Source organism: Astatotilapia calliptera, chromosome 7 (assembly GCF_900246225.1).
Source record: "Astatotilapia calliptera chromosome 7, fAstCal1.2, whole genome shotgun sequence".
In the NCBI taxonomy this organism is placed as follows: Eukaryota; Metazoa; Chordata; class Actinopteri; order Cichliformes; family Cichlidae; genus Astatotilapia; species Astatotilapia calliptera.
Window position 1 is genome coordinate 6,548,925 of NC_039308.1, and position 288,358 is coordinate 6,837,282.

Consider the following 288,358-nt stretch of genomic DNA (forward strand, 5'->3'; position numbering starts at 1 on the left):
GTGCTTGCACTAGTTTAAAAACCTCACCTTTGCTCCTCCAGAGATGGCTTTTGTCATTGCAGCCAAATAGCTCAATGTTGGTCTCATCTGATCATGAAACCTTTCTCCAGAAGGCCTTTGGCTTCTTCTGGGTAGATTCAAATTTCAGTTAAGGTTAAAGGTGTCCATTTTGGAGCAGGGACTTCTTTCATGGTCAGTACACTCTCACTCCATGGTGATGTAAAACTCACTTCACTGTGGAGAGTGACAGTAGTATTCCAGCAATTTTCAGTTCATGTTAAGTGTGAGCCTTGCTTGTAAACATCCCTACCAATTTCCTCTATCCTGAGTGTGACCGTTTGGATCTTGTTTCAGACCATGGCAATGTGGTGACACATCTGAATAACTTGGGCACAATTGTTTGAACTGCTGGTCTCAGAATCTGCAGTGGTTTAAACTTGTGTGAAACTTCCAACTTGTATAAATCTACAATTCTCCTTCTTAGATCATCACTGAGTTCCTTGGACTTTGTGAGTAGTGGTCAATCCAATGAGTGCTTTCAAACTGCTGGCAAAAAGAAACTAGTAGTTAATAATTATCATTAACAAGATGTTAACAAGATGTTAGTACACCTTGGTCTTGATAAGTTAAAAGAACCTGTACAACCTCTAGCACCACTTAATAAAATATATAAAATGTATGCATATATTTGAGTATATATGCATACTTACAATATTAGAGAAAAGTTGATTAAAAATGGATGCCGTACAAGCATCACACCCTAAAAGAACATTTCAAAGAATTCAAAGCCCAAAATTAGCATGAGATGAGTGTAGTGTATATAAATCTTTTGCCCCAAGTGCATTTACCTTAAATACAGCTTTCTCTGTCTACTTTGTCAACTGTGTTGCATTAAACTTTTGTGTCATAAATCTTTGTAATGTTAGGTGACCTGAAATTACTGTTTCGGAAAGTCTTATATAAGGAGGTTGAATAGCCCAAAGTATGAACGGTAAATTAATAGTGGTGGAAGCCACTGACCTCTTTTGCTGCTCCTTTCTGTTTTTCACTAGTTTCTGCATTTGGCTAGGGCTAGTGTCACTGCTGCTATCATGTATTTAATTTGTGAAATTAAATTAAAATAGGTGCAACATAATTTCTAAGGTAAATGTGAACCGCTATATTTATGAAATGCATCAGTCTCCCATCAGTGGTTTAGACAAAAAAATGCACTTTTATTTAGGGAAATTTGGTGGTTTAAAATTAAACTGTGTATGCCACTGTAGACCTCTTGTGCATTAAAGAGATAACCACAATAACCAATCAGAATATAAAAATATATAAACAATTAAAATGGTACCCAGAATTACAAACGCAGGGCTGGAAGTTATGTCTACGATACAGCTTTGGTCAGTTTTACAGTGAACCTCCCTGCTTAATACAGTTAGGTAAGTAAGTTTTTTGGACAACACATAATGTTTTGTCATTTTTCCTCTCTACACTACCAGATTGGATTTCAAATCAAACAACCAATATGGGATTGGCTGGTTGGCTGGTTAACAGCTATGAAATGCATCCATATGAAATCATCTCTAGATCTTTTATGTGCTTATTTTATCATGTAATAGTCCTTGAAACTTATCAGGTAAATGCCCAATTCGTTTGAAAATATGAGACTATGAAGCAAAATGGTGGTGTACAGAAGAATATTTAGAAAAATAATGTCAGTATCTAAATATTTATGACCCTAACTGAATATAGTATGCAGTAATGGGGTGTATGCTTGCACATTTGTTTCATAACTGGGGTATTTTTATACATTTTTGTGTGTGCATTCATCCACCTACATGAACCCAATTTTTCTGGTGGTATTCCTATCCTCATACAGGAAGCTGCAGCAGGTGTTCCTGGCTGTGGCAGCAAGTGACAGCTTGGGAGCTCAAGCTGCATGAGTAACATAGGATTCGATCTGGCAATGGTGTACTCAGCAAGACAAAGGTCATTCTCCAGAGCCTCGCACTCATCTCTACAGAGTTGACGGCGCCGAGGGCCCCGAGATTGCTCATCACACAGAGGGAAGACATAGTAGCAGAAGGATGGGATGGCGAACTCAGAGCACTGATCAGACAGGTGGGTGGATGTTCCAATCATAGTGAGGGCAGCTTAAAAAAAGTGGAAAAAGTTGTAACTGTTTGCTTGGAAATTTCAGATATTGTTAAAGTTTAGAATTAAGGAATATATCAACCATGAAGGATGCCTAATTTCCTCACCTGTAATGCGGTTTTCATTCTCCCCTTGCTTCTGCAGAGACTCGACATAGATACTGCGGTTACCGATGAATCGAGCACAGGCAATGCCACGATATGGCTGGCAAAAATGTTTTTCACGTGACCTAAAGAGAAAAAACAAAACAAAAAAAAAAAACAGGTTTAAATTCTTTAAATGACTTCAGGAGAAAATGTGATGTAATATGATGTCTGGCCTTTATACACTCTGCACATCTTTGCTGTTTGTAGATGTAACCTGTTGCTTCAGAAATATACGTAGTCTGTTGCAATGTAAGCTGCACATTACACATGCATACTGGTCTTCTGTAATAAGCATATTTAAATAATCCATATCAAGCATGAATGTCAGCTGATATATTATACAATTTTTGTAAACTCTTAAACGTTACCCAGAAATTCAGTATAATTTAGATTCCTGTAATTAACCAGGAAAATATTTGGACAAACCTTCTCGTTTAATGTTTTTTCTTTATTTTCACTACTTTCTACATTGTAGATACTTACTGAAGACATCAAATATATGAAGCATGATCAATGGAATTATGTAGCAAAGAAAAAAATTGATAAATAATTCTAAATGTGTATTATATTTTAGATTCCTCAAAGTAGTCCCCCTTTGTTTTTTTGATGATGTATTCGATGAAATGTTCTCACTTCACAGATGTGAGATTAGAAATTAGACCAGTGGAAATCTTTGAAATCTGTGTTTTGGTCTGATGAGTCCAAATTTGAGATCTTTGGTTCCACCCGCTGTATCTTTGTGCGACTGAAAAGGTGAACGGATGGCCTCTCGTGCATGGTTCGCACCATGAAGCATGGAGGAGGAGGTGCTTTGCTAGTGACACTGTTGAGGATTTATTCAAAATTGATGGCACACTGAGCCAGCATGGCTACCACAGCATCCTGCAGCAACACGCCATCTCATCTGGTTTGTGCTTAGTTGAACAATCATTTATTTTTCAACAGGACAATGACCCCAGACACACTTCCAGCCTGTGTAAGGGCTATTTGACCAAGAAAGAGAGTGTTGGAGTGCTGTGCCAGATGGGCTGGCCTCCACAGACACCTGGCCTAAACCCAATCAGGATGGTTTGGGATGAAATTGACCGCAGAGTGAAGGCGAAAGGGCCAACAAGTGCTCAGCATCTCTGGGAACTTCTTCAAGACTGTTGGAAAACCATTTCAGTGCTAGTTAATGAGCACAGAGCCGACTAGATGATGTCGGTCCCTTAGGCTAGCCCGATGAAGTCTGTATGTTATTGTTTAGCCAGAGACTTTCACACCAGTGCCTAGTGGATGTCAATTTGAAGGGTTCTGGCAGTGCTCATCCTGTTTGTTCTGCCATCATGAAGAAGATGGGCTACCTGTAAAACATCTTTAGGGTCCAAAGATGCTGAGGACAAGACAAAACACATGATGGGAGGAAAAGGACCAACGTTACTGACACGCAGTAGTGATATATTAACACACTGAGAGTAAAAGACAGAAGTGCTCAGTGCATGATGGGAAGTTAATGAGCAGTTGTGGCCTATAACAGCATAACTAAAGGATGGGACAGGGTCAGCTGATCCAGCTGTAGCTGTAAGACTGATCAAAAAGGAAAGTTATGAGTTTAATGTTAAAATACGAGAGCGTTTCTGGTTAAACAGGACAGGGACAGGAAAGCTGAAGGGTCAGCCTCCCATTAGACTCATTAGACCTCACCAGAGTGAACAACTTTCTCTGCAGCAACGCAACTCATAACTTTTATTCACACCCTGTCCTGATACTTCATCTGCTATTTCATCTGCTATAAACAATAACCATACACTATTATTGCAATCTATACTACAGCTCAAAAGTCTGTAGAGAATTAGAAATGTCTTATTTTCTGACAACAGTAAAAATCGTTTAGAAGTTTTACTAAATTAATCAGAAGCGTAAAGAAATATAAATAATTAACGGTAACATTTATCATAAATCACAAATGAGATTTAGTGGAATATCTACTTAGTGTTGTTGAGACAACGTCGGTCTCTCCAATTCTTTTTGTCTCGGTAGAGATCACGCAGAGATGTTTCCAAATTTCACACAATCCTTTTATTACCCATTTTCCTTACAGATGCATCTGGAGATCAGCACACTGCATCCTGTGCAGTCCTACTCTAAAGGCTGATCTGAAGAGTTTCACACAACAGCTACAGTTATAGTCTCTGGTCTCCAATTTCTACAGTAAATCCCCCACAATGGAAAAACACTGGTAAAGTGGCCTGGGGTGCTGACACCCTGACCCCCATCTCCTTTTAAGGTAATGTACATTGGCAATTGTCTGCCCCTCACCCTCAGTAAATCTTGCTACTGTCCTGTGTTTGGGGGTTAATTGCCCCACTTCCCTGCACCTCAGTTCTTTGTTCCCATCCCAGGACTATTTTCTATTTTGTAATCTTAAATCCTATCAACAACAAAATCATACTACGACACACACTAATAAACTACATTCACTATGACCTCAATACCTAATACACAGTCCATTATTTCTACAGTATACTGTTATGAAAACAACAGAATTCAATTCAATTCAATTTTATTTATATAGCGCCAAATCACAACAAAAGTCACCTCAAGGCGCTTCATAGATACAGAGAAAAACCCAACAATCATATGACCCCCTATGAGCAAGCACTTTGGCAACAGTGGGAAGGAAAAACTCCCTTTTAACAGGAAGAAACCTCCGGCAGAACCAGGCTCAGGGAGGGGCGGCCATCTGCTGCGACCGGTTGGGGTGAGAGAAGGAAGACAGGATAAAAGACATGCTGTGGAAGAGAGACAGAGGTTAATAACAGGTATGATTCAATGGTAGGGAAGGTTGTCTGGAGGCACACTCAGACACTGTCACAGAAGGTCATGGAGATCCGTAACACTGAAACGTCTGCACAGAAACAAAGAGTGAGCAAAGGCAAGAACTGATGGAAAATGTGACATGACTGTGGCATAATACGTTACCTTGGTACTGCAATGATCTGGTTGTTTAGAAGCCAGCATGAAGACCTCGCGAGGAACAGGCGAGTAATCAGCTGATTCTTCACAAGTGACTGAGGGACGGGAAGATGGAGGAGCATCCCCTAAAAAAGACAAGCACACGGACAACAACACAGGCATACACCGAAAGAGGAGAGAGAGAAAGAAGCAGGCCAGCAAAAGAGAGCAAGGGAACCATGACATCTACTGAGGCCCATTTTTATTTGGTACATCGTATCACCAGATGTCAGTTTGTGATGTTAGATCCCAACTTGTCAGTGAAGAAATCTTTTTCCAAAGATATCAGCACAAACCAAAATCATTGTGTGGATTAAAAACAGTAAATTATCGAGGTTTGTGATGGATCATCCAATTTTCTGTTTGTAATCTGGTTAAATCAAATGTGTTCTATGTGTCCATACAGGAGTGAGTGTTACTAAAATTTGGTCCATGTATAACTGTGTAGACATTTCCTAATGCATCATGGGTGATTTAACATAAATGATTCATTAAACACACATCTGTGAAAACATTTCTGATAAACTTTGCCTAATTTTATGTTATAGCAAATATAATTTTAAAATTAAAACAAGAATGTTTGAATCTGACCACAAACTTTTGAGCAGTAGTGTGTGTTGTATGCATGTGTCTGTCTGTATCTGATCAGGATTTTGTCATCAGTTTCAACAAAACGCTCATTTTTTTAGCTGTTTCTATCATCAAAATTGAGTTGGAGTGTTTTAACTCTGATGGCAATCTCTCCCTAACAAGTCCACTTTATTGCGTGCTCATTTTCTCCTTTTAGTGGCCCATACGTATATAATTAGGAAACATGCATTAAGTCAGTGGTCCTCAACCTTATTTGCGCCACAGACCGGTTTATGCCCGACAATATTTTCATGGACCGACCTTTAAGGTGTCGCAGATAAATACAACAAAATAAAACTAGTACCGGTACCGAAAAAAGAAGATTTATTCATAACACACTTGAAAAGACCCAGGGACACCGAGTTAACGATAAAAACGATAACAAAATAAACCTGAAAACCGATAAAAACCCTGAAAACCATACATTTCACAACTGAGCCTCAACTCTCGCGGCCCGGTACCAAACGACTCACGGACCGGCACCTTTCCGAGGCCCGGGGGTTGGGGACCGCTGCATTAAGTGCACTAATTTCTCACACTTATCAGTGGCTCATGGTTGCTTAAGGCCTATGTCTGTACTTGACCACAGAGGCAGAGCATCATTCAACCTGCCAGCTGCCTATCTTGGGAGCTTTTCAAGGATGACAGACTCCACTTTCTCTGCAGCAAGACAGCTCATAACTTTTTTACAGTGTCTCCCTGTCCTCAGACTTCTATATGTTCTTCTGTAATAGATAACTATACACTATCATTGCAATCTACACTACAGCTCAAACGTTTGAAGTCAGTTTTCACCTGGTTTATAACCATGTGATCTGTCCACACAGGAGTGATGGTTACTAAAAATGGGCCCATGTATAAGTGTGTAGACATTTCCTAATGCATCATGGGTGATTCAACATAAATGATTCATTAAACACACATCTGTGAAAACATTTCTGATCATTTTCATGTAATATTATGTTAAAAGTAAATGTAAATTATTAATTAAAAAGACGACAGTTTGAATCTGACCACAAACTTTTGAGCAGTAGTGTGTGTTGTATGCATGTGTCTGTCTGTATCTGATCAGGATTTTGTCATCAGTTTCAACAAAACGCTCATTTTTTAGCTGTTTCTATCATCAAAATTGAGTTGGAGTGTTTTAACTCTGGTGGCAATCTCTCCCTAACAAGTCCACTTTATTGCGTGCTCATTTTCTCCTTTTAGTGGCCCATACGTATATAATTAGGAAACATGCATTAAGTCAGTGGTCCTCAACCTTTTTTGCGCCACGGACCGGTTTATGCCCGACAATATTTTCATGGACCGGCCTTTAAGGTGTCGCGGATAAATACAACAAAATAAAACTAGTACCGGTACCGGAAAAAAAGAAGATTTATTTATGACACACTTGAAAAGACCCAGGGACACCGAGTTAACGATAAAAACGATAACAAAATAACTCTGAATACCGATAAAAACCCTGAAAACCATACATTTCACAACTGAGCCTCAACTCTCGCGGCCCGGTACCAAACGACTCACGGACCGGCACCTTTCCGAGGCCCGGGGGTTGGGGACCGCTGCATTAAGTGCACTAATTTCTCACACTTATCAGTGGCTCATGGTTGCTTAAGGCCTATGTCTGTACTTGACCACAGAGGCAGAGCATCATTCAACCTGCCAGCTGCCTATCTTGGGAGCTTTTCAAGGATGACAGACTCCACTTTCTCTGCAGCAAGACAGCTCATAACTTTTTTACAGTGTCTCCCTGTCCTCAGACTTCTATATATTCTTCTGTAATAGATAACTATACACTATCATTGCAATCTACACTACAGCTCAAAAGTTTGAAGTCAATTTTCACCTGGTTTATAACCATGTGATTGGTCCATACAGCAGTGATTGTTTCTAAGATTTGGCGCACGTATAAATGTGTAGACATTTCCTAATGCATCATGGGTGATTCAACATAAATGATTCATTAAACACACATCTGTGAAAACATTTCTGATAATTTTCATGTAATATTATGTTATAGCAAATATAATTTTAAATTAAAAGACAAGAATGTTTGAAACTGACCACAAACTTTTGAGCAGTAGTGTGTGTTGTATGCATGTGTCTGTCTGTATCTGACCAGGATTTTGTCATCAGTGTCAACAAAACGCTCATTTTTTTAGCTGTGTCCATCATCAAAATTGAGGTGGAGTGTTTTAACTCTGATGGCAATCTCTCCCTAGCATGTTCACTTTATTGTGTGCTCCTCAATTTACTCTACAGCTGAAAAAAGTTTGAAGTCAGTTAGAAACGTCTTTTTTTTTAAAAAAAACAACAAAAAAAACCAACCAAGATCCGCTTTTAGATTTTGCAAATTAATTGGGAATGCAAATAAATATTATTCCTTAAAACTTGCATAGATCACCAATTATGAATGACGATTGATTAAATATTAACTGGTGTATGGATTGCAACAATAATAGCGAGTGTGTAGATTATATTACCTTTCCTCAGTTTATCACATTAAATCTCAGCTTACTAGTGACCCAGCATTTTTCTAAGTACAGAAGCGCTAAACAACATCATTTTTTCAAGTAATATAAAAATCATCTTTATATATTACCTTTTTAAACATCCCATTTTTCTTTCTAATGTCATTAAAACAATTTTGCACATTTGAATAACAGTAGTCAGACCTCCAGATCTTTTAAGCTTTCAGTTTTTTTCTCAGTGTCACACATGGATTAGTTTTCGTCTCTTTCAATAAGAAAGTCAAATCTTCAAACCCTAAAGCAATCTTTGTTTCTTTCAATCATTCCAATATTTTTCATCTTCTGTTATATAATTGCAGTTAACCAGGGCTTAGCTACTCTGATCTACAGGAATTTTGGGGGTGTGGATACCCATTTTCTTTTTTTCACAGGTGCGGAGCCTTTTTCTACAAAATTACGAATAAACTGCATTTTTTAAAATTACCTTTAACATAAATGTAGACTGACAAGTCACTCAACCTTTAACACGGTGATCATAGTGAAGTTTCTAGTTCAGATCAAAATTATTGTTCTGATTAAGGAAACAGTAAATCTGGCCACATTATTGTCCCGATCCTCCAATTTTCCCTTTCCAATGTGACTAAATAAAATGCAACTTTTTTTTAAATAAAAGCAGTTAATAAACCCAGATATTTCTTACAGTAAAAATCCTCCAACAACCTTTCAAAAGAAAATTTTTTGTCTTTCCTCAACTTTGAGACCAACTGAACCCACAAACCTGAAGCTGCAGACCCCAAACTAACCAAATTTAATGTTTCCTTAATCAGCACAGTAATTTTTAAGTCTTTATGTGTTATGTTTACTCACAGTTTTGATGCTTGCTTCTTCGACTTGACCCACGATTAGCCCTGCACCATCGCTCTGCTGTTTCCTCTCTCCTCATGCTTCTCCTTCGTGCGTCCTGTCCTCAAATATAATCCAACCTGCCTCCTTGTTTCCTCCTTGACTTGTATTCGCAAAATTTCCAGTTAAATTAAGAGTAATCCAGAAAAGTTTTCCTGCTTCAAAAGCTCTTCCAGTTGCCTGTCTTCTTGTCCTCCTTCAAATGTGCAGTTTATATATTTGTATTTATTTGACTTCATATTGCCATGACAACATAACACAGAGCATCATGGTAGATTAAAGCAGGTGGTTCTGTCCGCTACAGAAATGCTGATAAACTCAATTTATTTGAGTTGTCTTAACTTAGAAAAACTAAGTAAGACAGAAGTTTTTCTTCTCAGTGTGGAAGGATGAAAGATGTGTTTTGAAAATGCCACGTCACTACCGTCCTCCTCCCTAGCACGGATCAGTCCGCATGTTCATGGTGCCAGCATTTTTTATGGAATATGTTGAGCAAACCTAGAAAAGCGTCAGCTCAAGGGATTATTGTTGTCATTGCTGTGGATCTTTACCTGATACACTGACTTGGTGAGTAAATGTTTACTCTTATTCAAACTGATTTTGTGGCTTCTCTTAGTTTAGCACCGTGCTAGCTAGTTAGTGTTAGCCTAGCGTTGCTGCTGCGGCTGGGCTCATGTTACTTAAAAATTAACACCACAGCCTTAAAAACCTTATATAAAAATATGTCTGTGAAATTTTCTGTTGATTGTTTGAAATAAAAAAGTGAGATAAGAGCCCAGACAAAATTCTTCGGGGGGGTGAAAACAATAAGCCAAGAGTTAGCTGTGCTTGCGGACTCTTATCAAGCCTTGACCTCCCGGTCAGCTATAACAGAGCTCTCGTCGGAGCCTGTGCGTACTTGTAAGCTCGCCAATGGCGGAGGAGCGCGGCTAAAAAACCTATTGCTTTTTCTGGGTCACAAAATCAACTTTTAAGATATTTTCAGGCGAGAATGTAGCTGTCGAAAGTTCAAATATCTGCTCGATTTATCAAGACATCACATATTTGCAAAAATGCCCCGACGTTTTCTGAGATGTCCATTTTTTTCATGCTTTGTGGCACCTTGAACATCTGTGGCATCTATTAATGTCAAATCTAGCCTTTATTTAACAACATAAGCAAACTCTATGTTACAATGATTGCACAGCCATTAAGGATCAAATCGGTTTCTGAAAAATGTTCTGTTTTTTCTCCCTCTGCTTGCTTCTTACTGTCTTTGAGGCTCGGGACCAGCACTCCTGCTGTTGGACAGAAAGACATCAACTCAGTGGTAAGTATTTTGGTTTTCCAATATATTAGCAACTGTCAGTGACATTTATATTAATCAGGCTGAACTTTAATCATACTTTAGATCAGCCTGTTTTACTTATTGTTTTATTTGTTTTTTGGTTTGGGGAAGTTGTTTCTTTACTGATCTTTTCCTGTCTTCTGTTATTAGACTTGAGATATGACTGCACTAGGCTGTTGCTGGTGACTCCAGTTAATTCTACAAGACATGCTGTGTAAGTAAACAAACAACAACAGTTTGGTCTGCATTTCTTGAAAGATCACATCCCCCAAACTTAGTTTAGAGGGTCTACACTGAATATAGTGAAGTCTGCAAGTTTAACAGCAAAATTTGTTTTGTGCCCAAATCATTTTGCACATCATTAGAATGAAAGTTATTGGCCATGTTTTCATAGCCCTTTTTAAAATGATGCTTTCATGACATTATTGTGTGTCGGGTGGGGGTCAGGGCTATCCAGACTGACAATTGGGACATTGAATGTCACCTCTCCAGTGGGGAAGGAGCCTGAGATTGTCCAAATTGGAGTCTGTTTTATACCAAATGCAGAAAAAAATGTTTTAAGAAAGCAATTAAGTTCATGTTCCAAAAAATATGATTGTTTGCTTGCAGGACAACAGGAGAGATGAGTCCTCCGTCACAGATGGTGTGGTCAGTGAAGATGGTCGCCTGCAGGTTCAAGCTCACTGCATCTCCAACCCACATCCACTGCCACTGTACTTAAGGGAAGTTAAAGACTTTCTTCTGCACCTATATTTGGATCACCTCGATCCGTGATAGTCATTCAGGCAGTAATGCCTGGACTGGAAACAAGCCATCCTTAAAATATTACAACATTCCAGCTCATGTGTTGGAATGAAAAACAAATGTGTTGTTTAAATGAGAGACTACACTTGTGACAGAACAACAAATATTTTATTTTGATTATATAAGTAATTTAAGTACAAAACAAACTTGTGGTAGGCCTAAACTTATTTTTAGAATAACTAAATCTGAGACTTTGTTTCATTGTAAGATTATAACAGTGATGGCAATATAATTGTTTGTTGTTCAGCAGAACAGTGTCCAGTATGTTGGCTGTTATACTTTGTTGTGTTTGAAAATAAAAGTTGGTCTGATTTTAACATCATGACAAAAAGTGTTGTTAATTATTTTTAATCATATTCAGGTTACCACAAATTGTTTTTTCATTTAGTTGAACTTGAAATGTTTGTCAGTAAGTAAACAATTAGCACTGTACAGTCAGAAATATCAAGTTATTCTTAATACTGCAGACTTGCAATATTAGTCATCTTAAGTAAGCTTTACTTAGTTTTTTTGAGGCAACGAGTTCTGGGAACTAACAAGGCTGTACAGTGTACTCAAAATGAGTAAGTTGCCCTAACTTGGTCATCTCACTTGATCCAATTTTTTTGAGTTCTGGGAACAAATGAGCTTGTACAGAGTACTCAAAATAAACAAGTTGTCCTAATTTAGTCATTTTAAGATGAGCTTTACTCAATTTTTTTGAGGCAATGAGTTTCCTCAATTTTTTTGAGTTCTGGGAACTAATTACATTTTACAGTGTATGTTAATAATCTTTAAACAGACACTCCCTGATCCTGTAAGAGCAGGAATTTAACTACAAACTCTCATAGTTCCCGTCAGTATCATTCATTCTGCTCTGCCTCAATGGTCACAGTGGCTAGTTTAAGTACGTTTGCCCCATAGAAATCCACTGATGTTCAGTGAGTCCCTTTGATACATGTTTAGACCTTCATAATTTTCAGGGTGCATGAGTGTTACATCTCCATCTCATCCTAAACATTTTACCAACATGTAAAAGGCATACATCCACAAGATTTTGATTTGTTTAATTTTAATTGAAACTTGTTTTTTTTTTCTGAATAAACGTGTGAGATGGCCCTCGGGCCTCTAAATCCACGTCCAGGTTTGGGTGACTACTTGGATTAGGGGAGTATTATTTAGAGCAATGTTTGTCACTTTGGTTAATTGCTAAACTCAGGCTGTTTTTGTTCAGTCTTTTTCTAACTGAGCTTTCACATTTAACATGCTAACTGAAGCCTGTAGAGTCTGAGCTGTAGCTCTTTTATTTTCTGTATTGTACAGTCTGACTTAGGGGTGGATTTGCTGGGATTGGTGACTGTGTTGCATGTTTTGAATAATCTTCTTCAGAGTAGACTTTTGGTGTAAGCTGATAGTGAATGAAGAAAACTATAAAAAGCTGCTGTGGTTTTAATTTTCTAAGAAAGGGATTGCACATAATGCAGAGACGAGCGCACGGGAGATATCCAAATTCTAGGAAGGCAGCCTGCTGCTGTACACAGGCGGATTCTTCTCAGTCAGAGTTCTTAACAACTTGACTGTTTTCTCAAACCACACAAAGAGTGCTGTTTCCATTCTGGGAAGTCTACTCATTGGTGTAGGCAGCTCTTCAAATTATAAGTAGCTATATATGAGCAGCTATATTAGCTTTGACTTATCATGTGTTAAATATTATACTTTCCTGGTTTAAAATTTATGATGGCTCAAAATTCAAACCTTACAAATTAAAACCCTGAATCATCACCACCTGTGTGAACTACAAGGGTGCCATCCTTTTTCTTTTCAATCCATTAAGTACCAAATGTTTATTTTGTTTTATTTTCACTTGCTAAACATGGGACAGATTTGACTGGGGGAAAGAAAACGGAGAAAGAAAGAGGAAAGGAAAAACAGCGGGGAAGAGGAACGTGATAAAGGACAAAAAAGAAAAACCAACAAAACAACCAGCCAAAAAAAATACATATATCAATCACCTGGATCACCTGTCAGGAAAGAAAAAAGAGAAAACGAGCAAAAAAAAAGAGAGCAATATAATAAATAACATCATCGCGATGATCTATGTGAATATAACAGTAAATACTAAATATTGAATATTATTGTGCAGCACATAAGATCGACAGCGCACAGTGTGCTTTGAGGTAGGAGCCAGAGTGACAGGGAGGGGGGGGGTCACTGCTCGACATCTCACAGTACAGTATAAGAGTCCCGCCACAAGGAGACACTAAAGGCTTTCAAACCAACAGTCTCTGCTTCCAAAGTGGCGCCAGCCGTCACCACCGATCATCGTACTTATGTAACATAAACTGTGGATGCATGTTTAAGTTGATACATCACTTAAAGCCACCACTGTTCAGGCATCACATCTGTCCATTAGGTTTCCCTTTCATACTCAACATTTTTATCCCTGGGTACTAACTTTTTTGTTTTTGCTGACTGTTTATTTATTTGTTTGTTTGTCTAATGCTCTTGTTGCACTGCTAAATAGGCAGTAGCCAACATGATTTATAAAGGGATTATAAAATCTAAAAAAATTACTGCATTATTTTACCTACTCTTATTAAACTCACTTTCCTAAAAACTGATTGCAGCTTCTACTTTGTTTAGTCAATGTTATGTCTCTAAATTATTTCATATCATTCATGGGAGATATGCTTGACAAATGATAAGTTAACAAGTCACTGCTACCAGCCTAATCAATTCATTGGGGCAACCTGCGTGTTGTGCTGCATTGTCTGATTTGGTCATAGTGTGTAAACACCTCTAGAGGCCACTGTTGTATAGCTGCTGCAAACTGAACGTGCCCGTACCAGAGGTTATACTTAAAATGGCAGCTGCCAGGAAGTCTCTTTGGACATTTGTGTTCGCCCTTTATGAAATAGATATGTTGTATTACAAGGTACTAATGCACCCTTGCATTGGTAAAATAAATTCTACTAGAATAGCTGATACTCCCTTACAGAAGATTTATTTTGACCTTTCTAAAGCCTTCTTTAAAATTTAGAAAATAAAATGAAAACAGGCATATGAAAAAAAGCCTACTAGAAATACTACTCTGCATTACATCCTAACACTTGGCTAAATCCTAATATGTAATTCTGGTTTAATAGTTTATTTCACTAAATGTGATTATGCACTAAAAAAGAACATGTTGGGTTTACTTAATTCAATAGTGGACACTGGTTGCACACAGATGTTTTGCTTTGGCAGGAGCTTAAACAACTGAGGTGAAGTTATTCATATTCAATAAACCTGTGCAATTTGTGTTGATAAAATATGATTGAAACAAAATATCCAATTTGAGCTCTTGGATATTTTAATTCTTCACAAATTTCACACTTTATTCCAACACTATTCAGTGACTTTTACCCAAATACTATTTGGTCACTGAAATACTATATGTTATCTTCAAATGACATGTTGGTATTATATTCTAAATACACAATTTTCCAGTGAAGGCCTTACAACAGATTGTATTCTTCTCTTCCAAGATGGTTGCCAGCATCCACTAGTAACCTTTCAAAACAAAAACAGTAATTTCACTATAGTGACAGTAGGTGAATCAGCGGTCTGAAACACACGGCCCGGGGCCGACTTGCGTGAGGCCCACATCACCCCTACTTGCCACCCGTACTGTTGACGTGAGGAAATATTGTGCATTTTGGTTCTTGAAGTTAGTTTTTGTTACGGGGGATTTTGTTGTTGAGTGCAATGTGAAAATAAGTTGTTTTAAAAGCAAAAATGTTTTAAAATGAGGGCAATATGAGCAGAGTAAAAACATATTGAGGGATTGGCTGTATTAGTTCAGTGAGAGAGTTATATGTAAAGAAAACAATTTTCACTAGCAGTCAAAAACTAATGTGTTCACTTATGTCTGCATTTTTATTTTGTTAAATATGGACAAAACTATTGTAGAAATGCTTCCACGTGTCTGGCCAGAAAGAGAGTATCTTTCCTTTTTATTTGTTAGTTCAATAAAAAGGTTTCAGTTAGTGAGAAGTTTTTTGCATTCACATTTACAGTTTTGTTATACAATATTTGAAACAAACAAACAAAACACTACATTTTCTGAAAGATTTGTGGGTGTTTTCTTGTTTGTTTGTTTTTGTACTACTTGAACACTAAAGTGGCCCTCCAATGACATGACAGTACCAGCAGTGGCCCACAGCTCATTTAAGATTGACACCCCTGCTTTAAGGTGTTATTATGTGGATATGTTGGTTTTATTTAGTTGCTGTCAACAAGTGGAAGGTAACCTAATGAAGCCTGTTATGTCTTTCTGTGGCTCAGAAGTTGGAAATTTCAATAACAGTGCGTTATCCAATTACTCAGATTGTCAGAGGAGTTCACATTTCCCTATATACTCGATTAAAATACCCCATCTTCGATCCATCCCATACAGGTCACCCTGACAACACTGAGCAGTCCCTTCAGTGACAGGCTGCTGCTGCTGTCAGACTGTACACTGCACAACAGCAGTGAATGTACACCACATATGAACACACTGGGGTCTTTACATATATCAGTGTGCAATACTAAATACCTGCTACTATTAACACCCAAACACTGCACTATGTTTCATTCTTCTTCTATTAGTAATCTGTATAATTGCATCATATATGTGTATATATGTATGTCTGTATATGTATGTGTGTGTATTTGTGTGTGTGTACGTCTGTGTGTGTGTGTAGATAGATAGACAGAGTGATTTACATATATAAGTACATATCTATTCATTGTACCTGCATAGTCCATATTTCTTCTATTTTTGCAAAGCATTATTGCTGTTAGGTATGCTGCATGTGTTCATTTGTTCCTGCCTTGTGTACTCTGCTGCAGTAACAATTTGAATTTCCCAACTTATCTGAACTGTATCTAAACCCAGCTGATATCTGGCTAAATTTTCTGGTGAGCATCCAAATCACACTGGACTGAAGTTTACACTGTATAATGCCTGATTTCTTGTAAATATTTAACGAAATATATATTGATAAAATGCTTAACAGGCCACAGTGAACAATGGAAAATAAAATTTAAATAAATAATTAAAAAACACCCAAAAACACTCAAAAATATATATTTTTTAGAGATGTCTTAACCTGGTTATGCTGTACCATCCAGATGAAGTCGTGAGCCAAAGATCCTTTAAGTTTCATCTAATGAACTTACCTTTTCCTACATATGAGAAATGATCTGGTGTGAAGTAAATCGGGTTTGTATATATGTAGCCTCAGATGAGCATGAAACTTCATTTTTGACCTGCTTAATAGCAGTCTCAAATATTAAAGTCTATTAAATCAATTAACCAATGCAGCAGCTGAAATATGACACCAAAGGCCACTCTTAATACAGACAGAAGTCAGGTAGTCAAAAATCTCTTATTCTGCTTTTTGTATTCTGAACTCTGAATCTTGAGTGGACAGCCAACAATCCTACAAATAGACTAGAGGATGTGCCTGAAATGTTTGTTAAGACAAATAACTGGACCTTAGTTGTTAATAAGAATCAGAATACTTTATTAATCCCGTGGGAAATTAGGGTTACAGCAGGCAGCACGCCAATGGCACATGCGCACTTACAAAGGAACCTTCTGACCAAATTTACACAAACATCACATTGGGGAGACATGTAAGAAAGGTAGGCTGATAGGAAAAAACAACAAAAATACACTACATGAGGTAAGAGGAGGAGGGAAAAAAACTCCACTCAGACTGAGCTCCTAGTGGGAGAACAGTTTGATAACAGAAAAAACACCTCAGCACAAAAGCACATGACTATCAATACACCATAGAAACACAAGGCAAGCAACAGGGGCAGGTAAAGGGTAAGAGAGAGCCGGTGTAGACAGCGCATCCGGTCCTGCAGCATATCTGCGCTGGTCCAGTTGACTGCCATCTTCCCCGGTAGGGCACAATCATCGAAGGCGTATGGAAAGGGAGGGGGGATCAGTGTGTGCATATCAGAATCAGAATCAGAATACTTTATTGATCCCTGGGGGAAATTATTTTTTGTTACAGTGCTCCATTATAAACCAACATTAAGACAAGACAGACAATACGCTAACTAAGAATAGTACAATATATACATATATATACATACATACATACATACATAAGTCACTCATAAATAAATAGCTGGAAAAGAAACATGTGTAGCTGAGTAGTAAACAGTGTGTTAAGTGGATGCGTTGTACAGGGAGATGGCCACAGGCAGGAATGATTTCCTGTGTCGTTCAGTGGTGCTTTTCGGTAATCTCAGTCTCTCACTGAACGAGCTCCTGTGACTGACCAGCATGTCATGGAGTGGGTGGGAGGTGTTATCCAACATTGTCTTTATCTTGGACAGCATCCGCCTCTCCGACACCCCCTTGAGGGAGTCCAGCTCCATCCCCACAACATTGCTGGCCTTACGGATTAGTTTATTAAGTCTGTTGGCATCTGCGACCCTCAGCCTGCTCCCCCAGCATGCAACAGCATAGAGGATCGCACTGGCCACAACAGACTCATAGAAAATCCTCAGCATTTTCTGGCAGATGTTGAAGGACCTCAGTCGCCTCAAAAAATAGAGACGACTCTGGCCCTTCCTGTAAAGTGCTGTGGTGTTTTTAGCCCAGTCCAGTTTATTGTCAATGTGTACTCCAAGGTATTTATAGTCCTCCACAATGTCAACACTGACCCCCTGGATTGAAACAGGGGTCAAGTGTTTCCTGGTCTTCCTGAAGTCCACGATCAGTTCCTTGGTCTTTGCCACGTTGAGCTGCAGATGATTCTGCTCACACCACGTGACAAAGGAGTCGACCACAGCCCGGTACTCTGTCTCATCATCCCTGCTGATGCATCCAACCACCGCAGAGTCATCAGAAAACTTCTGAAGATGGCAGGTCTCTGTGCAGTGGCTGAAGTCTGTGGTGCAGAGGGTGAAGAGGAAGGGGGAGAGGACAGACAGAGAGGACCAGATTTTGTGTGACCTTTGACCTCTTCGATACAACATAACTACGTAGCTCAGCGTGCTCGTCTTACTGTGATTCAGCTGAATTTAATCATGACAGTGATGGGTTCGCCTTTATTTTTGGTCATAATCGCCTGCATCATTCCTAAAGGCGTATGGAGATACCTCAAACCTTTAAAGAAGTTCTCGATCAGAGGTCTGTCAATCCTGCATTTTCCTTTGGCCGCCTCAAAATTATTGCTGAGGACGCCATAGATATTCACCTTGTCGGTTTTTTTCCCAAAAAACAAGAAGAGAGCGTAGCAGTCCTTGCCGATGGAGGTGCAGAAGTTCACCATTCTCTCGTACATGTTATTGTTGCTGGACTCCATCTGGGCCATCTGGATGGATTCACTGCAGGTGTCCATAGAGACCTTCTGCTCAGCCTCCTCCCTTTCAGACAGGTGCAGGACCTGCACGACAATCTGGAACTTGGGGTTCTTGGTCGGCCTCTCCAGCACTGCCCAAACCCAGTCAGCACCCAGGAGGACGCGCTGCTCAGGAGTCATGACTGTGCAGTTAAGGGTATCCTGCAGGTTGACCTCAACACTCCGAGTGATGTAGGTCATCAGGAAGACCTGTTAAAGCGTGAGATATTTCAGTAACTTCTCTAAAGCAAAATGTCTTGGATATTGATGACGTATTTTGTTCAATAAGTGTTGCTACCTGAGTGAGCACATCAGGACTCGGGCGTAACTTGTCCTCTGGATCCTTGAAGGTGAGGTACTCTTGGGTTCTGGCTGTAGCAGCAGAGATGCAGTTGCTGAAAAGATGTATGAACTCGTTGGGCCTGGGGACATTGCGCCTCTTTAGTGTAGCAAAGATGCTCGGTTGGGGGGATATATTATGATAAAAGGATGGTTGCCTGGATTGGCCACATTTGAAACAGGAAAACACGTTTCTCAGTGGGTTAGATGTAGGTTTGCTGAATTTTGCACCCATGGTCGACGGATGATGGGCAGCAGATCACAAGCTGGTCTCCCTGATACACTGGAAAGATAATGGTCAGATTTTGGTGTAAAATTTAAGCTGAAATGCACATACTGGTGCTAAAACATACTCAGATTTTCACATTAGTTCTAAATATAGATGAAAACAAACCCAGTTAAAAAAATTAGAAATATCAGAGTTGGTCGTTTGAGAAAAAAAATGAGCCAACATTACATGTGGAAAATTCCAAAAACTGCAGTTCCTCCAATGACCATTTGAGGCTGACTCCTAAAGCAAATCATCCCTCAGAGACTCTTCTATGGATAGTTTCCCTCAGATTTTTTTTTTTTAAATAAAATAAATATTTCACATGAATACTTGAGTTAGTGGCATGGTCACTCTGACAGCTGTCCGGACACATGCAGCTGGATCCAATTGGAGTCTGCTAGGCTTCGGTTCTATTCATTAGAATCATTAAAAACGACCTCACGACTGTGTCTGTCAGTGCCTTCTAGTTCATAACAAAGACTGCTAGTGTTAGCCAATAACTTAGCACTCTTCTCTCTTCCAAATATGGTCCTCAAACCAGTGAATGACATCACAGCAGCTACGTCCATCCATTACCTTTAGGACAGCGTTGGTTTTGTGAAAAACCAGCCCTGGAGAAAGTGCAGGCTTCCTAAGTTTAAACTTAGATTTAGTTGCATATTTTTTTCTAAACAGAGGTCAAATGTTAACCTTTTACAGATGTGTAACAATGGATGGTTTTCTCAGTAAACAGACAACCCATATTTTGGATCCATTTGCTTAAATGGGTTTTCTTTATCTACTTTTATTAATTCTGAGGTCATATATACAGAGAAATGAAGAAAATTTAAAGGCTTCACAACCGTTTAAGCACTGCTGTGTGACTGCTATCGCTTTAAATTTAAATCAGTTGCATTTTTGAGGAGCAAAAGAACCCACTGTCTGTTCTGCTTTTGTCCCAGCACATGGAATTAGTGTCACTGTTCATTTATTTGAGAGCATAATTGACTCTGACACTACTTTCCACATTAAATATTGATCAGTTTCTGGTCCACCAGCGCGTTGCACATAAACAGAAAGAGCATTGTCAATCAGTACAGATACTCACCAGGACTGGTATGGGAGCTTCCACAGTTCCAAATACACTACATTTCCTTTCTTCTTCTCCCTCGTCCTGCTGAGATACACAGAGTCTGTGTGAGTGTTTTATGGTTGTTTGTGTCCTGATGTGTAGAGAACTTCCAGCAGAATACTGAGAATTTTCTGCTGAAGCAGAGTTTTCGCTGACAGTGGCAGCAAGGGTGTGGTGTTTGCATCTTGTCAAATTTTAGGTAAGTCAACAAAAGACTCATCTTACCAGTTAGCTTGGTGCAGCAGCTTGAGGACTGGGGTGAGCCTGAAGGGGTTGGCGGGTAAACAAAATGTGTAACTGTCTGCTTTTAGAAAGAAGCAGCAATGAGGACAGGTAGGCTGGGACAGCAACTTATAGTGTGGAGGCTCTCAAGGTCAGTTTAGGAAATGATAAAAGTTTCACAGGTGGAGAAATCCCAGATTTGACCAGTAGAGGTTAATGTAGGACTACAGTGAACTGTAATCCTACAAAACCGTTTAGAGGACCCAGTCTTATCATTTTTCTTTGATTTTTGTCAACCGAATATCACAAACTACTGTCCTACTGTTCCAGACTTCTACCATATATTTGGATGTGCTTTAAAAAGTTACTTGTAAAAGTAAATTTAGTAAAGTGTTCACATCACAGCTGGGGAGGGTTAAATGAACCATAGTAAATCCTGGTGTTAGTTTTGTGATCATGTTAAAATAGCTGACTAGCCATAGAAATTAAAGCCACAGAAACATAAATTTATATGATGTTTCAGAGCAAAGTCCAGGTTTTGGCCACTTTTAGTATGCTGAAAACACTGTGGGATTAAATTCTTTTACAAGCAACCAGACTTCTCTTTCCTGTGCACAATCTTTGATCTCTACCCGTTAACTTATTCCCTTGAGTTAGGGAATGAAATTAAATTCATGATGGGTGTCCTCTTTAGCCAAACTGCAAAGCTGGATGTAGTATCCAAATGTTCAGGATTAATGGAGTCAAACAACAATAATTTAATATTTTGTCCATCTAATTTATATTGTAGTAAATTAAAAAAGTTATGTTTCATGATTGAAATAATGCAGCTTGTTCATTTTCATTAAATTTTAATTATATAGCTCATGTTCACAAAAGTATGGGTCTTCAGGTATTTAGCTTAACCCCACGATCAGACAACACACAACTCACTTAGAGCAAGCTCTGAGTGAAGGTGGGGAAAAAGAACTTCCTTTTAACAGGAAGAGACCTCCAGCAGGACCAAGCTCAGGGAGGGGTAGTGCTCTATCATGGCCAGTACTACTTTGAGGCAAAAGAGGAGTTTCAACAATTTTTTGTTCCATACAGTCATTTAGGAAGCATTGGTAGTTCTTGTAACTTCTTTATTTCAACATGTGATATGTAGCATCTTTCTCTGCAGAACAATAGAATGACAATGTCGAGGAACCAGCTCCTTCTTCTTTGGCTGCTCTGCTCTTAAAAATGGTTTCAACACCATTTTTGATGGAATGTCCAGTTTGTCCATTCTAAACTGCATGTTCACTGCTTTGCACAGTCCTCCCCAATGAAATACCAGCACAGTATTTACAGTACACAGTGGTCAGTATGCTCATTAAAAGCTACATTGCATAGGGAATTAAGGAAAGCAGTAACAAAAAAAGTGTATAAATAACTGTTCAATTCAGCACTCTAGAAAATAAAAATAAGACCTTTGATTGTTGTCAAAATGTGTAGGTCCGTTTGTGTTTCCCAGTCCTCTGTGCAGGAGTTAACTTGAGGTATCAGGGGCTAGTAGAAGTAAATACAAGGATCTCCACGCTGCAGTGTTAGCTTGAGGGCTGAGGTACAATTCAGCTGTGAGACAGGTCGCTACAGGTCTTTGTGGTTGATTGACAGCCTACAGCTTAGGGTCATCGTCCTTCAAACTAGCGCCGTCTGTGAACGCCTCATCTCCTTCCGCAGCTCATCTCGGCTGAGCAGATACTGGGGGCAGAGCATCATGGGAGTGGCAATGGGTTAGAGAGATTAGAAGTTAGTGTTTGCTTCTGAGCTGGGGTCAGTATACTTTACTGAAATGAGAACATCAGATCCGATGTGAGATTGTTTTATATGACATGTCACAAAGGAGAAGCATAGGTGGAATTTATAAAATGAAGATGCCCAACATGAAGATGAATCTGTAGGAAATCCTCAGACATGGCTACCTTGAATGTGTGACACTAACTCACCTTAGCAAATATGAACATTATTAATGTTTGTAAAAAGACTGTGCTTTTCATTCTATGACATCTTAAAAGGTCTGCTGTGATAAAAAGTATGCCTTGGTTATCGTCTCTCTGCTCTCTAGTGCAATGGAAGCTTGTTGATTCTAATTACTGTGATTATTTCAAATAATAAATCTGAGGTTTAAATTCGCCCTTCCTTGTTCTGATGTAACTCCTGCAGATTCTTGGACTTAAAATTTAACTTCAAATAATAAAAAGATATAAATAATGCTCAAATTTCTTTTTTTACCAAGATCTTCACTGATGTACTGACGCTGCAAATGTGTTATCAAACATCTCAGACTTCAGTTACTGTCATGATTTTCTTGACTTGAACGAACAGAACAAATGCTAAAGAACCAAGCCTGGCATCTGGATGATAGCCGCAAGTAATAAAGAAGCAAGTACCAGCGAGCAGGTTTCACACTAGCAGCATTGCTTTAATTTGTACACAGACACAAGACGTGGTGTTTTAATGGCATTTCCATCTGAGTATCTGCAGTTTTCCATCTGAGTGACTCAAACTTCTCTTACAGCAGACTACAAGCAGATTCCCAGTGAGCGAATCAGCTGCACAAGTCATTAGGCAGCAGCTTGTGTGTGTTGGCGCTTACTGTGAGGTTGTTGATGCTTTCAGAAAGAGCTTCTATTTGCAAAATGGTACCCTCTGTGGTCTCCATCTGCAACACACACGCACACACACAGATTCCTCATAAACTCATTACAACTCACAATTACAGGCTTACTATCATCAAAACAATATGTTTCTTAAACCTTTTAAAATTACCGTAGAAAGATATGAAAACGTGCAACAGATCACTGATAATGAGGATTGTACCTGCAGCTGAGTCATAGTCAAACATGCACTTCCCATGTCACCTTTAACAGGGTTACCATGGTGATGATCATCAGCCATCTTGGCTCAGACCGCTCAGCCGAAGGGGGGAAACGTGGCGTCATAAACAGCAATGACAGCCACTGTGATGGTGAGAATGGAGATGATGATGATGATGGAAGCAGGTTAGTGCTTGATGTAGGTTATTAAGGCATGCTGCTGCTCGTGGCTCCGCCCAGCAGTGTAGTCTGTTACGTTATCTTACAGAAATACAGAATATGCTTCCTGAGGAATTCAGTGTTTTCCACATGAAGTCACCTAACTCTTAGTTTGTGAGTTCAACCACATTAACAGGCAGCATGCTTTGACATTGGCAGGGTAGCCGGGTCACTGTTGTTGCTGTCTTGATGTCACTGAGCTATTCTCCAGTCAGTCTCTTGTTCCCGCGGTGAACAGATTCCAACTCTACCACCTCGGACTGCTGGTAAAGGTAATCCCTGTTCTAAACTGGAAAACTGCTGTCAACTGGAAGTTGAAGCAGAGGGACAGCTGGTTCTGGTTACTAACCTGAACTTACTGCGGTTATATGCAGCAAGCCAGAAATGCCAAATATCACTTTGTGAACTGATGATGTTACAGAGCAGAACAAGAGCTGGAGTCGCTACATGCGGTAAATTTTGAGTCCTTACATAGAATGAGAAATTGACTTTAATGGCAACAATTTATGGCTCTTATAAGTTAAGACAGCATGGATGTTCCTCCTTTTGCACGTGCAATCTACCTCTGTGGGAAACACTGAAAATGTCCAGTACAGGCCCCTATACCGATGTACAACTAAAAACTAAATAAATAAAGGACATTGAACATTTTACACATCTGCTTCTACTCTGATCATCAGAAAGAATGAATCAACTTTGCTCATGTCGGATTTTGTTTATTAAATGATTTGATAAACCACACGTTAGCTTCCTTTCTTTGCTATAAAAATACTATTACAGTCAAATATGAAAAATAACGGTACAAAAATCACCACCTCAAGTTTCAAACAAAACATGCTATTTTATGATTTTCTCTGCAATGATATAAATAAAATCCCTCCATTATTTTATGTAAATATTGCACAAGTTCATCTCGACCATGTAACAGAACTGCATTCAACCTGGTTAGAAAAATCAAAGGTCACACATAAAAAATAATCTACTGGTGGTGCACACATGTTGGCTTAATACTGTACAAGAAGACATGTCTGTATATGCTGTATGGATTACAGGAAGTGATGTCACAGGAATCCAGAGAGAGGCTGTGTTCTCTCGTGATGAGTTAGAGTCATGGCACAGGTTTGAGGCTGAGGTTGGGTTAGTTAGGCATCTGACCGGAGCTGAAATCAAAATACTTGAATTGTGCTCGTCTCAGGACTCCCTGCAGCGTGACAAGCAGCTGACTGAGAAACAATCTCTAAATGTAAGGCACAGGGTCGGGCTGATGGGCGGGGCTTAAAGAAGCACATCAGGGGATGGACTGAGGTATTATGGGCTGCAAGCAAAGGAAGCAGAGTAGTAGCAGAGATAGCTGAATGGCTAATAGACAGGATGACAACAGTCATCCGTGTTGTTGGCGTTACAGTTGTTGCCATGGAGATGGGTCGGCTCTGCTATCTTCTAGCCCCACCTGGTCCCTGGAGCGGTCAGGCTCTCGGTCTAGGATGGGGCTCAGGCCTCTGAAGCCAGTGTAGGGCCGCATCTGCACCCCGTTCACTGCAGACTGTCCCGACTGAGGCGAGGAGGACTCGATGGGGCAGACATAGTCTGTAGATTCATCCGGCCGTCTCCTCCTGAGGTGAGTCAAGTTAGAGAAGCCCAACTTCTTCGGCTGCAGTGAAACAGGAACAAAAGCATCGTCATGCTGTCACGCTTCAACAAAGCAACAGTGACTGCTGAGAAGACTTTTAATGTTAGAACAATGTGACTAATGATAGGCTCTACAACAAGAAGCAACACGTTTAAAGCGACACACAACAACATTCATCAAATGTGTCCTCTAACATCTGTGATATCGTCACAAAGCACTGCTGGATTTTACTTCATAGCTGGCTCATCTTGAGGGGAAAATCTAACTTAACAATAACAATTTCGTTTTGGGATTTTTTTCCCATCCACAGTATTATATACCTCCACAAAAACATCCACATACATACTTCCTGCATTAGATGTCTAAGTGTCCAAGATCATAAGTGGATCAAATGCAAGCGTGAATTCTCTTATGATGAATTATTCTTCTATTATTACTTAATTATTTTCTTCAAGAGGCACTTTGAGCTGACGCTGTGGCTGATGGCTGAGTCTTAAAGATGTGAGGAGCAGCAGAGCAGTTCTCACTGGCTTAAACTTTTGGAAGAGCTCGGAGAAACCGAGCTGACACACTGAGGTCTCACCGTGGATTAAGGCGCTTTTCTCACACTTGCAGGGAGAGGGAAGGTGTTAACTGGTCTCTTATGATGCCTTATTTTACCTACTGCCTGTGCTACTCTGAGCTTTATAATTGAGTCTTTTCTTGTATTTTCTTACCTTGACTTTAGCGGTGATGCTGAGTGGGGAGTATCCTGTCGCCTCAGTGTACTCCCTCTTCTCCTGCTGAGCCTGTGCTCCTACTAGGTTGTTGAAGTTGGTGGTTAAGTGGCGCCTCAGCAGAGTTTTCTGAGGAGGGATGTTCAGCAGCATGGCCATGCTATCAGAGTTAAACCGAGGCTCCAGCATCTATTTGAGGAGAAATGATGTCAGATGCTTTTTAAATTCTTGTTTTCCATTTTGCTCCAGATGCCGGCTGCTTTTATGTACTCACTATCAGCCCTCCATGCACGCCGCTGCCCCTCAGGTTTGGGGCATACTCTGCAAGGTCCACAGATCTCAACCACTCCATGACTCGGTGGTTAGACCACTGGACAACCTCACTGGGAGTGAACTGGCTCTGTAACACACACAAATGAATGTATTTTTTGTTCTAGTTTTACTTTTTAACAGTTTCCCAGCCTTACAAAGTGATGTTTTCTGGCAAATTTTGTTTGCACGAACTGATTAAAAAAATACAAACCAACATAGTTATATAAACTGTACTCAGTCTGCATGTGCAAATGTGGCACAAGTGGATGTCCCATTCTGACCACCAACATGTGCATCTGTGAGCAGGAATCTATGAACTTAGCTAACTCTGATGTGACACCATGTGATGCCACACACACATACAGGTAGTCAGAACAAGGACTTCCACAAGTGATGACCTTGAACGGGTGATCAAGTTTTTGACTTTCATGGATGGAGTCTTTATGAAAAATGCATGAGATACAAATACAATGTACAAAAAGAACTTACAAAGAAGAAGACAGTGGATCTGATTTGAAGTTTTAATTTAAGAGTTCACTCACTAATGGCTCTTTTGCCATCTTTGTTCTTTGCCGTATAAATGAGTTAACAATACCTCATTGCCGGGCCTGCGTTTGAGGCAGTTGGGATTGAATTTGTTGACATGGAGAACATGAATGGCACACTTGATGCTGAGGTGGTGCAGCTGGCTGGTCACTTTAAGGAATAATAAGTCGTTCTAACATGGAGAGCAGAGACAGATACAAGAAGGGAAACATGTCATACATCCCTTTTATTTTTGGGCAACTGTAAGCTCATTCCCCCCATATGGTAACGCTGATTTAACTTTACATGAATTGAGTAGTTACAAACTCACCACAGTGAGATACTGCAGCATCTGCCCATCCACTCTTCCTTCATTAAACTGGTCTTTGTACTGAGGAAGGCCAATATCATCAAGCCAACCTGGAACAAAGAACATAACTGTTTTCTCGGAGATTTTCCCATATGTGTGTCTGTGCGTATGTGAGAGAAAGAATCCTTTACATACGGGTAACCCAGAGGTAATCGAGCTCTGCAGATTTTTCAGGCTGTTTGCTACTGATCGCTTTGATGGACAACTGAAGCTTCTTCCTGTGGAGTGGATTCTTCATGGCCATCTCCTGTGGACAAAGAGAAACGATTGGCTTTTTCCTCCTGTTACAGTTTAGTCAAGTCAACCAGATATAAAAGCAACATTGGTCAAAGTGCTGTACTACCAAAAAAGAACTCTTTAGAATATCAAAATTAATAAAATCTTACAAATAAATAAAAGCAAATGTTGAGGCTTAGTTTAAAAGCCAGTGTTTTGAATGGATTTTAAAACATTTCCAGTGTTGATTAGGTTCTGATGTGAATAGGTAAACCACAGTTTAAAAGCGACAGCAAGGGTCCTGTCGTAAAGGTTCTTCATGATTTTATGTGGCTAGGCAGCGATGTTCTGGAGCAGCTGCAGATGTGAAATCAAAGACTTGCTTACACTCAACTATTGCAGTAGTCGCCAAGTAGTATGTCAAAATACTACAACTCCCATGCCATTAAGAGTGGGGAGAAGGTCTGAACAACAGAACCTCTGCTATCTCTTCGTAAAGTCTAATGACATCCATTTTTAGCGTGTACGATCAGCAAAGGTTGTAGCATTACTGTAGCATCAGTGCATCGTCTGCATAGTGAAGTGCTGTAATGAACGGCGGACCTTTTTTTTTAAAAAATTGACCCTCATAGTCGAATGTGGAATGATGCTGAAATAACTCCAATAACAGGCAAAACATGAAAGAGTTTTCCAAATTCTCCAAAGTCTCCTATCTGTGAAATTATTGTTTAAAAATATTTTAGTGCTTTATACATTCATCGAACAAGTGAAAAATCCCTGGTCAGATCATGGGAGGAGACGCAAATCCCTTTAGGTTCGCGTCAGGAAAAGCATCCAACATAAAACAAATCTGCCAAATATAACTTGCAGAGCTGCTGCAACAGCAGCAACCATCCATTCGCTCATCCTTTTCAGGGTGGTGGGGGGTGCTGGAGCCTATCCCAGCTGTCATAGGGCGAGATATACCCTGGTTGCCAGTCTGTCTCGGGGCTAGCACACAGGGACACCATTTGCTCTCACATTTACTCCTGTGTTTTGGACTGTGGGAGGAAACCACGCATGGGGTGAACATGCAAACTCCACACAGAAAGATGGTGGAATTGAACTCAGGACCTTCTTGCTGTGAGGCAACAGTGCCAATGACGTGCCACCGTGCTGCCCGTGCTGCAGCAACCCTTTGTGAATAAAGCAACAGGTTGAAGTAGCCTCTTCTACTGCAAAAGTGGTTAAATTGGCAGATAATGTGGAGCACCCATAAATTAGTAAACCTGCAAAATATTAATTCAATCATTGATAAAATGACTGACAATCTGACCATCCATCCATCTCCTTCCGCTTATCCGTGGCCGGATCGCGGGGGCAGGAGCCTAAGCAGAGAAGCCCAGACCTTCCTCTCCCCAGCCATCTCCTCTAGCTTGCCTGGGGGAACATCAAGGCATTCCCAGTACACCCAGAAGGTGCCCAGGAGGCATACTTGTCAGATGCCTGAACCACCTCAACTGGCTCCTTTGGATGTGGAGGAGCAGCAGCTCTACTCTGAGCCCCTCCCGGATGGCTGAACTTCTCACCCTATCTTTCAATCTGACTATCTGATGGTAATTTCATTGAATTTAAATGATTAAACTAACCTTTTAGTAATAAAAGCCATTCAAGTTCTGGTTGCACCTAAATTTAAAGAAATACTGCAAGCTGCATACCATAAAGGACAAATCTGAAAAGTATATTCAAAGACCCACTTTCTATTAAAAAGATGAAGAATTTAATGAAGAACAACTTAAAGAAAAATAACAAAATGGTCAAAAACCAAGGTAAACACAGTACATAAATAAACAAACAGTTGTGTACTCCTAGCAGAAGGATATATAAGGTGAGGTATTTAAAAAGAAAAACAGAAACTCCTGATACGGCGATCCAAGGTTTGACAGTTTCCATGGATCACAGTATTAATATAGATTAACCCGAAGAAAGAAACAGAACTGATCAAAATGATCTGGATGAGATGCAGAGAAAGGTTGGAGGTGGAGATGAGGTGTATGATGTGACAGTGTTGAAGGCGAAACTAAAGAGCTGGTTGAAAGGCAGAGGCAGGCGTTACTAAAGACCAAACAAACAGACAGACGGCAACAATGATCAGACAGGTAGAAATGGAAAATATGTGACACGCTGTATGGAAAACCAACACAGTGTGATTGTGTGTGCCGGTTGTCTTAGAAGCATCACTTTAGGAACCACACTCTATAAAGCAGTGATGTGTGCGTTTGAGTGTGTATACCTTCTCTAGGTCTTGTGGCGTGGCTGATAGCAGAGTCTGACCGCTGGTGACCCACTGGCGAGCGAGGATGCTGTACTGACCTAGTCCAATGTCTTCAATCCAGTCACACACCTGCTCTGTGTTCCACTTAGAAAATGGCGTCTTCAGATCTCTGCATAGGAACAAAACACCAAAAAGTGAACCGTGCACCTAATCACTACTATTCACTTTATTAATATAGATATTTTATTAATTAATATACTGTGTTTTCCCTGGACGGGCCAATCGAGGTCCAGCTGTAGCTCTGAATCCTCCCCTCTTGAAGTCTCCTAGCTCTGGGTCATGAACTTGGACAGGACTACCCGACTGACTGCGACGGATCCTTGCAGACAGAAATGAGAACATGAGTATAAATATAAAAAGTTTAGGACACCAAACATGCTGTTAAGTGTGTGCTCTGTATATCCTTAAAACATACTTCCCCCAGAGTTTCCTAATTCCTCTGTGACCCTTCCTGTTCTCTGGTGAGACAGGAGACTGCTGTCCAGAATCCACTCCAGAGGACAGCGGGGACTGGTCTGATGGAAAGCACTCCTCCAGCTTCTCTGAATGCTCTGCCACAGGAAAAAAAACAATGAGGAGGGGAATCACTGCAGGAACCTGAGGGGAGCTCTGGGATCCAGAGTATCTGTGTTTCCTGCTATGGACAAGAACAACATGAACATCTGCTGCTACAAATTAAATCACACGTACGGGAGATTGTTCTGTTTGGAAAATTGACCGTCTCACATTGAGATTTTTCATACATGCAATAATAAACCACTTTTTGTACAGCACTACACCTTTTATGTGCACCAAACCAACAGTTTGAAATTCCCAGTAAGGTCCTCTATTTCTGATCACAATATTAAAGCTCCTACTCATACCTATAGTCACTGTTCTGGAATTACTTTCCTGGCTACTTCTAGGTCATAGGCTTTGTGTTTAAGCAAATATTCAATACTAAAACCTACTACAAATAGTCAAAGGACAACTCAAAAAGAGATTTAGGATTACTCTAAAGAAATCCCAAAACACAGCACAAACACTACACATCCAAAGACAACACAAAAGTAACCAAGTGACCACAAAGACACAAGAGAACAATTGCAAAAAGAAGGCTCTATACACAAAAACAGAATTTCACTACAAAAGAGACACGAATTTGTGTCTGAGAGAGAGACAGGACTACCTTAGAGAACACAAATAACCATAAAGATATGCAAAAGACAAAACAAAATAACAAAAGAAACAAAGCTCCAAAGATTTGCATCCCACAGTGACCACAGAGATGCTAAATTGCTGCAAGAAAGGCTTTAAACAAGGCTAGAAACAAATCTGAAACGTCTGCAAAAAACATAAAAAAATATACCAAGTGACTTGGTACAACCAACAACACAAAGAAACAGGAAGATGCACAGAGAAGCTGGAAAAAAGACACCAAAGGAAAACAGCTACTAAGTGGAACAAAGACATAATTGTTAGAAAAAGACTCAAAACTACAGTTTGTGTGTCTTTCTCCTATGTTGGAGTGCTTACTGTGTCAGAATTCAAATGTGGCTGTTAAACTGTCCAATATTTGACAGTGCTACATAAAATGATGCAGATAACCTATTTAGCCCCAGAAACAGACAAGCTGGCAAATTCTTCTCAACAGGTTTGTAAGACTCCTACACTTAGGGGTGAAATGATATACCCACCAACATCATAGAGGTCATGTTTTCCAGGAGATCCTGATGCAGAAGAGGTTAGTTAAGTGAGAAGGATGCAAGCAGAAAAAAAGCAGAAGGCATTATTAGTCAAAGCGTCTTTATCTCCGAAATAAATGCTGAATACATGTTTGATTGTAAAGCAGAGCTGTTGACGGTTAAGTCTTTAGAAGTACTCTAAATTACTGCTTCAAGCCCATTACTCTAAATATCTGTCTCAGTTAATATGCGCTGACCTCTGAATATGCATGCTAGTCCATGCTACATCTATCCATCCTATCTGCCACTCAGTGGTAGGATCAAGAATATCTGCCCAAATATTCTAGAACCAGAAAAAGATTTTCTAAGATAAGTGCAAAATATACAGGGTTTCTTAAAAGTCCTTGAATAAGAACAGTAATGTATTTTAAATAGTGCTCTCATAGACTGTATAGAAAGGATGGACACAGCCAACACAGTACCACAGACTGGTTAGTGCAGCCTTGTTGTGAAGGATCAAAATGAATGTTCTCCCCACAACAGTCTTCAGATTGTGAAACCTATTTGAAGCAGCTACCTTTTGATTTTGAACACTTGCTCCTTCAACAGGGAGCATCAACTGTGGACTGTGAGCGAGTGCAACCCCAGTGAGGCCACGAGAGCGAGTGGGAGCGGATGTCAGATTGCATCCTTCTTTGTTTACTTTGGGGTGTTTTAGCTAGTTGAACTTCATACATACTTAAGCTTGCACTCCTCGCCCTCTCGCAGTCCTCTGATTACCCTCCTGCCTTCTTAAGCTCTGACTCTGTGTACGCAGATATACGGGTGGCCGTGTGCTTTTATGCCTATTAGCTTTAAAGCGTATGTTTAATTCAGCAAATGCTGATGCGAGAGAGGCGGGCATTATCTTCGACAGCTCTCTGAGTCGTGAGGGAGTCCTAATAATCCTGGGCTTTAAAGCTGCTTCATCCTCAGCGAAAACGGCTGCTCACCCTGACTCCGCTCACCTCTCAGAAAATCTTGTTTTGCTCACAAGATAGGTGATGCTTTTGTTTGCTCAAAGAGGCTTTCTCTCAGTGACTTCACAGTCACAGAAACACTGCGTTTCAGTTCTTCTGAAAGTGTATTTTCAGTTTTGACATTTGCGTTTCTGTGAGGGCATACAGTACCTAAAACCGGAGCACTGGCACTCCTGCAGCGAACTGCAGTCAGAGCACAAACAGGAGACAAGAGCAATCCGACAGCAGAGCAGGCATGAGGAGGAGGAGAAAGAAAAGGCACAGAAAGGAAGCAGTGGGCGAAGAGTTAGTTGACAAAGACAAAAAATATTTTTGTTTTGTTTTGCTTTGCAGTGCCAAATGATCTGTTCACTAAAATCACTTGCTTTATATTCCAAGGAAAAGTTACACAAGAGGGGAAATATGCATGTTGGCTTTCTTGCAAAGCTAAATAAGATGTGTACGGTCACTATGAAGCTACAGCCAGAAGGCTGCTTGATTAGCTCAGCTGAATAAATGTATTCCCCAAAATATACAAACATTTAAATTTTTCCCTTGAGTGCAAGGTCATGCAGATTTTTTAGGTTTAAATTACAAAGAGCGAGAGACCTGCATTTGAGATTTCACAGATTAAAACATGGTGCTTAACAGATACAACACTAACTCAGACTGTAGTCCTGGCTGTGGCTGTGGACAGGCGAGAGCTGGACGGGAGATAAATACTCTCCGTCTCCGTCGCCGTTCAGCTCGGCCCGCGGCTCGTTCTTTTTACTCAGTTTCCCCGGCAGAGTTTGGTACTTGTTCAGCTCCATGTGGGGATTCTGTACAATATAAAAAGCAAACAGTGTGTTACTCTTTCAGCCAAGTCTGGCATCACATTCCAGATATAATCTTAAAATGTATACAATTCAATAAATTCACTGCAGCTTTGAATCTAAAATGATTTTCAGACACCTCTGACTCTAACAAAGTGGACACCTTAATCTCTGTAGTGTTGCTATGTGGCTCCGATTCTCTTTTTTTACATTCTTCTTTAACTACACTGAAAGTTAGTGGCTTTACCCGATGGCTTTCATAAGATCACAGCGGGGCCGTGAGGTGATTTGTGTTTTTCCTCTGTTGCATAACCGTCTGTCCTTTAGACAGTGAATGTCTGATGATGCTGGAATATAACCGCACATTAAAGTCATCGGGGTCTGAGAGAATAACTGGAGAAAGGCCAGCAGAAAGAAACAGCTGGGAGGCAGCTGTGATGTCAAGTACTAGCGACAGCCACTTCAGGTGGGTCTTGGCCCTTTTGTGTGAGTGTGTGTGTGTGCGCGTTTGTGTGTGTGTTTGTTAGTGTAGACGCAGTATGATTATACGATTATATATTGACTATAATGCACTGTGAACTTGTCATGCTGAGAACAAGAGGTCAGAGGGCACCAGGACAGTTACATCACTGTTTGCTATAAAGCACAACATTACTACACATTCTAGCAGTTTATAAGTGGCCTCACAGAAAAGACGACAACGCTGTGAGCTTGTTTTTGTCTATTATATCCCTCGAACATATCACTAGGTCATCAGTCATTACTTGTTGATGTAAGTGCATCGGGTATATTTAAGAGATGCTTTGCCTTGTGTGGATCTTTTTATGCAGCCATATAACTACTCACACAGAAACTACTCCATTACTTTTTGCTTTTCTGTTACATCTCTCAGTACTCTGCCTCTTTCTGTATGACGAACACTCTGTGTACTTTCAATGTATGATAATTAGTATGTTCAAGTCTTAATTCATATGGCTTGATACTAATTAGTATGTCCCCTTGCCCTTGATTGGCTCCTCCACTTGCCTGTCCTGCTGCTGCCTCCTTCCCCTGCACCTGATTGGTTCCACAGTAGAACGTTCTTTACTGCTTATTAAAAGATCATTTCACCCTCCTGCTAGAGAGCTGGGGTCCAATCTCTACTTAACCTTTATTTATTAAAGTTACTTTTTTTAAAGTTAAAACTTAGTATTAAAGTGTTTCCTGTTATTTGTGAAACACGTATAATGAGGATGGATGACTTGCTGGCACAAACAAAATAATGCGAACCTGTTAGAAATCACCGAATAGGATAGAAAAAGGAGCGCATCATTCTAGACGTTTTAGACTATTTGTTTACTTATAATAACTACAAAATAACAGAAAATTTAGGAACTCTTAGAGGAAAGTTGCCCATTACCTGGACAAAAACAGTCACAATCACATTTTATAGCCAACAAATATTTTACCCTTTCATAAATAAATAGATTTTCTGCTTGAAAAATGTAAGCTGGTGGCCAAAAAGAAGTCAAAAATCATCAGGTGAATGACGTGATAGGTGAAAATTATGTTTGGCATTAAAAAAAACAGCAAAAGCAAGAATGTGGTCATGATCCAAATTTTAGAGGGATATATGTGAATATATCTTTAGATACAGTTTCTTATCAATCGGGGGGGGGGAGTTGGTCATGAAGATTAGTTAAGGAAGGAGAGAAGGAAAGTGGCCCTAATATATCCCTGTGGCCGCTGTAATAAGAACTGTCTGAATTCTCTTAATACTGAAGAAAAGGTGCTTCAGTGCTTCATTTATTGCCTCATTTAACAGAGGAAACCCTAATCCACCCTTTCTGAAAGGAAAGGTGATCATCTTGACAATTCAAAGCATCGCACGTCAGACCATTCACAACAATAAACGATCAAAGTAACTGACGTTTGGTGCAGATTATCACATAAATAAATCCTGCTTTCTTATTACATAACATGCAAATATGTGGATATGTTTTAGCCCAAAGCTGGACTATGAACCACTCTGTTAAAATTCTTGCTTTAATCAAGGCAACGACTACAAAGGATCATCTCTTTAGTCGAAAGAGAAAATACGAGTGGACAGCAGGGTGAGATTTCCTGCGGGGAGTCTACACAGGAGAAGATTAGTGATGTAGTAGAGACGAGAGACCACAGAACGTATGAACCTGTAGTTTCGCCAAGTAAGATAGCCAATGTGATATGAGCAGGTGGTGGCGACTACATTAAAGGGTTACCTCAGTAAGATTCACTGTGTTGTTCATTTTTATACAGCCTGCATAAAACAACAAGGTAAAAACAGACAAGGCAAAGTATCCAATATGTGTTTGAAGCTCTTTTTGTGCCACGCCAACATTTTAATGAGCAGTCGGATTCTCTTTTCCTTATGAAATTACATCTTCCCCTGACTTCATGGTGTTTTCCATACAGGTCATGGAAAAACTGATTAGGAGTCATTTTTTTTGACTATTTGGCCACAGCCCAAGTCTTGTTTATATTTTGATTTATTTCATCTTCTTTACAAAAAATATATACTAATCCTGCAATCTAAAGATGTATAATGAATACATGGGATTTGTGTAGCTAAATGTGTGACATCATGTTGCAGATCAGTACCTCGGCCCCTACATCTGATTCACTTTCAAGTGGCTGGATCTCTACAGCCTACAGCCAACAGAGAGACGGGAGAGACCAGAGAACACACACACACAAACCCAGAATTAGAAGGTTAGCAATCACACAGTCAGATTAACAGGACGTTAAAGATTAGCTAGAAAGGACTGATTTAAAGTACTTTTTAGTAAGCAGATGTGATAGGCTGGATTAGATAGAGATTAGTATGTTTATATTAAACAAGCGAATCGTGGAGGCAAACACTAACAGACCTTTTGTAAAGATCCACTCTGCAACTCTTCAAGACTGCTGGACATCAACCGGCGTCGATGCCTGCAGAAAAAATATTGTATCACTGACATCTGGTTAAGCAGACGTACACTTTGAATGTGCTTGTACTGTAGCAGGGCTTACCAAGACCCATTAAACAAACTTGGGTCAGCAGCGGACACCAGCGATGTCTCCACAGAGTTCTGGAAACTGCAACAGACACCGCACAGAGTTAACTCAGAGTCTGGCGTTCATTCATCGCGTACAGTACGTGCACTGCACGTTCATACCTGAAATCCAAATCCCTCTGATACGGCGATGAGGACAACATAAGCGGTGACGATCCTCTTGATGATAGCTATGAAGGAAAAAACATTTTTTCAAAGCATTTGTGGAAGTGAGATTATTAACCCAATAATTCTTTGACTTTTATTTAAAATTTCTTGTGAATCCTACCTCTGATCTGAGGATGTCAGAGTGTGCTTTGTGAGTGATGGCTTTGAGCTTTAAACTGCCGCTCAGCTCCTCTTCACTGCTTCCTGGTAGATAGAAACCAAAACAATTGGCGGCATAGTGACGTTAGAGAGAAAAGACAGGTTTCCAAGCAGAAACTCACAATACAGAAAAAGGAAGCTCACCCTGTGTGAGTGCCATGACCTCCCTCATCTTTCTGTATTGGCTGAGCAGAATGGTAAGCTCCTCTATACGCCGATCCTGTTATCACCAAGGCAGAAATGGTCATTCTCTTTTTATTTAATCTTGTTGTAAATTATATATATTATAGCAGTGGCAAAAATTATTTCATTACCTTCTCGTCATTTGAAGCCAACAAAGACTCCATCCCCACCTTTAACCTCTGGTATTCCTGGTCTAACAAAGAAGACAAAGAAGTTAAAAAGGATCCTATTGTACCCTCACGCTAGCTAGTTAGATCAGGGCAGCTGATGGGTGCACGAAGCGGTGCTGGTGACAGACACGAGAGCCGTGCAAATAGGACTAATCAAGCAAAACAAATACATGCTGACAGCACAACTGCCCATGCAGCATCACCTGGGACACACGTGGAAACTGAGCATTGTCAACAGCACCATTACCGAGAGAAGAACTAATGAGGCTTGCATCAGTATCAGCCACACAAACACGAGCCGGCACCAGATTTCATTTAACATCCTTTCAAATGCAGAAACTTATCTAAATGGGATTTTTTTTGTTTATTCAAACGACTCAGCTTTGAAATGATATGCATGTCATCGGTGGCTTTAGAGCAGCATTTATAAGGCAACAAGAAAGCAATGAACTGCAATATGACAATGCCAGGAGGAAAAACAAAGCACAAAATGTCAGGATACTGCAACGCTCTCTGGTGACTCCTCCTGCAGGAATCAATAAACTAGTTGCATAGTTTTATCTACTACTTGTCCCACTCTCTTCTGAGATTTTCTTTAGATGACATGTTTATATTATAGTCCTCTCAATGTGCTTGTTATGTTCTATTTACTCAGATTTGAATCTATTTTTTTACATGCCTCACTGTGTGCATTTATCAGCGTGTTTGTGTGGTACTTTTATACTGTACTTTATATTCTATGTGTTCTTCCCAAACCAGAAGGCACTTTGGGTGAACTCCTGTTAAATAAAGATGATTCGATGTGGTATAAGAAGTTTGCACAGGACAGTGGACGCTGCATAGCCTGACACTCTTCTGAGTCTTTTTGATTTGAAAGGATGTACAGGCTCACATCACAGACACACACTGAAGCTTAGCTGTGGTCCACATTCCCGATGAAGAGACTACTTAGCCTCGACATTTAAAGTGTTTCCCTGTTTGGTTTTAAGTTTCACATTTGAGTCATAAATGACCAAAACAGAAAAATCCAGCTGTCCAGGAGGTTGCTTAGAAATTAGCCCCATTAGCAACATAAATGCCTTACATTTGTTAATCAGATGCTTGATATACACCTCCTCTACAGCAGAGGGCAGCAAAGAGTGGAAAAAACACAAGCCAAGTGGAGAACAGAGAAGAGAGGAACTGTTGATTAGATGTTACAGTAATCAGAGTTGACAGACGTGCACATCGCTGCCTCTCACACATATCTGCACTGACAGATTTGATTGGTCAGACTGTCAGCCGAGTGTACCTCTCTCTGCGTTGTCATTGGCGCTGCCGCCTCTGGCCAGCAGCTGGGTCTGTAGGCACACGATCTCAGCATCTTTGGAGGCCAGGAGCTGCTGCAGCTCTGAGATTTCTGCCTGTGGAGGAAGTCAGAGTAGATGTCTGTGAACTGGGTCGATCTTCCAGGTCAGTGGATGTCTGTGAGCTGTAAGTGTGAAGCAACTAAGCAAATCATTTTTCTTAAAAAGGAATCATTTCTAAAAACCAACCAGCCAACTGATGAGCCATCAGAGTAACACATAAAATGAGTTGTGAATTCTGAGATTATTCTATATTATCATCATTATTATTATTATTATTTGGCACTGAGCACCTTCTTTCAAATAAAAACTACACAATGGAAATATAAAACAAGCACTGAAAGCCACATGTAGCCACAAGTTATTTTGGTTTTCTGCTTTAAATCAACCCCACTATTTCACTTTTTTACAATACTTTGTTAAAACAAACTCTACCACAGCTTTCTCCACACGATCTAAGGAACCTGCATCACCACTCAAGCATCTATCCAATGGAAGTATTTCTGGCAAAAAAACACAATTTCTGACACGTACTACAGTCTCCACCCTCAGCTGTTAACTGTAACATGACTGACATTACTGCATTGTAGGGATGGGTATCGAAAACCGGTTCTTGTTGAGAACCGGTTCCCACTGTTTCAATTCCTTGGAATTGTTTGCCATTTTTGCAAACGATTCCCTTATCGATTCCAGTCGCCCCAAATGACGTCACCATGTTCCGGAGCATCATTTACCTGGCAGGAAACACGGCGGCTCAAACGCTCAAAAGTTTGGTTATACTTTACGAGAACAGATGACAACAGGGCAACTTGCAATACTTGCAAAGTAGATATTTCATTTAAGGGAGGAAACACTACGAATATGCAAAAGCATTTGCTCACAAAACACACGATAACCTTAAATGAATGTCATGTTTTTAATCCCGCTCGACTCGTGAATCTCAACCCAGCAGCAGCGGTAACGTTTGCACGTCCTCTCCCGTTAATGCGGCAGGTAAATAATCAACTAACAGTGCATATTATGTTAGCGCGATCTGCCTTATTACAAACCTGCCATTACTGTGCATTTAGGTGATCATGATGAGAGAGACAGACAGAGTCTGGCTCAGATGCTGGCAGTTGTCGCTGCAGCGGTGTGTGTGTCCGGTAGCGTCTCCTTTCAGGCCGGGATAGACGAATGTCACCGAGCAGTGTCTGAGTTTGTGGTCAAAGGCTTGCACCCATTTGCCACAGCAGATGCCCCGATTTTTGGTAAGTGAATGTGTTTAATTGTAGGCAGGGACATTACTGGATATTCTTGTGTAATTGCTACAGAATAATTTATGTTATACTTTGTTATTGTTACAGAAGATTATTTATTGTTTTATTATTTTGTATTTACAATTTTTTTTTCCTGGGGACTCTGTGACCCCAATGAAGAGCCGTAGGCTGGATCTCGTAAGATCTCACTGTTGGGTTTGTAAGGCCATGTTACTCCTAAATTTCTATCTTGTTCAAAGAGAAGATATAAAACAAAGTTCTAAGCTAATCGACCTCTGTGTACTCCTTTTTTTTTTTTAAAGAATCGATAAGAGAATCTATAAAGAATCAAATCGTTAAACAGAATCGAAAATTGAATCGGAATCGTGAAAATCTTATCAATACCCATCCCTACTGCATTGTGCCCAAACAGCTGAAAATGAGGCCAGGACGATGTGCCATAAACTGCACTTGGCTGTGGGAAGACTTCTTAACAAATTTATAGCATAGTACAAAAAGGTTTTGACAGATTGTTTCCTCTGAATAATTGGTTCAGTTTTGTTGAATGACATTCTGATATTTATTTGATCTATCACTAAGCAAATATGTGTGTTTCTGTGCACTGCATTCATACAGTTTACGTAACTTTAGCTTACTAGCATTATCTGATAGCATAGCATGCCACCTTCTCATGCTAATATAGTTCTTTTTGGCTCCAAAAACAACATGGCAATGGTCAAACAAACAAAATTTGAGGTCCAGGAAACAATAGGTGGCATCACTTTCATAATGTCCATCTTTTATATACAGATGGTGTAAAAACTACATTGTTTTTGTAGATTTGGGGCAGAGGACATATTTAAAGCCCCACACAACACAGAACACCCCCACATATGTGCGTTTGTTTTATGTGCATTTGTCCAGGTGAACTTTTGTTCTCCTGCCAGTAGTGACAACTTTCAAGAATAACCATTTCAAGATTATCAATCACGTCCATCTTTTATATACAGTCTACAGCCTAGTGACTAAGAGCTAAGAGCTCAGTCAGACCTCTCATCACTTTAATTGAAGCCAACACAAACAGACAAATTAGGGTACCGATGCTTCCGTGTAGGGAAAATTCAAATACAACAGCAAAAGGGAATGTTAGCATCAAAGGAAGAAACATCTTCTGCAGTATCATTTTTTAAAAGAAACAATAATACTGATATTTTATACATATGCAAGCGTTAAGCCTCTGTCTTATTTTTCAGTATTGACCCTCTAATATAATAAAAACTGCTGTACTTCAGTCTGCCTTCAGTCACATGCAATCCACGTTTTCTTTATCCATTACAACTTTCCTATTCTCAGACATCAGATTAAATGACTAAAGTGCCAAAATAAGAATTAAACAGGAAAACATTTATCTCCAAAAAATCATAAAGTGGACCCTGTTATTTAAGCTATTTGCTTGTGTCTGCTCTGAGGCCTTGACATGTTATGACAACCTAATCTGAGTTAAGATGAAAAGAATAGTAAAAAAAAGTAATCACACATTATGCTAACAAATACAGTGGAGGCAACAGCTGAAGACAACAGGTGTGTGCACAGACTGTATGGTGGCATGCTATAAGTGCAAACTTAACAATGCCTGCAGCTGCTCTGCAATAAAACCCAGAAGCAAAAACCTACAATAGGGTAAGAAGAAGGGGAAGCCAGAGAATAACTCAGAGATGTGCAGGGTTTTGTTACTACCATCAGATCTGTGTTTGTCTCGAAGGCTCCAAATATTACAGAGCATATAAAATAAAATGAAAGGCACCAGCCAGGAAATCTGCTGAAGTGAGACTATGTGGAAGCCATCATTACCGTGTTATATCCTTAGTGCACAATATGAACACAGTAGGGTCGCACAAACACACAAAACTGATAGAATCAAATAAATTCACAAAATCCATGCAAACGCACACTAAAAATCACAACGACGGGAAAGAAAAAGCCACAAGTAAAAGGATGGAATCTACTGGTTTCTGCTTTTAAAAAATACAAACCTTGTCCTTATCAAAACCAGTGTAGGTTTTGATTTATTTATTTATTGTGTAGGTTTCTCTGTCCGGTCCCTTCCTGCTCAAAGGGACAGGACAGAGCTTCACAGCTATCGCAAGACCAACAAAAACAAATGCAACTAAGGAAACTAAGAAAAGAAAAGAAATGAGAAAAAAACACGAGAAGGGGAGGAGCAAGACGAGAAAAGTAGAAAAGAAGAGGCCAAACATAACACTAATCATAGGAAAGAAATCAACACGGGGAGATGACAAGCGGCAAGAGCAGGAGAGGAGGAAGAGGAGGCACCTGTGCGCTGCGCCAGCGCTCCTCCCAATGCTGCTTCTCCAGCTGTGTGTGCTCGACAGTCAGCTTGAGGCTGGACAGCTGGGTCATGAGCGACTGGTAACACACATGGAGAGAGTAAGAGATAGAGAGCTAGAGAGGGAGAGAGGACAGGAAGAGAGTAATGACGGGGAGAGATTTAGGGATGTGAAGAGAAAGGAGGAGCGGAAAAAAGTGAAGAGAGCAAGCCGCAGAGAGGGGTTAGTAGAGAAGAGGAGAGGAGGCGGATAGTGAAGGAGGGAGAGAGGAGGAAGGAAGCACTGTAAGCACAGAGAAACCAATGGCAGTTTGACCTCCTTCAGACAATATCCAACAATATGTTAGAGAGAGACTCTGTCATAACAAAGGAAATGAAGCTGCACGTCTCTGCTGCTGAGAAACACAAATGAGTGAAGCTCTGATTATTTCATCCTGATGAATGAAGGTTAAAGAAATTCACCTGGTGACAGTCTGATCAAATTATCGAACGTTTACGTATAACATCACAGTAACACCAGCTGTTAATTTTATCTTCTGTTACAGTATCCAGCATCCATTCTTGTCTACATCTGCTCTATTTCCTTTTTCATATGTGCAATTATCAGATTAGGAAGTCCGTCCTTTACACAGGTTTGCTGGAGTGACTTCACAGGCCAGTTTCCACATTTTGAAAAGTCTTCTTCCAGTGAGTTTGATGAGAAGTATACACCACACTCACATCTATGATATGAAGTTAGTCAGATTAGTTTAGAGCAATGTTTGGATTCGTTTAATGTAAGTCTGGAAGAAAAGGGGAACAAGCCGCCTGGCTTTGTCCAAAGGAAACCCACCCTAATGAAAACTTCAGAGCTCATTAAGTCCCATTTTTTTATTCATTTTTTATTTATTCTATTGTATTCTACACAAAATAACTCTCGAAAAAAAAGCAAGAGCTGCATTTTATTAAAAATAGTGGAAAAACACAACAAATCTCAAAACTATATATGCGCTCCTTACAATTTCACATCAATAATGCAATTTAACTTAAATTTAAGAAACGCCAAGAAAATACCAGATGGAAGATCTCAGAGACTAATGAGCTCAATTAGTGATGTTGTTGGATATTAAAAAAAACATCTTAAAGAGGCCGAGCTGTTCAGAAGAAAAACTCGGAAGGGACTAACTGCTCCGTGAAAAACTATGTGGGCAAAGAGTTCAACAATTTAAGGGTAAAAGCTTCATAAAATAACAAAAGATTAGAGAAGTTCAAAGTATTGGGGCATTGCGTCATAACATTTAAAGATCCAGAGATTCTGGAGACACCTCTAGACCAAGTACCAAGGCTAAAAACCAATGAAACGCTGCAATTTTGGGGCCCTACGACAAGTGAAATGGACATCTGTGAAGACACCACTAATACTAAATGATGTTTACAGATTTTGGAGTAACATTGAAAGAACTTCTTTCGCACAGAAGACAATGCCAAACCACAATTTACATGTTTTCCAGCAGTAGTGAAACACATTTTTAAGTCTTCATATTCAAAAATATAATAAGATTTCTCAGTTTCAACATTTGATATGCTTTTTGTATATGTTACACAGCATCCCAGCTTCTACAAACAGATTTTAAGTGCATGTAAAATGCATTTTACACTGCTCTGTGTGCTTTAGCGAGTACCTTGGTGGCTCTTAATTTCCTCTCATACTGGCTCTTCTCTCCCTCCAACTCATCCACTTTGCTCTTCAGCTGCTTAACTTCTTGTTGCAAATCCTGCAGAAAAGCCAAACCATAGCATTCTTCAGTTAGCCAGACCACTTTACATACATGTGCACAATTACGAAACTTTTCTGATGTTTCAAGCAATTCTCAAAAAAAGTTATACATTTCATCTACATGTCACAATCGGCACGAGGTTCATCTACATGAGTGGGCACGCATGCCAGCATATAAATGGGAGGGTATTCAAACACCAGGTTCACATTCAGTGCAGTTATAAAGGTCCCCGGGGCCAGACAGTGGTTAATAAAGGGAACAAGATCCTCCTGAAACAGACACCACAACGTGCAGTTAACAACCAGGAAACCCAGAACACTACTGAAAGCCTTCCGGGTCGCACATCTGCCAGCTGCGCACTGCCACCATCTGGGGGAAACTTTGGACAGCAGGGTTATAGGGACCGTAACATGACCCATCCACCTGGTCAGTGTATTAGGAAGCTGACAGATGTAAACTTTGTTAGTGGAGGAATCACTGTCATGCAAGGAAACCACATCGAATCTAATACAAAACACAATTCTGGTCCTAAAGGCAAGCTTGAAAGGATTTATAGAGACAACATCCTGATCGGTGCTGAAATACATTCCAAATGTTTCAAATACTTGAGGAGTTCACTCTACGTCATACTGCTGGAAGACTTTTTAGGTAAATAACTCCTCAAATGTATGGAAGCATTTAGAAAACCCAATCGAAAGCCTCAATCACTGCAAGAACCAGAGCAGAGTGTGACCCCAACATCCTGCAGTACACATACAGACACTACAAGAGAGGTTGTTAGCTTGATTCTGTGGAATATTCCAAATACCGGGTGGTGTGTGGACTGGTTAAAAGGGAAGAAGAGAAGAGAAGAAATGATGGGGAAGGAGGGTAAGATGAGTTCATCCATCAAGTCTCCCTACGTGAACAGTCTTTCCTCCATTGTGCTGCCGGGCATCAGAGCCAGACAGGCTCAGGTCCAAGCCGACCAACCCAACTTGAGGGCTGTAGCCCTGGGCTTGGCCGTCTCTTGGCTCCCCCTGCTGGGCCTCCTTCTCCTCCAGGGCCCGTTTCTCCTGAATGCGAGTGCTGATCTCCTCCTGAAACCTGCACATCTGCTCCTGGAGCTCACTGATGAGATTTACCACACACTGGGAGGGTTGGAAGACAAATGAAGGGTGGCAGAAGAGGTGAAATGGTGAGATGAGGAGAAGAAAAGAGGAATAAATGAAAGTCAGTTGAGAGGAGGAGAGGAGAATAAAACATGAACTTATTTGTTAATCAGTCAGTACAGGGAAAATGGTTGATGCCACATCTGGATCACTGTTGGCCATTTGTAGTAGAAACTCAGAAAACACATAAAAATCTTGTGAAACACACAAAGCACAAAGATTTACACAAACACTTGAAGCGGAAGAAAGAAATGCTTAAATTCAACTGGAGAAAATGTTAGAATCCTAGAAAAGAAGGAGCATTACACCTCAGCACATTGACAAACAACTGAAAACACAAGAGTAACTTTTACTCCTTTAAAAACTTTTGCATTATGCAATGCCCTCCTCTTGTATTAGTGCTGTAACGGTGAGATTGTGGGAGACAGATGCAGGCAAGGCATCATGCCTCACCGTCTTACATTGTTGAAATAGTGTGAAAAACAGATCTGTGCTCATCTACAGCGCGAGTGTTTCTGCGCCACCTCCCTGCTGGCTCAATGTGACCACTGACAGGAAAGGAGCGACCACTTTATTCTTAAGGTTAGTCTGGGGTCAGAGGAAAAAGCAGGAAGTCTAGTGGAGTTTGGAGAGCAGCGGTGAGCAGACAAACACCTCCTGACAGCCAGAATTAGAGTGGGGTGGTTAAGAATGGGTTGTATTGTTTGGGCGAACTGTGCTCCAACTGAGTGGATGAATCATTGTGTCCAATTAAATCAAGACAGTGGTCACAAATCACTAATTTGTCTCAGAGGGTTTTCCCAGTCGAACCAGCTTTTGTACAGGAATTAAAGATCGAAAGGTCAAACACAACACGCCCCGTTGTGATACGACCACGACACTTTAGGCGTTCCAAAAGCCCTCAACCAACAAGTCTGTCATGCTGATGCACTTAGTGATTTTGCATTGTACTGGCTGTTAAGCTAATGTCGAGCGTATCCACTGAGGACAGATCAGGGCTAACATCTGTCTTCTGCTGACATTAGAATAGTTTCCATGGCAACTTCTGATGTTGCACAATATAAGTATGATACCATATTGTAAATATAAAAAATGGCAATAGGAACAAGCTGCCAAGATTTCAGTCTCTGTCATTGTGCTTCGTGGCCTATTTTACATTTTACATGAAAAGCAGCTCAGCAGGCAGGGCTGTTTTAAACTACATAAAATCCACATTTCAGGCATCTAAAGCATAATTTTGTATAAGTAATAACCCCATCTGGCGCACCAGGGTTATTATATCATGCCTGAGCTCCATCCAAGTCTAGTCGCATGGGAAACAGAGCCGTAACCCAGAATTTAGACCAATAAAACAAAACAAGACAGGATGTAAAGACAGGAAAAAAACAGAGCGTACAATAAAGAAGAGACATGAAGGTGCACAGAGCAAAGTCTCTAACTGTTCTTTTTGTTCACACACATTAAATGTTGAGCAAACTGTTGGTCTAAGAAAATGTCACAGCTCAGGGGAATCTTGTTCCTGAAAAGTGGTTGCTTTAGTACTTAAAGGTGTTCGTGAGACGGCAGCGAGCCTGTGTGTGGTGTTGGTGTGGTTTCCTGAGGTGAAAGTGTTTGGCCCCGAGGAATGCTCAGAGTGGATGCTTGCCATTCCTCCTGACAGCCTACCGGAGCCTCGCAGCTGTTACTAACCACACACACAGACACACGCACAGACACACACATCCTGACTTTACTGACAAAAATGCAGCCCCATCATAACGTAAACAAAGCAAAGCACCTCAGCTGCACACCGGACATGTTGGATTCTGGTGAGTACGTATGTGCATCTCAATACTGAATCAATACTAAACCAAGACAGCACCAACTTATAAAAACGGCTCATTGACAGGACTGATGTTAGATTTATGTGGTGGAGCCTCAAGCTGAGAGAATAGGCCTCATGATCCCTGAAGCAGCCTGAAAAACAGACTAGATAAAGTGAATAAGTGCCGCCCAATTCCTGTTGAAGTTTGTGCTGCTTTTTTACATTTTTTGCAATATAACCTATTAAAAAAGGACTGCTTGATAATATCCTGCACTATTTTGTTTAATCTGCCTGTTAGATTTAATGACTCATTAACTGAAGGTGCCGAAATGCTGTTCCGGATTGTTCCAGCTCATTGGCTACATGAACTCATGCATGTAACCTAAATGGATTTTTTGGATACATTTCAGCACCAAAACTACTGTGTTAGGTACAGGCATGATGCCTTGGATTAACAGTAGCCACATGCTAGAAAGTGACAAGATTGCATGTAAAAGATGGGAACATGCTGCAAATATATTTCTAGGAGCACACAAACGGATTTACTAACATCTGCGATATGCAGGTTACTGCTAATTGCACCAGTATTTAATGCTGAAAACAGGTATTGCATTTTTTGTGCTGGATATTAAAATGAACTGACCACCCGTGCTAAGCAAACAGTGCAACTTTTGTAAATCACTATTTTAAACCAACATTTTAAACATCAATTTAACAGTAGTGTGAGACAAAGTGGTGCAGCTAGCATGACGTGAGTAGAAAGTGCCAAGATGTTGGCACTTTCTACTCAAACCAAGGGTTTGCAGGCAGTTTTCTTATGAAATAAGGATCATGTCAGGTACACTAAACTCAGGTTCACTGTACCTGAAATGGTATCTGAAATACTGGACAGCTCCCAGGATTTATTGACAGAATGTGGCTTCCTGACTGAATAAAAAAGTTTTCTGCTAAGACAAATGTTCTTCTTGTTATTGAGTGAATGTGAGCTTTGCACAAGAAGCAAAGTCAGCTCACACTTGGTTTTCTCATAGAATCCGACATCGCTGGCAGTCACGTCCTGCAGGATTTGCAGTGTGGCTATCATGCACGTTCAGTTAATGTGCACCTTACAGGTCAGAAAACAATATTTCAAACTACATCCTGTCACTTTTTGTACATCAGCCGTCTGTTCCTTCTTTTTTCTCTGTCCTCTCTCTTTTCATCTGTTCCCTTCACTATCTCCTCCCCTCTGTCTGCTTCCGCTGATGCTTATCACACTCCATCCATGTGCGGTTGCAGAGTATGGGCCCCTGCGTGTCAAAAATGCTGTATCGTGTTTATTCTATCAGAGCATGGCCCTGGATGGCTTGTGATAGCTTTACACACAGACACACACACAGCGAAACCACATGAGCAGCCTTAGTATCCGTTTGTGCCAGTGGGAAGCAGCTGGGTGTCACAATGAACAAAGTCCACACAAAGAAACTAGTGAAGACAAGCAAAGGCTGCTCAGCCGGACTTGGTTGGAATGCGTGTATGTGTGCATCGTTATTGTGCGTTCTGTCAGTGAGGGAAACAGCGTCCTAATGTAACTCTCACCTTCACCGAGGCCCAAACCTGTTGCTGAGCTGAGCAGTCGTTTTCACCTACAATCATTGGCCACTTCATTGGGTACACCTGTTCAAGTGCTTGCTAATCAAAATAGCTAATCAGTAAATCAAATGGCACCAACTCAATGGATTTAGGCATGCATGCATAGTCAAGATGACCTGCTGAAGTTAAAACTGAGGACCTACATGGTTGTTGGTGTATTTCAGTGGGTGCTGATCTACTGGGATTTTTCTGCATAACCATCTCTACGGTTTACAGAGAATGGTCCAAAACAGCGGTCCCCAACCTTTTTTTGCTCCACGGACCGGTTTATGCCCGACAATATTTTTACGGACCGGCCTTTAAGGTGTCGCGGATAAATACAACAAAATAAAAGAAGTTTTAAGAAAAGAAGATTTATTCATAACACGTGAAAAGACCCAGGAAAACAGAGTTAACGATAAAAACGATAACAAAATGACGCTGAAAACCGATAAAAACCCTGAAAACCATACATTTCACACCTGAGCCTCAACTCTCGCGGCCCGGTACCAAACGACTCACGGACCGGTACCGGTCCGAGGCCCGGGGGTTGGGGACCGCTGGTCCAAAAAACTGAAGATACCCAGTGAGTGACAGTTATCTGTGAGAAAAAAAACTTGTTGATGCAAGAGGTCAGACATGAGCAGCTGCTTTGAGATTATGAGAAGGCAACAGTAACTTGAATGACCATTCCTCACAACCAAGGTTTAAGATCACCTCTCAACATGTCAAAGCTTGAAGCAGAGGAACTACAGCAGCAGAGGACTACACCAGGTTTCACACCTGTCAGCTAGAAAAAGAAAACCGAGGCTACAGTTTAAATGGGCTCACCGAAATTGGAGAGGATTGGAAAAATGCTGCCTGGTCTGATGAGTTTTCTGCCGCAGCATTCCTGGTTAGATCAGAATGTGGTGTGAACGGCATTAAAGCTCCAGCCTGGCTTGCATCAACAGTTCAGGCTGTTGGTGGTGTAAAAGTGTTGGGGGATATTTTAATGACGCACTATGACACACTCACTTAAATGCCATCGCCTACCTGAGTACTGTTGGTGACCAAGTCCATCCCTATATAACCACAGTGTACTCATATTCTAATGGCTGCTTCCAGCGGGATAATGTGCCATGACACAGATTGTATTAAAATGGTTTCTTGAACATGACAATGAGCTCACAATACTTAAATGGAGGGTGTTCACTTTTCTGTAAAAGTCATGACGGCCATACTAGAATTATTGATTTCTTGACTTCACAAGGTGGAAGGGCTTTAGGTGCACCAGGTATTAGTGAGGCTCGTGAGTTTCAGGTGTTTTTTCACAGTTTCAGTTAATTATTTCTAAAGTCTCCGATCAAAAACAAAAACTGTTCCGCTGACTCTTTGCAGGATGTGAGCAGGGTGGTGCTTAAACTACTGTTTGATGTGTTCTGGCTTGTTTCAGAGCCTCACCAGTGAAGTTTGTACCCCATCCAGACACATTTCATCATTACCTTTGCCAGTCAAATTGGCCAGAGGGTGGGCATGTTTTCACCATCTGCCTGGTTATTATCTGGGTGACAGATATTTCAGGATCGCAGGACAGATTTTTCATTTGGCCTCTACGATTTCCATTTAAATGTGGGACAAAAACTGTGGGAAAATCCTGCTCGTGTGACTTTTTCACTGGTTTAGTGGGTAAACCAAACCTGAAAAACAACAAAAGTAACAGCAGGCTGCTGCTGTGGAAACGAGAGTCAACATGAGAGTTTCTAGAGAAAGCTGTAACGGTTTTTCCTTTTGGTTACACATGGCTTAAAGACAAACCGCTATACAAGCGTAAAAAGTTTAACCGTTACCATGAAACTTCAGCAACTGAAAGGATTTTTTTTAGAAAGATAGCAAGAGGTCTGTAAGTAAATCTTTGAATAAGAAAATTATGAAATCTGTACTAATTTGCATAAATTTCCAACAGACAAGTGTACAAGGTTTCATGTACAGACTGTGCCTTGTGTGAAATAGCCGTTGCCTATACAATAATGTACTTACAACTCTGAGGCTGATAAGAGCCCTGTGAATAGACCCGGTTAGCATCAAACACACATTCCACCAATCACACTCCTCTTTAGCGGGATCGTCTGCCACCAGCCGACAGGTGAGGTCTCACAGACAGGAGACGGGAGGAATCAGCGCCTCATAGTTTAATCCACACATTAACATTTGTTTTCCTTCTTTATAAAAAGCTTGGATGAGAGAGTATAACTTGTGAGAACAAGCACAGACGCAGAAACCAAAGTTGCAGAAAGAGTTAAAAAGCAGACATGTAGTTACTGTTATATCTGTAAGCCAAAATATTGCAAATACATATTATACAATAACATAATAATCCCCCCTCCCCCCAATCTGTGCCTTTCTACTGTGACAGCAGTAGCCCCTGGTGAATGTGCATGTTCCCTCCTGGCTTTGAGACAAAAAACACAATAAAACCAGACAAACAGCTTCCATACATCCTTAGACAGCATGTCTGAACTCCCCAATCCTGTGGTACTGCTCGTACCACAGGATGCGTGTCCCTAAATAACCCCTCATGGAACATACGGAATAAAGATTATTAAGCTTTATTTGAAAAACAGTGGTAAAAACAATTGTGTTGTCTATTGATGTGCATTTTGAAGGTGATTTCATTCAAACCAAGCGGTGGCTGCAGACCTGATCATACCAGCGATGATGTTTTTGTTCCACTGGTTGCTCTTTGCAGCTGATAAATAGCCCAAACTAGCAGAAATGTAGTGAAGGATCACCCAGGCAAACACAGCTGAACAGTTAATGACAGTTGTGATTATTCAAGACGCTAATATCACATATTCTGATGTTGCATTACAGAGTTTTAGAGTTGGGCAAGATGAAAAGTATGAGACAGTTGGTATCTGGCCTTTCCACCTAATGAAGTACCTGAAAATCAATGTGTATAATCAAAGTACCAATAACTGTTTAATACCAACAAGTAAGTTAAAATAATACTCTTAATCTGTGCCCTAAAATTAGATAATGGTTTATTTCCCAACCATAAACAGGATTAACTGTGCAAAGTAAAATGTTCATCCTCCTGTTATTTAACTCTACAATACATCAATATGTACACAGAAGGGAAAACTTCCACTCAGGCAAGTGTGGCAGGGATCTTGGCTTATAGCCCATTAAACACAGACATCATACAAGTTTTCCATTTCTAGATCAAAGACTTGAATGTGTTTGAAAACATGTTTGTTGACTTTCCGTACCTCAGCTTTGTTCTGCTTTGTGTCTGTCGAATCCTGCGGGTGTGAGTTGGTTTGCGTCTCCTCCATGCTGACCAGCTTCAGTTTGAGAAAGGACACCTCATCCATCAGATCCAGCTTCTGAGTTTCTAGCGAGGTCCTGCTCATCAGCTCCTGGGAGAATCACATGTGCACCATCTAAGTCAGATGCATGGGAAGCAAACACGCAACTTACTCAAGCTAGAGCAACGCAGCTTTTGGAGATCGGTGTTGTGAGACTAAGCAGGCTACTCCACTCAGCGTATTATTGTTCCCACACTAACAGAGCAGAGCGGTTGGGGCCCAGACCCCACAAAGCTAAATATATACACACACACAAGCGTGCTAGAGACTCTATTAATATATGCCTTCTTTGGTATGAGAGAGAGTAAAAGAAAGAGCATCTAAAAAAGAGAGAGAACGAAAAAAAGCACTCTACTGGACATGAAGGAACGTTTTTCTGACTCATACAAAACTCTGTTGCTTTCAATTCCTCATCTAAACTCCTTTAAATTGCACTTCCTCCTTTCTAAACTCAAACTACAGTTGACCTGGATTGCTGATTAAGCCTTTAACGTCCATCTTCTTGCTCCATACTTGTTTAGTATGAAACATTTAGAAAGAAATGGGAAGAAAAAACACCCCCAAACAGACCAAATATGAACTTACCAGCTTTTTGTGCACCAATTTAAAAAGCTTAATAAGGAAAAACAAAATTGGGACACGTGTAAAAACTAGGACTGCCAACTCAAGTGTGACCCCCACTCATGATAATATAACAATAACTGTGGAAAAAAAATTACAACTTTATATGATTCCAGGAGGTTTGGTTCTGGGGCAATGGTGTCGAATGGCGGTGGCTAAAGCTGCCATATCCCTGTTACTTTTAACTTTGCTAAACAGGACAAATGTCGTTGATATATGCAGGACTCAGCTTGTCCAGTTAAAGCAGAGCACTCGATTAGACCAGCTACGCCCTGTAGTCACACATGTGCGAGTCAAAACACACAGTTGGGTATTTAACCGAGCAGTTAGCGTTAGCTCAGAGCGCTGTGAAGGCAAAGAGGAGTGGGAGCTTTAGAAAGAGCACAAACAAATCTGAAAATGAACTAACTGAATGAAGGCTCGCAAAAGTTCACCTCTTTCTAGTCCAGTTCTTCAGTCAGAAAAGCAACAAAAGCCAAGTGAGTGAGTCAGTGTAACGTAACCGCTTTGTTATGGGAAGTGATTTTCCCGTAGAAGTTGCCGCTTTGACAGAAATGTTTTTGCTGTAAGAGGTAGTCATATTTTCTTTAGTCACAGTCAGCAGTAGGTACTGAAAGTCTTTTACTGAGAAAGCAGAGAGCTGTGATGAAGTGCAAACTGAGGCTGTAAACATACATTTTCTGCAGTTTAATAGTTTTTAATATATCACACTCTTGTTTTAAATCTCTCGTAGAGACATCGGATAGGCAGACTTTCTCAATGCCTCCAAATCGAGCTACTTTTATGTTGTCACTTGTGTTTCATGAGCCTTTGATTATTTTTGTGTGCTTTTACTGTACTTGTTTGTAATTCTTCATTTTCTTTGTTCTGCTTTTAACTGTCTTGTGCTCTCCCTCCCAGTTTTCTGTAACCTTTAAATGTTTCTCAAACGTTTTATTACGATTTGTTTTACCGTGACTATCTTGTCTTGTGAAGCATCTTGTAGCCTTATAGTTGAGCTATATAAACGTATTATTAATGCAAAACTTTTTTGAGATGGTTTTGGAGCAGAACAACAATCAGAATCATTTTTTGCTTCTCTATTTTTTCATTTGTGCGTGCACATTTTCAAAATGCCAAATGAATCAAATTCAATAAAAAAGATGCTGGGATTTTTTTAGAATTATAGCCACACACTTCTCACATGAGCCTATTTTAAATAACATATATTTAAGACAGAAATTCAATGACTTGTGAGCGGTCAAATAAAGTAGATTACTGTCCATTAAATGTCAGACAAGGAATTTCTTTCTAAACGGAAACATCACACAGTAAACAAACTGTGTCAACACCACAGCCACACAAATGAACAACTAAACCCCATAATCACTCCAGCTCAGCAGCCACACACACACACACACACACACACACACACACACACACACACACACACACACACACACACACACACACACAGATATTTAGAAAATCTCTTTCGTTATGGCAGCTGACTGTCAGTTTGCAATCTAACACCAGTGTCACTTACAGAGGGATAAGCCGCAATATTTAGAGGTAATTCATCCACACGCTGTGGTCATGGCCCACGGCTCAGCTGCCTGACATTTGCTTTCCTTTAATAATGAGGCCGTGCCGTGCATGTGACTAATTATCATATGCACCACAGAATTTATAGATCCCTTTAAAGAGGCTGTGCTCATCTCCAGAGTTAAATATGGCACGACTAGACAGGAGAACTTGAAGTATATACTATCTAACGTCTTGATGCATTCTCAATCATCCAGGAAAGTAAATCTCCAAAAAGTTGATTCTGTTCATCTGGACGTAGCGTTTTGTGGGAGAAATGTTTCGTCACTCATCCAAGTGACTTCTTCAGTCTCAGCTGACTGCAGGTTTCCCCAAATCTTATAAACAGGACATTTGCATAATGACTGAAACCAGCCCACTGAAGGTAGAATGGGCTGGGAGGTCAGTTCCTTAATCTTAACCTCATACCACAGGCTATACCCAGGGGAATCTACACCAAGCCTGTATGGTTTACCAAAAATACATAAACAGGGTGCACCTTTAAGACCGATTGTCTGCATGATCAACTCTGTCACCTATAACATCTCCAAGTTTCTGGCTTCGATCCTCAACCCGCTGGTGGGCAGCTCTGAACACCACATCCAGAACACCCTGGATTTTGTTGAGAAGGTGAGAGATGTCATTATGGAGGCAGATGAAACCATGGTCTCGTACGACGTTACATCTCTCTTCACTTGCATCCCAGTCACGAAAGCGTTGGAGGTAGTCCGTAAGAGATTAGGATGACCCCAACCTCAGCAACAGGACCACTCTCAGCATCGACCAAGTGTGTTTGAACTGTGTCTTCATTCCACCTACTTCACATACAAGGGTCAGTTCTACAGGCAGAAACATGGGTGTGCCATGGGCTCCCCAGTTTCACCCATCGTGGCCAATTTGTACATGGAAGAAGAAGCAGAAGAACTGCACATCAAGAAGGCCCTGAGTAAATGTGGTTATCCCAGCTGGACTTTTGTCAAAGTGGGAAAGGCACCTAAAGAAAGCTCCAGCCGATCCAGGAGAGAAGGACAACCGCTGCCCAAGTGAAAACCTGTAGTGATCCCATATGTGTCAGGAGTATCGGAGCAGTTGAGACGCATTTTTTCTAAACGCCGGGTCTCTGTGGCTTTTAAACCCCAAAACACGCTGCGCCAAAAACTGGTCCACCCCAAGGATCGGCTCCCCCGACACAAACAGAGTAACATAGTGTACGCTGTTAAGTGCCAGGAGGATTCCCGGGATATATACATCGGGGAAACCAAACAACCTCTGGCGAAGCGGATGGCACAACACAGAAGAGCCACCTCGTCAGGCCAGGACTCTGCAGTCTGTTTACACCTACAGGCCAGTGGACACTCTTTCAAGGATGAGGATGTACACATCCTGGACAGGGAGGAACGCTGGTTTGAGGGCGGAGTCAAGGAGGCCATTTACGTGAAAAGGGAAAGACCATCTCTGAATCGAGGAGGGGGCCTAAGGATACATCTTTCACCATCTTACATGCTGTGATTGCAGCCATTCCCCAACTCTCTGTGAATGGTACTCATGGCCATTGATCAGTGGGTTTTGGTCAGTGGTTGTTGATCAATGGTTATGAGAATTTGCATAATTAAGATTAAGGAACTGACCTCCCAGCCCATTGTTCCTTCAGTGGGCTGGTTTCAGTCATTATGCAAATGTCCTGTTTATAAGATTTGGAGAAACCTGCAGTCAGCTGAGACTGAAGAAGTCACTTGGATGAGTGACGAAACATTTCTCCCACAAAACGCTACGTCCAGATGAACAGAATCAACTTTTTGGAGATTTACTATCTATTTGTTTAAAAATTAAACACTCAATAAAATCGCAGAAGTAGAAGTTTGGTACTGTTTTTGCCTGTGAACTTACCTTTACATCGCTCACTATGTTCTGAAAACAAATCCCATGCTGTTCTATTCTCTCGGTGTAACTAGCATGCTGCCCTATTATATGTTACAGTAGGCTCTGGTGCATAGGTAATCTTCTTATATATTTACCCCGTCATTTTATGTCATGTCATAAGTAGTCATCTACTCTCAGCCCCTTTCAAATATGCACTGCTTCTGATTTTAACACGTCAGTTTTAGGTCTGTTTGAGCACCTTTGCTTGCTCCCCTGTAAAAAGTTACATCAGGCACTTTAAACCTAGCAACAGTTCATTTTTTATGTTTTTCCGCTATGTGTTGACATGCCAAAAGGTTATGGAGATATGAGTTCTTCACTTCAGGCAGGTGAGCTTTTTTGACTCAGACGTGACCATATTTGGACGAGAATGTTGAGATCTAAGTTATAAGCTAAGGCTTGCAAGCTCTGGTTTTCATGTTGCATCTATAAAATGTAGAGGTGCAAAATCAAGATACATAAAAATATCCTCATTTCACTCACCAAAAGGCAAAGCACAGATTCACTGGGCATTCTGTGTGACATGGTCCCAAATGACAGAAAAAGATTGCCAACACAGTGGAAAGGCTCAGTTCAGTGACTACAGTTAGCTGAAATGAGGCCTGACCAAAATCAGCTATGACTCTTCATGCTGGCATAGTTGTTAATCCAAGCAGTCGGCTGTTTAGGCTAACCTTAAATCTACCCAAATGTTAACACATTCATCTTTCACATGAAAGATCCCCGGCTCAACACCCAGAGGAGACACTAACTAAACCTCAAAGGGGGTGACAATCTAATGCACTCCTGGTCCCGATCCAAAGCCCAGATAAATGGGATGGTTGCGTCAAGAGGAGTGTCCTGTGTAAAATCTGCTCTGGTTTAAAAATCTGGACACAGCCACTACAGCAACCCCTTGGGAAATATGGAAGCAGCTAATGTCCTCAGACATGCAACTGGACGTTGACGCAGCCTGCACTGGCATAAATGCTGGCATGGCTTCAGCTTTGAGTAGGTTCAAGGCTCTGCTTAGATTCACCACAGAAAGAAAACTCAAGCGTGACCTTTAGAGCCAACCTCAAGTGCCAACAGCAATTTTGGCACTTTCAGGATCCTCAGCCTCAGTGGTTCTCATTTGATTCAAGCCATTCCCATAACTGTAGGTAGGATGTGGCAATCATCATCATTTGCAAGTTGCAACATTTTATTATTTTATTATTATATTATTGATATTTCTCAATCTCTGGTTGCCAAATCACGGACTGTTTTAGAGACCTCCGCCTTTTTGTTTTGGCCAAAAACGCAGAAAATAAAGAAACATTAGCCAGAGAGTGCATGGAAACCAAAAATACTGGGAAATTGCTGGGCTGTTGATATTTTTTGGATAATAATGAAGACAGTGAATGACGTCTGCTGTTGAGTCAATTACATTTTTAATGAACATGGCAAAATATTAAAACATAATGGCCCATGAATGTTTATGCGCGTTATACTTGTCTTGTATGTTGTTTAGGATACTGTGTAACTACAACAGTGTAAGCCGTGTAGACAGAAATGTCTCAGTACAGTAATTTTTATGTCTAAATAAAGGCACTGTAGGACATGTAGTCACAGTATGACTACATGTGTGGGTGGATATCCTCCAGCATGAGAACTCTGCACCCTGTGGTGTGTGTGTGTGTCCTGAGGGCTATTTCTTATTAGATTAGTTGTGGTTCCCACAGCAAACAGCAGCCCTGCAGCGCTGAAACATAATGCTGCATGGCTGGATAAACTCTTGTTCGCCTGTCGCTTGTCTCTCTCGCTCACACACAGACACACAACTTGTTTGTGTTTGCTCATGTGAATACTATCCTGTGAATACACTACACAGAATCAGACGTACAGCATCCATCTCCACGCCCAGCTGACGTCTGTTAACGGAGGCGCTCATGTTGGCAATGTGCTGCCGTATGAAGTCCCTTAATTTCAGGCGTTTTCAGGTGTCCTTCTACCCCTGTACACCTTTTTGTTTTTCGGTTTCATGCTGACTGTCCACTTGAAGGTGCTGCACTTCACTTTTTCCCATTTTCTGGGAATAATCTAAGCTTCAAACATCTGTGGAGAGTTCTTAAGTCAGGGGTGTCCAACTCCAGGCCTCAAGGGCCAGTGTCCTACAGGTTTTAGGTATCATCCTGGGTCAACACACCTGAATCGAATGATTAGTTCATTACCAGTCACTTCAAGACATGTTGAGGAGGTCATTTAACCATTTAGATGAGCTGTACTGGATCAAGGACACATCTAAAACCTGCAGGACACCGGGCACGGAGCTGGACACCCCTGCCTTAGCCTCCTAAGACCTGAACTCTTCCACAGCATGCATTTTTAATTTCTCTTTGATATTTGGGCATATTGGGGCCCGATGAATGTAAAAACAAAGAATTACCAGATTTTTTTTACCTTACTTTTGTTTTTAAGAAAAATAAGAGCCACGTATTAGGATATTCGTTTAAAATTTTGAAAGAACAGTAGCAGCATAATGTCCTCGTAAGTGGATATCAGGCCCTTGTAGAGCAAAATTGAGTATTTTGGTCTAAATAACCCAAAATGTCCTAGGAGGTAAAGTCAACTAACTTAGCATCCAACAATCCGGAGCTTTGCTGATATTTTGTTTTTCAAAATCTTCATTTTGTTTTTTTTCCCCACTTTTGCTAATGAAAGCATTAAAATATAAATGTGATTTTATGTGAAAACATAAACCCGCAGAAATCAGAAGATGAATTTATCGTGTGTCACAACCTCGGTATGATCCAAACCAGTGTACTCATACTTGTGTATTAGACACTGCAGAAGCAGACATGTTTGCCACCTTTTAAATCCTTCAAACATGCCCTGTAATTATGCACGGAGAAGATTTAAGAGGTACATAACTGATAATAAAATACAACAGACACAACAGACGAGATAGAAACTGAAAACACCGGTCCACAGTTATCTTTCTCCTCACTCAGCCCTCATCTCTGCAAACCAAACATCTCATATCAGATTAACTATTTGAGCAGCGGTCGTAAACTGTAAAAGGGAACCACTCGCAGCTACTAACAAACAACCACAAACCAGGACGACAGCTGCAGATCAGTGCAGCTAAAACCAGGAAACACCACAAACGTCAAGTCACAAACCAAAAAGAAGATCAGTAGCAGCAGAGATTTTTTTTAAAAAAAGAGAGAGAGATGTTTTATTCCTCCTATGTTTTTACCTAAAACTGGTTTAGATCACTTGAAAAAACATCAACAGCAATAACTAATAGATAACAAAGGGTGGCTGGATGAGGGAGAAAAACGTCACGGCCGCGGTGGGGTATTTATTTGGGGGCTGTGGCCTTTTTATCCTCTGTGCCGACAGCGAGGAGGACAAAGAGCCTGTTGACGAGTCTAAACAGAAGCCTGATTCTGTGATGCACAGAGCTGCAGGCTTGTTGTGTCCAGCTTGGCAGAGCTCACGAGCTTGCCTCACTGGTGACGGCAACCAAAACAACTGAAACGACTAGAAGACTCTGCTTCAGAATTATGACCTACTGTGGGCAGCAGTAGAGAAATCCAAAGACTGGCCGGCTGAATAAACTTTCCATTTACTGCACTTTGCTCTACAATTATTGTCCAGCAGTGCCTTAAAGTGCTAAGTGCTTAGGAGCGCATACTAATGGGATTTTCAGTAAGGACAGACGTTGATGCACATGAGATAGTATTTACTTGTTTCCTGATACTGAAGACAACAAAACTATAAAACAATACAGATTCAACTGTTGCCTCTGTTCGCCTTGCACACATTTTGCAACATGTGACTGAGATCTTCACGCAGGATTAATATAGTCTGTATTTGACATTAATTTTCATATTCAAAAAACCCCAAAGGCTTGATGCTTTGACAATTCTTTTCAGTTAAGGACAAAGTATGTACATATAGAGAGATAGATTATATAGAAGTTATATGAAAATTGCTTTGATGTTAAAAATAAATCTTTGATAACTCATAGGCCACATTGTACCGACACAAAGGCTTTGATCAATTCAAAGTGTATTCTTCTTTTTATTCGCTTGCTCTTAGTCCAGTTTAAATAGACCTTCAATGCTCTGTCGGTTTCCAAATATATCCCTTTGTTATTAACCTATGTTATAAATGTACTCACAGTTTACCAGATGTTGTAATGAAATGAATATTTAATAATCAGACTGGCCCATTTTCTGTCAACATCTTTCAGTAATGCTTTTGAAACACACAGGATTTCACCGCTGCTCATGTTTTAAAAACCACGTTTATGGAAACCTTTTTTCGGTTTCGTGTATCTGCTGCTGAAATCTGGGCTTTATTTCTATGTTTTGACTGATTCTCATCCCTCCAGGACCGACAGCAGTTGCATTAATGTAAAGTCAACATTAGTGGATTACATCCGATGAATGGGACATAGCTGGTAGCAGAACATTTTACATCCTTTATCTAAAAAGGTCACCTTCAAACTCACTGTACTGTAAGAGTAAACTCTGTCTAATCTCATTACATCTCACTGAACACTGAGTAACTTCGAGCTTTGACCCTTTAAAATCTAGTTGTTTTGATGTCTCTGTTATACCCACCACACAGCTAAACAGGGACAGAGTCAAAGGAGGCCAGCGAGCATAAAATCAAACTGGAACCCTCAATAAAACACTGCGCCACTCCTTTATTTATTCATTTACAGTAACAACTCACTCCTGCACTTTAGTCACTCTGAACATCCTGTTGGATAACTCCCTGCTATCACCTGAAGTCAGCGACTTGGTATTTGCTCTAACGTAAAACAGAAAAAAGACACGCCAAGTGACAACAAGGTCAACTCAATAAGTATGACCTCTGTCATAGTTTCATTTTCAGTTACCATCTGTCTGGGCACCATTTGAGACCACATTTAGTGTTTTAAATATAATACACTCTCCTCTTTAGGCTGATGCAGTTTGCACTGAGAACAAACAGCTACGGCCCTCTGTAGAGACCCTGTGTTAATACTGTTATAGCAATATATTTTATATACGGGGGTTAAAACAGCTTTCTTAATTGATTGAAATTAAACTAGTACAGAGAACCAAACAAACTGCAGTTCATCTAAAATCAACTTGAGGCTAGTTCCACAAAGTGAGTCACCATTACCACTGGCTCCTTTGTTAAAAGTCCCAAAGTTAGTGGTGAAATCTAAATTTTACAGATGATTTCACTCTCTGCTAGCCTAGCTTGCTGCCTTTAGTAGTAGTTAGCCAAAATGCTAACAATGACATCCAGAAACCACAAAGGCCATGTCCACCTTTTATGCAGTCTATTACTACAAATGCCATTTTCTTGCCATATTGTCTGTACTGTAGCATCAGAATCCCTCCAGGGTGGATCAAGCAACATGCAAACAATAATATTTCATCTGTTCAACATTTTTCTGTGACAGGTTTATAAATGGTGTTTTACACGTGCTTTACCTGTTGGAGCATTTCTTCAGTGGAGGCCAGTTTCTGGCGGTGTTCCTCCAAAGAACTTTCTAGGTCTCTGATCTTCTCTCCCTGGGCCTCCACCTGGTCGGTCAGAACGCTCACCTGGTGGGTGACACAGTCATACTGTATTACACCGTCCTCAGAGAGCGCTGGCTGATCACATGCTTAAGATAAGGAAAAAATAGATAGAAATATGCAGGAGTTTTAGTTGGTAAACATTGTTTCTGCTACACTGGATACTGGATTTTAGTCACTGATACAAGTTTTTATGGGAGATAGAATTACTATTACTATAGTACTATATAATATGCTATATATACTGTATAATAGTACTAATACCTGTGATAGACAAATATTATCAGTTTGAGTCTACCCTACATATTCAAAAGTCCACAGCTTTTGGTTTATGTTTGTGTCTTTATGTCTTTTTCTTCTTTCAATCCACATAAAAGAACACATCATCACATACTTCAACTCCAAACCAACACACACACATTTACTCAGCAGTCTGTCACCTAGGAATGTATTGCACACTTACTATAATCTCTCTGACAACCCATTCACCTCCTGCCAAACGTGCACCCACACACACACTCAAAGATCCCTCCTGTTCACCTAAACGATGCCAAATCCATCTGACAGCAGCTGACTCTCTGTCACTTCAGTTTCTCTGATTTTTACCCCTGCAGCCACGTCCTGTCGCACATTGCTCTGGCACAAAAGAATATTTTGTCAAGTTTTTGGCTTGACACTTGTAACCGCTAACAGAACATGAACATGTGTTATTACAGAGGGACTGGTCTGCTAAACCTGCCCTCCCTGGCACTGATGAACCATGAACAAGTGAGTAAATGAATGAACAAGTATCTGAATGAGTCACGTCTAAGAGCCTTGTGTTAGGTTTCGCACCAAAAACATGGATACCACTAACGCTTGACAAACATGACGCAAAGATAAAGTAAGTAAAAATAAAGAAACAACACGGCGTGATCTTGATATGACTGTATAAACTCCAAATGCTAAAGACAAAAGTTAAAAATACCCCTTACCTCCTTCCTCTGAGCCACACACACACAAACAGAGGTGAATGCTCTCGACAAAGCTAGAAGGAAGTTAGTTACTAACCACAGAGTGTGTCTATACTAGCACACGCTGAAGCAAGACAAAGCTTCACATAAGCAGTCTTAAAGTAGAGGCAGGTGAAAAGGCAGGAAGGCACTACGGAGGGGCAAACTGTCCACAGCCAATTAAATCACCAGTCAGTAAAAACAAGCCCCGGTTCACTTGGATCTCAACCAATCACGGGCAGTGTCAGTTGAGGAATGTGTAAGAAGTAGGTGTGCGGGTGGTGGTGGTGGTGGTAACGAACGAGATGTGGACTTTGTGAAAACTTTGCAAACCGGGGTTGTCCAGACGGGTGGTGCACTTATCATCAAAAAAAAATCATCCGCTCGCGTGGGCTTCCCCAGAGCATAAAACAAACATACACAGAGACACGGAGAGCATAAAGGGGCAGTTCCAAAACGACAAATTAACTAGGAGGGATGTAAAGACAGACTGTGGAAATCACAGCTGCATGAACTGGCTATTAAAGAGTTTTGACAGCACAGAGCACCTCCTGACATCATATAGTTAGATGACATATAATCATCTTTACTGCAGCCGACTAGGCGCTGGCGGTTACTGCACAAGTCGTATGTAAACACCCTCACATGCTTTCGAAGGTGTCCGGACATGTTTTGTTATGAAATAACACGAAATATCTGAACTCACAGGATTACAGATTAAAGGACAAGATGTTTTTCCAGCGTGGAACAAATCCTGCCAGACAGTCTCCTGGCTCATTTATGGCAGGGATCAAAAAGTTAGATGTAGTTGTGCATGCCAAAATAATTACAACCACATCTGAACAAGCAAACTGGGACAGCAAAGAAAAAGTACACTCTGAAAATGTGATATGAAAGTACACAGGCAGCATAGGCACGTTGCGTACATACTGTATGTGTCTTTGTATTAAATGTTCAGTTGACACCGTCTATAACTTAGATAGATAAGAAATATCTGACCTGTAGCACCAGAGACTCCTTGTCTCCCTCTAGGCGAAGCAGTCGTTCTTGGTAAGTTTCATTGTTGGCTGGAGAACAGAGGTTCACCTGGACAAATGCACACAGAAGAAACACACAAAGTTCATGAAGAGGTTAAGGATGAAAGATAAGGGATGGCTTATTTTTATCTTCAAGCACTGAAGCAGAGAGGCACATCCTCTGTCCCTAAATCAGCAAAACTGCAGTCTTGTTTACACCAAAGACTGTATAGAAAAAATGAAGGTAGCCAAGGTGACCGTTTCCAAGCTTCTGTTAGCGGATTTTAGTCAGTGGCTTTTTTGGTGTGTATGTGAGAGGTGGAGATGACAACTTGTTAGCCTGCAACAAAAGCTTCCTAATGAGTGTTTATTTGTCTAAACCACAGATGAATAGATGCCTGCTCATCCTAAACATCTTAGTTTGGCACATGGAAGCTAAATTTGGCAGGTCTGATGCTGAATTACACCTTAACCACCCAACAAACGGGGGGGATGCGCTTCCCCAAGACAGGGGCAATTTCATCTAGCTACTCATAAGCCAGATACAACTAGGTTCTCTAAAGCAGAAAAGAGTATCTATTATTCACAAAACTGCACAAATACATTATAAAAAGTGCTGTTGAAGTCAGAAAATAACTTATTTACTTTGTCTGGGATGCTTTGAACAAAAGCAAAATGCATGATTCAGCAAACATACATATTGCCAATGTTGAATTTAAAATACAAAGACGTGTAAACTGTTAGATTACAGGTAGTCAGACTGAAATATCTATACAGTAAGATTATAAACAGCCAGTAATATGGCTTAGCTGCTAACGTTATATGCATATAAATGTCAGAATATTGCTGATTTTTGCGCTGCTGATGCTTCAGAGTTTGACAAAGAACCAAGCTGTACACATAATCCTCTCGCTTAATGTCCAGAGCTGGTCTGGGCAAGACTGCTGACTCTTGCACAAGGAACTCACAGAGCCGATGCTGTATAAATACACATTTTTCACAAAGCACATGATACGAAGTTATGAAACATCATCTGACTCATCTGACTTCTGTTAATCTGGAAATAGCAGGATAGCGGAGCCAAATCATCGACATTGTGCTAAAGCTTGTGCTATAATTTCCACCTTTTTCATCTCTGACTACTGTAAGTCTAACAAAACATATCAGATATCAATGTATTTGCAGCAGCCTGTCAGGAGAAAAAGCCGTGTCAGGCTCTGTGTCGAAATAGAAATGCTTTCTAATGTGAACTTAAGAACATGCAAACAGTGAAAGAGACATTTCCCTTTGGTCAGAAGTTCTTTTGCCAGTTCCTTATTACCCTGCTATTAAGGTTATGGCAGAATTATGCACTCCACAACCCAGGAAGTGAAAATGAAAGTCAAGCCGAACAATTTTTAAATGGCTTTATTCCTGAATGATGATGTCTGTCCTGTTTCCATTTCTCTGCTCAGCTTTAAGAGTCAGAATGTGTTTGAATGCTGCTGGCTCCTCCGCTCCCCAACATGCTGCTGCAAACATTTGGAAAGAGAGGAAAAGATTCTTATGATAAGATGATATTTTCTGCTTCTGTCAGCAAGATTAGAAATACCACCTGTTGTTAGAAACACTTTGGCTAAATCAGTTTGCACTTGCAGGCCTGTTAAACTGCAGCTGAGATTTAGCTTTGTGCTAACCCTACATAATGTTAAGAAACAGAGTGACGTGTACTGGCCAGTAACACTGTATCAATGCCAAACAAAGACTGTGTGGGAAACAGCAATATTACATTACAGCTCAAACCGAATGAGCTCTTAAAACTGGAGCTTCAACACTATGTTTGCCCTTAACAGAAATCTTGCTATTTCTTTTAAACCAGATTCAAGAAGGTGCTGGAAACATTCCTCAGAGGTTTTGGTGTATACTGACATGACAGCTGTCAGTTAAACATCTATGATCCCAAAGGTGCTCTGCTGGATTGGTATCTGGTGACTCTGGAGGCCATTTGAGCACAGTGAACGCATCGTCATGTTCAAGACACCAGTTTGAAATGATTTGAGCTTTCAGACATGGCGTGCCATCCTGCTGGAAACAGCTGTCAGGAGATAAGGTACACTGTGGTCATTAAAGGGATGTATGTGATCAGCAATCAGGAAGGCACTTGGTGTGGTCTTCTCCTAGTTCTCATCTGCTTCATGTTTTGAAGTGCTGCGCATTCAGAAGTGCTCTTCAACAAATCTTGGTTGTAAGGAGTGAGTCTTTGAGTTACCGTTGACGTCTTACATCAGCTGGGCATTTTCACACAGGGAAATCACCGGATGTTTTCTTTTTTCAGACCATTTCAGGCTCTGCAAACTCTGTTTTATTTGGGAAAAGTAGATCAGCAGTTTCTTAAATGTTCCGACCACCTTGTTTGGCATCAACAACCGTGCCATTTCCAGAGTCACTTAAATCACCTCTCTTCTCCATTCTGGTGCTCGTCTCAACCATGTCTGTGTTTACTTGTGTTTAAGATAATTTCACTTGCACCTGCTTCTACATGTTTGATTGTGTTTTTCCCTCTCACCACCAAACATCCAGTGTGGATATATGCTATAAAAGTATGAACCTTGTATATGACTACTTGAAACACTAGTATTGACACCAGCCCAAAAGTCCATTATAGATCTGTTTCCACCTGAAATGACAGAAAGCAGTAGCAGCTGTAAAGGAACTGATGGTCATTCTGGTAATATATCAAGACTGTGTGTGAAATTTAGGCCTGAATTAAGTATGACAATTATTATTATCAATTATTACAATCAATCAAATGACTGTGGATAATGTTAAAATCACTTGTAGTAGTAAAACCACATTGTCATCGCTCAGCACTGCAGTTCACCTCAGCTGTTAGCACATTTTGGCTAAAACAATTAGTTTGTTTTAATATCTGAAGTACTGAACTTGGTTACCACTGATTTCCATCAGCAGCAGGTAGCTGTATTCATCAAACATCCCACTGGTGATACTAAAGCTTAAGTTAACAACCAATTTGCAAACATGAGATGGTCGCGTTTGTCCTGTAGGAGTTCAAATTGCATTTTAGATGAATGCTGAGGTTGCTCAGGACTACTACAGGATTACTACAAAGAACTAAACACTGAATGCGTCCATGTTCTGTAGGGCATGAGACAGTCCAGAGAGGACAGGAAAAATATATATTTCATTTGTTAAATATTTTTCTTCAAGAAAAGCTCATCGTGTTTTTGGTGGAATTAAATGATATTTCATTTTTAACCACAGACTATGCTGATTATGGCATCTGCAGTGTTTTCTTGTACAATGATGATCGTGTGTCGGTGGAACTTTCTGCATCTGTCCCTAAAGATTTGAGGGGGGCCCAGATTTGCCAACAATCCCCACAACCATTACTGTCATTTAAGCAATCAACATTTAAGCCTCTTACTGCCAAAAATCCACTCCACACCCATCTAAACTACGATTAGCTTAACTAGCTTCAAAGTCCAGAAAAAATAAATATATAAAACGCCTTTAGGCTAAAATATGCAGCAGTGTAAATGTAACTGTTTGCTACAAGAAGCCGACCTTTCCTACTATCATGACGATGACCCAGTTTTAAAGAAAACGTAAACATCGAGGGGTTTTTTTGTGCTTTTAGCTGAAACTCTTATCTGATGCCACAACAACTACTCTAAACTTTAGCTTCAAGGCACATTAGTGAGCTTCCAAAACCTTATCAGTCTCTTTCATCCCTCAAAGGCCGTCTCAGCACACAGATGAAAAACCCTAAAATCAGCCTGTAATCCTGGATGAACTGTCTGAAGCTGAGGTCACAGGATGTACACCAGCTAGGTCACCTGACGTGGACCATATGGATGCATTAAACCCATTATCAGACTTGAAATTAAACAGAGACGGGGGTAGAAAGGGGGTGGGGGACAAACTGTTTCTTTCAGAGTGTCTCTTAAGTTATAAAATGTAAGGCTGTAATAATGTTACATTTACAGTTTCTCATTCCAGTGGGAAATCTGCTGTAATCACAGATCTTCCCATCAGAAGACCGAAGAGAAGCAAGGCCATTTCAGGGTGGTGATGACACAGCGTTTGAATGGACCGATAAAAGAAACCAGGCCAGTCTGTTTTTATCTGTTATCGCCTGGTGGATTGAGTGAGAATGGACAGAGCAAGACGATTTGGGGCCACAGTGTAATGTCTTTGCACTATCATTATATATTACAGTTCTGCAGTTGTTTTTTCAGTTTCCTTGAGTTTTCCATTAGCACTTCTGACTAAATCTGGGAAATTTAGCTGAAAACTACTAGAATATTAGTAGCAGTAAAAATTTAATTAAACAGGTTCTCTCTGTGAACCTAGAAAATATTACGTTTTTAGAGGCGTTTCAGTTTGTATCATGAAGTAAAAGTGCTTCCAGTACAAGTAAAAACAGGGTGGAGCATCAGTTAAATAAATACTGACCCATTACCTTGAGTGGTTTTTGCTTACACAGCACATTTTTATTCAAATATATTAAATCAGGTATTTATGATAATAGTGAAATAGTGAAATAATTCCTCTAATCAGCTAGGAAAATATTTAAATCATTTAGAGCTAAATATGAAATTACCTTTTGAGTTTTTTCAGGATGTTCTCTCAAAAAACAGGACCATAAAATTCATATTTTATTCAACACTAATGAAATTCGAATCATAGTTCTAGTACAATTTATATAAAGTGAGTACACTTCACTGCAGCAGACCAAATATTTAACAAGGCTTTGCACAAGAGGAGAGGAAACACTATCCACTCAATATAAATGATTACACTGGAATGAATACAGACATGTTTTATTAGTCGTACTTTTCTCGGTGTATTCACAATAAATGTTGTGGCCAGTGGAATGGGTGGAACTGTAATGACATACAGTGGCGTGATCCCAGTGTCTAAGAATGCATGACAGCATGCAGCACACTACCCACCTACTTTAAGTGATTCACATAAAAGTGCTCCAAAGGTCAGCGCTCTGTAAGCAGGTAACATGTACGTCCACAGAATTCATGTAGAATTTTACTGCTCACTTTCAAAGTCAAAGACTGACCTTCTATCCAAAACCAAATGCTTTTAGTTTTTGGTTTTCGTCCCTCGTTGGCCCTAATCTGAGTCGTGAGTGCTCATTCGATTTAGCGCTGCAGCAGCGTGTGCAGCACATTAACTTAGGTATTCTCTCTAGTCACACCACAGTGTCTCTAAATGCAATTTAAAGTCCAATTCAATTTGCTGTCTGCTCAACTTGACAGTAAACAGTCCCACTGAGTGTGGAAAGTGAATCTGAAGGTGAGTCAGTGGCATTTAGGATGAATTGTCATTTCTGTTTCTCCATATCCAAGTTTGATTAACCTTCATCTTGATCTTACCACTATAATCACGTTAGCCTCAGCAATTCGAAGATGAAAACAGCTGTTTACTGTTACGTTTGTTTAAAAAAAGACAAAGAAAAAGGAAACAGGACCAAGCTGGCAGTGTGGGAGAAGGGAATGATAGCTGGTTTAGTATACTACTAAAATAAATGGCCTTTTCTCTGTCTGGAAGTAACCATCACACACGCATTAAACAAAATGATCACCTAATTTGCTCTTTAAAACTCTTTGCTAATTTGGTCCTCATTATCTGAAGTAAATATGTACAGTGCTTATTTAACAATTGTATCAGACCAACTGTCATAAAAACACTGAATTAACTGAGTTCCGATTTTGATGCCCAAATTTGAGCTGGCGCACTGGACTTCTCTGAGAAATCAAAAGTTAATCAATTCAAACATTAAAACAAAATTTTCAAATGCAAGTAAATAACTGTGCTCTCTGGAGTTTTTTTTGTAAAGCACTACATTTGAAAATTCATAGATAGCAACGATAACTGTATTTTAGCTTTAAAAATAGAATTTTGATTAGTAAGTAAGGAAGTGAACTTTATTTATATGGTGCTTTTCAAAGACATAAAAGCCACAAAGTGCTGTATAACAATAAAACACAATTAATATCAATAGAGAAGTGAGTGAAACTGAATAAAAATAATTAACAGAAGAAAGTCAAAAGGCCTGAACTTCTGCACACTGGTGCATTGATCATTACAGAAACATAAAAAACCTTACACTGGTCTAATAAACTTGTTTGTCACTGTAGTCGTATCTGGAACAATTTATAAATGGCAGCTTTGCTGTTGTGGGACCCTGTGATGTTCTCTGAGCATATGTGGAAAGCCCACACCCACCCACAGAACAAATCAGGAATAAATGATCATATGCAGGACACTGAGGTGGATCAGTTGTAGAGCAGAAGTGAGTCGCAAAGCAACTGTGAAGGCTGAAGCAGCGTGATGAGAGTTATAACTGCCAGAATGAGATGTGTAGCCTCAGGGGAGTATCAACTCACATGGGCTAGCATTGAGATCAAGCTAATCTGCTGAATGCTAACAAAGGCTTTATTCCATTTTTAACAAAACAGACTGAATGAGTAACTTAGCTATCTTACTAAAAAATAAGAAAAGAGATTGTATTGCATAAATAATGTTAATTTAATTTAAATACGTTTTAACATGCTAATGTTTATTTCACACATGCTGGCCAGGTCAACAGCAAGTAAAAGAACTCAGATGTACATCCTCACACACAGATGCATCTGTGCACCTTTGTAAGGGTTCATTTATTTAATGCTATTTCACTCCACCCCTAACTTCACTCTACCTCAGATACATTATAAGATGCAGACGTGGCAGTAAAACAAATCCTGTCAGTAATCTGTTGGACGATTTGAAACACTAAGAGGAAAATCACAACGATGCACTGACAGAGCAAAACAGAGTTCAGGACAGTTTCAGCTGGGTCGTTGTAGCCGTGCCTACTAGTTATTGGTTCAGTCTATGGTTAACTTTGTCATCCAAGTTCCTCTTTCCAACTGTAACTATAACATGAAGTAGCATCACATTTGTTCAGTGCACTGGAGGTAGACAACTGATTGTATCAGTGCTCCAGATTGAGCCATTAATAAACCTTAGTTTGGGGTAAGTTTAGCAAACCTCTTGACTGGTGACTTTATGAATGCAATGAGGGAAGTCTGTGCTTTTTTGCTTAGAGTGCTGAACCCTCCTACCGGACCTGGATAAGCAGTAAAAGATGAATGGATATTTTTTATCCCAGCAAACTTTGAAATGAAAGTTATTCATCTCACTCATTTAGCTAAAAGATAAAACTGACCTAATAACGTTCCTAGAAGTGTAACTCACCATCTGGTGGCCAAGTGGTAAGATGCTCTTATCTAACCTTATAACCAAGTCCTGACCCTCTCACAGCCTTTTGAATTAGTGTGATGAAGTGCAGACTGGCCAACATGTCTTCAGTCCAGGTCTACTTCAAGAAGTCAAACAAAGAGCCTGTTTTTACACATTCTCTGCCCTGGTGAAGAGTCATTTCTCAAAATATACGTCCACTGTGGCAAAATATAAAATAATAATCCATAAAAATGACACAAGGCTCATGGAAGTCTAGGGGGACTCACTGACAGGCTTAAACTTTCTATTATTCTGATGAGTCACTGTGTCAGAGAAGTCCGAGTAGAATAACGTTTTAGCGTTAAATGTTAGATATTAGAGAAACAGATAGGAAGTAATGCAGAATGATGTGAATGAGGCAAAATGCAGCAAAATCTTTTAAGCATGTGAAGAAGCCCCTTAAAAGAGACAGAGCGACACCTTCAGTGAAGAAAACTTTGCACAATTAATTTCTTATCATATAGATTCACAGAATAAATCCCAGAGAGAGGCATCAATAAAAACAGCATAAGCTGATTTACTGTCACCTTGAGATCTTTGCCATTGACCTTAGCAGTTGCTGGAACTCTGTGAATGATCTGTGAATGTTAGTTTAAAGGTCACATCTTGAAGAAAGAAACTGCAATAATGTAAAACACTAGCATGCTTAAAAGCAGCATAGCTTCACGATTTTAAAGATAAATTAAATAAACCTAAGTAAATCAGACAAATGTGGTATCTCATCAGTTAAAGACTTGCTCACAGGTCTTTACAACACAGATCCTGCAGCGCTAAGTCTCTCTCTGCTTAACCCCCAGAGCATTAGACACTGCTTTGACAACAACAATCAGCTGATAGTGAATATTTCCAATCTGATAACACAGTCCTCGTGGATGCGTGCCTTCATAACACAACAACAACAGGAGATGCAGTCCAGCTCTTGAGCTGAGGGAAATTACATCACAAAGTCTGTCGCCAGGAAATAAAACAATAACAGCAGGACAATGTCAGGCATCTAAAGTGGAACAACTGCTTTGCGACGGCAGCTTCTCCTTCAAACATCTCTCCCCTCTCTCTGTTTTCCAACTAAAAGTTTCCTCCGAGGCATCAACCTAATGAAAGGAATGTGCAACACGGACAGACACGAATATATTTAAAAAGGGGGGAAGAAGAAGACACAGGAGAAGGAGCATATAAACAAACCCTAACTCACCTTTTTCAGCCAGGAGAAGTGTCTGTAGAAGTCAATGGGAGTCTCCATGCTCCCAGCCCATTGCTGCCCTGCCTATTTTCTTGTGTTCTTATGGGACTATCAGCCTCTGAGTGTGTCTTATGTGCAAGTTTCACAAACTAACAGTGGACTGAGCAAACTGCTGCAGCATGTGAGTACTGTCATGCAAGTGTGCGTGTGACTGCGATGTTCACAGCTGTGGAGGAGGGCTTTTTATGATCTCTGCCTCCTCAGAGGGAAAACTCCCCCCTGCTTGGTCCCCCTCCTCCTACTTCTCTCTTTCCTTCTTTAGTCCCACTGTGTTTTCCCTCTTTTTCTCTCCCTCTCCCTACTTACTCCCCTTCTTCACTTTCCAACTTATTTGTCCTTTTCCCTGGACGCTCTCTGCCTTCTCCACGCCCTCTTTTATTCCCGTTTGGTTGGAGTTGTCGGTCCCCCTCCTTTGCCCTCCTTCCTTTCCCCTTCTCCTTCTCTTTTCTTCCTTTCTTCACTTTTGAATCGTTCCCCCGCTTTTCTCTCTCTCGCTCTCTGCCGAGGTCCATCTGACAGCCAAATGGTCAAACCGAAAAAGAAGGAGGGAGGATGGTGGGAGGGTTTGCCATTTTTCTTCTTTCTCTGTCATCTGTTTGTGTCTCAGTGTTGGCCTATGTTTCCTCTCTCCCGCTCTCATATGTAGCCTCTAAAGCAGCAGCGTCTGATGTCAGATAAGTGGGCAAAGCAGCAACAGGCTGTACTGTCAGCACAAACACAAATCATGCCAGGAGGTCCGTCTCCCTCCTTTTTTTTCGTGTGCTCTTTTAATTTAGTCACAGTGCCGGGAGACGCTGGCTCACTTTCTTTGCCTCCTGTTCGTCTGTCTCTGTGTGTGATCCTCCACATGTTTAAGCCCTTTAGCTCAGGTTTCCATTTCCTGTGTATTTTACAGAGTCCACCACAACAATCTCAGCCATTTGGTCTGAACGGCAAGTTTATTTACAGCCACACAAACCCCAGTAACAAATAGCGCTTCTGTGCAGGTGATTACAAGTGATTCAAGTCCTAAAATGTAAAAAAAAAGTTGGATGTAAACTGTAATTTCATGGAGTCATGTTTTGTATTACTGAAAAGAGCTGTAATATGTCAAAATACTGCAAATTTTGATATGGCCACACTTTCTTCCTCCAACTTTGTCTCTTAATACAATCTTTCTGCCTCTTTCACGCTCCTGTGCATGCTCAAGCAGAAGGTCTGTCTCATGCATCATTTTAACGAAGCTTATGTGCAAGTTCAATAAGGTAGATCTACAGTCTCACATCTGTCTGCTCCCAGGTGTTGCCGGCTAAATCTGAGCTTCAAATCTCTTCCACTTTTACAAGCTGTCAAGCTGTTTGTGACATCAGTGGTCTAGTCCAATCATCTTTCTCCCAGCCTTGTTCAGACCAATCAGCATTCACGCCGCGTACTTTAAATCTCACTGCGCATCTTTCTCCTTTGCAGTCGCCTTCATGCAATCTGCCTCCTCCCCATCGCTGCCTCTCATCTTTCAGGCTCCATTCAAGTCTCCAGCTTCATCTCCACCAGCAGCCTCCGGGAGGTCCTGCTCTAATCTCTAACACCAACACGGCCATCAGAGCCTAACTGCCAAATACCTTTATCTAAATTCTGTTCTGTCCTCAGTTAAGGGGAGGGGCATGAAGAATGGTGAAAAATATAAAAATGATGAAAGGGAAACACATAATAGGTTTTTCAAATGAAGCAGAAAACTGTTAAACCCCATGAGATAAGTGAATATAATCGTTTTACAGGGTGGCATGTAGCTACAACATAGTATTGCAATATTTTGCATGGTGACAATACTGCCATTTGGTATCCAAATGGCAGTATTTTATCAAATAAAGGAAAATACTTTGTGAATACTGTGAACAAGAGAGATAATCACCATCACGCAGCACCATCCTGAGATGACATTAGCCGAGCAAACTTGCATTAAATCGGCTCACACGAAAAACCATCGAACACTGGACACATTCAGTTTGACAAAGCCAGCTCCTAATTCATCACAACTTGTGGTGACTAATTGGTTCCCTACACCCTGAGGCTGTTGAACACTCATGACCACTTTGATCACAAGCTCAGGTCACCTGATAGGAGCAAACATTCCTGCACACAGTCACAGCCTGACGACTGCAGTCACTCTCAGAGATTGTCAAAGGTCTCCATGTTTAGGTCTGTCTTCCAGACATGAAGAGAATGTCTATAGACCAGTTAACCTTGTTTATATGCAGTGAATGGTTTTAACCTACTGTGCTTTGAGAACAAAAGGGGGACCAAAATCAGCTGAGGGTAAAACAGCACCCCGATATTTCTCTTTTCCTTTTTAATTCCTAATAGTTCTACCCACTCCTACCAACTGTCAGCCTGCAGGACGGGCAGAAAACCCGTAATAAATCGCACAACTATGTGTAACGTTAAATAGGGTCCTAAGCTACACAGAGTATTCTGGCATCTTCTGTCAACACATGGCTGTATTATAGACAAATCCATTTTTCAATGTAAAATACAAAAACAAAAAAAAGAAATATAACAAAATAATAAACTACTGAGTGAAAACATTAAATCGGGGACCCTGCTCTGTAAAAACAAAATCCTGACCTATTTTCTTTCATTCCATCTCATTTTTAATAAACTCTTGACAGTTTCTGCTGAAAGAACTTGTATAGTTGTATTTCTATGTATAAAAAAATCGAAGAGTTCAGGTTTTTTTTGTATATTTTCTCTTCAGCAGGTTTGGGGAAACTGAAAATGTTCATCTGCGTCACGAACACAGGAGACAACCATCTCTGGGTCAGCAGTAATGAGCAGCCGTCACCGGCTATCACAACTTCCTGCCAGAAATACACTTATGATGCTTCCTGTGTTTACATGTGCTTCACCATGAAGTATGCTCTGGAGAGAAGGCCGTGGGGTGCAGACTAATTGCAGAGCACAACTGACTTTGATCCTGTTGCTCAGGCTATAGAGATTGAAAATGTGACGTCATTCAGGGGTAAAACCGCAAAGGATTCTGGGAACTCGTGGCAAGAGGTACTAGCGCACGCAGGCTTTCAATTGAAATCAGTTACACCGCGATAAAAAGAAACACAAAAAATGGCAAGAAGCTGTTGTATTATTAACTACAATAGCCGGTGGCATGACAGCCACGGGAAGCCGACGGGTAAAGACATCAGTTGTTATCGGATTACATCGTTGAAGAGAAATTGTTTGCGCCATGTTCCCGAAGTAACAAAGAGCCGACGGAAGGGGGGAGAAGGTGGACAGGATGAGCTTGAGAGGAAGCAGCCAGCCTTACATTCTAGCTGCCTTGATTATCTGCCAGGCTTTTGTTCATCTGCTATTGAAATTTTCAGGCAATGTTAGCAGCTTTCCACTACAGGAACAGTCCCTCTGGAAACTGTTGACTGTGGATTATCCAGACTGAGTGAGACACTGTTCCTGTAAAGAAATGCCACACTTAACTCCTTAATCCCTGATCTACTGACTCAAATAACTTACGAGAAACTTTTTTAATGGTTTTTGTTTTGTTTAGTTAGTAATAACCTTCTACAAATACACAACTCGAAAAAGTGCTAGATTAGGATATCGCAAGAACTGAACACTGTATTAATGCATGAACTTTCCAAGTTGAAGAAAAGCATGTTTGTGTTTATTTTTGCTTCTTCTCCTTTCCTCAAAGTCATTTTCCTGTCTCCTCTACAGCTTTCAGCGCTGACACAGTGCTTTTAACTTAAAGTCACCTTGTGTGTACTTCTTCATGAGCATCTGCAGTTTAACTTGTGAAACTGGGTGTAGTAACCACCAAAGGGACTCCAGTGGATGATGTGGATGAGGAGAAATACATTTCCACAGACCTTTTTTTTTTTAAAAGCAGTGGTCCGGAGACTCAAAGGGATGAAAACACTTGGAAGGGAGAACGGTGTAGTCTGGATCAAATACAGTTTTGGCTTTTGCTTAAAATTTTAAACTCACAAAGGGAGAGGAACAGAAAGAACAAGTAATTCTTCTACCTTGACCTCTTTGAGTATTCATTTTAAATAAAATGCTTAAAAAGAAGAAGCAGGGAACTGGAGTGATACTGCATTAATGCATTGGGAAAAAGCCTTTGGCACTGAAGATGATTAACAGCCTCCAGACAGTGTTAGATTTTAAATGGTGACCAAAAACAGCACCTTATTGTAAAATACCCACCTCGTGCTGCTGAGCCGCATGAATTAAAATAACATATTAATAAAGACAAAAGTGTCACGTACAACACTGTGCACATCACACTGAACTTGGACTGAAAAGTGGGACAGCACTGTGGAGGAAAGCAGCAGTGAATCAAAGAGAGGAAGAAACAAAGAAGGCAAGAGGGAGGAAGGGAGGGGTGGAGGGAGGCTTGGCCAGTGATTGAGTGCAACATGTGAGACATCTGCTGTTGAAACAAAGTAGGAGTTCAAAACGCTGCTTTCCAAGATCTACTTTCCATCTCAATAACTGTGGGTAAAACTTTGCACTGCTGCAGGACAAAACTCGGCAAGAGAAGAAGAAAAAAACCTCACAAATGACAAAAGCAGGAAAGTCAAAAAACTACATTTTTCACAAAATACCAAAAGATCCGCCTGAGCTGCAAGGTTTCAAACATCAAACCGTACCACATTTGCTATAATGTATTGGAGCAGTTAGACCTGCCTTACAGCAGCAGCCCTGAGCAATCCAATCCTCTCGACAGACATTTGAGTGCCTAAATAGAAACTACCTCATTTACAAACAAGCTTGCATTAAAAACTAAATGGAATGTGTCCATAAATGCAAAGTATCAGTGAGCAAGAACAGTAGCTTTACAGGGAAAAAGAATGGATGAAGGAAAAGTAAGAGGGAGAGGGGGTAAAATAGCAAAGAGTAAACAATAAACAGAGATATTGGACAGGCTGAGAGGCCACACAGGACAGAGACAGGGTGTGAGGGAGGGAAAGCTGCACAGGAAGTTGATAATAATGGAGATGTAATGATGTCTCTGAGGAGAACCTAATGGAACTTGTCCTAAATCTCTCCGCTTATTTCCTCCTTTTGATGAAATCCATGAAAGGGTTAATAAAGATGAAACATGCTGAGAGGTAACCCATGATGTGAAACGTATTTTAGTGTAAACAGTAAAAAAGAAAAGGAACATTAATATATGTGGAGCAAAACACACCCTGATAACATGTTTCACTGATATATAACCAAACTTCAGATGATGTATCAAAGCTATAGTCAGACATCGGGAGGGTAACTTTAGCTGTATCGTCCTGTCTTTGGCACACTGTATATGTCTAGCTGTCAATGCCAAATTAGCTCAAGTATGACTTTGTAGGAAAAGCACGACAACAAGCAGGAAACCAAAAAAGGAAAAGAAGCGAGCAAGAAAGAAAGCAGGAATAGATGAAACGTGGTGTCGGACTGGGACAGAGACCAAATGAGCCCTGAGCTCATCCTCACAGAGACATGCTGAGCTTGTGCAGCAGAGAATAACTATTCTGTAGCACAGCAGCCAAATTCCTCTCCTCTTCCTCCTCTCCTGACCTTTTGGCTGACCCCTCTGACCCCAAGGCAACTGTCCCCATGCTGTGAAAACACTAGATAATGCAATACTTGCATGTGAGTTCCCTCACTGTCAAATCACTGAATATGATCATACTCAACTTCAAAGCTGAACATCTTGTTTCCGTTAGTTCTGAGACGCAGGCAGCCTCGTCTTTACTAGCATATGCTACAGCACCCTCCGCACAATATGCAGATTAAAGAAACATGCGTTGGATTTGGATTGAATCTGAATGACTTTCAAAAAGCACTAATGAAAGCAGTCTGTTTGTGATCCTGAACCAGCACTCCTGCACTAATCAATGCTGACCGAACAGATGAATCCAGCTTTTCTTTACTTATGCATTCCGATCTACTTGCTACAAAAATAAATATTCACCCTGTAAGAGAGGCTTCAACAAAAAACAAAACATCTGGTTCTTTTTGTTAACATTTTGCATGTCTGATTTCATTTTTCAGATGCTATCCTCCTCTAAAAAAAACAAACAAAAAATCGGCTGCTATTACTTTTGCATCTCCAGCCAGTCTACCCTGCTCTGAGTGCAAGTAAACATAACTTGTCTCCACAGAGACATGTACACTCAGCATACAGTGCAAATTTCTAACCCATCTGTGTAATCTCTTAGGATGGCGAGAGTCTCACTGCAAATTTAAAATGAACAGCTCAATGAACTCCCGGTTTACTGAGAGAGATGAAACAGATCTCACAAAGCGTGTAATAGTGTGTTTTCAGCTTTGATAGCGCTCCAGCTCTACGGATGGCAGTCTGTCTGTTCATCGCTACATCCAGCCTGAAATATCACAACAGCTGTAGTACACACATTCAGGGTCCCCCTTTCAGAACGTGGGTGAATGTAACCAACAGCTCCTAATTTATTAATGAACAGCACCAGTTAGCTGTTGGATCTATGATGTTAAACAACCACCTGCCACTAACCAAAGCCGGTAGATGGTAGCACTCCAGGTGGAGAGTCATCTGTACAAACATGAGTGATTCCTCCCTGCTGTATGTAGTCTGTATCAAGTGTGCAACCGCATTCTGCACGAGTGAAAAAGTTAACCTGCAAGAAAAGAAGGCTGCTGGAGCTAGCACTGCGAGTCTGACAATGTGTGAATGCAATGAATTATGCAAAATTCCATGTAAGCAGCATTGCATGCAGTATTTGTACAGACATCTGTGAACCTTGTCCATTGACCTGCGTTTAATTTTGACTCTTTCCTGCGTTTTTGATGAGTTATTAGTCTGATTTTTTTCCCCCTGGTTCTCCTGAAGAGGAAATAAGTCACCAGGATTGTCAGGAAAGGTTAAAAAACTCACATCACTATATGCTTAAGAAAAATAGAATATAACATAATGAAAATGTTATATCAGAAACATTAAGACCACTGTTCAGCGCTTAACTGGAGTTTCTGTACACAAATAAAAATTAATTTAACAAATACCGTGTCCAATTTATGAACTAACGCCAGCTTTAAGACTGTGGCTCTGTCAGCCCTGGCTGTGGGATTTTAAGCGACAACAAGTCAGAAGTCATTTTGCCATCACATAGCCACAGCCTAATTTAATTTCATACAGAAAATAATATCAAATGCATTAAGCTCACAGGTATTTGACCCGGTCATACTTCAGACTGAACTGTAATCCAGTTGTCGAGCTGACTTTTCAACTAGCTGATAATAATTTGGGAGAAAATGTCCAGCACTTTAAATCATTGCAAGTAAATTAAATATCGAGTATGTGCTACACAATAATTGTTACCTCAGCACGAAAGCAAGGGAGTGTTTGCTTGCTTGTCATCTTGCTAAAATGACTTGAGTTTCTAAGTGTGAGATGTAATTCGAGTATGTCAGAAAACCTGAGATATTGAACATGTACACAAAGACGTACTAATAAGTTCATGCCTTTGTTAGGCTCAGGTTTCCCCTGCAAACATCAGAAGAAATCACCACAAACATGTGAGTCAACGCTGAAACCCCCACAGAATATGGTTTCTTTGCACATTAAATATTTAACAAGTATTTAATAAAGGCATGAACATTTTTATCAGTCTATTAAAAAAAACAGTCAGTTGTTGATTTTTCATGGAAGAATCTGTATACACATCCAAGACTGTTAAATAACCGCACTAATAAGTGGAAAGGCTGCATCGAGACTTGGTGCATGTAAAATGCCTTTCAGCCTCGTTCGTGCACTAACAAACATAAAGGGCCTGAAAATTCAAGTAGAAGAAACAAATATATAAAAATGCTTTACAGGAACAAGAACACAGGAATTCTCACGCTTAGAAGGCGAGAATAACAAAATGAGCTGTGCAGACTCTCCAGTCTGGAATGATGCTCATTTTCAGCTGCAGAGACTAAACACGGGGCAAACAATGGCATAAAGAGTCAAAGCCGATCCATCACACTGAAATCCTCTGATACAAACTCAAATACAGACAAAGGAAAAGTCACATTTCCATTTGATGTCACAATTTTGTGCATAAACACTGCTTGTAGAAGACGATCAACACTGAAATGACGGATAACATCAAAATGAATCACACGGTGTACTCACAGCTCCACTCTGCAGCCAGTCTACAAGAGCCTGTGCGGTCTCTGCAGGCAGCTGTGCTCGGAGGCTGTTTCGCTCCTCCTGGCTGGGTCGAAGCTCCAAGGAAAGTTTGAGGTCCTCAGCTAACTGAAGGACCTGCAGCGGTCCAGCACTGACGGGGGAACCCAGGTCATACATGCTGTTAGAGAACTCCATCGCTGCTGCTTTTGAACCTGGTGTGTGAGTGATGGAGGAGGAGAGGATTAGAGGACATTAATATTACTAAGGAAGTCAAACTTTAATCAGAGCCATACATCTTTCTAATACATGGCCTCCAAACCGTCCATGTGTCACCTGGATCATTTCCCTGCACTGTATGGCCCAAGCTAACAAACATCTGGATGCACTTAAGCAATCGTGGCTCTAAAACAACAGCCACACATTGCAGAGGCTTCAGACAGCAAACAGAGCCCAAAATTAACAAAAGAGCACGCAACAGAAACAAGCTGCGTCCATTTATCATGAAGAGGCTGAGTTTAAGCTACACATCTGTGGGCTTACTTTATTTGAAATAAAATAAGCAGAGAGAAAATCTAGGATGCTCAAGCACCACTGAGCTGGTATCTATGTCAGAACTGCTTCTAATGTGCGATGTTTCTGAAAGATCATCGCTGACATTTCAGCTGAAATGCTGAGAATTCTTAAAGTGAATTATTTTATCTGCACTATAAGGAAAAAAACGAGAAAAACAAAAGCTTTATCAAACAAAAGTTGTTGTTTTTTTTTTATTATTTGTCATGGTCTTTGGATTTTATAGAGAGTTTGAAAGGTTTAGCTTCCTGTGTTGAGTTAATCTGATATCCTTCATTGTGTCTGTTCCCTGTGCTTCCTGTGTTGCCCTGTCCACGGTCTCATGTCTCACTTGTAGCCGATTCCTGTTTTATTTTGGAGACAGTGTTTTTAATGTGTCTCCTGTTGCTTTTATTTTGTTAAAGTTGTGCTTCTGGGCTATAATTTGTTCTGTTTTGTCATTTATAACTATACCCTGGAGATATGGCTGTTATAATCAGTGTTGAGAAGGTTACTTACAAAATGTATCCCACTACAGATTACAGAATACATGCCCCAAAATGTATTTTGTAACGTATTCCGTTACGTTACTCAATGAGAGTAACGCATTCTGAATACTTTGGATTACTTAATATATTATCATGCTTTTGCTGTGTGATTTATTACTATTACTGAAGGATAGTCACCATACCAATACCAACTAGATGTTTAAATCTTAATATAAAATGAGTAACAGTAGGTGGACATTAGGTAAGGCTGCACTTTTTGCAGCGATCTCGTATATAAAACAGGTCCGCGGCTCCGAACCGTAGTAAAGGGACCTCTGGCTAATACGTCGGGTTCGTGTCGGGCTCGTCGCCCAAAACTAGCTTTACTTTGTCGCCTGGGTCGACTTTGCTAGCGAGGGACAGAGAGAGGCGTTGAAAGGCTGCTCCAACAGAACTTGTTGTTTCGGAGGAAAACACGAACACAGCGTACAGTCGAGTCTTAATAGCTTACTTACAGCTGGGCTCGTCAGGCACTCTTCACTTCAGGCTGCAGTGGTTATTATTATGTTTACATGCTTACACTCTACCTATTGCCTTCATATTGAATAATTATTTTGAATAATAATTTTTAAAAATATTTCGTCACGTCATTATGCGGGCCGCGAAATTGAGTTCTGTTGGAGGTTTCTTCCTGTTAAAAGGGAGTTTTTCCTTCCCACTGTCGCCAAAGTGCTTGCTCATAGGGGGTCATATGATTGTTGGGTTTTTCTCTGTATATATGAAGCGCCTTGAGGCGACTTTTGTTGTGATTTGGCGCTATATAAATAAAACTGAATTGAATTGAATTGAATGTCAGGTAAGCAAAGCATGCAAATTGTGATGCAATGGCAAGTTCAAGTTGCCCGCTACTTAGTACACTGTCAAGGCCTTGTATTAGTAAATGTGTATGTAACTGATTACAACTGTAAAGCATTTTAATTTCAGAGGTAGTCCTAATAATTTATTTCTGCACCATTAACAGCCTTTACTCTGTGACCCGTCTGCGTCTGATAACATCTACATCCCAGGACTGGCAGCATATAGACAACTTATTAAAAGGTAGCTGTGATAAAGGTTTGCAGCTGCTCCTCTGCCTGCAAACAGATCAAAAACAACACCAACACCAAAATCGTTAACCAGCAGAGTGCTTTCACAAGTATTACCGCAAGAAGCTTTTCGACCCCAAAAGCACAGAAAAAGCTGTCTTGATCATGGAATGCAATATGACCGACATATCTAAATTCCTGATAAGTGGCTCTAATTTCCTCGTTAGCGACTGGCTGATGCTATCGCTAATGGCATTTTTAATGTCTTTCTATTTGTGGTCAGTGAGAGCCGGAACAGCAAGCTCAAAGGCCTGGGTGAGATCAGCACATTGATGGCAAATAGTAACAACAATTACAACAATGATAGCAGTAAAGCCTCTTTTCTCCACTTGTCTGTGTGAAAATAAGTCGCAGGGCAACTGTGAGAATACAACTGCAATTTTATTTCATCTGCTGATTATTTTCTCAATTGATGAACTGCCTCGACTAACAAAACTGGGAATAACTGACAGTGTTATTTTTAAAAATTACTTGATTGATTGAAGTTTCCACAGATATCCAGCAAATGAGAAAATTACAAAAAATGATTAACTCACTATCAAAACAGTTTCATCAGTCACCACAAGTGATAGTAAAGTAACTACTAATAGTTTACCATTTACCAAAATTTTACTTTCATTAGTGACCAAAACATTTCTGATTCTGACGGATTCACAGGAAATCCTCCGCGTCGGTCCTTCTCTCCCTAACCTTGTGACTGAACTGATGTGTTTTCCCACATCATGCTGCTCGATCACATTAAACATTTACCCCACTGTCAGTCTAATCTTTTCTGTCCAAGGCTGAGCTGCCTGCAACAAACTTTGTTATACTGTACAAACACAGAAAACGAGGCAGTCTCACCATTGCAAGCCTGCCATTTATTAACCTGCTGTGTTCAGAAATTTTACACTGTTACATGGGGTTAATATCTCAAAATGTTATCTTATTAACTCAACCTTTTGAGAAAATAACTCAAACTTGAGAAATTAGCTTGAAATTTGGGGTTAGCAAGTCAAAAGTTTAAGATAATAGGCCAAAATTTTAACTTATGGATCACAAAAAAAAGGTATGAGCTGAACTCAAAGCAAACCCAAACACTGAACTATATCATTTTTAGCTCTAGTAAGTTATATTTTACGGATGAAGAATGGTAAACAATCTGCACTCATGTAGCCCTTTTGACCTTTGACCTTATAGGTTACATAATGTGCTTGACAATGTGTTTGCTTGTCATAAGTTGAAGCTTTATCAATATTGTACATAATCATTTCCTGCAGCTCTACTGTAAAAAAATAAATACAAATGCATTGTCACACATACACCTATGACTGGGGATGGATATTGACAAGATTTTATTGATACAGTTGCCACAAACGACTCAGCTCTCATGTCTGCTTCCTTACTGGGTTCTGATCAATTTTGGGTGCAGGGAAAACCCAGTACTGACAAATGAATCGACAAGCCTGAAGGTATATGAATCAGATGGATTAGACAAGGGCAGCGACTCTGGCTGCAAAAACACAGACTTCCAGCTGTATAGACGGATAAGGGGAAACCACCCTCAGGTTTCCTTGATATGTGACTTCAGTAACTACTCCAAAAATACTTTTCACTTTGTAAATTATGTTCCCCATCAATGTTCAGAACGAGGATAAAGCATTGCATGCTTCAGAGCAGGCCTATTTTCTGCCTGACAAGCCACTAATGCATGAGCATGCTGACTCCTGGTTTCAGATAGCAATGAACAAGAAGCTCAGGCCAAGGCTTTAAAATACAGGCCACGGACAGTGCTACCTGTCAGCCTCCTAGTAGACACGCCTATCGTATCAATTTAAAAAGTCTTTATCGCATTGTTCTTAAGTTATAGCATTTCTAAGATTTTCAGAGATTTTCAGAAAATTTGACCTCTGACCTTGTGGTCGAGGTCACTGAGACTCATCCAAGATGTTTAGCAGATACGCCTACGGTATCATTTTAAAACTCCTGTGTTGCTTCATTCCCGAGTTATCACTTTCACAAACTTGGGTGCCCACCTCACCCACCCAGCAATACCTCATCAGCCTTTTATGTCGGAATGGTAAAAATGAACCAGAGTGCGTGACATCATAGTGGTTCAGTCCATCTTTAACATACAGTCTATGAGTAGCAACAAATATACCACTTACGTTCTGGACGCTTCTGGTGCCGGCAAACACATTTTTTTTATTATGTTGCTGTGGCTGATGCACAAAGTTTCCACTTTAGTTCTCAGTAACAATCACTAATTGCCCAAATTACAACAGCAGTACGGAGCAGTGTTACAGCATTAATACAGACCAGATGATGCTTATTTGTAGCACACGGTGCTGGAGAAGCCAACCTGTGTGCAGATACTGGTTCATGACATGCTGAGACTTCCACTCACCTCTAAACACTAACTCAAAGTTTACACCTGTTGCTTTCTAGCCTTTACCTGCAATGATGTCGTCCATCTGCTCCAGTGCCGCCTCGAGCATGTGACTGGCCTCTGTTTCCATGGTGATGGCAGGTAGCATCAGATCTCAGGTGTTCTGATGTTCTACAGAAGAAATAAAAAAAATAAGTTAAGTAGCAACTTGCTGTACAACGTACTCAAGACTTTGACAGAAAAAAATATATATTTGTGGATTTCTGGAGTAGCGAGTGGTTCCCCAAACCAAAACATAGAGACCAGTGCTGCACCACTCCTAGAGACAGGGAGGGTTTTACTTACCCAAAGGTTATGCATATTCATATGGAGATACAAAAGAAGACTAAATCTGATTCTTTTTGTGCTAAGAAAACAAATCTTTATTTTTTTTAAAAACTGGTCTGTTTGAAAGTAGTTATAGCTGTTCCCATGATTTTTCTTACATTCCACCAGTTGAAAATGGATGGATTTTAGTATTTGGCAACTAATATGAAAATAACAAAGTTTTACAGTTTAGAGTAAAAGATCTATCATATATATTTAATCTATATAATATTCTGGATATTTAAAATTGAGCTGTTGTATATATTAGAGCTATTCCTTATATTTTATAATGTTGTAATATATTGAATTCCTTAATTTAGTTCAGTCTGTAACTGTTCTTATTGTCTTGGAGCAACTGTAACCACATAATTTCCTTACGGATTAAGTATTCTGATAATCTCTCGGATGGCTTGGGAACGCCTTGGTGTTTCCCCGGATAAACTGGGCTTCTCTGCTTAGGCTGCTGCCCCCACAACCCCGCCCCGGATAAGCAGAAGAAGATTATTGATGGTGGATTCTGATTCTAATATTACTAATAATAACCATAAATTCTGCCAGTATCGGTCAACAGGGCCAATAACAACAACAACAATAGGCCGATATATTGGTGCACCGCTAGTAAAAGCTTAATTGCATCAATGGGTTTTTTGAGGTTAACAATTTTTGTCCCTAACAGTGACTCACAGGACAACAAAGAGTTACTTTGGACTAAAGTTATATACCTATGTGGTATGTGACTTTTGTTGCCATGATGCCAGGTCTCTCTTGGAAGTAAGATTTTTAATCTCAATGAGATTTTTTTACCTGGATAAATAAAGCACTAATAAAAATAATAAGCTGCATTAACCAACAGTCACCACCAGGGTCCAAAAAATGCCGATAAATGTTTAAATGTTCTTTTAATTTGATTAAAAATCTCTCTCAGGCTTTTTGCTGAGTTTTGAGGTCTTTGCATTGACACAGCGTACGTCATTCTTTTGTGTTTTGTTTTATTTTACAGACACAGATATAACCCACAAACTCTCTTTAAAAAATCCTCACTACGTGCACAGAGGCAGCATACATGTAACTAGGAACAACCGTACAAGAACAGCCATGGCTTTCCATCCATCATCACCGCCTCCGGCTGCCCTCCGACTCCTGACATCCTTGTTTCCTGCTTTTCAGCCCTCCCAGTCCTCCCTTCTTTGCCTGGCACTCATCCTTTTTCTGTCATCTCTCCTTCAAGGCTCTCACACTGCTGTCACGCTGTCATGCCAGCTTACAAACAAACAGACATCATCATGTTCAAATCGAAGAGGAAGGACGGTGATGTAATCTACTGACGCGTGGGAGAATAAACCCCCCTGCACAGCACACTAATGCTTATCTGCATTAGCACCAACTGGCACATCATCATGACAAGTGACAATGAAAATCAACATGAAACACACTGAATGGAATTACAGTAACATGCTGTCATTACTCTGTAAGACAGCATCAGAATTCCCCAAAGATTCCCCATGATGTAATGTGATGGGTGTGTGTGTGTGTGTGTGTCTGTGTGTGTGAGTTTGTCTGTCAGGACTGTCGAATAAAATATGAAATACACGAACAAAATCAGTCTTCGATTGTTAAAAAAGAAAGAAAGAAAGAAACAGCAAAGCTGGCCGCTGTCTGCCTCTGGAGCTTTGCAGTACGCTGCAGGCGGCTACTACTCCGGGGGTTAATGGAGCCTTTGAAAGCATTTAAAATATAACAATAATAATAACACAGCAGGGTAGAGTAGGTGCAGAGACAAAGACTAATGAATGACTTTACCTACTGTAATTAAGAGAACATAATAGGATGACTGAACATCCAAAGGTCCTTGTGTTTATTACTTATTACAGTCATATTAGTAAATATAACTGTGCTTGTAGTATTTTATATGGAAGCCCGTTTCTGCCACAAAAAAAAGTATCCATAACTTGAAATTTCAAGTTATCGTCCTTGAAATTTTGACTTATTTACTCAAAAGTTTGAGAAAAGTAACTCGAAATTTCGGGTTAGCTCTGCCAATCGGTAATCTACATGAATGACGTCATTTTCTTGTTATCCAGAAGGATACGGCACAGAGGAATGCGCATTCAAAAATCGAGAGTACGTTTGCTGATAATAACGCCATGCGATTCAGCTAATAACACAAGGATTTCATAATTTGTGAAGCCACGCTGAAAATAGTCAGCAATTTGTGTATTCGTGACTGGCTGTAATACTGGTAGCTTAGCTGTAGCATTTGTAGCTGAGGGCTTCCGGGTAACACGGAAATGACGTAATTCCCGCAGATTGATACTGACTGGCAATGCTAACTTGAAATTTCGAGTTACTTTTCTCAAAATTTTGAGATAATAAGTCAAAATTTGAGAAAATAACTCAAAATTTCAAGTTATGGATACTTTTTTTTAGCGGCAGAAAAGGGCTTCCATAATTTTGCCATTCTGTGGGAACAAACTGACTTTTAAATGGTTTAAACCTGCGTGCTTTTTTACAAATGACTACCCCAACATTACTTTTTGGTAACTGGACAGAGCTACAGTGTGCATTTGTGTGTACAGATGAAGAAGCATGTGTTTAAATAATGCCCAGTGTTATGTTCATTATAAATGACTCCATATTAGCATGTGCAGGCCGAGGGTGACAGCACCATTCAGATACTGTGACACACTGTCTCTGTCCAGCTGCATTGTTGACCTCGACAGAACAACATCGCCTTTGTGTCCACTGTATGTGTGTGTGTGTGTGTGTGTGTGAGCTTGAAAGGGCCACAGTGTGTGAAACTAAGGTAATCACAGTTTTACAGTGAGGCTGCATATAAAGGTGCTGATACACAGAGATTACTGATCTCCACAGAGCTGACTATACAAAGTGTAAAGAACAAGATCCACTGTGGAGAGAAGTTTCTATGTGAGAGGGTTGAGTGGTCAGGGTGTGTGTGTGTGTGTGTGTGTGTGTGTGTGTGTGTGTGTGTGTGTGTGTGTGTGTGTGTGTGTGTGTGTGTGTGTGTGCGTGTGAGAGCCTCTGAGTTTGCGTGTGAGTGGATAGATTGCTCTTGCTAAAGAGATGTGTCACACTGAAACTGCTTCACACTAACTGAAAATTAATATATTTTCACTTTTATCATCTTTTCACTGCTTTCTTAAAGCACCTTACCTAAGATGACAATTTTCAAACTTACTTTGCAGAAAGAAGCTATTAAAAAAGAGAAAGTACATACTGGAGAGCTTATTTAAGGTGTTTGATATCCCATCAGTCGCCTGTTACAGTCAAACAATCAAAGAGCAATTAGGTAGTGTGTGTGAACATGACAGGCTTGCTCATTCATGGATGTGAGAAAACAGACACGCCTTTTCCCACGATCGCAGATGCACTCCAGAAAAACATGTTTGTCAAACGTGGAGATAAATGTGACCTGTTTCTTACAGCTACACCCTCCTCAGTGTTGACAGCTCTCTCACCTGAGTCAAAAGGAAAGCGGATACTCGGCCAAATTTAATCCGGTCTCTAACCTCATGTGCTGACGGGACATATCCGAAACTTCATGTCTACAGCTAAAAATACACATTTTTTTTAAAACTACTTTTACAGCTTAATTCAAGTACCAGTTTCATGAGTAAGATGAGCCCAACACATCTCATTACTCAGACCATTACAACCTGTCCTCTAAGCAAGTAGGGGCCTGTGCTATGATGCAGGATTTGGGACTTAGTGAGGGTTAACGCTGGGTTTTCAGCGACTCACATCCTACTGAGGTATCTCGTTATGTTAACTTATAGTGCAGAACTAACAGGCTCCACTTAAGTTATGCTCAAGATAAGAGATGAACATGTACAAAATCAAAGCCTAAACAGAAAGCAGAGCTGACATTCCTGGAAGCTGCTTTGGCCCTTTGTGTGCAGACAGAGAGAAGGTTTATGGTTCTTACACATCCGGTCAGTGGTCATTTTCTTTTGGCATAAGAAAGCATGTCACTTTTATTCAGTTTACAAAACTTTATGGAAAGATGAACACTGTGTCGCTTTTAGTATGTATTACATGCTTAACTCCTTTGTATTTTTTGAATTTTATAGTCTATACTGCTGTAAGTAGACCTGTCTGTGCTCTCAGCTGGTCATGTGATGCCAATACTGCCTCTTTTGTGAATGTGCTCACAGTTAGATTTGGAAATCCTGGGTTATACTGAAGAGTTGATAACCACCTTCTTGTGACCGCCTAGCCTGATTTCTGATGTCAGGGAAAGATAAGGAAAAGTGGGTAAACTTGCTTTGTAGCCACTGCTCCAGTTTCACCAGGTTTCCATGTTGACAGAACAGCTTCCGAACAACAATGCACGACTGGTCAGCACCTCTCTGCATAGCCACCTCTTGCATTCACACCATTTAGAAATACCTACTGCCCTGCAGCCTGCTGCAAGTGGGGATAAACTGCTATCTAAATATCCTCAAATCCAGCGACTCTATATGCTTGCTGCAGGTTTGAGAATCAAACACTTCCCATTTCAGACTGAAAAAAAAATCCAAAGTGCTTTGATTTAAAAACCCTTCAAAGAAATAAAACAGAATCTTCTGGCGCCGGACGAGATTCAGGTGTTGAAATTGTTGACTCGGCCAACGAGGGCTTCAAAACAAAGCATGCATTTGATCCACGAGTGTGTCATGTGATCAAACATCTGCCTGTGTGAACTCATATCAAGAGATCTGTTCCGTTCACTTCATTGAAAACCAGGGAGTTTGTCTACTGTTATATGCCATCGCACCCGCTCCCCCCTCGTCACCTTCATGCTCTGTGCAACTGAACAACACTGCCAAAGCTTGTATGAAAGAGACACTGCATATGAAAGTCAGGAGGTAAAGACTGTGAAGATAAACAGAAAGGGTAGCTAGATTAGTACGTCTATGTGTGTTCATGTGTTCAACCACATATCCAGAGTACAGCAAGCAAATAAATCAAGTGTTGCTTACAAGAATAAAGTAAAAGCAAACAGAGAAAGTGCACAGAGGAAAATGTCGAAACAAAGTAATTATGAGGAAAATAGGATGAAGTCCAGCATCAAACAAAGAAGCAAAAGAATAAAAACATCTAATGGTGTAACTCTGTGTTGGTTGGCCGAATGTTTCAGTCTTTGGCGAGAAATCAAAAAAAGCAAAGTCAGCAGAGAAAACTCAGACTAGCCGTTACTCAAACATGAGGTTAACAGAAAATGAAATCTTATCAGACCTGGTCCAAACTGTCATGGGAGTATTTTAGTTTTTAGTGCCTCTAAACTGGCACTGAAAACTTTACCTGACAATGGAAACGGCCATTTAAATGGCACGACCTTTCTTTTTCCCCACTACAGCAAATCTCAAAAGGCCTCAGTAACTATGTGTGTGCTGAAATGTTTGAGAACAGAAAAAATGCACAAGCAAAATTTAGATCATGCAGGTTTGTTCCCAACATGCGTGTCCCACCACAGTCTCTGACTCGCCTGAGGAAATTAAATATATGGAAATCACAGTTTTTTAGGCAGCAGACGTGTTAATTCCATATATAAAGTCAGGCATCGAAACAAAATCTATGGGGAATGACTCCCTTTTGGAGCCAGACTCAAGTGGCTATTAGAGGAACTGCAGTTTCTGACACTTAAAGCTGCAGTACTTGATTTTCTGCCACAAGGGGGCAGCAGAACCAGCTGTAACCAACAGTTAACCTAATATAATAATAAGTGTTTGCAGCATTTTTTTGGTCTCAGCATCTGACTCAGTAGTTCCCTATATAGTCATTACATGCTAGACTACATGATCCAACCCTGGGCTCCTGTCATCCCCCATCACTCTGCCAACTGTCAAAGGCCAATATCACCACTGCTGGGAAAGAGGGGGCACAGTGTTCATGATGAAATCCACCCTCCATAATGCAGACTGTATGATTCAAACACAAAAACACAACAGGAGGAAGTTTATTTTCCTCTTCCAGCATGATGAGAAAGAAAGTGCAGAGCCTACTTCACATACAGCCTACTGTAGTTAGTGAACAGCAATGCAATGGGTATTAGCTCACAGTAGGAATTCTTAACATCTGCTTGCTTCTTCTTTCATTCTACTTTAGGGCTCTAGTGCTGCTTACTCATTAAAATTTTATATCTCTAAAATATGTCTCTGTGTGGGGAGGACACAGTCAAGGCAGACTTAATGCATTCATTAGATAACAAACTTTAAAAAAAAATGGTTTTGTTTATAAGCTAGCGCGACTCACTCTGACCATCATCGATCGACCCATCCGCAGCATGAATTAAAAACCTTCATTTCCAACTTACACAAATGATTGATACTTTCTCAATCCAATTGAAAACTCAAAGTGACTACCTTTTACTACCTGCCTCATTCAATTAATCACACACATTCATTCAAGTGCTTTTTTTTCTATTCGTAAGCAAATTTTACAAACATTCTTTGATTTAGAGTGAATATAAGTGACCATTCTCGCTTTATATTTACCTTACTTACTCATTTGATCCATTGTAAGCACAAAAAAGACAAATTAACATAAGTTTAAAGTCCACTGATAATATCTACTAAGACACAGACACACATACGTTTGTGGAAACTTACTGGTAAAATTACAAATGCAAATATCTGACACATTCAGGTCCTGGCGGGACATGGGGTAAAGCGCTAGCTTTGGAGCAAGACATGAACACTTCCACTAACTGTACTGATTTGCATCGTAGTCAAGATTCACATATACTTGATGTAGAGGAAAGTGCTCTTGGACAAAACTGAACTCCTACAGTGACACTGTGCCTTCTGAGATAGCTTTGCTCTCCAGCACCTCAGCCTCCATGGCCCTATGGTTGAGTTTCTGCTTTGTCAAAACAGCAAGAAGTCTAACTTTCTTTCTTTTTTTAAGGAAGATTATGTCTCTGTAAGTGGGCTATTGTCTCCTCAGGCTCACCACCAGCGTCACACACAGACACATACAGAGAGAAAAGCTATAAAAAGCATCTTCTCAAAGCTAAGTCTGTGGGCTTGAACACGGGTTAGATTATCTTTTCTAGTGTGTGACTGTGGGTGTGATCCGTGAACCGTGGCTGATGCGTTGCTGCTGGGTGGCCAAGAATATATAGTTTAATGTGACTCGCAGCGCCGCACTGCTCCGTGTTGAACTGCTCAGCTCTTTTTTGTCCTATTTAGTTCTGCTGAAGTGCTTTTGATTCAAGTTGGTTCTGCTTCGTTCAGGTCTCTCAGTGAAACGTGGCTCTGTTTTCAGCTCTCTGCGGATCATCTGATTCTTTTTTCCTGCAACTGTGTTATACTCCATCAGTCCAGTTGACTTCTGCTCTCATTTCTACTGTAATCTATTTGTCCTCAGAGTGAGGGTAATGAACCATAACACAAAACAACACATGACTTCCAGTCAATGATAATCATGAGGGCAGCAAACAGCAATGGGAATATCCAAACATCACTTCAAATCTATTTCCAGTCTGTTTTTCATAAGCTTCGTGTTATTTACATGAAGTGAGGACAATCTATGCAAGTCATAAAAGGTAAATAAAAGGGCAGGTAAACTGGAGCTGTAACAAATTAGTACTTATTTGTTAACTAGGCTTCTTTTACACTGTCACAACGCATTCATTGTGACCATCATGCTGTTATTACTGTGTACAGGCAGACTGACCTGGTGTCCTCTAATGAAATGTGTCCTTTTTCTCTTTAGAGGACATCGCCTAGATCCATGAGAGGATGTTTTATAACTGCAGAGCTGATTTTTCCCTTTAAGTAGGCACTACTACTCACAGTAGGATATACATGTGTATTTTCCATTTAGAAAAAACACATCAACAACATGGATTTTCCTACATTTCTTTTTTAAACGGGTCCAAATCTTTCCCAATCCGGTGCGTGAATAATAACTCCATGCCTGAGCTGCCACTGACAAGAGTCACAGGAAGAGTAAATGAGTCAGAGGAGTCATATCATATCAAATGTTTTCCAGAGATATGAATTCTATCCGTGGCACTGTTTTTGACACTACTTGAGTGCTTCTCCTTGTATTGCACACAGGCTTTCCTAAATTAATTGTTATGTTTCTCTGCTGCAAACATTAAATTTGCTAAGTGGTATTAGAGAGCAGTTAGCACCAATTGTCCTTGTTTCAATATGTAGTCTGTGTATAGTGCAAACAATCCAGCTTTCAAAATGCTGCTGGGTCTGGTTAGAGCGGCCCAGGTCCAAGCGGATCTTCCGAGCAGAGGATGAACTACCATTGCAGCTGCAGTTCAACATGGCAGAGTGAAAATGAAAAACTCACTGAGAACCAAGAGCTTTCGTTGTCCATCAACAAGCTTCTGGCATAATTCTGGCTGGCTGGATTTGATCACTCGTCTTGGCAGAATTAGTAGAGTTCATTTAAATGGGTTGGTTTCCTGGCACCAACCCAGCTTTTAATAATAGTCCACAAATTGTCAATAGGACTGAGAGCCGGTACAATGTTCTTTGGTTTGAAAGCCTCACCTTTACTCCACCAAACACACCTGTTGTCATTATGGCCAAACTGCCCAGTCTTTGTTTTCTTTCACTATAAAAATCTTCTTCCGCTTATCCAGACCCGGATCGCGGGTGCAGCAGCCTAAGCATGGACGCTCATGGCGATATAAAACTTGCTTCACTGTCGACAGTGACGCTGGTGTGCCAGCAGTTTCCAGGTCATGGCAGGCTTGATTCCTGTTGGTTCCTGGGTTGTTCCTCGACATCCTAACCAATTTTCTCTCATGTTGGGGGGCAGTTTGGGTTTTCTTTGAGACTTTGGAAAAGTAAGATGAATAGCAGATGAATAGAAATTCCTGGAAATCTCAGTTGAGACCTTCCTAGCTTTTGTAAATCTACAACTCTCCTACCTATCTTCACGGAGTTCCTTGGACTTTCCCCATTTTCTGAGTATTGGTCAATGCAATGAGTGCTTTTTGACAACACTCACTTTGGTGGCTTTTTATGTCAGCAAAGAGAAATTACCAGCTGTTGTCAACCATCATTCTTAAAGAGGAGCTTATAGGCGTTCATCTTGTCAAGTTCAAAGACACTGTAGAACAGTTAGCACAATTAAGTATATATAATATATATATTATACTTTTGAGCCTTAGAGAAAATCTAAAATAAATTCTAACTTGTTCACCCAACTCTAGTTTTTTAAAGTCATTAAAGATGTATTCATGTGTAACAGTTCAAAGAAATAATTTCAAGACCAAAACTACCATGACATTCATGCCTATGATGAGTGCATGTTGACTCCAAGTTCTGACAACTGTGTTATAATAAAACGGTTAGAGTATATAATGCAGTTAATGTTAATGCTGATAGATAACAGTAAACCTTTACAATAAAATCGTTTATTTAGATTGCTAATTTCAAAAAGCCTGATCAGTCATTTGACATTCTTGGAATACCATAAAAAATAATTTCTTCCAAGATGAATAAGCCTATCGACTTTGACTGTACATAGTTAAACTTGTAGCAGCAGCCTCAAGGAGAGGTTACAGGCCCCTCTTGTGTCAGTATACACATACCAGGAAGGTGTCGAGTACTTCCACATTCTTGTAATGTCAGCTGCAGAGCTGCCTGACTGTAGTAATTGTCAGTGTAACAACTTGCCCGAGGGGACCAACGGCTAAGATCAAAAGATTAAAGCTGTGAAAGAACTGTGTGCCTTTTTTGTGCTGACAGTTTAGAAGCACAGTGCAAAGAATGATCTTTGATTTAACCATCAGTGCACAGGTGGAAATTAGGACGAGATGCGGCATCTAAGGCATTCCTGGCTAAAAATCTAGTCATTTATTTTTCTCTATTGGTCGTTGTGTAATACATATTTAAAGCACTTCTGCAGCAGTGTTCAAAGCTAAAGAGCCTATCATGGCTTTTCTTGTACTGAGCAAGCCAAAGGCTCAGACTTCAGTCTATCCTAAATGCACAGTTTCAAACTTTGTCTTCTCTTCCCTTTGTATGATGTCAACCTATATAGAGGTGACATCACCGATTTTGTCATCCTGGGCATTCAGCTCCAGCTTTGACCACAAAAGCTTCATCCACCTGTTGAAGGGTTTTCTTGATGAGGGGCAGACAATCAGAACAAAGTTGTCTTGATGCATGCTTGATGCATGCTAGTGTCAGTCATTGTGCAAATGCCCTTCTTCAGCTGAGACTGAAATAGTCATTTGGATGAGTGACAAAATGTTTCTCCCACTGAAAGATCCAGATGAGCAGAATCAAGCTTTTGGGGCAGAACAAAGTTGGCTGAAATTGAGACGAGTTAAAATGCTTTGTTGTTTCAGGGAATAAACTGAGAGCTAAACTAAGATAAAGAAAGGCTATTTTTGAACTATGAGTTAGATAAAGTAAAAAATATGACTCCCAAGAAACATCCAAAACAAGATAAGATTCTGTCATCTGAGCCACTAACAAAGACAAGCTCCAAAAATGCTGCAGCTGAGCAAACAAATAATTCTCCCTTTTGACAGAATTCAGGAACTATGACTTCACGAACTGAAAACAATCAGAAGAAGCATCTAAAAAGCCCAAATGTTGAAGTTCATGCCTCTGACTGGCTCATAGCTAATGGATCTGGGCTCTTTTACCTGAAACTTATGCATTTCTGTCATAATTACATGAAGTATACCATTAAAAAAAAACATAAAATAATCTTCTCACTTAGCAAACCCTCAATTCCACCAACTGCCATTTAGCGCACAAACTTTCGGCTAGCTTTGATAACATGCAACTCGGATCATAACAATCAACACACCATGAAGTAACGAGGCCAGATTATCACTCGTACTATAATTTAACCAAATGCACATGAAGACAAGACAAAGTACAAAGAGACAGTAGAAGAGAGATTTTACCCACAAGGCAGAGCTTCCTCAACAAATGCAAACAGCAGAGCTGATAGGAGCTGACAATGAGCGGCACTTAGCCTCTGGACTGTCATCATAAACACAGCTTATTACTAATCATCAGAAGAGGATGATAGAAGTACAGACACACACACACACAAATGGGTTACATATAAGTGAAACACATTCATTGTCACAGTAATTTCTCAGCCCGCTAGTCATTCAATCATCTCCAGAGGAGCTCCGGAGAGTCTCTGCTAAAGAAATTGTTTTGACATGTAATTCAGTGCAGATTGCAGCCTTTGCTTTACAAATGATTCTGAGAGACAGAGCGGCACTGAAGGCAGAAGCAAAACAGCATATTAACGAAAACAATATGGGAGGATTTATACTTACTGGCTTTAATGCACTTCAAATGCTACATACTGTAAGTAGCAGCAGCAGATGATAAATACAGTCAGGAGGGCATTACCTTAGAGGAAGACTAACTTCTTTTTACACGTCCAGAGAATTCAACGGTCTGAAAACATAGACTGAAAAAGTATCGCAATGAAATACAGTGTATTTTCTTATTGTACTGCGGACTTTGATGTTATAATTTTATGTCTTTCTTGTCTGGATTGTTATTCATTGTCTGACAGTTTGTTAATTTTCTTATTTATTGTTTTTATATCCGGAACTACAAACAATATGGTCATTATTAGGCACTATCTGTTTTAAATAAATACATTTAAATTCCATCCATCTTCTTCCGCTTATCCGGGGCCGGGTCGCGGGGGCAGCAGCCTAAGCAGAGAAGCCCAGACCTCTCTCTCCCCAGCCACCTCCTCCAGCTTGTCCGGGGGAACACCAAGGCGCACCCAGGCCAACCGAAAAATATAATCTCTCCAACGTGTCCTTGGTCTGTCCCAGGGCCTCCTCCCAGTGGGACATGCCCAGAACACCCCACCCAGGAGGTGCCCAGGAGGTATCCTTGTCAGATGCCTGAACCACCTCAACTGGCTCCTTTCGATGTGGAGCAGCAGCTAAACAGATGACTGAACTTCTCACCGTATCTCTAAAGGAGAGGCCAGCCACCCTTCGGAGGAAGCTCATTTCTGCCGCTTGTATCCGTGATCTCGTTCCTTCAGTCACTACCCACAGCTCGTGACCATAGGTGAGTGTAAGGGACGTAGATCAACCGGTAAATTGAGAGCTTCACTTTTATACTCAGCTCTCTCTTCACTACGACGGATCGGTACAGCGTCCGCATCACTGCAGCAGAACTGCAGAACAAGACCCCGAGATATTTAAACTCCTCCACTTGGGGCAGGAACTCAGCCCTGACTCAACGTGGGCACTCCATTTCATTTTCAAATTCAAATGTGAAAAAATGTAACTAAAACTAGAGTGTTTTCTTTTCTTACAGGATCTTAGCCTGTTATGTCGTTTTCATAAAATCAGTAAAATAAAGAGGAGTAATCTAAGCTTATTAAGCAAAAGTTTTAGCAGCCAGGCCCTTTGACATGCCTGCTGTTCACCCAAGATATGTTTTACTGCTCTGGAAAACTGCCACAGTGACAAGAATCTAATATTCCACTACAACAATTAAGAATTTAACAGTGGAAATATGATGTTCCTGTGTGGAACGTGACACAAAGAATTTGTGTTTTTGAATATTGCACCAAAGGTCTCAAAGGTGTAATATGCAGAACACTACAGTGGACTATGTGGTGTCACAGTGGCATGCAATCACTCTGGATACTAAGCTTTCTTAATTTGTAGGGCACATGGATATTGTAGTGACCGGCATTCACTGCTTCACCATCAAAGTCTTTCACACACTCTCTGCTGGAGAAACTACAAAACCTCTGCCTGCTGTGGGGCCCACATCCCTTCCGACCTCCTGTTTCCCACCAGGAGGTCGGAAGGGATGTGGGAGGAAGCTTGACCCTCGCTGTACAGCGCTCCCGTTAACCCTTTACTCCAGTGGTCGTTTTCCAACAGTTTCATCCATCACTGGGTTACTGCTTCATTTACTGACATTGACGATAAATGAGAAACTCATTTAGCACCATATTTTTACATTTGCAGTCCCTTGTCCCTTTGGGGGTTGCCACAGCCTAGCATCCTCTACACCAACACCAGCCCTCTGAAAGACCTCCTTCACAGCATCCAAGAATCTTCTCTGGGGTTTTCCTCTTTTCCTCCAGCCTGGCACCTCCATCTTCAACATCTTTCATCCAATATATCCACTATCCCTCCTCTGCACATGTCCAAACCATCTCAGTATTTGTTTTTATATCAGTACAAAGCTGGGTTCACCCATCACTACACTTTTGATTCTAATACAAAGGGATATTTTACAGAGGAGCGTGAAGAGCTGAGAAAAACGCTGCTTGGATAGTTTGCTTTCTAATTTGCCTTACAAGAACAGAAGGTCGGGAACATTATTCCAACATGTTCACATATGCACAGCCTCTGGGCGAGACATTTGGATGTGCATACATCACAAATGCAAATGATGAAATTTCCTTAAAAACATGTTTACAGTTACATAAGTGCGTCAGGTTATTCTACCTTCACTGACCTAACGCTAGCCTTCTACTCAGAGATTAAAAACATTGGAGAAATGCACTTCTTCTCCAAACAAGAAGACAGCAGAGGTCCCAATCTCAGCTTCCTGTCAAACATTTTTTAGAAAGCCATCAAAGCTGCTGCAAAATGGGAACGACTAAGTCAGAAATTCCAGCGTCACCAAAACCTTCACAAGACACAATTACTGCGATGGGCTTGTGCAAACAGGAAAAGCCAGAATGCCTGTGAACCTACACAGTTAAACATTAACACTTAGACAAAAGAGACACACACACACACACGCAGAGGTGGTGGTGGGAGGGGGTTACCGTTCCTCCTCATTTGACTTAGCCTGTTTAGATTAGTGTCACCAGCTAGAGGCCAGACCTAACCCCCCCAGGCCCCTGCTGTCACAGAGGGTAAATACAACTGTGTGTGTGCGCGTGGAGCAGAGCCAACAAGAAACACCAGATTCTTTACCAATTAACATCAACGCGACAGCACCACTGACATTTAAGACCAGGACGCTCCCTGTTCTGTCCTTTAGTTCTCCCTTCTTTCTCTCTCTATGTCTCCGTGTCTTTCTTCCAACTCTGCTATTTGTATTCAAACATTAGCGTTTCTTTCTGCTGCAACGGTTACAGAAATTTTGCATGAAAATCCTAAGTATCAGCTTCTGGGACTGAAAGATTGAACAAATCCACAAGTGCAAAAAAGCTGCAGTTCCTCTACTGGCCACTGAAGGTTGTTTCCAAAAGCAAGTAAATCCCTGTAGACTCCCATGTTAAAATGCTCAGCTTTGCAGCAGAAAAGCAAAAGTCACAATTTAATTGTCAAAAGGTTTGATTGCCGAAGATTTTCTACAAAGCGGCCACAGTTTAAATAGAAAGAATATAGAAAATAACACCCCCACCCCCTCAAAAAATGGCAAGGCACTTCTCCAGAATCAGACTTTTTGTTTAGACTTTAAAAAGTATCACTTGATCATCACACTGATAAAGCTGTAAGGAAACAACAGCTAAATTCCAGGTGGGCCAGCTGATTGCTCAGTTACTTCATATAGTTCCTGTCTAGCCTGTTCCTCTAGTCGTGTAACTCGATGCAAAATTTCAGTCAGCATTACTTCCAATGGACAAAGCCTCTGTTTGGGAGTTTGCTTTTTATAATCTATGATTTTAATCTGCAACTCCAGCAGCTTTTGCTGAAGGAAAATGGGACAGATGTTGTTCTTTTGGTTCGTTGGCCCCAAACTCTTAAGGATGTCTCAACCTTTTCCTCTACATTAGAGCATATGAAAAGAAAATCATAAACGCAACATGTGAGGTTATCTTTACAGAAAAAAGCAGGACTTAGCAAAGACACCTAAATTGTTTTGGGCTTAAGAAACAAGCTATGCATTTATGTGTATGGACAAAATAATTTTATAATGAAGGCTTAATTTGTCTGGGGTTTTTTCCACTGCTCATTTATTCCACTGCTGGCGAGTAATTTTGCTGGATGACCTGGGAATCAGAGCCGACTGGTTTTATATTAATAAGTCACAAGACAAAGTGGCAAAGCAACATTCAAAGACTGCTTTTGGGACTTGGTTATACAATAACTAGTGTTGAGGCTGGCAAAGCACCATGGCCAGCAGCCTAACCACAAACTGGGTGTCATTGCTAATTAAAGGTTTGGGTGAGCAGAAGATTCCAAAGCGAACCACGGCATTCTCAAGTTTGGGAATTCCTGACATACTGTATTTAAAATATACTGGTTTGGTGAAAGCTATCATAATAATTCAGGTGATAAGCGGACGAGCGGAAACAAACAATTAAACTGAAGTTTAATGGAAGACAGAAAGAATAATATTAATTACGATAATAATAAGCACATCCTCTTTAAGTTATATGTTAAAAATCATCTGGTACCTATCACTCTCAAAATTAGGCTCTGTGTTTCGTTCCTTTGCCTCCTCAGTCTGTCTTGTCTTCGTGTATGTTTCTCTCCGGTCCCTGTGTCAGGCCCATGCACCTTAGTCTCGGTGTCAGTGTTTGTACTTCTTGTTTTATTTTGATAGTCTTCTGTTTCATGTGTATTCCCGTCAGTCAGATTAGTGTAAGCTGTGTTCCCACCTGTGGCCTCTTCCCTCGTTATCCTCCTTGTGTATATATTGTCTGCATTTCTCTCTGTTTGCTGTTTTGTTTTCCCTCTAAGGCTACGTTCACACTGCAGGCGAAAGCGCATCAAATCCGATTTTTTGCGACCCATATCCAATCATGGTCTGACAGTGTGAACGGCACAAATCCGATATTTTCACATCCGATCTGGGTCACTTTCGTATGTGGTACTGAATCCGATACATATCCGATGTTTCAGAAAGCGACTGCTGTGTGAATGGTCATGTCGCATTAAATCCGTCTTCTACGTCACTGACACAAGACAGACGCCAATTATCAGCGCCGGAGAAGACATCGCGAACGCTTCCTGGCCATCCAGTGTAGATGTCAGTGAAACTGTTGGGAAGACAACGTTGGAGAAACGTGAACATTTTATTTGTTCTGTATAATCTGTAGATTCTGACAGAAATCTGCAACTATCCTTTGAAGCACTGCTCCTCTAAAACAGCAATAAGGATCATTATTAGGTTATTTACATTATTATGTAAATAACAAAATAACTTAAAGCAAAAATTGGGAAACGTAAAGTCGGAAGTCTTTATATTAACGGTCATCAGTCAAACAATATTGTTTGCTCAGGGTATAAACGGAGTTCGTTGTGTGTGACGTCTTCTTTTGCGCATGCGGGCCGCTTTGAGCGTTCACACTAGAGCGCGTTTGCTGTCGCATTTTATTTGTAGTGTGAACAAGCAGACAAAAAAAATCGGATTTGATCAAAAAATCGGAATTGAGCATTAAGACCTGCAGTGTGAACGTAGCCTTAGTATGTTTTCCTTGTTGTGGCAAAGGTTTTAGTTTCCTATTGTTGTTATTTTGTACTTTAGTTTAATAAAAAAAAACACCTGTTAGTTTATTGTCTGTGTTCTGAGTCCTGCGTTTGGGTCCTACCTTTGTCAGCCACACAACACCTAAGACATGTAAGGCTGTTTGCAAACAATTTGAAGTTCATGATTCTGCAACAAAAAACTTTATGCACAAGTGGAAAACATTCAAGACAGCCGCCAATTTGACCAGGAGGGGACATTCCCAAAAAATCCCGCCGAGGGCTACTTCTCAGAATCTACAGGCCTCAGTTAGCATGTTAACTGTTAAAGTTCATGACAGTAAAAGTAGAGAAAGACTCTACAGGTATGGCTTGTTTGAAAGGGTTACCAGGAGAAACTCTCTGTTCAGCACAGTTTCATCTGAACAAACCAGAAGAATTTCTGAAACAACATCCTTTGGACAGACAAGACCAGTGGAAATGGAAATGTTTGGCGATATCACACAGCATCACATTTATCAAAAAGCAAACATGGCATATCAGCACAAGCGCCTCATACAAGCTCAGCATGGGGATGAAAGGGTGATGATTTGGAGTCACAGAACCTGGGCACTTTTCAGCCACTGAGCTGACCGTGAATTCGTCTGTATATCAAAGTCTTCTACAGTCAAATGTGAGAGTATCTTTCTGACAGATAAAATCTGTCCCCAAACTGGGTCATGCAGGACAATGATCCCAAGCCCAGCTGCACATCTCCAACAGAATGGCTGAAAAAGAACGGAATCAGGCTGTTGCAATGGCCCAGTCAAAGTCCAGACCTCAACCTGATTGGCTGTGCGCAAACAAATACCCGAAAACCTGAATGAACTAAGATATAGAATATAAAGAATAGCAAGCCAAAATTCCTCCACAACAATATGAAAGGCCAATAAATACAGAAAACTATTTTTTCATATTATTGCTGCAAAAACCAGCTCTCCAGGCTCCTGAATCATGGGCTGCACTTAGCTATTCAAACTCTGCTTCTTTATTATAGGTTTAGTTTTAATAAAATAAAACACGATGTGTAATATTTTACATATTTTAGTTCATCTGAGGTTTTTGTAATTAATTTTCTGACTTGATAAGTATTAGGTAATTCTATGTGGATGTTCTCCCTGTGTCTGTGTTCTCTCCAGGTACTCCAGCTTCCTCCTACAATCTAAAGACATGCAGTTAGTGGGGTTAGGTTAATTGGTGATTTTAAATTGGTTGGCGGTCTGTCTCTCTGTTTAGCCCTGCGACAGATTGGTGACGTGTCCTGGATGTAGCCCACCTTTCGCCCTATGCCAACTGGGAAAAGCTCCAGCCTCCCCACGGCCCCAAATTACGTAAGTGGAAGCTGAAGGAAGAATGGATGTTCATCCTGATATGTAAAACCTCAGAAATGACAGAGGGCGTTATTGCTGTTGTTTTTTTACAGTGACTGCATAAACTCTGGTTTGGTAAAACTGTGACACCCTTACTGCTCACACAACACTGCCTTTATATTTTTCTCAGCGTAGGCATGTAATCAGCTAAGTTAAGCTTTGTGCAACTTACAGTAGATTCACTGTTGTTATAATTTTCATTTAAGAGGCTATAAACCTGCCCGCACAAAGGAGAAAACATATGGTAGAAGTTTATGGGCTAACCTCATTCTTAGCATGAGGTTAAAGAAAAAAAAATAACACTCCTACTACTACCACCCTGTGCACTCCTCATTTCTGGCATTAATTTAAATACAATAAAAACATTGCAACATGGAAAGGAGTTGGTTTGCTTTGCTCTGTTCCAGAAACAGCATCCAAAACACACCACGAAAGAACACAACTTAGCAGCAATAAAGCAGATCATTATGCTCAAGACAAAGCATTTTAAGCTAATGTAGGTTTACTCATGCAAGAATTTCAAGTGATTTCCTTAACTCTTCTCCCATAGGCTGCCTATTAGACGTAACCTTTGTTTCCACTTTCTGAACTGAGCAGTTTCTGTCATATTTCATGTCTGCTTCCAGGACAAACCGACTGGGTGTGCATTAGAAATTAGTGAGGGTTATCTCTGCTTGTACAACTACGAGTACCCTTGCAAAAGCCCAGAAAGAGTTATTTAAACTCGCCTTTAACTGCACAGGGAGGTCCTCAAATGTCGTCTTTATGGGGGAAAGTGTTCAGACTATAGATGATGGATTCAGCATATTTATGTTGTTGTTTCGCCTGGTTACATCATTTAATTGCCTCAAGTAAATATATGAAACTAAAATAAAAATAAAGTCATCCTCATAATAGTAAACTTAAAAAAAATCTCTCATCCAGCTGTTAACCCAGTTAAAAAAAATTACAGGGTTATTTTGAAGCAACACCTGGACTAGGAAGTCCAGCTGGACGAAGTTTTGTCTTTCCAAAGCAAACTCGGATTTGATTTTCCGGCTCATTCTGAAGCCCTGATGTGGCCCCGGGTGCAGAAACCAGCAGGGAGCTCAAACACCAGTGTCAGCAAGCCAGTGCTGTAAAAACAACATGTCAACAGCAGTTAATACATACACGTTAAAGATGGCCACAACTTCATGTGACAGGCGTGACTAACCAATCAGCACTTAGGAGGGAATAAAAACGAGCCAATCAGAGTCCCTGTGAGGCCACAATAAGATCGTGCACTCATTCTGCCATGTGATGAAGCTGATGACATGACAGAGAAAACATGACAGGACGAACTGGCACACAGGCATCGTGCCCTGAAAATGGTGATTGTTTGTTATATGCGAGCTCTACTTACTCCAACAGTAACCTGCTTAAGGCAAAGCAAAGCAAAAATGTTATATTTTCAACGGGAGTAAGGAATCCTGCAGGTGTAATTAGCTACTTAACAAAATGTTTGGTAGGATACTGAAGACAGACAATAATTCCCTGTTTAATAATACATCTGTTTCCAAATAACCACTTAAATCTGTCTGCGGTATATGAAAATAGTGCATCTTTGCCACTTCTCATATCTACTCCACCTACCATAAGAGTTACAAATCACAAGTAAGTTTACTTAAGTACACAAAAGTTGTGATATTTACTCAAAACACAAGAATGTGCTTCTCATGGCCCCCTGTGACCAAAGCTCTTTGTTTGTTTGGTATACTTTTCAATTTCGTGTAGTTATACAGAATTAGTCCAGATAAAGGATAAGCACTGATGGGAAAATAGGTTTATTTTGCAGAATAATAAAGTTACCATTGTTTAGCAAAGTATAAACCACTTTATTGAGCAATATAATGAACAAAGGTGCAGAAAAGCCAAAATGTAACGTCATCAAAGGAGGACACAGGGGCTCAGGGGGACCAGCACAGGCTCAGAGTGCAAGCTACCAGTTAGCCTTAAAAAGCTGAATGACTTAAAAACAATTCATTTATACAGTTTTTTAATGAAACAAATTCTGAAGATGCCAGTTTTCATTTTATCCTGAAGCCTATCCCAGCTCAGAGTAAAGAGAAGGTTCAGCCTGGACAGGCTTAGCAGCACACAGAGAAGCAACCACCAACTCTCCACACCTACAGCCAGTTTTGATTAAACAGTTAACCATAACAAGCACATCTTTAAACTTTGAGAGGAAACTAAAGCATACAGAGGCAGAATGTACAAAATGCACACTGAGAGGACCCAGTCAACCAGGAGGTTAGACCCGAGAACCCGAGGCGGCGGTGCTGAATACTGAACCACTGCGCTGTAAAGGTTTAGGGAACCAATCACAATTTGTTTACAAATCAATTGATCAGTCGACCTGGACACTACAGCAATAACATATTTGATGCCAATTTATTCTAAAGCTGTCACCCAAAAGGTATGTGTCTACATTTCAAGCTGGAGGATTACCAGTGTCAGTGAAGTGTATTTAAAGATCAGGACCAAATTCAATGGCGATCAATATAGTGATCGTTCAACAGACCCACAGCGCCAACCACAGAGACCTGCCACCGTCTGCAAGGCATAAAAAGGTGAAAAGAGAGATAATTTTGGATTAACAATCCAAAACACTGAATTAAAAACATTTCCCAGAACTCTTAGCATCATTTTGTGTGATCGTTAACTACCTGGTAAATGATCTGTCCAACCTTGTGATCCAGTTTCAATGATGTAACTGTGATCATCCTCCTCCTCCTTTAGCCGAGGACAACACTTTCTATTTTCAGAGTAACAAGCAGCATGTCATGACCAGTACGCTGACCTTCAAGTGCAAAATTGAAGGAGGTCAAAGAAGCAGAAACAGCATTTTTCTCATGATTCCTCTTCAAAATTCCCCATCTTCTTTTTCCAGTTACAGTTACAGTTTGGAGCTATATGTAACTTTAAATTTTTTTTAATATACATTGTATATAATATTACATACAGTATCACAACGTTGCTACAAAGTTAAGGCTAACTGGCTAACCACCTCTATGCTGTCCATTACTCTCATAGTTTCCCAGTTTTCCCACAGTTGAAGACCACCTCCTAGTTCCCTGTTTCACAGATAGTCCACAAATTTGCACGACCCTCAAACTATGACATGAAGAATTGATTATGCATCAATTCGGTTTTTTATGTGTGTCCCAGTAGAGCAAGCCAACTGGTGCTTTGCAGCTGATTCAGATGGAGCTCAAGGATTCTGGCCGCCAGCCTGGTCGAGTGCAGTCAACTGGCATCCTTATTACCCTCCATACAAATTCAGGCTGAAAAGAACGATTTTCCACTGAGTAAATAAAACACCAAACACAAGTTAGCAGGATAGTAAAAACTTCTAAGCTTCTAAAGTCGAGCACATCGAGCAGGAAGAAGCAGTGAAGTGCGAGAGGCCAGCACCTCGGCTGCAGCAGACTAGGGTTACACAGAGTCCGAGTCACAACCTCCTAACAAGCTATCTGGACATGATCAGAGACGGATCACGTTACCTGATAATGTTACAGCCGCATGAGAAGCTCTGTGTGGTTCAGGTAAATGTCATCCTGAAGGAGACACGCAGACAGTCTGACACACAAACTCATTTAATTTCAGCTTACTCAACCTTAATGTAAAGCTTTATGGACACTCAACATGACTGCTTCCTGGGCAGACACAGCGCAACACGTCCAGTTTTCCATTTTGATTTGAAGAGGAAAATTACAGGATTATCTTCCTTCACACTCAAGCTTCAGTTACATCAAAAGAGCAAGTAATTGGGCCAAATATTTGCAACCCATTCTTGTGTGTTTATAAATTTGTCTTTATTATTTTATTACTTGTTGAAGTCCCAAGTGAAACAAAAAAAGTGACGCTTAAACAACACTAGTGGTCAAATTCCTGGAATAAAACAACTGAGCACAGAGCTCAGCCGCTGCAGTGAACACAGCGGGCGTCTCCGATTCTTGCATCAGAGGATAGAGCAGAGGCAAATACTACACTGAAATGTAATCCAATACAAATATTGACATTGGCCAAGTATTCAGGAGTGAATATTGGTACTGGACTTAGTTAAACTAGGATGAGGATTATATCCTCACAGCACAGAAGCAGAAATGAAAACAAAAGCCAAATTCATAGAGTAACTGAAACACAGCATAGCAGCGCAGCTAAAAGGCTAAAATGTCATAATATGGTAAAATATTTGATATCATTGCTTTTATTATTAATAATTATTTAAAAATCGGGATAAAGAGGGCAACATTTTTATTTATAGACATTTTAACATTTTACTGTCCTTACAGAGTCACTGCTGGCAGACATTGGGCTGGGTAATAAGGGCACAAACATTGTCTCGACATTATAAGGCTGATACACAACACATATCTCTGCATTTTCTACACATCACACACTTGTTTTTTATAGACCAAATTCTGAAGGATCAGAAGAAAATACATAAAAATAACTGTCTATGTGGTACAAGTACAAGGATCCCACATTATTGTCATTACACATGTATAAATACAGGCTAATGAAATACAGTTTGCATCTAATTAGAAGTGCAAAGAGCAATAAGTGCAATAAGAGCAGATTATATACAGAAAGGGGTAGTATAAAAGGTGGGAATAGTTATGTACAGATTATGTACAAATAATGGAGTATATAGATGTTTATATTGCTATACAAAGAGCAAATATACAGATGTACTACGGAGAGATGTACTGATGTATACATATGTACACAGATGAACTGTATAGCAGTCCATCTGTGTACATAGCGGAGGACATAAAGCCACATACTGCTGTGGACACTCCCAGCAAATGTCAGTCACTCAAAGGAATCACTGTAGGTTTAGGTATACGCTGTATTCTGACCATTTTCACTGTTCATGAGGAGATGAAGCAATAACGTGCTGCAAGATTCAAAGACCAAACAGTTTTTGCATTTTTTTAAATGTTTTATCCAAAACATTAAAAAAAAGAACAATAAACCAAGTTCTAGATAAATTAGTTTGAATCACAGCATTATTGCTATTAAATTATTATTTCTATTAAAATCTTGAGCCACTATAAGTTTCTTAGAGAGGTCTGTGAAAATCTGATATCAACACAGCTCTACTTTCTTCTACTCAAAGATGTAAACAGAAAAGAAAAGAAGACTTATTTAATATAAAATATAAAAATATCCATGCACCAATAGTGCAAATGTTGCTCTGAATACCTTTTCTTTATACTAATATATATTAATAATCAAGACTATAGGACTCTATGCAGTGAACACACCACTAGTGCTTCATTGGAATTTAGTAGGTAAATAGCAGTCAGGTGCTGCCAATCAAGCATCTGATTAACTGATTATCTATAAAAGCAGGATTTCTGGCAGCTCGCTGGTCTGCAGCATTAAAGTGCGCGTGAACACTATGTCACAATCTACCTAGGAGTTGGCATCTCATTAAATGAATCACTTTATTACGTAACTCCTGCTGTCAAAGTGTCCTTAAACTCACCACTCTTTACCTTAAATGTGCACCTCCCCTCTCCTTACTTCCCGATTTATTGCCCTGTAAAGCTCTTCTTCACCTCCTCTCTGCTCTCTTCATCAGCTGCTTTGTTTGATATCATTTCTGACAAGTCTAACTGTGAGATTTGATCACTGACTCGCTCACATGCCCAGACCCATGCATGTGCATGAGTGTTTCAATGCCATAAAAAACCGAGCAGCTTCAGTACAAAACACTTGAACGTATTACCCCTTAAAAAACAAATGTTTACTCCCATTAATCCAGAAAAGTGGACAAAATTGCTCAAGTGCAGTGCCATCTAACAGTCTCAGAACAACTCAACAAGATTTACCTACCAAAATCAAATCATATAAGCTTTTATCTTCAATGGCTTTTCTTGATATCCACTTAAATAACACTGTAAATCAATACGTATGAATATAAGTTTACTGTAATGTTCATTTAACAAACAGCTTTTATTTTTCTACATTTGCACTTGCCTATTAGCCTTCTGTCTTTTCTTTCCCTGCCTCTAGGAAGGCAGGTGAGACAGCACAAAGAGCCACCAGAGCGGGTATGGTTTGCCCCCTCATATGGGGCTATTATTTTTAAACATGTTTGACTTTTTTACTTGCTTTTAAATCTTATTGTGCCCCGTTTATCATCTACCCTTCTTCAAAGGGTAAATGATAAACCCTCGATGCAAACGTTAGCTGCTTTAACCCCCTCAAACAACCCCCCACCTTTTTTTCTTAATCAGATCAAGTTGCATAATGAGCATAAAAATGATATTTCAGGCTGTCATACAAAAGCTAATGGGGGAGTTTTACAGTAACAAAGCAGGACTCAAATAACCACTCTTGTCTTGAAAACAAAGTTATGCAGAAGAGCATCTCTCAATGCACAAAAGCTTGAACCTTGAAGCAGATGGGCAAAGAAGGAGCAGAAGACCACACCAGGTGCCCCTCCTGTCAGCTAGGATCAAAAACCTGAGACTGCAGTTCCCACAGGATCATGAAAACAACAGAAGACTGGAAATATGTTGCCTGGTCCAATGAGTTTGTGCCGCAACATTCAGATGGAAGGGTCAGAATTTGGCATGAACAACATGAAAGCTTCGATACATCCTGCTGTCAGCCGAGCATTGTTTAAACACCCAGCCTATTTCATTATTCTCAGTGGCCATGACCACAGTGTCTCCATTTTTTGTAACGGCGTGATGCTATCATGCCAGTATGGACCCAAATCTTGCACCTTGATCAATTAAGCCAGTTCTCAAGGAAAAAGAGGGGTGAGGGTTGTTATTAGCAAGGTGTGCCTAATAAAGTGTCAAGTGTGAGTGTAAGTCACAATGACTGGAAGGCTCAGGCACAATTCGTGGACATATAGTAAACTGTGGCTGGTTGGTGGACGCAGACATTGGAATTATAGTCATAAGCATCACCTGGTATCACACCTGAGAGGCGGAGGTTCTTTTTGGCAGGTCAGAAATCCTCAAAAAACATAGCCATGCTTGGTTTTTGAAACAATGTCAAACACCCTCAGTGAGTCATTAGTTTTACCTCCTTTCTAGAGCAGCCTCCAGTATCCACACACCGCAGGCTGCACACTTATTGCACTCGAGTAGGAGGATTAAAGATGTGCTGAAGTTCCATAACACTTTGACATGATACATTTGCATATTTTTACACATTACTGAGCACTTCCACCAACACAGTACTCCCTTTTATCAAATGTTAAACCTTTAACTCATCCCTTGCACACTGCGTTGCTGCAGCGAGGATTTGAGAAGGAGCAAAATAACGGCTGAAAAACCAAAGAAAAACCTAATCCTTTCGTTTACCTTCTTTCTGCTCTGCTTATTCCTCCTGGAATCTGCAAATTTCTTACTACTTTATTTTCTCTTAAATGGGACAACACAGCATGAGCAGCATCTAGCCTCTGCTGTTCTCTAACACCTCTTCACATTCCTCGACAAAGAAAGCCAAAGATCGCCTCGGACAAGCCAGAGTTTCTCCTCTTTCTCTCTCTGACACTTTTCTTTCACTCCTTCACTTCAGCAAGATTAACAGCCTGACTTTGTCTTTTCAGGTTTCTACGCTTTTCCTCTTTTTGCTATTTCGCTTTCATTCCTCTCACCCATATCTCTCCTCTTCTCCTTTGTCTCTCCCTCTAAGCAGCAGTGGAACTACACTATAGCCGTGGACGGCAGCGGCTGTAAAGATGACAGAGCAATCATCTGAACATGGCCACTCTGGGACTTAGACGAGCAGCTTTGATCACAGAAATGAGTGCCATCATCTGCTTGACCCAGTGTGTGTGCACCCTGCGTAAACCTATCACGACAAGCCGATGAGCGCTATTGTCAAAAATAAACTGTTGCAACAATAAATGTTACCAATTTAGGGCTTTTATCAACTGCCACTTCAGCTGAGCTCCTGTGTGCATTTCTTCTGTTTCCGTGTGCTAATGCCACCCAAGTGCCAACCTCAGCAGCGTTAATCAGTTCACTGTCGTCAGCGGCAATGATGCCTTTCAACTCCGTCTCTTTTTAAAATGAGATTTGCAACAGAAAGGAGGCACCGGCCTGATGTATTCACTGGCAGGAGGCTCCTTCAGCTCTCTCATGTCTGTGATGTTTATGCGTGCATGTGTGTGTGTGTGTGTGTGTGTGTGTGTACTCTGTCTCCAGCCTTAGATGGAACAGATGCTTCAGCGAAGGGGGGCCACACATCAACCTTGATATTCTGCTGTTAGCATATCAGCGTCCCCCCTCTTTCACCCGCCCCCTTTCCATTTTACTCACGCTGTCAGAAATTGATGATCTGCAATTACACAGCATGTGTCGGTGCAACTAAACATCATTTAATAGCTCCGAGCTGACAGTACATGACTGAGCAAGCAAGCGGAGAAACACCCGTGTCACAGTGAAACTACCATGTTGTCTCCAACAGACCATGTTGCATTTTGTTGTTATGTAGAAAAATATATATAATGGGATATACAATGTAGGCAAAATTAAGGGTGACGGGGACGATTTTGGAATTTCTGGCTTGTGTAAACTTTCTTGTTGTAAATTCTAAGAAAAGCTTCAGCCCACTATGTGATATTCTGTAAAGATGAAGAGGTTTAGCATCTATTTGAGCTGGAATTAAGAGCAGATCATACTCCAAGAAAGCACACCAAACCCTTTTTGTGTAAAAAGACCCAAAGCGCTATTTTCGTAACATCTCCCTGTTGGGACCGAACATTTGACTACTTATTTCAGCTTTGCTAGAAACTTACAGCATGTTGCACAGTTTGTGTCATACTTGACCTTTACTTTGACATAATTTTGCTTTTTTTTTCTATCATATTTCTGTCCACAGTCATTACGGTATAAAACTGCCTCACTTTCACAGGAAATCACTTACTAGTGGAAATAGGGTACTGTCATGGTACTGTTACGGCCCTCAGTGGGCGAGGTGAGGGTTTTTAAAGTACCCACGTCTGTTAGGTGTGTCATGCATTTGTGCCATGTAGTGACTCAGAATACAGACTTCATCACTACATTCTGTAGAAGATCTGAGTGACTGGGTGTCGGAGGTCACTGATCTGCAAAATGCAAAGTTCGTCTCTACTGCGAAGTTAGTAAGGTGAAAGGACCAATCAAAAATACCTATGTAATACCTTTTTACGGCAGCAGCAACAGCAGCATATTACCTTTATGCGTATGCTAAGTTCCTCAGCCTATGCTTTTCTGTTTGAAGCTAGCCCCGCCCACCCGTGTATGCCACAACAGCTTGCACATTTATTTTTCATTATTTGGTTTCAGAGCTCCGCCTTAACAAAAGAAGTTGTCATTTTGCATGTACAAGGAAGAAAACAAACCATGTATACTTATACTGTCCCATTATGTGCCAATTACTCTTAATAGAAAGGCTGATATGCTCGCAGCACAACCCCAGCAGGATTATCACTGAAGCATTTTTAAGACTTAATACAATATTTGAAATACAGGCTGTGCTGAAGTCTCTCCTGACATAACTGAGTGCCACCATAAGCACTATCTGCGAACCTCGGACCACAAATTCACTTTTAAGTAAAAGAAGACAAAAACATTAGCCGCACTTTAACTCGCACATATTGAACGCTAATTACTCAGGAATTAGACAACTTGTCAAATATTTGGTGCTTTTTTTGTTGCAGCAAAACAACAACTTGTAAAATGTAATTACCGAAATGAAAAAGCTATTTTCACACAAAAATAAGTTGGAGTTTAAATGTATTAGAGATGCGGGGAAACTACTACATTAAAGTCATGTTACTCACGTTGTGCGACCCTCTGACGCGCAGTCCAAACAAATCCTTTAACTGCGTTTCTGGGAGACGCTTGAAGATAAAGTGAGAGGGCACAAACGCGCCATTACGCGTACATACAGCAGTCGTGCGCGCAAGGTGCCCTGACCTGTGTTAACTGTCTGTCTGTGTGTACTCTGCGCTGCACTGTAGCGCCAGCTCCCTCAGCTCTATCACCTGCCATGTGATACGCACGATGCCTTTACGAGCTCCTCGGAACTCCTGAAACTATTTCTCTCTCTTTTAGATCTACATTGAACATTATGATATGTTTCGCAGTGCGCTCATAGTTGAGAATGAAAAGGAACCATCTAATTGTAGTACTTGTATCTTTTCTTCTTGGATCCAACAAATACCAACGATGATTGTAATACTGTGCAGTACTAGTCAAAGTTGCTGTTGTGTTTTATTCAAATGATAAGCCAAAGATTTTAACGTCTTAAATTAGCCTCATTATCCTACAAGTGATGTCTCCGATATTCATGAACGCAGCGAGGCATCGATCTGTGGTAATCCGGATAACGATTTGGTTTTAAGACTCCAAACTCAAACGTTTGTCCAAAAGGTTCTTCACATTGCCTGAACCTGAAATATGTGCTCTGCATTTAAGGGAAAAGAGGGGGAGTGATACCACTACTAATAATAATAGTAATAATAATGAGAATAATAGTAATAATAGTAATAGTAATAATACGAGATTTCAAGATTCATAGAGTCATACAAGTACAACACACAGGGAAATGCTTCCTGAACTGCTCCTTGACTGTGCAAAATATTATAAACAATAAGTAAATTTAAATTAAAAATCGGAAATTTGAAATAAAATAATAATATTATTGAATAATAATAATAATAATAATAATAATAATAATAATAATAATAATAACAATTAATTTATCTTTAAGAGGTTGAGACAGTAACATCCGAAATTGCCAAACAACGTGGGGGGGAAAATGTCCATTTTATGTTTAGCTTCGCTTTATTATTATTTTTTCTATAATCAAACACTGCCATCTAGTGATGTAAAGTTATAATTATACTTGAGTGTACATTATCAGTGCAAGAAAATCACTGATTGCATTCTTTATTAATATTTACTTTTTTAAATAAATATCGCCATTGATGTGATAAATTCTACAAAAACAACGTGTTACAGCTGTTGTTGTTTTCTTTGTAGCAAACACAAATCAGAAACCAGTAGTACACACAGCACTGCATCTACACGAGAGCCTGTTATTGTGATTTACACACACACACACACACACACACACACACACACACACACACACACACACACACACACACACACACAGTAACAGCATAGATATTCTACATGCTTTCAATATCTGGAATCCAGAATCCAGGCGTTTATAAAGTTCACAATGAGCTCACCCGAAACCTTGGCTCATGTGATTAGGTAGAGGATCATCAGGGGTCCTTTGTCCCTCTTTGAGGGGGAAACTCCCACTGGGTTTAAATCTGGGACTCTCCACCATTTGACCCTTAGAACTGAAGAAGCTTCTCGAATGAGAGGTGAAACGTCTTCAAGCAACTTAAAGAAGTCCAGACGCTTTTATTTGCAAGCTCCTTAGACTACGATGACCTGGATGACTGAGAACCTTCACAGACAGCTGAAGTTAAACCACCTAAAATCAGCCATGTCTTCTTTCTCCAAAACAAAGAGGACTGTGCATGGGATTTCCAAAGCAACAGCAGAAATGATCGTGCAGCAATGGATTTTTAATCTCAGTAGAGAAACAGTTCCTCATGCTTTCACTATTGATGGCTCAGGTAGTGAGTATATCAAGAGATTATTTCAAAATTCCTGGTGTCTACAATTAATTAATGACAAGTTGCTGTAATAAGCCACTGCAGGTATGTTGAGCTCCCCCTTATTATCCATTACTGTTTTATTGCTCTGTGAATACAACTGGTCATAATCTATCAGTTACCAAAGTGATATTTTATAACTTGTTTAAGAAAGATGACATGTTTAAGAAGCTATTAGACGTATCAAAAGCTATAGCACTAAATCATAACAACAGTTGCTTCAAGGTGCTTTATATTGTAAGGCAAAGACACTATAATAATATAAGGAAAACTGAGAAAACCAATCATATGTTTATTTCACAGTCAGTGTTGGAGACACTGAAGAAGGAAAATGAGATCCTGCAGTATAACTGTTGGAAAAACAAAGCAATCACAGACTATTTAAAAGAAGCCAATAAAGAGGTAAACTCTGTAACTTTAACTTTAGCAAAAGTCTTTAGTCCATAAAATATCCAATCCACTGGTACAGCAGACACAAACTCATACCCACTGTCAGGACGATGATCAAATCACAGCACCGCCTCCACTGGAAGATGAACTAACGTCAGACTCTGTGGAGCCTGAAGTGGTTAATGGGCCTCCTGCAAATTGTGCACAGGCTGCTGACACATCTGATTGGAAACGTGGGCAGGATGGAGGAGAAAAGGAAGAAATATCCAATATGTTTATGAGCACACGTGTACAAAGTGTAGTTTTGTTTGGCTATAACATCATTAAAGAAGAGCAGCCCTTGTAAAAACACCATTAGCCTGATCAGGTGGTCAGTTAAGAAAATCTGGCTTAAAGTTGAGGAGTGAGATTTCAATAAGGTTTAAAAACCTCCACACTGGCATCATCACTGACATTTGTAAAAACTCAAGGTGCTGAGCTGATGAGGCGCTCAGTTTAATGGATTTTGGAGATCCAGCAACTGACAATATGATTGTGTTCTTTCAAAGAACACGTGTTGACATTGTGAGGATAATCTAATGGCATCAAAAGGTTCCTCTCACCTGTTTGCATAACTGGATACAAAGTCTCTGAGGAGATACCTGTTATGGAATTGTGATAGTGAATCGACTATTTTATTAATACACATCCACCCAAACTTCACAGAGGTCATTTTGTGCAATCCAGAAGTCCCTGTCGCTTGATTTAATATTTGCTCTGTTAGGATAACACACACACTGCGCTCTATCAGGATGATATAGCAGTTTTCCACCACCTGATGGCAGAGCAGGACCAAGCATCGCAGGGAGAGAGTCTGACCGCTGAAAGCTGGAAATATAAAGGTGACAATGTCAAGAGGAATGTGTTCGGTAGCTTCTAGTGTGTGAGTTGTCATCTCGGTAAGATGACACAACCTGTAAGATATCTTCAATGCTAAAATATGTGATATATGTATTGCATGACACAATATGAACAAGTGTAGGAGAGCTTTATTTGGTAAGTTCAGTTTCCCTTCCACAGGAAAGTAGGTTAGCCAAGAAAGACCATTGTTGTTTTTGCTATTATTATTATTATTATTATTACATTTTCCTTCTGCTATTTAAAATCAATAGCTGATTACATTATTTTAGTATTGCGCTATAAGTATAGCGAGTACTACAGAAGTCTTTGTTGTACTTGCGTTACTTTTGGTTTCCTCTGTGATTTAAATGCAAGGTGAGAAAAATACATTTGAATTTAACACTCAGTTCCCCATTAGATATGATTGGAGACGCTGGAAGACCCGCCTTTTTCTGTGTCAAGGTAGCCGAGATACAGGAAACTGTACAAAGCAAATTCAATTTCAAAATAAAAGTCTGAACCTGTAGATTTAATGCCATGTGCCCAATTTACATTTAAGTGTTAACATTGCTGGCATATAATATTTACATTATCTAGGAAAGCTTTATGGAAAAACTTTTTGGTGTAAATAAACTCTGTAAGGACAGCAATGTCTTTAAATTACCTTGGATAAAGTGTTCTTGCCCAAACTTCTGACATTGGTGATTATTTTTACTTGTCAAAAATGGGGCTTCCATGTAAGAACTCTAAAACTGCAGCAAGTAGAGCTGTGTCTTTTTAATTAATGAAAAATATTAACTATGTAGCTGAGTTTATAGACTTGTATAATAGATATTTGATTGGCTAAATATTTAAGGTTGTGATTTGTTAACATTAACAAAATATGCATTGTTTTTGCAGAAAAAAAACAGAAATTACTATTTTAAATTATAGTCAGCCTATTCCTCTAAGATATCAGTCAAGATGGAAAAAATATATATTTTTAATATTTTTAAATTGAGATTGTTTTGAGTTTTTCAGAACATTTGCAGACATAGTCATAAGATTCAATGCAATAAATCATTTCGGTGGAGCATTTCCAATCTCTCCCATAACCCAGCCTTTATTTGACCCAGCTGTTGGTAAGGTGGTAAAGCGGATCATCCATCAATAACAAGGACAGCTGATTGATCTCAGCCTTTCCAGTTCATGTATCAAAGATACTCAACTCAGAGTGTATCCATCAGAGTGTGAGGAAATGTTAGATAAAAGCCCTGTATGAATGTGTGTATTATTGGGTAAATGAGACTTGAATTTGTATTTGATTTGGTCAAACTGAGTAGAAACGTGCCAATAGCAGCCCATTCAACCATTTATTTCCATATGTGATGCAAATTGAAACAAGAATGTAATTTCATATATGTTTTTAAACCCAGCTCAGACAGACTGTGGCAGAAGATATTGCACACAAAAGAAAAAAGTCTCCAAAAGTTTATTTCTGTTCATCCGGACGTAGCATTTTCAGTGGGAGAAACTTTTTATCACTCATCCAAGTGACTTCTTCAGTCTCAGCTGACTGCAGGTTTCCCCAATCTTATAAACAGTACATTTGCATAAAAAGACAAAAGTATTTTCTTCATTAGGAGGACCCTGCAGTATTTTCATATTATGTTATAATAAAGTGGAGCTCACATCGTCACAAGTTGTTGAAGTTATTGAATGTTTATTTTTAAACCTTTTAAATTCGGAGTGTAACAGTGAACTTCACACTTCTGTGTAATGAATCTCTTTCCAAGTTGCCTAGTTGAGGTTTTTGTGTGCCTCGGGGCGGGGGGGGGCAGTAACCGGAAGTGCTAACCTCGCTCTGTAGTCTCGCTCTTAACTAGACGCTCGTCGCGGGGATCGGTGCTGATACGGTGACTGTGCTGTGAGGAGCAGGTTGCAGACACGGACGCGCTGCACTGTTAACCGCCCACGGAGTACATAAAGCCGCGTCTCCACGGCCGAAAGCTGAGCGTTGTTAGCCGTGGAGGACTGCGGCGGGACCTCTGACATTTCACCGGCCGCTGGGCTTCATGGAGTCTCCGGTGTGAGTATCTGACAGCGAACGCACCACTGAGCGCTAATCACGAATGCTGGTTTTAAACGCCTCGTATGTTTAACTTTCACCGCACACAGTCTTCCTTACTCTGTTTAATACCTTAAAGGTGCTGGTAAGAAACTGCAGGTAATTTATTTATTTAGCAACAGTCCCACACTATTACCACACACCCACAGACACACATACGGGGATGGCAGGTTAACACGGGTTTATATTTTGGTGACTTTGCTGACAAGTCGGATCTTGAGCCCCCTCATTTATGAGGCTTTGCTGTTGCTGCTGTTGGTAAATTATTTAGCATTTGCTGCAACTTAACACGTCGCAAGCGCGCAACAGGTGGCATGACAAGAACAAGCTCAAATCACCGAGAATCTGAAAAAAGGAAGTTAAACTTTTATTTTGAAATCTGTCGAGAAAATAATGTGCGTGGCCTGTTATAGAACTGCTCTTTAACATTTGAATGCATTTATATGAATCAACACAATTTCCATACATCAATTAAATGCCATATTTATGTCGTTTATTATCTTTATCTTTTTTCTCTCTGTTCTTGCAATTATTTATAGCCAGAAAGACATTAAATTTGAGGTTTTACAACTGAGTTTGAGCAAGAGCCTTTGCAAGGCTTTATATTGTTGAAAGCAGAGAAGTTTCTATAGTGGAGACTAACATATGGACCCTTCTCCCATCAGACATACAGGAAAGAGGTTTACTAATTTGCTGAAGTTTCCAACAAGTGTAGGTGCATTAAAACTTTTGTAGTGAGGTGTTTTTCCTTCTGTCCTCTGAGATGTGAAATTCAATCAGGCACCGATGACTAGTTTCATTTGAGAACCGCCCAGTTGTTGTGGATTAATGTTTCAGTAGTTGGACAGAATTACACTCAGTTTATTCTTCTTCTAAAAAAAACCAACAAAAAACTGGATTAGTATCATTACAATAAAGATTTACGCGCTCCATTTTTACATAACCACGCCATGGTGTGAAGAGACTGTTCTCAGTTGTTGGACTTGAGGAGAAAAACAAAGCTGGGAGCCAACTTTTCGTACGCTGTTAGTAGCACCTATTGCAAGTAGCTTACAGCTTTTAATGTGAGTGTTGGTCAGAAGCAGCTTGGTCACCATGGAGGCCTAAAAAGTCAGAGATGCAGGAATTAGATAAGTCCTAAATGACTGTTCTGAACACGAGTAATTGCAGGGAGGAAAATATTTGTTGTTGGCTGTGCTCCTGTGCAGAACTTCAGAAAAGAGTTGATTTCAGGTGAAATGAAACAAACTCCACAGCAGGAGTTGAGATTGTCACATCAGTAGGAAGCACGGACCCGTCTGCAACCACACAAAGTTGTAGAGACATCCCAGTGGCAACACTAAGTGGAAAATGCACTGATAAATTAGCTGATGGTGAGGTAGACTGGTACTTAATATAGTGTCTTTGTACTCGGTTGAACACTCGAAGTGCTTTCATGTTGTTGGCTTTGCTGACTGATATTGGCTTGGCGGCAGATAAGATAGCATTTACCAATATCGTTGGCTGGGTCTGTCACAAGTGGTGGGTAAACGTTAAAAAAACAAAACAAACAAACCTGTGTATAGACGAGGCAAATTATTATTTGGTATTTGTTCTGAATCTCACATTTTGCTTTGTTCTCAATCTTCCAGATTTTATTTGTTGTTGGTGTTTTTGTCTGCTGAACAAGGAAACCAAATTTTAAATTCAGCATTTCCACACTCTGTACTACCCACAGCAGCTGACTCAAATCTGTTACCAACAAACTAAATGAATGTTTAATGTTACTCATGCATTCTCTGTGTATCCTTTTGCTCCAACGAGCATGCTCCACGTTTCCAGGTTTAACATTTTATCCTTTTTAAATTATTAGTGGACAATCCACTTGCTTCTTTTCCCCACCCTTTCCCTCTCGTGTTGCCCCTCTGGTTGGTTTGCTGGACAGGTTGCTGTTATGGTTGTCAGCTGTCTCTTGTCTTACACTGGGAGTCCAATTCCACTGTATTAGGCTTCATAGTGTGAAGCACTATTATACATGAATGCTGGTTTTGCCCTTGGCCTACTGGGAGATTTAAAAAAATAAAACCTTTAACCTTTTGTCCTTTAATTGGTGGCACTGAAATTTGTCATTTGTTGTTTAGATTCCCTTTTTATGGCCTTGGCAGAGATTCCTTTTCTTTCAGTAAATCCTAACTGACCTAAATGTGACAGTAACAGTCTGTGGAAGTTTTTTTTTTCCATAGACTTTCATCTTCACATCCTGATGCCAACCCTTCAGATGTTAATCTCAGCCCTTTTTAAACTGGTGTTTCCTTTTTCCCCTGATGCCAGTGGGGAAAGGAAAAAAGCTGTTGCACAAGCGTTCACTTCCTGGAATGAACATTTGACTTATAAGGGGGTGCCACTGCACATATCAGCTACGGGGGGCAGCGAGACAAAAATACACCAGGGAGCCAGGCGTCACTGTCACTGGCTGACCAGAGGTGCTGCTATCAAATGAGAGAGGCCAAGTTTAGTTTGAGTGTGTCAGAGGGTTTTTCTAAGGTTATGCTGAGAACTTAAATTGGTTAAGCGCATGATATTTAAGATTACTAAAGAATATAGCCTGCAGCTTGTAGGTTTGGACTGATATTGGTGGTAACTGCTTCACTTTTTTCACCTTCATGCCTTTATTTATTTATTTTTTGTAGCTCCAAAGCATCTTATCTTATTTCCAGTCAAAGTTCAGAGCTGTGTGGTTCTTGAGGTTTGAGTTGCCTTATAACACAGAGCTAAGTTTGGCAGGGCTACTGTACAGCAGCAGTCCACAGGTCTAATTCTTAGCCTGCAAAATCCTATACCTCTGCAGGACATATGGGTCTAAATCCTTCCATCAGTTGTGGTCTTAAATTTACTCTAGACCCATTTAAAATATGTAGAAATGAGTATTTACTGCAGCGTTATCATGTCTACAGATGCTTTGAAGTTGGACCCTTGCAAATAATTTACTGAAAGCTTGTCATTCACTTCCTTTTAAGTGTGGACATACTGTCTGGCATTTAATGTCACAACTGCCTGCAAGTTGTGGACATAATCAAGCTTTAATCCTCAACAGTGTGCGGTGTTAATCCCGTGAGGATTAAGGGTTTGATTTCAGGGCTCACACGAACCAATTAAAGCCTTGCTCAGTACAAACAAACATATGGCATTGAAGCCAATTTGCAGTAGCCTTTGGGACTGAATCAGGCTCGACTCACCACTAAGATGCGACTCATCTGTGATGCTCTACTTGTGAGCTAATTGTGCAATAATAGTTGGAAGGATAAGTGGCATGGATAGGCAACATTTCAGTTTATGACATTTGTCATTCATTTGTGATGTACAGCACTCTTTTAATATTACCACCTCCTTAAAGTTGCGTGGGTCCCCTTCGTGCAATAACAGCTTTCAGCAAACTCTCTGATGGTCTCCTGTGGTATCAGGCACCGAGACATTAGCAGTAGATCCTTTAAGTCCTCTAAAGCTGGGCGCACATTTAACGACTGTCGGGCCGATTGCGAATGCGATTTGGATGTGACGACTGATCAAGCCCAGTCTGTGTTAACAGTTGGGAAATAAAGTCATGCACTGTGTGTAGCGCTTCCAGTCTTAATTCTTAAGAACAATCAAAGCAAGTCATCTCTTCTTAAGACTTCTGAAAAACATCTTTACAACTGAGAGTCAGTGCAGTTGGTGTTGCCCAGGAGAAGATGAACAAACACAGGAAGAGACATTTTGCTAAATGTTTGTAAGAAGTAAACTGAACAGAATCTCTGTGTTTGCACATTTTGATCAGGCTAAACATGTACACTACCAGTCCGAAGTTTGGGCACACCTTCTCATTTGATGGTTTATTTATTTATTTTCACAACTATTTACACTGTAGATTCTCACTGAAGGCATCAAAACTATGAATGAACGCACATGGAATTATGCAGTAAACAAAAAAGTGTGAAATAACTCAAAACATGCTTTATATTCTTGAAAATTGCCACCCTTTGCTTTGATTACTGCTTTGCACCCTCTTGGCATTCTCTTGATGAGCTTCATGAGGTCCTAAAAAACCTGAAATGGTTTTCCAACAGTCTTGAAGGAGTTTCCAGAGATGCTGAGCACTTGTTGGCCCTTTCGCCTTCACTCTGTGGTCCATCTCATCCCAAATAATCTGGGTTTGGGTCAGGTGACTGTGAAGGCCAGGCTATCTGGTTCAGCACCTCATCAGTCTCCTTCTTGGTCAAATAGCCCGCACACAGCCTGGAGGTGTGTTTCGGGTCATTGTCCTCCTCAAAGTTAAATGATGGTCCAACTAAACGCAAACCAGATGGGGTGGTTTGCATGTCACTGCAGGATGCTGTGGTGGTAGCCTTCAAATTTGAATAAATCCCCAACAGCGTCACCAGCAAAGCACCTCTACGCCATCACACCTCCTCCATGCTTCACGATGGGAACGATGCATGTAGAGACCATCCGGTCACCTTTTCTGTGTCACACAAAGACACAGCAGGTGGAACAAAAGATCTCAAATTTGGACTCATCAGACTAAAGCACAGATTTCCATTGGTCTAATGTCGATTCCTTGTGTTTCTTGGCCCAAATAGATCTCCTCTGCTTGGTGCTTTTCCTTAGTCTTGGTTTCTTAGCAGCTATTTGACCATAAAGTCTCCTCTGAACAGCTGATGTAGAGATGTGTCTGCTACTGGAGCTCTGTGTGGCATTTATCTGGGCTCTAATCTGAGGTGCTGTTAGCTTGTGATTTCTGAGGCTGGTGACTCTGAATTTATCCTCAGCAGCAGAGGGTACTCTGGGTCTTCCTTTCCTGGATCGGTCCTCATGTGAGCCAGTTTCGTCCTAGTGCTTGATGGTTTTTGCAACTGCACTTGGGGACAAGGTTTGAGTAATTTTCTGACTGACTGACCTTCAGTTCTTAAAGTAATGATGGACTGTTGTTTCTCTTTACTTAGCTGATTGGTTCTCGCCATAATATGAATTCTAACAGTTGTCAAATAGGGCTGTTGGCTGTGTACCAACCCGACTTCTCCACAACACAACTGATGGTTCCAACCCAATAAGAAGGCACGAAATTCCACAAATGTACTATTATTTGGTGTACAAATAACAAAAGTAATATTATGGTAAATGTATAAATGTGTTCTTTGGTTCCCAACTTTTGACACTAAAACGTTTGACTTACTTGTGTGTACTAATTTACTTGAAAGCGCTTCTGTTTATTTTTTTAGCAGCTGAAGTTTTACTTGAAGCAGGCTTGTGTTGGGAAATGGATTTTTAATTCTCCATGTGCGATTACTTTATGTAATTCTTTACTTGATGCTCCCCCGACCAATGCAAAGAAACTCATTATTTTGAAACCTTTTCACAACATGGTAAATTCATGTTGTGACATTACGTATTTGCTTTTTATTTGTGGGATTGTCCACCGGCAGAATTTCCAGTGTTATGTTGTCTTGTGTTGTTTTGTGTTGTGATGGACATGACCAACTTGAAGCCACCCACTTGATTTAAGCTGTTGGTTTTTGGTGTTTTGAACAAGACGGCACAAGCCTGAGGCGGTTCCTGAGAAACAAAGTACAGCCCACATTGGCTAATATGTCTGACACATTGTTAGCTGGTTAATCTTCCTTTCTGTGTCCACAATTTACAAAATGGCACGCATTCATGATTCTTTAATTACTTAAAACCGTTGATTTAGCCCTCAAACTTATCAGGAAAGTATTAACTAAGTGAGCCAGAGAAACGGCCGTTTCTCAGACTTCTTCTGAAGTCTTTTTTGGAGTCGCCCCCTGCTGGCCACTAAAAAGACTGCAGGTTTGGAGGCACTTCCATGTAAGCTTCACACTTCAGGCCTTCTGTGCTTCTGTAGTGGTCTATATCAGTCGTTAGTGCTCTTGTGACTATCAAAGAGCACAATCTGCTGCAGTCGGTGAAAACATTCATTAGATGTGTCGTGTCTTCTTCAGATAGCAGTTGAGTGTTGAGCGCAGCTTCAGTTGCGAGGTGGGACTTGCATAGAGTTGTTTTTCCAGCACATCTCACAGTGTTGATCAGATTGAGATCTTTTTGGTTTTCATGCAGTTCTTGAGCAAGTTTTGCTGTTGTGATGCACGCTGAATTACACTGCCACCTGGTCTGACACAAAGCTTGTGCAATCATCAACATCCACGTGAATGCAGGTTTACCAGCTGAACTCACTTAGCTCATCACATCACAGGGTTTCCCCTTTTGAGACAAGTGCTGTATAAATACTACAGTTTACACACTGTAAACTCCCTGCTATTGTTGGCGCTTCTGCTGCTGGGCATATTTCTGACATGTTCCATCATGTAAATTGATCAAGTATCTGTGTAAGATTCCACACCGAGGAATAATTGCTGCTGATCTCATTTACAGTCATTCTTTTAGAAGATAGGAGGAGGAAGAAGAAGGTAAATAAAAGTCAGATTAGCTGAAGCTGAATTGTTTGCATGGTGAAAAAGGCTTTCAGTCGTCCCATAAGACTGGAAAACACTCCATAACAAAGGGCCGTTTCCTGCTACTACCTTCGGCCACCTTTGTGGTGTTCCTTGTCAATAAAGCACCTGATGTCACAGAACATGTTGCGATGCTTCTGGTCTCAGCAATACCAATTTAGGCAATTTATGTCGCTAAGACTTTCCTTTTACAGTCAGATTAGTTTTATTGCTGTTTACTGAGTGTTCGAACACTCCCCTGTTGTTCGGTGCAACCTTTGTACCAAAGAGGACTAACAACACGATGCCTTTATTAGTAGATTGTATGTACAGAAACAAACCCATTGTGGTATAGTAAATCCCTAAAAGGAAATTTCAGCTCTTCAAATTAAACTCTGAAAATTGACTGGCTGTTGAATACAGACTTTATCTTGGTCTTGATATATATCCCTGTTAATTCTGAAGAGCAGAACTCATTCAGAGTTCTCGGACCATGTGTCATTCTTCACTTCATGGTATGTACAAAATGTAACATGTTAACACTGAATAACAGCTTTTGAGTTTTAATCAGCTCTAAAGAATCGGCTCTTTTGTACTGAAACACTGAAGTAAAAGTAAACAAGTAAATCATGTGGATTATGTAGTAGTTGGTTACTGCTGCTGGGTATTATCTTAGTGCTTCATTCACATGCAGACCCAGTCTACCTTTGTAAGATTTTAGGTGGCTTGAAAAAAATTTCCTATAAAATATCTCTGTGCATCTTTTTAAAGAGATTAGAAAATAGTTATTTGCGTTTTTCAGAGATTTTTCGCTCGTGACTTAAAGTCTAAATCTTTACAGTTTTTTGCAAAAACATTTTCTGTGTTTTGTTCTGTTAGTAGTTTGCAAAGTGCGACGATGGCACTAACCCATCGGCCTGAGTTTGAGAGCAGGTGTTATCTGAGTTTGGTTTGTGACTTTGCTTTTTCTGTACATATGAATCTGGAGGGATTTGCATGCATTTGAATTGTGGATATTTGGAGCTTTCAGCTGCCTTATTTACATGTGATGAGCCAGACTGGATGCAAATCTTACTTCCTTTTTCTTCCTTACGTAGTTCCTTTATTCATCTGTAAGGAGAAGAAGGAACAATGATGGGTCCGATTGTATTCATGTTTTTTTTCCTGAATGCTTTTGGTCAGTATATCTGGGGTTTTTTGTTTTCTTTTAAAATTCACTGAGACTTCCTGAAAAATCAATCAATATGGTGACACAATCCTCTGAGCCTAACAGTCTGCTGGACTCCTATATGATTCTTTACTTTTTTCGTGGCACTTTGTTATCCTGCTTTCAGTTTGTAACTCTGTATTTGTTTCAGTCGGCAGCAGTTTGAAATGCTATATGACTGAACTTTACCATCATGGAAGTTATGCTGTAAAGGTTCAGCTGTATCCTTGGAGCTGGAAGGGCAACAAAATTTGTCAAATGGGCCAAAAATGCATGAATAAATGTGTAGAGATGCAATTATTATTGAGCAGAACTGAGTTCAGCTTCTTTGTATGGCGCTCCACAGTAGTCCCAGTTCCTCATGTGGCCCCTCTGCTTTATGCTCACTATTGGTTTCATTGTGGTAACTTATAGAAGTGAAATTCTTAAGCTGTGATAAGCGTGTGTATGATATCTCAAGAAACACAGTTCTTGGTATCTCTGACTCGTGTGGCCTGGACAGTATTAAAATACAATACTTAAGGAGGACACTGGGGAATGTAAGAAGTTCTGAGATGCAACAGGAAGCAGTAGTTTCAGATGTGCCGTTATAAACCTGAAAATGTAACACACTTTTCTTACAGGTGAGTCTCTTTTAGTAAATCTGGTAAAACTATTCTGTGTTGGAACAAGCTCAATAATTGTTTTGATATATTCTTTTAGAATACATTCTTGTTAATTTACTCATTGTCAATCAAACTCGCTGCAACACAGGATTGTGTAATCATGTATCCCCTGACGTCTGTGGGCTTCATGTAGGTGAGGAATGCAAACGTGGCAGTGAGGGGTCAGGTGTTGTCCTGTACAGTTATAGGTCTGACTGACAGAACGCACATGCTCAAGATCACAATTGGAACCTGAGAGCTGTCGACTGTGTGCTAGGATACGTGTCAACCTCATTGTTCTTCCTGTGGTTGTCCTTGGAAGGTTGTGAAATTGCAGATAGAAATCACAGACTGTACATAAAAGATGGATTCGTTTTTCTGCCAGAAACTCAAACAGTGGGAAATGATTCAGTACAACTTAATGTTGCACAGGGTAAATGGACTGCTACTAATTTTTAAGTGTGTGTTGATAGCTCTGCATACAGTAGGACAGCGCTTGTTGAGAGCACAGATTTAAATTGAACCCTTTTAACCCTTTAATTAGTGTGCACGAATATCAGTAAATTTGTTACATCATCATAACATTTGCTTGGTTCTTTATTCCTTTGTTTAATTGCTTTTGCACTGTCCACTTCCTGCTGTGACAAAACAAATTTCCCACGTGTGGGACTAATAAAGGTTATCTTATCTTATCTTATCTTTAGTTTCCCCCCCATTTTCTATGATAAAATGGTTAACAGGAAGAGTTGTCTAATAAAGTACATACGCTAGCATAATAGTTGTAGTGTTAGGCTTTTGTCTAATTTAAAAAAGTGAAGAAGAATCATAGCTTTTGCTTTATTTTTCAGATTTGGAGGTGGGCACTTGAAAAGCCTCAAGTGGCCATTCTAGGATCGAATGTTTTTGGCACTTCTGGCTTAATTTTATAGGCCTCAGAGTTGTTGCTTGGTGTACATTTAAAATGACATGTGTGACTTACCCAATGGCAGATCACATGATCCAAGTTGCAGCAGAATCTCCAGTATCTCCATGTGTCTTTGTTAAGGAGCTTAACAATATAAACCTTTTTGCTTAATTTAACTCATTTTACACTTGCAGGTCTACTTGCACAAATGCACAAATACCTTTTTGCCTGTATCCTGTACTTTTACATAATGACCCACTTCACTGTGTCTGCCACCCAGGGGATACCAAATATGTAGCTGACGAAGAGTTTGGCCCCCCTTTGAGCTCCTTATCTGTAGGTTAAGTATGGGTGTGTCGTTTTCAGATGTGGGCTTAACTGATGTGCCTATAAGATATTGTCCCTGTGAAAGGCATTTAGCAGCGTGAGCAGCAATGACTTTGTATGTTTCTTTAGTTCTTCAGAAAGCGTCTGCTGAGTGAGAGTAAAGAATAAAATGAAAATCTAAAACAACTTCTTACTATGGGACAAGTCTGAACTGCACACACACATTATTGTGTCTCCTTGTTAGCTGTCTCATGTCTCTTGTGCAAATTTGTCTGTTTTTGTCCTAATGGCAATAATGTGAGGGGGGAAAAAGCAGGACCAAGGCTGCTTTCTGGGTCTCTTTTCCTCTTATACTAACAAACTAGGCTTATGTGAAATAGGAGGCCACATAATAAAAAGAACTCAACAAAAGATGGTAACCCTTTGATCTTAGCGTCCTCTTTGCTATAGTAGCTCACCTTCTACTAGCTGGTGCACTGCTCTGTGTTGCAGCTACACAATTTATGGATGCATCTTGCTAGCGTTAGCTGATAACTAAATATGGACCCTTCTGGCTCCAAAATGGTGAAAATGCTGATGTTGAGACGTCTAACTGCAGATTCCAAACACAATGAGTGATTTTTGCAGTGGCTATGTCCAGCTTTTATTTACAGTCTTTTCATGACGCACCAGGTAGTTAGGAAGTAGGTGTTGGGGACTGGGTGCTACGCAGATGAATGTGTAAATTATACTCACTGTCATTTTGTTTTCCTTATTATATTATGCAAGATGATGATGATGATGATAATGGATTGCATTTATATAGCGCTTTTCGAGACCCTCAAAGCGCTTTTACAATACACTATTCATTCACTCTCGCATTCACACACTGGTGGAGGCAGCTACAGTTGTAGCTACAGCTGCCCTGGAACAGACTTACGGAGGCGAGGCTGCCATATCGTGCCATCGGCCCCTCTGGCCAACACCAGTAGGCAGTAGGTGAAGTGTCTTGCCCAAGGACACAATGACCAAGACTGTCCGAGCCGTGGCTCGAACCGGCAACCTTCCGATTACAAGACGAACTGCCAACTCGGATGGATTCAATCTGTTGATCTTACAGCAGCGATTTAGGCTAACAATGGACTAGAAATACAGAAGGCTGTGAGTGGTTTATGGGAGGAAGAAGGGAAATTGTTTTCCTTGTGAAATTGTCCTTCAAGTCTTACGTAGTCAGAAGGTTGAGCTCAGTTCACTGGCTCAGTTCTTACTAAATGAATGGCTAGAAATGATACTAATACTAAATGATACTAATGTAAGCCTAATGCAGTTGGATCCAGGAACCCTGCAATAAATCAAATCTTCATCTGGAGGTTTTATTGACACTGTTTAGTGTGGTCATTTTAATGGCTTTAGCTTGTGTGTGTCTCTCGAACTGTAAGATTTTTAAGAGGTGTTTGTCCTTTCATTATTTAATTTTCACTCATTTGTGATCATTTTGTGCTAGTGTAGGGTCTGATGCAGTCACTTTTTGTGTGATGCGTCTCTGAAGACAGCAGCTCCACACGTTCCAGCTGTTCATATTTCCTGTTTTTCATAACCAATCCCTGCTGCTGTCTCCTGGCCAAGTCCTGCACTCCAATCAGATTCAAATTCCTTAAATTTCAGTTCTCTGAACTCTACACCCCCAGTTTGTATTTTTCCCTGTCATTTCTCGCTCTGTTTTGGCATCCAGTCTGTCTGGGTAGAAACGTGTTGACTCGGCTTTGATCCCTCTCTCAGAGCACTCTTGGACAGGCCATTAACTTCACACAACTACAGTTCTGTTACGTGGCAAGTAATTAATTTTTTTCAAACAAAGTCTTGTGACCTACAACTGAAAAGCTTTTACACTGTTTGTGGCAGATTATTAAAATAGGCTCGAACACCTCATCTGTCATTGAGGGTTGGAGACTGGGTTCAATATACATCTTTGTCATTCTGTCAGTGAGTTTCCAATTAGTCTTTTGTTGTCATTCAGAGGTCAGTTTCAAAAAGCATAAAATGTAAGCGTCTAATTTTGGTTTCTGTGAATATCCTATTCCACAAAAACACAAACTCTTTGTTCCCAAGGGTGGGAGGGAATAAAGCTTCCTGGAAATATTTTATTTGCAAATTACTTTGTGATGAATAAATGGCGCGATATATTTAGCTGCCTCTCCAGTGAAACGAGAACGAACCCCGACTGCAGCCGGCCACAGCGGTCATGTTCTGCTCCATAGTTTTGATAAGGTGCAGGGATCGGTTCTCCCCCTGATGCAGGTTCTGGGTTCTAGTTCAAGTCTTAACATAAGACAAGATCTGCTCTTGAATTATACTTAGGACTGCTAGACAATAAAACTTTCAAAATAAAAGCAAAAGCGCTGTCTCTTTGTAAACTGACCACAAATAGTTTCATTCTCTGACAGATTTTTTTAAAGAGTACAACAACAAAACCACACAATCGATTAGCTGCCAAATATGCCACTTGGGTTGCCTGCCCAGGTAAAATCTGTTGCATACACCAGCATTACTACTACACCACTAAACTGTAATGGGTAACGCCAGAAGTACAGATGTTAATTAATCCTTTAGTCTGTGTCCGACAAAATTTCAGTAGATGATCCTTTCAGATTGAGCGTGCAGCACAAAACTTATAATGTAAAACAAATGAAAGCAGACAGTCGTTACATTCAGAATACCTGACCACAGTCGGTGAGTTTTCATGGTAGATGACTTTATTCATCTATCAGATGTGTTGGCTAATCTGCTCTAAACACAGGTACGGGTAGCTTTACTTTCTCTGGATCTTATATTTGCATCTAGATGCTTTTTAATTTAGTAACTATACTCGCAGGACTAGTTTGAGCTGCTGCAGTTGCTGAGCTAACTCACTGATTCACCAAGTGACCGTTTTTGACTCAAACGTTTCTTTCCACAGTTTTCCACCTTTGCTCGACATTTGTCTTGTTCCAGTAATTTGATATTAACTAGAAAAATCATGCTCTCTGAATTTAGAGACTGGAGGATGATTATAAGGAGCATGACTTGCAGCTGAGGTCAGTATCCTAAAACTTGGCTATTTAGGCTGCAAAAGCTCAGTCCCTTTTATAATACAGTTATTGACTGTGCCCATGCCAGCTGCTTGACTGAGCAAGTCCTCAAACTCTAACATTATTTCAGATTTATAAAAAATGTGACAGTGTCCACAAATCCTTCAAACTGAAAGTTGACCATTGATTGATCAATCAAAAAAAAAAAAAAAAATCATTTCTATAAGTTAAAAGCTTTAATCTACTGTCAGTGCTCCTTATAGTTATTCCTCCACATGAATGTAGGATTCTGTGTAATGAAACATAAAGTAGTATACAGCTTTGCATTACATTTACAAATGACCACCAGTGTTGTAACGTTTGGGAGCGTTTCATCTTATAAATCCAGAAACTAGCCAGTTCTTCGAAGTATGTGACGTATGGAAGATGCTCATTTGTACCAGAGATCGTGGTATCAGTCACATGGGAAAGAGCAATGTGTACTCTGTATTGTTTTAAATGAACTGAGAAGTGTTACAGATCACACGTTTTCCAAAGGATACAAAGGAAAACTGAGAGTCAGCAAGTGCAGTTATAATGGGTAATGATGTGTTGTCATTGTGACTGAAGTGTTGCTTTGTTTGAAGTCCAGGGACACATTTCTCCTGCTCTGCTTGTCACCTGTACGCTCCAGTTCTTTGTAACTAAGGGACTTGTTATCTTGTGCAGTTTGCAATCAGGTAAACAGACGTAGCTCTAAACTTGCTCTGATTTCTGACCTCCTTTGACTTCCTGGAGATGTGAAGGATTTGGGAATCCCAAACCCTGGGTGTTGTCTGGGTGTGTCACTTTGAAAGCAGCTGATATAGCTTGCTGTCAAGATTTATAATGCTGCAACAGCTTTTCTTGAAAGACAAGATTCAGATAAGTACTAAGTGAAGGAAAGCCCTTGATTTTTAACCACACAGATTCCCTCAGGCCTTCTCTGTGCTCACTTTAAATGTCATTACAGAGCCATCTCAGCCCATTTAATGTAATGGACAACCTCTGGATATATATTTATTTTATGCCTGAAATAGTCTCCACAGGTATTGACTTTGTGCATTCATTAACATACAGAACAATCAGTGCAAAGAGCCACGATGAAGTGTTTATAGGATGCATTTAGTGTTTTTCCATTACTTTAAGAAACAATGGTTATAGTAAAAGCATATAGTTTTTTATCTGAAGTATATAGTAAAGCCTGGAACAAGGTAATCATGCAAAATAGTCTTTTTATTTGTGAATGAAACATTGTTGTTTAGCTTTGATTGTGCTTTGCCATTCACATGAACAGAATCAACGCTTTGGGGTTTCCTTACCTGGATGATTGAGCATGCATCAAGACATTTAACCCACTTTGACAAGTGCAGCTCAAATTATTTAGGTTCTGTCCACATGGTGTGGAAAAAAATAAACTGTGACGTCTCTCCGATATCAACTGCTAACTAAGCAGAGGCTCAAAGAGGGATAGTATTACATTAAACAGATTCCCCCAACACACACGTTCACACGCTGAGTCAACCCTGACCTACAAAACCAGTTTGAAAAGTAGAAAATGGCTTTTAAATTCATTTTAGATTTGTATTTTCTTTCTATGTATGCTTAGTTTGTACTAAATTAACTTAAAAATAATCTTTCTCTTACTTTGGTCATTGGTGCAGTCTCTCAGTTCACCCTGAGTCTGAAACGAGCTGTTTTAAGCTCCCTTTAAGCCACCTGTCTTCTAACTGGCTGCTGCCTGTAAACAGAGCCTGCTGGGTGGGGTACTATGCACAGCCAGTGCTGTGTTCCTTAGATAGTTATGATAGGAATACCACTGTCATTGACATCATCTAGAGATAAGGATTAAAAAAAACAAAACCTGACATGGAGCCTTTAGATGCAGCCGGTTCTTTTGTCTCAAAGAAACTCTTTAAACGCACATTTCCTTTCTGTAGTTTGCACAAGTGCACATACACATGCCTTTAACATGTATCAGGATGGTATCACAAACACACAATGTATGCATACGGTGCATAAATAACTATCCATAAGTGATCTAGCCTTGTGTTACTTCTGAAGTGTTCTTGTATTTCATATCACATCATCACTGTGGACACCCGACACAACTAAAATGACTAACCTAATTAAAAGGTCACTCATTCAAGTACTCGGGAATAGAAATATACAGTGTATGAATGCTTGGTGTCAATAGACTTGGACGTGTGTGTGGAGGGGCTGTCAGGTGTAGGTTCCACTTACAGGGCGGTGAGACTTGGAGGCCCAAATTGTATTCATTTGTAAACTTTAAGTGCATACTGCATAAAATAGGAACACGATACTTCAGTATGACCTTGCACCGTAAACTTTATTCCTCTTGCTGTAGGAGGAAAAGGCATTAAAAAAGCTGCAGACATTCATCTGTTGCGTTAGTTTGTGACTGAAACAGGCCTTGAAATGCAGGCTGATATGGATATACTGTGAGACAGAAGTGAGCTTGGAAGGCGATACAAAGTAAACCACTTCCTCTATCATGCTTCCCAGAATGCACCCTGCCAGATGTGGTTATATACAGTAGTAGTACAGCTTCCAAGGTTAGGACTTTTCCCATAACCCTCCAGCTCTGTGAATCTCAACACACACATTACTATATTTTTCTCCTGACCCAGCTGGTCAGTGGGAGCTGCAAGTAGAACAGTTGGCTTCCGTGCTGTTTTCAGGACGCAGTTTCCAAACACATTCCTCGATATTTTTTATTTTTTTAATTTTATTTGCTCTGAGCCGTGTCTCAAGTTTCCTTTAGAATTGATATGGAAGGGAGCTTAAATGTGAAACTAGTATGGGTGTTTTGCTAGGCAAACTGCTAAATGCATTCATGTATTATTTCAATTAGATGGGAAAACCGGCAACAAAGCTTTAGAAAACTTTCTCCATTAAAATGGCACGAAGGGTCTAAAATAAGCATGTGTGAGTGTTTCGGGGGAGGAATAGTAATTGAGACGCTACTGTCTGCTGCCAAACTGTTCGGTAGCAGAGACCTGAGCCCCCCTTTGGGCCACTCAAGGATTTAAAGGGAAGGTCTGTCTTTCTTGCGGAGTGTGGGGAATGTGACTGGCACAAAGTGAAGGCCCCACCAGGTGTTCTGCTGCATGCACATCCCTTGCCGTGACGCACACTCTCCTGTACAAACACAGATTTTCATGCGATTCTGTTTCAGGTCTTTTGGATGCCGTGTGCTGCGTGCGTAAGCGCGCACGTCGGCTCCCGTCTGTAGATGAAAGAAATGCGATCCCTCTCGCAGCTCCTCCAGGAAAGCAGATTCCATGACTGTAACAGTGATGCTGAGAGGCTTCCAGCGATTGGGATGTGATACTTTGACAGAGATGTTATCCAGGAAATGGTTTGGCTTTGGCTTCAAATAACACGCAAGCCTGTTTTTGGGGATAGTTTGAGACGTATAGAATAAAAAATACTTTTTAATATTAAGGAAGTTACTGAGTCGAAGCATATACAAGGAGGTATTAAGCAAAGTAAAATTCTGAAACGTTTAAACTTTTATTTAAAGAGTAGAGATTGAAGCTAGAGATAATTGCGTATTACAGTTTGTTGTGGAGGAAGTAGTGCAAAAAAAGATGTTTGTGGTAATTTAAGATGGTCTATTCAGCCGAGCAGCTCCAAAGCACGTTCCAACAAACATAACAGAGTCGGGGGTGTCATGGCGTGGCCAATGGAGGACTAACAGAAAAGCGATGGGGCCCACAGGAAGTCTGAAAAGCTGATTTCAACCCTGTGCCCTCATACAGATGGAATTACACAGCAAGTAATACAAGAGTTAAACACTGAATAGTTGTTAAATGAGTATTTAGAATCTTTACTTAACAGTTAAATAAAGAAAATAAAGAGTTACCAGGCATCTAAATAGTACGAAGCACAACATTTGCATGGCAAAATATGATTCAGTAGACGTAGAAATAAAAGTACATTAAAACATTACCTGTAAGTACTTGAGTGCATGTACTGTTGGATCCTGTGAGTCGGTCCTGCTCATGCTTTCATCCACTGGTGCTGGCCACTTGCCTAATAGTAGGGATGTAGTTGTGGAGATGAGGGAAGCTTAATTTAGGGTCAATGACATATCTTAAGCAAGTGACTAGTACTGTTTTGAGGATTTATACTCATGCTGATGTTCCCGTGGTGCTTTGCTGAATGCACTAGTCAGCAGTAGGGATTCTCAGCCAGATGTCTTGTCATTTGAAATGTCAAACAGATGAAGTGAATGTGGTGTGCATGCTTGGAAGTGTTATGTATGCAGAGAAATCAGCTGAAGCGTAGAATTTAACTGTCAAATGTTGTGACATTTGACGACTTTTGGCCCTCAAAGCACTGGAATCGCCAAAAGTGAAGGCAAGTACATGTTAACTAAAGGCAGTATGAGCCTATGTCTCACTGAACATTAGACTTATTAATCATTTATTTAAAAAAAAAAAAGAAAAGTGTGACATCAAAAACAAAGGTCCAGTATTAATGACTGAGATATTAAAGTGAAAATATCATTAATCTTATTTTCAAGCTTCGTATTTTAATTCTTGAACTCCTGAAATTAAAAAAACGAAACTACTGGGAAACTGTCAGAGCGCTCTGTTTAAAACCTGAGCCTTTGGATCACAGGAACTAGTTTTGCATTCGCTGACCTAGTAATCTGAAACTCTCCATGTTTAACATGAACATCCACCAGCTGAACAGTACATGTACATGACAAATTTAGAGGCTGCTTTCTTTCAGCGTTGCATTTACATCGACAGTGACAAGGTGGGTGTTTACTTTCCTGAATAGGAACATTTTGTGGTGATTAATTGGTCAGGTTGTGAGAAATGAGTTGAGAAGCATTTCCCAGAAAGCCGTTTATAAGCTTTTACAGGGTGGATGAATGTTCTTCAAACTTTGGGATTAAGTTGTTAATATTCACATAATCCATCCTTAAAGAATTGAATAGTGCAGCTATCAATGCTTTTATGATGCGACTGTTGACTTCAACAATAGAGACTCATGGATTTGGGACAGGATGTCCAGACTTGACATGTGCAGACTATACTTATAACATCTCTTATGGAACGAACTGTCTCAGGATAAATACTCAGCAGAGAAGTGCTGCTATCTTGATATTTGGTCGTCATCTTCATGAGCTCTTAGTTATGAACATAAATCAGTTTGCACGGTTTAGAAGAAGTGATGTATTCTTCCTTAGCTTTTGCTTTTTCCACATTTTGAGCCTCCCTGAGTTGCTGCTGGCACATAATTATAACTGTGAAAGTGTTTTCTCTGTATTTCTGCAGCTACAGGGTTTGAGCTGCTCCCATGACTGCTCAGCTGAACCCTCCAAATGCACATGGGGTCATAATCCTATCAGGTAGTCGGGGCAAATATCTTTGTTGCACAGTGGACAAAAACTATGTTCAGCTTATTAAGACTGTTTGAACTCCACAGGCTTGTCGTTGGCTGGAGGTGGATGTGTAGGCCTGTACAGGGATGTATTGGTAAAGCAGTGCTAGTCCCCGGATACCTCACACAGAATGCAGGACATGACACTCTGGCTATATGAGACAACATGCTGACCTCTGCAATTTACGTTTGAAACGTGACCTTGCAGGAACTACAAGGGTGTTTCCAGACAGCGATGCAAAATGAATACTTGAAAGATGTCACTGCAGTCGCAAACATGACCAGAACGGAGCAGGGCATAAGCACCTCATCTTTTTGTAATTATTATAACAAAGTAATCTCGTCACCTTTGACAAATATTGAAGTCTTTCCTGGCGGTTATTTGTGCATTTATTTTAAAATTGTATCTAAATTGACTTTAATTTCAGAAATCACCAGGACATTAAAACTCTCTATATAGAATATCCAGCTAAACCTGGGGAACAAAACAAAACTTTAGTTTGCTGACTTTGCACCAAATGATAATCTCACCTTTCCCTCGCTGACAGATTTACTTCTGTGAACTCTGTAACAAGTTCTTGGTCTTCTTCCCCTGTGTCTGTTTCTAAAAATCTGTTTTCTTTTATTCAGCTGAACACTGCACAAATGCTGGGAGTCCCGTGCTGACTGTGTGGAAGGAGAGGATAAAAAAAGCGAGAGAGCAAAGGTGGAAGAAAATGATTAAAGGAGAGTGGACACACCGGTCATCAACTGGGCAGATGGGTGAGAAAGAGGATGAGCGTACGGCTCAGGCCAGCCAGCTATTTGAGAACTTTGTCCAGGCATCTACCTGTAAAGGGACTCTGCAGGCTTTCAGCATCCTCTGCAGGCAGTTGGAGCTGGATCCACTGGACCACAGCAACTTCTATAACTCACTGAAGGCGGCAGTCAGCACCTGGAAAGTCAAAGCCCTTTGGACCAAACTGGACAAGAGAGCTCAGCAAAAGGTCTACAGCCAGAATAAGGCCTGCCAAGGCACGAGGGTAAGAAAGACCAAGCACGACTGACCTCTGAAGGTTCTGAAGTGGTTGTGTGATGTTGTTCTGATAGTGTTGAAGGCTGTTGAACAGCAGTAAACACATGATCCAAACTCTGAGGAGTAGAATTAATATAAATCGATGACTGAGATGCATGCAGAAACATTTACTTAGTGTAACCTGTGTTTTTAACACATGCATCCCCAGGCTTTTACCAAATGGCTGCTCTCTGGGAGTTTAGTATTATTTGCTCAAAAACATTATGAAAGTTCACATATGCATTTCATGTGATACAATAAGGATCTCCTCTTTGGTATTTTCTGTCACGTGAGTTTTGTCTCGCCATAAACGAATGGATATTCTGAGCACTGTGTTTAACGCAGCACTGGAAAGCTCATTTCTGAAGGAGAAGATAAGAAGTCTGGAGGGAAATGAGGCCAGAGACTCACAGAGGGGAGATTGACACAAAAGGGCTGGGTTGGGAGTTGGCCAAAAATAACAGAAACTATTATTTCAGGCTTTTTTTTTTCCAGGAGAAAAATGGTGGGCCTAAGGCTGGGTGGGCGATCTCTCTTTTAAAACTGTATCTATTCTCAAAATGAGGGCAGAGGATTTAGCAGTTTGGGACTTTGTAGAGTTCTGTGAATCTATCGGTTTTTCGTTGTTCTTTTTAATAAGGTAGCCGTTAGAAATGTACCCTAACAAAAATTATCCAAATTGCTGTGCTAACTGTTTGGCTACGTAATTTCCTGTGTAGCTGTAAAATAGCTGGAAATGAGGCGCTGACTGTGATTAAAAAGAGGGGCGCTAGCTGCTGCAAGACATTTGAATGATGCTTTCCCACTCCAGCTGCATGCATGGCATATTTGCATTAGGGGTTGAAATTCAGTAATCTGTAAAGTATATGTTTAAGCTTACATGCTGATATTTTAGGTATGTTGAGTGATTCACAACCTGATTGGGTTGAATAACATGCAAGAGAACATTTCAGTTACTGTCTGTTGCCGTTTGCCTTCAGACCTCTCTGTGAGCTCCCTTGTTTTATAAGCTAGTGTTAAACAAGCTAGTACAATGACAGTGAGAGTCAGACAGGCAGACGACATGCTGGAGTTGTTCCTGTGTTGCAGTACAGATTCTTAAAACTGAAATCTTCTCCCATTCAGTGTTTGATCATTGGCGGCGGTCCATGTGGCCTTCGGACGGCCATCGAGCTGACTCTGCTGGGCTGCAAGGTGGTGGTGATTGAAAAAAGAGACACCTTCTCCAGGAACAATGTGCTCCACCTCTGGCCCTACACCATTCACGACCTCAGGGGACTCGGGGCCAAGAAGTTCTACGGAAAGTTCTGTGCTGGCTCCATCGACCACATCAGTGAGCGTGCACACATCATTTGTCTCCTTTTTTTAAGCTTTGATGATAATCTTCCAAACAAACAGCGCAGCAGACTTGTTGAAGTTGACTGAAAGTTAAACTGTGACACACATTCTTTGATTTTTAGCTCTAGGAAGGAAGACTCATCCTAATTCTTTTCAAATGGCTCCAATTTATGATTGAATAATTCATCTGCTTTTAAAGTTATTTACTGACCAGGTTCTAAATGGTTGTAATAGGAAACAAAACACGAGTCCCATGGTATCTTGATAATATAGTCATGAAACAATCTCATTTGAGACATAAGAAAAATGAATTAAAATTCAGTTGCTCTGCCTGTCTGAAATTTTATTAAGCTATAATAATATTTTGGGAAATTTTCCATCTTTTATCTCTTAATGTGGTTTTTGTGAGATCTGAGGAAGTGCAGTGCCAGCTTTGATGTCGGGCTTGTACTTTGGCTGAAAGTTGGTACCATCCTTTAGCCCAGAGGAAGTTGCTACTTTCTCCACTCTGTGTGTAAGGGGTGGGGCACAGACATTAGTGGATGCCCAGGGTTCTTACCCCTTAGTCTTAACTAAACGTGAATTTCCTATGCCAGCTGAAGAGGTGTCAGATTATAAAACAAGTCTGGCAAAAGTTCTACGTTATAGAACATTTAATCGCTCTGAAAATTTTCTAATATTGGTTTGATTTTTTTTTTTTTTTTTTTTATGTATTCATTCTAATCAGATTTTTCAAATTCTAATCTAATTTCATTTCTAATGTTATTTTTGTTTGGAGCGGTATCTTTATGATTTCTTGCATGTGATGCGTTTGAAGCACATTTGTAAAAATAAAATGGGCTGTAAAGTCCTCAGAGTGGCACCGCAGTAGTGCTTTAACAGAGAAAACATGCAAAGTACTGTGAAGCCATAACATGTAAATGGTTCCTGCCTCTGAGTAAGTGCACTGTGTGTGTGAGAAATCACTACTGTGCAGTAAATGCGATGTTGTCTGGCCACAAAACCAAAGCCAACGTCACAGAAGTGGATGTGTGACTCTGTGTCATGTGAGAGGAGGATTGTTTTTCCTGCAGCCTGACTTGCTGCAGCTTGCAAGTAGCGGGGCGATCGTGGCTCAAGAGTTGGCAGTTCGTCTTGTAATCGGAAGGCTGCCGGTTCGAGCCCCGGCTCCCACAGTCTCAGTCGTTGTGTCCTTGGGCAAGACACTTCACCCGTTGCCTACTGGTGGTGGTCAACCTCGCCTCTGTCAGTGCGCCCCAGGGTGGCTGTGGCTATAATGTAGCTTGCCATCACCAGTGTGTGAATGGGTGAATGACTGTATGTAGTGTAAAGCGCTTTGGGGTCCATAGGGACTAAGTAAAGCGCTATTCAAATACAGGCCATTTACCATTCACATTTCCATTCGCACTTGTTGCTCTCCAGCTTTAGTAACTGTCATGTATCTCATTTCAAAGATGAGGTCTGCTGACTCTCTTCACTTCTCGTCACATCTGTACTGTACGGGCATTCTTTGCTAATGCATGTGAGTACAGTGTAAATGCTTCGGCATATCAGATTCTTACAGTAGTGTAGGGGGAATCTTCTTCCAGCTGCTACAGCAGATCATCTGCCTCCATCTCATCCTATCCCTAGCATCCTCCTCCGCCACACCCACCCACTGCATGTCCTTCTCCTAACTTTAATTCATTCTGGAGCACAAGTGGAAACATGTACAAACAACTCGCATTATATTATTCTAAAAACTAAAAAAATCATGCTTATGTTGATTTTAAATTTTGACTCATTGAGAGTCTGTTGCCATGTCTCTGCAAGTATCTACTCTTGTCAGTCTGTTTTATGGTCTGTTTGGTTGCAGTACTCTGTTGTACCAGATTTGTATGTGACAGATCCACACAAGTACGGTGTCCTTGTCTTTGTTGCTTTGGATTCATTCAGTCGCAGCAGCAGCAAAGCTCTATTTTTATAATCCTTGTGATTACCTTTTTGTGTCAGCGGTTCTTCGAGTTATGTGACATGGCCTACTTAAGAAGCATAAAAAGGTTCAAACCCCCAAACTATTTATTTCATGAATAAATAACATTAAAAACTCATCTGAGTCCAATTTCAGCAAAATAAACATCAGCACGAAAGCATCAGTAAACCACATTCCATACCAAAGGTTGTATATATTAAACTTAGTTATATTTGTTCCCCTGCTCATCAACACCCAGAATTTGGGGGTTTTAAACCATTTTTGGTCATTAGTTAATTAGTGCTAAATGACAATAAACGAAAAGCCACCTGTTTTTAAGCCTTCCTAAAGTTTAAGGGTTAGTTGTTGAAAATCCACCCACCATAGCGTTGTTATGGAGGCTTTAGAGCACAGCTTACAGCCTGTAAAGTTCATTCTAACTTTAAAATCCACCCTGGAATGGGCTCGGGTCATTTTTGGCACTTCTCTGTTGGCATAATTTCTTTTTATCCCTGTAAGTTGCTGCTTGGTTAGAAGAATGCCTTTTTTATAATCATGGATCTTGGAGGACGTTGGCTTTTTTTTAAAATTTCCCAGTTTTATTCTGGAGATTTAATTGATGTGTGTCAATAACTACTAAGTATGAAGAATTGCTGTTTTTTGCCAGTAGAGATGGTTCTTTTCTTGGTTTGCTCTGTGAACATACTTGTCTCTTTGCCCCTGCTCCAGGTATCCGCCAGCTTCAACTGATGCTGGTAAAAGTGAGCTTGATCCTTGGTGTCGAGATTCACGTCAATGTTGAGTTCATCAAACTGCTGGAGCCACCAGAGGAGCAGACAGATGTCGGTGAGTATGTCCTCATGAACAAATTCATTACACCAGTGTGTGAGTCAGTGCATTGCTCTACTATGAAGCCATTTTCAGTTCCAAAGTCAGTAAGTATCCTCACAAATACAGAAAGACAAGTGTGTCTGTGGGTGTGTATTTGTGGTATTATCTGTATGTTAAAGTGTCACGAGTGGCAGTGACATGCTGGGACCCGCCTGCATATCTTGGCTATATAAGGAAAGTTCCCTACACACAGTGCATGTTAAAATGATCGCACGTTTGAAGTGTATATAGAGTATTTCTAATAAACTGTGTGGAGAATAAAGAAACTGAGTGTGCTGTTAAATTTTAGTTGAACTCTGTGCTGTGTTTTCTGAAAGTCTTAAAATAGCATGTCCCACACAGCATGTCCAGAAACTTTCTCACTCTAACACTCCAAGGAACATGACACAACTATGTGACACTGAGAGGGTAGTTGAGATCCAACCTCATCTGCTCTGTTTCGTGTTTTTCTTTAAAATCAGCACTTGAGCGTGCCTTCCTGCCTTCCTGCTTGTGTTTTCTTGCACTGTCCTTGAATATCATATATGGTTCCTTGTGTTCTTCCTCAGGTCATGGTTGGCGGGCAGAGATCCGACCCTCTGGCCATCCTGTCTCGGACTTTGAATTTGACGTGGTGATTGGAGCTGACGGACGCAGAAGCACATTAGATGGTGAGAAAAGATTATAGGTTACAGATGCGAGTGGTACTGTGGGTCATACTTTGTTATGGACCTACATTTCAGGAGTCAAAGCTCCGTTTGTTTGTTTTTTTTGTGGAAATGAGGTGAGGTGGCGCAAAGCTGCTTTCGGCCACTTGGTAAAGCATTTCCTGCTGACATAGTTTCAGCTGGAGGCTTAATGGTGCGTATGGGGTCAGAGGGGTGTTCTGGTTCATGAACTGTTGGAGAGCTTTGTTGGCTTTGTCAAAGCGTACAAGTTGCAGTGTTTATTTTCTGCTCGTGTGTGAGTGTGTGTGGCATATGTGTGTTATGAACATGTTTACTTTCCCATAAGGACGACTGATGGGAAGCATCATCCTCCTGAAGGTTTGGTGTCTCCATGACTGCAGAGAAACTCTTTCAACTGCATGTTGCTCCGGGACTTTCCTCCAAGGAATATTCTAAATAGGATTATAATGGTCGACTAGTAGGAGGGGGGTGTTTGTGCAAATTATTTGTTAGGGAAAGAACAACATTATGACTAACTCCTGACTGTCATCTACACTAGATAACTTGAGAATTGCAGCATCTGTATTAAAAATACTAAATTCCCCAATGGTTAGGCCCTGCAGGGATTTTCTTCAGACTTGGAGTAATTCCACATATCCATGATGAGGATGGCAAAGAGTCTAAGAAGCTTGGAAAGAAAAGCGTCTGGACTTCTTTAAGTTGCTTGAAGACGTTTCATCTCTCATCCAAGAAGTTTCTGCAGTTCTAGGGTCAAATGGTGGGGAGTCCCAGATTTAAGCCCTGTGGGAGTGAGAGGGACACTGGACCCCCTAATGATCCTCTACCTAATCACACGAGCCAAGGTGTGAAAACGGGTGTAGGTCACCATCAGCCAAGGTTTCGGGTGAGCTCATTGTGAAACCTAGCCCCACCCTATCATGTGATTTCCTGAGGTCAAAAGGCCCAGGATGTGATGTTAAGGCATCTGGGAAGGGATCTCAACACTGGATGGCAGACAGCTGGTGTCGTAAACCACCGCCTCTGTTCAAAGATGGCCGTTCACAGTGGACATAGATGGCTTCTTTCACTCCTCTTTCAAACCGTCGGCCTTCTCTGTCCAAAATGGGAACATTGGCATCTTCGAAAGAGTGATCTCTGTCCTTGCAGATGGACCGCTGAGTCTTGTCCCGGGATAAAGGATGTGATGTACACTTGGAGCCTGTTTGATAAGTACTTTTGGATTTTGGAGAGTACATTAGCGGTATTGAGGGAATAATATCTACATGCTCCCTCTCATTCAGAGTATTATAACATTTATTGTCAAACGTATGCAGATGACACACAACTCTACACATCAGTGTCACCACATGATTGCAGTTCCCCTACACTTAAACAAAAAGTGCATTAAGCAAATCGGTGGTTGTTTTCACCCCCAAAGAAAACAGCCTATCTAGAAAACATGATGCACAAATTCAGCCTTACATCAGAGGTGCTGGAGCCTATCCCAGCTGTCATAGGCCAAGACGCAGGGTATACCCTGGACAGATCTTCAGTCTATCACAGGGCTGGCACAGAGACGCACTCACAGAAACACCTATAACCACTTGAGACACCAGTTATTTTAACCCCATGCATGTATTTGGGGAGGAAGCCAGAGTACCTGGAGACTCCACAAAAGGCATCTCTTGTAAATCCAGCCTGGATTCAAACCCAGGACCTTATTTCTGTGAGGCAACAGTGCATTTCCCTACCGTGCTAGTACCATAGGAAAAATATTGGAAAAATTAAAGGATTTCAGTCTGAAGCAGATGCAGAAAATCTTGCTTGCACAGTATTCAAATGATCACATCTTCAGCGGATTATTGTAACTGTGTCTTTACAGGTCATAGTAAAACTACAGCTCATTCATAATTCTGCAGAAATCTAACAAACATCAAAAAGGTGGAGCACATTACTCAGTAAAAAAGAAATCACTGCATTCCCTTTGAATAACTTTTAAAATCATTCTCATGTGTAAAGCACTAAATGGACTCTTACTGAGTTACATTTTTAATTCAGCCTTTGCCTTACAAAACATCCAGATCGCTGAGGTCATCAGGAGCAAGCTTACTGTTTTCCCACTATTGGAACAAACAAAGTGAAGCTTTGTGGATTGTATTTTCAATACTTTTGTATTGATTTACCAACTTCAGGAAATAATAAATGATTTGAAATGTTTGAACCCTTTTTTTGTTTTTTGTTTTTCCTCCCCCACCTCTGCAGGTTTCAGGCGCAAGGAGTTTCGTGGGAAGCTGGCCATCGCTATAACGGCTAACTTTGTCAATAGGAACACAACAGCAGAGGCCAAAGTAGAAGAAATAAGTGGCGTGGCCTTCATCTTTAACCAAAAGTTCTTTCTGGAACTCAAAGAGGACACGGGTGAGTCAGGAAAGAATGTTGCAGTGGGAAAATGACAGCTTCTCCCGCTCTAAATGCTGCTCCTTCCTGCGCTAAACGTCCTCTGTTAAGTAAATATGTTCATGTTTGCAGGAATCGACTTGGAGAACATAGTTTACTACAAAGACAACACCCACTACTTTGTCATGACTGCAAAAAAGCAGAGCCTGCTGGACAAAGGGGTCATCATTAATGTAAGTTTACTCAGCTGACTTTGATTTAATCAGACACACAAACATAGATTCGACTCTTCCAGACTCCAATGGGTCACAGTTCACACCCTCCCTCTGTGGTTAACCCTGGTTCCAGGATTCAAAGGCCGTTCCCAAACAGGAATGCGTGCGTGCTCGCCAGACCAGTGAGTGACGGGTCGGCATAGAGGAGGTTGATGAATGGGGTTCTAATTAAACGCTCATGCGCTGCGCTACACACACACACACACACACACACACACACACACACACACACACACCATTAAAGAGATTAGACATTATAAATGCGGTTATTACAGTTGCATTAGGACATCAACTGGATCATATTGGAAAGGCTCCATGTGACCCTCAGTCTAACCACCCAGTAATGTCTGCCAAACCAATTATCTGAAAATACACACACACACACACACACACACACGAGAGTATTAGAGTATTGGGGATGGATTGGCATACGTATGAGGGCTATTTATTAATTTTCTTTCTCTCCCCTCTCACATACCTTTATTACCAGTTCAAGACTATTACATGGATTTCTCTTAAGATCCTGGAAACTCTCCCTAAACCTGTTACAACTATTTCTTTTAAAAAATGTAATTATTTCTTTTAAGATAATTTGTGACGATGAGGTCCCCACAGTGTAAAAGAAGGCAGATGTTTTCCCCCACAGTGGGAGTAATATAGGTAAAGACGCATGTGTTCAGTGAAAGACGGTGTCTTTGTGTTGAGCCTTTTAATGAATTAATTTTTTTTACATCAAGTTTTAGCAGAAATATAAAACTCATTTCTGAATTATCCCGGTTAATATTTCTTCGTTGACCATCAGCCTTGCTGCTTTGATTAAAAATGATGGGATAACACTAACTTTTTAAATATGGTGGAAAAGCAACTGTCAATACAATGTGCCTAAAACTAACTGTCTCCTTCTTCTTAATGCAGGATTACATGGAAACTGAACGGCTTCTGAGTCCTGACAACGTCAATCAGGAAGCGTTGCTCTCATATGCTCGTGAAGCGGCTGATTTTGGCACAAACTACCAGCTGCCATCCCTGGACTACGCCATCAACCACTACGGACAGCCAGATGTAGCCATGTTTGACTTCACCTGCATGTACGCCTCAGAAAACGCCGCCTTGATCAGGGAGAAACATGGACACCAGCTGCTGGTTGCACTGGTGGGAGATAGTTTGCTTGAGGTATGAGAAGTTGTAGCGTTCCCTTTTCATTGACAGTCGCTCGGTTTCTCCCTCCGCTCAGGTTAAGAGTCTGCGTGTCATCCTTGACGGCGCACTGTCCTTCCACCCTCACATCGTACTTTGATCTTCGTAACATTAATCGCTTCCATCCGTCTCACCCAACAGTACTGCCGTGCCCGCGTGTTCAAGTTCAACCATAAATTTTAGCTGTTCCTGAGCTCTGCTGCTCGCACCATCACCAGCTCGTCCATTAACCACATCATGCTTGTCCTTCAGCAGCTTCACTGGCTTCTGGTTCAATATTGTATTGAGTTCAAAATTCTGCTCCCAGCTTTCAAGGCAGTCACTAACCTTAAGTGCCTCCCTGAACTTCTGGGTGCGTTTCTCCATTTCATTGTGGCATCCACCCGTTTGACTGCTATGGGCTCGACAGGCTTCACCTTGTCCGTCCATCACCTGTGGAACTCCCTCCCACCAGACATCCATAACACCGACTCTCTGCTTTCAGATCCCATCTCCAAACACCATCGTTAAACTCCACACACAGTCTGATCGTTTCCCACCTGCTACTCTGGTCATAATAATGACTTTATGTATTGTAAACTTGTTTTATTAACTGTTTTATTGAATCTTTTATTGACTTAATGAGATGTATATTTTTAAGTCTTCTAATGTGATCTTGAGTGTTTTTGACAGGTGCCTAGAATAAAATGTACTTATGTATTTATTTATCAGTGTCGTGAAAGTTGTCCAACACTGCTCTTATTGTGTGCCAGGCTCAGCTTGTGTGTGTCATGCTTTCTGTTTACAGCCGTTCTGGCCGATGGGTACGGGTTGCGCTCGGGGTTTTTTGGCTGCCTTTGACACTGCATGGATGGTGAAGGGCTGGGCAAAAGGAAAGAGCCCACTGGAGATCCTGGCTGAGAGGTGTGTGAGCATGTTCATGGATTCAAACGGATTATGTCTTCTAATAATGCCTGAGCTGGTTTGTTTCCACATGAATGCACTTTTAAGTCATAGAACTCTGGGTTCCTTTTAAAAGCTGTTCTTTCTTAAGTCTGATAGTTAAATCTTTCTTTCTACTCCAGGGAGAGCATTTACCGTCTTCTACCCCAGACCACCCCAGAGAACATCAGTAAAAACTTTGAACAGTACTCCATTGACCCTGCTACCCGCTACCCCAACCTCAACGCCAGCTGTGTGCGCCCACATCAGGTGAGTCCTGTGCTCAACAGGGTACCTGTGAAGGAAGAAGGCAAGAAGTTGCCTTCTACACTTAACAGAAATACTGGATTGAAATCTCTACTTGTCTACCTCATTATAAACTAGAATGTTAGGGGATCGTTTCCACATTAATATGGTAGATGTCACATAAATAAACCCGCGTTTGAAGAGATTTAGATGTTTCAGTTATTCTCCATAAGGCATCGACAACGAGCTCAAACTTTTTCTGAGCAAATTCTCTACAAATTCTGCAGTGTGAGATCAAATCTCTACTGCTGCTGGTGTTTTGGCACCAACCAACTACACCCTCAGTGAGAGCTGCGTTTCTAGATTTACATCGATAATATTCAGCTCTGCAAATAAGGGCAGTAGGGAAACTCAGTATGCTCACTTGAACTATGCAAATATATCACATTTGCCATCACAAATTCTGATGATTCAGCACTATGGTGCAGCTGAGAGGGGTCATCAAGGAGTAATTGCTATGATTCTGAATATGAAAATATGGGGACTGTCTGGTGAAATCAAGAAGGGTGGAATCTGACATCCCTACATTGATATAAACAAACTTATGTGGCTGTTTCATTACATTAACAAAAAAATAAGTAGTCATCAACACCAAACATCTTCAAACCCGTGGTCACACAAATATTCCTGGATTTGGTAAATGGACTGGTTCTTATACAGCGCTTTTCTACTCTTCTGAGCACTCAAAGCACTTTATACAACTTGTGCATTCACCCATTCACACAAGCACATTTTTCTAAGTGCTTTCTAACATTCACACACGCATTCATACTCCGATGGATGCATCGGAGAGCAATTTGTGGTTAGTATCTTGCCCAAGGATATTTGGCATGCAGACTGGGGGAAGCGAATCGAACCACCAACCTTCCGATCGGTAGATGACCTGCTCCTACCGCCTGAGCTACAGCCACCCCCAAATTTTGTCTTTTGTTTTTCGTCTTCATAGCCATTGGACAATAACAGCCAATCAGTTTCAAAAGATCAAAACAGGAAATGAGAAAACATCTCTCAAAGTATTGGTTCTCGTGACACTGGAAGCCTGCAGACTCTGAAAACTCAAATGTTTTTTTTGTGCAGTCAACACAATCATGTAATCTTTCCACTGAATGTGGAAATGAAAGAGTGCCAAGTACATTTTCTTCCAACAGAAACCTTTGTGGTCAGTATCATATATATTGCAGTTCAAATGCCATGTACCAATGTAACATTTAAAGAAAAAAAATATACAAATTTTAGTCGACAGCCTACAGTTTCTATCTGCACATCCCTAGAACCTATATGTCATTAGGCCTCCTGATTTTTGTACTTCCAGGTGCGTCACCTGTTCATTGATGGTCATCAGGGACCAGGTCAGATAGAAAGAGGAGGACCAGCACGTCGATCAGTCAACCTGTCCAGGAAAGGTAGATGTTCCTCCAAGCTACAAAGTGCACTCCAACCATCAAACATGAATAATGGATTTAATTATAATCGTGTCAAGTTGTAACCAATGGTAACATCAAAGAACCTCAACGTTATAGTGCATTACAGAAAAAGACAGTTGATGATAATCGAGCTCTCCTCGTTGTGTTCTTGGACCTTTGCACTTTGAGAGCATTTGATGCATCTGGACAGACCCAGCATGTCGAACAGCTTCATTTTCTGCTGTGTGAGTCTTTAATAGTCACAAATTGGAGATTACAGTCCCAGCCAATCTACTTTGTTCACGGAGCTATAACAAAGAGCAGATTGTAGATGTGCCTAATATGTAGCGGCATAAAGGATTGCTGCCAACTGCTCAGGTGGGACTTAATTAGTCTGTAAAAGCTCCCAGTCTTCTTTTAATAGTAATCTGATCATTCTGACTCATCAGTAAGACCTGGATGCATCTGCAGCCTCATTAACACTGCATGAAAGCTTTCTTTGAAACATCAAATTGAGAAGCTCATACGAGGTTTCCAAAAACATCTTAGCACCGGTTGGCAATGTCATCTAATACCCCAAAAAAAGAGTCTGAATAAATTCCTCAGATTGGTTCACAGAAGGAAGGCCGCTGACATCATACTGAATGCTTGCTCAGCCCTCCTGAGGGGAAACTTTAGCTCCATCTCAGTCACAGGCTCGACACGCCTCATTGCAGACAATACAGGTGGATAACATTACACCTGCACGAGGGTCCAACATGAGGCCTCTTTCATGCATGAGCTGACCTGATATGATCTGGAAGAGCAGATGCACACAGTGTAGGGCTTTGCATTTAAATTTGCTCAATTTAGTAATATTAGTACTTTTGGTTATGTTGCATGAAGTCGTACTTTTCAGAGGCACTATGGAAGTATCTGTTCTAAAACCTGGGATGCAGGGGTAATCAAACATTGCATTTGTAAATAAAATAAAATTTAAAAAAAAAGGTAAATATTAACAATTTTAACAGTGTTCATGTCTCCTGCCCCCATAAACGATGCGCCCTGAGACGGCCTCCCTGTAATAATATGATGGCAGTATTGGAGCACAGGATTAACTGGAGAGCTAAAAAAAAAATGGAGTTGGTAAAGAGCTGCGATTATCCTGGGAATATTATACTAATTAGGACTAGGGTTTTGCAATAGAGCCTCAAAATTATATTGTATTATTTCAAAGGAAATTTGTAATACTTTTGAGAATGTAGGAAAAAATGGATCTAATCTGTAATAAATAAAAGCTGTGCTGCAGGCTGCACCAAAATGAAGAGCAGTGAGCTTCTGTAAATCTGTGGCCACAGAGTACCAGCAACATATTATATAGCAATAGTAGTGACGCAGCATAAGTCAAGCCCAAACGTAGCCAAGGTAGCGTTTTTCCCAGAAAAAGTGCTTAAAACTTTAGTTTAACAACAGCTAAGTCAAGTTCAGCTCTTCAGGAGCTGCACAATAAAGGTTTCCCACAGGTTGCTCTTCCTGTTGTGTGGAGTTTAACTAACTAGTGCATCAAGAATGGAGAACTGGCTGTTGTTAGCTTAACATCATATGAAGGATTCGTGATCTGATTGTACTCGGTGTTTGTTGAATCTGGTCCGTTTTCTTGCATTTTTGTTTTCTTTTAAGTTGTTGTCCGAGGCTGACAAGCAGCTGTCGCTGCATGGGCCTGTCTTGTTATTTGTGCTAGGAAGGAAGATGCATGACGTATGACATGACATATTAGTATCACATGCTTTTTATCATGTAAAATCATTAATAATTCTCACTAAGCCTGTGCTATTTCATAAGTTTGTTTAAAATCATGCACTGAAGAGGATACTGGTGTTTTCTCAGAAGCAGGGGATTGCATTGATACCCCACTGCTCCCAGTCCCGCTACCTATAGTGTTTTTGCAGAAAGAGTACTGGGACCCATTGGACACTCTTAATTCCTTCTCTTGTTTGTGTTGCTTGAGTTTACGGTCATGATTTAAAGCATGTCCTTGCATGTGCTCTGCTGCCAGTGTTGCTTCAGGCCTGGGAGGTCGTTCAGGTTTTGCAAGTTCAAACCAACCCGTACTTTATTAACGTGCCATAGTGTCAGCACTGTCTGAGGAACATTTCCAGCCTTGAGGAAATAATGGTGACGATGAAGATGCCCTTTCCTGTGATGCTGCATGCTGACAGACTGTTTCTCTCTGTAGAGTCTGAGGTCCATCCTGGCCGCCTGCTGAACTGGTGTCAGAGGCAGACTCATGGGTACCAGGGAGTCGATGTCACCAACCTCGCATCTTCCTGGAGGAATGGCCTGGCCCTCTGTGCTCTCATCCATCGGCAGAAGCCTGAGCTCATGTAAGGAGAGCCAAAGCTTGCTAACAGGAAACACTTGCACTAATGCTCGTGATAATTCAGGCGACGATTTTTGCTTCTCATACTCATGCTCCGTCAACAGCTTCAAGAGCAATGTTTGGTTTAGAATAGCTTAGTAATTGAGTCATATGATTGTGCAAATTAAAAACAAACAAAAGAAACCTTTCAGAGCCATGTCTCTTTGGCTCTCTCCTCACAGTTTAATTGACTTTTCTTGTGCAATGCTCAATTTTTAAATTGCTTGCTTGATAATTGCTTGATTTCCTGCTGTAGTGGAGCCGTCAGCAGTAACTGGAATGCCCTCAAATAGTCAGCAAGCATAGACTGCTTTATGTATGCTGTCATGAAGCCTCAAGCTGTCACCATCTTGGCTTATTGAAATTGTTCTGAACACAGTGCAGATCTGTATTTTGGTTAATGACTTATATTTTTGTCATATTTTCCTTTAGTTGTTTTTATTCAGCTTTGCTCTAATGTGTGAAGCATTTACGGGACATCTGTAAAATCTAGAAGCTAAATAAATGGCTTGAGTTATCCTCCACAAACGGCTCTATCTCTAGATTGTTTTCAGTATATGGAATATATATGAAGAAACCTCCTGAGCGTATACACACATCTCCTAACCTCACCTTCATCTCCTTTTCCATTTCAGTGATTATGACTCTCTGAACGAGGAGGACGTGGCGGGGAACAATCAGCTGGCGTTTGATGTGGCTGAGCGAGAGTTTGGCATCCAACCGGTGACGACAGGAAAGGAGATGGCTGCAGATTCTCAACCTGATAAGCTGCTGATGGTCCTGTACCTTTCCAAGTTCTACGAGGCCTTCAGGAACTCGCCAGCAAACAAAGGTCAGCTTCTTCCTCACAGAACCACAAAGATTCTTACATGAATTTTTTTTTAATTCAATCATGAACAACCCAATGTTGTTGGGTTTTTTGTTTTTTTTGTTTTTTAAAGTTAGTCTTCATCGTGTCTTTAAATGTAAATTTCTTGGACTGGAAACGGTAGCCCTAAAACCTGACCTCCTGACCCCAGTTTAGGAACAGGAAATGATCATTTAACATTTAACCGTGTGTATTGATCTAACCCTGAACACACAGACGGGGAAGCGGTCGAGGCAGTTATCCATTTGCCAAAAAATGTGAAATGCTGTATGTAACCCAAAAAAGCTGTGAAAATAAGGCTCTCCATCCACTTTATTTCTCTTAAAGGGCAAAACGATACTTGAGAAAATATCCTCACGTGGATCGCATCAAGATCCTTCTAGTGTTTTGGTTGGTAGACAATGATGCTGCTTACTGCTGCTGTGGACACATTTTCATTGTCTTTTTAAATTGTGGAGAAGTCCCTCTGCTAAATTATAGTCCCAGCTGAGTCTTCTACATGAGCTAAAGTTACATGTTACACAACTGTGGTTGAGTTGGTCCCTGCCAGAGACCTGAGTGGTATGCGAGCTATGTCTGTGGAAGACATATCCAGTCGCTTGGCGTAACTCTGGACGCCTTCAGGTCCAGCACCACTGCGAGCTGCAGCCTCAGCCACGTTTTACCTAACGCACTTTAATGTTGGTGTTTGCAGACTTCTGCTGTCTGCTGAACTCAAAGGATGGAAAAATGACTGACTTTCAGTTTATTTGGTGGGAATTTAGGATCTTTAAGTGCATGACTTGAGTTATATTTAGTCTTTACACTGGGCCCCTTTGTGCTGCTGAATAGCCTCGGGTTATTTTGGAAAGATGCATTAGTGGTTTTTACTCCAGTTCCTTTTTTTATTTGGAGTCTAAGGATGAACCCTGGTCTAATTAAGTCCACTGCTCAGACTTGGCCTTATCTAAGTTTAGACTTATCTAAGTTTAAACAGGACTTGTTTCCAGTCCCATGTTTTTATTCTTGGACTCAAATAAAATAGCTTATATCAAAATAATTCACATTTTTCTGAAATTAGGCCATGCTGCTGCCCCTTAGCTTTAAAAAAAAAAAAAAAAAAAAGTTGTTCCCATTTTTTGACTTTTAAGTGGGCTCTGCAAACGGCAGATTTGAGCAGTAGGTGGGCAGGATTTCTGTATTCATAGCCAACACAGCAAGCCTGAGATGGCCTTATAAAGAATATTGCACTTAGTGACATCAAACAGAACCAAAAGTAGAAAAAAATAGTGAGGGAGATAAACATGTAGAGCAGTGTTAGACTCTAAATGTGAAGCAAGCGCTTTGGGCATCAGCTTTGTGGAAAAGGCCTTCAGGGAGTTGATAAGTTGCTGAATACGGATCTCCGCCCACCTCCCCTATGCTAATGTTACACGGCACTCAAACAATTCCACAATAGCAAAGATGGTGCTTAAAGTGTGACTTCCTGGGGTTTTAATGGTTTTTATGCTTTTTTTTTTCTTTTCTTTTTTTTTTTTTTCAAGCTGACTGGATCATGCAGGAGGGCAGAGTTCTGTGCACAGTTCTGTGTTCAGTGCCGTCCTGGCATACACAGGAGTCTGTGGTTGAAGATGTTCAGGTGCCGTGTCTTTAAAACGAGCTTAAATCATCATCCCTCCACCGCCGTGCTTGACAGTTAGAGTGAGGTGTTTTTGCTGACATGCTGTTTGGTTTTGCCAGACGTGGCTCTGTGCATTAATAGCCAAACATCTCCACTTTGGTCTCGTCTGACCAAAGGACACTGTTCCAGAAGCCTTGTGGTTTGTTCAGATGCGACTGTGCACACTTGGCTGCGCTGCCATGTTAAGAAATAAACTTGCTCCTGGCAACCTGTCCAAACAAGTCATGCTTCTTTAATGAAACTCTATTTTCATGAACTTGACCTGTAGTTTCTGAGATTTAGTTTTTTGGAATTTGCGATTTGGGCATTGGTAGTTTTGAGTCCTCTGTGTTGCTATTTTCCTAAACCATTTTTGACAGTGTTGTCCAGTGCGTTGTCTAATTATGGGAGGACCGCTGTTGCTGGGGACTGCTGTTTCAGCAGGGTAGTGTCTGCATCAATTTAATTTTCCTCTAGGTTGTCAGGACCCAGAAAGTCCCATTAAAGCTGCTCTGAAAACAAGTGATCAGCGATTTTTACTCCACCTGTCAGTGGTGGTTGTTCATGTAAAGGGAGCTTTTGTGTCCTTCTCTCCCACTGCCTTGTATGTGACGCATACAGGGTTTTTTTTTGTTTTTTGTTCCATTACTCAAATCAACAAGTGTCGCACTTGCAAACAAATCCACCTCTAAAATAGGAATTTTACTGTTTCCAGCAAGCCTTGTAATGACATTTGATCTTAATAGTAATTTTACATTTTCTTGAACTGTTTTAGCAGAATTTCCTGAAAAGATTGGATAACTTGTATGTAAACTATATTGTGCTTATTTTCCAGTTTCCAGAGAAGGAGATGAAAATGGTGAAGATTATCAATCTAAAACCAACCACAAGGCGCTAAACCTGCCTCAGCCCAGAAAGAGGATTCCCAGGGTAAGGAGAAATGCTGATTCTTGCATTTTGCTGCTTTTTGTGTGATATTGATTTGATCTGAACATTTCTGCTGCTCAACAGTAGTCATATAAATTAGATTAGAGATCAGGTAGCATTAAAGGTCAAAGTAGTGTTTGTAATGCGTGTGTTATCTAACCATGAATCTTAGCTGTTAGTGTGCATAGGATTTATGAGTGCCGGAGGAAAAAGGCGTATTAGTGTAGAGCATCTGTTGTGATAAATAGGTTTGCTTTGTGGTTAATACTCCTGCAGGTTTGCAAGTTTTGGCTTATTGAGAGTACAACAGCCTTTTATTTTGAAATTTCCCACAGGTTTGCCTCTTTTAAAGTCTTTTTTTTATTTTATTTTTTTAACGGATGAAAGTGAGATGCACTTTGTATATGTTTGTGTTGTCTGATGCTGCAGGATGACAAGAAACTGGAGGAAGATTCTGATAACAAGAAACGGCGAAAGGGCAACCACTACCTCACAGAGGTAGGTTCTTCTTTGAAATAGCTTCATTCTTCCAAGCAATGTGGGTAATGCCACTTTTTGCTTTTCAAATTGATCTCACTTTCTCTTTCTCCTTTGTGTGATGCCAGTTGTCCTGTCACAGTGCTCCCCCTGCTGGTGAGGATGGGGAACAACGGGAGAACAAAGTCCGCTCCATGGCAACTCAGCTGCTGGCCAAATTTGAGGAGAACTCCGCAACAGTAAAGGCTCGAACAAAGGTGAGTTTGGTATTTATTTCCTCATCCTCCCTCTGCTGTCTGAGCAGTCTGTGTCGCCTGTGGGGTTTCTGCCTTCTGACTATGTAAAGGGTCTTAAAGGTTGTTAATTTACTTGGGATTTGCCTGCCTGCATCGGATGTGTTGCAGAACAGTTGGCTGTCATTGTATCTGTCTGTAATCTTTTAGCTTTGACGGAGAACATGATGCAGTTTTAAGCTGGTTAAAGAATGCTGTTTGCAGGTTTATTTGATGGTACACCAGAAGGAAAAAGTGTCTGACTCAATACTTCATCTTTGAAGTATTTTCTGTGAGTGTATTTCACTTAAATTCAATAATACTATCTTATGGTAAACGTGGTATGTTGATATTATGAGACTTCCTTTCTCATGATGGAGCATTTACATCCAAATCTTGGTCAGTCTGACAAAAATCTATTTTTTGCTTTTACTTTGGAGAATTGATTTAATGCCTGTATCTTCCTCATGCATGCATTTGTTTTTGCTTGCTGTCCTCATATCACAAACTGGCTTCTTTGCGAAGTAACCCTTTCATGCTCTGCACACCCTTTTCTCACCCTTTACTTTCCTTTTTATTTTCCTATCCACGCCTCCGTCGGATCAGGACCCATCAGATCCATCCTACTCTCCTGCTCAGTCTCCTCCAACTTCCCCACTTCCTTCATCAGATGAGGAGGATGAGGAAGATGGGGAAGTGGAGAGAGAAAATCCCCGTTTTGCAAAGCCCAAAGATGACACTCCTCCTCCTCCTCCTCCTCCTCCTAGTCTGCTTCCCACTCGCCCCAAGTGGCAGGTATGCTTGCCTCTGAGCGCCTCTGAACTTCTTCCATTATGTCATGTAGCATCTGTGCGCATCTGTGCATAATCCATTTCCTCTTGCCTTTGACCCAGCCTTCCATCTACCTTCAGTTGCTTGAGAATCCCGCTACTTTCCTCTCCTCCCCCAAATTCTCTCACACTCGGAGCGCCTGCAGTCGGTCTCCATCGCCCCCACGCTCAAAGAGCCCGTTGAGTCCTCCTCGCTCACTGAGCCCTGACACTCCTGAACATTACTACCCAGAACGCACCTCTCCAGACCTCTCACCTATTCGTCTTTCTCCCTCTCCTCAGTCTGCTCTGGGTGTTGGGCAGTCCTCTGAGAGATCAGGGGGGGTTATGCGGCAGGTGAATGTCATAGCAGTTCTTTACAGTATTTATTTATTTTGAATCCGTTCCAACTTTGACCGCCACCTGCTGTTCCTTTAGAGTAAAGACCAGAGACTGTCTGCTAGGGACTTTTCCAGGAGGAGTATAAAAGAGAGAGCTAGCCTCCTCTCCTCCATGTTTCCAGGCTCAAGCAGATCACCCTCAGCAGCTCCTCTTTGTCTACCACAGGTTGTGTATTATAAACACTCTTGGCATGAAAATGTTCATCCTTTAATCATTTTACTGCTGCATGTTCATGATGGCTAAATTGGGACTAATGCTCGTTTGAGATGTACAGCTGGCTGCTTTTCTGCTCTTTAATTGGTTGTCTGACAAAATGACATCATCTGGGAGGTTTAGACAGTTTGCAGTTTTTGTTTTTGACACTTAGAAGTCCTGCAAAACAACAACTTTCAGTTTAATTCCCAGCAGTGATTCTAAGATGGTAAATGTTACACCGCTCCTCTTCACTTTAGAGTTTGATAACCTTTTAATGATCTTGTTTCTGCGCTTTCATCATTTTATTCTACTCAGCCTAATGTTTCTGACTCCTCTTCTTTAGGTGGAATCATCCATTTCCTCTCCTCTTTCCTTGTCAACACCTCCTCTTGTTCTGTCTATACCTAAGAGCTCCACCGTCTACCCTGTGGTCCACCCTGTCCCTGACCCCACAGCCCAGGCTGGTTTCTCCTCTGTCCCACTTTGCACTCCTGGACACAAGGACAAGACACACACTCCCTCTTCCACTGACTCTGAAAAAACACAGGAAATCTGTTCACTTCATCCTAATTCCTCTGCACCCAACAGCGAAACATTTGCTGCTCTTTCCTTGCCTTGCTTTGGGACCCAAAAGAGCTCCTCTCCGCTCTCGGACGCTGGCTGTGAACATGAACAGAGCGGCTCGTCAGGCCTCGAGCAGAATTATGAGAATATGTGTGAGAGTTCACAGAACGATGTGGAAAATGAGCAGGAGAAGGTTCACAAAACTGTGACAGTTGATGATAGTAACGCATCTGAAAATAATCACACGAAGGTAACAGAGTCATTGTGCACGTCGATGGCCTGCATGAAGACCGCTTGGTAGTCGGTACTGCTTATCTAACAAAATATAAATGTAACGCTGCCTGAGCTGCATGAGCTTTAAACCTTCTGCAAAGTAACCCATTTCTGTGCCTGCATGAGTTTCCATTGTTGTGTTAACTTGTGAATGTCACGGAAGAAAACTAACAGCTCTAACATACTTCAACATTCAGTATACAGCAAGAAATCGCATTATGTTAATGAAAATTCAAATTCACAGTATTCTTTTGCAAAAATTCTCTTTTTTTTTTCTGGTTTATTGTGAACCTACAAATATTATTTTTGGAAGTCTAATTCATAACAAACTAATTTACTAGCTATCTCCCCAATGGATAAAATGGAAACATTTCACGAGAATGTAAAAAATATTCTGTTAAAATTAAAGTGTTAAGGCTATTAACCTTAAACCTGCTTATTAAGTAAAAATGTTGCCTTCCAATTAATTTATTTTAAAAAAGCTTGTTTTATAAACTGACTTCATGACCAGGAACTATAAACCCCATGGGGGCATTAGGTTTATAGTTTATAGCATGGGGGTCCTGCTCGTTGTTTTTCCTCTTGTATTCACATTCGCATGTGTTCAATAACACATTTATTCTTTATGAAATGAATCAAGCTGTTGCTCATTCTGCTGCTCATTTAGCACTCGGAGAGGTCTGGTCCTGAGGACCTCAGGAGAATCGTTCCAAAGTCACTCGCTCGCTCCATAAGTTGTCCGACTGGGGCTCCTCGTTACAGCAAAGAGGTACCAAGCAGTGCCTCAGTCTGAATACAGTGTGATACCGTTTAATACAAATCATCCATTTTCAGCCTTTTCCTTCTGCCCTCTTGATAATTCCTGTCTGATTCCCAAACTTTCACCCTTTTTCCTTCTTTTTTCCCCTTCTCGTCTTTTTGTCCTCCCGTCCTCTTCACCTGTCATTAATGTTAGCGTACAGTTGGAAAGGTATCATCAGCCATAGATGCTAAAGCTCAGATACTGGCCATCCTCTATGAGACAGACCACAGGCCCAGTGCTCCACCGGTAAGATGCATGTGGCTTTAGCCCCGAGTCTTTTTTTGTCTGTGTTGCCGGGGTTCATTTAAAACTGCAGCTTGTATTCAATTTAATACTATTTCATCACAGCAAACACAACTCCAGATACTAATATTCATGAACTGATGGGAAATGTGTACGCCATAATCACGGGTGTAAGATGCATTTTGGGTGATGTAGGCAGGATGTCCTCTCTGGTTCTGGTACAGGACTTAGAACCTTTATGACAACTAAACAAATAATAAAATGTTAAATTGGTGAAGTTCTCTTTAACAGCATCTTTCATAACTAACAAAAAATGACTGTACTTGCGTCCCTGCTTTGACACATACACAGGCCTGGAGCAGGTCTAAACGTCCATGAATCTTCTGCTCTTTTTACAGTCCTGTAATATCGCCTGAGAATAAGTATCCAGACTGTTCCTGTGAACTGGAAGTGGTTGTTTTATTTTTTATTCTTGTTATTGACTCTTGCACAAAATTATACTGTGTGTCCCTAAAAACTTTCATATACTGCTTCAGCAACTTTACAGCTATCAAGAGCAACACTTTCTGTGATTGTGACCAGCTTTGCAGCTTTGACAGTTTCTTTATGCTGCAATCTGGCTGTTTGCTCCTGATATGTGTGTTTTTGTTTGGGGGTTCTTTTTATTCCCCTCCTCAGGTGTCTCTTGGAAGAAAACGGTCCTAAAAGCTTGCTTGAAAGAATCTTTCAAAAATCTAACCCTATGCTGGCCTTCTTCCTCTCAGTGTGTGGTGCGTAAGGACTTCCCTCCCGGGTTGGGCGGCAGCGACATCTGCCACTTCTGCTCCAAGCGGGTGTACGTGATGGAGAGACTCAGCGCCGAGGGCTACTTCTTCCACCGAGAGTGTTTCCGCTGCGACGCTTGCAACTGCACTCTCCGCCTGGGAGGACACACATTTGACTCACAGGAGGGTACGTTGCATTTGCTGGACTTGCCTTTAAAACCTGTAGGAGACGTCACTTCAAAATATATATTTTTTTCTGCTTTCTGTACAGCTAAATTCTACTGCAAGCTGCATTATGCACAGCGCCTGTACAGCAATAACCCAGGAAGAGTTAGGAGGAGAATGGTAAGGAACCCAACACCCAACATTTACTTATTACAAAGTAAATGTTTATTACACAATGTAATATCCATATGTAATATCACTGTTCAGTTCTATTAGCTAGCTTTTAGAAAAGATCTTCTTTTATAGCACAAAGGAAATGTTTCATGTTAACCTCTTTTATAAGGAGCTTGGAAAGAAAAGCGTCTGGACTTCCAAGTTTCCTTGAAGAAGTTTCACCTCTCATCCGAGAAGTTCTAAGAGCAATGGAGAGTCCCACATTTTAAACTCTACGGGAGTGTCCCCAAGAGGGACATGGACCCCCTATTGATCCTCTACCTAATCACACGAGCCAAGGTGTGAAAACATGTGTGGGTCACAATCGGCCAAGGTTTCAGGTGAACCCATTGTGAAGCCTAGCCCCGCCCTATGATGTGATTTCCTGTGGTCAAATGGCCCAGGATGTGAGTTGGCGTTAAGGTGTCTGGGAAGGATCTCAAACCTGGATTATAGATGACAGACACTTGGTGTCGTAAGCCACCGCCTCTGTTCAAAGATGGTCATTCACGGTGGACATAGATGGCTTCTTTCACACTTTCCTCTAAAGAGGATGCTAATGTTCACATTTTGGACATTTGGATATTTTAGGTAGAGGATCAATAGGGGGTTCATGACCCTCCTGGGGACACTCCCATAGGGCTTGAGACTCTCCACCAATTACTCTTAGAACTGAAGAAGCTTCTTCAAGGAAACAAGGAAAAAGTCCAGACGCTTTTTAGAGTACGATGACCTGGATGACTGAGAACCTTCAGACGGTTTTCTTCACTGTTATTCATATGAACGAGTACCTATTATTATGGGATGGCATTCCACCCTGCTTAAAGGATACAATCAAACCTTCAGTGTGGGTATCTGTCCTCCATACTCTAATTCTGGATTACCCTATATTCAGCATGAAAAGAATAGCAGTGTTAGAGCATCGGTGTGAAACAGTAGTTTTAGTGGAATAAACTTGTGTGGTTGTCTAAATCTTCTTGTTGAAAAGTTCCCTGTTGTTGTTGTTTTAGAAGAGTGTGTTGCATTTCTGAGTTCTTTCTCTGTGTGTTGTTTTTGTACAGGAACCCCAAAGTCGTGTCGCACCCTCGTCCATGGACGGCGGGAGCTACACCACCGCCACCACGGGCAGCACCCAGCTGCAACCCCCAGGTACCCTGGTTTCCTTGCTTAGGCGAGGCTTGAGCCTGCCGAGGCGTGCTAGCCGGGCTGTGTGTGTGTTGCCTCAACAGCTGTTGGGAAGTGTGTGTGAGTCTTTCTCAGCTGTGGGGTCGCACGTAAGGAGCTACTCGCATGACTATGTGTTGCTGTTTGAGCTGCTGAGCCTGGGCTGTCCTCTGCTCTACATGATGCATGAGGTGTTGGGACAGATCTACCAGGAGCCCCAGATGGCCCAGCAGCATCTCGTCGGCCACCAGCTCACTTAGGAGGGAGACTAACGGGGGGGTCATGGAGCCAGGTGGCCAGATAGGAGCCCAGATGGATTTCTTTTTCTTTTGCATTTCCCAAAAAAGCGTCAAATGTGCAATGCTTTCCATCATTTCATTTCATTTTAGTCTTGTGTTTTTGAAGCCATCAGTAATTTATGAAGCAGGACGCCATGTTGAGCGCTCTACCCGGGTTCTTTTGGTACATGCTTGTTGACCATCAGGCTCTCCTGGTGTTGTAACCTTCTCTGACTCCCATGGGTTTGTTCCAGGCAGATTTTTACCCACTGGGCTGTCACAGAAATGTCCAACCCAGACCGCAAGACACTCTAAACAAGAATCTGATTAGTTAATATATCGTCAGTATTATAGTAATTGCACTAGAGTGACCTGGAACACGCTCTCTGCTTCAATCTTTTTAAGCCATCGGGACTGAGTGTTGGTTTTTCTCAGTGGACTAAACCAGTAATTGTGGTGTCTGCACTCTGCCTGCTGCCCCGTAACGCTGCAACACCAGAGTGTGCAATAGTAATACCAAACTTTTCTTCTTTCTTTTTTTTTTATTTTTTATTTTTTTTATAATAAATACATTTTTCAGGAAGTGCTTTTCATTTTTGTATATCTTTTTTTTTTTTTTTTTTTTTTTTTGTAAATCTCAAAGTATTTCACTTTGTGTATTTTCTTAAAGGTAATTCACCGATGTCCCTTTATTTATTCAGGATTCATTATTTATTGTATTGTTTTCTGTTAAAAATCATTTTAAAAATATGGATGGAATTCAAATTATTTAAAAAAAAATTTAATCATTTACGTTTCTCTCTTTGGGTGACGATTCATCTAATTTTTTACTTCTGTTTTCTAATTGTCACGAGAGCACCCACTCTGTGTTGGGGTTTTTTGCAGTATTTTCTTGCATTGGGTTATAAAATTAACTCAAAAGCACATTATTTCAGACTGTTTTTTTTTTTTTGTTTGTTTTTTGTTTTTTTTGTTTTTTTTTTTTTTTTTCTTTCGGCCTCCCTGTTGGCCAAAGTCATTGAATCCAAACCTACTGAAGTTCTTGACTCAGTGAAAATGTTCACTTTGTTTTTAGCTTTGCAACAATGTAGCGCTTTTATTTTGTGAAATGTGAGCCTTATTTGTTATATTCTGTTTTGTTAATGATACCTAAGGTGTATTCAGTGCTTAATATCGTAACGTGAGAATTTCAGTGCTGATTGTACCATTTCCTGTAATTCTCACTATATTGTGCATTTTTTCCATCTTTCCATTCATTCTCCTTTATCTTATCTGTCTCCTTTTTTCTCCCCCTCCCAAATTCATTTCCTCTGTCTCATTCACTTCATTTTGTTCAGTCCGTTCAAGTTTCCAATGCTGCACCCTCTGATTGGCTGAGTCCTGTGAAGGTGACGATTGGCTGGCTTTGGCCATAAGAGCTTGTCTGCTTTCGTAGCTCTGTACTGTCTCTGTGTAACCCAGAGTAACCAGCATGAACCACACGTATCGCATGCTATAGTTGATAAAGGTGTTACGTGCAGCTTTGTGGTATGTTAAATACTATATTAAATATTATGCAATGAACAGTATCATGCAAACAACTCGCCAAGAATACTTACATGAAAGGATGAAGCTGCCATTATCTTCAGTTCTTTGGTATCTAAACTGTGCATCAAACTGAAATTAGCTTTTCTTTTTAGCCATGCTAGCGGTTTGGCCCGTGCATAGACTGTATATAAAAGATGGAGCTTGCAAAGTGAAACAAATGTGAAATGGTAATAAACCAGTATTAATTCGAATGACCAGCAGGGGGTCAATCTTCTAGTTGCAAAAACATGTCCAGCTGTATAGAAATATGGAAAATAGTCCTCCGTTGATCGATCCCTTCGTAAATACTTTCCTGATACATTTCTTTTTTTTGGTCATTGTCACCAGTTTCAAGTCTCACTAAAGACGTTTGATCATCTTGCATATTTTAGTGTCCAGAACTAGCAGGCTGTGCAGTGCCACCCTCTGCTTGTGAACTCTGGTTTTAAAAAGGTGCTAAAAATGTTCAGTTTGAGGCTTTACAAAATGCTTTCATCATTTATATACAGTCTATGGATCTAGGGATGGCGCTATTGGTTTGACGTCAGCTGACCAACAACATTTGTAGGGATTCTCTTCACAGAGCCTACAGATGAAATAAGCTAACTTAATGTAGCCTTCTATTGACCAATATAAATATAAGAGTTAAACCAGTGGTGGATTTTTGTGTCCGATGTTTGGTCCCCATTAAATGTGCTGGGCCATTGTTCAACTTTCTACCACTGTACTTCACAAATGAGGCAGAAATTGAACTGAAACATGGCGATTGACTCTCTGCTCAGCCGTGGTGCTACATGTGCTGCACAAAGTGTTGAGAGAAATTTCAAACGGTGCAGAGAGAGCAGATCACTGTGTGATGATACCAAAGCTCATATGATAATGCAACACAACAGACACCAGTACTGGTGGAGCTTCAGGATTAATGGCTGATATTGGCCAACTGTATCAGTTTGACACAGGCTCCTACCTGCTCTTTGAAGTATTTAAACTTTGGATACATAGAAATATCTAATTTAACCTTTTTATTTTTTAGTGGTTTAATTGGATTTGTTCACCTAAGGGAAGGGACATATAAAGGTTAATGTTGCAGGTCCACTATTTTTAAAAACCTTGGATTAAACTTCATAATCTTATGGTTAACGGATGCATATGTAGCACTTTTTTTTTTTTTAGCCAGTTTGCGCAGGCTAACCCTCGTAATGCTCACGTTGTGCTCTGCTTGTCCCTCACTCCTCTAACACCAAGCACCGACGTGAATGCCCCTGGATTGATTTGTTCTCTAACACAGCAGCAGCCTCCCTTCTTCTTAGGCCCGTTCGACGGTAACACGTGTCCACATGTCTGTGGTCTGTCTGTGGTTCCCTCTGTTTCAGAAGGAAGCCTCCCCCCCTCAGAGCCCCTCTCCAGGTCCCTCTCATGTACCTCCTAGTCTTTGCTCAGGAGTGAAGCAGCCCAGTAGCAGCTTTTTGGTTTTTTTGCACACTGCCACAGACCTTCTTGTGGCTACTGTCTGTGTTACGCAGTTATGTTATCTCAACGCAGCCTTCCAGCCTTATTTTTTCCACATTGAGAATTCCTGTAAAAATGCTAATTTATGATATTTATAAGCTGTAAATATATTTCAAAATAAATCAGTTTGATTGCATAAATTACTCGCGTCATCATTTGTTGTTACAGTTGAACAGGGGTTGTCTCATAATTGAGCAGTTAAATTAAAAACAAACAACTTCTTTTATAGGAAATCTTTTTTTCTTTTATGCTAACATCACCCACACAAATCATGTTCACGATCACAGCTTTTGTTAACCATTAACTTGAGCTTTTTGAGAAGGTGACAAAAAATGCTGGCTATTAATAACAATAATAACTGTAAAGGCAAACAAGGAAGAACAAGGTTCATGCAAAAGCTTGCATATAATTGGAAAAAGCTCAAGACCTAAACAGAATTGAAGTGAATCTTCTGTTAGCTTTCTCATGGGTTCTGCTAGCGGGTCTTCTCTGTCCTTTCCTTCAAATTTGACATCTCTGAATCCTAGCTTTAAAGGTTTTTTTTTGTTTTTTGTTTTTTAAATTATTATTATTGTTGTTTCACTTTCACTTGATCCCAAACCTTTCAAGTAAATTTTTTGAGCCAAACCAAAAATGGATAACTGGTGCCATCAGTGTTAAAAATAAGAAAAATACCTAGGGGCCCATTTATACCTGTGGTTATACCGACATCTTTTCATTTCTTTGCTGTTACCAAGTGGAATCCCCTTCTGTACAATGTTGACTTCGTTACTCTGTGAGTACTCATGAATATGTGACTGTGTATTTTATCTATGCCTGTATGGAAATGAAGATTTTCTGTGAAGTTGCAGTTCAGTCAGACCACTCACCTTTACCTTTTACTTCTTACAGCAGCACTGTGTAGTTAGTCGTTCAAGCTTCGAGCTCAACAGTCCATGTAGATATTTTGCATGTAGAAATTGGGGAGAGATGGGAAAATGCAGCTTAAACAAACCAGTCGTGTGCGCGTGAAGCAGCACATTTCTGGTTGTCTGACTGAACTCGTCTCACTCTGTGTGTTTAAACAGCTTCTGTGTCCCTAAGAAGCCAAAATATGCTTCAGATTAAATTCTTGAATTTAAGAATAGTTCTGTTTAATTTTGCAATGCTTAATTAGCGCCTAGCATCTTTACTTTGAGATGCAGGACTAGTAGTTCAGTTCTTGTAACTGTCAACTTTTTTGTGCTGAAGTTCTTAAGTCTGTTCTTAAGATCACAGGCATGAAACGCGCTGTTTAATAACATTGCACCGCTGATTAGTTTAACACGAACTTGAATGTAATGGCTGCATACTGTTGTTACTTGCAGACGAGGCCTCCAGTTCACTCTCTGAACCGCTTGATAAAAAAGTTCCCGACGATGTGGATGTGGCAGTGGAAGCTCACGATGCTTCCTGTTTAGTAAAATCCAAAACGCAAGATACCGCCGCAGCAAAAGGTCAAAGCCAGGACTCTTCCAAAGGTCAGTGCGATTTTCTTTTTTTTGAAGAAATGAGGATGGTAGGCTGGAGGAAAAACAACGATTTCCAGTTGCTCGGATGGCTTTTTAAATCCCCAAAGTTTATGTTTGTTGTTTCATTCATAGCATGATATTCCCTGAGGGAGAATCTCAAACTGGCTGAACTCTAACTCGTGACTTTACTTTGTTTGTGTTGGAGACCCTCCTCCGGTTATGTGTGGGAGACAGGGGTGTGACTGATTTTATAGTTTTTGTCCCACACCACTGTAACAGTCTGTCCACATCAGGGGTGGAAAAGTACAGACATACTGTGAGTAGAAGTGTGTTGAAAAATACTCCAGTAAAAGTTAAAGCACTGGTTCAACTTTGTTGCTCAAGTAAAAGTGAAAAAGGACACAGGAACTGGACTTTCTGCTTTTTTAATATAATACAATATAATATTATTACGTGAGTGCAGACACTCTTTGTGGATTTACACAACTGAATTCAACCAGATGTAAGCAGATGTTTCAGTTCTGTTCCATTTTATTGTCTTTACACCAGACGTTAAGTTGTTATAACGACTGAGTTCAGTGAATGAATCCAAGCATCATCAACTTAAATGTAAATGAATCTGTGCTACACTTGATGTAACCCAACACTCTGACCTTACCAGTCCAACACAGGGCTTTACTGCGAACTCACCACAGTCCTGCAAACTAAGCTGTTTACCTGCACAAAACTTCCCAGAACTTTCATGCGACGTTTGAATAACATAACGTTGGTGTGCTTAGTTTGTTTCGCAGGACATTTCACAATATGAAAAAACATAATTTATCAAAACGCATCATATACAGATCCAACACGTGATTAAAAAGGATGACATTGTGTGCAATCTTTAAATGTGCAGCTCATCAAGTGTCACTGAGCAATCTGTACCTTTTGAAATATAACCTCTCTTCTCTGGTCTACATAGATTTCTCCACATGAACATTGCAAACTCTCAAAGCTGAGGTTCTTAGTATTCGCAGAGTATCTCCTCTTATCCAGTAAGAGATTCTAAAGCAGAATACAGAACATCTCAATTTCGCTATTCTTCCCTATTTAAATAGGACAAGTAACACCTGCAACATGAGATGTGCTTGAGATATCACTCAAATCCATTTATTACCACTTCTAATGGATATTTTTCCACCTGTTTAAGAAGCTCTTTGTTAAAATAAAGAAAGGAAGCAAAATGTGTTTCCTTTACAGCAAACCAAAGGCTTGCAGGAATGCATGAAAAAGCTCTTCCCAGCTTTTTAGAAGCACGTTGCTAGCTTCAAATTTAAAATATGACATATTTTACAAATGGTATGTCATATATTACCTTTGTGCTATTTTCTGTGAAATACGCCTTTAAATTAGTTTCACATTATTGCATTCTGTTTGGATTTACATTTCACACCATATTCCAACTTTTTCAAAAATGTCGCACATTATTATTAAAATGTTCTTTTTCTTACCTGGTGAGATGAGCTTTTTCATGTGACCCACACCTGATCTGTTCCACACCAAATTCTTACCTGACAGCATTCCCCACATTCACTTAATCAGCCTTCATTTCATTTTTTCTGTGTTTAATTCATTTCTGCTTAATGTTAACCTTTGCAACTTATAGAAATTCTTCCCTTGTTTTGCAGATCACTGTAACCCCAAACACAAACACAACAGATGGAAGCGGAAGATTCGAGCAAGTGAGTAGCTCAGATTTTCACTCCGGTCTTGCCTCTGCCATCATCATCAATCTTCCTGTTGTTGTCGTCATCGTTTCAATGAGAACCGAAAACTTGTTTCTTGTCTGACAGCTATTAATAGTTTGGTTGTGAGACTTTACTTAGTTGTTTTTACAGTGCAGGCTGTTACTGATAAAACATTTCACTCTACAATATCTGTGCACAAATAACGTGATGTGACAAACCAGATGTCAGTGGGGAAAGTGCCCAATTACAGTTACTGTAGGCTTGTGGTTTTTATGTAGTTGATAAACTGTCATCCAATGTATTCAACACTAGAGGTCACTGTTTCCCATCTTTGTAGTGTTCTGGGCTGTTTGTTGTTTTCTGCAGAGTGATTTGATTCCTGTGACGTGATGGACAGACAGTATTCCTCCTCCTAACTGCAGCCATGACTGACAAATCCTCAGAAAACAAAAAGTTTTCCTTCTTTCCATATATATATAGCATTATTCAATCTGCCACCTGTTTCAAGGTGGTTTGGCTCACACTGCTTTTGAAGACTACACACCTACACTTGTACTCATTAATCTGTCGTTAGTTAGCGAACCCTAAGATACAGGTTTCTAAAAATAACTTGCAGCAGGTATTTTCATTTGTCACATTTACGAAAAGGTCTTAACAGAAACAAGGGGCTTACTTTGTGTTAAATCTCTTAAATCAATCTTTCAATTGAATTGTGATATCTTAGCATACTTTTGTCAGACACTGGACTTTTAAAATTTAAAACTAACTGGTTTGAAATGATTTACTGACTGGCTGTGAGTTGGACAAAGCTAAATATTACTCTATTCCATTCAATTCAATTTTAATAATATATAGCACCAAATCACAACAGCAGTCATCTAAGGTGCTTTATATTGTAAGGTAAAGACCACAACAATCAGATGACCCCCTATGAGCAAGCCCTTGGCGACAGTGGGGGAAAAAAAACCTCTCTTTTAACAGGAAGAAACCTCTGGCAGAACCAGGCTCAGGGAGGGACGGCCATCTGGCACAACCGGTTGTGGCTGAGCGAGGGAGGCAAGATAAAAGACACTGTGGAAGAGAGCCAGAGATTAATAATAACTAATGATTAAATGTAGAGTGGCATGTAAACACATAGGGAGTGAAGAAGAAACACTCAGTGCATCATGGAAGTCCCCCAGCAGCCCATAACTAAGGGAGGATTCAGAATCACCTGGTCCAGCTCTAACTATATGCTTTATCAAAAAAGAAAGATTAAAGGCTAATCTTACAAGTAGAGAGGGTGTTTGTCTCCCCAATCCAAACTGGGAGCTGCTTTCACAGAAGAGGGGCCTGAAAGCTGAAGGTTCTGCCTCCCATTCTACTTTTAAAAATTTAGGAACCGCAAGTAAGCCAACAGTCTTATCACCCCAATAGAGCAGTCTGAGAGCAAAGTGCTCTATTGGGGTGATATGAGGTCTTTAAGATAAGTTGGGGTCTGATTATTCAAGATCTTTTCCAAGGATTGTCATTAGAAAAGATACTGAACCCCAAACTGCCCCTCGTGTGCCCTTCAGTGTGTGAGCGACTAGGATTAAAGCGTTGTGTAAATGCAGGTCAATTTATCATATTGTACTGACTGCACAGATTGAAAGAAAATTGCGCTTTGAACCAAGTTTTTGCTGCATGACTGAAGTGGTACCAGCCACTCTTTAAGAGGTGTGCTGTATTAAGTGCACAGTGGAAATCTTTGCAGTGGAATCCCATAGGATGCACATACGTTTGCATACATTTCAGATAAGAAAGCCAAAACATCAGCCATTTTGGATTAGCACACTACCTCGGATCTGCTTATTGTGGATGCTAACAGTGGCTTTATTTCAGAGCTGCCACCTGGTGCACTTCTTCCCTTTAATTCTGGATATTGTAAAGTTGGTGTTAAAATTCATACAACTTGCATTAAGCTGTAAGAACCCTGTTGAATTGTGTCAGTCACTTCAGTGGCATCATTCACATTTTAAAGATGTAAGAAGTAATGTGAAGCTGAAGTTTTGATGTCTGATGTGTTTCACATTTTCCATTTGCATGCTGAACCTAAAAGAAAAAAGACAGTGTTTCGTGCCTGTATTATATTCAGGTAAATTAATAGTTGCTGGGTAACAGAAAAATGGTTGCAGTATTTGCATATTTTTTTGTTGTAAAATGTTCCCTGTTGTGTCTCTTTATGTAGCCTTCCCTCTGCTTTTCATCAAGCGCTATCCCAAAAGCTCACAGCTGGACAAAGACGGACCTGATACCGTCCCTGAAGCCGACTCTGACTATGAGGAGATCACTTCAGCAGAAAAACAACCTGTATGTTATGACTAATTTACATTCACTGGATACAGAACGGTCTTGTTTTTAAGGAATATAACTAAGAGCAAGGGTGTCTGTGTAATTCATTGACGTTGCACAGTGTGAACAAAAAAGACTATTTTCTGCTCTTCTTTCAGCACTCGGACAGCAGTTCCAAAACCTCAGTGGATACCCTGAATCCTCCAGAGGTAAATGAGACGAGTGAGGAGCGCTCGGCCGTCTGCAGAACATCTACGCCAAGGAAACGCTTGGCCTTGTCCTTTTCTGCCAAAGAGAAGCTTCTGAACTGGGACGTGGAGGTCAACCCAGAGGGAACTCCCGTTAGCACAACCACCGAAAACGCACCACAACATAAGGACCAGGTGGAGATTTGATCTGTTTATTAACCTGAGAGAAGATGAGCCTGGATATGAAAGATAGTTTTCTCATCTTTTCCTTCTATGCTATGTAGAATGGCTCACGGACAGTGATGTGAGAGATATAAGAGGAATTAATCCTACATTATATTGAATACATTTATCCTCTCCTCTCATGTTTTATCAGGTACAGGCAGAGGCACAACTAGATGAGCCTCGGAGAAACTCGATCCAGAGCGGGGAGGCTTCCCCGAGCCAAACTTCAGCTTCATCCCCCTCAGCCTTCCAGGCTATAGCCAACGCCTTCAGGAGGACATTTAGCGGGACCAATCAACTCAGCAGCTCCAACACTGCAGTCATAATGTATAAAATACTTGGCTCATAGTTTGCTGTTATATAAACCAAGCTGTCTTCTCTACTGCTCTCTATGGGCTTCAAATCAGATTAAATTCTGATACTTTTCCTCTGCTTTAACAGGAGACCTAAACACGACGGTCCCCGCAAACGGCGACCCATGTCCGAGGGAGCGTTTAGCTTTAGCTCACGCTTCAGTGCCATAGCGCCAGAGTCATCCCGAGAGGACCAGGCCAGCATGCGTGAAGCTCATTGGGCAGATCCATGGGGGGCGGGGCAGGACCTGCCTTCCCTGTTGCAGCAGGTGTCCTTAAAGGGCCGTAAAGACTCTGGAGAGGTGTTCGCTGATGACATTGGCCCATTTGCACGCAAAAGGGTCAACTTGTTCTCTTCCTTGAGGCTGAGGAAGAGGGAATTGTCTGGGAGTGAAGGGAAAGACCAGGAGGTTCAAAAGGAAATCACAAACATCCTCTCTAACCTCAGAAACAAAGGTTAGTGTAGGGACTCCGAAGCTTGTTTGTAACAGTGCTTTAAATCCTCTGGATTTTTTGCCTTTAGCTTGATCCAATTTACAAGTTCCGCACTTTAACTCAGGTCAGTGGGCAGCTGCAACTGCAATAATGTCTGATGATCAGAGAAGTGAACTAAACAAAACCCTCCAGACAGAATCAAAGGACCTTGTTTTACTAAACGTGTGTTTTTGAGGTTTAAAGGGGATCTATTCTCCTCATTTTTAGGTCTCTGATTTCTCTACTGGGTGTAATAAAAGTAGTTTTGCATGATTTGCACACCCTAGCCCTTAGTGTAGCCCATCTGGTCATCCACTGTGTGAAACAAGCCTTTAGCACCTTTTCCTTTAATACCACCCTCCATTTAGGCTAGCTTTCTTGTAATTGGCTGCCCCTCATAGACAGAAGGCTCAAACAGCGGGCGGGTGGGGTTTACTGCCCACACTCAGAGCTGTGTGCCTGAGATGACCACGTTAAGCTCCTCTGCTCTGTGTTGTACAGCTCCAGCAATAGAGAAAGCCATCTGAAATTGAGGGTTTAGAGCAATCTCAAGCCTCCTTATTTAAAAGTCTTGCCATGTTTAATTTCAGTATCCACTGCTGAAAAGAAGGAAGAGGTTTTTGGCCCCCTTTATTGCTTATTTGCTTCATGCTTGTGTGGTTTCCATACTTTTTGGAGCCAATTTTTTGTGTTTTGGAGTGCAGGCTTCTGAACACCTAGAAGAATTTTTCATCCATGGGATTATCATAGTAAAATTTCATGCTGACTTTTAAAGTTTATCTGTATAATCCAAAAAGGCTCTTTTTTTTTCCTCTTGCAAATCTAAAATGCTAAGAGTTTCTAATTATCCTCACTTTTTAACTTTTCACTCTTACATATCCAGCATCCAGTCAGCAGAATTTGGAGGAGCCCTCCTCAAGTGATGATGAAAATGAAAACCTGGTATCCAGTCAGAAGGTTTGTACATTCCTGTTGAGTGAGACACGGCACATTCCAGTTATTCCCGCGTGTACTGGGTTTGTTTTTTGGTTTTTTCCATGTGTACATTTTGTGAAATGTTCCACGCTTCCTGTCCCAGCTGCATTCAGAGAAACTGAGGAGGAAGCAGGAAAAGACAGTGGCCCAACAGGCTAAACGAGAACAGCTAAAGAGGCTTCACAGAGCTCAGGTATCGTAATTTCCTTTTAAATTCAGTCTGTGGTTAATAGAGAGATTTGTGCTGGAAAGCTGTGCATTGGTCTGACCTGACAAAAATGTAAAAACCCCTGACTGAAGAGCTTTTTGCTACCAGTCATAGTTATACATTTTACATTTACCTGATGCTTTTACAGTACAAAGGTTTGCTGCTCGCTCAAAAAGATCCACGATGTTTTTATCTGAGAGTATGCCCACACTGATGACACTGAATATCTAGCAGTTATGACTTTAACAGAGAGGTGTTATTATGTTTCAACTTTCTGCTGTAGTCAAAAGTTAATTTATGTCTATGAGCACATTTATATCTTTAGTGCTGTGCAAAAATGTTGAGCCACCCCTCGTTTCTTATTAATTTTATAATAAGTAGGTGCATTGATTTTATTTAAACATGTGAAAACATACAAAGAAATATAAAGTCTAAAACGGATTCTGTGCAGTTCTTTTGAGCTTGATAATCAATATTTGGTATGACTGCCTGTATCATCAAAAACAGTCTTAAATCTCTTTGGCAGCTTTTTCTATAGTCTTCATTGTATAGTCCCAGTCCCAATTTCTGTCCAGAGGATTCAGACCTCACCGTTAGAACTGCTTGAATAGTTCAGTTCATTTTTATTTCAAACGTGTACATTCACCATCATTTCGTGATATCATTCCATTCTTTTGTTTGAAAAGGAGTAAACAGAAGTATACACTTATTAGTCCCTACCCCCACAAATTTTTCATCTCATTCATTTAGTTTTCTTTTAGTCTTAAATCAAACAAACAATGAAACAAAAGAAAAACAAAACACAAATCATCACAATATAGTTTCTTTCATATAATAAAAGACAGAATATGTAAATTAGCAGATTCACAATAAACCAAAACATCACTTCAGTTACTGTCCTGGGTCAACCCCGTTTTCTTCATTCTTATATTTGTTTAAAATTATTTTTTTATATTTTATTTTAAACTGGTTTATGTTGTTACTTTCTTCAGTATTGAGATAGACATACTTTTTAAAGTTGTTCTAGCACTTTGTATTTTTAAATTCCATTTCCTCCCCCCTCGTCTTTCTATAAACAATTTACGCATTTCTTTTGGAAGCATTTTGTTTCTTGCTTTATATATTATTTGTGCTGTTTTAAACTTCACCAAGTCCTGAAATTCTATGGCTTGCATTTTGATAAAGAGTGCATTTGTATGGTCCCTGTACCCTGCATTATTTATTAATCGAATGACTCTTTTCTGCGTTATGGTTATTGGTTGTGTATTACTTTTGTATGTGTTTCCCCCAGACCTCTACACAATAGCTCATATATGGTAGTAGTAAAGCACAGTATAATATGTGCAGTGCTTTCTGATCCAAGATTTGCTTTGTTTTCCCCAGGACGGCAATACCCCGTGCCAGTTTCCCCCTAACATAAGTAATATGTTAGGTTCTGATAGTGTTGAGATCCGGGCTGTGGGGAGGCCCATCCATGACTTGTGGTGTTCTGTTGTATGTTCTTCTGTCCCAACATGCTTTGACTGCTTTGCCAGTGTGTTTGGGACCATTGTCATGCTGAAACCCAAAGCTGTTGCTAATCAGATGTTTTCCAATGGCATTGCACGGTGGATCAAAATTTGATGGCACTTTTCTGCATTCACAATCCAATCAGTTGTGACAAAATCCCCATCAATCCAACCATGAGAAGAAATAATTAGAGCTCGCATTCAACCAGTTTTCAGGTGGTTGGGTGTGGTATTTATTAGGATTTTCTCATTTCACATATGACACCAGCTGGTTCTTGGCCATAAAGAATGAAAAGGAATAAAACAGGGCAGGCTATGGAAAAATGCTTTGACTAGTAACAAATGGAGCCGCTCTAAAGGAATTTAATAATGATGCTATTTGAGTATTTATATATATGCATCTGATTATATAAAAGGACTCAGGCATGAACAAATTGGGGAAAAAAAATCAATATAACATATGTTAATAAGGTAGTGGGCCACCATGTGACACCAGACGTCAATGTTTGCTGGCAGTGATTCTTCACGTCTCCTGAGCTCTACCACACGGATGCGCTTTTCTAGAAAAGCGCTACATAAATGCAATCCATCATTATTATTATTATTATTATTATTATTATTATTATTATTATAATAATAATAATAATAATAATAATAATAATAATAATAATAATAATAATAATAATAATAATAATAATAGTGGGGAAGACTGCTGTCTAACACGTCCCCCCAAACATCATTTCCATTCTCCATCAAACCTTTCAGGGAGTCTGTTTGCCCTATGGATGAGGGCATCATCACCCGGGAAAAGGCTACTCCCACCGTGACGGAAATGTTTCATCAAAGGATAAAAATGACCAGCTTAATGTTTATTTGCAGTGACCTTTCACAAACAGAAGCACTCCTCACTGTAAGAGTCGGTGCTTCAGGTTTTTCCTTCAGTTTGTTATCCTTGACGGCCCCTGCTGATATCAGTCTCTGAGATTTCTTCGAAAACCCCATTACAAGGATGGCAAATGGAACATTGTTTGTAGTGCTCACAGAATTGAAAAATTGCATTTAAAAAAAAAAAAAAAAAAAAAGAACGGCAGTGTTTTCTATAAAAGAAATGAGGCCTTTAAACTTGTTCATTACAAGTTCTCAGAATTACCCAGAATAACAAGGACACTTCAGAGAAAGAAGGGCTAATTTTATTTGTGAACGCCACAAATCAATTTAGATCCTTTGTATGGAGGGGAAAGCAGAAATTTCAAAGAACGATTTCTCCGTTGATTAATCTCCTTTGATCACATCTAACTACATGTGTCATACGGCGACGTTGTTGCGTTGCACAGGTGATCCAGAGACAGTTGGAGGAAGTCGGAGAAAAGCAGAGGGACCTGGAGGAGAGAGGAGTGGCCATAGAAAAGAGCATAAGAGGAGAAACAGGTACATTCAGACCAGTGCCTTACAAACCTGTGAGTCTCAGCATTGCGTAGCTGCTTTTATTTGACAGAAGTCTGTACCATAACACCTTGATTCACTCTACTCTACAGCTCAATGGAATTCCACAGTGAAAGCTTCATTCTTTTTTTTCCTTCTCGTTCTGTTTAATTGCACTGCCCATACTTCTCAGACCATTTAGAGAAAAGCACTGCCTTGTAATCCTGGTCTGGTTAAAAGCCTCTACATACGGTTAATGGCTGTGCTCACAATAGACACTAGGGACTTTATTGTTGCTTCATCTTTCTACAATACAAGCTTCTGTTTGTGTTCCTGTGAATAGTATATGACCCTGTGACATGATGTGTATGTCATTGAAGTTCTTGCAGTGGTTTTTAAATAATTGATATAAATTCTGAAATGTCTTTCTTCTTTTTTGATCCCTATCAAACCTCTTTTTTCCTCCCTACATCGTTCCCTCTTTCCCTTTTACAGAATCTCCTCAGACGGACGACAGTGACGAGGCCCAGCTCTATCAGTCCTGGTTTAAGCTCGTCCTAGAGAAGAACAGATTGGCACGCTATGAGTCTGAACTCATGATCTTGTAAGCGAATGCATTATGAAAGCAATTCCCTTTTCTCACATGTAGAGGTCTCACTATTTTCTCCTGTGTTCAGCGCTCAGGAGCTGGAGCTGGAGGACACACAGAGTCGGCTGCAGCAGGATCTGCGACGCAAAATGGCAGTAGAGGGTACGGCCTTGAGCACACAGCGCTGCAGTCTGATATAATATAGCTTGCTCTTATTTCTGTCTTCCTCCTACTCTTTTTAGATACAAAGAAGAGTGCCTCAGAGCTGCAGGAGGAACAGGTGATCCTCGCAGAGATCATGAGAACAGTGGAGAAACGAGACATGTTGGTCTCTATTCTGGAGGAGCAGAGGCTCAAGGAGAGGGCTGAGGACAGGGACCTCGAGAGCCTTGTGCTCTCCAAGGGCTATGAGTTCCACTGGGCCCGCATGGATGATAGCTGGGGCCAAGAGAAGCAGGAGTGATGGCTGAAAACCGAGGATCTCACTCTGAAGAGGACAGATTAGAAGGAAAACAGGTTCCCACAATAGTTTGCTTTTGGCTTTTTTTTGCAAAGCTACAAGTCTGAAAAATGTTGAAGGAATCTTGAAACACTGACGAAGATTGTAAGACTTGATCGTGTTAGAAAGAAATTGACCCTTAGATAATGGCTTCCCGTATAGCCACGAGGGTTAATAACTTTTCTGCCAACTTTTCTCAACACTCAGAAGTGTGACTGCAATGTCCCATGCTGATACTGACCTGAAACTTGATGTATGATATGCTTAACCACCTCTGATAATGTGAGCCACTGCCTTGAATGCCTGCACTCATCACAAACCAAACTGCCTTATTTGTGGCTGCTAGCCATAAGAGTGGACTTGTTGCGACAGATTGGTTATTACTGTAACACTGTATCTTCACTGGATAGCACATGGAAGGAGTCAAGTTTTTCTGGAGACTCTTGCACAGCGTGAGTTGTTATAAAACCAGAAAAATGCTTTAAGTATTTCACTATGAGTCACTTTATGTGACTGTGACTGTAAACTCTTGTGCATATTTTAAATTTATTCACTTTTCTTTGGATCAAATAAAATATATTTATGTATGCTCAGGCACTAATTAACACCAGAGAAATGGAATCTGCCATGGAGCTGCTGCACAGACTGAAACCACAGATATCTAGGGGAGCCGTTCCATTCCTATTTGTCTCATTGTACAGTTGGCTGGAGCTCAGCTAAAAAAGCAGCAAACAGCAGTAGCAAGACAGTCCACAGTGAATGGTAAAAGCATAGACTGTATATAAAAATGGATGGGCCGCTTACTCCTCGTGTTGAATTCTCAAAATCAGCATTTTGGTACCACTGTGTAAATTTTTGGAACCAAAATGATCGTGATCTTGTTTGGAGTGGGAATTCATTAGCCTAATATTGTCAGACTTGAAGCTAATTAGTGCTAAGTAACAGACAAATACAACGGTTGAATTTCACTCACCAAAACTAAAGCACCAACTTCTTGGACAGACTACACCACCCTGTAAGCAAGGCACCGACAGCACAAACACTGTGGAGGTCCAGTTCCGAGACTTAAACTAAAGAAGGTAAAGCCCAGCAAACACAGATGGGCGGCAGCTTCCTGTGTTGGGACACCTGGCAATGCAAGCAGCTGCAACCTTCTCTAGTATTAAATTAAAGAAACTTCTATGAAGACCAAAACAGGAGGCTGTAACCGGATATTTTTGTTTAGTTTTTTTTATTGCTGTAAAAATGTACATTTTAACATGGGATTCACTTTCTGTGTGTTTAAGAATCAAATGGTTATCGTGGTTGAGGAAGACGACTGGTATCAGAAAACTGCTGCTAGAAACAGCTGCTGTTGCTCGCTTCATCTGTGAAATTCAAATGTCAGTGCTGGAATGTTGTTTGTTGTCCCCAAGTGTTACACAGAGGTAATTTATTACAATTTGAAATCAGGACTATTCTAAAAATTTACTCACTTCTTGATCCCCTTTATCACAAGCATAAAGAAAATGTCAAGAGGAAAAATCTTCACTCCACAAAATTTAATTTTTGGTCTAAAGTTTCACTCATTCTGGACTATCTTTGAACCGCCGTGTAGGAAAACTGGAAGTCCACAGAGTGGGAGTTCTCATGTACTTTTGTTGAAACTTGCAGATATCTCTGGCCTTGCTCCAGTAAGGCATACCACTAGCTGTGACATCCTGAAAGCAGCGTGCCCAAAGTGGATTCATCATTTTGTTAACTACTGTGAATCTGTCTGCAATTCACTGTAAAGGGCTGTGAGTCAAAATGCCATCAAATTGTCATCTCATGAAAAGATGAATGTGTTTACATGAGTTTTAATGCTGATGCAAACTGCCATACTATTCTCTCGGTCCTCGGGCGTTAAATGTTATTTTGTTTATAATACAAATGAATGCAAATTAAATATCTGTAAGTTTGGTTTTCTTTAGCAAAAAACTTGTTTTATTTTAATGCTGCTTTGAGTGTTTTTAAATGAAATTATCTTAAATAAAAATGAATTTTTGGATTTTTGGTACTGTTTTATTCTGTCTTCCTCTGTTGATTATAAAAGCAACCTATTTCTTACTGCTTAACAACATAAAGACATATAAACAGTCTTAAAAAGCTGTTGGGCCTCAGTTTTCTTTGGCATTGATGCTACAACTTTCTGGAATGCTGTTGTGGTTTTACAGACACATGACCACTAACCACATGATGTTAACTTGTCTGCCATTTTGAACATGTGACGATGTAGGATCAAGTGATTAAGGCCCCAGCCACACAGGCTTAGAGACTGGTCCCCAACCAGTCATGAGGGAAAAATTAGTATTCCCCTACCTGTTGTGAGTGGTTGCTGGAGCTTGATGGCAGTTGCTGGGAAAATAATTGCTAAAGCCCCAGTCACAGAGGCTTACAGACCCTCTGGCAGCCACTTGATATTATTAACAAAACATACTTGTGATTGGTGTGGGTGCTAGCATATTGCTGTGGTTGTGCTTTAAATGGAAATGTTCTACAAACACTGGCCGGCTACTCTCCAAGCTGTAGTGAAACTATAAAAAAGTGCAACACAAACAGTCTTGGAACACACTGGTTGCACTGCTGAGACCCAACTTTTATTTTCAAGGTCAACCACGTCCCCTCAATTGAAGTTTTCTTGTTAGCATTTAGTAAAAACTATGAGCAACGGTGGTTTTTGGTGCAGCAACCTCCAGGAACCACTGTCAGCCAGTAAGAGACTACACAGGAACCAGTGGTTGTACCCCATCCAGTATAGCGGACAACTCTTAAAGAAAGTGGACTTGACATCGCTAAGAAACTTTAATTGGAGGCTTGAACAAAAGAATAAAGTGAGTGGAATAAAAAGATTTTTAAAAAATAATTAATCAGACAAAAAGAGTTTAGAAAAAGGTCCTTATGGGGGGGGGGGGAGGGGGTCATATTTCAGGAGGGGCTGGTAACACCCCATGTCCACCCCTCTAGGTATGGCCCTGTTTGTTTATTATTGGGTAACTTTGAGAAGCTAGAAAAAAACCCAAGTAAAAATTAAAGGGCTTTAATTATAACGAGGTCACTTTTAGGGTCCTTTGCATCTATTTCTGTTGCCTCCTATTTTCACCTCCTGCTGCTCCCAGGACAGCTCTAGACCGAGTTGGACCCTGTTCCCGCGGTCAGAAGCCTCCCGCCTGCTCCCAGCCCTCCTCCGCAGAGGAGGGGCCACGCACTCCAGCCAACCTCGGGAGAAAATGTCTGGAATTCCGTTTCCGCTTTAGGGAGTGGACAGCGATTTTCCCTTAGTTGTTTTTTTTTTTACTTTGACTTTCTAACAAACTTTGATTTCCACGTCAACTCGGACAGTTTTGAGTTAACTGTCCCGGATTTAGTTGTCGTTTCGGCCATGGCTTCTTCGCCTCAGAAGTCCCCTTCGTCTCCTAAGTCTCCGACGCCCAAATCTCCGTCTTCCAGAAAGAAAGATGACTCTTTCCTTGGGAAACTTGGTGGAACTTTGGTAAGAAGGAAAAAAGCCAAAGAAGGTAAACAGCTAACAAAGTTAACAGTCTAGCAACTCTTCTGCTCCTCTGAATGCACTGTTTTCTGAACTAAACCCTCTTACAGACACATTTTATAGTATGTGCACACAGCGTTGTACTCTATGAACAGCCTCCAAAAAAGTAAAAGTCACTACTACTACGCACTGAAGTTTCAGAGAGCCGACATATTTAGCACTTGGTTATGTTTAAGCTTAGAAGAAGTTCTTTAACTACAACGCGTGGTGTCCTGTGTGTGCTTTCATGGCCGCAGGCTGTGTGGTCTGTACCCATGTAAGGTATTGAATCCGCTACTACTGTAATAAGTGAGGAATGAGGCAAGAGGGAACACAGGCCCGCTAACCACTGTAGAGGCAGCACCCATCGTGCTTTCACAACAGCTTTTATTTTTTTAGTTTGACTTAGTTGGAAGGCAATAAGGAGACACATTGGGCGTTAAACTAGTTGTTAAAGGAGGTATACATATACAGAGACAATTTATATGTGGATTAGTCTCTTTTTTTTCCCCTTCCAGAGTGCTCCCACCGGGTCAACTAATTTAATTTAGGTAATAAAGAGTTCATGTGAGGTTGGTTTTATGGATCATGCTTTTAGCAGCTTAACATTTTGTGTTGCAGCTAAGAAACATTTCACTTTAACAACAGAGAAATTTACTTTGGATCAGACATACAGGCTGCAGTTATTTCAGCATAATTACAAGCTACATACAGATGCAGATCGGTAACAAATTGGGGCCACTTGTTCAAACTCATTGTAGTTTGTGGGTGACATACACTAAATTTGATCTCAGGTGGGCAAGAACAGTAAAAACAGTTAAATAGTAACAAAAATTTTTTTTTCCAAACTATTGGATTATTGTTATATGTAATCAAACGTCCACTTACAAAACTTTTGATTTGAACTATTGAGATGTGTTAACCTCTTAACATCCAGCAGGTCATTGGCCACCTGTCTGGTGTAAATTGGAATTTACAGCCTCACGTCTGTGTCCGCCTGGTCTTTGGGTATGCAGAGGAAAGGATGATTGTTATGTAACAAACACAGATGTGTTGGCATGCATTACTCATAAAGAAAACAGACACATAGCCCGTGGAAAGGACGCGGCAGCTGAGTTCGTCACAAAGAGGTAGAATCCTGAAAACACTTAAAAAAATAATATATCCCTTTCTTTTACTGAAGGGAAATATTAATATGTCCCAAAAACGTTCACATTTGATGAATCATTTGTTTACTAAATAGACGATAAACAGGCTGAGATGTGTTAATATAAAATACGGTCAGTTTCAACACTTCAGCTTAGTTTTTCCACATTCAGTTAGTCGACTGTCATTACAAAGAAACAGACCAGCAGAGCTGCTTGGCATAACCAGCTTACTTTGGAAACATCTGTAGTTCAGACCTCTGGCTTGGATGAAATTATTAACTGTTGTGTTACCACTCTCATGGGCTCATTATCAATGACTTGCAGCTTAAAGCTTCCTGGTGCTGAAAGTCCAAAAATGTCAGTTTTGTCCTCCGTTTTAAAAATTATATTCTGCATGTCCAGTGGACCCTTTGGCAACCTAGTTCATTCATTCATTCATTCTGGTCTGATATATTAGGCCAAGCTCTCCACTCTCCTTTCAGTATATTTCCAAAAACATGGAGAATTATTTCCAGGGAGGACTGAGTAATGCCTTACTACCATACAATATTAGCTTTATTTGTAAACCACTTTAAAAACGACCCACAAGGAACCAAAGTGCTGTACAGAAGACTAGATAAGAGACATAAGGACATAGTAGCTCAGAGAAGGAGGGTGAGGCAAGACCACTGAGGGCTTTATTAGCAAATAAATTCATTCTAAAAGGAATGGGCAGCCAATGGAGGGAGACGTGCTCATATTCACATGTGCCAATTAAAAGACCGGCAGTAGCATTTTGTACCATCTGGAGACGAGCGATGGAGGAACCACTAACGCCCATATAAAGTGCATTACATTACTCCAGCCGAGTGGTGACAACGGTGTGGATTACTGTGTCAAAGTGTTGCCTAGAAAGAATTGGCTTTTATTTTAGCCAGCTGCCCTGACGTCAAGCTAGAGGTCAGCGTCCACTTTGACCCCTAGCTTTGTGATAGTTGGCTTGATATACTGGGCCAAGGAATCCAGATCTATAGGGGTGGTGCGAGTGGTGCTGCCAAAAACCGCTTCTTCTAAAAACTGGAGAGCCATGCAAGCCCTTATGATGTCAGGACACTTTGCAAAAGTCTAACAGAGTGTGCGTCAATTGCTTGTTTTAATTTGCCTCAGTCTGTATTTATTTAAAGTGAACCTTTTTGTCATATATGCACTATTTCAGCTGTGGATGATCATATTAAACATGGGCAAAGTTCCAAATATTGAGTATGTACAAGGAATTCAAGCTTATTTATATGGTAAGGTCCAGGAACTCAGCTCTTGTTATTACACAGAAGCACCACCCTCCTGCTGGCCAAAGTTTTGTTTGTGAGGGGCTACAGATGAAAGTTGGCTTGAAGGAAGGAGAGGTAAAACAGCTTGTTTCGAACTGTGAATCCTTTAAAGATGCTCTAGTAGAATCCTACAATGGTTTAATAGATAGCAGAGCACGTCTGGTTTCAAAACACTAAGATCAGTCAGCTTGTGAGCGATGAATGATGTCTCGGTACCATCAGCATATCTCTGGAAACATTTGTCATAAAAGCTGGTGAAGACACTGATTATTTGGTTGACCAGCAGTTATCTGTAATGCACTCGGTCTTACTCGCTTTGCTCCACATGGTCAGAGGTCAGGATCAGGTACAGAATAGCAGCTGTGGAGCTCATAGCGATTCACTCGACTTCTCATGGACACCTCTGCCCGCTTCATCTTCCTCTGTAATAGTTCTTTAACCCCGCTCTATTTTAACTACCAGGAACGTGCTTTAAATAAATGTCTTCCAAAAGGCTTCTTTTAAATGCTCAATTCAGTTTATTACCATGCCGGCTTGCACTGGAAATACAACAGGCTCCACAGATGACATTCATTGTTGAAGGCCAGGTTTTATCATGGAATGAGAAAGGTCCCCTTCAGTCGGATGATTACTTTCTGTCAGTCAGGATACTGTTGCACAGCTGAGCCCCATTTTATGTTTGCTTTGCCCATAGGACATGCATGCAATCTCATTATATCAATACGGGCTCATGTCCCCTACACACACACAGACACACACACAGAGTATATATGCACAGAGCAGTGTGTAGGACGTCTGCAGTGTGTTCTATGATTTGATGGAAAACGTGGGCTGATCGCTCTCGTACTGATCAGTGAATAAATTTAGGTCCATGTGACATTTATGGCTGTCTCTGCATGTGCCGGGGAGAGAGAGGGGCCGCCGACTGGAACGGGAGTAATGACTGGATGAGAGGAAGAAAGGGAACAGGTTGGAGGGGATGTGAAGGAAGGGAAGGAGAGCTATGTGATGTGGACGAGGTGGTATGAAAAGAGAGGAGAAGGTCAGGAGGTTTCAGAGCATTAGCGAGGGCTCTGCAGAACTGTGTACACTGAGTATGGAGCAAATACAATACATGAATCAGGGGAGGTAATTTTATATCCTCTGTGAAAAATCAAACAATTTTAATATTTATCTTGGGGTCAGTCGGTGTATTAAAGCTATTAGAGAGCTCAGCCTGTGGAGAATGAGACGCAGGGGACAGAGCTGGTCCTGCTAGCCAGGAGAGGATGCTTGTGACTGGGGGACGGAGACAGACAGACATGGGCTGTGGAGCGTTATGCCCTCCAGGTAGGACATCAGCATGCAATCTTTCCCCCATATGTAGCACTGGACAGGAGGCATGCAGCTATTTATTGTGTTACCCTTATTTAACCAAGCGGATGGATACGCATCCTCATTTTATGACAGTGGACTGAGGAGGGGGTGGAGTGGAGTGATGTGTGGTGAGAAGACTCGGGATGCCTTTTAATCCCTTTCAGTGCGCTCGTAATGTCACTAAATGAAATCTGTTGTGCAAAAAGGGGTGAGCAAAATCTTGCTCGATGCAGAATCCCAACAGGGGAGTGAATTAATGCCATATTCAGATGAATCTACCCGCCATACTTCCTCAGCACCTAGCCAGGGTTAAACAAAGTCGCTCTACCTTAAATAGCACAAGTGGTGGTTAACAGTAATATCACATTGTGCTAATTAGTATGGTGTTATTGTACCGCAGCTGTACCCCCACATGAGACACTGAAGTTTCAGCCGCTGAGGGTGGCTTTCACAGGTCTTCAGGTTATTTGTAAGTTACAAAATGTAGAGTAGACCACAGAAAGCAAAAATTATTCCCTTTTTCCATATGTGTCTTTGTTGAACTGTGATTGAAATAGAAGAATAGAGGAACTAGCCCCATTAGGGATGTTCCTGGCGACTAGTTTCTCAGTCGACTAAATAAGGAAAATAAAACTAGACTAACCGACTAATCTAAAACTAAGAATCACTCAGGTGTTAAGTTAAATTTAAGAACTGTTTAATAGGAAATGTCAAAAACAAGTAATAAAGATAATTGAAACCATTAATCACATTCTTCAATAATGAATCATGCCACTTAAATGTGCAGCGCCTCGTATCCTGCGTTATCCACGTTACACGTTATACTCCAAACAGGCAACAAAGAAGAAAAACACTTAAAACAACCTGATGTTAAATATTATATGAAGACCTGTTACTACAAAAGATGTTCACGTATTACTAAAACATTACAAAAAGAAATAATAACATATGAAAAACGAATAAACTGGGCCTACTCCTGGTAGGAGGACGTTGGAACGCCTTATTCAGAAGGCAGACCGAACTCCTCACACTATTGCTAAGCGAGAGCCCATCTGCCTTTTGGAGAAAGCTAATTTCTGTTGCTTGTATCCGCGATCTCATTCTAATAGTGTTAGCAAAAAGACGAGGCCTAGATTAACAGATTTTTAATGTTTCTCAACAACAATGCGCCACCTGGTGGCAGAAGGCTGCGTAATGTTTAGGACACAATCATTTACTGGCATTGAGCGTTAGTTAAAATGTTAAATGATTAGATTAAACGACTAGTAAATTTGGTACCAACCAGTGATGACAGCGATGATTAGTAGCCTAGTGGCACATGTTACTAACCCAGTATACACTTTTGTTTTGCAAAAAAATAAAAAATAATAATGTGAGAGAAACCTGGTTTGAAGGTGGGTTTGATAACCTGATTCAAAACGTGGTCATCTCTTCTAATTATCTAATTATCTAATTCTAATAAATATGTAGAACCCAAAGGCATGAGACAAGTTTTTTGGTACTGGTATCTGTTGGTATTCTTAGCAATACTGACCAATAGCGTTTGAGCAGGCTTTCAATGTATAAAGGTAAGGAGCCCATGTAAAGAGCAAAAGAGATCTTGCATTTGTGAGTCCCAAAGGCATTGCTTGTCGTAGGACTGGGCAGTAGGGCTGCACGATATTAGGAAAACCTGCGATGTGCGAAAACTGTGATCAATACTGCGATAACGATATGACTTGCGATAAAATAAATAGCAAAACAACCCCCAAAAATGAATACATAATTTCCGTTTTACTGCAACAGTTTTATTTAATGAAAGCTGCTGTATTAGCAGTGTAACAACAAAGTGCACTTTAACATTGAAACATTGCCCCCATAAAAAGATTTCTGAGGCTTGAATTCTGAAAGACATCCTTCCCGGTCTCTAGAATTAGTTTTAAATAAACATAATTATACTGCAAATTATCTCAATGCAGTTGTTCATCATTTTACCACTCACCAAGTACTTATGATGCAAGTCAAAACTGGAGAGGAAACTTTACTGTAGTGCTTGCGTAGTTTTCAGCTTGGCTCAGTTCAAACGTGACGGTCTTGCGGCATGTTTCGTACATTTGTGGAATGGCGACATGGGAAAAGTAGTTTCATGAGGGGATCTCCGGTCCACTTTATGTATCAGACTGGTGAAGCCCTCTCTGCTAACTGTATTTATAGGCATCATGTCTTTGTCAAAAAATGTGTAATGGCCTCTGTTATTTCTTTGTAGCGCTTCGACGTTTTCTCATAAGTTGTTCCACTTGAAAAACTCTGATACAGAGACAGCTGTTGGACTGCTGTGCTCTTTGTCTTAACATTAGCAACCTTTGTTTGGCTAGCCCTATCTTTCTGAAACTCTTCAAACAGTTCTCTGTGGTTGTATTGAAGATGATGGTGGAGATTAGTCGTGTTTCCTCTGGTGGTTGCCACGAGTGTTCGGCAAGTTTTGCAGAGTACCTGTGTTTGGAGAACGTCGTCTTTATCAAATCCAAAGTACCTCCAAACAAGCGAGGTACTATTTATTTATTTATTTATTTATTTATTTATTTATTTATTTTTAGGCACGAGTTCATAGTCAGTAGCGTTCTCGTCATGCGTCTCGCTCTCAGCCTTTACAACTGTGACTCGTTGCTGCAGCGTTGTTCGCTCCCCACCTGCGTAGGAAGCGGGCCTCTAATCCATTTGATTGGTTAATGCCGTGAAGGGCTCTATTCGACTGGTCAAATGTGTAAAGGGGTTTCTTTGATTGGTAAATTCTTTAAAGCACGTGTGTAAACATTTTAAGGTACCCAATTATCGCAGTTTACGTCGTCTTTTGCAATGGGCCCATCGCGCAGGCTGATATCGTGATGACAATAAATTTTCGATTTATTGTGCAGACCTACTGGGCAGTATGACCAAAAATTGTAATATCGCACTTTTATGATAACTTAAAATAAATTTGAATGAGTGTCTCTTTGTATAGGTTTACAGTGAAACATTGTTCTTCCTGGAGGATTGAAAATATAAATAAGAATAACTGCCATCATAAAAAAGAAATAAAAATCACGCAAACAAAACACTAAACAATCAACTTACTCAGGCCAATAATGGGTGGGTGCTTTAGCTGTTCCCTGGTGTAGCTGTACATCTGGGAATGACGTTCCTCTTTGTTAGCTTTTTTAAAATTAAGGCCATATTTGTAAACAATGATTAGGACATGGTACAGGAAGTACTTGCCCGGATATCCGCCGGCTATACCAAGAGCCCGGAAATATTGGCCTTTCTCCACAGAGACTTAGCGAGCAGAGTAGCTGATGGGTTTTCCAGATTACAATCAGACCTAATTGGCCTGATGACCATTCGACTTTCTGCGTCTTTGTCAGCAGATCTGCAGTGGGCAGAAAAATACAAGAAAGCATGCATACCTTGTGAGTGTACTCTTGCTGTGTACTTCAGGTTACAAAGGTTTAAATGATTTTAAATGATTCTAGCTGAGATAAAGGGCTAAAAAGCCTCTCTCGTAGTCTTACCACTGCATACATACGGGGTTGTCTGATAGATCTTGTGTATACATGCAACAGCATGCCCCCCTCAGCAATGCAGCTATTTGTTATCTATTAAAACAGGCCGGTGTATGCCTGCTATAACTTCATGTTAAATCATTGTAGATGAGCAAACTGAGAACATTTTTCAGTTTGGGGGTATTTTCTTTTGTGTTACCTTGTAAATCAAGCAGCAGATATTAGCTGGACTGCATTCAAATTAAGTAACTTCAAGCTTACTTATAGGTTATCCCATCCCGAGTCTCTAGGACTGGAAAAAAGTTCACCAGCCTTGGTGACTAGCTCGTTGTCACCTGATTTCCAACCACTTTTATCTACAAAATACAGTTGCAAAGGTTGCAAAAAGAGTCTGTGGGTAACATTGATGTGTTTATGGGATCAGTCGTTTGTTTGGGGTCATACTGAAAAGAAAATTGGGGTCATTTTGACTTCTGGTCATTATAAGATTCAAGATATGCTCGCTGGCAAACGACTTGTCAATCTTGAATACTTTCTTGAGGGGAATTAGGTGGAGGGTATTACCACTTGCATCACTGACTGTACCTTCTCATTGAAGCTTGACGTTTTTCCACAACACTCACACGTTGTCCCAGGGGAAACAAAAGTGGGTAAATTGGTGGTAATTTACGGATTGAAAAGGGTGAGGTGTGTGTTGCTCTGTAGGAATATTCTCATACACCTCTGTGTGATGTGATGTCTGCTCATGGAGACACAGTGTACATCCAGGCACTTGTGGATGGTGTTGATTAAGAGGATGTTTTTCCAGTGAAGGCAGAGTAATGCACGGGATGTTCACTCCACTGCGTGCACACACACACACACATACAGATCAGCAGCGATCAAACCTCCTCAGGTATCTGACATGCTGTGAAGGAGGGCATGCTGGGCTGCTTTAAAGCCCACTGAGAAGCAGGAAGCAGCACTGCTCTGTGTTTGGTTGACGTCAAGTGGCTCCCAACACTTATTCGTGGAATCGGGGGGACGTCCGAACTACTGCTGAACACCTCAAATGATTATAATTCTGGTCTTTGTCTTAGCTGGTGTGCCTTGCATGTAGAGTTATCAGATTGATTGGCATTTCAAAGATGTGTCACACAGCTTTTTACTGTTTATTTTTTGAAGTAAAGCTGGTTTCATTTCTTCTCCTGGTGCTTTTGATAACACTGGCCAACAAGCCAGTGCTGCTGGGATTCTTTCACCTCTAATAAATTTCACTTGGTGACTATTTTCGTCTAGCACGTCCTGGTTTTTTTAGTTATGGTGTTCCAAGTATTGGACAGCTAGTGTGACTGGACAGAAAAGAGGTCACGTTTCAGCATTTAAGAAAAAAGTGGAGCTAAAATTAAGGAAGGCGTTGATGCTTGACGATGGGTTCAAAGGAAAACTGAAGCCAACTACATCAGCAGCATTCGTGCAGGTTGTCAACAGTTTTGTTTTGGGGTTTTTTTGGGTTGGGATAACTTTCTGAAAGTGTATCAGAGTGTTACTGAAGATGCAGTTTTTGTATCCTCATGTATTGTATTCCCACTAAATCTGGATGACAGCAATGAGCATAGGGCAAGATTTCATCAAGGTATAAAAGTGAAAAACTGATATCAAAGAAAATTGAATCCTAGCACGATGAGTAAATGTTTTTGGTTCAGAACAAGCACAAAATCAGGTGCCTCAAAGATTTTTGAGCATACTGGGCTTGCTTTATTTTGAGCTAAATTGACAGAACTACACATCTTTTGCATGTCTCTGATATTGCCTTCTGGCCTGTTTTTAGAATGACATTAAAACACTTTTGGTGGGCAAGAGTTGAAATTCCAGACATTTTGTTGATACATTGATATTCAAAAGTGTCAAAATGTCAGTGATTAGAAACAAAAACTTTTTTTTTGTAGACCAGTGTGTATGTGTCTGCCTATCTGTGTCCGTGTATGTCTGTTCATGGCAGAAATGGTTAATGGAAATGATTTTTCTATTACTAAATAATTATTTGTTAAAATGAGAGTGCTCAGCTGCTTGTGAAAGTCTGAAGCACTTCTGAATTATTGGTTATTCTTCTACAATTGGCTAACATTTAAAAACCCACAAAATTTCACTCTTCTCATAGTTTAGATGTTTATTGACACATGAGATGTAAATACATGTTTTTTAAAGAACAGGCTAACAAAAATTCAGCATGTCTTATATCTTGATTGTTTATGTGATTGTTTTAGTCTGATGGTGTGATTGTAACTTATTTGTTCTAGTGTCTGAGCTTCAGGAGGAGGGGATAAATGCCATCAACCTTCCTCTCAGCCCTTCACACTATGAGCTGGACCCTGAGGACACCATGCTCGGTAATCAGCTTAAATCACTCAATGTGCTGAATGTCACTTGTATTTGTTTCTTTAATCGTGTTATATTTGTTGTAATTTCTGCTGCCCTCTCGGCTGGGCCTCCTGGAAAAGAGATTTTTCCAACTCGTACCTGGATAAATGAAGGATATAATCGTATTTTTAGCTAACCCAAAGCATTTTGGGATCTACAGTTTGAGATACTTTAATGCTCCATTGCTTTGTACTGTTGTTTGGTTTATTTTGCCAACTTTTTCTCATCCAACAGAGGAGAACGAGGTGCGCACCATGGTGGACCCAAACTCCAAGAATGACCGCAAACTGCAGGAGCTCATGAAGGTTTTTCTTTTTGACCTGCCATTTAAGAATTTCTATATTGCTACATCTCCTAACAACTTAGACTAAGGGCCCGAGTAAAGCTTTGAAAATAATTTCTACGTTTTATTTGTTTTTTGTGTTTCTTTAAAGGATATATTGAGGTATATTTAAAGGTAGCTGAGCTGTATCATAAAAAAATATAACATTGTAAGCCCCCAATGAAGCACCTGTTTCTTCTTCTGCCTGCGTAGGTGTTGATCGACTGGATAAATGACGTTCTGGTGGGCGAGAGGATCATTGTTAAAGATCTGGCTGAGGATCTGTATGATGGTCAAGTTCTGCAGAAGCTGTTTGGTAACTTAACCTTCGCACATTGTTGTGGTTTGACAAAGAGTTTGCAGATGGGAGTTTGCAGATGAGAGCAGGAAGCAGGTGGGAAAAGAACCTTGAGAGGTGGAGGTATGAACTAGAGAGCTGAAGAATGAAAGTCATTAGAAACAAGAAAGAATACATGTGTGTGAATAACAGGGAGACAGGTGAAAGGTGAACATGCAGGGAGTAAAGGTAGTGTAGGTCACTCAACCATTCAAAACAGAGGACGGTGCTCAAGAGAGGTGAAGAAGAGAGTGCAGGGAGGGTGGAGCTGGTGGAGATTTGTGACAGAAGGATGGTGACGAGATTGAAGGGGAAGGTTTACATGATGGTTGTGACTAGGGCAGGGCAATATGGTCAAAAATATTTATCACGATATACATTTGAAAATTTGCGATAACGATATAACTGACACGAGACAAAATACTGTACAACTCCACAGCTTTATTAGTGCAAAAATCCTCCACCAAATATCCACTTACGAGGACATTATTCTGCCACTGTTTGAAACAAATGTCCTCTTATGTGGATCTCATTTTTCTCAAAAACAAAAATTAGATAGAAAAAAAATCTGGTTTTTACATTCTTTAGGTCCCAATCAACCCAAATAACAAAGAAAAATTAAAAATGCATGTCACGAAAGAGTTCGGGTCTTAGGAGGTTAAACAAGCAGCTGTTTTTTTTATGTGCATTAAAGTTATATAGAAATATAAAAGTGCAAATGCAAATTCCTTGCTGGCAGTTTAACCAAAAGGCATTTCCAGTGGAAACTGGCCGACATATCCTCAGCATAACCATGTATAATATCCACAAAACTTAAAAAGAGGTTATACACACAATACGGTAATATTATGTTGAAGCACAGCACGTATCACTCCGCCAGGCTCCTGCCTACGATAGCCGTAATGCTCCTCCGATAATCCATCAAGCGGTGCGGCTTCGTAGCTTACGAAAGTCGCACTGAAACATTTGACAGATTTTCGAGCGCCGTGTACATAAAATCGTTTCGAGGTCAGTAAACACAACCAGAATTCATACATAAGGCACACGGGAATAAGGGGCACTGTCGATTTTCAGAAAATCAAAGGCTGATTTTAAGTGTGCCGTATTTTCTGAAAAACACGGTAATAACGACGGCCCAAAGACAAAACTGACTAACTTTTGTCAATATCAAGTAAACTGAGAACTAAAAGGAAATTCTCAATCTCTCCTTGTTGTATAGCTGAGCTTTTCAAACAGTTTTAACAGTTACTTTAGTCTGACAAAAGCCGAATGACGAATTAGCGCTTCCAGTCAGAGACTGAGGCTACGTCCACACGTACACGGGTATTTTTGAAAACGGAGATTTTCCGTTTTCGTTTTTAAAAAATAATCCTGTACACACATAAAGGCAGAAATGAAGGAAAACGCTGCTATGAACATGCCAAAGCAGCAGGTGGCGCTAGATTCCTAACCGTGCAGAAATGTCTAGAAGCCTCGGTGGGAAAAAGTAAACAAAGCTGGGGCATAGAAGCAGAACCGAGTCGTATGTGTGGAGGGACAGTAACTGTGTGTATATGTAAGCATTTAAACACTGCAGAGAGTAGAATTAACAGTAACAGTCTTGTAGAAATTCATTTCACCGAAACAATAACGTGGCGCACAGTGTGACGCATGCACCAGTTTATTGTATTTCCAGACTTGCTTTCGGCACAATTTACAGTGCACGCTACTCTGTTTTTTGTCAGACTTGAAATAGCCGAAATACCTTCACACTACGGAACTTCTTTGGCTCTTCCGTTCGACAATCTCTCTGGCATTGGAACCATCATCTGTTTTCTCTTCGGTCACGCTCGGTTGATTTTTCTAGTCGGCACACTCATTTCCTCCATTACGTGCTGGCTCTATTACCCGCTGGCTGCTTCCCAAACAAACACACGTGCGGCTTGGCACTTGTGCTGTACGTAACAAGTCACGCGACGTGACGCTGCGGCTGTGATTGGTTCGGCTCTGCGCTACTGAATTTGGATCGGCTGACCTTTTTTTTTTTTTTTTTTTAAGAGGACAAGAGCGGCGAGGTCTATCGCGATAGCTTAATTTCTCTATCGAGTAAAAGTTATATCGCGATACATATCGTTATCGTTCTATCGCCCAGCTCTACCCACTAGCATGCTCTACCGCTAGCATGTGCTTTGGTGTGTATCTGATGGACGAAAGCTAAACCAGTTCCACACCACTCAAGTTGCAGCATTTTTACAAACCAATCCTGGTTCATCTGTTTCATTCAACGATCCGTTTTCGCCCTACTCATTCTCCGGCGCCGCCATGTTTTTTCAGCCATGTGCGTATGAAAACAAAGGCACTGCGGATGCCATATTCTATTGCGATATTTCATTATCATTGCCTGACATTATACCGGTGTTACTGTGAACGGTATGATATGGCCCAGCCCTAGTTGTGACTCCTCCTGTGATGTGTGGTTTGGAGATGGTGCCTCTAAGAAAAGGACAGGAGGCCAAACTGGAGGTGGCAGAGATGAAGATCCTTAGATTTCCACTGGGAATGACCAGAATGGACAAGATTAGTACATCAGAGGGGCAGCTCAGGTTGAGCGGTTTGAAGACAGCAGTCAAGGGTGACATGCGCAGAGGAGGGGATGGGATATACTGGACAAAGGATGTTGTAGACGATGCTGCCAGTCAGGAGAAAAGAAAAGATTCTTGGATATAATGAAGATAACATGCTAGGGATAGAGTAAGATGGTGGCAGATGGTCGATCTGATAAGTAGTAGATTAGTAGTTGATAGCTGAAATTCTGAGTTTAAAATTTACTGTAAATTCTTCTTTTAGAAAAGCTTGAAGGCGAGAAACTGAACGTGGCAGAGGTGACCCAATCAGAGATCGCCCAGAAACAGAAGCTGCAGACGGTTTTAGAGCGGATCAACGAGTCTCTCAAACTCTCCACCAGAAACATCCGCTGGAATGTTGACTGTAAGAAAGTTTCATTATTTCTTTATTAATTCCTACAGTAATGTCGTCTCGCCAAAGGCAGCTTTTGGTTTTGGTCTTGTTGTCGTGCACTTTCAGTTATTTAGCCTTGAGAATGCAGTGCAAACACTACAGTGAGATGCGCTGCATTTTGTATTTGTGCTGTGTGAAGTCCTTGCACCGCTATCTCCATGTATTAGTTTAATTTGATGAAATAGAAATTTCTTTTAAGACGGTGAGCCATCTGTCCTCCAGTCATTTGAACGACTGTTGTGAAACACAATATGCTGTTATGTAACACTTGCGATGATATGACAGGACCTAATGAATCCCTGTGGGGAAAATGATGTTTGCATCTACAAGAGGAAAACAGTCGAAGGATAGATGGCAAAAAATAAATAAAATTAAAAAAACTAAATATTTTCACACACAGCAGATACAGCATAGTAGAAATCTTTCACTCATATTCATCATCTAGTGACCCAACACTAACAAAAATAGATTGTGGCTCTTTTCTGCTTTTTCTTATCTTCTGTCATGTATATACCATTATAATAGTGAATGCTCATATCAAACAAAGTTTTAATGAGGTGAAGTGGACACCGGAGTTTGTGAATGTGATAACTTGAGAATGAGGCGACTCGACAGTTTTAAATTGATAGCATAGCTGCAATTGCTAGGAGGCTGAGGGGTAGCACTGGTCGCTGCCAGTACTTTTTTGTTTTCGATTGCAGCAACATGTCTAAAAAAACAACTAAACTAAACAGACTAAACAGGAAATCGACTGCCGTGCTTGGTATCAGCGCTAATTTAGTTCCGCATCAGTGTCCCGAGGCCGTCTTTTTCAGGAAAAGTGTTGCAAGTTTCAGCAGACAATGATAAACGGCATACTGCGTCTATTCCAATAGCATGAGTTTGCAGTAGAAGAGTCTGGCTGCAAAACATATGAAACGTAAAATATGACGAAAGATTCCCAGGATTGTCGAGTGATAGAATTTTATATCAGACAACAATGGGACAGCATTTCTCTCCCAAAAGTCCCAGGACTTGTGTCCTCCTCAGTTCATGGACATTTACAGACTGTTGTTAAAAGAAGAGGAAAAGACGTGTTACTGCCAACAAATCCAAAATGACGTGTTTCTTCAGAAGAAAGTCGAATTAAAGGGAGGTCGGCTAAAGCAGCTTGTTTCAATTAGAGGCTGAATTGACGGGCTGCAACACGACCCCATATCAGATAAATAAGGCTTATATTGAACTGTGACATACAAAGTTACTCTACTAGAATCTAATATTACGCAATTTTTTTTTTTTTTTTTTAAAGAACAACCACACTGGTTTACACAGATTTTTTTACTATGCTATACTGCACTGTAATGTACTATATACTGTGTTATTTCACAGTATATTGTTATTTTCTGCATCACCAAACAAATGCATGCACAATACAGTTACAGTGCATCGACAGTTTGCACTCGATCCAGGGGTTTTATTTGCAGTTTAGAACAAGCTGCAAATAAAAGAACCAGCGAAAACACGCCGCTTCCATCTTCTAGCTTTGAACTGAAACTGTAACATAACCGGCTATCAACCAGGTCATGTGTTCAGGATAAGTTTGGGCTTTAACATCGACACAAATCGTTAATCTGGCTTTGTAGTACACCCCTCTGGTTGTTGTGTTTGTGACTTTCCAAACACGAGTTGCAGAGTCCTCTGTGTTGGATAAACTATGTCAAATCAGCACGTATAGCAGGAGAAAGGTGTTTCTCCTGTCTCTTCTTTACTTTTAAATTTTCATCATCAAGTATAAATGCTGGGGTTGATAGATAAGCAGATAACTAATACTGACCCATCAATCAGCCACTACCACGCATTGTCTCCACTGACAAGGTGGAGTGGTGGTTTTGTTATTCTGTGAATTATTATTTATTTATACAGAAAAACTGTATAAATCTGGCGCTTGTCATGACCCTCATTGTTTCCTTCCTGTGTGGAAAACGGTATTTGAAGGATTTGTGTCTGAATGTACTCATCTGTCCATTGGATTAATATGCTTCCTGCTGAGATGTAACCGTGTAGCCGCGCATGTTAAGAGAGCTCTCCATCTGTCCTTTGATGGCACTCTTTGATCTGACAGAGTGAGTAACAATAATTACTGTTGAGCTCCCTGCACACTGCCTTTTTACTTTCGTCATTAGCTGCAGCATATAGTACTGGAAGTTGGACGTTGACAATGAAGTGTGAATGAGCCCAGAAATAATGCCATCAACAGTCTGTTCATCAGCTAACTTCACACACGAGTGCAACAAAGAATACTTACAGATTTTTAAGGTACTTGGCAGATTGTGTTTTCCCCAAGCAGCAAGGAGAACTTGCACGGTGAGGCTCCCTAGTACTGAGATCAGACTTGGTGTTTTGAAACTAGATGTGGATCTGACTGTGAAGCTGAGGACACCGCAGGCTCATTGGCTAACAGCTAGTTGTTCGAACATGAGCATACCCTGAGTAAAACTTCTTTCTGATCCTAATAATGACAATAATTTACTGAATGAGGTTCATTTCGTATGTTCTGAAACGAGAGATTGAGCCCATAAAATGATCAGGAATAGGATTACTGAGAGCTGTGTCTTTTGCAACCAATGGAGTCGCCAATGGAGTACTTTCTAGTCTTTAGATGAACTGTGTACATTGATTGGTCCACCACAGGACGCACAGAGTCCAGGCTTTCCAGTATGCTACAAAGGAACTATAACAAATTGTAACAAGACTAAAAGAAAAATGTGAGACTGCAGCAGTAAAAATGTTTCAGGCTCTTGGGTTACCCAGTGAGTACTTAAGTACCCAGAAACCTCCGAAAGCAGTTATGTGGTATAAACTACAAAAGAAAGATTAAAAAATGATGTAATAACACACAGAGAAAATCTTTAGGATAACGAACACAACTGATTTTGTTATGTTCTTTTAAAACTGAAAAATCAGGCTTTCCTAAATGCGCCTCTTGTAGAAACTGTGTCCTTGAAAAGATATTAAGTACGAGATGTCTTCAAATATGCTAAAGAGCACAGTTAATAGCACAGAATGTAATTGATTTGGCTGTCCTTTTATTTGAGGAGCTTTCTTTTAATCAATTTTGTTTGTGCCTGCTTTCATCTCACATCCAGAGGCCGTAGAAAACCCTTCCTGATGCTGCCTATTTAGGTCCTCATGCAGCAGGGATCTAAGGTTTTATGAATGCTTTTAGCTTCCTCTCTTATTTGCCAATACCATTTGGAACAACCAAAGGCTTGCTTTAGACAGTTAATTGATCCTGATTGATTGATGTATCCAAAGGTAAATCTTTGTTTGGATGGCTAACTGCACATCTCTTGAGTGTTTCTGACTGATCACTGCAGCCATTCTCACTCTGTTTTTCTGTGCTTTCTCCCTCCTCACTGAAGCTCGTATTTTGTAGCTTTTATAATATCGCTTCAAGGCAACTTTTGGCATCTTGTGTTTGTATGTACACGACCTTGCCACGTAAAACTTTTCATTCTAAATTCCTTGAACGATATTAAAAAAAAAACCATTGAAAATATGTGCCTTGTTATTTGGCATCCCAATGCTTTGGGTGAGGTATTCACATTTAAAAAATACAAAGGCTAAAGATTGGGGAAAGAAATGGTGTAGAAAGAGCTGTGTGTCGGTGACATTAGTTGAAGAATGACGACATTATGTGACATTTGAAATTGTTGACTAAATCGGTAGCGCACAACACAAATACAAAACTCTTTTGTACTGTAAATACTAATACTTAACTCTATCAAATGCCACAAAAATAGAAGATATGACAGAGAAAGTTTGTAATAGAAATATAAAGGTGCTAATTCTGGTTCACATTTTTTTTACGTGAGTGCTTGCTTCCAGGGCCACCACAGTATGATCTGTGGGATGATTTTTGATATATTTAACATTTAAATAATAATAATGTACCTATAATGATGTAAATAAAACACTAATTGTTCTCATTTTATGCTACAGCTTACAGACTTACCTCACCGTTATCAGAAACCCCCGTGTGAAGCAAAATCCTGATCTCACAGATCTGCTAGTTATTGTTTCTGACTATTATTTCTGTTTTCTTACATTAGCGGTTCATGCTAAGAGCATAGTTGCCATCTTGCACCTGCTGGTGGCGCTGTCGCAACACTTCAGAGCACCGATCAGATTGCCGGATCACGTCTCGATTCAAGTAGTCGTCGTCCAGGTTGGTGAACGTTCTTTTTTTTTAATCTGCTGCTTATAAAAAAATCAGGCATGTTCTCCTTAATTCGGCACGAGCACCAGGTTTTACTGAGCAGTATTTGTGTATTATTTTAAACACTGGATAAGTCTGAATGCATGCAGCATACGGCCACATTAACAAGACACAGCGTATTGTGTCTCTCCTGCATGTTTACGAGCGAGTTAGCACTTTAAAATACGTGATTGTGTTTTCTGGGCTTTGTTCTGCACACACATCAACGAGGTTCAGACCTCGATGATGTTCAGATGAGGTCTGAACATCAATTTTTTTTTCTCCACCATTAATTGTCAGGGACACACAAAAGTCTCAGCACCGTTAATGTTTACTGAGTTTAGCTGTAAAATCTGACATCTAGTAAAGATTGAAATGTCTGTAGAAGACAATTTTTCAATAAAGGCTTTACCACAATGAAGATGGAGTCAGTGACAGGATAGATTGATGTAGAAATTAGGTTGTTGATGTTACGCTCCCTAAATCTATGGCTCAAAGGAACCCAACATGTGAGATGCTGCTGCCATTCATCAAGCTTTTAATAACAGGAACATAGTTACTCACAAAAGGACAGAAAGAAACAAAAGAACACGGGCGCTAGAACAAACAAAAGAGGAAGAAGACCATGAACCAGCCACATAATGGGCCGTCACATTCCAGCTTCTCCCTCAACCTAGTCCAGAAAAACTAAAATAAAAATAAGCAACACTGCCAGTAACTCCCACTCAGCCTGTACTTAATATACAAAGCTATAGCAGCAATAAATGAATAAAGCTGGTGCTTATGGAGATCAGGTAGGAGGAGAGAAGGACGAAGACCCGATCACATGCCCCGCCTCCTTTGGGTTTATATTCCTGGACTAATCCTTTCCACAACCAATCAACACTTGGAATAAATCATTAGAAAGAAGGAGAGATGGCATCTTATAGGGCTGTGCGATATGACCAAAATCTCATATCCTGATATAAAACATATATCGTCCCGATAACGATATAAATCACATTTAACATTTCCTGTAAATTCTGTGACTCTTGGGTAGCTGAAGTGTTTCCAGCTGCGTGTCGTGTATCTGGAGTCGAGTGTTTTAACTGATGCATGAAACTACACATTTTTAGACATAGGTTGTAACGGCCGCCGTTTTCTTTGTGAGTATTTATTACACAGCGCGCTGCGGGGAAAAGCCTGTTCTGTTTGAGTCTAAGGTTTGTTTGTTTTTTTTAGCACCTGGCGGCTCTTTTTTGCTTCTCATTTGTAAATACTCTGCACACTTTTTCACGTGATTCAGTTTATTTTGAAAAGTCTCAACAGGATCTTGAGCTTTATTGTGAAAGGTTTATGTGGAAAATAAACAAGCGGGCACGCGATGGTTTTACTGTCGTTGTTGCTAACGACAACACATAAACACAGGCGCTTGTCTGTCCGTAGTGTGGTTATATTAAATATAAGAGAACTTTAAGAAATTAACATAGCCACTACAGTGACCATCAAAACAATGAAAAAATATCGCCGTAAATAGTTTATTTTGCGACACCACGAAACAAACGGTAGCGTAAAATGAAACGATAGACGTTTTTATATCGTCATCCGATATATATCGTTATATCGAACTATATAAACTCCACAAACATTGACTGACTTCCTGAGGTAACAGTTGCTGTCAGCATTTTCTCGTATATTAAAAACCTGCTGCATCAGACAGCCTGCACGATGGAGACATTTACATACGTGACTCTACAGTGGTTTTTATAGATTATTTAGTTTAAATTATCCCCAGCATTGAGGTAGCATTAGTTAGCATAATATCTGTCAATCAGTCAGTCAGTGAAACTAGCTTGCATAGCGCCTTTCATGTACACAGATGACTGACAAGCAGATTATAAGACGGAGCACAAAGTAATAAAAGAAAAAGTAACAAATAACCAATTTCGAATCAATTAAAAAGACAAAACAAAGGAAAGTAATTAAAATAAAATTAACCCTGAGGCACATCCACTGAAATTTGAGAACAATTAAAAATAAAAATAGATTAATTGGATTAAGAAACAATAAAAAAAGGTACATCATAAGATGTATATTGTAATCCTTGTGGTTTTTACATTAGGCTGACAAGTGAATGATTCCTGGTTCGATCCCATATCAGTCAAACATGTAGGGCTACCTGCTGTGGTGTCACTTTGTGAACGGCTCAAAATAGGTTCTACTTGTATCAAGCTAAACAATGTATTGCACGTGAACTTACTATCCTCCCTTTATCTTTTCCAGAAAAGAGAGGGCATCCTTCAATCAAGGCAAATTCAAGAGGAAATCACAGGCAACACAGAGTAAGTACGCTCCACTGTGTGACTCAGTTTTTACACCTCACAACACATGTGCTGCACTCAGCCTGACACATGTTAGTGCTGGTGATAAAAAGGAACCAGCTCGATATGATTCTTTGCATTAAAACATTATCCACATTAATAAAAAGGAGCACACTGCCCGACTAAAGACCTCGACAGAAATCCTTTCCCGTGTCTATTTTTGGTCGATTGTCATAGTCTAGCCAGGTTAGTAACCATGGATATACTGGATGTCCGAATATAATTACAAAGAAGTAAACAAGACTGCGAATGGATGAATTTGTGTATCTTTGTCACACCGGTCCCAATGATAACAGCACTGTAGACCCAAAAACCAGAATCTGAGTAGCCTCCTGTGTTTTATGAGGGCTTTCAGAAGAAATATTGTGCACTGGTGAGCAGGCAACCATTGTATCTGAACAAGAGATGTGATGGCACCCTTAGCCGAAGAATTAGACGATTTAAATCGCACACATACACTCTGTCACACACACACTGTTTGTCTCCCTGCGAGGCTGTCCTGCAGCCTGACAGCAGCAACGAGGGTGATAACGGCAGGCCAACACACACATTTTGTCATGGTAGATGGAGGCTGCTAATAAAACACACGCACTCACACATGCACTGAGGCTTACACACACTCACATGGTCACAGTGGATATACAGTTATTACCACACCACCAGGACCATTGCCCAGACCTGCTTGCCTTTGCCATCACAGATTACACCATAAACGTGTGTGGGAGTGCTTCTGGTGTGTGTGTGTGTGTGTGTGTGTGTGTGTGTGTGTGTGTGTGTGTGTGTGTGTGTGTGTGTGTCTGCCATTTCTTGCTGGTCTGCCCGCTGCGATATCTCTTCCTCCGGGACACTCGTGCTGCACTTGCTCCCTACCCTCCAAAACCACCTGACCCTTTCCAACAACAGCAACGTCCTCCAAAGTGCTAACATTGTAATAACAGACAAGAGGCCCTCCATTCCCATAGAAAACCTGAACATCTTCATTCGTTGTATTAATTCCCTGCATTGTTGTCCTATTGAGATTATTGTATTGTGCTGCAGTATGTGCTCAGTGTGACCATGCCACTGATGATACCCAGGTTATTTGAATACCCAAAGTATACATGTGCCTATTGTTAATCAAATTATGAGACCGCAGCTACATTATTGTGTTGTTATGTCTGTGACATAATCCTTTTGCATTCCTCTGCGATTGAACTGGAAGCGTTTGTGTTTCGTTTTGTTTTTTCCCTCTTGTGTGGTGTAAATATTGCAAAATTGATGATGTAAAAATCAGTTTACCTGACACATTTTGTTTCCCTTTTTTCTTTCTCAGGGCCTTCTCTGGCAGACATGGTAGGTTTTCTTGAAAGAAGTGACTTATGTAACACTTTTTTCCCCAGATTTATTCACGGTGATCTATTTTTATTCTCCACAGAGCGTGATGCTTTCGACACCCTGTTTGACCACGCTCCTGATAAGCTGAGTGTTGTGAAGAAGGTACTGAGACTCTGCAGTAGCATTGTACTATGTGGGACTATGGAAGACTGAATTTTTACAAAAAAATCTAAATACAGTACTGTGCAAGTCTCGAGCCACCCCTTTACTTTTTCTGTTTTCCTGGCAAAATGGTGAAAAGGGCAGTCATTTATTTAAACATGCAAAACATAGATAGAAACACGGTAGATGAGGCAAAAACTGAGTCTGGGGAGATACGAGCTTGAAAGTGACTGCCTTTATTCTTCAACACAGTCTTAACTCTCTCAGGAAGCTTTCTAGAAATTTCTTGAGGTAGTCTTCATAGTTCTCAAGGCTTCATGAAGGACATTCGAAGCTCCTCTTTGGATGTCGGTGTCCTTTTGTTACATTCTATGTTAAGGTGATCCCACACTGCCTCTGGGCAGGCCAATCCATGATTATGTGCTTTTCTATCCAGGTAGTTTTGTTTGTTTTAACTGCATTGACAGTGTGTTTCTGACCATTGTCATGCTGAACGATGAAGATGTTGCCAATCAGATGCTTTCCAGATGGTATTGCATGGTGGTTAAGAATCTGACGGTACTTTTCTGTGTTCAAATCTGATCAGATGTGAACACCGCTGGTTGAAATGCAGCTGCAAACCGTGACACAACCATCCAGGTCATCGTGGTCAAAGGAGCTTGGAAAGAAAGGCGTCTGGACTTCTTTAAGTTGCTAGAAGACGTTTCACCTCTCATCCGAGAAGCTTCTTCAGCTCTAAGGTCAAATGGCGGAGAGTCCCAGATTTAAACCCAGTGGGAGTATCCCCCCAAAGAGGGACAAAAGGACCCCCTGATAGTCCTCTAATCACATGAGCCAAGGTGTGAAAACGGGTGTGGGTCCCAATCAGCCAGGGTTTCGGGTGAGCTCATTGTGAAATGGACTCTCCGCCATTTGACCTTAGAACTGAAGAAGCTTCTCGGATGAGAGGTGAAACGTCTTCTAGCAACTTCAAGAAGTCCAGACACTTTTGCTCCTTTGACAACAAATTCTATAGTAATATCTAAAGCTATCTTTTGCTCAGACGCTGTAAAATTAGGAAGCTTGAGGATATTTTAGTGTCAGTTGTGAAAACCTTGCGTATTGTTGCCGGTCCGTCTGGAACACCCTGCAGGGTCTTGTTGTTTCTTTGGACTATTTCCTCTTCATCTTTGAAGCACTTTTTTTGTGTGTCTGACACCTTCCTTTGTCTCTTCTCAGACACTGATCACATTTGTGAACAAACACCTGAACAAGCTCAACCTGGAGGTGTCTGAACTGGACACGCAGGTACGTCACACACCTAAATACACACAGAAACGATGTGATCGGTTTTCAGGTTGACAGATGATATTTTCAACGACAACTGTTACCCCGTTTGGATGATTAAAAGCTGTCACGCTGACACACACGCAGGCTCACTGTTTAATGATATTTGTAGGTTTTAATAGCCATTTGATGATGTCACATCTCTTTTGTTAAGTCTGTAAACACCGTGCTCAATGTCACATGTCTATAAACCAGTTCGACTCGTTTGAACAATTCTCTTACACGCCCCCGCTATTGTGCTGCTGTTTCAGTTTGCAGATGGTGTTTATCTGGTGCTGCTGATGGGGCTGCTGGAAGGATACTTTGTGCCGCTCTACAACTTTTTTCTCACACCAGAGAATTTTGACCAAAAGGTAAACAGAGGTTAAAGAAATGTCTCACCAAAAACACGGTACCTCAATATGATCACTATTTTCCAAGGACTTTACCTTTGTAGCTATAAGGCAGAGAGGTACGGGACTTAAGCGTCAGACTAGAAGAGGTATGCATGGTTGATGCCCCCTGTAGTGCAGTGTCTAGAGATGTGCGTGCATATCTGTATGGGGTCAGTTCACACTTATTTTGTATTTGTTGCTGAATAAAAAGGCTGTCGTGACATTTGATGAGTCGTTCACCCGTAAAACAGCACAGACGTCACAGAATACACAAATGCAGCACTGTTAGCTTGTTTTTGAAGCAGGATAGTAAACTTGTTGTTGTGAGCTCCGCCGTCTAATATTTTTCTTTCAGAGATCTGTGAGAAACATGGCCGACACCAATCTTTAGTCTTGACCTATAGTTTAGGGAACACGCCTAAATCGATACTCCATTTCTGAGGAGCCTCACATACTTGGAGCCAAGACTCTCTCCTCTCAATAGCTTGATAAATGCCATCCGTTTTCCCCGGAGCCCATTCACTGCAGAGCCATCTCTCCTCTCCATTGGCCTCTGTAGTACTACGGTATTCTGAGCAGGCAATCTGCGGAGACACCACAGTAGCCTTTTGTTTGGGTTTTGGCCAGCTGCCCTTGCCAAGCTGCGAAGCAAAATGGGCATCGGGTGCTTCAATGTACACAACTGCTCGTTCGCGCACACACACACACACACACAGACATTCCTGGCCCGGAAGAACAGGCACCAGCCCCACAGCATCTGTAATCTCCTATTGCACAGGGAAACACTGGAGTGGCTTAGGGGCTCAGCTCTTACTCGGGGGGTGGGTGTGTGTGTGTGTGTGTGTGTGTGTGTGTGTGTGTGTGTGTGTGTGTGTGTGTGTGTGTGTGTGTGTGTAGGCCCCAGAGGCCTGTGGGCGATACACCAGGGGTGGGCTGTGCAAAGTAGCACGAGGCATCAAGAAAGCACTCCTGCTTCTGCTCAGTGGATCTCTACTCCAGGCTCTTCCTTTCTTTTTTCTATTAGATGGGCTAAGGTCACGCTTTTCACACAATAAGCCCTTGTTGGGCAAAGCTTTTAGTACTTCACAGCAGGGAGAGCATACACCGACAGACACAATGTGCGGGGAATGGAAAACCTCTTTCAACCTCTTCCCTGTGATTGGATTCCCATTTTTTGAGTCAGACTGGCTGAGAAGTCTTTCCTCAACAGGAGAGCACATCTGCTCGTCTAAATGCACTATATGTGAAAAATCTTAACCGCCTTTAAGCAGTTTACCTGGACACAAGTCCGGTCCTACCCACATTAATATCAGCTCAGCTTCCCGGCGTCATAATTATCAGTTTTCTGGAGAAATCCCATGTCTCCACTTTGCACTGGCATACATTGCTCGGTAAATGTACAAAGGCAGCATAAAGATGAGCTGAAGGACTTTAAAGCCGCCATTAAAGATTCTTTTGTTTCCTTTGGGGCACCTAGAAGAGTGAATAAGAACAAAATCATAGTAAACAAACAGGAAAGAAATCCAAGCAGCTATTTGAAATATATCGTTATACTTTGTTACTCATTCACCTTTGATAGCATGAAGAATGTGACTGTATCGCTTTCCCAGCATTAGGAGGGTTTTTTTGAGTGACACTGGTGTAATGTATCCACTGATAAATGAGGGAGCAGATTGTTTGTGCAGCTGCTGAAGGCTCATGATCTTACAGAACAGAGCCGTGCTGTGTTTGCCGCGTCGGCCCACAGAGGATGTTCCCTTATCAACGAGGACCTGTGTGCAGTTTGTACGATTTGTGTTTCTGCGTGTATGCGACGTGTTTCCTTCAGCAGCCTCCTCACTCTGTCTGCAGGTTCACAATGTGTCCTTCTCCTTTGAGCTGATGCAGGATGGAGGTTTGGAGAGACCAAAGCCCCGACCTGAGGGTAGGATGTTCATTCAACATATTTGTGCTTTTGAACCTTTGCTTCTTTATACACTGCTGTATGTGGTGACACACCAGGGTCCACTAGTTTTTGTTCACTTTTTAGCTGCAGTAATCAATCATCTTTTATTAGCCAAGGATCAGATTGCTTATAATGACATACAAGCAGATAAAGATCCCTCCAGCTTAGAGTTGGGGTTACAAACCTTTGCCATGTTCCTTTGGCTTTGACCAAAATAAATAAATAAATATGAACAAGTCTTATTTTAATTTTAATTATTTAAATTGTATTTATTATGTCTTTATAATTCTTTACATTACTGAGTGTACAATGTGTAAACAAGTACATCATATCCTAAACCCGCTGCTAAATTTTTAAAATATTTTCTACAATATTTTATCATTTGTAAAGCTACTAAACTGCTATTTTTAAATTTATTTTTCAAGTAGGCCACTTTTCATTCGTTTGCACAAACCCATGACTCAAAATATCATTTACAGCTCTAAGTAGCTCCAAACATGCTAATCGATATTTTTTCCTCCACTTGACATTTGTTATGCTTTTTTATTTTGGATGACAACGGTTTATAAAAAAAGTATAAACAGTTGTCATTCATTTTTAGGTCCTATCATTTGTATAGTACAACAAAAACACAGAATTATCATAATGAGAATACAAAGTAAAGTACCCAAAAAAATCATAAAAGCAGAAAAAGATGGTGATGGCAAGAAGGTAATAATGTTGAGACTTTTTTGAGATTAAATGTCTCGAGCTTAACTTGATCTTTTTGTCACTGAGCTTAAACCCAACGTGCACGTATGATACTTGTTTGAGATGTGGTTGTTTGGCAGGGGAGTCGCTAAAACACAGCCAAGTTAGTTCGAGCATCCCTCATAAAGGATTGTATGTGCCTCGTCTATAATCGCATATGAATCACAATAACTGAACCATACTTTCAGACCAGAATGATGAAAATCATCATCATGTCATCCAGGTATCTGTTGCTGCCCATGTGCAAAGTAGTGACTTATAAGTTTGTGGTGCCACAACATCTCCAACTGTGCCAGTGGCTTAAGCTCACTTAAACCATCATCCGTAGTGCTGCTTTTCCTTCTAATTACGCTGCTGCTGTGCAGAAAAAGGGACAGTCATACACCTCGACTGAAATCCAGCCACACTACTGCTGACTGCTTTTAAAAGGTTGAACCCTTGTTGAATATATGTACCCATGTGTAACTCTCCTTCCTTTGTCCTTCAGATATTGTGAACTGTGACCTCAAATCAACACTGCGCGTCCTCTATAACCTCTTCTCCAGGTACAGAAACGTAGACTGAGCGTGACGTGCATCAGCAGGGAACACTATATAACATGGACCACGTTCTGAAGCTTAATACCTTTTTCCTTGTATTGCTATGAAAAACTATTTTTAACTCAGTGCATGCTTCACATTTTGCTTGTTGGATAGTAAATCAAACACAAGTCTGTCTTGTTTATTTTTGAAATTTCTGACTCTACAATATGAATTGAACATTGAACTAAATAACAGCCGTTGTTGGTGTTTGACTACGACACAGAGGTAATCCTGTGAGGTGGATTTGTACGTTTTTAATTCAGAAAATAAAATGTTTAATTGTATTTATTGTACATTTTGATACACTACTTGGTTTTCCAGTTTTTCTTTTGTTATTTCATTCATATTGCTTTTTATGAAATGTGGAAAGTGCCTTTATTTAAACATGCGAACACTGTCAGCTCTTAATACGTTGATACTGTGCTAACCAGCTACGCAGTGGTCTTAATGCTCCAGATTTCCTTTCAAAACATTTTGACCAAAGCTCTGTTTTGCTCAGCAGCTGCTCGCTTTACTGTATTTTATATTGTTAAATTTATCTTAGTATAAATTGCATATGCATTAATCACACTTTTTATAAGTTTTCACATCTTTCTATAAGACCAGTTAAATTTGACTGAATATATTAAATGTATGTTGTATTCTACTTTCAAGCCAATGTCACATCTGTGCAGACACGCTCTCTATAATGCATCTGTTTATGTTTTTAGTGCATTAAATTCAATAAATACTTCAATCCCTAAATGCAATGGCGTTTTTTTATGTCCCTCAAAGGAAGCAAAAGGAAAGCTTTTCCAACAAAACAAAAATTGGGGTCAGATTGGTTCCAATTTTGTCCGCACAGAAAGACAAGTGAACCTCCACAACAATTTTCTTTCCTCTAAATTGAGATGGACTGTTAGAAAAGCTGTGTAAAAGCTTTCTGAATTGCGGCTGACCCCAACATAGACTGAAACAGATAGGACAGTTACTGAATGGATGAAAAGGTTCATTTTCCCTCACACATTCCACAATAGCCTTTAAAAAGAAAGGCAGGGGGTGGGGATGGGTGTGTGTATGCCGCGTATGTGTTGACGTTATTATTGATAATACTGAGGCACTGCAGTATTCATCCTGTAGATGCAGACGTGTTGCTGGCGTTCTCGGTTCACTATTCTGTGTTTATGTTGTGATCAGAAGTCCAAATACACTCATTTTGGTCACAAACGTCACAGTATTTTGGGGCTTTTACTGATTTCTTTGAACTGTTCCTTTTACAGGGTGGAATTATTTACAGCTTACATATTTAATGACTTTAGAAAAGAGGAATTGTGTGCACAAGTTTGGATTTGTCTAATCCACACAGGATCAAAAGTATACATACGCACAGCCCTACTAATACTGCTTGATAGCCGTCAGCAAGTTTCTGGGTGAATATTTAACCGCTGTTCTTGGCAGGATTGCTAGAGCAAATTTAAACTGGTTGGTTTCTGGGCACAGACGCTGCAGCATAGACGAGGTTGGGTCTGTGGGCAGTTCATTCGTTAATGCTTAAAGTTAGCCTGTTTTATCCATTCCAACACCCTCTAATGTACTTGGGATCACTGGGAACACCCAATTGTAATTAATCTAACCCTTTTTTACTATTACATTAACTTTGTGCAGCATATCAGTACCACTGGTAGCAAAACAGCCCTATAGCAATGATGCTACCACTACCATGCTTGAAACTTGGTACAGAGTTCTTAGGTTTTAAAGCCTCACCTTTATTGCACCAAACATAGCTCGTGTCTTTGTGGCGAAAAAGCTCAATCCTTTTCTCGTCTGACCATAAAACTTTTCAGCTGCAAATTTCAGCCGAATTTAAAGGTGTCAGTGCTGGAACACTGGTTGCGACTCATGGTGATGTTGCTTCAATTTCGACAGTGACATTTCCAGTTCATGGCAAGCTTGAGCCTTGGTGTTTCGTTTATTGTTCCCGAACATCCTGACCAATTTCCTCTCCTCCGAGGGGGGAAAGTTTTTTACCAAGGTCTTCTTCCAGACTTTAGCAAAGTGTTGACACACCTGAATAATGTGTACTCACGCACAACTGCTTGAACTGATGATCTTGGGATCTGCAGTTGTTTAGAAATGGCTCCAGGAGCCAATTCTACACAACTGCTACTTCTATATACAACTTCTATAATTCTTTTTAGACCTTCGCTGAGTTCCCTGGACTATCCCATTGTAAGTATTGGTCTGTCCAGTGTGTACTGTATAACAAATCCTTTTTATGGTGGCAACAGTTATAGTCAGTCATGATCACTAACGGGAAGTTAATAGGCCTTGGCCTTGTCAAGTTAAAAGACAGCGTAGAACCTTCAGCATACTTATTAAAAGATTTAAGAGGTGTATTTATATATTTGAGCTTGTGTGTATGAGTGGGTTAGAGAAAGTTCAAACTCTACATCCCAATCTTGTTCTTAAAGAAATCATTAGAAGCCCAAAATTACCATGACATTCGTGTCTATTATGAATACTGTATGTAGACTTTGGACCACAAACTGTATTTTGTGAGCTCCTGTGTGATTGTGTGTAGTCCCTAAAACATTGCGCAAGTAATCCTTTTGCACACTGTTAGAGGGAGCCCTGTGCTGGCTCTAATTTAATCCTCAGCTGAGAGTTTGTAAGAAAAGGCTTCTGACACAGAGCCTGAGCAGCATGTTGTTGTTTTTTGTATGTGTGTGTTGTTTTTGTTGTTTTATATGGAGCATAGTATTTCACCTTCAAAAAGCTTTTAAAACCTCTGCATTTTGGTAATTGACGTGAAAAATAAGCTACAGACTCATATAAAGTAATTGTGCGTCAAGCATGACGTGACGTTCGGTACAAGTAACATTATCCGGTGATGCTTTCCCTCTCAGATGCTCTCATGTTGTCTGCAACAGATCCTGAGGGATCTGAAAGCATGTTAGAATCATTTCCTCCCCGCTGCCTCGCCCAGGGAACAATTCAGCTGCTCTAGTTATTACCTAGTTACATTATTGTTATTGTATTATCGTTACATTGTCGCTCTGTGCGGGGGTCACATGGGGACAACGGACGCATTCCTTTGATTGAAGGCACCGCAGTAATGGAGAAATAGGGGAGTCCTTGAAATGAGAATGTTGGTTTAAAAAGTTTAATTTGTTACGAGAGTTGGAGCATGAATGTAATTAAACTGTGTTATTACACAGTTTGATCAGGAGGCTGCTCGCTAGCAAGCTTATTTAATATCAGGCTATGGCTACACCGACTTGTGTTTTATTCTTTTTCTTTGTGTGTGTGTAGTTTTCACTTTGCTTTTTGAGGTTGGATGAATTTACCCTGAATTATTTTCGATTTTTAATATCCAAAGAGACAAGTGAAGGAAAAAAAGGCACATGCTCATTTTTAGTTTAACTTTGTATAACTTGTTAATTCATTTATTTTACATTTCTAAACTATTCTGCTCTGTGATCCTGAATTAATTTTTCGACCTGTTTTTTTTTTTTTTTGCTGTCACACAGTAAGATCTGGAGCAAGGTGAGCGACTGTCCTGCAGCTTTTAGATGCATCCTTGTACTGACACACCTGAATCTCTCAGTTTTATGTCCTGTTGTTTCTTCTCTTGGATTTCTTGATTTTTCCAGAGCTTCATCAAGCTTTCCTTGGAGCTCCTGGTTCTTTTTGTCCATGCCTTGGAGATTCCTTTGTTTCTCCTCAATAATACCTTCCTTTTCTTGAACCTGGTCAGACAATTTTTTTTAAATTCAGCGCTCTTTCTCTCATTTTCTTGCATCAAGAACATAATCTTCTCTCTGCTCTCATTCTGCATTTCTTTCAAGCGTTTCTCCTCTAGTTCTACTTGTCCATCCCAAGGAAGAGACCTGAGGAAAGGGTCTTGTGGTTCATCCCAGGGAAGCGAGCTGAGGTCAATTTCTTGCCTTTTTTGATCTTCTCTCTGAGACATGTTGGAGTCTGGATACAGTGACCATGAAAAGGATCCAAATGTTTTAAAATGTTTCTCTGACAAACGTTTGAATGCTGCAAACATGAATTGCTGTAGTTCTGTAGTTCTTTTGTACTTTGTCAGTCACCCCACACCTTTCAGTCACAATTTATTCGTTTTTCAGGTGTTAAGTTGTCATATTTTAGTAATACGTGAACATCTGTCATAGTTACGTTTTCATATCATCAGTTAAGTGTTTTTCTTCTGCATTGGCTGGAGTATAACATGTAATGTTGATAATGCACAATGCAAGGTGCTGCACAGCGGCATGATTCATATTGAAGCTTGTCATAAATCTTTTAAAACAGTTTTCTTATCAGTTTTTGACATTTTCCATGACATATTTTTGTCATCAAGTGAGGCACCACAATCCTCTGCAGCTGCCATTGACGTCTGACCTTTTTATGAACTGGGTCAAGACATGAGCCTATTTTGCTAGCGAGGATCAATAAAGTATCACATTATTATATTATGTGACATTAGATGAAAGGGTCAGCCATATAGTCCAATGATGTTTTGCTGGCACTAAACATTACCGCTTAGGTAATGTTACAAAGCAGAGCAGGATTGCCTCATCAGTAATAAATGTATTGATGTTATATGTTCATGCCCTGACTTGGCTTCCCTTCTTATTTCCTCGAGGCTCACGTCCAGTCCTCTGGACGAATGTCGGCTGCAGCTGTCTGACAATATCACAGTGAAGAGGCAGAGAAACAGGAGATGATCAGAGATTATCAGATGACACTCCTATAGTACAGTATATCCCATTATGTGTTTGTGTGTATATGCAGTCCCTGGTACTAGTGTGAAGTACTCTCGCAGAAAGAGCTCTTGGATATCATGATAAAGGCCAGCAGACAAAGGCTGCTTATTATACATGGGGAACTAACATGTAATGCAAGTAGGTCACTCTAAATTATCTATATTTCCAAAGAGTTATAAAACACAGAGTACCTATGAAGCACTGCAGCACTGGAGAGGTGGGATTGTACAACTAGGTCCATAAGTATTTGAATAATTATACTTTTTTGGGGGGTAATTTTGCCTCTGTAAATTTTTAAATCTGGATTTTAAATCATGCAATCAAGATGTGATTAAAGTGCAGACTTGCAGCTTTTATTTAGGGACTTTAACAAAATAACTGCATTAACTATTTATGCATTAAAGCCATTTTTATACACAATCTCTCCTTTTCAGAGGGTCAAAAGTAACTGGACAGTAACCTGACTAGGCATTCCCTCATTATTTCATATCAAACGAAGCCACTTAAAGATTTGTACTTGATTTAAAACCTGTTCAGTGAAAATCTCATAATGAGCTCCAAGGAGATGTTAAGCAAGTAAATCAACACCCAACATCAGCTTATTATAAAGATAACAACAAATTAAGAAATGGCCAAATCAAGAATCTGATACATTTTTAAAAAGAAGACAAGTAAACTGAATAAAGTGGATTATTATGATCCACATTATGAGTGGATGATCGAAGAGTTATTTCCTTGAAAAACAACACAATATCTAACCAAGACAAGAACACTCTTGGCGAGGTCGGCTTTTTATTGTCGAGGTCTAAAAGGACCTCGACAATAAAAATGACCAAACCAGTGATTACAATTAAAAGCAGGAAGTTCCAATTTAGACTTTGTCAGAAAACATCTAAAAAAGAAAACCAGAAGAGAATTAATGGCTGCCAAGAGAACCAGGTCACTAATCTTATACACTCGAGTTGATAGCAACTGAACTTTTTTTTAGGTTCTTCAGAGCGTCTCACCTCCCATCAAAAAAGCTTCTTTAGTTTTTGGTGTGTGTGGACTGTGTGGACTGGTATAGTTGATGTTAAGGAGAATCAAACAATGCCCCAGTCAATGATCTATGGCTTTTAGAAAATCACCATTAGGTCAGGGCAATTTTGTCACGTTCAGCATTTGGTTGTATTGGAAAGTGTTGTTTGCTAACTAGAATTATCATCCTATTTAATATCACTGATAACTTCCCCTCTCAAGCTTTTTACTCAAATACATTCACATCCAGCACCAAACAAAACAGATCAAACAACCAAACTGTCAAACTCATGTCTTCAGAAGAGGTCCTCAAACCAATGGATGACATCATAAAGTGTATAATATCTGTATTATGGCCTTCTTGATACACGTTACTGCAAGCTTCTCTTGGTTTGACTGGTCAGCATAGTTGATTTTTCCTGAAGAAGCCCCTCGACTGACTGCTGCTTTCTGGACCCACTGTTGAGACTTCATATTGAAAACTAGCACTAGCTGGATTCATCCTCTCAGGACCAGGAATGTCTCTATAAAATTTAAAGGCAACGCTTCCAGTAGTTGTTGAGCTATTTCAGTTTGCTCTGAAACAGTGGGCCGAGAGGCTAGTGTTGCCATGGAGCCGCACTAATAGCAAATTAAAAAAAGCCTAGATACGTTATTAACATGCCACAGTACCCATGTTTCTAACAAAGTACTCCTACTAGCATATTTCGCTCCCTCAGTGCAAAGATAAGGTTGTCCAGGTTTCAGCAACAATGCAATATTGTGATGTTTAAACAAGCTATATATACACTGTATGACTGGGATAGCAATAACCATGATATGAGCGTGCTGGACAGTCTGTTATCTTAAAAGATTAAATCCTAAGTAAGATATGCTGTATCATAGTTAACCTTCTAGTATCTCGTGAATAATCAGTTGTTCATCCCTGGAACATCTCTCCTGCAGCTGTAACCCACCAGGACAGGAAAGTACAGGCTGGTTTCTATTTGAAATGTTGTCCCTGACCACTTATCATGCACATAATGACACAAAAGGTAAACTGATTAGATCAGCAGAAGAGCAAAGGCGCTTGGGACCTCCTCTGACTCGTTCATTCATCCTCTGTCCCTCTCCGAGCAGCCTGATCAATGCCGATCATGGAAATTGAGCCCCATAAACCTCGATCCTGTAACTGCTATCTTTCATGTCTGCATGGCTCTCACTATCCACGCATCAAATAAATGTCAAAAATTCAAAAGGAGGCTGCTCTGCACCCCCTTTGTATAAAAAGGAGCGTTTAAAAACACAAAAGGAGAGGAGGCTCGGTCTACCTGAATCCCAATGTTCCACTGGCACAATCCATCTGCCATTTTCTCTTTTTTTACTGCAGGATACTCTGTTGAGGGTTCATTGTGAATTTATTGTGTTCAAGTAAAAAAAAAAAGTGGAGCCTGGCCAGCTTCCCATAAGGAAGAGTCACCTTGGCCCTCAGAAAGTAGATCCGATTAAAACTGAGCCCTGCGGAGAAAACAGAAAGCTTCACCTCATGTCATACAGACTTCCTGTACAAAGGACATTGTTCTAGAAGTCTTTTGTTTTGTTCAGATGGAACCTAAGCTGTGCTTTTTGCATTTTGCAGCAGGACTTAATGAGTAAACCCGTTTATTCTCCTTTGTGAAGCTAATGTGGACCATAATTTATTAAATGACCATCATGTTGAAATCAATAATCAAATCAGTAATCAATCAATAATCACTAAACTAGTGATTTAGCCCATAAAATCATTAGAAAAGTGTTTATTGAGGTCACAGAACAAAGTGAGATGTAGGGTCATTTTGTACAGTTCAACTTTTATTGTTAAACCACAAGAGTCTCCGTCTGCAGACTAAAAGAAGCATTTAGATTGAGATTCAATTCAATTTTATTTATACAGCGCCAAATCCCAACAACAGTCGCCTCAAGGTGCTTTATATTGTAAGGTAGACCCTACAATAATACATACAGAGAAAAACCCAACAATCATATGACCCCCTATGAGCAACCACTGTGGCGACAGTGGGAAGGAAAAACTCCCTTTTAACAGGAAGACACCTCCAGCAGAACCAGGCTCAGGGAGGGGCGGATGAAGGAAATGAAAGGAAAATGAAGGATATCAGCATGTTGTGGGTGGCATGCAGTGCATGTCATTACAGTTTTTCTGTGAGTCATTTGGACTGATTAGTTGTGCTAAAAACACAAAAATGTGCTTTATTTGCGTTGGTTTAAGATGTTTAAGAAGTTTAATATTTCTGAAGTTTCATAAATGACAGAACAACGTGAGCACCTGTTTTCATATTATACATTGTTATACAGCTATTAATATAAAATGATTGAAAGGTGCAGTTTACAATTTTAATGTAAACCAAATGAAAAATGTGTGATCAACACAACACACTCACTACACGGACTAGTAGCGACTTTTATACATATTAAACAAAAACTTTTTAAAAATTCAAAGTGTAGACAGCAGGCTTATAGGATTGCATTATCTATATGCTTCAGATCTATACGTGGACTGAGAACAGCTCTGATAGCCAATGTGCGGTGAGGCAGCTTTAAAACGCTATTATTTATTGGCGATAACTTTGTGGTCTTAGCTTGTCAGACTGCTTCAAGGCTGTTACTGATGAAATAACTCGTTTTAAAAAGCAATACATACATAAAAAAGCAAAAGAAAAGCTTAAATGAACTGCTTTTCAGACATTTGTGGAATTTTTATGCTGCCAGAAGAAATGTAAAAAGTAGTGACATTCCATATAGAAATTCTCATCCTATAAAGCCTTGGAGCCTGTGGATGTATTCACCGTGGTCTTTGTCTGAGAAGGCTTGTAAAGTGCACGCACACACACTTTAGTGAAGGTTGAATCCAAACCTACACCCCTCCCCTTGGATCATAGCTGCTAATGTGCAGGTGAGTGACAGTCTGAAGGCTCAAGGCTGCAGTTCAGTGCAGGAAAAAGTCGCTGTATAGTAATGAATGCTACTGCACTTTATGCTTCTTTTTATGTTTGAGGCTCATCTAGTGCAATAGAATAAATTCCATCAGTTGAACATTTGATTAATTTTTGCACTCAAGTGTTACTTTTATTTCTTCTCCATTCAGATTGGCATGCTTCAGTAATGGGAACATGTCAAGGCCAAAGTTAGGGCTTTAATCACATTTAAGTTCCAAAAATATTTGCAACCTAATTCATATGGAAACACAAACAGCAGAAAACTCCTTGATTAAGTCCTCTTCTAATAAGTGCAATGTCAGGCAAGCACAGCTTTTGATGTGAAAACACGGCTATAGGGTTTAGTATTCAATAAGCCAACAACTCGTGCACCAGGATCGGTGAACATGTTTTTATGGTTCGGTTCCAGATCTGCACAAAACATGCAAAGAGGATTATCAACTTCCTTCTCCCTTTGATCATATACATGCTTGTGCTCTTATACCTGCACAGATACATGCATATTCTGCTTTGCATCTGAGGCTCTCTATAGAAAAAATTGCACTGTGATTCTGGATATTCTAACACATCTGCAAAAACATCATAATAAAATGTAACACTGACCGTAGACACTGACCAGTGGTGTGCCACACTTTTCTTCTTTACATAAGAACATCTTATTTGTTTATATGTAAAAACACTGTGTATACAGTGGGGCAAAAAAGTATTTAGTCAGCCAGCGATTGTGCAAGTTCCCCCACCTAAAATGATGACAGAGGTCAGTAATTTGCACCAGAGGTACACGTCAACTGTGAGAGACAGAATGTGAAAAAAAAATCCATGAATCCACATGGTAGGATTTGTAAAGAATTTATTGGTAAATCAGGGTGGAAAATAAGTATTTGGTCAATAACAAAAATACAACTCAATACTTTGTAACATAACCTTTGTTGGCAATAACAGAGGTCAAACGTTTACTATAGGTCTTTACCAGGTTTGCACACACAGTAGCTGGTATTTTGGCCCATTCCTCCATGCAGATCTTCTCGAGAGCAGTGATGTTTTGGGGCTGTCGCAGAGCAACACGGACTTTCAACTCCCGCCACAGATTTTCTATGGGGTTGAGGTCTGGAGACTGGCTAGGCCACTCCAGGACTTTCAAATGCTTCTTACGGAGCCACTCCTTTGTTGCCCGGGCGGTGTGTTTTGGATCATTGTCATGTTGGAAGACCCAGCCTCGTTTCATCTTCAAAGTTCTCACTGATGGAAGGAGGTTTTGGCTCAAAATCTCACGATACATGGCCCCATTCATTCTGTCCTTAACACGGATCAGTCGTCCTGTCCCCTTGGCAGAAAAACAGCCCCATAGCATGATGTTTCCACCCCCATGCTTCACAGTAGGTATGGTGTTCTTGGGATGCAACTCAGTATTCTTCTTCCTCCAAACACGACCAGTTGAGTTTATACCAAAAAGTTCTACTTTGGTTTCATCTGACCACATGACATTCTCCCAATCCTCTGCTGTATCATCCATGTGCTCTCTGGCAAACTTCAGACGGGCCTGGACATGCACTGGCTTCAGCAGCGGAACACGTCTGGCACTGCGGGATTTGATTCCCTGCCGTTGTAGTGTGTTACTGATGGTGACCTTTGTTACTTTGGTCCCAGCTCTCTGCAGGTCATTCACCAGGTCCCCCCGTGTGGTTCTGGGATCTTTGCTCACCGTTCTCATGATCATTTTGACCCCACACGATTGAGATCTTGCGTGGAGCCCCAGATCGAGGGAGATTATCAGTGGTCTTGTATGTCTTCCATTTTCTGATGATTGCTCCCACAGTTGATTTTTTCACACCAAGCTGCTTGCCTATTGTAGATTCACTCTTCCCAGTCTGGTGCAGGTCTACAATACTTTCCTGGTGTCCTTCGAAAGCTCTTTGGTCTTGGCCATGGCGGAGTTTGGAGTCTGACTGTTTGAGGCTGTGGACAGGTGTCTTTTATACAGATGATGAGTTCAAACAGGTGCCATTCATACAGGTAACGAGTGGGGGACAGAAAAGCTTCTTACAGAAGACGTTACAGGTCTGTGAGAGCCAGAGATTTCCCTTGTTTGAGGTGACCAAATACTTATTTTCCACCCTGATTTACGAATAAATTCTTTACAAATCCTACCATGTGGATTCATGGATTTTTTTTTCACATTCTGTCTCTCACAGTTGAAGTGTACCTCTGGTGCAAATTACTGACCTCTGTCATCATTTTAAGTGGGGGAACTTGCACAATCGGTGGCTGACTAAATACTTTTTTGCCCCACTGTGTGTGTGTGTGTGTATATACATATATATATATATGTATATGTATATATAGCATTTTTCAACAGATAAAGTCCAAAGGTCTTAGCTGTGACCAATGACCGTAAAAATCACACAGTTTTATGTGGCTGTTAGTGCTGACCAGTGGAAATGTAAATTTGCTTCAGACAGTAGCCCGATTTCCTTCTAAAAGAGTCATATATGAATTTCCATAAAAACAAGGAAAGAAAATAAGATTTAATCTTTTGCTGGTTAAACCGCTGGTGGTGCTGATTTTGTATTTCGGTGTTTGGTGTTATGTCCTGGTGACCATTGAAATCAGTTAATTTAGGTACTCCACGAAAACAGCTGCACAAATAAGTGTCCAAAGGTGTTTCAAAGCAGCGAGTGATTTGAAGGCTTTTACAGAATGATGGAATTATGTTGGGCTCCATTGAATTTACAGATGGATGTTTTTATCTTTACTCTTTAGATTTTCTATATTTTTGTGCAGATTTAAGGATTTGAGTGAAAAATAGAACCATTAATAATAATAAAAATAATAATAATAATGGATTGGATTTATATAGCGCTTTTCAAGGCACCCAAAGTGCTTTACAATGCCACTATTCATTCACTCTGGCATTCACACACTGGTGGATACAATGCATCGGTTTAAAGATTAATAAAAGTTCAATCTGCCTTTTTTAAAAAGATTCGATTTGTTCTGTTAAATAACTTATTTTGTGATCAAAGCATACAAAGCTTATCGTATCTCTTTTAGGACAAGTTTTGGTTTTTTCAATATACTGTACTTTTGGGTATAATATGAACAAATTGTAAGGATTGTTTTCTTTTTCCCAGAGCAGAAAATGTATTGTTATGTTTCTCAGATGAAAGAGACTTTGGCTTTTCTGTTCCAATAGGAAGGTTAACTTGAACCCAGAGCCGGTTACCGTGATAACAGACTCTGAACCTAACTTGCTATCCTGGCAGGTCTTCAAGCTTCTTCAATAAACTCTGACTCCTCCCCTCTTGAACACCTGAACCAGCTGTCTGATACTCTGTTTCATTTCCTCATTCATATAGTTAATAGCGTAGTAAATATCGAGGCGCATGCATTTGCAAAAGTTTACGTCTTTTAAAACAATGAAATACCATTTACATGTCAGTTCATTAGTTTTTATACTCATAGAGAGACAGGAATCACTGGACAGCGCGACTCTGTAGACATGAAGGCACCTGCCAGGTTGTCTGCCAGCTCCCCTGCATTGAAACAATTACCCTGTTTTAACCTCAGCATCTGTCACACTGCAAATCCCCCAAATAAGTCTCACTAGGCCTAAAATCGCCCAGGTAAACAGTCGCTTATCTGTCTGATCCACATTTTTATCATCGCATAAGTTTTGTCCCTGCCAGCTTAAGATTTGATTTAAATACAAAACACTAAATTTTGTGCAAGCCTATACCTTTTGATAAGCTTTTTCTTCTCTTTTCTCTTTTAAATGTGAACTGGATTCCAGTCAACTTGATTAAAAAGGAATTGCCAACCTCAGAGTTTAAGGTTACACCTTGAATTTCTTTAACCTGCTTTCTGGAACAAGCTGCTGCGTTAGGAAACAGCAGAGGAGACTCAGGAACAAGGCGTAGAAACAACTAACAAAGACTGAGAGAGAAGATTAAATACACACCAAATAGATAATAAACTCAATCGACACAATAATTGTAAAGGGAAAAAACAGGAAGCTACACGTGGATCTAACCTTCAAAATAAGGTCAAGAATAAACTGTGAGGCAGAGACAGGGGTCATGAAAGCCGTTAAAAATGGATTAGTGGAAGTTTCATGGATGTAGATGAGGTGGAACCCACCTTACATATACCTGAGACTCCACACCTTTATTGTTTACGCTGCTACCCACAGACCACAAATGGGGCTCTTGCATCTTTTAGAGCTGTGGCTGCAATCAGTCTTTATTTTCTTGCTGTCATTTCGAGTGGAGAGAAAACCAAAAATAGAGACAGGTTTATTCACATGGATGCTCAGTTCAGGATTAACAGACACCTCGAGATGCTTTAAAGTGTGAGGTAAAAACCCTGCAGTATTCAGGGGGAAAAAACTACAATCAAGTAACTCCCTATAAGCAATCACTTTGCAATTGTGGGAAGAAAAAACTCTTTTAACAGGAAGAAACCTCTGGCAGGACCAGGCTCAGGGAGGCGCAGCCATCTGCTGCGACTGGTTGGAGAGGTTAAGAGGTAAAAACACAGAGCATATGAAGGCAGACTAAGGGAGAGAGAAGACAAGAATGTAATGACATGTTGCTGTGGTGAATAAACCTGCGTGGACTGAAAAAAGCCGAGTGGAGAAGTGTTTAGTACACAACGTGAAGCCTGGCAGCAGTCTGAGCCTATAGCTGCGTAACTAAGGGATGGTTCAGGGTCATCACCTGTAAGCCTGCAGTCTGAGAGTCTGGTGCTCTGTTAGCATAACATGGTACTGATGAGGTCTCTAAAATATGATGGGACTTATTCAAGAATTTTTATGTGAGACGAAGGATTTGAGTTTCAATTCTGGATTCAACAGTGAGCCAGTGAAGAGAATCTAACATGGAGAAAGAAAGACACGCTCTGTCTTTCTTGTCACTGTTAGCGCTCTCACAGCAGGATTCTGGATTAACTCGAGGCTTTTGAGGGAGCTTTTAGAACAAGCTGATAAAAAATGAATTACAGTAGTCAAGATTACAAGCAATTAATACATGAACTAGTTTTTAGCATCACTCTGAGACACAATGTTTCCAGATTTATTGATACTGTGAGAATGTAAAAAAAAAGCAGTCCGACATGTTAGTTTCATGTGTGCGTTGGAGGACATATTTTAAAATGACTCCCAGGTTCTTCACAGTGTTGCTGGAAGCTACAGTAAAGCCATCCAGAGCACATATCTGGTTAGACACAATGTTTCTAAGATTTTTAGGCCCAAGTATAACAATGTCGTGAATTTAGAAGCAAATTGTGGGCTATCCAGGCCTTTATGTCTTTCAGACGTGCCATTCTGTCATTTGGCTTTATAGATATATATAACTGGGTATTATTTTCTAATAATACTGCCTAAGGGAAGCTGGTATAATGTATATCGTGTTGGTCCAAGCACAGAACCCTGTGGAACTCTGTGTCTAACTTTTCTGTGTACAGATTCAAACCATTACAGAGCATTTACTTTAATAAAAAAAAAAGGTAAATGTTATGATGAAGAGTATCCAGTGTTGCACCGAAGCCTAAAGGACAAGCACAGAGAGAGCTCCAGTTCGATCTGTGCTGCTCAAAGTACAGCGAGCGGGACCAATTTGCCTCTCCACAAAATTATTTTTAGCACCTCAAAGCAAGTTTCTAGGGAGTGGCACCATGATCTATTCGGATTTTCTGGTTGACAAGATCTGAGCTGTGATTTTAATCTTTTGATGAGAGAAGAAGCAGCTCCGTGCATATTATTATGTGTTCTTTAAATAACAAATGTGCAGCAGACCGTCACTTCTGTACGCAGGCGTGAAGAAGATGCAGGACTCCGGGCACACAGAGCGTTAATAAAACATCAGGAAACCAGGTGAGGTCAGATCAGAGGTCAGACGGTTGACCTTTAGGTCACCGAGCTGAATGGTTTTACTAGCTGCTCCTGTGTTTGCATTGTTCTGAGTCTGGGAACGAGCCACGCACGCCTCCTCTAAGATGTCTCAGAAACACACTGTGTACGGTCCACATGTGAATCAGCTGTGTGGCTGGGTGTGTATGGGAGAATTTGTTCCTGTGCACACAAACACAGACATGCTGCCATGTGGAATGCTTGTCTGCTGGCTTGCCTGGCTTGGCCGTGGTGTCGGGTTGCAGTAGGTGTTCCGGAGGCTGCGACCCTGGCATATCTGTGTTTGTTTTATGTCACAGCCCCTCCCTCTAGGGAGATGACAGTCCAGCAGAGCCCGAGGGGATGAAACCTGAGATAGGCAGAGCTTAGTAGTAAACAACAACTCCTTTATGAGGCAGAGGCGGCTGTCTGCCGCATTCGAAGATCTCATAGAGACACAAAGATTTTTTTTTTCTGGTTAGGGCAGTGGCTCCTAAAAGTGAGGTCAGGATAAGCCCTCTGGGGCTTTGTGCATAATAGAAAGCCAAAGAAGTTTAATCCCAATACTTGTTCTTTTAAAGTTATGAAGATTTAGAGTGACTAGCCTTCATAAATCCTGCTCCATTCGGTCTGTAACGTTAAACCAACACAAAGCAGCATTAACTTCAAGCCTCTGATAATGTTAAATTAGCCTAAATGTCAAGCCTGTGCTTGCTTGTCTTTTTAGTGGTTTGCCCCAGCTGTTGCTGTTCCTGCATGGAGTCCATCAATCTGTCAAGCATTTCCCCTTCAGTTCGCTAGCATTAATGGCACAGACGTAGCATTACTAAAAATGTGTAACAGGTTGTTCTTTCGGGGTTTTTAAAAAACACAACCCGTGCAACTACATATTATGTTTTATTATATGTGGACACCTCATTTGTAAATGACTAAGTGGGAAAAGGTTGTTAATCATCTTACAAATATATGTGTCAGTCTCTGCTCTGTGGTGCAAGAGCTGTGCGTCTTGATTTATAGTGTTTTTATTAGAATTTTACTTAGCATTGATTAGCAATTATGGGTATTTGTGCATTATAGCTGTACGTGGATTTTAAGGATGGCCCTAAGTTATAACTTTTCAAAATTCTTTGGTTCAAACATGTCCAAAAACACTACTTGCGTGATGGCTACATCCATCTTTTATTTACTGTGGACGCAGACTTTTGTAGTTGTGTGAGTACTCAGTCTGTTAGGTGAAATATTGCGTTTAAACTTAACTGCAGACCATTAAACACGAATACTCAAACCTAGGCTTGCATAACAGCAGACGAAAGTTACACACGTCACGTTTTTATTGATTATAAATCAGATTTAAAAAATATTTCTAGGTTGTGGTTGACTAACTTTTTGAGTCTCTGAATTCCTGCCACAAAGCTCCCATCCAAAGTGTTTTTCTCTTTCTTTTAGCGTCACCTTATCTGATTAGTTGTCAGCCCCGCACAGCAGACTGTGTTTTATCTCGACCCTCCTCCTCCTCTTCCTGAATAGAGTTTGGGCGCTCCACTCTTTTGTTGTTGAACGCAGCCTGTACAGTCCGGCCCCTTCCCCTTCCCCCTCGCTCTCTTTCTCTTTCTTTTTTTTTCTCTCTCTCCACCCATCCTCCCATCTCTCACTCACTCTATTTCATCCATCCAGGGTGACGCCAGTCCCTCTCACCCCGCCCCGTTCAACTCAGTCCGCTGCGTTCATTTCATTCCTGCTCCCATTCCGCGCATATTTCGCATCCTTGGAGAGACGCTGCGTATTTTACGCACTCAGCGCGCCCGATCCTTCCTCAAACCAAAACCGAGAGGAGACTCTGGAGTTGGCGGAGGGCTTCCCGCTGCTGTAGCGACTCCGATCCGGTGAAAAGTGTGGGAATTAATCCATAAAGAGGCGTATGAATCGAGGTAAGTTCCCTAGGAGGAGTCCCCCCCTCCCTCCCTTCGCTCTCTTCAGCCTGTAGCCTGAAAGCCCCCGGACGTTTCGCTTGTTTCTAAAATCCTGAAGTGGTCACTGAAGCTCAAATTAAAACAGTTTCGGCGACACTGGAATACAAATCGCCACAAATACACCTATTCTACACGCTGAACAAGTCTAACAAGCTTATTAATACTGCGCCGTGTTGAGCTTCAAAGCGAGGGATGTCGCTTTCACTACAGTTTTATTCCCCTTCCTTCCGACACCAGAAAACAAACCTTGTTTCCTAACACTTCTTTCTGTCGTAAGCTAAAAATCACGTGTTTTCTGTTTTTAAAAACGGGAATGTGTCCACGGGAGATTGAGAGATTGTGGATGAAAAGCTTTTCGCAGCAGCGCTGGGAGGCAGCTTAACAAAGCTGGGAGTGAATGGGGGACTTGTTGCATCGGCGGGGTTTTCTCTTTTCCTACACAGGCAGGCAGGCAGGCAGGCAGGCCCCAGTCACAGAAACAGGCCATAGGCTGATAACATGCACACAGCCAGTGTTTACCCAGTGGACAGAACACATTACACGCTCACTCTCAGCACCATCACACAGCCCGTTTGGGAGATCTGTTAACGCATTTACTTCTTATTCCACCTTTATAGAAAATGACTTTTATGAAGAGCTTTAAAGCTCTTCTTTTTATATATATATATATATATATATATAATATATATAAGTCTAAATGGAGATCTGTGATGCTGACACTCCTTCCACTCCACGCGTCTGTCAGTTTGGAGTAAAAGCTGCCTGCAAAAATTAAACACATCACAAATCACAAGTGTCCTTGTTCTCCAGCAGCTCCTCACATGAGCCTATGTAGTTGTGTTCTGTACTTCCTTTTTAATATTGATCAAAGGACTGCTCCTGTCCTCTATGGCTGGAGATGTGTGGCAAAGCAGGGCCAAACCACAATGTAATTATTGGAGAAAATTACAGCCTGTAGGATGAAACATAGTAGATGCATTAATTCTGTTACAGTAATCCTTCTGTTAGATGTCGGGAGGGCGATGTTGGATAAAAGGATTATATTTCAGAGAATATTAGTTTGGGCTTCTTTTTGAATAGAGTTGATGCGGCTAAATGAAATTGGGGATATTGGAGATGAATGTTTTGTTAATGTGAAGTTGTGCAACAAGTCCAGTAATTACAATGGAATCAGTGAGGAATGTAACTTGTAGCTGTTTCCATTATCAGTGTAATTTTCTAATTCTTGTCTCTTTTGTTTTTGTTTTTTTTAAAGATGTCTGGTGCTCTATTTCCCCACGTCACTGAATGTATCGTTTTGTTCATGAAATATATAAAAAACAAGGAGGGAAAGACTATTCTGCATATTCTGCCTTTTAAAATGGTCCAAATGATGAAGTAACACCTGACATTGTCGATCAAGCGGTGAATTTCATCACTGCCCCAGTTTCAGAACAGCCAGTGCCAAAAAAAGTGTGGGATGCATTTAAGTGTTTTTTAAAATGATCCGGAAAACAAAAGAGTTTTTCTGCAGAGGTATTCCAAATATTTCATTCCACCTTTTTAAAAGTGTGTGAACAATTACTTTGTTCAGGCTCTGTTTTGGCAGATGTGCAAATTATAACATTGGAATCATTAATGAAATGTGGATTTCTCCAAGTGGAGCAGGTTACTTTTAAAACCTGTCTTTAAGAGGGCGAATCTGAATGTGGATGCAAATTGCGTTTTCTATTCACGCTCATCCCCCCTTTAAAGTTTCCAACAGTGACAAATCAGGCCGGCCTGAATGTGTAACAGAGTAAGGTGTGTGTGTGTGTGTGTGTCATTGTCTTTGCCGTGTCTAGGCCCGCAAGTGTACAAAGCTTTGTCAGTCGCTCTGGGCAAACAGCCTCCACTTTCCTCCCCTCTCCCCCTCACTCACCCGTGCCTCTCCTTCTCCAGTCCGTTGACATCTGTTTTGAGTGCTCCGTGCACCTGTAGAGACCAGGGGTGTGTGTGTGTGTGTGTGTGTGAGTGAGGGGGAGAGGGAGGGGAGGAGGAGAATAAAGGGAGGTGCAGAATGCAAATCCAGGCGTTTGTTCGGGGCCTAAGCAACGCAGACTGACTGACTAACGACCATTTGGTGTGTGTGTGTGTGTGTGTGTGTGTGTGTGTACACACACATTTGTGGATGTGTGTGTTTGCCTCTTGCTGTCCAGGCCAGGCAGCCCCATTGTTGAAGCAGCAACAGGCGTTGGTGGATGAGGACGCACCATATGGCCTCTGTGTGCTTTAGTCACAACCGCTGTGTATGTGTGCATGTTTGTGTGTGTGTGTGTGTGTGTGTGTGTGTGTGTGTTTTCATCTACTTCACCAATGCTGCTGCAATATGGTGGAGTTTGGAGTGGCGCTGCTCGCTGCCGTCCTCCTTGTTGTTTCATCTGTCGACTCATTTCTAAACAGGAGGACAAAATCCGGCACACAGATTTTTGTGGAACTGGGATTAGGAGGAGTAATCTTCGTGGCAAATGAAATGATGTCTTGTGACGTCCCACTTGTTTCGTTTATAATTTCAAATGTAGTTGTAGTTCTTTTTTTTTTTGCCAGTGCAAGTTGTCATTTTGGCTGAATCAACAGGTGATACAGTAAATCCTGCAAATGAACGGATGCTGCTGGCTTGCAAGATGTTTGCTCTGCTCTTTTTTCTTTTTTTTTTTTAATTTCTCTTTTTTAAAAAAAAAAAAGACACAATCTTCCTTTTAATTCTCACGATAAATTAATTCCTCCAGTGTCACTGCAGTCCAGTTTTTCAGCTTCCTGGTTTTTCATCGAGCAGTTTCTGTTGTTGTTGTAGTGCATTCTGTTCTGATGTCCCAATATTTAGCATGCAGCACGATACGCAAAGATAAACTCTGCCAAGAGGGGAAAAACTGTAAAAGAAAGAAGGGAAGGGGGGGTGGCTGGGTGGGTGGGGGTCCGGGCTTGTATGTAATGAAATTTAGGGAGCTGAGCCGGTTTATTAGAGCAGCAAAGCTGTGTGTGTGTGTGAGTGTGTGTGCTGAGGGAGGGCAAAGGGGTTAGATGGGGAAAGAGAGGGTGGTTTTGGGGGTGAGGTTGTGAGGGTGCAGGCTTTGTTTAGGAGATGGGGGAACAATAGGCATCCTCCTGGGTGGGGTGGGGGAGTAGGGTGGAATAGGGGATGCTGGTGTGCAAGGGAGCCGGATGGGGGGTGGTGGTGGTGGCTGGATTGTGGCTGCAGGAGGCTGGCGGAGCCTGTGCTGGCTTGCCTGACTGCCCGAGCTCCTCGTCTTTCAGTGTGTCTCTCACATCCACACAGATGTGACTGTATCTGAAAATGTGTCTCTTTCGTTGTTTGTATCTGTGCCAATAATCACTTGAGTCACACAACAACACTGTTGTTGCACTTTGAAGATGATAAGAATGCTGTTACCGAACGTGTGATTCTGCAACATGTTGTAAGATACGGCAACATGTCTCTATTAGAAGCAAACAAGCAAAAATAAAACAAAATAGCCCATAAAAGCACATTCATACCCACAAGACGTGAAACCAGCTTTACATGGCTTTACTTTTTGCAGTATAATAAGCTAGTGATGCACTCATTGTGACATTCTGATGCTAATAACAGTTTTTTTCTTTTTACTTAAATTTAGTTTTTATTATTTGTAATTATCAATTTTTTCTATCTAAACTAATATAGCCCCATTTAAATGAAACAAAAAAACTATTTCACTGTTTTGATTCCTAAACATTTCACATCCCAAACCTGATGTGCCACAACAGCTAAATATTTCCCAGCAATATCAGTAAATGGTATGTCATTAGCTGATATTAGTCAACGATATCGTGTGATACATCGGGACACAGATACGTGATTTTGGGTCCTGTGCATTCTGGTGTATGCTTGAGTGGATCCTGAAAACATGGAGGTCAATTAACACCTTTGGGCTCTGTGCTGTTTTCCTTGAGTTTGTAGCTGAGCAGTTTTTTAAGCGATATGAGGCACACTGTCCTTCCAGAGGAGGGAAGAGTCACCGGGGAGTGTTGTTGCTATGGGGTCCTGTGTTTTCTCTCTAACATTGTTTAGGTGGTCATCAGCAAAACATCAAGATTTGCTGGCATTGCAATTTTCTGCAGTGCAATCACTTCACCTGTCATGGGCATAATTGCTGTGGCTGATCAGTGTACACTGATCATAATCCATGTACATTTTTTTTTACTGAACATACAAAGGCAGGCATGGATTAACCCTAATCCCTAACTTAAAAAACTCAATGAAGATCTCCACTGAAAAAAGTGACTTGGCTTAATCCTTGTCGCGGGAGCTGAGCCATTGTGTGAATAAACTGCAGAATGGAGCTCGTGTATAAAGATGCTGATGTCTTTGATATTCCCTTTGAGTCACGTGATCTTATTTTATTTGTAAAGCTTTTATGTTTTTGTTTTTCTTCTGCAAAAACGGAAATAAATAACTAGATAAAAATAGAATTTTTGCACATTACTTTTAAAGCTACATTTAACCTATACTGAAAATACCACCGAGAACAGTAAGTTCACATATTTTATTTCGAAAGTAAGAACAGAAATAAATACTGTAAGCAGGATCTCAGCCTTTCGGGGGTTTTGAGCACCAAGCAGAGGAATGGATGAGTCCAACCATCCCACTGTGGGAAGTCTGAATCAACCCTCACATTTCCTGACCTCAGCAGGAAGTGAAAAGGAAGTCTAGATTTCAACTACTACTTATGTATTTTCCCGGCTGGAAGAATTGACACGATAAACACTCCACAGAGTGGGCCAACTGCTCGCTCTGCTCTCTGAAAACTCCCACAGTGGAAAAATGTTTCCCTGCTGTTGTGCTCACGACCTCGGTTTTTGTGTTCAGCAGGCCTGATGGTGATTACTCACTGTTGTTTGTTCTGATAATTTCTTTTCACTCTGTGCAGAGTGTGATAAATTATTAAAAAATGATATATAATTACCTAATTGGAAACAAGTAAGTTTTCACAGAGTACGAAGTCTATTTCTCTTTTTCTTTGAACTTATATCCTTTTTATGGTAATTCAGCTAACACTGGTTTGTGTTTTAGATTTGCTATTAGCATTAGTGAACAGCAGCAGAAAATAGCACAAAAAAGAATCCTGTGGCCTTTTCATTTTTAAAAGATGAAATTATATTTTCTCCTCTTGCACATTTAAAGCTAAGCAATTTATAATTAAAACCTGGCTTTTAATTTTACTGTCTCAATATTTTTTTTATTTTTAGCCTTGACATGTAGCACCTAGCCAATTAGCCTAGCTAATGCTCGCAACCTCAAGCTAGATAATGCTAACGTTCAAATCATAAATTGAATTTGGAATGATCATCGACTTGAATTCCTTACTTGGAAAGTTGGAGAATCTCCAAGTTAAGAGTCCAAGATGGCGGCATTGAATTAGACTTCAGTAAAGCTATAAAACTTTTAGTTTGTACAGCCACTGTCATGTATTGTGACTCGCTAAATACTCCGTGACGCAGGCTTTATCTGACGTGCTGTAGCTGTGTTTTTCTGTGCAAAACAACAAGTTTCACGGTGTATTGTTAGCGAGACCTGAGTGGTGCGAACTCCATTTTTTACTTTTATGACATTTCTGCTGGAACGCGCTAACTCGGGAATAAAGTAATTTCCCAGTTCTGACTTCCAAGGGACACTTAGAAGTCATAGTATGACTACATGTAAATTTAATCTTTTTGTGCAGTTTATGTTATTATGTAAGTTTCAGTATAGCATTACATAGAAGTGGAAGGAGAGATAGGGAATGACATACAACAAACATCCATAAATAAAGCTACCAGCGCAAGGCTAGCTTACCTACCATGGGCTCTGAGCTTGTTACAGTAGCTCAGAAATGTCACAAATGAAGACTTTCAAACCAGTGCTTTGTTCTGCCTTACTTAATGTTGATCGCACAATGTCAGCTCTCCAGGCTGTATTTTGAAGCCTCAACATTAGAGATTTAGCTGCTGCTATGTTCCCATATTTGTATATAGTGAAATTAAGTGTAGCAGCAAGTCATAATAACAGTTGCCTCAAGGCGCATTATACTGTATAGTAAAGACACTTGGAGTATTAGAGGGGAAACGACAATCAGATGATTTCCTGTAAGCAGAACTTGGCAAGAGAAAAGAAACTTCTGGCACACCCAACCTCAGTGAAGGGCAAACACCTGCCATGACTGGTGTGGGGTGGAAAAAGGAAAGCGTAGGGAGACGACACAAAACCAAAACTAGTTTAAAACTCAGTTCGAGCAACAGAGACTATTGAAATGCTAGAATCTCAAATTTTACAAATTATTTTTTAGATCGTTCAAGTTGTCCTTAACTAGTTTTTTTGTTTACAAAGTTAAACTCTGGGAGGGACAGACGACCCTCTGAGAGCACAATAAAATGACAAAAATCATTCAAATAAAAGTTACCCTAAAAAATGATTGATGATTATACTTACTTTCAGAGATATGAGTTAATGGCACATTATAGTAGATTTTCAGTGAGTAAACAATTGAGCTGATTCAACATAAAGCAGCATTTTTTAAAAATTTAATTATTCCGCTGTTGATTTGTCCCCCGGATCACCTTAAAGACCATTTGTTCTGATCCTTTGTGGTCTGTGATAAAGTCCAGCTGGAGTTTCAGCTTAGGAGAGAGGAATTCAAAACAAACAAACAAATGAAACAGTGCTGACAAAGCACTATATTTAAATAAGGGGTGCGCAGCTGCCACAATCTCTGCCTCTTTACCTGCTACTGTCTAAATAAAGCAGTACCCAAGTTTTAATGGACCACAGATGGAAAACACAGTTCAGGGGCTAATTCGTTTTGTACGTGTGTTTTGAGGAGAGCGGAGCTCGTGTTGGCTTTAGAGGATGTAATCGTGGCAACGAGATGGGTAGATGGAGGTCACTGTACTCTTTTTCGCATCCATGCAGCCGTACGCTGTTCCTTTACTAGGTGTGGGTTAAGACTCACAGATGCACGCACATGCAGCACACGTGGTGTCTGCCTCGGCACAACGCTCCTGTGTTCACACTTATTAAACGGTGTTGTATTGCTGTAACCTCCCCAGGCCTCCCTTTCCTCTGGTGGAGGATATTGTCTCCTGCGTGTGTGTCTGTGTGACGTGTGACCCCACCCCCCTCATCCTCCAATTTCCCTCCACCCTCCCAAGGAAGAGACTGGATAATGACTCTGTCTGACTCAGCAAAAAAACCAACCTAAAGCTGGTGGATGAGGAATAACGGTAAGGACGGCGAGCAGAGAGGAGAGCTGCTAGCTGAACCTTTTACCGTCATATTTCAGGAGGAAATAAGCACTTCACTGTATCAGTGTGCAATCTGTGACCAATTACTGCGTGTGTGCATAAATGGTAATGCCTCCGTGAGAAGAGATGGTGAAATAATGAGGAGCGCATGCTCTGAATCACAGCCTCTTCACCACTCATAAAGCAACTTTCTCTGTCTTACTCAAGTGCGTATTAGTGCCGAGAAAGAATAAAAGATGCTTTGCAGGTTTCTTTTCACTGATGCAGCTTTATTATTCAGCCTGATGAATATGTCTTTGTTTTGTTTTTTTTACAAAATGAAATCGGGTCAGAACTAATCAGAAGAACTGGAGACGTGGATAAAGGTTTTTTTTTTTTCAGTCTGTCTTCAGCAGAATGAACTTATCAGTAATGGATTAATTGAAATCGTGACCAAATTATATCAAAAAGTCTGAACTCGGACACGTGCATCAATGCCAAGTCAAAAATCACATGTGACGGAGTAGAAAACTGATTAAAGTCTACATTAGAAATGGAACCAAGAATAATCGGCTTGGTCTGAATGGAAGGCATTTGTAGGGTCTCATATGGATTATCCATAAAAGTAGGTAGCCACTAGTGAAACCAAACAAAACACCTTTCCAGCTTCAGATCACGTGAGAAACGCTGCTGAATATTGTTAGTATAATGAATTTAATTAGTACGATACTGATTTCTGTTGATTGCTGTTCAATGCAGGGTATCTAATGCTGCCGTTCTTACAAATATCTTAGATGAAATTTTATATCCTGTCTTCTGCGCCGTGGTCATTTCAGCCGTTTGATATTAGGGTTTCGTTCACTACAACTTTCTTATTTGTGTCTTATGGGAGTGGACGAGCACAAAGGACAAGATCCCTATCAAAGCAGTCATACTGTGATATTGTCATACCAACGCATTCTCACCCTTGGGTGCTACAAAATACAGTTCTGGCAAGTAATGTCATTACACCTCTCTTTTGGTGTCGGTTCCTTGATGCACCAGCTACAGCTGTGTGTGTATGTATTTCTATAGATGTATAAAGGTGCTGCTTTTGTGACCTACAGAGGCTGTACTAAGAGGCTGTGCAGATGGGAGTTCGTCAACCATGAGTTTGCGGTTTGTGTCCTTATCTGACTCTTGTGTTTTTGCACTTTTTTTCCCCCACTCGCTGATTATTTTTTCAGTTTATTTTTTTTATCACTTTTTACTTTGACTAACACTCCGTGGTTGGGGTTAGTCAAAGTAATGGAATGATCCTAGTTTGGGTAGGATAACCCCCTCCTAAAAGGATGCCTTTGTAGACAAAGGCACACCAGCAGTGTTAATTGTAACCTCTGGAATGAGAGTGGGCTGGTCATACTTTCTAAACTGCAAGAGAGTTGGTGTAAAAAGGGAAAAAAGCAGAGTTTTGTATTCATGTGGTCAGTATGTGTATTCAGTTCAAATCCACTCAGTTTAATTATCAAGTTCTTGGATTGGAGTTCCAGTGACGTCCATCAGTGCTGGAAAAAATCCTTTCTCCCTGTAAGTTTTTCAGTTGAATTCAGTTTTATTCATATAGCTCCAAATTACAACTACAGTTGCCCAGTTGCTTAAGGGCTTTGTATTGTAAGGTAAAGACGCCGCAATAATACAGAGAAAACAGAGAATTGTTGGCTGACACAACAATCAGATCACTCCCTATTAGGGCTGCTCGATTATGGCAAAAATGATAATCACGATTATTTTCACTGAAATTGAGATCACGATTATTTGACGATATTTATTTAACCCTTTAAGACCTACTATAGAACCAAGTCCACCAGAGCTTATATTATTTTTTTTACATGCTGTAGTGCCATTTGTGGGAGCATTTCAAGTTGCTATACATCAATACAACTGTTATAGACCATATTTTAATAATATGTATGCATTAAGTGCATAGTAATTACATAAATTGCAAAAAAGTGCAATAAACTACAAAAAAAAATTGAAAATCGCTTTTGTTTTGTTTACATATATTTCTACTTGGAGAAATTTAAGAGGTTTATCCCTCAAAACTTTAAATACCACAAAGTTGCAAAAAATAGTTTCCCACCACAGGAAATTTATTTTGAGTGTCTTCATAGTTTTATTTTGGAGATACAGCAATTTTTATATACTGCAGGAAAAACAAAAAACAATCCTATGATGCAAATTTGCAAAGAAAACAGCATGTGCATCATTTCACTGTGGGAAGTGTTACGAACAGCTGATAGGAACGGCAAAGCGTGTTTCTGGAATATTATGTTTTTGTTCCTGCAAGCGCTTTTTATGCAGTTTTTGCAAAGCTATATGTGGAACGAAACCGTGACCGAGGACAAGCTGATGGCATAAGATGTAAGTACAACTCCTCCGGTTTCATATGCAAAACAAATTATTGCGCTAGCTTACACGGTTCAGGTTCTACAGGGATTTAACAATAGTTACGCAAAACGGAGCATGCTGCTCTGACCGGCTTTAAAGGGTTAACAATGACTTTAAAAAAATAATATAAAATAGTGTGCAACACCACTGAAGTTTTTTTTTTTTTTAAACTCTCTTTTCAACCAACGGCAGTCACTCTCCAAATAACTTCTGCTTAGCTTTCCGAGCTTCCCTCGGGTCCTCTTAATCAGCGGTCTCCAACCTTTTTTGCGCCACGGACCGGTTTATGCCCGACAATATTTTCACGGACCGGCCTTTAAGGTGTCGCGGATAAATGAGGGAGGGGCTAATAATTGGCTCAGTCATTTTTAATGATTGTTGAAAGCCCAGATCGTAATCGTGATTAAAATTCGATTAATTGAGCAGCCCTACTCCCTATGAGCAAGCGCTTTGGTGACAGTGGGAAGGAAAAACTCCCATTCAACAGGAAGAAACCTCCAGCAGAACCAGGCTCAAGTGGGGATGGCCATCTCATGCAACTAGTTGGGAATGAGTGGTGGAAGATGAGACGAAGACATGCTGTTTAGTTAGTTGACTGCTGATCACGTTATTTCACTCGATTTGTTAGTGTTTGGCACTAGTGTACAATATTTCGCAGTAACATTTAATATTATTTTATGCCATCAGTACATTAAGGTAGGAATGTACCTGCTTAAGCAGGTGCTGCTCAAGCCAGAAGTAGACAAAGGCTTGCATCCTTGAAAGGTTTTATGTGTAGTTTATCCTTTTTGACCCTTAAAGACATCCAGTCTCTAAACCTTCGATGCCCTGGATAATAGATGTATGAGTTAAGACTTTCTGTTCTGTGTATTTGTGTTTGAATGTCGATTCTTTTTTAACATTTTAAAGGTTTCAACCCTTGGTTTCAGTTCTTTAACTCTTAACATGGGCTGTTTATCTGCGTGGAAACAATGCCTCCTATTCATTGCCTGCTTTCGTTCCTTGGATGTCCATATGTCTGCATGTTCGCAGCAGATATCTGCTTGTAGAGATTAGGATGACCTTCACTCTAATGTGTGAAAAGCAAAGTAAATCTGGTTGATTAGAAGTATAAAATGCACAATGTTCTGTGCTCATTGCATGAATGGCATGTGCTCAGTGTTAAGGAAAGAAGGGGGAACCAAAAAACTCATAGTGAACTATTCCCAGTACATTTGAGATGCCATATATTAACGGTTGTAACACAGTCACAGTCTGTTATTCTGGAAGGTTCTGGACCAAACCTTTGAATATGTGACTGTCTTCCCTCTCTTCTATAGTTATGGTTTTATGCTTGTCTCTCTGTGTTTTGTCCTTTAAAAAAAAAAAAAAAAATCTTTGTTTTTTTCTGTTCTCTTGCCTCTTGCCCCCACCCGCCCCCACCCCAGCCAGTTGTGGCAGATGGCCGACCCTCCCTGATCCTGGTTCTACCCGAACTTCCTGTTAAAATATAGTTTTTCCTTCCCACTCTGTCACCCAGTGCTTGCTCCTAGGGGACTGAGTCTGTAAATTAAAGTTCAAGCTTTGAAAGTAGTGCAGCACACACAATGTAGATGTTTTTTTTTTCACAGTAAACACTTAAATTTTGAGATTATTTTTAATTGTAGTATTCTTTTTTAATAATTAGAAAAAGAAGACTTATAGCGCTGTGGTGCAATGTTCCTATCTGTTAACTTTTATTTATAAGAAATCTCCAAATGACTTACATTTTTCAAATACTTGATTCTGAGACAAACAAAAACAAACAATCAAGCAGACCCCCCCCCCCCCCCCAAACATTCTTTGGACTCATTTACATATTTAACTATTTGTAGCAGTGCTTTACATAGTATTTATGTTTATTTTTACAGAGCATGGGGTATGTTTTAAATGGACCTAAGCACATACATGACCACAAACAGTTACAAAACTTTGTGTAAATCCTCTTTGACACACAAACAGTTTTAGAAGAATCATTTCCAAATATTTTCCTCACGTGTAACAGTAGTAGCCACTGCGACCTGACCTGACGTCACTGAACTGGAGTTATTTGTTTTTGTTGACCAGAAGTGCTTGGCATGTGGGACAACCCCTCCATTAGCCTGTTGTTTGGGATATGTGCGTTCACCAAAATGCTAATGCACCCTCAACTATGGTCACTTCTGATCACATGGTAGCAGCCAATATATAACCGTTAGCGTCCACTAATAAAAGGGTGTATCAATGGTAACATCCATCCTTTATATACAGTCTATGAAGCCTACTTTAGCAGGCAATGCTCTGGATTTTTACACAAGGACAATAATTCCCCATCACACAGATTAGAGGACAGGCAGGTAAAGGAATGCCTAAAGTCTGAACAGATTGTGAAATATTCATTGGCATTTGCACATCTGTTGGATGAGTGCTAGGAAAGTTCAGTACTGCAGCCCCCGGTCTTTGTAACATCCATGTTGTAGCAAATCCCACCTCAGATGTTGCAAAGTCCTTATATTCAAAGGTTTAATTTACTAGAGTAGTAGATATGTGCATGCATTAGTAAGAGAAAATAGAACTACATTTTTCTCTTTTTCAGAATTGTTCCTATAGTGATGACCAGGGTGGAAGTCAGGGACGGACGGCACATCAGCTCGGCCCAGAATCACACATTTAAATACATTCTGACTGCTTGAATAACATGAGGTGTACTTGAATGATTTTTACCTTGGGACCTCTGTAGTGGAGGCTATTAACATAGGAAGATGAATGAAGCACCCCCGAGTCTGCTTAGATATTGAATGCTTTAGTCACACTTGCATACTTGTAAAGAATGAATATTGTGCCATATGGTCCTTGAAGTAAAATAGCAATATTAAAATAAGCAGAGTACAAGAAATGTCATCCCTGATGGTGAATAATTCTCTTTGGGCCATATGGGCTACAACATTAAAACATGGCTAAACATTATAAAGTGGAACAATGTTTGCTTTGAGGATTATGGGAAAATCCTCTTTTTATAAAAACCGGTGTGTGTGTGTGTGTGTGTGTGTGTGTGTGTGTGTGTGTGTGTGTGTGTGTGTGTGTGTGTGTGTGTGCAAATGTTGGAAGCAGTTGAAACAGATGCCGTTGAGTGGTCCAACAGAAGAATGAGTGAAAGGAACTGCCTAGGCTGGGATAAAACATTCAACTTGTATAGCAACACGACCTCCTGCTGATGCACACATACAAGCACAATTACACACACAAACAGGTTTCTTCTGATAATGCAGACAATCGCACGCCAGTAAAAGCTTCCATCTTCATTATAACCTCCATAAACGTTGCATATTTGCAAACACACGCATGTAGCAGGCCTGTGGAAGAGCTGTGAGAATCAAGTGAAAGTGGAAGAAAGGCGACACACGGGGAAAACATGAGAGTCCGAGGCAGCTGCAGGATTGTGGCTGTATGCCCCGTGTGTGTTCTCCTGAGGGCTGGCACTGACACTATGAAGCCTGCTGTCCTGGCTCGAGTGGCCCGGGCCTGCCTGGTGACAGAGAGACACGCAGGGAGGGGGGGGTGCCCGGGGTGCAGAAGAGTCGCCCAGTAGTCAGAGTTGATTGTTGTGTGACTAATGTCTCTCTCCAGCGTCCATCTGCTACTGGGCCCCTTTCATGGCTCACATGAGCCTAACTGTAGTTCTTATTCTTTAACCTCTCCTCTTCATCAAAACCTTCGTCCACACAAACATCAATGTTAATATCAAACTACTGGATTCCCTGAGATACAGTGGCTGTATTTAGGAAGATTAAGAATCTCAAATGGGTTATTTATTGTGACAAATATAACAAAGTTTTTACAGTGAAAAAGATTTTTTTCCCTTTCTGCAATTTCTGAGCAAGTTTATATTTTAGTCCGAGATAATGGATGCACAGTGATGAAACCAGAAGTTCTTCACGGAGCTTTACACCAAGTTCGAGGTCAGTTTGCAGCCGAGAACCAAACCCAGAGAACCTTTCATGTAGAGATTAAATTATCCTCTAAATACAAATACTTAGAATTTTACTTTTAAAAGACTTAAAGTTGGGGTGTGCCATTGTTACTTACACACTGTGCCGTCTTACATGGAACTTACAAATCTCACAGGCCTTATTCACCACTGCACGGTCTATGTTTGGCTTTTAATGGCTGGCTTTGTCCTTCTGTAGACTCACATTTCTTATATTCTTATTTAGAGGCTATTCTTGGTCTACTTACTGACCTACAGCACATTCTTCTCCTTCTTACCCATAAAGCCCACACCGAACTTTGAAAATAGACTTTCTGATTTGCAGATCTCTCTGGTGCAAAATCATGTAAATCTCACATCTCGGTAAATAAATATAAAGTTATTTTTACTGACTTTGACACAGTTGCTTCATTCTGCAAATGATATGAACAGTGCTGCATCTGTTGGGCATGTTGGCAGTATAATGTTAGCTTTGTTGTTCTACCTGGCGGCTATTACGTATTCGTGTTTAATACCACGTAATCCCTACACACCGGGATATACTTTGCATAATTTTCTCATGTATTCCACCACAGTAGATGATGCAATCTCATGATGTGGTTGAAGTGCACACTAGTGTTTTTCCCCCCCCCCAACATCAACCAAAGTAAAACATGCATCCATCCAGGACATCATATCATCACCCAGGTTTACCAAAAAGAGGAAACTTCACAAACTGAGGATTCATCACAAAGTGCAAACGTGTCTCCTGAACTGGAAGGCCAGATTAGATTCAGTGAAACCAAGATGGCAGGAGGACACAAGTCTAGAAAAGGCTTGGAGTGGCTCATGATCTGAAGCATTTGTTTATGATTGTGGTTTGTTAAACTACAGTTGAGCCCCGTGTACAAAAACGGCTTGCGAGGACTCGCGAAGATGGAAAAATTTGGAGAATCTCATATCGTTTCAGCCTTTATGCCATTTTAACCAGTTAACAGCTGGTGGATGAAGCTCCAGTTTATGCAAACGTGATCTTGTCAGTTTGGGGTTTTTTTGCCTTATGCAAAAATTCCTCTCATTAGAACATTTGCATGGTTTCTTTATGCTGATGAGTGTACCGTAATGGAGTAATTCGTGTGAGATCGGAACCACAGTCTGTCTTCCTGTAATGCTGACGAGTACAAGCTTTTAGCAATAATTTAAGTACATTTTTACTTGAATGGGTATTTACACTATGAACCCCAAGAATGAGGTTCACAGACCTCATGTGCAGAGAAGTGAAATATAGCAAGTATTTATTCAGGCTGAGCTTGGTATTTAAAGCCTGTTGCACAGTGATAAAAGTGGTAGTGTTGAGTGTTTAGATGCAATAGAGGTTATAAATGTAGCTGTGAGAATTAAAACGCCTTTGAATTTAAGCGTAGGTGGTCTATTGTCATCACTTCAGCATAGGGTCTTTAAAGAGGTCAAATGTTTTCTGAAGAGCTCTCCAGAAAAATGCAGAAATATTTTCAGATGAAGAAGAAATTCCACATTTCTGTAACACGTCTTAAACCTACTGGTTTGAGAGCTTCATCTCCAGTCTTTTTTTTCCTGGGTGAATCTTTGAATGCAGGAATGCTTTTATGCTGAAATATTATTTAAACTTTCCTTTTTAACCAAGGTTATGGGGAACAAAGAGCTCAGTGACTACACGGAGGTAGCAGACGCTGATACATTTTATTAGGGTGTCAGAATGGGGCGAAACAGTTTGAATACGCTGCTTAGAGATTGTAATGATATTTGATTACTGACAGCTCTGAAGCACCTTTATTTTATTTTATTTTTGATCTCCTGTCCTAAGCAATGGGTCGGTCTTCTGATTATTTATTTTTGTAAAGAAGATATTTCAGTTTGACCATTGGAAGTTAATCCTCTGCTAACAGTTCACCTGTGGAGTCCTTCAGGTCTCTGTTCATGCCGCAAATCTCAGAAAGTTCAGTTTTCTATGTGTGTGACTAAAGGCAGACACGTGAACACCCCATAGCTCACGGTCGGTTCACTAGTGGACGTACACTCAACAAAAATATAAACGCAACACCTTTGTTACTGCTCCCATTCCCCATGGGATGGACGTAGAGACCTAAAATTCATTCCAGATACACAATATAACCATCCCTCCCAAACAGCGGTCACAAATCAGTCCAAATGTGTGGTAGTGGGCACATCTGCTATATTGAGATAATCCATCCCACCTCACAGGTGTGCCACATCAGGATGCTGATCTGACATCATGAGTAGTGCACAGGTGTACCTCAGACTGCCCACAACAAAAGGCCACCCTGGAATGTGCAGTTTTGTCTCACAGCAAAATGCCACAGATGCCACAAGCAATGAGGGAGCGTGCAATTGGCATGCTGACAGCAGGAATGTCAACCAGATCTGTCGCCCGTGCATTGAATGTTCATTTCTCAACCATAAGCCGTCTCCACAGGCGTTTCAGAGAATATGGCAGCACATCCAACCGGCCTCACAACCGCAGACCTCGTGTAACCACACCAGCCCAGGACCTCCACATCCAGCAGGTTCACCTCCAAGATCGTCTGAGACCAGCCACCCAGACAGCTGCTGGAACAATTGGTTTGCGCAACCAAACAATTTCTGCACAAACTGTCAGAAACCGTCTCAGGGACGCTCAACTGCATGCCCGTCGTCGTCATCGGGGTCTTGACCTGACTCCAGCTCGTCGCCGTAACAGACTTGTGTGGGCAAATGCTCACATTCGATGGCGTCTGGCACGTTGGAGAGGTGTGCGCTTCACGGATGAATCATGGTTCACATTGTTCAGGGCAGATGGCAGCTGAGAATGTCCCAGTTCTTGCATGGCCAGCATACTCACCGGACACGTCACCCATTGAGCATGTTCGGGATGTGCTTGACCGGCGTATACGACAGCGTGTACCAGTTCCCACGAATATCCAACAACCTCGCACAGCCATTGAAGTGGAGTGGACCAACATTCCACAGGCCACAATTGACAATCTGATAGACTCCATGCGACGATGTATTGCACTGCATGAGGCAAATGGTGGTCACACCAGATACTGACCGGTTCTGGGTCCCCAGACCCCCAATAGCGCAAAAAACTGCACATTCCAGGGTGGCCTTTTGTTGTGGGCAGTCTGAGGTACACCTGTGCACTACTCATGATGTCAGATCAGCATTCTGATGTGGCACAGAATAATCCATCCCACCTCACAGGTGTGAGGTGGGATGGATTATCTCAATATAGCAGATGTGCCCACTACCACACATTTGGACTGATTTGTGACCACTGTTTGGGAGGGATGGTTATATTGTGTATCTGGAATGAATTTTAGGTCTCTACGTCCATCCCATGGGGAATGGGAGCAGTAACAAAGGTGTTGCGTTTATTATTATTATTATTATTATATTTTTGTTGAGTGTATGAGTGCTTAGGCGACCCACTAAGGCGCCGTGTCATACATCAGCTGTTGTCTTCACCTCCTGTTGGTGTTTGTAAATTTCACCTGATACTCATTTTGCATCGCTAATGGTTATTTCGACTGTGCTAAACTTCACTGAGATTCCACAATCTCTGGTCACCACGTTGCTGCTTGTCTCTTCCTTTTTCTAAGCCCCTTTACGGTCCTTTCTTGTAAGAACTATAAAAGAACACAAATAAGTGAATCCAGGTTTCATCTTAAATAAGAAAGTTAATTTTGTCTTTTGTCTTTAATTTTGTGTTTCCTTTTTCTTTGCAATGGCACAAATAACGCTTTTTAAACTTATAAAATCTACTAAATGAATCCATATAAGAGACTCAGCCAAATGTGCTTCATTACTTAAATCCTGCACAGAACAGAATTCTTGTTAAGAAAATCCTCTCGTCTTGTCCTGAATTGGGTAAGATGAGCAAGATGGATGGAAAATGCTAACAGCTCCTCAAAGGTCAGTTGATTTATACATGTTTTTATTAGTTCTTTAGTTTTAAAGATAAAGTAATTTTAGCTGAAAATGTAGCATTAAAATTTAAAATGCACGTCCACTGGTTACTCTTCTAAGAAGTATTTTTCGGACTGTATATTTCCGCTGTGTTCATTTTGACAGTACATTTTGATTTGCGTTTTTGTAGTCTTTTGACTAAAATGCTCTTTAGTTTCAGTCAAATTTAAGTTGTCTAAACTTATGAAGTTTAAAAATTTGAAGTCTTTCAATTGATTAAAATACAAAATGTTTTTAATGGTGAGAGTTGCTCCACACAGTTTATAAAATGTCTTACTTCCCTTGACTTTAAATGCAGAATGTGTCCACATGTTTACTCTCTTCTCTTCCTTCAAATCGTTGACATTTTGTAGCGTAATCAGTTCTGATTGGATCTCGTCTCTCCAGAATATTTCCATCTCGCTTTTATTTATCGACAAAAAGTCATCATAGTTTTTTAACTTGGCTATTATGTTGTTTTTGTGAGGAAACAAAGAGTCACTGATGAAAATTATGACGAAAAGTAAGAAAAGTCAACAAAGTTCATGCTGGTTTTGTGCTGTGCTGTGGGTTCATTGTCTCTAAACAGCTGTGAGATGCAGCTGGAATTGACCTTAATCAGTAGTAGAAATCAAAACTAGTCATTTTATCTTCTATTTATTATAAAATATTGCTCAGTGATGCTTTAGACCTTGATTTTAATAGGCTGCCAATGTCAGTGACTGACTCTGATGGGCTTTAAAAAGCACTTTACAAACAAAAATGAGTCTAGTGTAATATTGTGCTATCACCTTCTGTTAGCTACCATATAGAAGCAACATATTTAAGCGTAAAGGTTGAAGGTTGACAACAAATTAACAAGAACTGACTTATTTAAAGAATGTTGCCATTGACGTATCAGTGAAATGACTGTAACGTGAAACTAGACGATCACAGCGTCTGTATTCTGACTTCAGCACGAAAAGTCTCACAGAGACACCGAAACTTGTAAGAAATCCAGCTGCTGCTGCTCATTGGTGCGGGCTGCTGGATGAATGAATCTTTGTTTGAATGGGGAAAACTGCTGGAGAGGGATGGGCGGGAAGAGGCGGGGAAGAAAGCCACGATGGGAAGTTGGAGAGGAAACGGAAACGAGGGTGAACAGAATGAGCATGAAGAGAGAACCTGGGGACAAACTCTAGTAAAACCAGCAGATCCCTTTCATTACACATGTCTGTAATTCTCTGCCAGCGGATGTTTTCTTGTGGATTCGCAGCGTTTTCCTCCAGGTGTTAAAAAGCCTCAAGCTGAACGCTGGTGTGCAGACGGGGTTAAAATGTGTCCAAAATGTTGCCTGCTGCTTTACATGCTTCAGTTGCATGTGTGCTTATTGTCAAATATAATTGTGTTAAGTATAGACACACACACACACACACATATCTACTTCACACTGCAGGCTTGTTCGGGCTGTGGCAAGGGGACAGTGCATGGGAAGTGTGAACAGTAGAAGACCAGGCAAAATGACATGTGTTCGCCCAAGGGGCTGGCACAGTAATTGTGTGTGTGTGCGTGTGTGTGCGTGTGTGTGTGTGTGTGTGTGCATATGGTGGTGGTGTTTGAGTGTGGTGTGTACTGCGCCAACCCTGCTGTTTACCATGGGGGATTTTAGAAGAATTGTAGGCAGCTGGCAAGCCCCTTCAGTTTGTCTTTTTTCCCCTCCCTGAGTCTGTCGCTGTGTGTAGTAGTAGCCTGCCCCTCACACGCTTGCACTCCTTACGTGCATGGATTTGATGTACCACAACGGTTTTAACAAAATAGGCAATTTCCTTCATGAAAGGAAGCAATACTTTACCTCTTGCAGCTGGAATACAGGCTTGCTACATGTTGATCGGAACTTAAAGCTACATTAAAAAATATTTTCCTGGTTTAAAAAAAAAAAATCTGACTTAATATCAGTGTGAATCACAAAGCAGGCTGCAGAGAGAGAAGAATGGCACCCCTCCATTATGTTTGTCCCATTTTCTGAAATGAAATTCTGGGATGTGGTGATCACACCTGCACAATGCAAGCTGAAAAGCAAAATTTAGCAGTGAAATCCGTATTTGTCTCCTGAACATGACCGAGAAGCTCATTGGATGCAAGTCGCTGGGTGATCAGTTGATCCTTTCCTCTGGGCTTGGGGGTGTAATTGTATCAAAACTTTGACTCTAGTTTCTTTTGTCCTTTTCTTGCTCTTTTTTGTGTTAGTTTTTTGATAAAACATAGGCACAGCCACAGTAAGACTGCTCGCTGGAAAAGCGAGGCACCCTTATGAAGCCTCGAGCTGATTTTGTTTTTGCTGTCGCCGTCTTGGTGCTTTGGAATCGGACATGACAAGCGAGAGGCGCATCTGTCTGTGGAACAGAACTCAATGTTTTATTCAAGAGTTTGATCGCAGTGAACACTCTCCTGATCGCTTTCACAGAATAAGGGATCAGAGGGACGTTTTTCCAGAGACTTCTATACAATCGGGAGTCTTTTTGGAACCAGAGGAATCGGCCCCTGCTGGTCAGTGTTGGCTTCAGTTTCCAGACCCTAAAGCTGCATCCGTCGTTTACAGTCAGTGGTTATAAGCAGACCCCTACTGTACCAAACAGTAAAATTATTCGCAGTTTCAATATTAAAAGGTTTTTCAATAGCGTGCCACTTTGTCTTGTCTTATACGTGAGCTTGTGTTGCTGCAGTAAAATTTAATTTGCATATATGGGAAGAATCAAGTTTGAATATTAATGACTAATACGATACTTTTCTTTGTTATTCCTCTTTTCTTGTAGAGCTCTGAGGTTGGATTTTGGAGCGGCTCACTCACTTTTCTACAGTTCACTAGTCCTTAAATTTTTATTACTGGTAGTTACCATTTGGAGCTACCGTCAGTTTCTAGTTGGCCACAGCTGGCCGTTGTTACTGGGAGTTAATTATTACCATTATAGTTCATTTTAGCTTCAGTTTATCACTAGACTTTTAATTACTTTATCAACTTGGCATCAAGGCATTTGCACTGAGTACACATCAGCTAGTTACCGTTAGCTGCCAGTATGGAGCGCAGTAGCTGGAGTGGCAGTGAGAGTCCAGGGGAGGACATGGACAGACTGAGTGATTCTGGAGGGGACAAGACCATGGATGGGGATCCCGAGGGAGTTTGGAGCCCGGACATCGAGCAGAGCTTCCAGGAGGCCCTGGCCATCTATCCGCCCTGTGGAAGGAGGAAGATTATACTGTCGGATGAAGGGAAGATGTACGGTGAGTGATGGGAAATCAGGGCTGGGTATAAATCAGTACAAGTTACTGACACTTGAAAAACTGAAAAAGGTCTTTTTCTCATATCAGTGTAGATAAACAATGAAAAACAGTTTTACTCCTCGCTTAATAAATGTTCCTATTGCTTTGGACTGCGAATTACAGGAGCTGTTGTGAAAGTGCGATGCACCCCGTGTGCTTTGTTTTGGTTTCTTCACGAAGGCGCAAACAAGCAGAGGTCACTTCTTTGTGTTGTTCTACAACCGTGGGCCATATTTAATAAGTGTGAATAAATTTGATAGTTCGTCACTAATTCACACGGTATATGTGGTAGAATGTGATATAAACGCACCGAGCGACTGGCCGAGCTGTTGAAATGTTCGCTGTTGTGTCAGACGGTGCGAATAACGACATAGACGGCTGTGGCGGAGGCTTGTCGCGCAGGGCAAAGTGTCAGAGATGCAGGGGGAGGAAAGAGCCGTAAAAGAGAGGAAATAGAAGCAGGCTATAGGTGCGCAGTGTGTGTGAGCGTGGGACTAAGAGAGAGTACTTATATGTGTGTGTGTGTGTGTGTGTGTGTGAACTAATAGAGTGATGAACAGATGGTTCTCTGGCTGCCACCAGCTGCGTCCCCCCTCCCTTTCACCCTGTTGTTTTTCTTTTTTCCTCTCTTTCGTCGTATCGCTCTCTAGTGAATACTTCTTGAGTTTTGGGAATCGAGAGAAAATCAAAATCAGTATCCTAAATATGAGATAGTTATTTCCTCTATCATCTAGGTTAAAGGTCCCACACAGACTAGAACGCTAAATATGAGCCCCGAAAGAGGGCGGCCATATTTGTTTGTCCCATTAGTGAGGTCAGGTCCTGTTCATGGGTGATCTGGCTTACAGTCTGTGTACCAGTGCGTCTCTAGGGTGTTTGGTTAGGTTAAGGTCAGGACTCTTTAAAGCACCTTAAAGTTATACTTTTAAAAACTTGTGAATTGTCCCAACGTCACAGTTTCCTTCGGAATTTTTGCAATTTTAGCGAATCGTCTTCTTTTTTTAGCTTCATGTTGTTGTTTTGCTTCAGCTGTCCTTTTCTTTGAACCCCAGAGACACAATAAGAAGAGTTTCTAAGCCTGTAAAGCAAACTTATGTAACATTAATGCTATGATAATCTATGAGGAACATGATCTACTATAATTAGATGTCTTAAACCAACAGTACTAATGTTCTGTGTGCTGGTATAACTCAGTGGTTGAGCAGGTGACTTATTTGCTAAAAGGCTTCTGGGTTCGAGTCCGCCCTGGGCCATTTCCTGTGTGTTGTTCCCCTTGCTCTCTCTCTGCTGTTCTACTGTGCTGTCCAAAATAAAGGTGAAAATAAAATTAATACATTTTCTGATGTGTAGATCCGGCCACGTGTGTTGTTATGGAGGGCTATGGAACAAAAATAATCTCGCTGCATTATTTGGCTGAGTTTGTGATGCAAAAAAAGCCAGCCAGCTTTCAACAGAAATGAGCTAAATGTTCTTTCACATCCCCTGGTTATTCATGGATGCACTGCTGCTGTTCTCTGAATAGAGCAGAAACAGAGAGAGGTGTACCCAAAAAACCCTAAACGCTACGGACATGCACAGATTGGAAGCAGCAGCGCTCTCCTGTCGCGTTGATGCTAAACCTCGCGATCGACCTCCTTTGTGTTCCCGATCAGTTGCCGATCAATCAGACTCATTCTGTTCTCTGCCTTGGTGGCATGTTCGGTTGTTTACCTTGTTGACTCTGTGTGCAGGTTGTTGACACGTTTATCATGGTGACCTAATCGAGTTAGATGGTGTCTGTTTTCAGAGGCAGAGCAGGAAAGGCGAAATGGCAAGAAGGGATGAGCAGCATTTGGCCACAGAGACCAGGGGTTTTAATCATTGCCTACAACATCTGTGCAAAGCGGAATTATAAAACAGTATCTCGTTTATTGTAATTTTTAGCTAATGGAGCTTGCAGGATTGAATAGGCTCTTATTTTATTTCATGCCTGGTGTGTAATCGGGCTCTTGAGGCTTTGTTGAGTTTGTTTTGTTTTTTAATGATTTTTCTGCTTTTTTTCCTGCTTGCACAAGCAAAATACAAGCTTAGTTATTAAAGGCAAACTTAAACATCTTTAAGGGTAGATTCGCTTTCTTTGACATTACATTAAGGCACACTGAGTGGCTGGTAAGTTGTCTTACAGTACAGAGGAGAAACGAGTAATACCTGATAGGCAGGGGACTACTGCGGTTCTAGAAACACCCCCCACAGGGTGGAGGAAAATGGAGTGAAACGTAAAAGAAGAAGAAACGGGTACAAAAAGTGCCGGGATAAACTTAGTGGATGAGAAGCTTAGAAACATCATAATGTGGGTGCATATAACAGGGAATGAAAAGGCGAATAATGGCTCTATTATCCTTGGGAAAGATGCATCAAAAGTACAATGTAATGACCAGTGTCTTTGTCTCCTACATATCCTATAGATCTACTGACTAATACACAGAACGGCATCTGTCTCTTCAGCGGCGAGCATGCTCAAACCAGCTATGTCACAGGGGGCTTTACTTATCGAGAATAACAGTGGAAGAAGTATAGACTGTGACACATGTTGGCAAAAGTTTTCCAGTCACATGGTGTCATACACACCTACATTTTCTTCATTGTAAAAATGTAATCGTCTTAAACTGGAGGTTGCATCCTTCATTGGGGCTGAATGGTTTTGGTTCTTTCCAGTCGACATACCAACAACGTTGCAAAATCAACTTCAGCGAAACCAGTTACTCGACTTATATGACTCATTTTGAAGATACTCTTCATCTTCCCCTAAGACAAAGGGCTAGCTACCCTTCTGCCTTTGTCTGTTCATTTCGAAATCCTTTAGATGGCGAGGAATTGAATCCTCACGTGCCCGATGCGTGACTGTATTTTTTAAATGTTTCTTCCTGTGTGTGCGTTACTGTACCCCGCCGATGTATCTATATTGTTTTTTACCTTCTTAGGGGCTGTAACCTACCCAAGTTTGTTTTCCAGTAATAATAAAATACAAATCATAAGACTCACTAAATTTCAGGCTCACTGCCGCCTACTTTATGTGACGTTATTAAGAGAAAAGTTCCTCAAATCGCCGCTTTTTTCAGCTACATTTGTCTTTATTTCTAATAAATCACATAAAAGTAAAGAAATTTCTTTTTAAAGGATAATTCAGTAGAAAACAAATTTACTCTTAAGCCAGTGTCTGGTCAGATTAGTGTGGTTTTCACTATGTGATCAGCAGTGCTGACAAGCTTTAAGCACAACACCCAGATCTTATCACCTTATGGTGAACATGTGCGTGAGCACGCGTCTGCATTAGCATTTATTTAAGCCCTGTTTGGCAAATGGAAATCTGGTAGCCTTCGCTCTCCTTTTAGCTGTCTCCACAAACACTTTTAAAAGGAAATATCTGTTTTTTTAAGCTGCTAAATGCTCTCCAGCTAGTCCGTGACTTCAGCCGTCAAAGCTGACGTGTGCTGCTGCGAGTAACAGGATTTATGAGACCGAAGGAAAAGAAAGAGACGCAAAAACAAAGCAAAGAGGAACCGCCGAGTCCTGCGATCATTCCCCCACAAATAACGAGTCATCTTAGACCACTGTAATACGGAAAAAACATTTTTAGTCCACGTTTAATTTCAGTGTGCACTGTAACTAAATTGGAATAAACTGGTATTAATACTGAAATTTTGGAGTGGTTTCAGAATGAAAGGAGAAAATGAATATTAAAGGCTTTATTTGTTGTCAGAGTTGAGGGTTTAAGTCTTTTACTGGTTCTATCCTCACAGCTTCTTCTTGTTGCATGTTTTAATCATCACATTATTCCGTTCCCTGACACCGGCAACAAATATCATACTATTATCAGCACTTTGAAAAACAATATTTACACGGTGCTGGAAACACTCAGTCAACACTTCTTGGTTCCTTTGAAACAAGTCGGATACCGTGATGCGCTACATATTACGGTCGTCCAACATTAGAGTAAGTCGATGTTACCAAATCTCTGCAGGTGGCATCACCTGGCAGTAAAAGATTAACAGGATTTGGTTACTCTTTAAAAGAACTGGCAGCTTGTTTGTAATAAATGAAAGATTAACTTCAGTCTGCACCAACCAGGATTTCAGGGATTGTGCCTTGGAGGACAAAGGGAAGAGCCTCAAATGAGTGCAAATGCAAATCCTAAAGGTTTAGCACTTTAAAAACTGCTTTTTGGATGTAACGAACAGAAACTCCCACAAAGCTGCTGCGAATCCAGGCTCTAGGCCAGTGTTTGGCCCCTGTGGTCTCTGAGGTCTGTCCAGGGTACACAACAATACACACCACTCAACTCCAGCCTTGTTAGCGAGCGCGGTCAGCGAGGCCTTGACCTTATTCTGAAAGGGGTTTTGAGCTATTCTATGAAGCAGCTGAAGCTCTTAATCACCCCACTAAGAGAGCGACGGCGTAACAGTAATGTACTGCGGCTAGCGGACAGGAAAGAAAAGGCGCATTTCTAACCACACAAACTGCAGGAAGCGTCTGATTTAGCTTCTCCTTCTCACTCGTTCTGCCTCGTACCACCTCGTATTCACTTTTGTATTGTAACCCTGTGTCGTCGTAGCATTACGTCACCAACCCGGCTCTTGTTTCCTGTGTTTTCTGGAACTTTTTTCGTGTTCTCAAATCAGCTCTAAATGGTTCAGAATCACATAACAAACATGTAATTTCATTACTTTTCTTTCTTCCCAGTTTGTCGTCTCCATTAATATCGGCTTGCACGCGGTGGCCTCAGCCTAGAGATAGGGAGCTGGGGGGAGCACGGGGGTTGCTTCTGTTCGTCACGGTTAATGACCATCTGACTTTGGCCTTGAAGTCTTTCACTGGGCAAGTAGAGAGAGATGGAGACAGAGAGTGGAAGAGGGAGGGAGGGAGCAGACGGGAAGCCCATTCACTACAAGAGGGACAGAGGAGGGGGGAAAAGGAACAGCCAGAACACAGGATGGATGGATGGCCGAATGAAGGGAGGGAAGAAAGTGTGTTTGTGTGTGCGTGCGTGTGTGTGTGTGCTGGAGAGTTTTTGAAAGAGAGGGAGGGTGAGAGTGAGGGATGTGTGCCGCAGGGTTAGTGAAGGATGATAATTCACCGTTAAGCCTCCTAGAAAGACCAGCTGGCCCCTCTGGAGTCAGATGTCAGCCTCCACAGCCAGGACTACTCAGTGTGTGTGTGTTTCTGTGCACGCGTTCACAGCACGCACTCATGTTTGCGTATACATCTATGTGTACTGTGTGTGTGTGTGCGTCTGCGTGCTGTCGTCAGTCACAGCTTTTGACTGCTCGAAGGAAAACACCTGCATGGTGAGCTGTAGATTTTATCAGTCTAAGCTCCATATCTCAGTGAGAGTGGGACTGCTCAGAAGGTACACACACACACAGACACACACACGCATGCACACACACCATCTGCTAGTTAGTTAGGGCTATTGTTGCAAGCCATTTGGGTAGTGTGTAGAGGTTTGGCTTTGTGCTGATCTTGACCATCAGTTGGCCAGCTGGCCCGACTTTGGTTTTCCACTTGGTTGCAACAGAGAACAGATCGGGAGCGAAACCAAACCAAACCAAACTGAACCGCATTTGCTTGTTAGCAAATAAAATTACAGTCAAATTACATAATTTCCTGAAATCTGTAAAATGGTCTGTCGTCCTTAATTCCTAAGGACTGTAAAGCTGTAATATAGCCAGGCGGAGCAGGCCTAAGTTAATATGTGCAAACGACCCCTCCCCTCCCCTTCGCAGTTTCTCTGGATGTAAAAGTTGTGTTTTTCTGCTTTGTTTCTCACTGCCTCCCTCTTCCTGGCTAATCTATACTAGCCAGGTCATGCTGAGTCTGCTGTGCTCCCCATTGAATGGGTTGAATTATTCAGCATCGTAAGCGTGCGTGCGTGTGTGTGTGTCTTTATGTGTGCGTGTGTGTGTGCACGCGTAAACACGGGTACAGCTGGCCTGCTGGCTCCTTTAATCAGGGGACGGCCGGTCCGCATGAATGCCTGTATTGTTGGGTCATGTGTATTCAGGGCCGTGGCGTGTGTGATTTTATGTGCATGTGTGTATGTGTGGACGGCTCAACAGGGGTATCGGTGATTACAGCGTTTCTATGTGAAACTGCACGTCAACCAGGCCGCTGGGTCAACAGCTCTAAATCAGCCACTAAGTTGTTTGTCAGGGTCATATGATTTCTGCGTGCGATTGTCCGCGTAAACGAAAGACCGGTCAAATGGGGTTTAACATGCATGTGGTCATGCATAATGTTTCATTACTATGTTCTGTGTCTTGTGCCTCCAGGTCGAAACGAGCTGATAGCCAGATACATCAAACTCCGAACGGGGAAGACGCGAACAAGGAAACAGGTAATAATGGGAGTGCGCTTTAAATCTAGTCATGCCGCCTACAGTATGGATCGCCACGTATCCCATTATACAAAGAGTAGCTTGGGAAAAAAAAAAGATCTCCAACTGTCGGAAAAAAGCACAGAGATTTAAAGAATATTGTTTCCCCGATTAGCTGTTGATTCAGCAGTGCAAAAAAAGCCCATTCAGGTGCAGCTACAGTCAGCTATACTCAGTGTTGGGGAGGAATAGTTTTCTATACGAGATTGCTGCAAAAAGTGCAGCCTTACCTAATGTCCACCTACTGTTACTCATTTATATTAAGATTTAAACATCTAGTTGGTGTTGGTATGGCGAATAACCTTCAGTAATAGTAATAAATCACATTCATGTAGTTGTAAGAAGCATGATAATATATTAAGTAATCCAAAGTATTCAGAATACGTTAATCTCATTGGGTAACGTAACGGAATACGTTATAAAATACATTTTGGGGCATGTACTCTGTAATCTGTAGTGGAATACATTTTAAAAGTAACCTTCCCAACACTGGCCACGCTGGTTACTGATCCTGATTTTACTTGTATCATTGTTACCTCGAGGTAAAGATGCGTGTGCTTAGTAAAGCTCCGGTAAGTGTGATAGTGCAGCTGGAGCTGTAAGCCAACATGCGCAAGCTAACCTCTGATGTAACTACAGTGGGGCAAAAAAGTATTTAGTCAGCCACCGATTGTGCAAGTTCCCCCACTTAAAATGATGACAGAGGTCAGTAATTTGCACCAGAGGTACACTTCAACTGTGAGAGACAGAATGTGAAAAAAAAAATCCATGAATTCACATGGTAGGATTTGTAAAGAATTTATTCGTAAATCAGGGTGGAAAATAAGTATTTGGTCACCTCAAACAAGGAAAATCTTTGGCTCTCACAGACCTGTAACGTCTTCTGTAAGAAGCTTTTCTGTCCCCCACTCGTTACCTGTATGAATGGCACCTGTTTGAACTCATCATCTGTATAAAAGACACCTGTCCACAGCCTCAAACAGTCAGACTCCAAACTCCGCCATGGCCAAGACCAAAGAGCTTTCGAAGGACACCAGGAAAAGTATTGTAGACCTGCACCAGACTGGGAAGAGTGAATCTACAATAGGCAAGCAGCTTGGTGTGAAAAAAATCAACTGTGGGAGCAATCATCAGAAAATGGAAGACATACAAGACCACTGATAATCTCCCTCGATCTGGGGCTCCACGCAAGATCTCATCCCGTGGGGTCAAAATGATCATGAGAACGGTGAGCAAAGATCCCAGAACCACACGGGGGGACCTGGTGAATGACCTGCAGAGAGCTGGGACCAAAGTAACAAAGGTCACCATCAGTAACACACTACAACGGCAGGGAATCAAATCCCGCAGTGCCAGACGTGTTCCGCTGCTGAAGCCAGTGCATGTCCAGGCCCGTCTGAAGTTTGCCAGAGAGCACATGGATGATACAGCAGAGGATTGGGAGAATGTCATGTGGTCAGATGAAACCAAAGTAGAACTTTTTGGTATAAACTCAACTCGTCGTGTTTGGAGGAAGAAGAATACTGAGTTGCATCCCAAGAACACCATACCTACTGTGAAGCATGGGGATGGAAACATCATGCTATGGGGCTGTTTTTCTGCCAAGGGGACAGGACGACTGATCCGTGTTAAGGACAGAATGAATGGGGCCATGTATCGTGAGATTTTGAGCCAAAACCTCCTTCCATCAGTGAGAACTTTGAAGATGAAACGAGGCTGGGTCTTCCAACATGACAATGATCCAAAACACACCGCCCGGGCAACAAAGGAGTGGCTCCGTAAGAAGCATTTGAAAGTCCTGGAGTGGCCTAGCCAGTCTCCAGACCTCAACCCCATAGAAAATCTGTGGCGGGAGTTGAAAGTCCGTGTTGCTCGGCGACAGCCCCAGAACATCACTGCTCTCGAGAAGATCTGCATGGAGGAATGGGCCAAAATACCAGCTACTGTGTGTGCAAACCTGGTAAAGACCTATAGTAAACGTTTGACCTCTGTTATTGCCAACAAAGGTTATGTTACAAAGTATTGAGTTGTATTTTTGTTATTGACCAAATACTTATTTTCCACCCTGATTTACGAATAAATTCTTTACAAATCCTACCATGTGGATTCATGGATTTTTTTTTCACATTCTGTCTCTCACAGTTGAAGTGTACCTCTGGTGCAAATTACTGACCTCTGTCATCATTTTAGGTGGGGGAACTTGCACAATCGGTGGCTGACTAAATACTTTTTTGCCCCACTGTATAACTGTAGTTTTACTGACGACCAACCATCCTTTTATATTATATACACGTGCATTTTGGACCTCATATTGTTGACTATGGTTATGTTCCATTGATGGATTTTAATTGGAGTATATGTGTATTATGTCATATTGTGTGCCATATATAATGTGTTTATTCTGCAGTTTCATTTCATTTTAACATAACGGTCGTCCAGTCAAATAAACTGTGTTGGAAAGTGTTGTGTTTGTTGTCACAACAACCAAATGTGACATCTTCTCTGTGCTACTAGAAAGGAAACCAGGAACGTATTGTCCGACTAACTGCCTAGCAGCTGCGCTACTGTTACAAGTTGAGCAATGATATAAATACAGGAGAATGATAGATTATACCACCCGTCTGTTGAGAAACACTAACTGGGTGTCTGGATTTTTATTTATTTTTTAATTATTGCATGTCAGTGAAGTGTAATCTTAGTATCTGAGCTCTTGGCCCGTGTTCCCAGGTGTCATTTTGCTTGCTCAAAAGATGTGCATAGATGGGTCTATTCACTGTTGTCAGGGGAGGTAGGTGTGTGTCTGTGTGTGCGTGAGTGTGTGTGCACCCTTCCAGTGTAGCAACAGTCCTTTCATAACCATGGCAACTCACTGTTTGGTTCTTCCTCCTCTCCTTCCTACCCTTCAACCCCTCCTTCACTTCGTCCTCTCCTCTCGTCTCCTCTCCCCCAGGTATCCAGTCACATCCAAGTATTGGCCCGAAGAAAATCCAGGGAATTTCAGTCCAAGCTAAAGGTAAGAGACCGCACAGAAACGTTTCCAGAAAAATCCTCTGCTGCTCAGGAAGTGTTGCTGTTTTTTCTTTTCCAGTTTGTTTGCTATAAACACAGATGATTAGTGAGGATTTGCTGTGATGACTACAGTGGATGAACAGAGTGAAAACAGCATCATCCACACAGATTTTTCTACGTTAACATTAAGAAATGGAATGAAAGAAAAATCACTTTTTAAAATTTGGAGTCTCTGAAGCTGTCCTGAAGAAGCAGTGGGAATCTGTAGCTGGCTGCTTTGCTCTTTGCTTGTTAATGTGACGCTATAGCTGGGAGGACGCCTGTCACGTTGACACCAGTTTCCTAGGTGTATAATTAGGTCTGTTTAGGTTTTTCACTCTCTCATGTTTCCTCCTCTTCCTGTCATTCTCTTGTATCCATACATTATTTTGTCCTTGTCCTCTTACTCTCTCTCTCTTTGAGTCTGCTAATCTCGTGTCCTTAGTATCTTGTCCTTCTTCACCCCTCTTTCCTTTTCTTCCTCACAGTTGGTTGTAATTAACTTTATGTAAAGCAACAAGGGAGCGCTTGTTTTCCGAGAAGAGCAGTCGGAATGAGAACAATTGTTTGCTTTCATAAAAGAAACAACAGATGGTTAATTGAAGTTTATAATAAAGGTTATTCAAATTCATATAGATCCTTTTGTTGATGATACACTATATGTTTAGGAAAAATTGTGCATGTCTCTAGTGTTGCTTTCTGATTTATTTATTTATTTTTTACCCCCCTTAACAATTTTCTAATTGGTTACACATCTAATGACAAAAAGCTTCTAGTGGGGTATAAGTGACGATTGAGAGCAAGTACTTCTTTATGTGTCTATACATTCATTTCAGTTCTTGAATATTATACCTTTTAACCCACAAATAAGTTGGTAATTGTCAACAAAGGAGGTGGAAAGACCTCTTTAACCGTAGACAATCTTACATGAGATCACGCCACTGATGATGCTCGCGAGTTCTTGGGCCGTACACGTTTTATAACAGACAAACGTGTATGTGTGAGTGCTAATTTCGTCACCACGTGGCTTTCTTGAAGAGCTGCACGCATCTCTTACGTGACTGTAACGTGTGACGTGATTAACTGTGTATATGGATGGCTCTTATGGCCAAAAGGTTGTATGACAGTCTTTGGAGTAAAATGAAGGCTTGATCAGATGATTAGGTCACAGAGCCCGTCACTAATCCATTAAAATGAATTGACCTGTAGCCCCTGAAGGTTTTAACAGCACCTAGAAGCCACCTGTGAGATTGATTAGGACAGAAATGGCAGGAAATGGGTTGCAAAGTAGTTTGTAGGGCAGGCAGCAACTGTATGCAGGTATCATTACACATGCAAGATTTCCCAATTGGTTGTGAAGATGGTTATCAGCTTAGGCGTCAGCGTACGTGGGCAGGGATTGAGATCGACTGAGCTACCGGTACTGCTGGCTGAGCTTGATCTTTTGTTCTGCCAAAACCAATGCTCCGGTGAGTTTCGGTGGAGTTTGTCCTCTTTGCCACCCTCTGTGCGTAACACTTGACCATTTAGAAAACCGAAATATTGTAGAAAAGTGGGAAGAATGGGGAAAGTGTGAGCTCAGTGTAGATCACATCCCAGACCATGAGACCATTCAAGATACAAGATCATCAGATAGTGTGTCTGCTGTCCGAGTAACATTTGCTGCTTCGCAGATTTAATACATTTTCTGATCATCTATTAAAAATCAAACTACGTATGCGACTCTTTGTGTGGATTTCACAATACTTCCTCATTCAACAGGAACAGGATCATTGGTGATTTTGAAGGAATGAGTTGAGGTCAAGGTGGTTATCATACCCATATGGCTCCTGGTATTTAATATGAAAATCCAGCATGATTCCCATTTCAGTGCCTCCTATAATGTTATTACCTCCCCTAGGAGGAGAGATTTCTCTCAGTGCCAATTAACTTGAGTGAAGCAGCCAATTAGTGATTCTCCAGCTATGGCAGTGGCTCTAATTCCATTTCTTTCAGCTGTTTCATGAGTTTCATGCTGCCTTTTTGTTCACGTTATAAATAAGCCCACACCATCAAGCTTATAAATCTGCTATATGTTATCGTTTGCCCCGAGGCAGCAGCTCTGATCAGCAATGTTCACCGCGCCGTCTGAAGCACATTCAGCTCTGCTGTACACTTTGTCCTCGCCGCTCACCACTCATGTCACCATGATTTTCCCTCGAGGCCACAAGCAACATCACCACACCCAAATGACACGCACAAAAAGACAAAGCCCTGTCCCCTGAATCGCTCTGAAACGTCACAGGGACAGTTTTTTACAAAGCAAGAGATTTAGATACGAAAGAATGTAGCCTGACCCTGATAAGGGTGTAAAAGAAGCTCCTGTAATTGTTCGCTTGGAGCTACACGGTGTTTTGTTGGCAAATGAGCTGCTCCATGTTGGGCAGTTTACTTAAATTGCTGTACGTTAATTTGTGCAATCAAAAAGTAGCAGGAAAGTGGCAGCCTGATCACATCCAGTCACACAGGGACAGTGTTTTCCCCTCAAGCTTTAATATTTAAGATTCCATTATTCAAGACAATTCAGATTCTTCTTCTCAATTTCATGAATTTTCCGGCTTTTTATGACTCACTGCTGATCTGCACAAGCTGCACGGTAATGACAATGTTCAGAGGAATGACGATGTTAATGAGTGTGTGGTGTTTGTTTACATGCAGGACCAGAATGCCAAGGAGAAAGCTCTGCAGAGCATCTCCTCCATGTCCTCTGCTCAGATCGTCTCAGCCACGGCCATACACAGCAAGCTGCTGCCTGGGATAGTCCGTGCCAGCTTCCCTGCTAATGCACAGGTAATACTTGCGCACACACGTGCATACATACATGCATACATACACAGATGTGCTGTATTTATTCTCTGTGAATAAATACAGGGAGTAGGGGATGAATAGAAATAAAGCAATCTGAAGTGGCAGTGCACAAAAAACATGCAGAGATTGCATTGCATGCATGGTTTGCATTCTCAGTCCAGTGTATTAATGTGCATGTGTGTCTTTCCAGCTGTGGCAGGGGATGATTCCTGGAGGACAGTCCAGCTCCACCGCAGAAGAGTGAGTCGCAGTCACCTTACACGTTCTCATCCAACTTTACATGTTTTCTCTTTTGTCCATGCTTGCACAACTGCAAACTATCATGCATATTATGCCCTTTTGTAGTAAAATGAAATAACAGCGACTGGTCTGCAGGTGTGGGATAGGATTTGAGAAATAACTTGAGATCAATTCACGACTTTATGGAAAGATTGCGATGATTTGAAAGTAAAATCTGTCGATAAAGTTAAGAATTCACAAGCAAACACTTGGGAGATTTTCGTTTTTAAGTCAAGGAACTTGATAAGCTGTCAGTTCTCCCAAATCAGCGTATTGTTTTCTTCTAAATAGGCCCAATTTACAGCACCGTGAAGCCGGGATGCTTCTGATAGTATGCTCAATGTGGTTACAGGTCATTCTAAAATCACGGGTAATTTCTTATGGCTTAATCCGATTGCCAAGAAGGCTAAAATTTGATTAGTTCATCCACTGGAGGCATAACACATGTCAAGCACCGGCAGCAGCACTGGTGTGAAGAGGTTGTTACACCTTTGCAAAGTAACACAATATAGTTCGTTGACCAAGAGAAAAAAAGACCTATTTTTCCCCCCCAAAATCTATGAGATGTCTTCTAAATTTGTAAGTTTTTAAATCTTAAACTGCTCTGTAATTTCCATTTTCACCGACAGTGGCCATACTAACCACTAACTGTACTAAACACAGTGAAACATGCACTTTGTTTCATTTAAGTGAACTTGTAAACCCTCACATCAGGAGTTTTTCACTCCTCTGGCTGTAGACATTATTACTGAGTACTCGCTATGTTTTTGAAATGTCAGAGAGGGTTCATCCCATTTACTACTAAGTGCTTTTTGAAATATGACAAGCCAGAACTCAAACACACAAAGATTTCTCAGTGTTGTCAGTCTGGATTTGGCTTAAAGTTATTGATGCATTTTTTGCAGCACACAGAATCATAACAAGAGTCTCGCAGACACATCCAGATGCATGCAATCAGAATAAATGAATGGATGTTTAAACAAGGTGGCAATTCAGAAGTCATAAATCTGATTAGTTTGCAGGAGTGACACGTGGAATCTTCCAATTCCTTAGAAAATAACGGTACATTTGATTTCCAACATGGTTAAGCTGGTTTCTTGGCCTAGTTTCTGTTCACATGGCTAGCTGCACCAAGTTCAAACCCCCTTTTCATTTCATCACCTGCTGCTCTTACGTGCCCGTGAGATGATGATAATGGTTGGAAATAGGGCTGGTATAGCTTTTACTGAACTCGGAGCTGCTCTTGATCTCTGTGCTTCTACTACTGTTCATACAAGACGCACAGCAGACTTCCTCGCTGTATAATGTAAGTACAGTGACAATGCTTCCTTTCTGCTTCTGTCTCTGTTTCTCTCAGCATCAAGCCTTTCTCTCAGCAAGCCTACTCTGTGCAGACAGCAGGGACCACCACGATCTCAGGTGAGACGGACCACAGCGCAATTATCTTCTTTTTTTTAAAGCGGACTCGCAGTCCTGTCTCCTGCCATTTAGACCGCTGCCTCACTACAGGATGGTTTTTGAATCTGTCTGAACACCTGGGTCTCCAGCACTCCCGCTTTTGTATCGTGAAGAGGTCGTGAGAGGGAAAAGGTGTCGATCTGACTTTTCTTACGTCATCTGTACTAAAAGTTTGTGTTGCTTTTTCTAGAAGCAGCTTTGAAAATATCAGGTGGAAAGTGCAATTCCTGGGAAAATTGCACTTTGATTGCTTGGCATAGCTTTTGCAGCTTGCGTGCAGCTGCTGAGCCTGTCTGTTTACTGCCTGAAAATGCTAGTAATTTTAATCTTGGAGCCATATACCCTTTAATACAAGGAGTAGCAGGATAGCAAGCAGCGTTCATTTGGTCCTGTCAACTTAAAAACTCTGTGTAACCTCAGAAAACCATTATCAATAATGACCTCCATTGCCGCTGAGTGAACTCCAGTGTTGAGGACATTAGTGTGCAGCTCGTGCTCACACATTGACTATTACTGCAAAAAGTCAACTTATACATCTGCCATTAAACAGCTGGCAAGCTATCCAGATAGAAATATCCCTCGGATATGATTTTGCTGCCGATAATGTTAGCAAGAAAGACAACTATACCCAGTGACGTGTCCATAATGTAGTGCTGCTCACACCGAAGTTGGTTCCTCTTGTTACAACCTTTATCCAGAGGAGCTGCTTTGAGTCTACAGTCTGGAATCTACATCAGACGACATTATTAGTTCGACTGGCTGCATCAAAGAATAGATCCAATTTTGTGATGATACGAGCCAGGCCTGTATGCTACTTTGAGACCAAGCCTGGGATACCTAGTGACCTAAAAGAAATGGTAAATGGACTGTACTTGTTTTCTATTCAATTTAAGCTCTTGGTGTTTTTCTACTCCAAGCCTCATTCACACACACATTCACAAAAGTGCTTTTTCTTTGCCTAACTGAAAAAAATGATGCATCAGGAGAACTCGGGGTTCAGTATCTCGCCCGAGGATACTTGACATACAGGTGTCAGAGGAGCCAGGGATCGAACCACTTTTCCAATTAGTAGACAAACCACTCTACCTCCTGAGCCGCAGCCATCCACAAAAACTGCTTAGTATAAAGAAGAAACACTTTAAGGTGACAGGGAAGAAGTGAACTCCCAGAGGAGAGTGAGAGTCCACGTAAGGGTGAAGCTGGAGGCCACACGCGACCACAAGAGATATGTGGCGAGGAACGTCACTGAGGTTAAGATGACAGACAAGCAGCGCACAGCCAGTTTCTTCAGCAAGTTTAGGTTTAGCGTGGCCTCTGTTCACCATCGCTACATGATGGTACCAACTGAGAAAGTTGGAGGTGGTCTCATTTTTAATATTTTTATTAAATATATTACCTAATTTTTATATTACGATCCTGTCAAACAATGAAAAACTAATGAAATGACAAAAGTTAGTTTTATTGGCTGACCTGTTGATTGCACACACCTTGTTAGCTTTGCTGTTTCAGAGTGGAAAACAACCTCAGCTGCGTGGCCTGTCCTCTCAAATGTGGAACAGGGCACCCAAACTAACGAGTTCCTTAGTGCGTGCTTGACTTGAAAAAGTTAAAATTTGACAGTTTGTCAGAAAATTAGGTAACCACGGCCACTGGAAATGCCCCAAAACATCTCTAATCTTTTATCCACTCATGACAAATCAGAAAAAGACTGAGCCAGAACTGAGCCAGCCACATGACTGACCACAGATGAGGTCAACAAAAGTTACGTTTCATGAATTTAAGAAGGCGCCGCGTCACTTGGCTCACCCGGCACTGTTGAGCTTCCTCTCTTCAGATTGGATGATGGGGTGTGCTAGTTACAATAGCATGAAACTAAGTGACGAGAGTGGCGAGGTTTTTGAAAATGGAGCGAGTGAGTTTTGAGGCAGCAACCGGGGGTCTCGCTGTGGCCCCTGCATTGTTACCCCTTTACATATACTGTTGTTAACCGCTTTTTAGTGCCTCGCCTTTACCTCAGCCGGCTTTTGTCCTCAGGCCTCCAGTAATGGCTTAAAGTTTTACACGTTTGCATTACTGCTAAGCCCGTTAAAAAGCACGATTGAACATGTTGCAGTGGTGAAGTGGGATTAAATGGTGTGTGTGTGTGTGTGTTCAAGGCTATGAACCTCCCAGTGCAGCCCAAACGCACCGAGAGCCGGCATGGCAGGGTCGCTCCATCGGCACCACCAAACTACGACTGGTGGAGTTTTCATCTTTCCTGGAGACACAGAGGGACCAGGAGGCAGTGAGTTACTCTGCACACATGCACACATATCCAGCACCAGACTACAATAAGCACTCCCTATTGTCCCATAAACAGAGATGACAGATAACCCCACAGCAGAGAACAGCGTTAAAGCCCTTTGTGTGTCGCCTAGTATGAATAACCTTTGTAAAGCTCTATCTCTCTGTCTGCTCAGTCTATCTGTCATCCTGCCACGCTGCGTACTCACTGCCATTTTTCTACCTTGGGCTCATAGACAGCTGGCATTCATCTTGTTGCTTTTTGTTTGCTTAGTGGGAAAAAAACTGTTGTACAGTGACTTTGTTGTACAGTGAAATAGATTCTGTTGTCAAACGGCATCATTTACATTAGTGGGAATAAATTGAGTCCTTAAATGTAGATCCATCCCACTGAAGTCACATTTAACATGCAGATTTATCAGTAGGCAAAGACAAAGTTGGGTAAAAATGCAGAAATTATGTATTTTTTTTAACCAACCAGACTAGCAGATCTTTCTATTAAGTTTTTTGCCCTCTGTGATCTGTATAGCTGGCCAATATTGCATTAAACTGTATGATTTATTGTGCTGCAAAGCCAAACAAACTCACACCCTGTCTAAGAAAAGCAGGTCAGAGAACAGCCCAGTAAAGTTGCCGTGGTCCTGTTCTGAAACTGGTCAGTGGGAGTAAGTCAGTAAAGCCTCTATTTGAGCTCAGAAATAGAAATTTGAAGTTTGCTTTCAACATAAGCGTATTAATCAGCAGCTTACATGGATACTGAGATTACAGTTGAATTATTAGCAGTTTATCCCTCAGTTTAATTTTGTAGTTTTAGCCATAACTTCTAGCAGCTATGCTTGCATTCAGTTTGTTATAATTGATAAAACCTGACTTAAATTTAACGATTAAATGATAACCACACATTTAGGTTCCTAATCTTTTGGACAAAGACAGTTTTTGCAGCTTTGCCTGTGCAGCGACTGCAGCGTTTGACTTTAAATCAAACAACGAAGATCTGACTGAAGTGCTTTCAGCTTTAATTCAGGGGAATTAACACTAAATTTGCATTAACTGTTGAGGAATTACAGCCATTTATACACAATCCTGTTTTCAGAGGCTCAAAGGTATTATGAGGATTTTTTCACTGCTTGGATGAAAGCCATTTGCAGTCTGCCTGAAGTGGAGAACCCATGGACACCATCGAGTGTTTCCTCCCTTGAGATGCTCTGCTAGACCTTTACTGCAGCTTCCTTCAGTGGCGGCTTGTTTGGGTGTTTTCTCTGCCATTAGTTCAGTAATGAACAACATGATCTGCTGGGTTGAGATCACAGCTAGTGATAGAAACATTTCTGAGGGTTTTTTGGGTCCTCGGGGGGAGAGAGTAGCTTGTCTCTTGGTTACAGAACTTGACAACCTCGATGAACGGTAGCGTCTCAATTCATGCTTAGAGTGTTCTTGACTGTGTTTCATGTCGATAAGTTGTTTTTCTAAACCATGGAGATAACTCGTTGCACTTTCAATGACTTCTGTGGTCTTGTTGGCTTTTGGTTGTGCTGTGATGACGTGCAGTCTTTCTTTTAACAATCCACCAGATTGCTGATCTAACTTTATATTTTTCTGTTTCTCTGTTAGGTTCAAAATTACAGTGAAAAGTTATAGCAGGATCCTTGAAGTAACTTTAGGCGTACCCAGTGTGTTTATCTCCACATTTCTGGCGTCCGTCTGATTCAAATGTTTCTCTCTTCTCAGTACAACAAGCACCTTTTTGTGCACATCAGCCAGAGCAGCCTGAGCTACAGCGATCCGCTGCTGGAGTGTGTGGACATCCGGCAAATCTACGACAAGTTCCCCGAGAAGAAGGGAGGTCTGAAGGAGCTGTTTGATAAGGGCCCACAAAACGCCTTCTACCTGATCAAATTCTGGGTAAGCAGACAAACTTTTAATCAGTTTCCTGTTTACTTGAGTTTTTTTTTCCAGTACCTGTCAAATATCTTAAAAATATTTCTGGACTAAGGTTAATGTTTTTTCCTCCTGAAAATGCTTTGGATGTCACCGAGTAGGGTCAGCAAGAACCGCATTCCATGCACCTCTGCCCCCACCCAGGGAAAGTTCCCTTATTTTTCTACGCAGCACTGTGTGTGTGTGTGTGTGTGTGTGTGTGTGTGTGTGTGTGTGTGTGTGTGTGTGTGTGTGTGTGTGCTTGTGTGAGTTCCATCTGTCCACCTGGAATATGGAGGTGGTGGGTTGATGAAAGCGCAGATGCTTTGTTTGAACACCTGCTCACCTCCAGACTCACAGGTAGCTGTTTTCACCTGTGTGTGTGTGTGTGTGTGTGTGTGCTGACTTTACTGTCCTTTCTCAGAACTCCTCTGTACCATAGGACTTCCAAAAATCCGACTCTCAAACTAATAATTTATAGCCTCTACGAAAAAAAGTCAGTAACAAAAAACCCAGTAAGATGACAATAATTGGATCTAAGTGGGCGCCTGTGGCGTTATTTTTGTGCCACTATTCTGAGTGCACGTAAAAAAAAGTTTGCAGGTGCAAGTGTTGTATTTTGAGGAGAAATTTATTTTGAGTGAAGAAAAGCTGAATTTGAGTGAACAAAATTCATTGCTGCGTGCAAAAAATGTATTTCAGTGTTTGCTATTATCCATACAAACGCACAATAGCAGCCCCTCAGTTCGGTCAGTTTTTGCATTTGCACTCGCTCGCAATGTGTTGCTCGCACTCTAAACATTTCTGCCCGTGCGCGCTCAACTCTTTCTCTACACCGTTATATTTGTGCCACAAAACCAGCCAATCACAGACTTGGATGCAAAAAAATCTGATTGGCTGTTTGGTCTCCAATCAGCTCGAAATGACAAAATGCAATATCCCAGAATCCATTTCGTCCAAAACTCAATCGAGGCAGTGGCGGAGGAACACAGAGTGGCGGAGTTTGAAATATTGCTCTTTCTGAGTCTGAAAATAAACTTTTAAGATATTTTCATGCGAGAATGGTGCTGTGTAAACTTCTAATATCTGCTCGATTCATCAAGACATCACATTTTTGCATAAGTGCTCTAACGTTTTCGGAGATGCCTGTTACCCACCAGCTGACCGCATAGCTGGACTGGAACCGGCCCCGGTGAGCCGATGATGATTTTTCATTTTTATGTTTGTTTGTTTTTGTAACTGTATAAACAATGAAAGGTGGTGGATTAGCCAATTCGTCATGATCAACTCTGGGCTGGACCAATTACAATACATCCGTATTGAGGGGAAAAGGAACGCGATTAGTCCCGGACTTCAGCTACAATGAAAAAGACACAAAGCTGGAGTTATTCTGTCTTTACGCTGTGAGCTGCCTCTTCTTCTCTCATCTTCTCCCCTCTCTCTCCTGTTGCTACTTCAATCATGAAACTGATCAATGATCAGCTGATCGTCTCTCTTGTTTGTTTATCTCCCACTTTGCGCCAGAAACAGGAAACCAGCAGATGTTGCGCTAAACAACAACAGCAGCACGTTCAAGCTTGATCAGCTGTTGTTAGAATTGATTTAAAATTAATTTCTAGTATCAGCTGATGTTTGCTGGAGCCACAGCTGTAAAAGCTGCTGCTCATCATATCGGTTTGGAAACATGAAGGTGAAATAAATCATACATATATACCAACAAGACAGTGTACGTCACTGTCACAACAGCGTTTGTTTTAGTTCAAAGGCTTTATTGTTTTTCCTATAATACCTGGTGGTGTAGTCGGTGATTTTTTGTCAGTTCAGCCTCATATATTATGTTTAACCTGAGTGACCACCCGGTCAGCTGGTGGGTAACAGGCGTTGCAGGAATGAATTTTGTTCACTCAAATTCAGCTTTTCTTCGCTCAAAATAAATTTCTCCTCAAAATGCAACACTTACACCTGCAAACTTTTTTTACGTGCGCTCAGAATAGTGGCACAAAAATAACGCCATAGGCGGACGCTTTCAGCTATTGTGTTGCTGTTTTTTGGAACAAGCTACTCTCTTCTCAGTTACATGTGTGCATACATTCAACAACAGACCCCAAACCTTTTTATTTACACAGATCTTCGCTTAATAGGCGTTGGCGTTGTTTTGTTGTGCAGCTTTGACTGCCTTAAGGCATTGCAAACATACACAGGTTTTTATGTCTCTATCTTCTGCGTCAGGTGGATTGAGTTTACATGTAATGAAATGTGATCTATAGATAAAAACGTCATTGTCATTTGCAATATGAATTAAATGTGTGTAAAGGTGTAGTAAGTAGTTTTTCTTAGAATCATCTCAGATGAATGGGTCAATTAAAGTAATTGGATTTGGTGATTGAAAAACTGAGCTGTTGGATGCTTTCAGTGCTCACGGTGGAAAAACATACTGGCTTTTATCTTCATGTTTTCAGACAGTACTTCAGTCTGATGATGCTATGTCATAGTTATTATGCTGTAGCATTGTGGTGGCCTTTGAGTTGATGTTCTGTGACCGTGTGGCTACATTGTATTGTTAGTCGCTAATCAGAGTAGCTAAAATCCTTGCCTGGAGAAGTAAAATAAAGTGGATATTGTGTAATTCTTTTTAACCACAAGCATTTCGAGTTGGATATCAGATGTTGTCACAGCCCTAATTCGTAAGCAAGTTAGCTTAGTAGGAGTCACACTGATTTGCTAGCTAGATGAGCTCATGTTACAGCAGACGATCTTTTCCTCTTTCCGTCATTGTCATAAATGTAATTCTAAAACGACACCATCCTCTTTGCATGTGTTACACTTGCACTGCTTCAACATGAGCAGAAATCCAAGGCTTCCTGTTAGTTGCAGCTGCTAAGCTCCATGACTGGAGAACTCCTGTTCTGGGGTGGGGCTGGTCAACCGACAAAATCACTGTGAGGTGAGGAGGTTGTTGGACAGTAGAAATAATCCAGGAGAGGACAGGAGCCTGCAGGCTTGTGAAGTGGTGAGGTGTGCTTGCAGCATGCGAACAAATAAAGAGAGAGTGTGTGTGTCATGTAGAGAGCCTTCCCTAGAATTTAATTAAAAAGCTCTCAGATCTACCACAATGGAGTGTGTTTCTGATAATCTGCAGCTTTAATAGAGCACGGTTTGATGTTTGTGTGCACGTGAATGGATGTAAATGTAAGTGAGTAAGCATATGGTGTTTGTGTTTGTGTGTTCTCTGAGCCCCGAGACGCACGGTGCTCCTCAGAGGACTCATTACAAACAGTACAAACCCTTCCTCGCTCCTCCCTGCCTGCAGTCCAGGTGCAGCGTGTTCTCTCTGCTCTGATTAAACATTTTTCTGCTTCAACTTCAGTCGCACAAAGTTGTATAAGAAAATGTTTCTTTCTTCTGTTTCCCCCCTGTACCTGCCTCTTTCCTGTCTCATAAAACACCTGCATAAAGGTTTGGTTCAAATAAAAAAAACAAACAAACAAATGTGGATGTTATAAAGGTCAATCCCCACATTTTACAACAATACATTTTTTCTTCTTCTAAAGATTACACAACAAATTGCATTTTAACTGTTTTATGAGGTGATTAAGGAGATAAACATGCATATGCAAGGTTTCAGAACATTTTAGTGCCCAATTAAAACAGCACTCTGCACTGATGGATGGAGGAAGAGTCTCGGAGATGATTCTTTTACTTCATGTACTGAAAAATAAGGTTGCACATTGCATTTTCATGTCAGTTTCAGCATCATAATCATGGATCTGCTCGTCCTCTGGAGACCTTTTATGGTGCAGTACCAGCAGAGGGCACTGTCGGAAAACTTTAGCTTCAGAAAAGCAACAGGACTAAACGTGCTTGTTTTCTGTGACCTGATGTTTGCGTTGTCGTCTTTGCTCTGTGGTTTCCAGGCGGACCTGAATTATAACGTGCAGGACGACCCCGCAGCCTTCTACGGTGTGACCAGCCAGTACGAGAGCTCGGAGAACATGACAATCACCTGCTCCACCAAGGTCTGCTCCTTTGGCAAGCAGGTGGTTGAGAAGGTTGAGGTGAGGACTGAGGATAACTGCTAAATAGAAACATGTGGGGTTTATTCACACAGCAGGTGATTTCTGCATTCAGACTGAAAAAATATTGATACTTGCAAAATGTCCTGTAACTCCCTATGTGGGCTTTAAAACCACCACATCCTTCATTTTCTTCACCTTAAGCCCTCGATGGCATCAAATAATCCCTTATGACACTAGCAAAAATGATTATGTCAGGCCTGACAGTTTTCCACAGCTGCACATAATGTTACACAACCATTTTCAAAGGCTGAGCTTTTCGCTAGAAAGCTGCTTTTGATGTGTAAAACTGATGGAGGTGCCTTTCATTGGTGCGTTGTGTAATATTATTTGGCTAAAGCATCTTCCTTTGCTTCCCCCTCTCTCACAGACGGAGTACGCGAGGTTTGAAAACGGGCGTTTTGTCTACAGAATCAGTCGTTCGCCGATGTGCGAATACATGATCAACTTCGTCCACAAGCTCAAACACCTGCCGGAGAAATACATGATGAACAGCGTGCTGGAGAACTTCACTATTTTGCTGGTGCGTCTCTCTGTGTGCTGTACTGTTTATGTTATGCAAATATATATTTACCACCTTCCTTCTCTCGATGGGTGAAAATGTTACACTAATGCAGTTAATCCAAGTCTGGGACGTCTCTTCCGCTTTTCCTCATTCTCTGTTATATCGTTACTGTTATCATGGCGATTGCTTATATTAAACATGAAGCTTCAAATAATGAGGTCAACATATGTACAGGTAATCCCCATGAGATAAAAGCTCCAGTTTCATCCTGTCTAAAAACTGAGTTTTTAAACTCTTAGACCTCTGTGATGTCAGAGTCATAGAAGCTAATTATTAATATCCTTAATATGATCATCTCACACTGACAGCCAATCAGTAGAAAGCTGGATTACAGAGAGGGAGATTTTAAAGGGAGAAGAGCTAAAACCGCTTGCTTTAGAGAGTGGATAAGGTAAAGACTGTATATCAAAGATGTACAGTGTGGCATTAATGACGGACCCGACCACAGGCTTGTGCTTTTCAGCATCTCTTTATTAACTCGGTTGCTGTTAAACACACACGAATGGCCTCAGCTCTCCCGCTGCCAGCCGCACGCATCACCAACAACAATAACCCAGGACCCAGTGCAGATCTTCCAGCCGACGACGCGTGACTGCCGATGTCGTGCACGTGCATCCATCTCCCCTGCAACGGCACCACAGACCACGCCCCGCCACACACAGATTCTAGGTCTGGAAAAGGAATGGAACATCAAAGTGGTTGATTCATCAAGCTGGTTGCAAAGAGGAGTATATTAAGATCCTACTTCCCATCAAACACACGGGAAGATAAGGCAGGGAAGGTGATGGAGCAGTTCTTACAACATGAGCTTCAGTGTGTCTCAGTTTCCCAGGCAGACCAACCCCTCCCTCATCATGTCTGGCTTTAAAATGGGAAGATGACAGCAGTGAAAAAGCTTAGCTCAAGACTTCACAACAGGATTTCACTAGTCAGCATCTGTGTTGACCTACTTTTATATACAGTCTATGGAATGAACTTGGGGGCAGCACCAAGATCCAGTACAAAATAAACAAGAGTGATTTTAAACTAATGCAAAGCCACCTTAGTGGAGTCCAAGAATAAAAACATGAAACTGGGAATGAGCAGCGTAGGTCCCCTTTAACACCAGCCGGTGCCAGGTCTCTGTGACACTACATTCACTGGGAATAGATAATGAGAATCTTCTTCAGCGTCTGTGCAGAGCTCTCGCTGCTACTTTATCCACTTTTTTTGCAAAAATCACACAACCCCAAAACAAATGGGATTAACCAAACTCTGGTTTTCTCCATAAACCAGCACCTTCAGTGTGCTACTAAAACTGTGCATGTGAATTTCTCAGTGGCACCTTTCTGCATTGGTAGACCTTTTAAAGTGCTTTTGTTCAGGTGCTGTAATTGTTTCATGTGCTTTGTATAAGCATATTGTCTTCTATATCCTACAGCTGTGAATACATGTTGAAATATTAGTTGTTGCCTTAAGGAGGATAAGAGTTTAGAAGTATACTTGTGCAGTTCTTGATCTCGAATGATATATGTATACGAGTGTGCTTAACCTTGACCTCTTGTGTGTTCTTCATTCCCGTGTGTGTGTTTCCAGGTGGTGAGCAACAGAGACACTCAGGAAACGTTGCTGTGTATGGCGTGTGTGTTCGAGGTGTCCAACAACGAGCACGGAGCACAGCACCACATCTATCGACTCATCAAGGAATAACACACACACATATACACACTCACGTTGAAACACATGTATGGCCTTTGCTTGGTGTTTTTTTTTTTTCCTTTTTTGTGACATCAGAGCTAAAAATGTCTCTAAAAATTAGTTTCAGCCAAACAAATTTGTGAAAAAAAGAAAAAGGCTGCATTTTCACTGAAAATAACGGGGGTAAAAATATTTTTTTTAATTAACACCAGATGTGACACCGCAGAAACCTCCTCAACAGGAGCATATCCACACTAACTCCAAACCTGGTGATCGGTAGCTCATTAGCTATAATGATAATAAAAAAAGCACAGTGGCAGTGCAGCCATAAAAACACATCAGAATCGACCTGGTGCATTTCCCCAAGAACATCCTGACTCTGATATCACCAGGGGATGTCACGTCTCCACTAATTGGTTCCTTCTTCTCTTTCTCCCAGTTTTTTCTCTTTTCTGTCTTTTTTTTCTCTTTCCTATCTTGATGATGGAAATGAAAGTGGTGTTTCTGTCATGAGTTTTGGTGAAAGTCGACCCAGGGAGAAGAAAGAAAGAGAGGGGGAGAAAAACAAAACAAAAAAACAACAAAAAACAGAGAGAGTGAGATCTCATAATTTCCCCCCCCGTGTGTTATCTGTCAGGAAACTGACAGGCGCTGAAGGTCAGACCCTGTGTATCATCAATAAGCAGAGAAAGCTGGAGGAAATAACACTACTGCATTATCATATAGTAGAATATAGAGGTGGATTTGTACAGATGGACACTGCAAATTGTGTGAGCTGAATTCTTATACAAGAGGTTTGTCCCAAAGAAAAAGAAATCAAATTTTTACCTTTTTGTATGTTTTCTTTACAAAAAAAAGAAAAGAAAAAAATCTTCTAAACTTTGGGGAGTTGTTTATTGATAATAGCATAGAGATTCTATTTTAATTCCACAATCACTATCTAAACCTTATGTTAATAATAAGAAACTATAAGTGAAATTGAACAATTCAGGTAGCTTTTTTTGTGCAACAGGTGACTCTTTATTTTGCTTAAAAGACTAACAAAATTATAATCCTCAAGATTTCAGAATCCTGTTTTGTGGGCTTTTATTGTGAAGCAGCAGCTGTAGGAAATGCCAGCTCTGTGGGAGAACGGCAAACGGTGAAACTGACGTCACTGAGACGTCATTAGAAATGCTAAAACTGGATTCCATAAATGGATTCAACGTGGAATTGCAGGCTTCATCCCAAACTGTGACAGCTGTCAACCAGAGGGGTGATTAACAGATAGAAATGTGATTACAAACTATGATCAACTATTAATATGAGTTTGCAGATCTTAAGGATTATAATCTGAAGCATACTCTGGTCTACTGAAAAGCACTGTGAATTTTAAACCTTATACATTGCCATTCATGGTGTACACGTAGGGAAAAAAGTTTTACTGCTGTTTTTATTGTGTAAATTACTTTTGCAACTTAAAGGGGACCTATTGTGTTCATTTCCAAATTTTCATTCTTTTAGTCTCCTAGAGTAGCTTTGCATGCGTCACAGTTCAAAATAATCCTCCTTTATCTTATTTTGGTCCTTGATGTAGCCCTTCAGTTCATTCAATGTCTGAGTCAGCCTCCCATTATTAAACCCAACTTCTTCTAATTGGCCACTTCCTGCAAACAGAAGGCTCAGCAGGTGGGCGGGGCTTTTGTACACAGAGGTTTTTTTTTGTTTTGTTTTGTTTTTTTGCTATCTGAAGCAGAAACCTGAGCTTTTGGTTCACAGGGATTACTTATACATACCCGGACATATTATTTAAAATGTTGGCCTAGTTTATTCCAAGTGTCCACCATTTTAACTTTATATATGATGGAAAACAAGGAAAAGTATAATATGTCCCCTTTAATGTTATCTTAGGTAAGTGTGATGACCATGCCCATACAAGCAAGCCTGAATATTACATCCATATTTAGATGGGACAGCCCTGACCAGAAGCATTCTCACCTCAGTGTCAGGGTTATTTTAACTCTAGATGACACAGTTCCCCTCAACCACTACAACACAGGTTTTTCTGGTTATATAATATTTAAAAAGTAATTTATGAATTTTAAAAAACCAAAAACTCTCGATGGAGTGTACTGTAGCAGGTGTCGTCTGGTGGTTTGTCTGTGTCATGCCCAGCAGCATGAAGTGCCTTTGGCTGGAAACAGCATTAGACATTTCTATTGTGTTTCCCAAAAGTCCTGATAATTTGATGTTGTAGGTGGTGCATGGGACAAAAAAACAAAAACATTTTATTGTACAGGAACATTTTGGTCCCACATGCCCCTGTTTTCTGTGTCCTGGGATCAGTTTATCCAAATTCCATGTAAAAGTGGTTCTTTAATTTAATTTGTGGACAGTCCTGATTAATTTTTCAATTTTTTCTGATGTCTTTGGGATAAATTCTTGTTCATGTGGTATCTATTGGCAGTATTTATTCCATGTATTTGCATTTGTTTATTACATGTATGACGGATTCATGTAGACAGAGCTTGTGCACTAGATATTACCTGGCGCCTCGTTCATAAAATGCAATTGTTTGGACTTGTCACTGTTTGGACGACCTGCTCTTACAAACCTGCTGTAGAATCATTTTGATTATCTGTTTTATATAGACGCTGTTAAAAGTAGTGGATGCCATCAATTAACGTTTTAAAACTTTAATATCTCTGTCTGATACAGCTACAGCTAGCAGGTTAGCTTAGCTTAGCATAGCAATGAAAGCAAGTGGAAACAGTGCTCATAATCCCTTCTAAAGCTAGCAAATTCACATATTATATTGGGTTTGTTTGGTATGTTTTAAAAAAAAAGCATATAGTCAAGTTAGGCAGTTTAAAAAATAAGAAGAAATGCTAAAAGTCAACCAGCTCTCAAATCATCTTGTCTTGTTATATATTCGCATACCTATAGCTGGTTAGCTTAGCTTAGCGTACTCATAATTAGCTTTTGCAGATTTTCTGCAAGTTTGGCCCGTATTCCCAACCACCGGTGTTTGGAAGGCTAGTTTTAAAAAGTAATAGATTAATGAATTAAAACTGAGTCAGACTGCCTGCTCTCAGACTTGTTCCAGCAGTCCAAGCATACTTTTGAGAAGTAGGCAGTTTCACTTTTAGCTTTGCTGTTTCCACATGTTTTCATGGTGTGATAAACTCATGGCATTAGCAGCTTTCACACAACAAACCGAACAAGAAATGTATTTGTTAGAGTGCCAAACTGATTCTTTCAAGTTAGACTGAAAAGGCAGCTATAATAAGCTACACTGACTAGGTTTACCGATTTATCTGGATAAGCTTCTTTCTCTTGGAATTAAAATCCATGATTTGTAACTCATTGCAGCTCTTAAAGATTTCTTTTTTTTTTTTTTTTGTTTACATGTGGGAATCTGTTTAAACACTAGAAGGTCGGAAAAATGAAGCAATGTGAATAAATGAGGCCCAGAGATTTTTATGTTTTAATAAGAAAACCTTGATACAATGATGTTGGCCGAAAATGCTTTGCGGTGTTCAGAAGATCCAGTAACTTGTAGGAACTTCAAACCTCAAATGACACATCTTTGCTCAGAAATGGCCAGCTGTTCAAAATTTAGCCTCAACAAGTTATGACTCACACGTGATTCACGTCTCCTGCCTTTGTGCTGAAATGGATTAGTGTTTATCCAAAACCACTAGGTTTTGACTCTGTTAAACTAAAGACCCCTGTGGGTGTCTGTCGGGATTACAAACCACGCTTTCCCCCCTCACACTCGTGAATCATCCCGCTAGGAAATTCCCCTGCTCTTGACTTTCCCAGACTTGTGGCTCACACTCCAGTATTTGTTGTTTGTAGACTAGGCCTTCTGCAGGAGGATGGACACGTAACGTGCAAGTGATAGCCCAACAAAAGCTGCAGCTATGACCCTCTGTCCAAACAGTATCTAGCACCTGCTTACCAAAGACAGTCATGTGACACAAAGTAAAGAGGAAAGTGATTTATTAAAGCTCGCTTAATGAACATAAAAAAACAAAATCAAAAATGGACGCCCCTTACCATCTTGGCTGTCAGGAAAAGGCTTCTTTAAACTGTGACTCATTAAAATGCTCTAACTGTCCGTTAAACATTACAAGGACTCAGCTGCACAGCTTAACTGTTAACTGTCCATTTGCTGTAATCAGCTGGAGAATATGTGGTGACAATGAAATAACACTAAAGCAGTGAAGTCTAAAAGGTCGTTCAAAAGGTCACAAAGTCCAGTGAAGCACTGAGTTTTTCAGTCATCGTCGTCTGTGTTGTTAATGTCGTCTTGTATGTGCAAGTTGGATATTATCTTCTATTACGGATCACGTGAGGCGCAGAAATCCTGTCTGTAATCAATTCCAAAATGGCCTTGAATCTTTTTCGCTCCGGTGCAGCACGCGTGTGTCGTGCACCGAGGGGTTTTTGATAAGGTGCTTTGTATAAAAGTGACAATAACGTTTATTACAGATGTTGTGTATATCTTTGATATTCTAATGTTTATCCTATTTTGTGAAGAGAGTACATTTAGGAGAAATCCAAAAGCTAGTGATGTGTGTCTATTGGTACTGCACAGGGTCTGATCTTTGCTTTGTAACTTTCTCCCCCCTCATGGCTAAAGGTATGTTAGATATTTTCTAGCTTTGTAGAGACTTTGTACGCATATGCTATTCAGTTTAAATAAATGGTCAGTTCTAAACTGTGCTCGTGGGTTTTGTCTTTTCTCATTAGTCTCATCTCTGAACTTGCTGTTATTGTTGTCATTAATTAATTTAGCTTGAATGCATTCACATGATACATGCAGAATTCTTCTTTGCATACAGAATAGCAACGGGAGGTTTCAGCAGAGCTGTTATAGATTCGTATTTTCCAATTAGTTTTATTGTCATTACATTTCAAGTATTTATGGTAATGGTAAATGGACTGATTCTTATATAGCGCTTTTCTACTCTCATGGAGTACTCAAAGCGCTCTATACAACATGCCTCATTCACCCAATCACACCCATTCTCACAAGCACTTAATCTACACTTAGTGCTTTCTAACGACATTCATACACATTCATACTCCGATGGAGAACAAGCTGGGGTTAGTATCTTGCCCAAGGATACTTGAAATGCAGACTGGAGGAGCCAGGGATCGAACCACCGACCTTCCGATCAGTAGGTGCCCTGCGCTACCTCCTGAGCTACAGCTCAGTGGTGACAGCAATATTTAAAGCTTAACCCCTTTTTGTAACCTTTTGATAAAATTCAGGATTGAGGTTAATCAAGTCGTTGTTATAAGTTGACTCTGTCATGAGACCTCCCACAGCATTAAGAGACACACACTGTTTTTTTAGGAATTTGCTTTCAAAGAAGCTTTGATATATTAAAAGAAACCAACTACACCCTCCCATACAAGACTTCCATATAAAAATGTGAAACTCTACTGTAAAATATGCTGTATGTTTACAGCCCGGTGCAGAAAACTTTTCTCAATAACAAACTTTAGCAGTTCGAGCCAATGAACTAGACATCTTGACCATGTAGAGCCTTTTTGGTTAATTGCATCAAGAATCCATTCAGGAAGATTTTTATTCCAGTTTTGTGTTTGCCACACCGACTGAATGAACTATGAACTCAAGAATTGTTCACACATATGTCTTATGAAGCTCAAACTGTATCGATGCATAGCTCACACGCAAATGCACAAAACATGCAAATCAAACCTGAACCATCTGGAGTTTAAATAGGCTAAGAAAGTAACCATATAGTATGCTTATTATACTGGAGCAGTGTTTTCAAGTACTTGTACCCTGTTTAATTATTGCCATTATTTTTTAGCTGCCAAGTCAGCTCAAAACAAAACTGAAGAACAACTAATATATGCTGAAACCTTTTTGTTGTTCTTTACATGAATTTTACTTCACATTAAAGTTAGAACTTCCTTATATTCAAATATCAGCACTAATCCCTGCGCTCATTAAAAGAACAGATACACACAATGAATTTCAAGTAATGTGCTTCAAATGATTGTTGCTGAAAAGATTTTATTGGGTTTTTGTTCCTGTTGTACAGATCAATGGAGAACATATGGATTAAGTGACCGCACATGGTAGCAAGTGTGATATGATTGTAGCAACGCATTACCTCCAACAATGTTTAAGACTTTAGGATCTTACAGGAAACAATGGAAGTCTTTGGCACTGACAATTTTTATTCACATAGTGTTGAGGTTATAAGATGCTACATCTCAGAGATCTATCAGGATGACCTCTTAATTTCTGTGCCCCTTGCTAATGGTCAGTACATTTTCTCTAGCTGTATATGATTAACAGTCAATGACGCAGCCAATCAGAATCGCATAACAAAACATAAAACAACATCTGGACCCACAATTCCAGATGTAGCTGAGACAGAGTGAACGTCAGCCAAGCAGTTTCCCTTAAAAACACCAGAGGGAGCTCTACTCAAAGAAATGCATCCAAAGCGCCATTGAAACTGCATTTGCTCTGTCACTTCACTTTTAAGAATTTGTTAGAAAAAAATGCATAAAAATCTTTGATTGTTCACGTTATTAAGACAATGATTCATTTGTTTTAAAACTAAAAAGTTTGTATTTAACTGAGGCTTTATCCATAACTGAGCTCAACTACAACATTTTATTTTTCATCAACAGTGAACGTGACGTTTTGTGAAGTAAAATGTTTTTCATGCTACAGCTGGCTTTGTGGGCATATTTGTTGTGGTGAGACTGGAAACTCCAAACGTCTGACAGCCAATAACAAGTCTGCAGGTCACACACAGACAGACACAGTGACCTCACAGGAAACAAGATCCAAGATAAGAAAAACATTCCGCGTTATCGTGCATCCCAGACGCAGAGCTCACAGTCCTCTTAATCCAAATCTACTGTTTGCAACGCATGCCCAGAACGTATGTGAACATGGTTCTGTATCCAGTAAGTGCGCACACTCACATGCCTTAACGCGTGTGCGTGTGTTCATATTCCCAGATGGTTTCCTAAGCAGTTATTTTACCAACAAACCCGGCCTGATGTATCACTCCTGACAGTACTCAAACAGACTAATGGTGCCTGCTGGGGATCAACGCTTGCCATCAATGCAATATGTTCACTACCACACACACCAAAACACTCTTAATGCACATAAATCCTTTTACGAGTTTGGTCGACCATATTCTGTCCTGAAATAGTTGAAAGAGCCGATTATGGGATCAGACGCTATATGAGGACCCTGCGGGGTGTAATAGATGGATTTCCTTCCGCTTTTTACCCAATCCAGCTGAGCTCTAAAACATTCGGCTCTGTGGAGATTATGAAGATGAAACTGAGTAACAATACATACTGCAGTCTTAACACTGCTGAGTAAGAGCTTCATCAGCGGTTTAGCTCAGTCCGAGTGCCTCTCTGCTCCAACTCTAGCTCTCTCTGTCTTGTGCGGGACACAGTAAGCAAAGCCAAAAGACTGAAGGTTCTGCTCTGTGCTTACCTTGAGATTGTACTAACCTAATGAGGCAGACAAAAACACACACAAAAAAATCTCATAGTTGCAAGCAAAAAAGAAAAAAAGTAAAAACATGAAATTCCACCTCGTCAGAAATTATAATGACAAGTCTTGCAGTTACCCTCATAGTCTTTAGATGAGAAGTATTTGAGTTAAAATAAATAAACCAAACATTAAACGTGTGGACGGTCACGAGCCAGTTTGCATTTCTGAGCAAATGCACAAACTGCAAACTGGTATCTCGCTCAGTCAGCCAGAGGAAGAGAAAGTGAGAGGAGCTGGTGGGGCTGCTGGATAATCTCCTGAGCTCAACCTGCACAGGTGTGCTGCATGGCTGAGCAGGTCAGCTCCACCCACCCACCACGAAGAAAGAGAAGACAAGAGGCCCACTCTGTGCCGCCCTCCCACTCCTGTGAGACATCTGTGAACACATCCGTCTATTTACATTGTGAAGAAACTGGACAATATGGAATTATGTTAAAATATTTTGCATGTGCCTGACCTGACATCCCCTTCCAAACACTTCAGAGTCTGTGAACAGATTCACAGTGAAAAGTGAAGAAGACTGCAGAAATCATGAAAGGCCAGAAAGTCGCGTTAAAGATGGAGATGATCAGGAACTAATCTGACGTGTTTCTCGTCAGCTGTAGTTAAGACTTTGAAATATTATAGCGCATTTTGGCAACCGCACTTTTTTCACCCCTTTTTGCTGACCTGAGAGATGACGGTTCTATTTCCAACCGAACTTAATAACTGTTGATTATTTGACATCCCAGATATCAAGTTTGACTTCACTGCAGTTCTCATGTAGACCAGACTGATCTCAAGAATAAAACCTGTGACATTAATAAAAATACTACAGAGCTCTAAGCAAACGTGGATAACAGCGCTGACTTTTAACCGTGTAAACACACCGGCCCATAGATTATTAAGTCACGCACGGAATTAGTTTGATAAGTGTGTTTCAGACAGTTATCTGAAGGCAACTTTGTCTTAACCCTCAGTACCGACTTTCTACTTAACAAAGGCTGGCATATCAGTCCAGATTACCTTTGTTATCAAGAGTGAGAAAGTGTGTGTGTGTGTGTGTGTGTGTGTAAGTGAGAGAGAGGGGGCGAGAGAGCGAGAGAGGAGGCAGGAGGCGTGTCCCAGCGTTACAGCACCCTCCTGTTTTGTCCTACACACCAGAGCAGCTTGCCCTGACGCAAGGACGCACTCCTCATCTCCTCTCCGGAGCAGCGCGCAGGGCTCAGATCGATATGCCGGGGAGAGAGCCATGAGGTCCCAGCAGACTGCCCCAAAACAGACCACGGAGGTAAATAAATATATGTGATTTTTTTCTTTTTAGAAATAAGGCAGATATTTTTAAGCGTAATGAGGTTACATGTCCGGACTTCTGAGCGCATTTAAAGTGAGAGCTGACACAGACGACTGCGCAGAGAATTCCTGATGAATGTTTTGCATCATTAATAAAAATATTTTTGTCTCCTTTATTTTTTTTTAGTTGCAGCAGACGAAGGCAGCAGAGAGGATTCAGTGAGGGAACTTTTCTTTCTTTCTTTCTTGGAGTTCAGCCGGAGATGGAGTCGGAGGAGGGAAAGATCTCGGTATGGGTCTGCCGGGAGGAGAAGCTGGTCTCGGGGCTGACTAAGCGAACCACCTGCGCCGACGTGGTCAAAGTCCTGCTTGAAGATCAGAACCTGCAGCAGGGCGCCTCGGCAGCGATGCTGTCTGGCTCTCCTCAGTCCTACTGCGTGGTGGAGAAATGGAGAGGCTTCGAGAGGATTTTACCCAACAAGACCAAAATCCTTCGGCTGTGGAGCGCCTGGGGAGACGAGCAAGAGAATGTTCGCTTTGTCCTGGTGAAAAACGAGGCTTCGCTGCCCAACAACGGGCCCCGCAGCGCCGAGGCCCGAGTCGTCCAGAGCCGGGAGAGTGGTGGTCCGGGCGGCTTGCTCAAGGGTACCGCCCGGACCTGCTGGACCGCAGCGGCCGCCGCGGCCAACCTGTCCCAGGAGAAACAGCGGCGCATCGTCAGGAAGGCCTTCAGAAAGTTGGACAAAATGAACAAAAAGAAGGAGCAGACTGTTTCTAAAGATAAAAGCTCGGTGGAAAAGATGGAGACGTTGGTCCACTTGGTGATTTCTCAGGACCACACCATCCGCCAGCAGATCCAGAGGATCAAGGACCTGGACCGGGAGATCGAGCGCTACGAGGCCAAAGTGCACTTCGACCGCATTAAGAGACACGGGGTGAACTACGTGCAGGACACTTACCTCGTAGATTCCACTTCAGGGGCTCCTGCCCTTTCGGATTGTAAGCGCAAAGCGGAGCGTCAGGACGCGCGGTGCACGTCGGAGACGCTTGCGCAGTTTGAGGAATACGCGCGCCGGTGCGAGGAGGTGGTGAGGCTGCAGGAGGAGCTGACGGAACGCGAGGCGCTCGTGGAGAGCATCACCGGGGAGATCCAGGAGGAGCTGAATCGGCGGTGGATGAAGCGTCGGCGGGAGGAGAGAGGCGCAGAAGCAGCACAGGACACGGACAGTGTTTCGGAGGAGATGTGTCTCACTGTGTCCGCCCCTCCAGCTGTGGAACCAGATGTTGAGAGTTTGTCTGAAAATGAGCTCGTACTGGAAGAGGAAAGGATCAAAACGCAGCTGGACACCAGCCTTTACATCGGCCTGAGACTGAAGACAGATCTGGACGCCATCAGGGGGGACTTGGACCTGAGTCTGGCACTCTGGGAAACCAAGGAGAGTGAACTGCTGGACCTGCTGGCCAAAGTGGAAACCATGGAGATAGAGCAAGCAAACAACACACTGACCGATGATGGAAAGGGGGAGCTGGGTGCAGTGAGCGCTGATGCAGAACCAGCATCAGGGGAGAAGAGCGGCGGTTGGGTGGAACAGGCCCGAGGTCTTTCCAAAGCCTGCAACACAAACGATGAGGACTCGGACACGGGGCTGAGCTCCATGCACAGCCAGGACTCTGACAACACACCTGTGTGCGAGTCACTCGTATAGACTCACTTTGCTTGGAAGCATGTTGGACTTTTATGCAATGCCATAAACTCAGGGGCAGAGAAATCAGTGTTGGCAATACTGGGAGATGTTCTCCCCTACCCAAAATGCACCTCTGTATGGATGATGTAGTTCTATAGCAATAATTCTGACATGTAGTCATGCACAATAAGCTAGAAAGGACAGCATGCTTATAGAGAGAGATGCCATGCTGCTCTATAGCTGACCTTTGACCTGTAAGAGGAAGGTCAACAAAGCACCACTTGTTAGGCGAAATAACCTAGAAGAGTATTATAACAAGCCTCTTAAAATCTGTAGTCCTCAAATTAACTTTAAGGCGTCATTGATGGAAGGATGGCTCAGAGGTAACAGCTCGCTTTTGTCAGGGAGTCCAACAACTCGCTGAAGCGACTGAAAGACACGGCTAAGTGTTGTTATGCTGAAAGTAGGTCTAATGGCCATGCAAAGTTTCCTTTAAAAGGCCAACATGAAATGTATCTTAATGCACAGTAAAGACTAGTCAGCTATCCACTACTATACAGATAGATGAGTCAGCTAAGAACATGTTACAGCTCTTTCAGTCTCCAAAAAAGTAAATGTGGAATCAGTTCATTGCTTCCTTTTCAAAATAAGACTGGAAACTATAAGCGCTGACTATTATTACCCAGAACTGCTTAATATTCTGAATGATATCAGGGTTTGGAGCAATTATACCGTAAAGTTTATGAACGTATACTGATCCCTGATCTAGTCGGCTAAGCAGAGCTGATAGATTGCTCGATATTGTCCTGTCATACAGTATAGCGTGTCTCTTAAGCACAAGAAGTCATACGTATTTAACCATACTGCTGAACTCTCACATTCTAGACTTAAAAAGAAAAAAATGAACTATTTGATTCTTGTGGTTTTTGATTGCTGTGAGCTTGTGACCCTTTAAACCGATGCAAAGTCAACATCATGCATTATATATTTCCATGAGCTCTTAGCGTTTCAAGTAAGCAAAGCCAGAGAAGGCCAAGTGTTATGTCATGAATAGCCCTGAACAAGCACCAGGTTTCCAAACATTTTTTTTTTTTAAGTTGATTTATCTATTTGATTATTAGGTTGAGTTAACAGCAAGAAAAAAAGTGCCATCTTTCTAACGAAACAGCTATGGAAAAAGGGGGAACTCCAGCAATGTAGTAACAGATTAGGGGAATCACAGGAAACGGACTGAAAAACAAACAGAAACAGCAGAGGCTCCTGTTTCTCAAACAGATCCCAAACCTCTGAATCTTCAGGATTTCCTAAAATACAACTGGATATGATCTCTAATTAGACCCTCCTGCCCCCTCGATGCCCACAGCTTTTAAATCTTAGACCAGACCATATGTTAGATAAACATGAGATAAGCTAAGTGTTGTCATGAGGAGTGACAGAAACAGAAAACATCAGCAATTTATTTACATCAGCTGGGGATTGCGCCTCCTGATGAGTACTTTGAATTTGGTTAGCGAAACTGACAGAGTGCTCCTTTAAATCTGGGTCTGGATTATTGTAATGGAACATCGGTTTGCTGCTCTGAGCAGTGTTGTTAACATGAAAAGCTTCTTACTCAAGCATAATCAATGTGAACAGACAAGAAAAGCCAGATGTTTATATCAAAGTTTAAGTCGAGGAATTACTTCCCCTATCAGACGCCACATGCATTTGTGTAACAAACTGAAACAGCAGGTTTACATGTGTGAACCTGCACGTTAGTTATTTACATTATGGTGGATATGTTTTTTGCCCAATCAGCAAAATACGCCCCCCCCCCCAAAAAAAAACAAAACAAAAAAAACCCCACAAGAGAAACGTAGGCCACATTCCACACATTTCCATAAATGAGATTTAATCTTGAACTTGTTTTTATTTCCAGTTTAAATAGGCATGACAACATCCCACTTATTTACAGAAACAGATTAGAAAACTGTCTAATCTAAACCTTTACATGCTGGCGGACCTCTTTGAATAACACCTGTGAGGCTTTAAGATGCTTTTTGGGAGATTCAGCACCCCAAAATTTAGCAGTCCCTCCGTAGCCGACCACTGGACTATTTTAAGACTCTCTTCATCTTTTTTCTGGAAATATTTGCTCCAAAGCAGTGTTAGCTGTGCTGCCTGGTATGCTACTCTAACATCTGCAAGGCAGGGGTGCCTCCAGAATTTTTGCATAGGGGTGGCCAAATGGGGGCCACTAAAAATATTGGGGTGGCACACCAAAAACTGAATTTCCAGTTTCATTATGCTGTTGTTAAATACATGTTACTTCAAAAATATTTCCAAAAAAGAGAGACAGAAAACAATGATATGCCTAGATAATTTCCTGCTATTAAAGTTGACATCACTGAAAATAGATACATGAAAACCACATCAGATTTTGACATCCATAATAATCTGTTTAAAGCTGGAATAAATAACAATTTAATGTTTTAAGTTGTTTTGGGGTTGTCTTCCTCTCACTTGTGCTCACATTTATTAGAATTATTACCAAAATAGGACAGTCTTGCCAGGGGTGCCACTGCGGAGGCCCCCTTGGTGGCGCCCCTGCTGCAAGGGGAGGGGTCAGAAACAGAAGCTAATATATATATATATATCATTATTATTTTAAGATCGTCCTTCAAATAAATCATTTACCCTGTGTTATGTCAGCACTGTGTGATTTCAGATCTTGACTCTGTCTACCTGTAAATGGTGAAAAGTAACATGTTTATGACAGATAGCTGATAATACTGTGTCTGTGGAGTTAGCTGTGATGTGTCTCCTCACACCAAAATGACCAGCGTGTAGCTCATTTATGTCGCTTGATCAGGAACAGTTTGGGTTTCTTAGTTTGGGACATTCAGCCTGCTTTTTCTAGATAGACGGCTCTAGATTAGCAACTGTGAGGCTACAGCAACAGAAGTCACATGACGCCAGTCAGCACAATATTACACATGACTGTTAGTGTTGAAATAAATGGGGGAAAAAAAAACCTGGATCAGTGTGTGGCTTTATTCGGTATGACTGACAGGGCTGAATGTATTTTGATCTCAAGCACGTCAGTGTTTTCACACCTCGATTAAAAGATGACTTCCTCCCGCTGCTAAACATCTTTTCCACGCACAAGTTTGGGTTTAGCCTGCATGCAGGGGTTAGGGATAGGAAGATACTTTGCATACCTCTAGGCCACAGAGCTTGACAGTGGAAGATGTGTGTGTGTGTGCATGTGTGTGTGCATGTGTGTGTGTGTTGGTAGATTGTGGACTACCTCTCCTGTTATCCTTTCGTACTCGTCATGCATAGTTGTGTTTAATCGCTGCCTCTTGATCACTCTTGCATGAACTCCTACATTAATTATGACAGGATGAAACGGAGATCTGAACATACAGAGCACAGCTGTACAGCTCAGGTTACTGGTTAGTAACACTTCCCTTCACATGGTCCTCAGGGGGTGTCTTAAAGGGTCAATTAACCACTTTATTAAAAGTGTACATTCTCACTTAGTCCTATCATCTTACTCCGTATCATCTCACTTTTTGTGGCGCTCACACTGATGATAAATTGCTTTTTTAAAATATTCATAAGTACAATGCTATTTTAGAAACTCTGTCCTGTGTGTCTGGATCATCCACAGACCTTAGTGTGGATAGTTTTGGATAGAAGAGTTTTCTTAGATGAAACAGGAGTGCTCCATTCACGTCTGCTGTGCTGGTTCTACAAATCCAAGAACAAGGCAAACTTAATTAAGTCAAAAGCTCCAAAAACTATTTTTCCAACTCCTGTTTCCAAAGTCAAGAATGAGTTTTCAGAACCGAGTAGAGAAAATGATTCATATCTAAGGGTAGACTAGCTGTAGTCTCAATATCATATAGTGTGTACTTTTCCTTAATGCACTAGCTCGCGCTCCTTTCTTCAGGCCTCGCGGACAAGTCAGTGCTCCTGTCAGCTTAACCAAAAGAATTCGAGATATTTCCTCGAACATAGGTTGTAATTTGGTACAAGTTTTCCTTGTTTGGTGATGTGTCACTCTGATCAGTTTTCCCCTCCCTGCCGTTGGCATGATTAGTATTATCTGCAGAGCCTGTGTCTACAGAATAAGCCTTGTTTCTACAACCTAACCTGCAACGGGGGAAATGGTCTTAAGTGTAGAGAGAAAACGTGTTTACCAAACAGGCACAGAGTATTAGCATCTTTGTGGGAATTCCAGAAAAGTGTGTGAGATGGAAAATGTGGACAATTGTTCCCCAGGGAGATGTGGAAAGAACCAGGAACTACAAATTTGTGCTTACTTCTACTGATCATTTGATCTGAAGGCACTGAAAGAAGCTGAGGCTAAAGCTGGGTGATAACACTAAGTTTCAATTTTATAGGAATTTAGCCTTGAGTGAAGCTTTCAGTAGAACCATTCAGCTGAAGTCAATGGGCATAAAAGAGTGATTTTGATTAACAGAAGCATCATTAAAGTTGAAGTCCTGAAAGAAAGAATGTCATTGAAAGTATACAAATTAAAAGATTAGATCAGAAATCAGTAAAAACACACAGTGAATGAAGAGAGGAGTGGGAGTGGTGCTGAAGATGTTAACCAATGAAAGCAGCTGAACTGGTAGCCATTGAAGCAAGTTTAAATGTGGAGTGAACTGACGTTAAAATAATACAGTTTTTCAATGAAATACCAGGTGAAATAATAGACTGTATATAAGTGATGGACACTGCAATTTGAGGCTTTAATGTGAGATCTGGCTGCCAAACAGTTATCTTGTTTCCCATCAGCTGTAAGCGTGCAACACAATGAACCGCACTCTGAAGTGCAGGATAGGTCTAGTTTAGTGACTCCAACTGAGACCTCACAGACACCGATTGGCTACAGCAACCTTCACTAGGACACCTGTCAATCAAAACAGCCACTCCCCCAGAATCCAGACTCACTTCCTGTGGTGGCTTTTCTGCTCTCTGTGACAGTAAACATGCTTTTTAAGGCTGCAAAGTTTAACATTTTATCACAGGATAAAACTCATTTTTGGAGCCACCTTCAAACAGCCATTAGAGGAAGTCATGTTTTTGGTATTTCATTCTTCATCCCCAAGGTTACAAGTGATAAATCAGGTTTCCTTGGAAGAAGTTAATGGTAACTAAACTTTACAACCGGGGTCTAAACTGGGGGGATGTTTGCCTCATGGTGCATGCATGAGGCTGGGCACGCTAGGCCTAAACTTTAGAATTGGTAACCCTTAAGGGTGAAACAGATTTGACAGTGTTTGCACGTGTATTAATTCTGTGACAGCGTGATGCTCTTTGAATGGCTGCATCAGCATCGCTGCGAACGCCACAGAGTCTACGTGCAGCGAAGCATATTTCAAACTTCAGTACTGTCATGTGTAGATAAGACATTTTCCCAGAGGGGTCGTCTCACATCTCAGCCAACTGTGAGCCTGCTGATCTGGGTCTCATCTAAACGTGTCACTCAGGATGCCTGCAGTCATCTGATACCATCTGTTTTATTCCTGCTCTGACGGGTTAAATTCATCTGGGTTCTCATTCACTGCTTAAATCCACCAGTGGTTCTGCTGAGTCCATCCATGCTGGACTGACGTAAGACGTCGGAGTGATCCAAGCTGGCAAACGACACCCACTTTCTCCTGTGTCTTCAGGAACAGAGTTTCAGTTACACCAGCAGCTCTTCTTTTTCCTCTTTACTTTCTTTTCTTTCTGCTTTCTTTGACACTCTTTCCCCATTATTGTTCTCCACATGTTTAAGGTTATTTTTTGCCCCTTAATATGATAACAGATAAATATTTTTTACACATGAATGTCTGCATAAAAAGAGCATTTTGCTGCTTTTTTTTAAAGGAGAGAATATTATTTGCTTACCTTTGCATAAACTCAGAGACAGTATAACTATACTATATATGAAGTAATTTATAAAATAATTCCTTAATGGCAAATATGACAGTTGTCCTACAACACCCCACAAAATAGCCTTGAAATAGCTCATCTAGGAAACATTGCAGGCATATCGACTGGCTGTCGTAATAGAGATGCATGAGGTCTAAATAAAAAGTTCTAAGAACTGGTCCACAAGACTCAAACCCCTTACCCAATTTAAAAGCGGCTGATCTCACATTCAGAGTATTCTTCGCATTCACCTCTGGACCATTTTCAGCATTTAAAGTCTTTCTATGTTTTGTTTTGTGTTCTTAATTCGATTTGAAGTTCACTGGTGATTTTATACATGCAGTTTATGTCTTAGTGATGACTAGAAATCAAATTAATGGATCTCTTTGCATTCACTTATTTAGTTTCTTAAAACTAATTCCCTGGTAGTGTTAGCAAAACTGCCAAAAAGTAGTAAAAGTTGCTTTTAAAAGGGCTTTGCTAAAGTCTAACTCTATTCAAAGTTTATGGCTCAGCTCAAAAGTGAGACAACGAGAAATCAACTTTTTGGTTTTTTTTAAGGATCTTTCAGAAACATGAATTTTATTTAAATGATTAAAAAAAAAAAGCTGATCAGTGGACAACAGAGCACGATGAGGTCCAGTAAAAGGTGGGAGGCCTCCTGAGCCTCCTTCATACTTTTATCCACACTTCATAATCAGTGAAGCTAAAACACCACCTGTCTCATGTTTTATTCTAGAGTGAGACTTTTTTTGGCACTGCAGAAGGTTTGTCTGTTTTCTCTTTCCAGCAATGACAGCTGCACAGAACATGCCAATTTTAAGAAAACATGTACATTTTCTGTAAAACAAAAAGTACTGGAATATACTGAAAACTGATACTGTGAATTGTTATAACTCTGCTACGTCAAAACACAGACTTACTGATTGCATCAAAAAACAAAAGCTGAAAAATCAGAAAATCTTGTAACTCCATGTAAAACCAGATCGGTCGTCTAACTGTTGGGTTCAGAATTGGTTTAAAGAAATTAAATACACTGAGTGAGAGTTCAGTTTTCGAGAGATTGGGAGTTACTGTCACAGTTCTGGGTCAGTTTGACCCAGTATTTTGAGTTGTGTTTTGGCTTATTTTTGAATGATGAATCTGCATTTCAAGGTACTTTGGTGTGTTTGATTGTTTTCTTATTCTCTTAGTGCTTGTGATGATGATTATGATGATGTTCTATGTTCCAGCTTATTCTGGTTTATTTTTAGTTCTGCCCGTGTTAAGTTTGTGTTTCTCAGTCTGCGTCCTTGTGTCTTATTTCCTGTTTTATTGTGAAAGTCTATGTCTTATGTTAGTGTGTGCAGCTTTGCTCCCCCTGTCTCGTTAGTCCAATTTCTCCCAGCTGTGTCTCCCTCCTGTTGCCCATTCCCTGATTACCACCCTGTGTATATTAGCCCTGTGTTTTCCTGTTCTCAGTGTCGTGTCGTACCCTCAGAATTATGCCTGTGTGTTCAGTTCATGTTTTTGTTTATCACCAGCAATAAAGCTAAGGTTCTCAGTTTCAATTCAGTCTCAGAGTCTTGCATTTGGATCCTCCTCTCCATCCGCCTGCACACAGAGCCCTGACAGTTGTGTTAGTTAACTTTAGACGTAACAAGGCCAGCTGTTCACCTGCACTTCTAGTCTTTATGTGAAAAACTAGGGTAATCCCATTTGGACTGTGACTCCACACTGACTCCACAATCTGACTTCCCACTCAGAGATCGGCCAGGTTTGCAAACAGGAAATAAGTTAGGGCTTTAATTTTTACCCATAGTGAGAGGCAGTTATCAAACATTTTAACAAACACCATTAAAAAAGTACAGTTTTTGGTATAAATGTTGTGTATTTGCATGTCCACCAACCCCAGCATCTTCCTCTTAGTCTGATCCAGTTCATAAAAGTAAGGCTTTATTTCCAAAACGACACCAAACAAACAAAACTCACAATGTGAACATCATCCAGAAACCAAATCTTAATCCTGGAGGAATTGATAGTGTGCTGACTTGTAACGAGGTCTGAGCCACTCTTTTTTCTCACTGAAGTGTGTCTAAACACACAGCTTGCGGTTCGGTTTGCACGAACGTGCCTTTTTCCACTGTAACCACTGGTCACTGTAAGAATTCGTAGCGCTCAACATGTATCCAAGTGAACCACAGAATAAACTGCACACTGTTGTGCAATCAGACAAACAAAACATGCAGTAATAGGAAGGCTGCAATTACTCTTAAACAGCCACTAACTACATGGGTTATGTGTGTGTCTGTGTGTTTCTGACCTCCTGGTGCCATGCTTGGCATACTCACTGCAAAACCATTCAATTTACTCAAAAGACTGGAAATTATGTAACTTGGCATTTAGGCTTCTGGGGATACATTCAGTGTGTGTGTGTGTGTGTGTGTGTGTGTGTGTGTGTGTGTGTGTGTCACTGAGATAAATAGAGACAAGCAGTGATGAGAAGACAAGAGGAGAGGGCGATACAGTTAGATTATGCAATTTTGTTAGAGTGTTTTGTGTGTGTGCAACTGTGTGTGTGCTTGACCCCCTGGTGCTGTGTTTGGCACAGACAGTGTGGGGTGGTATAAGGCCCAGTTAGCAGCAGCTGCTCACATCTTTATACCAAAAACACCACGGTTTATGTAACCAGACCTGGAAAAACGTGCAAGGACAACATGCATTATCTATGCACAATGGATGAGTGTAAATAGGACTTAACTAGCAGTTTATCGACATGGAGTTACTATAATTATATATAAACTCACCTGCAGGGACCAGATGCAATACTGAGGGACACAAGAAATGAGAAACGGGGCGAGAGCGTGGGGCATGAGAATGAGAAAAAAAGACATATGTAGTGAATGAGTGTATGAGTTGTGGTTCTGTTGCTGATATTCAGGTAAATTATCTCAAAGAGATGCAACATGCAAGCACTGATGTACTTTTTGAACCTCTCAATGATGGAAATGCTTTGAATTTAACTTAATTTTGCAGCCGGTGAATGTCTTCACCAGCTGTCGAGCTCTTTCGCTGCTTATCCCACAGATAAATGATTTCTTCCTTCTTTTAAACTATAGAAAATCTACGTGTGATTTTTGGATTCACCCTATTGGCCATCTGCCTCTGCGGTCTTAAAAAACCTGAGTTTATATACATACATACAGGCGGGCAGGGATTTATGGACAGCACGTGCACAACAATGATGTAACATTGTTACGTAGAATGAACTGAAAACCTCATAATGAAAAACAAAAGAAAAACAGGCAAAAGCTTACAACCACACAGCAAACTGAATAAATGAGTTTCTCCGAGTCCTTCAGGCCGAGGACGTGGATACACAAACAGCTGTCCAGCCTGGACAAAAGAGGATAGTGTTTGAAAGAGTGTGTGTATGTGTGCACGTGCAGTTGTGTGTTAAGTTAATCCCTGATGACAGCTTGCAGACAGACATACAGACAGAGCTGTGTGTGTGTGTGTTTAGTATTTGTGGAGTAAGATGGTCACCCCGTGTCTTCCAAATCATGTCACAACAGATCTGATGCACATTTCAGTGGAGACACATTCAAACACTATCTGGGCACCAGATCCTCGTCAGGAAATGTGAGACTGAAAGGTAAAATAGATGGAGAGAGCATCTGATCTGTTAAAGCAATCCATTCATTTGCCCTTTAAAGCTGCGAGTGTGTGTTAGCGTGTGTGTGTTGGGCACCCGTCGGTCACACAGCTGGTGACAGATGCAGCTTAATTTCTAGTGCAGCATTTTAAAAACACCTCGTTAGCAGCTCACCATGTCAAAATCTAATCCTCATTGAAAGGCTTTAACAGAATTTAATTTGGAGTGTGAGAAAGGGGCGGAGGTATTCTTAGGATGTGTTTATGCTCGGTGCCTGATTGATATTGTGCATTTCAGCTGATTTTATCTGGCAGCGATCAGCCACTGCGATAAGACTGAAAGCCACAGCTCGTCTTTCTGCTGTGTCCTTAACTGGCCTCTCGCTTTTCAGAAGCCAGTTTGTCGGAAACTACCTGCAAAGGGATGAGACATCAACTTATGTTTACTGAATAAAAGAAAAAATGAATGCTATACGTGCAGGACTCTTCTTTATGGGGCTACACGGTGTTTTGCACAGAACCCCCCCATTACTACCACCACCACCACCACTAACAACAACAACAACAAAAA

The 288,358-nt window shown here is 40.8% G+C and overlaps 6 protein-coding genes and 1 long non-coding RNA gene across 22 annotated transcripts; 5 read left to right on the plus strand and 2 right to left on the minus strand.

The window, feature by feature from the left end:
• The first annotated feature begins 8,293 nt into the window (after positions 1 to 8,293).
• On the plus strand, positions 8,294 to 11,637 carry LOC113027236 (uncharacterized). 2 transcript variants are annotated; one of them, XR_003273005.1, is made up of 4 exons: positions 8,294 to 9,856; positions 10,550 to 10,598; positions 10,767 to 10,830; positions 11,226 to 11,637. It is a non-coding gene; the product is annotated as an uncharacterized LOC113027236 (long non-coding RNA). The 2 variants fall into 2 exon arrangements; XR_003273004.1 differs by lacking the exon at positions 8,294 to 9,856 and having other exon boundaries at positions 10,295 to 10,598.
• Positions 11,638 to 18,362: 6,725 nt separating this feature from the next.
• On the minus strand, positions 18,363 to 19,376 carry rep15 (RAB15 effector protein). Its single transcript, XM_026172759.1, has 2 exons — positions 19,089 to 19,376; positions 18,363 to 19,000 (listed from the first exon to the last, which is right to left on the minus strand). The coding sequence occupies exons 1-2, from the start codon at positions 19,362 to 19,364 to the stop codon at positions 18,461 to 18,463; spliced, it is 816 nt and encodes a 271-aa protein (XP_026028544.1). The 5' UTR covers positions 19,365 to 19,376; the 3' UTR covers positions 18,363 to 18,460.
• Positions 19,317 to 112,715, minus strand: ppfibp2b (PPFIA binding protein 2b). 9 transcript variants are annotated; one of them, XM_026172750.1, is made up of 32 exons: positions 112,523 to 112,715; positions 84,628 to 84,732; positions 80,015 to 80,223; positions 63,334 to 63,420; positions 61,256 to 61,369; positions 51,591 to 51,740; positions 44,676 to 44,903; positions 43,678 to 43,770; positions 38,377 to 38,488; positions 38,170 to 38,202; positions 37,047 to 37,108; positions 36,877 to 36,952; positions 36,695 to 36,777; positions 36,529 to 36,596; positions 36,383 to 36,448; positions 36,241 to 36,301; positions 35,972 to 36,019; positions 33,202 to 33,358; positions 32,709 to 32,741; positions 31,552 to 31,584; positions 30,291 to 30,426; positions 30,075 to 30,194; positions 29,834 to 29,984; positions 27,481 to 27,592; positions 27,307 to 27,395; positions 27,046 to 27,168; positions 26,413 to 26,538; positions 26,139 to 26,327; positions 25,243 to 25,443; positions 23,354 to 23,419; positions 20,488 to 20,556; positions 19,317 to 19,412 (listed from the first exon to the last, which is right to left on the minus strand). In XM_026172750.1, exons 2-32 carry the CDS (start codon positions 84,707 to 84,709, stop codon positions 19,389 to 19,391), a joined length of 3,201 nt encoding a protein of 1,066 aa, XP_026028535.1. In that variant the 5' UTR covers positions 84,710 to 84,732; positions 112,523 to 112,715; the 3' UTR covers positions 19,317 to 19,388. The 9 variants fall into 9 exon arrangements, with proteins under 9 accessions (XP_026028535.1, XP_026028541.1, XP_026028537.1 ...); XM_026172756.1 differs by lacking the exon at positions 44,676 to 44,903; XM_026172752.1 differs by lacking the exon at positions 38,170 to 38,202.
• Positions 112,716 to 117,481: 4,766 nt separating this feature from the next.
• Positions 117,482 to 176,174, plus strand: mical2b (microtubule associated monooxygenase, calponin and LIM domain containing 2b). 5 transcript variants are annotated; one of them, XM_026172760.1, is made up of 38 exons: positions 117,483 to 117,716; positions 136,415 to 136,806; positions 137,964 to 138,171; positions 140,857 to 140,973; positions 141,567 to 141,668; positions 143,928 to 144,083; positions 144,195 to 144,295; positions 145,253 to 145,510; positions 146,322 to 146,437; positions 146,599 to 146,725; positions 148,074 to 148,164; positions 150,380 to 150,527; positions 151,198 to 151,394; positions 153,905 to 153,999; positions 154,426 to 154,494; positions 154,602 to 154,730; positions 155,352 to 155,540; positions 155,639 to 155,911; positions 155,993 to 156,121; positions 156,495 to 156,965; positions 157,656 to 157,757; positions 157,944 to 158,036; positions 158,798 to 158,984; positions 159,069 to 159,142; positions 160,237 to 160,324; positions 165,039 to 165,191; positions 166,850 to 166,903; positions 168,990 to 169,025; positions 169,119 to 169,240; positions 169,381 to 169,605; positions 169,787 to 169,962; positions 170,077 to 170,444; positions 171,346 to 171,419; positions 171,541 to 171,630; positions 174,488 to 174,581; positions 175,071 to 175,179; positions 175,253 to 175,326; positions 175,407 to 176,174. In XM_026172760.1, exons 2-38 carry the CDS (start codon positions 136,501 to 136,503, stop codon positions 175,625 to 175,627), a joined length of 5,622 nt encoding a protein of 1,873 aa, XP_026028545.1. In that variant the 5' UTR covers positions 117,483 to 117,716; positions 136,415 to 136,500; the 3' UTR covers positions 175,628 to 176,174. The 5 variants fall into 5 exon arrangements, with proteins under 5 accessions (XP_026028548.1, XP_026028545.1, XP_026028546.1 ...); XM_026172761.1 differs by lacking the exon at positions 168,990 to 169,025; XM_026172762.1 differs by lacking the exons at positions 155,352 to 155,540; positions 155,639 to 155,911; positions 155,993 to 156,121; ... (1 more) ...; positions 157,656 to 157,757; positions 157,944 to 158,036 and having other exon boundaries at positions 117,488 to 117,716.
• Positions 176,175 to 178,748: 2,574 nt separating this feature from the next.
• On the plus strand, positions 178,749 to 206,393 carry parvaa (parvin, alpha a). 3 transcript variants are annotated; one of them, XM_026172765.1, is made up of 13 exons: positions 178,749 to 179,199; positions 188,819 to 188,908; positions 189,174 to 189,244; positions 189,475 to 189,577; positions 192,425 to 192,565; positions 196,687 to 196,802; positions 199,095 to 199,153; positions 200,505 to 200,524; positions 200,607 to 200,668; positions 201,887 to 201,955; positions 202,246 to 202,347; positions 204,220 to 204,292; positions 205,551 to 206,393. In XM_026172765.1, exons 1-13 carry the CDS (start codon positions 179,064 to 179,066, stop codon positions 205,625 to 205,627), a joined length of 1,119 nt encoding a protein of 372 aa, XP_026028550.1. In that variant the 5' UTR covers positions 178,749 to 179,063; the 3' UTR covers positions 205,628 to 206,393. The 3 variants fall into 3 exon arrangements, with proteins under 3 accessions (XP_026028550.1, XP_026028552.1, XP_026028551.1); XM_026172767.1 differs by having other exon boundaries at positions 179,132 to 179,174; XM_026172766.1 differs by lacking the exon at positions 178,749 to 179,199 and adding an exon at positions 182,526 to 182,994.
• A 15,535-nt stretch (positions 206,394 to 221,928) lies between these two features.
• On the plus strand, positions 221,929 to 272,436 carry LOC113025235 (transcriptional enhancer factor TEF-1-like). Its single transcript, XM_026172769.1, has 12 exons — positions 221,929 to 222,199; positions 242,663 to 243,128; positions 249,476 to 249,540; positions 252,530 to 252,592; positions 255,325 to 255,456; positions 255,665 to 255,714; positions 257,111 to 257,172; positions 259,368 to 259,495; positions 261,223 to 261,396; positions 265,326 to 265,466; positions 265,855 to 266,007; positions 267,625 to 272,436. The coding sequence occupies exons 2-12, from the start codon at positions 242,924 to 242,926 to the stop codon at positions 267,736 to 267,738; spliced, it is 1,287 nt and encodes a 428-aa protein (XP_026028554.1). The 5' UTR covers positions 221,929 to 222,199; positions 242,663 to 242,923; the 3' UTR covers positions 267,739 to 272,436.
• Positions 272,437 to 276,437: 4,001 nt separating this feature from the next.
• LOC113025236 (ras association domain-containing protein 10-like) lies at positions 276,438 to 280,931 on the plus strand. Its single transcript, XM_026172770.1, has 2 exons — positions 276,438 to 276,554; positions 276,744 to 280,931. The coding sequence occupies exon 2, from the start codon at positions 276,820 to 276,822 to the stop codon at positions 278,260 to 278,262; it is 1,443 nt and encodes a 480-aa protein (XP_026028555.1). The 5' UTR covers positions 276,438 to 276,554; positions 276,744 to 276,819; the 3' UTR covers positions 278,263 to 280,931.
• Positions 280,932 to 288,358: the final 7,427 nt, after the last annotated feature.

Coding starts and splice junctions, on each gene's coding strand:
- rep15 (XM_026172759.1), bottom strand. CDS start 19,364: ATGGGTGCAAAATTCAGCAAACCTACATCTAACCCACTGAGAAACGTG. Junction 19,001..19,088: donor GTCCTGATGTGCTCACTCAG/GTAGCAACACTT, acceptor ACGCTTTAACAG/GTCTTCCTGATGACCTACAT.
- mical2b (XM_026172760.1), top strand. CDS start 136,501: ATGATTAAAGGAGAGTGGACACACCGGTCATCAACTGGGCAGATGGGT. Junction 140,974..141,566: donor AGAGGAGCAGACAGATGTCG/GTGAGTATGTCC, acceptor GTTCTTCCTCAG/GTCATGGTTGGCGGGCAGAG. Junction 154,495..154,601: donor GCAACCACTACCTCACAGAG/GTAGGTTCTTCT, acceptor GTGTGATGCCAG/TTGTCCTGTCACAGTGCTCC.
- LOC113025236 (XM_026172770.1), top strand. CDS start 276,820: ATGGAGTCGGAGGAGGGAAAGATCTCGGTATGGGTCTGCCGGGAGGAG.
- parvaa (XM_026172765.1), top strand. CDS start 179,064: ATGGCTTCTTCGCCTCAGAAGTCCCCTTCGTCTCCTAAGTCTCCGACG. Junction 189,578..192,424: donor AGTTCTGCAGAAGCTGTTTG/GTAACTTAACCT, acceptor TTCTTCTTTTAG/AAAAGCTTGAAGGCGAGAAA. Junction 199,154..200,504: donor GAAATCACAGGCAACACAGA/GTAAGTACGCTC, acceptor TTTCTTTCTCAG/GGCCTTCTCTGGCAGACATG.
- ppfibp2b (XM_026172750.1), bottom strand. CDS start 84,709: ATGCTACCTGCCATCACCATGGAAACAGAGGCCAGTCACATGCTCGAG. Junction 36,449..36,528: donor CAGAGGGATTTGGATTTCAG/GTATGAACGTGC, acceptor TGTCTGTTGCAG/TTTCCAGAACTCTGTGGAGA. Junction 36,020..36,240: donor AGAGTGGATCTTTACAAAAG/GTCTGTTAGTGT, acceptor TGTTGGCTGTAG/GCTGTAGAGATCCAGCCACT.
- LOC113025235 (XM_026172769.1), top strand. CDS start 242,924: ATGGAGCGCAGTAGCTGGAGTGGCAGTGAGAGTCCAGGGGAGGACATG. Junction 255,715..257,110: donor TCCAGCTCCACCGCAGAAGA/GTGAGTCGCAGT, acceptor TGTTTCTCTCAG/CATCAAGCCTTTCTCTCAGC. Junction 259,496..261,222: donor CACAGAGGGACCAGGAGGCA/GTGAGTTACTCT, acceptor CTCTCTTCTCAG/TACAACAAGCACCTTTTTGT.